Raw genomic sequence first — 288358 nt, 5'->3', positions numbered from 1 at the left:
TCTCAGTGAGACCCTTTTGGAGGATGTCTGTGTCATCCAGAGAGTCAATTATAGCCCCTAGTTTGCAGTCGTCTGCAAACTTGGTCAGCCATAGTCCTCCTGTGCTTGCCTGTATCTCTGAGAAGTATATGCTGAACAGGAGGGGTCCTAGGACTGAGCCCTGGGGAACAGCACTTGTAATCAGTTTAGAGTCGGACGTAGCTCCCGCAACTCTCACCATGTGGGTTCTGTCCATGAGCGAGTTGGCAACCCATCTTGTGATGTAGGGGTTTAAGTTCAGGCTGGTGAGCTTGTCTATAATACCAGAATGGGGAATGGTGTCAAAAGCCTTTGCGAGGTCTAGGTAGGCTGTGTGTACCACCTTTCCCTCTTCTATAGCCTTGGTAGCTGTCTCGAAGAAGTCCACCAGGTTCAGGAGGCATGATCTGCCCTTAACAAAGCCAAATTGGGTAGGGTCAAGTGTTTGGAGGTTCCCAATGTCTCTGTTAATGAGTTCCATGATGATGCGCTCCATAGCCTTGCAGACCAAGCTAGTCAGGCTTATAGGGAGATAGTACCCGGGGTCTGTTGTGGCTCCACCTTTGTGGAGTGGAATAACTGTTGCTGTGTGCCACTCTATGGGTATGTAGCCTGTGGAGAGGCTGAGTTTGAACAGTGTGTTTAGGTGAGGGGTTAGTTCATTTTAAAGCTTGTGTAGGACGCAGCCTGGGATACCATCTGGTCCCATTGATGCTGTGTCTTTGGCTTTGGAGAGGGCTGTTTTAACCTGAGTGTCTGTGATTTCAGGGACTCTACATTCTTCTGGTATGGTTATGGGCCCTTTTGGGGGTGAGGGGGGGATGAAGTTTGCACTGAACCTGTCTGCCAGGGTGTTGGTGATATCAGTCGGTTGTATATTTTGTGCCATTCTGCACTAACTCTGAGCAGATCTGAGCATTGCCGCTTAGATTCTTGACATAGCTAAAGAATGCCGTGTGGTTATCTTTGGAGTCCTTGGCAATTTTTCTTTCGAAGCTCACCTTGGATGATTTTATGAGGGATCGGAGTTTATTGCTGATACTGATCAGGGATGTCTTCCCTTCTTGGGATTTTACTCTTTTTCTGTACTAGTTTCCTCTTTCTGTTGTATAGCTTGTTTATGGCAGGAGTCCACCAGACTGGTTTCCTTTTCTTGGAGGAGTGAGTCTTGGTTTTGCTTGGGATAGCACGATCCATGCATTCTTGTAGGTGCCCATAGAATTTATTAGTAAAGGATTTTGCAGCTTGGACAGCATTATCCTTTAGCATGAGGGCTTTGAAACTTTCCACCTTGGTCTTAAGTAACGTGAAGTTTGCTTTTGAAAAGTTTTTCATGGTGGTTTCCTTGTCTGGGGGTGGGGGGGGGATGTGGATTTCCAAAGTGATTTGTTTATGGCCAGATCTAACCAGCGAGTTGTTGATCTCTGGTGTGGAACACCGGTCGTCCATGTTGGTGATGACCAGGTCCAATATGTTGTCACATCTGGTGTGAGTGTTGACCAGTTGATCCAGGGCATTTGGGTTTATGAATTCTAGGAAATGTTGGGCAAGGGAGTTAGTACTTGAGTAGTTCTCCCAGTTAGTGCTTGGGAAATTGAAATCGCCCAATATTAGGGTGTTTGGTAGGACCTTTATGTTTCCCAGTGTTGCCAGAAATGCAGAATGGGGGTCCTGGGACATGGTGGGTGATCTGTAGCAAGCTACAATTTGAATTGCAGTTTTGACCATTGTTAGTTGCACATGGATGATCTCTGAAGCATCGTGCTGTGCCACTAACCTGGAGGTGTGGGTATCCTAATGAATATGGATACGTCCCCACCTTTTGTATTTCAGTCCAGGTTCTGTGGCCGAAATGTATGGTGTGAGTTGTAGCCTGGTAGTGCTGGTGTGCTCTCTGGAGCCTTAAACCAGGTTTCTGTTACTGCACATATATATTGATTTTCTTCATATTGAAGAGTGCCTTGAGTGCATGCATTTTGAGGTTTAGACTTCTGGCATTGAGAAGCATTACCCTCAGTTTTTTGTTACTTGTGCTATTTATGGCAGTGGGTTTGTCTTTTGAGTCTTGCTTAAAAAAGGCACTATGGGGGTGGCAAGAGCCTTGACCTGTATTCAAAAGCCTAAGGATGACAGGTGCAAGCCGTCTCTAGTGAAGCAGCATGGCTTGTCAAGCATGTCATCCCAGGTGGACAGACACTGGATCCCCTTTGAATGACACCAGAAACTTAGCCAATTGTTGAAATTGATAATTGTTTCTTTATACCATGGTATCATTCTTGGTGAGGGCAGGATGCTACTCAGGGTCAGGGTCATACCGGCCTGGGCTATGTGATCAGAGAGCTCTTCCATGTCTCTTTTCATGTAGTCCAGGGAGGTAATGCTCAGGTCATTCACACCAACATGGACAATGACAGAGTCGTATTTGTACTTGTTCTGGAGTGACCTGAGTGCTTGTGTTATGTGGCAGATCTGGCACCCGACAGGCAGCTAACAGTAACCTTCTCCTTATTCAGCCTATTGAGTGGGATGTCATTGTGCCTAACTATAGAGTCACCTATTACTAGTCTGTTGGGTGTGTTATCTTGCCTTAAGGGCTGTGATTGCACAGCACACTGGTTTTGTGAAGTATGTGTTTTATGATTTGTGTTGGGGGAGGTGGAGGTTGCTTGGATATCTTCTTTGTTGGTCTCTGTTGCTTTTGCAGATTTTTATTTAGAACCTCCGAGTATGTTTTCATGTATTTATGTGTGTTTTTTGCCGGTGCTGGTTTAATGGGTCTATGTGAGACTGGTGGTGTGATGCAAGTATTTCCCTTCTCCTCTTGACTGTCTGATCCAGTCTTGGGTTGAGAGAGCTTAGTCTCCAGTTTGGCTGTATAATTGCATCTCTCGCATGTATTAGTGTTTGGTGGTAGGAGGAGAGGGTTGTCTGTGTACATGAGGCAGTTGTAACATTGCCTAAAAATGCCCAGATTCACCAGTTGGACTGGAGAGTACATCTGAAACTGCCCTTTGAACATGCCTGGATAAGTACAGTGAACTGTTTTACTGAATGATTGGTGAGGTCGAATAGAGAGCCTTGTCCTTCTGTACAGTATAGGGGGGTCTAGTGCTAGGGTTTATAAGTGCTTGCTATGAGTTTTGAGCAAGTTCCAGGCTGAGAAATGAATGGCTTGAGTGCTTAAGTTGAAAGTTTGTCTAGTTCCAAGGGAAAAATTGAAGAGGAGACTTTGTGGAGCCGGGAATAGTTATACCCTAGCTAACAGGCGCTGCCCGGCATGTAAAACCTGGCAAATGCGGTTTTATAGCAGGGAAATGAAAAAGATAGAAATTAGCCCAAAATGGCCAATAAACTACTAATTTCTGGGCTGACACCACTCCTCCAGGGACAGATAGGCTGCGCAAAGCTCCCCTCTCTCACAAGTGAACAGAGAAACTTCCTTCTATCCAAGTAAAGTATGGGCAAACACAGAGATTTGTAACATAGCCCTGAATTCAGCACTAACCTGAAAACTGGACTATACTAGCTTAGAAAGGCGGGAAAGAAGTATATTTTTTTGTTTTTTTTTCAGAAAATAAAGCAGATACAATCAAAAAAACACTTTAAATGCACAGAAAAGGATACATATTGTTATATATCTCAGATCAGAGTTGTAGTCAATGCCCCTAGTAATAAAGTAGGAAGAAATACAAATACAGTAAAAGCAGATGAATAAAGTGAAATTTTATTTTTGTTGTTATATATGAAACAATAGAAAATGAACAAACTGATTTAAACAAGTTACCCAATTAACCATAAAAAAGCTCAAAACTGAGCCCTGTTCGAGCAGTCTTCAATCAGACAAGCTCTAATTGTACACTCTTGCCACTAGGGTGCAGTTGAACCTTCTCCAAAAAAAGATGGCCTGGATCAGTGCTCAAGTTATACAATCAAAGCTAGCTTCAGCAGGCCTGAATCTGGTCTATGCTACAGCAACAAGGCCTACCAATTTCAGAAAGAAACAGTTCAAATAAGCAGGCACAATAAGCCTGTGACCAGAAATTCCCAGCTCAGAAGGGCAGAATCCAGTCTCTCCTCCCACAAGAATGCAGACCACAAACTTTCTTAATGTAGAATAACTGCCCTGAAGCCCAAGTGCTTAAACCAGAACTAATACACTTTTAGAATAGCAGACACTGAGGCTTCAATCAGAAATTCCCAGCTTAGAAGGATGTAAGCTACCTGTCCTGCAAGACCAGTGCAGACCACAAACCTTCTTAATGTAAAACAACCGGTATGAAGCCCAAATGCTTAAACCAAAATACTTAGAATAACAGTTACAATTTAATTAGGCTACTACCAAGCAGTAATAAATGCAGCAGAATAAATAACAATGAGTACTTTTAAGAAGAGGCAAAAGCAAAATAAAGTAGGAGGAAACACAAATACAGTAAAAGCAGATGAATAATGTGCAATTTTTTTTTTTGTTAGTAAAGTGCAAGGAGAGAGGAAGAATGAACCTAGGTGGGTTGGCCTTCTCAAATCTTCTCTCTGTATTAAGTAGAGTGAACACTAGACTCAGAATATGATCTCACTGTACTCGGTTAAGTGAGCAAATGAGATGGACCCAGGAGGCGTGTTCAAATACAGACTTACAGGAGGGGCGGGAAATTCCAGAGCCACCAACACTAACACCAAGACAAGAACAGGGATGGTGGGTAGGGAACTAACTGCAGAGAGACACACAGAACACTATTCAATGAAACAATTAGGTAACAGGAAGATACATTTCTTGGGTGGCAAAAGCCAGGGTACCTTTGGCTAGGCTTATATAGGCCCTAGGGCCAATAGCCTAGTACCTACCTATGAACCTATGAACAGAAAAAAATGAAATACAGTACTTTTAAAACTGCAGGTTTGTACTTAACAGAAGACTAAAATACAATACTGCAACTTTGCACTTAACTTCAGCTTCTAATGCAGGTGATTGTAGCCAACCAAGTCTCTCAGAAATTGAGCACAAAATGAATTCTCAAACTTTGTGGCTAGCACTTAAATTACAGAGGAAGGCCTCTAGGCTAGCAGTTAAATATCAGATAACAAAGAAGTGAGAAGACCACCACCCCCTCTTATAGCAGAGAGACACACAGCACACTATTCAATGAAACAATTAGGTAACAGAAAAAATGAAATACAGTACTTTTAGTATTGCAAGTGTGTACTTAACAGAAGACTAAAATACAATACTGCGAGTTTGCACTTAACTTCAGCTTCTAATGCAGGTGATTGTAGCCAACCAAGTCTCTCAGAAATTGAGAATAAAATGAATTCTCAAACTTTGTGGCTAGCACTTAAAGTATAGAGGAAGCCCTATAGGGTAACAGTTAAATATCAGATAACAAAGAAGTGAGAAGACCACCACCCCGTCTTATAGCAGAGAGACACACAGCACACTATTCAATGAAAGAATTACATAACAGAAAAAAAAATGAAATACAGTACTTTTAAAACTTCAGTAAACTTTGTGCAGGACTAGCTTAGTCCTGCATGGAAGCGGCCATTTAGGAGCTGGACGACAGTGCGCCATGCATATTAATGAATGTGCACTGCCTGAGCTCCTAATCCTACATGGAGCATGTAAGAGTGCAGGAGGTGTGTCTGAGAGCAGAGCTATCAAAATATACACTCCCCTGCAATGAAGAACAGCAGACAAGTCAGAAAAGAATGAGCGAGACCGCACATAGGTGTACGCATACCGCAGTAACACCCCCCCCATGTGTACAAGAGCAATAGTTAAAACAACAAATATAAAGATTTTCTGTTTTATAAAACAGATTAAATTTAACCATAGGTGTGCAGGTTTGCCCATCGTTTAGCTATGGTTAATGCAGCTTAAATGGCACAAGAGGATAAAAAGCAAGATATATGCAAATAAAGCAGTATAGCAATAGTGCAGTGGGCAGAGCATTTCACTTACGAGCAGTCATTCCCAGTTCGAGTCCCACTGCAGTACATTCCATTTTCCATGTCAAATCACTGTATGACCAATATTTTTAATTGCATTACCTACTAAATAGCATATATTTGTGAACTGGAGGACTGCATTAAATGCAGATGTGAGGTGTCAGTGTCATAACGTTGCAAAGTCCACAGATAATACATGTGCCACATACAGTATATGTACACATAGAAGGTAAAATGTGTCATGAATGATAACTCCATACAGTTTCCAAATCCCCCTCCTTCCCAAGAACCATTAGACATTACTGTCTAAATTAGTGCAGTGGTAAGCGGGAGTAAGCACTAGTAAGCAAGTGTAAGCACTATTAAGCAGTAGTAAGTGGGAGTAAGCATATGTAAGCACCAGTAATTGGGTTTATGCCCGTTTGCACAGGGGTAAGCAATGTGCACACAGGTTAAGCAATATTAAAGCTAACTCTCTGTAAGCATATGTAAATGGAGGTTAGCATTGCTTACCTTTGTGCAAACCCACTTACAAGTGCTTAAAAGTGTCTTAATCACTCTGTATCCAACAGCTGCTGTTCTGCCCAGCAACAAAATAAACAGCCTTTGCAGGTCTTGAACCCAGGACTCTATACACTATAGTCACAGTAGTTAACCACCAAGCCATCACAGCAGTATGTAAGATTGAGGCATTACCAAACAAATCCTCACTATAGTAAAATCAACCTGAACATGTGAAAGGAATCAGTATACAGTCATATGTTTTATAACCTACTACATAACACAAATATGTGAACTGGAGTACTGAAGTAAGCCGAGATGTGAGGTGTAATTGTAATAGAGTGTTGAAGTGTCCTATTAAACACAAGGGCCCCATACAGTGTACGTACACATGAATCATGGATACCAGACATATATATAGCATGTAATGAATAATAAATCAATGCCAAAAAGCAAATATAATGCAAAGTAAATATTAAGCAATGCTAAGCATTGTACAGGTCAGCTTAGTAGGTGTAAGTAATGTGTAGGACAGCTAACTCAATTTGCCCAGTGGTATACCCCTTTAAAAGATGCCAACCTTAGGTAAGCAGGTTTGCCCATAGCTTAGCCTTTTCAAAAACATCCAATCACGGCAAAGTGCAGGAAATTGGCCCTACTTAAACCCAACAGGCGGGAATACATCTTATAACTGGTTGTAGCTTCCCCTTGCAGGCACCATGTCAGGAATGGGAGAGGGAGTGCACTTTTGGGCGCAGCGCTGGGGCATCCAGGAGTCCAGAGTCATGGCAGGGCTCCTTGTCAAAGACCATGAGCAGTCACTGCTGCAGTGCCAGTACCAGGGTTCCCAGTATAAAACAGAAGCCTGGTACTGTCTCATCCATGACCTCACTAGTGCCACTGGCATACCCCAAACTGGTGAGCAGGTCATGCATCACTATGCTGACCTGAAGCGGCAAAAGAGGGAATCTCTTGGATCAGTGGATCCAAGAAGCTGGGAGGACAGGTGAGGTCCCAGCTGTGTGTAAGTATCAATCCACTACCTGTTTAATAATTGCCAGCTCATGTATATTATGGATAGGTATGGTTAAATATTCCTCTTATGTCCTTCACAGTGGCAAGTGAGTGGGCTGTGAAAAAGGATGCCCATAGCTGTCGCTTGGAGAGGTTGCAATGCGAGGCAGGTTAGTAATACTCTTGCATGTACTATCATAGAAAATAAATCTAACTGTATTAGTAAGTCAGTTGCCTGTAGAAAACCTGTATTGTTTAAGGCAAGTACTGCATACATCAGAGAATATGGCAGGAAGAGTCTCATATAGGTTGTATGTAAGTAAAAGCATAATAGCCTGACGATGAAGGTCTAACTGCTGTACTGCATGTATTTACTCCAGTATCATATGGTAATGTAGAACTGCAATCACTTAATAGTACTGTTGTATTAAGCACTGTAACCCACACTGTGCAACATAAATAAAAAAAATTGTAGGAATGTCTGTATATGACTGGTGTAATTCCCAGAGGTCAGCTAGTACAACTGGGCGTGACATAGACAGAAAACAGTGAAAAGACAGACAACAAAATCCAAATAGCACACACAACTGACACATGTACTGTTGAATTTTTAGCACACCCAGCCATGGTTTAAATCCTGGGAGTGGTAGTAGTCTGCATACAGAATTATACCTCACAACTGTACATATATGTACAGAATGTCCAGTAAATTGGCCCATATCTGCTGCCTGTCACTGTGTCACCCTGGGAAATCAGTGGGATGATCCCAGATGTATAAGCTGCAAACAAGGAATACAACTGATTGCCACACATCTATAAGAACAAACCTGTCACTCTAGCAACTCCCCAAACTGTTATGAGAGTAATAAGCCAAGTATGTCCCATCTACACCCCCATGTTGCCAAGCTGTGACCAGAGTGTGTACAGTAACAGAGTGAGATGTAAGTGCATAATACTAATGTAAAACTGGTACTTTGTGTGGCAACAGTCAGGTAGTGCTAACAAACATTGCTCCCACAGGTCCATCAGATACGAACACTGTGCCCAGAAATAAAAGAGTGATACCTTGTACTGGTACTGTTTACTTTGGCATTGTATGGCATTGTTAGTGTTGCAGTTGCTCTGAATAATAAGGGATTACTCATCACTGTCACCCGCACTCTGCTACATAATATAACTGTCTAGGAAATCCTGTATAAGAGTGATGTAATACAAGGTCAGAGTGTAACACCACAGGAGAATTATACGCAGAAATCAGATAAGAGATATATAGCAATATCCATATAGCACACACAACTGTGATGGACAGTGTTTTAGTGTTGGCAGACATAGCCATGGTCTGAATCCTGGGAGTGGAAGTAGGCTGCATACAGAATCATTCCTCACAACTGTAAAGATATGTCCAGAATGTCCAGTATATTGGCCCATATCTGCTGCCTGTCACCCTGTTCCCCTGGAAAATCAGTGGGGTGATCCCAGATGTTTAGGCAGCAGACAGGAAATACAACTGATTGTCACACACCTATAAAAACAAACCTGTCACACTAGCAACTCCCCAAAATGTTATGAGAGTATTAGGCCAAGTATGTCCCATCTACACCCCCATGTTGTCAAGCTGTGACCAATTAGGCCAAGTATGCCCCATTTACACCCCCATGTTGTCAAGCTGTGACCAGAGTGTGTACAGTAACAGAGTGAGATGTAAGTGCATAATACTAATGTGAAATCTAGTACTTTGTGTGGCAACAGTCAGGTAGTGCTAACAAACATTGCTCCCACAGGTATGTCAGATACGAACACTGTGCTTGGAAATAAAAGCTTGATACCCTGTACTGGTAGTTTTTACTCTGGTATTGTATAACATTGTGAGTTTTGCAGTTGCTCTGAATAATACAGTATCACTGATCACTGTCACCCACACTGCTACATAATATAACTATCTAGGAAATCCTGTATAAAAGTGTTGTAAGTCACTAAAGGTTGAATAGGGCAATAGTTTACATATGTCCCAGTTCAGCTACATGTGGTCAAGACATGGCCAGAGTCTGTGCAAAAAGAGATGGACAGGTATGTGCATAACATCAACCTGGAATCTGTGAGTATATGCAGAAACAGTAAGTTAGTGTTAACAAACAATTCTTCCACAGGAATACCAGGTAAGAGGTGTATACTGCAGGTAAAACCAGTCCATGTATATAGTTGTCAACAGCCATATCACTGTCCAAACTAAGGCAATAGGGTAGTGTAGTAATACTTGTAAGGTACAGATCACAGCACTGACTAGAAAAGTAATGTGAACTACAGGAATATACTAGTTGTTAATTGACATCTTTCTCCCCCCCCCCACCATATCTCCAACAATACACCAAATACCCACCACAGCTGGTACGTGATGACTCCATCGTAATGTTGGGACATATGTCCTATTGTTTGATAATTATTTAAATATGTTTCTATGCATGTGCTATGTTGAAATACTCCAACATTGGTGGCATTGTGCCATCAATGCACCTGCATGCTGTTGTTATTACCACTGTGGTCCCATATATGCATGTGCTCTGTTTGCTATGCAATAATTCCATATCTGGTGTCTGGGTTAATGGGAATATCTATGCATGCTGTTATACCTAATCCTGGAATGTGTTGAATATTACTAACCCACATATGTTGATAAAACATAAACACCATAGCACATATGGGAATGCGGGTCCCAGCTGACGCACCTGTCCCACCTCAGCTGGTTGTGGCACAGGGTACCAGCACGTCTGGGGCCCAACCAGAACTTCCTCGTCCATTGTTCCTGTACCACCTTTGGGTGGAACTGCCTCAGGGGATGGGGCTTACCCCCCCAGGAGCAGGCATAGACAGGAACCTGTCACCCATCGCCAGGTCTGGGTCATTGTGCATAGCGAGCTCCACTGGGAGGTCAGAGATCTGCTACACTAGCTTGAGGGCCATGAGTCATGACTAGAAGGTTGGTCTGGCTCTCCGACTCAACTCCCAGCACAGCCACCTTCGGGGCTGTGAAGATGCAGTGGTGACTGCCCATGGGTGGGGACCTCAGTCCCACTGTTTCTACTAGGACGCTCGTGGGCTTCTGATTTCACAACACCCCTCCCCATCAAGGTGTTTACCCCCCGCATGTGTCATATACCACCCCTGTATGTGTCTTGTTTGTCTTGTCTGTTAACCTACCCAACCTACCTCCCCAAATATACTTACTATCCCTCCCCAACATCCCACTCTCACCTGAAAAATAAAGGGCAATCTGTTCCCAAAAAAATATATTGTCTCATACATAGCTGTCCATTTCTCAGGAGTCCACTGGACACATATAATCTGGTCTAATTGGCATCACAACATATTATTTTTGTCCTCACCCCTCTCTCAGGGGTTTGATTGTCCAAATCTACTTCCAAATTCAGTGTATATACACAGCTGTTGCTGTAGAAAAAATGGGCAGCTATGGACCCTCCCTACACCCTCCTGCACAACCCTAGCTATTTTCCCTACTGTCTTTCCCTCTTTGTGCCCCTTTTTCACCACTTTCCTATCAACCCTTTTTGCTTTTCTTTTAAAGAAATTAGTGCAGGGGTAAGTGGGAGTAAACACTTTTAAGCAGCAGTAAGCGGGTTTAAGCCTGTTTGCACAGGGTTAAGCAATGCCCAGACAGGATAAGCAATTTAGAGGCTAAATGAGTATAAGAAACTGCAACCGGAAGTTAGCAGTGCTTACCTCCGCACAAACCTGCGTAAACCCACTTACAACTGCTTAAAAGTGTCTTAATCACTCTATATCCAATGGCACTTGTTTTGCCCAGCAACAAAATAAACAGCCTTTGCAAGGCTCAAAACCAAAACTTTGCACACCATAGCCAAAGTGAGTTACCACTAAGCCATGTTAGATACATATAACCCTGATGTTTTCACAAACATATCATCCAGCCCAGTCATTCAAAAGTACAGGAAATGTATTTAAACATGTAGATATATGTGTGTGTATACATTATATCTAAATGGATGTAACATCTGTAGATATATATATATATATATATATATATATAGATAGATATATATAGATATATATAGATATATATATATAGATATATATATATATATATATATATATACATACATATGCATACATCTATAGATATATATGTTACATCTATATCTATATCTATATATATATATATATATATATATATATATATATATATACAGCAATATATATATATATATATATATATATAAACATATATATTTATATAGGTATATACAGACATATATCTATAGATATAAAAGAGAACATAATAAAAACATATATGTCCTCATGTACCATTAATAGGGGTGAGAGGGGCCAAACAACATACGTCTTGTACGTATAGATATTCTCCCCATAGCCAAACACATCTGCCCTGCAGTACAATACCAACTGTTACAAATCCCATAACCAGGACCTGACACAACATGGGAACAGGATGTTAACAGTACTCTATCCCACCTGTATAATGTCAGGCTGGCAACAGTAACATATCGTGCAGTACAGTCTGGCTACCACAGGGAATGTACAATGTGGAAGCAATCAACATTCATAAGATACATATACACAGAAACATATATGCTGATACATATATCTATATATATACATATATATATATATATATATATATATATATATATATATATATATAAATATATATATATATATATATATTTATATATAAATATATATATATATATATATATGTAACTACACATACAAACACAGATATATGTATAGGAAGATACATATGTAGAAGGTGCACACAATACGGAACAGCCACTATGCCTACAGTTGCCACCTTACCAACTGTATGAGCCACCCATACAAATGAAAATTGTTGCCTGCAACATATACCCGCAGAGAGGTCAAAGGATATAATACCACACACAGGTTTGCATACATGGGAAAGCTTTATTTGTGTACTGTTACAGTTATATATGCCATGACATACAGCTGTTTGGACTCTGACATACATATAAACAGAGTAATGCATCTGTGAAACAGTTATATTAATACAGTAGTCTGGAAAGGTTTACATATGTTGCTGTCCAGGCCGAGGCCTTCAAGTAGTACAATAGTAAAGACAGACTGGGCCACATGATAACATTCAGTCAACAGTGTTGTCGGGCTTCATAACCTAAAGCTCATTGGAATGTATATATAACATAATGGCCTCCCCTTCAAAGGTGGGGGTACTGTAGTTATGAAACAACTGACGTACAGTATAAAAAAGATGCTTCAGGGAGAAGCATATGAAGTGAGTAGTAGATCTGAATTAAATAGAGCATATATGAATATAACTAACCAGAGTCATGATATGTTCATAGATCAAAGGATAACTATGGAAGAATTCAAATTGTTGACTGTTATTTCAGTCAGAATCCCTACAATGTTTGGAGTGCCCAAGATCCATAAGTCCATTTACGTTCCACCTATGAGACCCATAGTGGATGGAAGGGGCTCCATTACGGTTCCATGCGCACAATATATAGACACCAAATGTAACCATTTTTTAACACAGGAACCGTATCTATGTAGAGATTCTTGGGATTTTGTTGTCTAAAATGAATAATGTCACATTTAATGAAACAGATATTATGACCACTATTGATGTGCGGGACCTATATATAGTCATCCCACATCAAATAGCATTGGAATGGACAAGGAAATATCTGGAAAATAGAAATATGGATCAAATAGTGATCAATAATGTGACTGAATTATTAAAAATAGTTCTTACTAAGAATTTCATTTACTTTGATGATAGCATTTATAAACAAAAGCAAGGTGTCGCTGTGTGTTGCCTGGTAGGCTCATTCTTGGCTAATGTAGTCATGTTAGAGTGGGAACGAAAATTAATTCATAATAGTCCTTATGTCCATAGTATAAAATTCTGTTTGCGATATTTGGATGACATCTTCCTTATTTGGGGAGAAGATGAGGTCACCCTTAAAGAATTTATAGACTACATTAATAGAAGTACTGAATTTTTGAGATTTGCATTTCAATATGATGTACATGAGATGCCATACTTAGATGTTCTGATTAGGAAATACTATGAAGAGAATGCATATGTAGCAAGTGTTTATAGAAAGTCTACCTACTCTATTATGCTATTGCATTATTCTAACTGTCACCCTTACAAGCAAAAAAGAGCAATGGTTAAAGGCCATTTGGAAAGGGCAGCTAGAATGAATACTTTGAATGGCGATTATTATAGGGAGGTAGAGACTTTAACATGTATGTTTATAAGTAGAGGATATCCATCTGGAATTATATACGAGTTAATAACCGAGGTTACACAAAAAAGAGAAAATGGCTTCTACCTTCCTATTTTGAAAAAGGACATGGGTCATAGTGATATAATAGGAGTTGAAAGGAATATAGGTAAAAAATATAATAAAGCATTTATCACTACTTTCAATGAAGCGAGTGTAGATATTAGATGGCTTATGAATAAGAATTGGAAAGTTTTTATGAAAAATACAAGTATTATTAATGACCTTGGTAATGCACCTATTATTATATATATAGGAAAGGGTGCAATATTAAGAATATGGTAGAAGCAAAGAAGAAAGGTCCATGCTCCTTGAATGCTAAGATGTCTAAATGCGGTAGATGTAATTACTTCAAGCATATATTTGAAGGGACCTTCATTAATATAAGGGATAGGAATCTTTATATAAAAAGAAAGTATAATTGTGAAACAACGGGGATAATTTATGTAGTGAAAAGTCAAGTATGCGAAGGATTTTATATCAGAAAAACGGAGCAAAAGCTTCGTAATCGAATATATGAACATCTATATGATGTAAAAAAAAGGAAAACTACAAATGCTCTTTTTAGGCATTTGAGTGAACAACCGGAACATACTTTCAAGTTTAGTATTTTAGAAAAGGTAGAAAAGGACATAAGGGGTGGTCCTTGGACAGCAATATTAGAACAGCAGGAACTGAAATGGTAGCTGCAGTTGGAAGCATACAGATATCCGGGGCTAAATGATTATGTTAGTATTGCCCCAATTTTAAAATTAAAATCATGGGAAAGGTAGTTCTATTTACAATAAGGATCCAGTTGCTCATTTCATGTAATAATGTTTTAATCTTGTATACAATAACATATATATTAACTACTGTTTATTATTTGTGCATATAGAGGGACCTGTTTATATAATGATTATACCACTTTAAATTAAGAGTCCAGGAATGTCACATGACTAGCTGAGTTTATTTAAATGACTGGGAACTTGAAATACAATGCAACAATGTATCTGATGATGTTTTAAAAGTTTTTAAGAAGAAAGCGCTAATACCTTGTGGATTAAATCTTTATACCTTGTGGATTAAATCCTTATTTTTACATGGAGTGATGCACGGACTGTTTCATTCCAGTAATTTGTGTTTTTGTAGAGTTTGCTACAGTTTTATTTTTGGCATAGTATGTGTCTTTACGATTTGTGGTTGCATGCTGAAGACACACAACCTTTGAAAAGTTAGCCACATTACGCCAAGTTACATTAGTGTCACTAAGATTTTTTTTTACTTCACCTGTGATGCAGGGATTGGAATTATGGGAATTTTTGCCTTAGAATGATGAGGTATATATGAACACACCCAACAGTTTGTCACATTTAAATTCACAGAAAACTACATATATATATATATATATATATATATATATATATATATATATATTTAAATAGATATATATATATATATTTTGACCAATTTATAAAAGGAAACAGCAACAAAAACAAAGCAGAAGTACCTACTGTCACTGGATTTATCGTGGACTGCTGTCTAGGTTTATTTTTTTTTTAATTTTTATCGGAGCAGATGATTCATCCTTTGCACTTTCATTTTTTTTTGCTGGCATAGATGATTTACATGGAGCTTTCACGCAATAAGTCATTTTTGGACTCAAACAGTTCTTTTTTGGAAAGTTTTAACATAAACCCAATAACTGGGCTGCAGTTGGTGACAGGGCTGGTCAGGATGATGAGGAAGAGGCTTTCATGTAGTCATGTAGTTTTGTGATACTGCTGCAAGAAATGATTTTTTTTTTTTTAGTAAGACATTATAACATTATTAATTAGAGTTTTTTTTTATTTGACACAGGGGGAGTAGCTGGAAGGGCCATGGGTTTCCCCATTAATAATTCATAGGCATTCAATTTTTTGTAGTATTTAATGTATGTTTTATACTCATTATGCTAAGGGAAGTGCCTCTGGCCATTTAAGATTTGTTTTAGCACAGAATTTAGAAATTTTATCTTTAAGGGTCCTATTAACCCTTTTTACTAATTCAGATGACTATGGATGGTTGGGACAGTAAAGACTCAACTTAGTATTAATTTTGCATAGTTTTTTAATTAGGGAGATATTTAAGTGGGTTTTTGCCCACTACCACATTTAGGTATGCAATCAAATAGCAATTTTTAACAACTGTTACAGAATCTTCTTTGAGATATAGGTAAGTTTTTACCCATGCAAAAACATACAACTACCAGTACATTTTGTAAATTACAAACTTTTGGCATCTGGACAAAGTTTAGCTGTACATTAACAAAAGGTCCTCAAGGTGATGGTAATCAGGCAGCCCTAATGTTTGCATTTTTGCTGACATTATGCTTTAAGCATATTGCACAGTTATTTACATACTGAAGTATTAAAGAGGAGAAATGAGGGGCATACCAACTTCAGGTAATTTGATTAAATAAAGCTGTCTTACCTGCATGGGTTGGTAAATGATATGCCCTTACCTGGCAAGGTGGCAAGGAGGAAGCTGGCACCAGTCAGCCATCTGGATGCCGCCATAACCCATCAGAAGATTTACTGCATACATCTTTAAGACAACTCTGAACTTCTCCTTGTGATGGTTTAGCTTGGAAAGCTGATAATCTCTTAAAAATCAAACACATCATCACTGTTTCAGTCTTTCAATAACAGCACATGAAAATTTGCTCAAAGTCCATTTACAACTTGTTTAGCAGTTTAATCTACCAAATTATTTTCCTTTGAAACTGTATTTATACCCTTTTGATGGGTATTACATTTAACTACTACTAAATACTTTTTTTAGGTAACAAAAGACACTTTAATCTTTGTTGAAGCAAAACTGGTGTAGACAGATATTTTTGTGACCACTTTTCCAATTTGATTTTTTTTTTTACAGGAACCACTTATAAATAGGTTTAGTTCAGTATTGGGAATACAGGTGTTCTTTAAGTAATTTTTAGGAGAATAGATAATTAGTCTCACACACACACACACACACACACACACACACACACACACACACACACACACACACACACACACACACACACACACACAAACACACACATGTGCACACACTCATGCACACACACACACACACACACACACACACACACACACACACACACACACACACACATACACAATTCATACACATTTATGCTTTTTACCATTTTTAGCAGTAGGTAATAAAGATGCAGGATTCAAAACAGGACAGCATGTGAGAGAAACAGATGGAATAGAAAGAAGTGTATATTTATACTTAGTTAGAAGTGCAATCAAGAGAGGTTGAATGTCTCTTTAAATTAAGAGAGATGATAGAGAATGATGGGCAGCTACTTTAAGATTATGCCCAAAGACCAGCAATTGCACAAGATTGTCTAGAATGGCAGCAGCAGCCACCATCATTACACATGATGGAAATCCCTTTGCAACAGAATTAAGTGTTGTACTATAATAAGCTAACGGATGACAGTTGTCCCCATGTTTTTGTGCAAGCACTCCCTGAGAAAATTTATTTTTTATGACAAAATAAAATAAACGTCTTTTTATCATTTCTAACCCTAAATCCAGGGCAGTAGGTAAAGCTTAGTTTAAATTTTCAAATGCTCTTCTCTTTACTATTTCAAGGGAGGGGCTTTGGTGTATTTTGTTTTCAAAGATTTGTCAAAAGTTGAGGAATTTTTGCATAGTTAGAAATACACTGTCTGCAATATTTTGTCATACCTAAGAAAGATTTAAGCTGATGGTGAGTAGTTGGACGTGGGGCTTTAGCTATTGCTTTAATATGAGATGGTAACATCTGATTGCTACCCTGAGATATCAAATGACTAAGATAGCATACCTGAGGTGACCATAGCTGTAATTGTTTTCATGACACCTTGTATCCTTCTTTTGCAATAATAGTTAAAAGATGTAAGGTATTTTGCTGACACTGCTGAAAAGAATCAGATGCTATTAGTAAATCATCTACATATTGCACTAACACAGACCAACCTGGGCATGTCACATCTTTTAAATCGTTTTCAGAAATTGAAAAAATAATGAAGGATTTAGTGTATCCTTTTGGCAACTGTGTTTATGTATACTGCTGCCCCTTATAAGTAAAAGCAAATAGAAACTGACTTTCAGGATGGAATGGATTTAGAAAAGAATGCTGAATTCAGATTTATTCTAGAAAATATTTTGCTGTAGATGGATGGTATGCAACTCAGTACTGTTGCTGGATTTGGAACCACAGGAAAAATTGGTAATGCTGCATTGCTTACAGCTCTCAAATTTTGCACAAACCTATAAATATGTTTTTTTTGGCTTTTTTACGGGAAGAATAGAAGCATTACAAGGGCTTTTATCTTGCACTATTATTTCTTGTTGTATTAAGGACTGAATTACAGGTTTTATTCCCTGCTCTGCTTTTGGTTTTAGAGGATACTGCAGAACTCTAGGGAGAGGTTTTGATGGATTAAATTTTATTTTTACTGATTCTGCAGATTTTAATATATCTACTTTATTAGTGTGTTTAGGCCATAATTTAGCAGTTACCCAGTGCAACAGTTGTTTTCAATTGTCTGTATGCCTTTAAAAGGCTGTTTTTTAGCTTTTTCTAACATTGCCAATAATTCCCCTTCTGATTTTGTTGGAACAGTTAAATGCACCCCTTTTTGTGTATAGTATATGGTACGACCCGGTTTGCATAATCAGTATCTCCTAGCAAATTTACCAGTGCAGTAATCTCAAAAGAAAAGAATGTCTTTTTTAATAGGTCCTAAAGAAAGGGTTATACATTTTGAAACAAGGTACGTAACAGTAGCATTTGTTACTCCAACTACCCTTTACTTTGTTTTGATACTGGTATCTAACTATTTGAGATAACATTTTATAGAGACCTAATGGCTGCAGTGTCCACCAGGAAAGGAGTTTTCTTTGAATTTATTTTTAACTCAACATAGGGTCCCTTTTGATTTATTGGCAGCAAAGGATCAAGATTTATTTTTGTTTTAGAATTTTGACATAGTCAGTTCAGTGATTTTCTATACTTAGTAAAGACTCTAAGTCCCTGTTTTGCATACTTGCTTTATTTGAATTTATACAGCAGCTTGTAGACCCTGCACAAAAGCAACTGCATAGCTGGCTTAGCTTGTTTTATTTTTTTATTTATTTATTTTTTTTTAATTTTTTTTTTTGGATTTGGTATTTTTGAATGTCTAGCAAATACTGCTTTAAAATGACTCATATAATTTGCAGGGGCCATTCCTTTATTTTGCTTACATGCCTGCATCTTAGACCAATCTGTCCTAACTTGACATACTTCTGTAATTTTATTTAACAATACTGTCCTGTTGTCTATTAGTGCATTCCTTGTGAGAGTAAAATCTGTTATTTTAGCCTTCTCAAGTAACTGTTTTTTTTTTATTTTATTTGAAGTAGCTGTTTTAAAGTTTTAAATGCCTGGATTGAAAACTATAAGCCAGATATGGTAGCAGCAACTGAGACTTGGCTAAAACATTATATTAGAAACTCTGAATTCCTCCCATCAGGCTTCCCTTGCCCGAGAACAGATAGGCCCAGAAGAAAGGTGAGGGCATTGCTCCACTATAATGTAATACATTGAATATAGTCAAATATAATAAACCCACTCCCACATTTTCTATAGCTGAAATACTAATATCTTACTTGAAAATGAATAGCAGTAAAAGCATCTGCATTATAGTCACATATATCCTCTCAGATAACAATATCCCAGTACTTGAAGAAATACTAGCCCGGTCATCCAAAAATGTAGAGAATGAAACAATCATACTTGGTGATGTGAATATTAACTGGTTAAACATCATACATCATCACCCAGCAAACAGTATCAAGCTATTTAAGTACACCCAACACATTACCACCATAACCAGACCCAACAAAAACAACAGCTCAGTATTAGACTGGGGACTTGTCTTTGACCCTAGTAAAATTTCTTCCACTGGCAATCTATCTAACAGCATTAGTGATCACCTACCAGCATACATAATTTGCAAACCAACTCCATTGCTTAATATATATCATGATAAGCATAGCAGAGATCTTTCCCACTTCTGCCCAACTACCTTTAATGATATCCTATGAAATATCAACTGGCATTCACTTAAAGTCCTACCACTGAAAGATGTTGAATTCATTAACTCATTCCTCCAGATACTAGACAATCTCGCTCATCTCCAACATAGGACAGTGAAAGCCATCCAGGACAGTTGGCTTACCAAATCCACCAAACAACTTAAGGAAGTTAGGGATAAGGCCTGGAAATTATGGCATACAATTAAAAATCCTGCTGACTTTGCTCAATACAAGCAACTGCATAACCAAGTAAAGCAACTTGTCATCAAAAACAAACAAGACTACTACATTACTCTGCAAAATAACCATATGCAAAACCATGAAAAGTTCTGGAGGTGCATAAACTCTCGATTATACCCAGGCAAAAGTGATAATCTCTCTCCTGATCCAGACCTGACCCCAGCTAAAACTGCCTCACTTTTTAACTCATTCTTTAAAAACAGTGTAGTCAATCTCACTGCCAACTTCCCACTAATCAACCCCCTGCCCCAGACCCATCTGCTACAACAAGACCAAACTTCTCTCTCATACCCATACCTACCTCCACTATAAAAAAAAAAAAAAACTCCTGCTTAAATTTAAACCTGGATCAAATGCTCCAGATAACTTACCACCAAAATTCCTCCAAAAATCAGCAGACACTATAGCCTGCCCCATTAGTATATTACTAAACAGATCCATTCAAGAGTCCTTCATTCCCACCATCTGGAAAAAGGCATTTATCCTCCCTCTCCACAAAGGTGGAAACAATAATGATATATCTAACCTTTTTTCAATTGCCATCCTCTCTCCCATCTCCAAAATTCTGGAAAAATGTATCTATAGCCAATTACTTAACTACCTGCTACACCACAACCTCCTCTCCCCAACCCAACATGGGTTTAGACCTAGTTATAGCACCATCACTGCTCTTGTATCTTTCTTGGACACAGTTAACTATGCTCAAGACCCAGGATACCTTGTCTCCTCACCATTTCTAGACCTTTCCAAAGCATTCAATACTGTCTCCTACCTACTTCTTCTGACCGAACTCTCCAATTTAGGCATACTTCCCTTCCCTAGGCTGGTTTTCCAACTACCTTACAGATAGACAACAAGCAACCAGAGGGCACCAATCCCTCTCTCCTTTCCTTAACATCAATACTGGAGTCCCACAAGGGTCCATACTAGATAAACTGCTCTTCAGCATTTTCATTAATGATTTTCATACCAACATACACCATGCTAATGCCATCCAATATGCAGATGACTCCACCATCACCTGCATGGCCAGGGCTACTTCAGAACTACTTACACTGATGGAAAATGCCTTCACCTCCACTGAAACCTGGATGTATAATAACCATTTAGCCCTAAATGTTAATAAAACCAAACTCATGTTATTCACCCCTCCAAAGAACAACACCCCTAACCAAAAATGAATTTGCCATCAACTCACTCAACAACACTTGCCTCGGAGTAGTCCCATATAACAAAGTTCTAGGGGTTGTCAAAGACAAACACCTAACTTTTGACCAGCATATTAACACAATCATAAAAATTAAAAAAAAAAATCAGAAACTAGGCATCCTGTACAGGCACAAACACTTCTTCACCTCTACAGCAAAACTATCCCTTACTTCTTCTTTTCTACCTCCATTCTTGCTCTACGGTGCACCTCTGCTTACTAATATACAATCCTCTCTTAAATCCAAACTGGACTCATGCTACAATAAAATCACAACATTTGTAACCAGTGCCAAGCACTCCCCCCACCACTGCTTATCACTCCAATGTCTAAACTGGCTAGAACTTTCCCGACATCCAACATGCGTGCAATTAGCCACAGCTCATAAGCTAATCTATAAGCCTTCTAGTTGTCCTGCCCTCTCCTTTCTGTCTACAATGTATCACCCAAATAGAACTCTGAGATCAGTCAATCAGATGCTTCTTAATGTAGCAAAACCTAACCTTTCTCCCAGTCAGATGCATTACCCATATGCTATAGCAAAACTATGGAATGCTCTCCCTTCTACAATTAGGTGTACTAGCAACCCTGAATGCTTTAAGACTTCACTGAAACAACACTTGTTCTCCCATTGGCTATGTCCATGTACCAGCACTGAATATAAAAAATGCAATATTCCTAGCCTACCTACTTTTCCTCCCCATCTCACGTATGGTTCAGGCACCTCATGTATACATTCAGTGCTTCCAACTTACTAAGTCCAACATGTGCCACCCAGCCACACATAATCTGCTCTATCAGTTACCTACCATATCTTTATTCATTCTTGATCCCTATATAGCAATAGTTCTAAGGCTATACGTTACTTTAAGTATCATTAATCTGCTGCTCTTCATCTTTCCCTCTTTACTGCAATACTGTATTGTTTACACATTTGCTATTATCCCATGTTATCAGTTGTATTCTTGTTTGGCTTGCACACTTAAAATCTAACATCTGTATAACTAGTTTTATCTATTTTATTGTATCACCTATTCTGTACTGTAGTGTTCTGTAGCATCGCCACTTGATTTCTGAATTTTGATTCTGTAGCTTTATCATGTTGTTTGTTTTTTGAAACTTTGCTCCTCGGGCCTGTACTGAAAATGGGCTCACCCTGGCCCAGTGGACCTCCCAGTAAACAAATGCAAATAAATAAATTAAATAAATAATAAATAAATACATCTGTCAAAGTAGGGTTATAACATTTTATTATAGTTTTTAAATTTTTTTTAAACCTTAGTGGATCTTTTCTAATATTTGGAAAAGTTTTAGACATAGTATGCAGATCAGCAGGGGTCTGAGAGGGATGAACAAGCTCTTTATTATTAGCCCCCAAAAATTTTTTAAGAGGTACAAAAAGATCCTCTCCAGAGGAATAGCCTCTTGTTCTATCCTATTATGTGAGTGAGTATGATGAGCTACAGGAGTGTTAAATACTAGTGTTCCTGTTTGAGAGGTAGAAGTTTGTTGAAAATTATAGAAAGAAGAAGGACCCCCTCAGCTGCAGATGCCTGTTTTGAAGATGAGGGTTGAACAGGGGAACTAGGTTGAGATGTAACAGTACCACACTGACCTGGGTGTCCAATGTACAATTGTCCAAAATCCAGAGGTCTGAGACGCAGCAGAATATTGTACAGCAGCCACCTGTACTGGTACATATGGAGGTGAGGGTGCAGTGGTAGAAGATTATACTTTTTTGGAAGTGTCTGCTTTTTGGCCATTTCCAGTTTTTTCCAAACCTGTCAAGACAGGATAAAGGGATTTTTTTTGTTTTTTTACTAGTCTGCAATGCCTTTTTAATCTATTTTACCTGTTGTAACAACTTTTTATTAGCATTCTGTAATTTCCCTAATGCTGATTTCTTTTTTAAGAGCTTTAGTAAGCCAAAAATAAAATACTGCCCATTGTTTTTCACTTACCTTGTGTTCCCCCAAAAATACCCTTTAATTTTTTTAATTAATTTTTATCATACGTTTTATTTAATGGAAATACTTCACTGGAGCAATTTTTAGTAAACTGGAACCACTGAAACCACTCATTCAAACACTTACAACTTTTTTATAATTATGATACATAAAAGATGCAGTTGTTCCCTTTACAGGGCTTTGATTCTGCTTGTGCAACTTTGTTTTCATTTTTTTATTAAGATTTACCTTGTAGATTCTGGTAATTCAGAAAAGAAAGAAAAAATGGCTACATCAATACACACACAATTCAGGGAGGAAGGGTAAGGATTCTATCATTATGTAATGACAGAGGAAATGTATTAATCAGCCTTTTCCCATAGCACCCCCTTACGTTTGTCCCATCACAGGCTCAAAATTTACAGCTACAGTATTGTGATCAGGATAATGGGGCAGAGAGGTATTGTGTCCAGAACTGACTTTTTTGGACCTTCTGCAGGAACTTTTACAGTCACACCTACATATCAATGTGCTATGGGCTCATGAACTTGATTTACCAGCACACATACACCTATGTCCCAACATACTATAGGCTCATAAACTTCATTTATTAACAAGCACACATCTATGTCTCAATGTGCTATAGGCTCATGAACTTGATTTAACAATACACACACACACCAATATCCCAGAATGCTATAGGATCTATATCAATTCATCAAACAGTCTATTTATTGAATATCTATTAATCAAACTCACTTTAGCAGAAGCTCACTTTAGCAAATGATCATTTCAGCAAATTTTCTCACAGGGAAAGAAACTAGTGGGCCAGCTAACAACTGTACCAAACACTACACAATTTAAAAGTTAGCAATTTGCCCCCCCCCCCCAAACCTCCCAACTAAATATACCAACATCAAAATCACACTACAGTTGGGAAAAGGGCAAATTCCAAATGATGACCCACTGGTTTCTTTCCTTGTGAGAAAATTCACTGAAATTACCATTCCCTAAAGTGAGTTTTCACTAAAGTGAGTTTGAATGATAGAGATTTCATAAATAGACTGTTCAATGAAGTGATATAGATCCCATTCTATAGTCTCATGAATTTGATTGAACTTTAAGTTTTTTCTGTCTCTCTTCTCACTCATACATTAAACAACACAAAACATCTTTCATGCCTCTTACCTTTAATTTTTTCTTTTTGTTGTATGCGCATCCATATTAAAAAACTTTTTTTTATTTTCTGTGGGATCCTCCCACTATTTACATGTACCTAACAAGCACATTTTTGTGGGGGTCCTTCCACTATTACTTTACATATACATAATAAGCAAACAAAGTCATTAAACAAAACAGTTATACACTCATTCCACTTTTTTTAGCTATAATTTTCTAAAGAGAGGGAAAAAAACATTTTTCACAGATCCATTTTTCCCATTTTTAGTCTAGTATGTTTGCATACCCTGAATAGTTAAATATCCAAATCTGTGGAATTCAGAGAAGAACTTTCTGTGTTGGGTCCTTGTAATTTATTTCACAATGCCATGCAGTAATACCAAAGTTCAGAATCCAAGTCATGACACCAAGTATTAAAGTGCACAAATAAATAACAAAGAGTTTTACCTTTTTAGTCTTTTGTCAAGAATAACACTTTAGGATATGCAAGCTACTGGTTTATTTTATAAACAGTGCTGGGAGACTGGCTTTAAAAAATTGGATTAGTCTCCAAGAATAAAGAACATTTTTATATGTTATGCCTTTTTTATTAATTTCATACATGCAGAATTTTGATGTTACCTATCTTTTAACAAATTAATGTATTTTAAAATAGTATATGCTCTCATAATTCTCACTCAAGGCTTTATGTGAACACTGACAATATACCTTTTTAAAATATAGACCATCTGGTCTAAGAATTTTATCCTTTGACCGTGCAACATTTACTAGCAGTATGTACTATTTTTACAGACAAATTCATCCCCCAGCCTGAGAAGGCCAGAGCTTACAAAAGATTTCTGGCATATTTTTTTTCTACATTAACATTTTAAACCACATTCTTTAAACATAGTAACATCCCTTAATCACATCCCTGCATCACACATTCATCATAACTTAGACTTAAATACTCTAAAAGACTATAAATCTAGGCAATGGGGTAATCACTGGAGCAGGTATATTTCCTGCATATGGAGCTGTTAAAGCTATTTGGGAATTAAATAAATTAGCCAGGTTGCTGGAGGTATTAGCTAATAGTATCTATGACCACAAAGTACATCACCATATATCAGGACACAGCTGCAGAGTACGAGTGATGTGACATAAAGCTCATATATTCAAACCAGATTACAGTAGTTAGTAATACAGATATGAGATAACTACAAACAGAGGTCCCTGTAAACTTTCATCAGGGACCTCAGAGGGAGCTGTTAGAATAGGCTGGAAACTATAGTCAGATTTGTGTTTTCATTTATGCATGCAGTTTCATGGAAAGACATTTCAGTAGAAGGCAAAAGATAATCTTGCTGGCTAAGCATGAGATGTACAGAAATAATAGTTCTCAAGGGAAAGCTAGAGAATGTTCCTTTCTCAAGGAAAAGAGATGTGCACTTACAATGGAAAATGGAATGGTAGATAAATAACAGACAGTTAGGTACTGTGAGGCACATGCAAAAGAAGGCTTGAAAACCAAGGATAAAGAGGCATGTAAAACATTACAGGGCTTTGGTATTATTAGGATATACTTCAGACATGGTCAGTTGAGTCCGTTAAGTTAGCTTTTTGGACTGATATGTAAAAGGTCTTTGAAGTACAGGCACTCGAGCCTCAGTACAGAAGTCAGGTCAAATATTCATACTGTTCAGGAGAAAAAGACTGTTTTGGTTGATATTATTCAGGAAAATCAGAATTTATGTGCAGAAACATTGGCTATATTTATCAGCACTGTTACTGTTATCCAGCATACCAGAATTTGTACAGACTATTATTGTTTATCAGCACTGCTATTGGAGACATTATTTGGTTATTATTAACATCTAATAAAGCATTCTTAACCCAACTACACAGTGTACAGAATTCATTCTAAAAAGTACAAAATGACTTGGCCCATAAAGGAAAGACTGGCTCTGCTAAAGCACAAATTTGGGTAATTAACAGATAAAGACATTCACTCCAGTCTCATTTCAGTTGTTTCTAGTTAATTCCATTATACTACAGTCTTATCAATTATTTCAATGTAGATAAAGTAAGGGTTTGATTTGTTGTTTGGCAACCCTTAATAAAGTCTGATTGGTACTGAGATAGGATAACTGGTAGAATTTGTTTGAGTCTATTAGCATAGATAGTTGCAAAACATTTTATATATATTTATGAGGGTTGTGAGTCTGTAGTTGATAATTAGAGCCTGCTCTTTATTATGTTTGGGAATTAAGATAATTTTTAGACTGATTCAGATAAGGATAAGTAATACTATTTGTAGAAAATTGAAGTAAATGAACTAAAGTATTTAAAATTCAGAAGTGTATCCATCTGGACCCCAGGAGGTTTTCCTTTCTTTAGAAGTGTAATAGACTGCTGGATATTTTGGATTTTTATTGTTTGGCTAAAATATCTTGTTACTCTTTAGTAATATGGGGAAAATTAAATTAGTTTAAATAATGTTCTAATTCATCTTGATTGTGTTTTACTAGAGGGTGGTTACATGTATGGTAAAACATTTCATAGTATTTAAAATTTCTTGGTCTGTGGCAAACATCTTGTTATTTCCTTAATTTCCACAATATTTTTGAAGGATATAAATTTTTAATATTCTGGCTAAACATCTGGAAAGGAATTTTGCACATTCTGCATACGTGACTAATATTTTGTTCTCATACCATGCTAGTTGTTGCATGTAAAATAAATATAATTCTTGTTGTGTAAATTTAATCTGTTCTTCCAGATCAGGGTGGTCTGAGTGAATACATTGATTATGTAAAGCCTTAAGCTTATTTTTTCAGATTACGTTCTCTTTGTTTATTTTTCTTTTTAATGTACACAGCTTTATTAATTAAGAGACTTCTAATCTGCATTTTGATGGCTGCTTACTTAACATCGAATTTGATGTCATCTAGGTTAATATGGGCATATTAATTGTTCAAAAGCTCTGAAATTTCAGATTTAGCATCTTCAGTTTCTAAAATTTTTGCATTAATACTCCAGTTGTGCTATTTAGGATTACAGTGAGTAATGTTTGGTGTGATATGTATTTTCGAGTGATCTGAAATTGAACACGATTCAATTATCAAGTCAGCCACTCACCCTAATAATGAATTAGAAATTAGAAAAAGTCAAGCCTGGAAAATAACTTGTACCATGGTGAATAATATGTGAACTGAGAGGTTTGTGAGTTTGCAAATCTAAATGGATCAGAGAGGTAAAATTTATTTTTAAGACCTGGTATTGCGGTGGTGGTGCTGCGGTAGCATTGTTGCCTCACAGTAAGACGATGTCCAGTTTGATTCTCAGCTAGAGCGTCTTCTGCTTGGAGACATGCGTGAATGGGCGTACTTTCGTTGAAGGTTGTGCGTCAGGCCTGGCAAGCCGGTATGTAAAAATCAACTGCCAATCATTAGCGGACCGGAGTTCCGCTGTGGCGACCCCTAACCGGGAAAAGCCGAATGACACAAACAAACAAAGTATTGCTAAGGCTGTGATAATTGGATTGCAGGTAAGAGGATGTGTTCCATCAATTTGGGCATCTATAACTGAGTTCCAATCTCCTCCTAATATATAATAATAGTTTTTAAAACTAGATAGTAAATTAAAGAAATTAATAATAAAACTGTTTTGATCATAACAGGAAGCATAAGGATTAAAACAAAATAACTGGTTTATTCAAGTATTTAAAATCAGCAGTAAAATAAGACCATCAACCTTTGTCATCTAAAACTGAGTCTATAATATTTCCTGCACATATATTCTTCACAGAGATTAGTACCTCCCCCTTTTGCTAGTAGCTTACTATATAATAATATATTTAATCCATTTCTTGTTGCTGGAGTTGTCCAGTTGAGACTTTAATGTGTGTGGCTTCAGATTTATGAAAAAAGTGGAGCATTAACTTGCAGTTTCTTAAGTGCTGCCACCCTCTTATATTCCATGAATTGATATTACACAGCATGAAAATTTCTTACAAAAAGTAAAAAAAATGAAGTTGTATAGTAAAGTAGTACAGTATATGGTAGATCGTGCACATTTTCAAAATGTAATATGGTGTTAGAAAAAAGAAAGTAGGCTGTAGTCTGCATATTATATTATATAAAATAGTTAGTAGGTAGTAGTCTGCATATTATATTATATACAGAGCTCAGTGTTTTTTATTTGGTAAATTGTAAGGAGAAGTCTTTAAGAAAAAAATGTGAATAGTACCTCTTCTTACTAAACCTGTTGGCTTAATCCCATTTCCCATGCCCCAAGAACAATAAGTTGTTGTTGTTGTGTCTTTCGGCTTTTCCCGGTTAGGGGTCGCCACAGCAGAACTCCGGTCCGCTAATGATTGCCAGTAGATTTTTACATGCCGAGTTGCCAGCTCTGATGCACAACCTTCAACGAAGGTACGCCCATTCACGCATGTCTCCACACAGAAGACGCTCTAGCTGAGAATCGAACAGGACAACTTCTTACTATGAGGTGACAACGCTACTGCAGCACCACCGCCGCTGTACAAATAAGATAATAATTTAGAGAAAAACAAGCCAAGTTATTTTAATGGTTTACTATTATTATTTCGAATGACACTTGGTCGACCGCATTATATTCAACAACAGAAAGTCAAACACAGCAATGTTGAATTTTAAAAGCAAGCCTAGGAATGGGTTTTAACATGGGTCGAGATAGGGGTTCACTGCTATTGCCGAACTATAAACCTCACCTGTAGACTATTCAGTAAGCATATTTACAGAAACCATCAGAACTGATCATTCTGTGTAAGTATAACACAGAAAGTACAGGTTAATCACAATGAAGTGCAGGTTTCTTTTCATTCCTGCTACATCTAAAGTACATGCATTAGTATGCAACAGATAGTATTGTAAACTATAAACATACAACTTACAGAAACTCACAGAACTTGTTTTTCACCTTAAGCAAACCAGACATAGTTAAGGCAAACCAGAATTTACTACTGATAGAATTTTATGCTGTTTTTATCCACTTTTCACATGATTTGTTTGCTTTTAGCTCTATACTCATCTGCATGCATATAGTAAAATCCTTCAATTATCCATTATGTCACAGTCGTTTTGTATTGTAGACATGTTTGACCACAAAAGGCCTGTCAACATGTATACTCTAAAGTATAAACATTAATTCTAGCATAGATATGTAATGACAAAAGTGTATTCTTCCCAAAACAATGTTATCAGGTAACAGCTTACTATTGATGCTAGCTGTAATTTAGCTATACCTTACAGTGAGTGAACCTATGTGCACTTTTAAATACCATTTGGGCCATACGTAATTAATGAGCTTCATTACATTCAATGTTTTGAAATCCAATTTGCGCACATTTGCATAACTTCTAGAAAGTTGGCGCATTAACCAATAGCTCAGCATTATGGTTAGGTACTCTCTCCAGCCAGATACCCTCCAATAGTCTGATACCACCTTATATGCACCAAATTTTAAAATGTGATTTAAATGTATTTACTGGTCATACCATTGCTACCTGTGAACTGAGTGGGGCCTCAGCTTTCATCAGAAGGCGTTTTTGGAAGACTCTTACATTCAACAGTGAAGATGTCACCTGAGCAGACGCTTCAACATGTCTGGTCACTGTAATGGACTGAGGAGGATACCAACCAGATGTTCACTGTCTATGACATGTGCAGAGGATGCTAGCATGTCCAAGGAGCTTTGCTATGATAAAGATTTGGAGCCAGATTGTAAGGCAGCACTGCAGATGGAATGGGATTTTTTGGATTGGTGTGCAAGTCCATCACCAGTACAATGATTTGCATTGGAGGGATACTGAGAATCTACACCAGAGGGTTACAAATGTCTGACCCCAGCCTATGAATGGGTACATAAGTTTCATAATCCACACCTTAACACCTACATCATAACAAATGTATGTTATAGCTGTATGTGTTTAAGGGACTGTTTAAATTTAATTTTACTGATAACAGTAATACTAATGTACTTAACATTATACACATACATCTTTGAATGCTATTCAACAAACACCACCAATGCAGACAGACATCACCAAGTCAACAAAACTTTTATTTCACTGAGTACTTTCATTCTAAAACACAGAGCTTCATCAGAGTCTTAATCAACATGCAACGTGCTTCTTAAAAAAAGCATTAAACTAATCAAGTATAAAATGCATGCACAATTAATTAATTAATTAATAATTTATGTCCACATAGACTCTCTACCATTAAAACACCCAACCCTTTGTGAATAGAAGTAAACACAATGGGCCCTAAATAAAACAGCATAAATGTGAATTTAAAAACATGTTTTAAAGGTTCTGTTTAAAAACCTGAAAAAATAACTTCTTCATGAACTCATAAGTTCAAGGCTCTCCTTAACAGAATACTAATTCAGATGACATTGTTCAGATGTGAATAAACACTCAAATTAAGTCTGAGCTGCCAATTTTTCTCATAAAACTCCAGTGAGCTGTTAACATTATCGTACCCTTCAATTGAAATGTATGGTCCCACAGGCTGTTTTCATTAGAGAGAAAAATCTCAAAGATTTATTTGAATGTGACTTGACCACCTTGAAAGGTAAACATAATTATGTGACAAAGTGTGGTCAATGTAAGCAATGTCATTTTATTCATAAAGGACCATACATTTCAATTGAGGGCTCTGACAGAACTTTTCCCTGTCCTTGTAGAGGTAATTGTGATTCCAGTATGGTGGTATACGTAGCACTCTGCATTTCCTCTGCAGCCTATTATATTGGGAAAGCAATTTATAAAACTAAAGGATAGAATTTAGGAACATTACTATGACATTAAAAAGAAAAGAACTGTTAATGCTTTGTTTCAGCACACTTTGAGTTACATTAATTTTAAGAAGCTGGTGTTTTTTTAGTGGACTAGGTGCAATAGAGTCAGAGAGGTAGTGATGTTAACACTTCGCTGAAGTTTTTTTAGAAGACCTGGCAGTTCAGACTTAATTTGAGTGTTTTTCCAGGTTTGAACAACATCGTCTCAATTAGTAGTGTGTTAAAAATGACAGCCTTGAACTTGTGAATTAATGAATCAAGCTATTTATTCAGGTTTTTAAACAGAACCTTTAAAACGTTTTTAAATTCACATGTATATAATTTTATTTAGGGTCAAGTGTGTTTACTTTTATTCATGAATAGTTGGATGTTTTTAATGGTAGAGAGTCTAAGTGAACATTAATTAATTATACATGTATTTTACACTTAATTATTTAATGTTTTTTAAGAAGGAGGCATGTTGATTAAGACATTCACTCTGATGAAGTCCTGTATTTTAGAATTAAAGCGCTCTGTGAAGTAAAAGTTTTGTTGACTTGGTGACTTCTGTTTGCATTGGTGGTATTTGCTGAACTTTGTATTGTATGCTGGATTTGTTGGTTCCTGGTATTGTTGAATGATATGCCATAAATATTGCCATTACAAGCAGAAATGAGCAGTTATGTCAATTAGCTCAACTGGTTAAGCAATGAGTCACAGTGAGTGATTATCTCCTATGTCTGGGTTCAAAGTACATTGCAGCCTATTTTGTAAATATTTTTGTTTTTGAAGTTATTACTGAAGATTATCAATTTAAGCCCTCTCTTTTTGGCAACTTTACTGTACAACATTTTTAAATATGTAGAACAATAGTGATTCACTGTCTGATAACTATAGTGCTTAGGCCTTGGATGACTACTCATTTCTACATTATCCTTAATGGTTTGACAAGCATCGCACATTATACTTCTGTATGTGTAAATGCTGAGTAAAACAGGCATACATTATTAGTCTTTATGTATGCCGCGGTGGTGCAGCAGTAGTGTTGTTGCCTCACAGCAAGAGGTTCTCCCATTCGATTCTTGGCTGGAGTGCGGGGAGTGCCTTCTGTGTGGGGTCTGCATGTCTTCCCCGCGGTTGGGTGGCATTGGAAAGACATGCGTAAATTGGCATGCCTTCATTGAAGGTTGGACGTCGAGCTGGCATCTCGGCGTTTATGAAAATCTACTGCCAATCATTAGTGGACCAGAGTAACGCTGTGGCGACCCCTAAATGGGAAAAGCCGGAAGACAAACAGCAACAACAACATGTTATAAAACAGCTTAACACTGAGACATAGTAATGCTCTGTGATGTAATCCATTGTTACGCCATACAAATAATGCTGTATGCTGGAAGGCATTGGGTAGTCTATAAGCTCAACCCGATAAGTTGTAGGCCAATGTGAATGTCTCATATGTACTTCTAGATCTGAATCCTGGTATGGAGTATTTGGCTTTCATTTTGATAATTACATATTTGAACAGATATGTGAGGTAATTGCTTGTTCAGTTATGCAGAATAGCTTTTCACACATCTAGCAATGAGGCCTTGCATGACTACATATTTCTAAATTATCCACTAGATTCTAGAAATATTCCTTAGTAATTCTCTATGATGGAGAAATTTTTCTGTCTACTAACTTATCTTATTAAGTAATAATCCAATATATATGTCTCAGGAGTAAAGATGGGTTTCAATCATTAATATTGTTAAGAACAATTATAGCAGATACTGCTTGTTGAGTAATGCAGTATAGCTTTCTTAAACATCATGTATGAAGGAGGTACATTAACGCCTAAAGTGCTTACTTCTTGGATGTCTGTGAATATCTCCATTATTTGCAAAGATTCTGGAAATATCTTAATTCTGTCACTATGGCAGTATGTCTATCTTATTGCCAATACATTTATATTTTAGATATATATCTCTAATGTCACAATATAATCCATTGTATTAACATTGATTGCTCCCTAACTAAATGAAATGGTGATATATGTTCCAACAGTGATGAACATATGTTTCTGTCTGTATATGTCTGTCAAGTGCATATACAGGTTCTATTGTTAGAGCTGTGACCACTGTGCTGATATGCAGTCAGGACTGCATGGTGCTGTATTTCAAATGAACAACACATGTTTAAAGTCGCCCTCTAATTTTATCACTTCTGTTATATATGATCAAAATTCCATGTTTGTGAATCTTCTCTACATAGTCATTCTGTTCAGCTATTTAACCTACATAAATCCATGCAGTTGCAGCCAAGATGGATTAGCTAGGCAGGTAGGTATGAGAGTGACACAGCAATAACTAAATGTGCCAACTGTAAATTTGTATGTCATGTCAAGGCAATAGAGCATATAATGCTCAGTATTCTTCAATGTTAAATTTAACATAGCAAATATAAAACCTTCAAATTGTACATAGCAAATATATTATCAACTGACAGAATCCTTCTGTGCCAGTAATACTAATTTTTTCCTGTTTGCGGGTGACGAGGACAGAGCCAGGAACTGCATCCTGTGCATCAAGCGGGTGAACAGGCTGGAGGAGCAGCGGAGGGAGAGAGTTCTGTAAACTGTAAACATTAATTTCCACAGAAGCAATCATAACATTGTTAAAAGGCTGCTTTTGACACAGAATCAGGCAGACTAATATTATTGCAAGATTATCCATAATGCATCTGCAAGGTAACTGCAATAACCATTGATTTCATGTGAATAACATTATAGATTTACTGTAAAATTTCACATTTAAGTTACACACAGGATAAGTTTGTGAAAATAATTATTTTATATTCTAATCACATCCTAAATAACTGACATACCTGTGTAACTAGTGCTTTTACCTGGACTGCTTTGTATCATAAATTGTTGCATTATTTTGTTTTGAAAAGCAAGTGATGGCAAACTTGTATGGCCAATAGTGCTCACTGCTATGTTGCCTTTTCTATTCTATTCCTGAATGGGTGTCTGTTGTTTCAATGTTGGTAATGTGGAGAGCAGATGATTTCTGGTATGTACTTTGGTACAGCATGTCATGCACATCTGTAGTAAACAACTGTTTTGGATTGTTTAACACAAAATTGCCATAATTTTTCTGCAATTGTGCACAAACCCAGCCTATTATTTTCTATATGCAAACAAGAACTTAAACAGTATCTTCTTAACACCTGGTTCTGCCGTTGCCAAGCCTCTACCTGACTGATTTTCTCCTTTATTCTACTTCCAATCACTTCAATACCTCTCTCTATTTTTCTACCTGTTTCTTCTCTTTTTGCTCCTGTAACACTCCATTTCAAAATATTGACATTCTGCTCTTGTCAATATTCCTACTTGGGACCTATATCTGCTGCTATTTCATTAAAAAAAATTGAAACTTGTACATTAATTTTTGTTCCTTTTACTTTGTTAATCTCATGTAATGTCTCTTGTCGATTATACTATTGTAATTTTTAATCTATGTATTAGTTACTGCTTTTTCTTATTGGATTGTCTTGTATATGTATTTGGAGCTTTTCTCCTCGGGTCTCCACTGAAAATGGGCCTTTGGCTCAGTTAGACAAACCCGGTTAACAAATGACAATAAATAAATAAAATAAATTGTTAAATATTGATTAGCATTAGCACTTGAATTGATTAGATAGATAAGAATAATTATAAATGCAGGTAGTGGCAGTTATACAGTTCATGATAACTGGACACTGTGTGATATAAACTAAACTGGTAGATATCACATGCTGTCACTGTGTTTATGATTTGGTATATTTCACATCACCGTGTTTATGATTGTTTAGCTTTTCTGAGGTGTTGCACTCCACTCCACTTCTCTGATGTTTTGATGTCAGCCATTACCCATGTTGCTTTGCTCATCTGATTGCATATAGCTATTGAGTTTTCTTCTACTTGTTCTTCTTACTATATATTATGTTTTCCACTGTTTGTTCTTCTTGCTATATACTGTTAAGAAACATCTGTTATTCGTGGGATGTCCAAATCACACCTTAGCTGCACATAAACCTCAGTTACACTTGAGCTTGAGTCAGATATTGACACATCAATTTAATTGTGTTGAGCACCCATGCCAATAATGGACCATGGGAAGTATATTTTTGTGTCAGACTGTTTGCATGATTATACTATAAGGCATATGTCAAGGGTTTTATATCACAGGCCCCATTCAAAATTTTATGTTGTCAGTGTCACTGTCAGTTTACAGTGTAGCAATTGTTTTTGAATGTAGTCACATGTCATTGTTATATGCCACACTGTATTCTGCTTTTGTGAATGTTTGCTTTTCAGGTATACTGATGGCTATTTCATATTTGAGCAAGTAATAGCTGCATTTTTTTCAGGCAAACTGTGTATTGCATGACATGTAATGCACTGGAGTAAAACAATAACATCCTGTGATAGACACAATGGCACACTCACGACCTTATATTAATATCATCCATATACATTGATAATAGGACATTGAAAATGTTGCATGATCCTGACTGTACATCTGCTCCCTCGGCTATTTGGGTCTATGTCAGAAGTTTGAGTTTTCAGAAACTCGAAATTCATATTGTCAAGATGATATGATCAAGTTTCTGAAAACTTGAACGTTGGAAAACAACAAAAATATACCATTTTTCTATGTTTTTGCAGGGGTGCAAGCACCCCTACATCCCCATCCCCCCACAACCCCTACATACTATATATTATCAATTCTAAGATTGCATAGTAGTGGGGGGAAAGGGTAAATTCTTTGAGCCTGACTCTACTGCAATCTCCATTCAAAAGCTTCAAGCTTTCAGAAAATCGATCATAAAATTCAGAAAATCTTTAGTTATGGTAGGAACCTGGGTGCGAATTCCCAGATATGCTCAGAATTAGTCCAAAATTACAAAAAAATACACCGAACCCACAGACATTGCCAACATCCTAGCTGACAGGTTCAGTGCAAACTTCTTCCCCCCTCCCCACCAAAAGGGCAAATATCTATCCCAGCAGAGTGCTGCCCACCTGACATCTCATATGCTCAGGTAAGAGCCGCCTTCTCCAAAGCAAAAAACACAGCATCAATGGGACCAGATGGTGTCCTGGGCTGCATTCTACATGAACTCCAAGAAGAGCTAAACCCAAACATAAAACTACTGTTCAATCTCAGCCTTACTACAGGATATGTACCCAAAGAGTGGCGTACAGCAACAGTGGTCCCTCTCCACAAAGGTGGTGCCTCAACGGATCCTGGAAACTATCGCCCCATAAGCCTGACTAGCTTGGTCTGCAAAGCTATGGAAAGGATCATCATGGAACACATAAATAAAGATATTGGGGACCTACAGACACTGGATCCTGCCCAGTTTGGCTTTGTTAAGGGCAGATCCTGTCTCTTAAACCTGGTTGATTTCTTTGAAACAGTCACCAAGGCCATTGACGAGGGGAAGGTGGTCCACACAGCCTACCTGGACCTCGCAAAAGCCTTCGATACAATACCCCACTCGGGCATTATAGATAAGCTCACCAGCTTAAATATAAACCCCTATGTCACTAGATGGGTTGCAAACTGGCTCAAGGACAGAACCCACATGGTTAGAATTGCTGGAGCCATGTCAGACTCCAAACCAGTTACAAGTGGCGTCCCACAAGGCTCAGTCCTGGGACCTCTCTTGTTCGGTATATATTTCTGGGAGGTACAGGCCAACATGGAAGGACTGTGGCTGACCAAGTTCGCAGATGACTGCAAACTGGGCGCCATAATCGACTCTCCAGCTGACACAAGCATCCTCCAAAAGGGCCTCATAGAAACAGACAACTGGTGCCAGAGCCATGGCCTCAAGCTAAACGCCAAAAAGTGTATAGTCATCCCCTTTGGCAAAAACAAAGTGCCCACAAATTACCACATAGGTGGTAATCCATTAAGTACAGAAGAAGTGATTAGGGACCTGGGGACCCAGGTTGATAGCAATCTCTCATTTGACAACCATGTGGCCAAAGTGGTTAGAAGAACATTTTATATAGCCCACCTAATCATGAAGGGATTCACATCTAGATCAGGGGAGGTCATCGTGCCTCTTTACTCATCCCTCATCAGGCCCATAATTGAGTACAATGCCCCTTTTGGGATGTACCTCACCAGACACTTGCAGCAACTGGAAAGACCTCAAAAGTACCTCACCAAGAGAATCAAAGGGCTCAAACAGATGCCATATGCTGCCCGGTTAAAGAAACTCCAGCTCTACTCAGTGGCATACTGCCTGCTCAGAGGCAATCTGTGCCTGACATATAAAGCCATGTCCAACCCGGAATTCATGGACATGCTGCACCTCAGAAAATCCAAATCCCATCGAGCTACACGCTCGAGAGACTTGAACCTCAGCACTGAAATAAATAGGACATGCTGGAGGGACAGATTCATAACCCAGAGGCTCCCTTCACTCTGGAATAAAATCCCAGTCCAGGTTAGGCAGAGTCCCTCATTGACTCTCTTCAAGAGGAATCTTGATGAGTGGATGGGACTGGGAGATCGTAGGTTTACCCCGGGTATCACTTCTGTGTCACTGTTAGACAGAGGCACAGTATACTAACCTCGAAAAAGGGCATAGCAAAATTTATTTAAAATGGGTGGCGAAAGCCAAACACACTCTGGCTAGGCTTATAAATGCCCTAGGGCAGATAGCCTAGTATGAACCTATGAACCTATGAACCTATGATCTCGATCATATCAATTTCAAGTTTCTGAAAACTCAAGCTTCTGATAGCAACCGAGTTATTTATATTACACAAAGTCTAAAGACATCTTATGACCCATATCATCTGATAAATATTTTTAAATGACACCTGTGTTGTATTGTGATATGCCTTCAGCAAATGTCACTGTGACGCTGTCATGTTTAAATTTTATTTATTTATTTATTTTATTTTACATTTGTTAACCAAGAAAGTCCGACTGGATAAAGGTCCATTTTCAGCAGAGGCCCAGGGAGAAAAGCTCCAAGTGTACATTACTGCATTACTAATTACTAGTGTAATTACAGTAAAAATTATTACAATGAATTATTACAAAAATTGAAACTTTTAACAATATATATAGACAGGTACAATTTCAGGTCACATACACACAGGACAGGTTGCTAGTTAGTATCTAAGAAACAAAAATAGTGATTTTTTTTTTTTTTTTTTTTTTTTTTTTTAGGAAGGAAAATGTAACAAAAGGTGATAACATACATGGTATCATCTTTCTGTAGGAGAGAGATTTACAAAATTGTAAGCAGTTAGTGGATCACAGATATAATCTTGCAATAAGGTTCACATTTACAGATTCTGTTTGTGTGGGGTTTAGTCAGAGTTTGTACAGGGACAAAGCCAATGCATTTTCAGGTATTTCTTAAGAGATTTTTTTGAATTGGGGTAAGGAGGGGTCATTGATAACTTCCGCAGGAAGAAGGTTCCATTTTTTCCGACAGAGTTAGAGAATAGTGATGTACCTGCTGAATTGTTGGTTTTAACAGTCTGCACAAGCACTTTGTTGAAAGAGCGAAGAGTCTTTATGTTACTGTAGGGGGTGATAATGTTTTTCAGTACAGGTGTGCTGTCTGGGTGGTAGAGAATTTTATGAACAACTACTAGTTGTTTATATATTGCAGTTGGTTGGGTAATTCTAGCCAGTCTAATGATTGAAGGTTAACACAGTGATGGGTTCTGAAAGGTGACCCTGTCACAAATCTGGCAATATTATTGTAGCAGCTATTTAATTTATTGAGGTTTGATTTGGATAGGTTAGCAAAGATGGTTGAGGCATAAAGAAGAGTTGATAGCAGATGTGTACGGGCAATAACAGTTCTAGTAGATGGGGTTAGGAATTGCTTAATCCTGTATAAAGAGCCTAGTTTTTTGTTGCCTGTTTTAATAGTTTTGTCTATGTGGTCATCGAACTTAAGGTTATTGTCAATGATTACTCCCAGTATAGTAGTTTAGTACTAGGTTCTGGGGAAATTATGGTACCATTGTTGGATGTTATTGTGAGAGGTGGTGAGGAGATCTTGTGAGTGGGGGAAAAGAGCAATAGTTTGGTTTTGTTTGGGTTTATTAGTAGTCTGCAACCTGTGAGCCAGTCCTCTATTTGGTTGAAAGTGATTTGTGATAAAACTTGTAGATCTGAGGGGGAAGTGGCAGAGCTGATTAAGGTGGCATCATCTGCGTACTGGATACAAGTTGCACTTGAGATGACTTTATGTAGGTCATTAATGAATAAGGAGAATAAGAGGGGACCCAGGACAGATCCTTGAAGGACTCCGAGAGTAACTGTAAAAGGGATGATAGATTCTCTTTCCATAGTACAGCTTGTTGTCTGTCACTTAGGTAAGAGTGAAACCAGTTTATTGCTAGGTTATCTATGGGGAGTGATTTTAGTGTGTCTAAGAGTAGCTGGTGGTTTACCATATCGAATGCCTTGGATAGGTGTAAGAAGAGGCCAGAGGAGAGCTTGTTATTATTACGGTTTTGATTTATTGTATGAGAGAAGGAGAGAAGGGCTGATGTTGTACTATGGCAGGGTCTAAATCCATGCTGGGAGGGGGCTGGGAGAGAGTTTTGATTCAGATAGGCAAGAAGTTGCTTATGAATACATTTTTCCATTATTTTAGCCAAGGGAAACAGAATGGCTATAGGCCTGTAATTTGAAAGTTCAGTGGAATTTCCCCCTTCGTGTAGAGGAATAATTGAGATTTTCCAAATGGAGGGGATATAGGCTTCGACAATTGTTCTCTTGATTAAAATTGAAATCGGATATGCTATTTCCTTAGTAGCTTTTTGAAAATATTCAGCAGGCAGTAGGTCTGCTGAGAGGGTGGTGGGTTTCAGTTTTTTTTTAAGTAAGGACTTAATAAAAGATGTTGGTACTGGATCAAGCTTGAAGAGGATTTTATTATCAGGTGCGGGATTGGTGGTAGTTAGGGTATTTTGAGATAGTTTGTTGGCTAGGGATTGTACTGTTTCAGTAAAGAAAGTATTAAAGGTATTGGCAACAATTTTAGGAGGTTGTTGGAGTGTAGTTAGGGGGGTAGGGATAGTTGACTGACATGGGTGGAGAAGTTTACTAATGCCTGACCAGAATTCTTGTGGCTAGTTTTGGTACTTTTGTTGTAGTTTGCAGTAGTATTTCTTTTTATCTAATGTAATAGCTTTCTTGATATCATTCCTCAACTGTTTATATAAGAGGTGGTCTTTTGGGGATTTAGTGGTTCTCCAGGTAGTCCACACTTTGTTTCTGCTAATAATCTTTTGTCTTGTATCATTAGACAGTCATGGTGCAACTTTATTATTGGTTCTAATAGTACGTTTGGGAGCATGGTTGCCAAGGATAGCAAGAAATGTAGAGTTAAAGTATGAGACTGCTTCATCTAGAGGAAGTAGTGTTAGGTTGGACCAGTTACATGAGTTAATTTCATTCTGGAAATTAGTCTGAATAAAGTTCTTAGCATTTCTAATGGTTTTGAAGGTAGATTGATGAGGGGTATCATTTATTTTTGTGATTATATAGGTGAGGGAGTGATCACTAATATCTGCAGGTAGGGTGCTTGCTTGGTATAGCTGGGGTGGATTGTTTATTAATATTCATTCAAAGATACTTTCCTTATTGATGGGCTTATTATTTTGGTAGGTGAGGAGATTAACTGAGAGAAGCCATGCAAATTTATATAGGTTGAGGGGAAGTCTGAAGAGCAAGTATACCAGTCGATATTAATGTCTCCGAGAATAATAATTTCCTGGGGGCAGTTAGTAGACAGCCATTGGAGGATAATCTCCAAGGTATTTGTGTTGTCACCTGGGGGAATATAGATACAATGTTTATTGATTTGTGTTTGTTGATTTGGACCTTTGTGATGAGTATTTCTGCATTGTTAGTGACCTGGGTATTTGAATTACTAGTTTTGGATACTTCAAGAGTAGATTTATACAGGATGGCTACCCCACCTCCTTTTTTAGAGATGCAATAAAGCTGTACCATATTGTAACCTGGGGGTATAAGTTCATTATCAGTGGTAGTAGGTTTGAGCCAGGTTTCAGAAAGGCATAAAACATCAGGGGAGTGGACATCCAGGAAGGCATGTAAATAGGGAATTTTCTTGTTTATACTTCTAATGTTTAGATGACACTCGGGAATTTTCTTGTTTATACTTCTAATGTTTAGATGACACTCTAAGAATGAGTTGGTGGCATTATTTAAGTTCCGTAGGCTAATAAGGTTGTAATTTGTGGGGTTTATAGTAACAAGTGGGGTTAGGCCTGGGTTAGGGTGGATGTCACCATCCACTATGAGGTTAGGTAGTAGTCTAATAACAAGTTTCTGGAGTTTTAACAGGAGTTTGTAATAGTTTTTAGTCCTGGGGTTAATATAAGAAGCGTGAATAGGATGTTGAGGTTTTGAATTAGAGGTATTAGATGAGAGGTGGGGTACTAATAGGTTAAAACTATGTGCTGGATTAGTAGTAATGGTAGCATATCTAGGGAAGTGTATGGCAGGGAGGTGTTGGTATTCATAGGCTGTGAGAAGGTAGAGAATAATAAGTGGTGGAATGAGGCAGTGAATAGGATTTGATTTTGGAGGTGTGTTACAAGTATGTGGAGGCATTATAGGGTGATTGAGTATTGTTTGTTCAGAATAGAATGAGTGGCTTAATAAATAAGTTGTAGTGAAGGTCTGGAGATAAGATGTAGTGAAGGACTGCTGAGAGTTAAAGTGTTAGGGTGGCTCCTGTAAAGGAGAGATTAAAGAAGAGTGACTGTGATGAGTGGGAGTGGTTACAGATTAGTGGGAGTGATTAGAGGGGTATAAGTGTAGGAGGACTGGGGCGTGTGGGAAATGGGGGCAGGGTAGGGGAGCAGAGTGAGCCCGCAGGGCGAATGGAATGGGAAGAGCCAAAGGAAGGTAGAAGGCAGGTCTGCCTGGAAACATTCGGAAGAGTAGAGGGCAGGTTTGAAAGTAAGTATATAGGTTTGCTGAGATAATAGTTAGCATACAAATAAGAGCAAAGGTGTTTTATCATTTTAATGGCATACCATATGCTTTCACATTATTCAGGTGGCTGGCCTTTAGTGTATTATGACAAAGATATATTCCACATGACTATATGTATTAAAATGCCTTTCATCACATAAGCTCTTATAATTGCATATGGTCATACATTACTGTAATATAACATAATGAACCATTTTCACCCAGAGATCATGTCAGTTTGATTATGCTATGTAGTCATAAATCTATCTGAACACAGATTCTGTATTTTTTTTTTTTTTTTGGAGTTTACCCTTGACAGGGAGTGGGATCCCTGGTGGCTCTCCTATTGGATGACAGAGAAAATGACATGCCAAACTCCTGCTAGTTTAATCGGACTCAGAGGATGAGGAGGATGGCATGATTAGTGATGACAGTGATGACAGATCAGGACCTGCACGCACCATCACTCCTGCTGCTTCCTGTAGAAGATGTCAACTACTATGAAAGGGAGCCAATTTATGGGAGCAAATCCAGGAGATGATGATGGATGTCTTCCAGACAAAAATGAGGGACCTGATGGGGAATTTTTTTCAGTACATGGTGTGGTCCATGGGTGACTCCTTCCAGGAGATTGCACGTGAGATCATTCATGATGTTTGTCCCCATCAAGGTGGGCCCTCAGGACTGCAAGCATTGTCTGTGTGATCCTATTATGTAATGATGTCACCATGGTGTTTGCATTTTTACAAAATCTAATGTATAGGGACAATTATGTGGACATAGCATATTGTTGTCATGCATAGCTGATGTACATCCAACTGCAGATATCATGTGATTGGTGGCATTAGGTTGCACCTAAAGTATGACACACATTAGCACAGTACACATGCATTAAACAATTACATTTACATGATGTGCTGTACTTAATACATGTATGGCTCCATAAGGGCAGGGGTGCTACTCCTTATTTGTGTGTGTATGTGTGTACTCCTATGCATGCAGTGGAGCATAATATTATGTCCAATACATTGTGGCCTTGTATGTGACGGTTTTGACTGTTGCAGTTAACACGATGCAAGTGAGACATAACTGTTCTGCTTGTATTGTTGCACTGAATACATGGGTGGGATCCTAGGCACAAAAGGGATATCAACAAAAAAGATTCCTATCAGAAAACTCTACACCCATCCTTGCCCAGGCTTTCCTGTTCCTGCTCTTTTCTATGCTGCCCCTATCCTCACCAACCTTCAGTCCAACCTTATAACCAAACTGGAACTCACATACAACAAAATTGCTAGATCTGCTGCTAATATGCCCTATTGATCTCACCACTGCCTATCTGTAAAAATCCTTCAATGGCTAGAGTTCCACCATCAACACTTTCGACCCCAGCTGTACCTGCCTCATTCCATTCTTAACTATCCCTCTTCTTGTCCAGCTCTCTCCTCTCTAATATCTTACTATACTCCAAATTGAATTTGAACTTTGAAGCTCACAACAGAACTTTCTCAAGGTGTACATGCAAAAGAAGAACACTGGCAAACTCCTACATAGCCACAGCACACCTTTGGAACAAATCACCCCTTCATGTACGTTCCATGACCTACACTGATTAATTTAAAAAAGAGCTAAAATCCCACCTGCTAAACTTATGGTCTTTCCCATGTAACGACCCCACTTAAACTCTCTTCTAATCTATCTTCCAACTCCCCCCATCTGCTTTATACACTAAACCAGTACTGCACTCTCACTTTCTGGGAGTCTTTCCTCTCACTGTTGATTATTGTTTGAGTACTTATTTGTATATATTGTTGTTTTTATACTGAAAAACATCCTCGCTATTTTTGCATATAGTTGTTTTTATACTGAAAAACATCATTGCTGACTATTACTGTATATACTGTTTTGATGTATTCACCCATACTATAAGTACTAACTCACTGTTGAACATTGTACCCGATGTCTGTGTATATAGATTTTTTTTATAGGTTCATTGGTTGGTACTAGGCTATTGGCCCTAGGGCCTATACAAGCCTAGCCATAACAATTCCCTGGCTATTTCTTCCCACACTATTTATTTCCCTGGACCCCATTTTCCACTGATTTTTGATGTACTTCCACCTACACTATATGTAATAATATAATAATATTTAAATAGTCTCAGTCTGAATGTATATCTGCTCATGCTTCAGTCCATCTATCTTTACTGTATTATACCTTTTATACTAAATTGTGTACTGTAATATTTGACTAACTCAGGAGCTTTTCTCCTCAGGCCTTCACTGAAAGAGGAATTTCAGCCCAGTCGAACTAACCCCAGTCAACAAATGTGTTAATAAATAAATGATGCTCATCCGATGCAGGTCACACATATCCACAACACATCTGTGTTATCTCTGATATGGCATATGTCTTTCATATCTGCAGCTCATTTCACATATATTTAGTTTGTGTACAGGTATTTGTGTATTACATGGTCACATATTTGGTTTACTTCAATGCTGCTGTTTGGCAATGTGCTTGTTTGTTTTCCTTTCACGTGCAGGGTTGGGGTTTCTAGTGTATTCTCTGCCTGTCTTCTGCATTTCCCTGGTTGGATTTGCTCATCCATGCTGTAGCTTGGCTTACACCTGCACTGCTGACAGACTTGATTTGATTTAATATCCACCATGTACTACAATCAACATTTATTTGACTACAACTCCCAAGTAGCAGCAGTCATATAGCTTCAGTGATGACTGTCACATAGCTTACAACATCTCAGCACTACATAATGCATAGGTACATCTGTATTTCTGCATTGCACTATAACTGGTATGCATCCCTGCCTTGTTTGTCCATTTTTCTTCACTCATGTTTTACAGTGAGCTGTCTGTGTAATTTACCTCTCCTTAATATTTTCCAGTCTTTGTCTGCCATGTCTTGTCATATTTTTAATATGTTATCCCTGCTGTTTTCTCTCCTTCTCCTCCTCTTTACCTGTCTTTTCCATTCCTTCTATTCTCCAAAAAAAAAAAATGGGACCTATTCCCAGCACAAACAAACAAAAAAAAACTACCCATGCCTCTCTGACTGTCCCTTAGTCAGACCTCACATCTGCTTTTCTCTCTATCTCCCTCGGTGTGTGCATTACTTGTGCTCCCCACTTGGGTCCCACACTCATTGTTGGCTTCTGTTAACCATGATAAAGTGGCCATGATTGCCTTTTACTTTAATTAATTTTCTATGTGGAATTTTGTGGATTCCATCACATTTCACACATTATAATGAATACATTTACATGCATCCGTACAAGCACTGCAATGAAATCCATAATTGTTTGCAAATATTTTTCACTTAATGTGAATGTTATTTCATGAACTCTGTAATTGTTGGAAATATTTTTCACTTAATGGACAGATTGTTGCAGATTAATCTTACTTTATTGATTTGTTATTTGCATTCATCTTGTATAATTTCCATTGATGGACATTGATTATGCACGTCATGGTTTATGAAACACATGTCCGGACATATATAGATTAGACATGACTGCTTGAGAGTGCCCACTGCAGTACAGACATTGATGTCCAATGGCCAAGTGTATGTCTAATGAGAGGGGGTCAACCTCTGTCCACTGGAGGTACTCTGCTTAGTACAGTTAAAGCACATAATACCTGGTTAGTACTATGGCACTGCACTACCACCACTGTAATATGAGTTTCAATGGAGCATGCAATGGACAACACATGCTGAGTGCCCACAAATATTCACAGTGATATCCACATTCTAAAGGAAAGAAAAAAATACTTGCAAGTAGAACCATTTTAATTATAAAATCTGCCAATCACTTCTTAAATAGAACTTGCAACATGAAACAGTGTATAGTAGATGCAAAGGACTCTGTCCTTAACCAACACCCCCCCCCCCCCAGAAAACTGAAAGGACCAACCCAAACAAACCTGTGTTAACATCAAGGTTGACTTGATCCTTAGGACTACCTGCACATGCAGAAATACATGCTTTAACTTAAGGCTGACAAATGAAGGGTGAACCCCATACAATCCCCCCAATAAAGAAAGAAAGAAAGAAAGAAAGAAAGAAGATGTAAGTCCAAGTGACCACAGACACCTCATAAGTATTTTGTAGTAAATTTTCCATAAAAAAAATAAAATAATACTTATTTAAGTCTTTATGTATCATGGTGGAATTGTGTAATTAAAAAGGCATTAAATATTTTTTTCTGCATTTTCAGAACTGTTAATTGCATATATTTTGGTATCATGCATAAAAACTAATCTAGCAGGGAAGTGCATTTGAAATTGAATATTACAGTGAACTCTCAGTTAACTTGCACTCATGAGGATTGGTAATTGCCAAATGACTGTAGTTTCTGGTTGCTTGAGAGTTACTATTAAACATAGGCCTGACTAATACTGTACCCTATACTGTTTGTTTGGTTTGACTTGTTCTCAGGTTGGGGAGAGAGGGCATTTATTCCTGTCTTCCTTTTTAAAACTCTAAAACTCTAAAAACGTAATGTATGTTTCTGCAGGGAAAAACAGAAAGTGCAACACATGAAAATTGTACTGTATTTCTTCGATATTTTTGCTGGTTGCTTGAGTTCTGGTTAACTGAGAGTTTACTGTATTGCTTATTAGCTAACTGAATAAAGGAGGTAACTTTTGATGTGGCAGTTTTTAAACTAGAGGTATGCCTTGAGAAATTATTATTTTGTGTCCGTTCCTGGTCAGATTTTTAAATAATTTGAAAGACTGAAGATCTGTTTGGATATTTTGAAAGCTGAGCAACTTGACATAGGTTATCATTGGGTTTGTCAAGATTTGAGATTTTCTCACTGTTCATGTGTGCTTTAAATGGCAATACTCTTGGCTCATTCCTTGTTTTTCTGCAAATGGCAATGATGCTTTGAACTGTTTTGATGACAACAGGGCTCAAAACAGATGCAGGAATGCCTTTAATTATGATATTGTTGCTTCTACTAAGGACCTCAAGATCTGTTAGTTTTTCCTGTAATGATATAACAGCTTTGTCATGTTATGTAACAAATTTCTCTGTTTAAGGATTTTATCTTCACGGTAAGAAATCCAGTTTTCAGAGTTGTCTAACCTGTCAGAAATGCTATTTAGGAAACCATTCAGGGTAGTTAATTGCATCACTATTTTATCAATAGCATTCTGCAATGGCTGCAATACTATTTTTAAGTCCTCCATTCTAAAGCATTGCTTACATTTCATGTTTGGTGTGGTGGTTTTCTATTCTGCTTTGGTTGACATTTTATACTTCTTGCTTGCCATCTATTTTTCCAGAGTATTAATTGCAGTGTGCTTGTTCTTGGCTGTTTGTGCGTTCATTGGACCAGATTCTTGGGACAGTATTTGTTTGTTAAAAAACTGACAATTTATGTATTTCAGCTATTAATGGCGTTGAGCGCTGTTGGAGCCTTATTTTGCATTTTATTTCAGTACCCTGTGATTGTTGAAGGGCTGTCCACCAGAAGTGAGTTTGAGGTGAAACAGGAGACTTACTATTAGGTAAGGTGCCTCTTTATATTAAAAACATAGTTATTCAAAGTTATTCAGGCAATCCAATGAATTAGATCAAAAGAGCTGTTAGATGTCACTGGAGTCAAAAAAGACTTGTTGAAGCGGAAGGACATACTGCTCACTGACTGACAGCCATATTGCTCCCCCTGCCCCCAATTTCAACAGATAATAGTCAATAAAAGATGAATACTCAGGGTTATTTGTTTATTTATTTATTTATTTATTAATTTATGAGGTAGAGCACTGAGCTTCATGGATCTTTTTCAGACTCAACCTGGGAGTGGTGTCTGGTTAAATGACTTGCTGAGAGTTCCACAGTTAGACAATGGAGGATTAAAGGCATTTTAGCCATCTTTAATCCTATATAATCTGCATGCATTATTCTGTACAGCAATAGTCTTCATTTTCCACTTTTACTCTCAATTCAGTGTATTTTCTTTTTATTGATCACTTATATGCAACGTGTCTACACTCCATTATTCCTCACTACAGTCTAGTCTACTGATTGTCAATTGCCTTGCAGCTAAACATTATCAGGTCAAAGAAAATCCAATAAATAAATAACCTTGTTACAAGCAGTGTAGAACAATCCAATAAATATCACTCCCCAAAAGGTAAACGCTCCCTGTACCAAACACAATCCAAGTGTAATATACAACATAAATGGTACTGTAGCGATGCAGGGCAGGAAGATGTAAACCAAAAGACAATCCAATGAAACAAGCATCCACAAGGCAGATAATAAAAAATGCTGGTTTATTGCAACAAAGAGAACGTGGTAAGTGCTTTCACCTGAATAGGCTTCTTCAGACTATATAATTACATCATAGATCCTCTTGATAAAGAGAAAAAGGCGCCAAAAACATTACAAAATTTTTAAAGGTACATGACATAAAACCTAATGCTTCAATAACAAAATATCAAAACATGACAAGTGGAATAAAAATCTAAAAATGTGTTATATACACAATAAATAAGCACATCATCAAACGGTTAAAATACAATCGAGCAGAACCAAGTGTGCTCACTTCAATCTCCTGGACTTCAAGAAGGGTCTCAAAGGCACCTTCTCATTCAGCCCAGGAGATACATCTTCTCTAAGCCTGACAATCCACCTAGACTCAGCACTTTCCATTTTACCCCTCACAACATCCCCTCTGAAACCAATGGATATAACATCTAACACTTTAAAGTGAAACGTATGCATGTGATCAGTGGACAAAACATGTTTGGAGAGGGCATTCACAGTGGAACATATCCTAATCTGATAGAGATGTTCCCTTATCCTATCTTTCAGCCTCCTGTCCATGTTATCCACATAAAACGCACTGGAGGCCAAACAGGATAGTCCAGTTTTCAGGTTATTGCTGAATTCAGGGCTGTGTTACAAGTTTCTGTGTTGCTCATACCTTACTTGGATAGAAGGAAGTTTCTCTGTTCACCTGTGAGAGAGGGGAGCTTTGAGCAGCCTATCTGTCCCTGGATGAGTGGTTTCAGCCCAGAAGTTAGTAGTTTATTGGCCATGTTGTGCTAATTTCTATATCTTTCATTTCCCTGCTATAAAAACCACATTTGCGCAGTTTTGCACGCTGGGCAGCTCTGGTTAGCTAGGGTTAAACTATTCCCGGCTCCACGAAGTCTACTCTTCAATTTTTCTTTTGGAACTAGACAAACTTTCAACCTAAGCACTCAAACCATTCATTTCACAGCCCAGCACTTGCTCAAAACTCATAGCAAGCACTAATTAACCCTAGCACTAGACCCCCCTATACTGTCCAAAAGGACAAGGCTCTGTATTCATCCCTACCAGCCAATCAGTAAAACAGCTCACTTTACCTATTCAGGCATGTCCAAAGGGCAGTTTCAGGTGTACTCTCCAGTCCAACTGGTGAATCTGGGCATTTAGAGGCAATGTTACAACTGCCTCATGTACACAGACAACCCTCTCCTCCTACCACCAAACACTAATATATGTGAGAGATGCAATTATACAGCCAAACTGGAGGCAAAGCTCTCTCAACCCAAGACTGGAACTGACAGTCAAGAGGAGAAGGAAAATACTTGCAACACACCACCAGTCTTGCATAGAACTACTAAACCAACACTGGCAAATAACCCATAAATACACAAAAACATACTCGGAGTCTCTAAATAAAAATCTGCAAAAGCAACAGAGACCTCCAAAGCAGACACCCAAGCAACCTCCACAACCCATCACAAACCATGAAACACATACTTCACATAATCAGAGTGCCATGCAATCACAGCCCTTAAGGCAAAATAACATACCCAACACACTAGTAATAGGCGACTCTATAGTCAGGCACACTGATGTCCCACTAACTAGGCTGGACAAGGAGTAGGTTAAAGTTAGCTGCCTGTTGGGCGTCATGATCTGCCACATAACACAAGCACTCAGGTCACTCCAGAACAAGTACAAATATGACTCTGTCATTGTCCATGTTGGTGTGAATGACCTGAGAAGTACCTCCCTGGACTACATGAAAAGAGACATGGAAGAGCTCTCTGATCACGTAGCCCAAGCCAGTATGATCCTGACCCTGAGTAGTATCCTGCCCTCACCAAGAATAATGCCACAGTATAAAGAAAAAAAATGATCACTTTCAACAACTGGCTAAGTTTCTGGTGTCATTCAATGGGGATCCAGTATCTGTCTACCTGGGATGACATGCTCGACAAGCCACGTTGCGTCACAAGAGATGGCTTGCACCTGTCACCCTTAGGCTTTTGAATACTGGCCAAGGCTTTTGCCACCCCCATAGTGCCTTTTTTAGGCAAGGCTCAAAAGGCAAACCCACCATCATAAATAGCACAAGTAACCAAAAACTAAGGGTAATGCTACTCAACGCCAGAAGTCTAAACCTCATAATGCATGTACTCGAGGCACTCCTCAGTATGGAGAACATCGATATCTGTGCAGTAACAGAAACTGGTTTGAGGTTCCAGAGAGCACCCCAGCACTACCGGGCTATAACACATACCATACTTTTCGTCCACAGAAACCAGACAGAAACACAAAAGGCAGGGGTGTATCCATATTCATCAAGGATACCCAAACCTCCAGGTTAGTGGCACAGCACAATGCTTCAGAGATCATCCATGTGCAACTAACAACAGGCAAAACTGCAATTCAAATTGTAGCTTGCTACAGAACACCCACCATGACCCAGGATCCCCATTCCACGTTTCTGGAGACACTGGAAAATATGAAGGTTCTACAAAATGCCCTAATAGTGGGTGATTTCAATTACCGAAACATTAACTGGGAGAACTACTCAAGTACTAACTCCCTTGCCCAACGCTTCCTAGAATTTATAAACTTGAATGCCCTGGATCAACTGGCCAATACACCCACCAGAGGTGACATCATATTGGACCTGGTCATCACCAACATGGGTGACCGGTGTTCTACACAGAAGGTCAACCCCTCACTGGTTAGAGCAGACCATAGACTAATCACTCTGGATATCCACATTCCACCCCCATCCCCAATCAAGGAAACCACAGTGAAAAACCTTTCAAAAGCAAACTTCACATTACTTAAGACTGAGGTGGAAAGGTTCACAGCCCCCATGCTAAAGGACAATGCTGTCCAAGCTGCTGAATCCCTTACAAAGGCACTCTATGAGCACCTGCAAGAAAGCATGGATCATGCTATCCCAAGCAAAACCAAGACTCACTCCTCCAAGAAAAGGAAACCAGTCTGGTGGACCCCTGCCATAACCAAGCTTTACAACAGGAGGAGGAAACTAGTACAGAAAAGAGCAAAATCCAAGAAGGAAAGACATCCCTGATCAGTATCAGCAAGAAACTATGATCCCTCATGAAATCATCCAAGGCTAGCTTGGAAAGAAAAATTGCCAAGGACTCCAAAGATGACCACAAAGCGTTCTTTAGCTATGTCAAGAACATAAGTAGAAACTCTCAGATCTGCTCTGAGTTAGTACAGAATGGCACAAAAAACACTGAACTGACTGATATTGCCAACATTCTGGCAGACAGGTTTAGTACAAACTTCACCCCCTTCTCACCCCCTAAAGGCCCCATAACCATAACAGAAGAATGTAGAGCCCCGGCAATTACTGACACACAGGTTAAAACAGCCCTATCCAAAGCCAAAAACACAGCTTCAATGGGACCAGACGGTGTCCCAGGCTGTGTCTTACACAAACTCCAAAATGAACTAACCCCTCACCTAAACACACTGTTCAAACTCAGCCTCTCTACAGGTTACGTACACATAGAGTGGCACACAGCAACAGTTATCCCGCTCCACAAAGGTGGACCCATAAAGGACCCCAGGAAATATAGCCCTATAAGCCTAATTAGCATGGTCTGCAAGGCTATGGAGGCTATGCATCATCATGGAACTCATTAACAGAGATATTGGGAACCTCCAAACATTGGACCCTACCCAGTTTGGCTTTGTTAAGGGCAGATCATGCCTCCTAAACCTGATGGACTTCTTTGAGACAGTTACCAAGGCTTTAGATGAGGGAAAGGAGGTCCACACTGCCTACCTAGACCTTGCAAAGGCTTTCAACACCATTCCCCATTATGGTATTATAGACAAGCTTACCAGCTTGAACATAAACCCCTATGTCATGAAATGGGTTGCCAATTGGCTCACGGATAGAACCCACATGGTGAGAGTTGCAGGCTCTAGATCCAACTCTAAACCAGTTACAAGTGGCATCCCCCAGGGTTCAGTCCTGGGACCCCTCCTGTTCGGTATATACTTCTTAGAGATACAGGCAAGCACAGGAGGACTATGGCTGACCAACTTCACAGACGACTGCAAACTGGGGGCCATAATTGACTTGCCAGCTGATGCAGACATCCTCCAGAAGGGTCTCACTGAGACTGATACCTGGTGTCCAAATTATGGCCTCAAGCTAAATGCCAAAAAGTGCATAGTCATCCCCTTTGGAAAAAACAAAGTATCCGCAAACTACCACATACGTGGTAGTCCCCTAAATACAGAAAATGTAATAAGGGATCTGGGAACCCAAGTAGATAGTAATCTGTCCTTTGATAATCATATTGTCAAGGTGGATAGAAAATCCTTCTATGTGGCCCACTTAATCACAAAAGGGTTTGCATCTAGAATAAAAGAGGTTATTGTGCCCCTCTACTCATCACTCATCAGACCCATCATAGAGTACAATGCTCCATTTGGGATGTACCTTACAAGACACCTGCAACAGCTGGAAAGACCACAGAAGTACCTCACCAAGAGGATTACTGGCCTCAAACAGATTCCCTATGCAGCCTGACTGACGAAACTCCAGCTGTACTCAGTTGCATACCGCTTACTCAGAGGTGATCTCTGCCTGACATACAAGGCCATGTCCAACCCAAAATTGATGGACATGCTCCACCTAAAAAAAAAAACAAATCTCCGAGAGCCACATGCTCTAAGGATCTAAACCTCACCACATCGATAAATAGGATGTGCTGGAGGGATAGATTCCTGTCCCAGAGACTCCCCATGTTTTGGAACAGGATTCCAATCTATATTAGCCAGAGCCCCTCATTAACACTCTTCAAGTGAAACCTTGACGAGTTGATGGGAAACAGAAAATTTACCCCGGGGATCACTCCAGTGGCTCTGCTGGACAGAGGCACAGGGAACTAATGGCTCTGCTGGACAGATGCACAGGGAACTAATCTAAGGGAGCGGCAAAAGCCAACACATTCTGGCTAGGCTTACAGATGCCCTCTGGCAGATAGCCTAGTACTTACCTATGAACCTATGAACCTATATTTTCCCAGGTCACACAGTCAAGTCATCACTGGCCCTTACCATTTACTTTGTCATCAAAAATGAAAAAGCTGCCCAGTACAGTTTTCTTATTCTTAATTATTGGCCTGACATGATCAGACTGACTATCTTGAGTTTAATCTACTATCAAGCAGTGCAAGGGCAAGATGGAGGCCAAAAAGAAGAACAATTGAGCTACAGACATGGCAGTACCTATGGCACTCACTTATACCCAATCCTTTTAGGAATTTTACCAGTGAAAAGCATATTTGTGCAATTCTGTCAGAACCAAGAGTGATGGCACCTACTCCTTTCCTACATTTGAAACTCCCTTCCTACAAGCCTTACAAGAGAAGAGCAAAACGCAAAGGAAAACATCTTCCACAGAAGGTATGCAAATAAGGCTACAGGGACAATGAAAATCAATGCCTGGAGATGACCAGTTTGCCACCGTAGATCTTATTTTTAAATTCACAATTTAAAATACATACTTGGGGCCAAACACCATCTTGCACAGAGCTCCTCCATCTTCTCTCTCTCTCTCTCTCTTCCCTACAACTCAACTTTTTTTTTTACCCTCCCATGGAATAAACATAGTTGGACAATCCTGCCATTATCACCCCCTGACTTGGAACGCTTTCAAAAAGTACAACCATGTGGGGCACTCACCATTAAGAGAAGCAGACATCCCAATCTACTCCTCACTCACAGATGTAACATTTGGTCATAACTCTGGCAGATGGCTATGTCTTCCCTCCCCTTGCTAGGATCACACATCCCTTTTGATAACAATGGAGAAGGTCTAGCTCCACCCATGTAGAAAATGAAGGCCCCAGTAAGGACCATGCCCAACACAGATTACCTCAACTGTCCAAAGAAACAGACATCTCTAGTGGCTCCCTCTTCCTGAGGGACACAAGAGAAGTTGTTTCTTGACAGATGTTGCAAACAACCAAGCCCCCACAAATCAGGGCAACACTGAGTTCCAAATGCACAATAACATCTCAAATCTACTTTTCTTCTCTGTACTCCCCCTCCCAAACCAAAACATGATAAAACCTGAAAATATCAGATTAGGAAAGGCAGGAGGGTATCCTGAGAGGCAGTAGTGTACTCATGTCTACTTTTGTGGACACTTGCTTACTCAGCTTTATTATAACCTTTCACCCATGATGGTCTCTGCATCATATATGACCTGAGCTGATATTGTCTGGCACCCTTTAATGACTACCTCACCAAAGCCTCCAAGCTTTAGATCAGTGGCTGTCTATACAACATTTATTATGGGAAATGGATTAAGTACCCACTTTACAAAATGTCTGAAAGTTATGAAAGAAAAAATGGTGAAAAACACTGTCACAAGTGAATTGCAAAGCAGCAACTCCCAGTTACCCAGATATAGCATATGGGTAACTGGGAGTTACCTGGACATAATGTATGGAATTAGTTCATTTTTCCACAAAGTACTATCTTGTGACTCCATGAACATGTTTTCTGACTTAAACCAGCATAAATTTCTATCTGCCACCTAAACTCTACCCATTATGGGCAGTCATCACCTAAACTGAGAAAGATCATAAAAAGATTATCTTCTGTTTCAGTACTAACTTAAATGTAACCTCATGCAAAATAGGATGATAAGTCACAAGAATCACCATATCATTGCAAAAACACTGCCCAGGAATAGACTATGACATAATACAACTATAAACCAGTTTGCTTACTTGATTAAGAAATGAGAGATTGACAGATCAGTCACAGATGTGAGCCTACAACTGGGACAAATGTATTATATATAACAGCAGTAAAGAACTACTTTCTCTCTCTCATTAAGACCTTACAGTACTATGTCTTCTGCTATCTTAAATAATTACTTTTTCAAAGGAGAGGTTTGAGGAAAACAATTTCAGTAACTATAGTCAAATGCAAACTTACCAATGACAGACAGCAGGCATTTTCTTCCAGTGCTAAAGAACCTTCCAAACAACAAAGAAAGCTCTTTACTAACATGGCTGCTTAGGCCTCATTACAATTTTCCAATGAGTTTTTTTTTTTTTTTTCTGCTGCTTTTGCCAGGACCACTGTAAAAGCCAATAGAAGAATGATTGACAATTTGAGAAAAGGAAGGGAAAAATACAGCTAAGAAGGTAAGGAAAGAAGCTGAACAAAATGTTTCTACTTCCCACTCATATTTTGAATTACAAAATGATTTGCTGTACGGAGTAAGTAAAGACAGTGAGGACATAATACACTGACCGCTGGTGCCCAAACCTTACAAAACTATGGGGATGAAATTAGCACTTAGCCATGTAATTAGGGGTACCTAGGAATGAGCAGGACTAAAGTAAGGATACCAGCAACATTTTGCTTGTCAGGAATAATTAAAGAAAATCAGAATTTCTGTGCTGGATGCTTTGAATGCCAGAAGACAGCCCCTTACCCAGGCTTCAAAAAATCATATGAGTTTAATACTTGTTACAGAAGTACCATTTGAATGTATTGCTATGGACATTATTAGGCTATGTAAGCCTTGTGTTAGATGTATAGCTAGGGAATTAGTGCTGTTATTTTCCAGAGTAAGGAAAGTCAAGAAATACTTGCCTACCAGGAAAGTCCATTTATGCCAGGAATAATACAGCAACTGGGTCACTGCTTTATGGTCAAGCAATTAAACATCTGATTATATTATCCCCAAAGCAGATGAGCTAGTTCAACGTTTTGACTGAACATTAAAGTTCTTGCTAAGAAAGGTTACTGAGGAATAAGGGAAAACACAATTTCATAACTTACCTCCTGTATGCCATTACAGAGCTACCACAAACATAAACAGGGCTCAGTCACTTAGAGTTATTATGTCAGACAGCCTTATGGACTGTTATATATTGCCACAGAAACATGGTAATAAGAGATGATCCCATTTAAAAGTTTGAGGCTGAAAGTAGCGATGCCTATCATATGGGAATAAAGGAAAAGAGCCCAGACTTCACAACAAGGATGCATAAAAGAAATACAAGGATCATGTAATTCAAAGCTAGATGCAAAGTGTTCATTTTGGTATCCTTCTCAGAAAACAAATTCCTTGATAAATATCACAGCACACGTGAAAGAGTGGAAAAATTACACAATATAAACTATAGGCTTATACAAACTAGTAAGTGAAGACCAGAGCAAATGTACCATATTAACACCCTTGGAACTATGCAAAGAAGCTAAAACCTCTGTAGTTAGTTTAGCAGCAGAAGCTAATAGATCTGGGGAAGAAAAAAACAATCTACCTTTATGCCTGTAATCCTGGCAGCTGAAATGCTATCTAAGCCACAGAAACAATAGTTGTGGAAGTTTTTGTGATAAAACAAAGAAGTATTTTCAGAACTAACTGCCAGAACAGACCTGAATAAACACCATATGACACTATTCCAGGATTATCTTAAAAATGTAGATGATGCCAGAGTTATAGAGAAATATTTTGATAAGAGGAATTACAAAAATGCTGAAGAAGGAGATAGTACAGGAGTAGAAAAGTGAATGAAACATCCCTATAGTATTACTCCTACAATTCAATAGAATAATCACATTCTGTAATGATTTTAGCAAACTGCACGACACTTCAAACCTTGACAATCACCCAATACCTAGGGTTGTTGAACTAATAGAATGATTGGGGAAGGCAAGATTCTTGGTCACATTAGAGACTAACAAAAGGATATTGGATAATCCCTTCAACCTCTGAACCCACAGAAGACAAGTGTTTCAACACCAGGGTGGCTTATCCCAGTATACTACCCCTCCTTTTGGATTATGTGGTAGACTTATAGGTAGAGTCCTATAACCCCTATCAAATATGTTACCTAGATGATGTCTAACTAAGGTGCTGGCTGCACTAGATTCTCTAAGAAAAGCCAGGTTAACTGTAAATGCTTCAAAGAGCAAGTTAGAATGACAGAGGTAAAATATTTAGGTTATGCAATGGTAGGGAGATAGTTAGGCCCCAGAAGGAAGAACTTGAAACTGTAAGAAACTGATCTATCCCTGGCAAGAAGCAAATAAGGAGATTCTTGGGAAGAACCCCATGCTACCTAAAATTAGTACCTCATTTTGCATCAACAGCTTGCCTTCTTACAGATCTGACCCAAGGAAAAATGCCTCTTTAGATGAAATGGACACTGAAGGCAACCACCTTTAATCATATCAATATTATATTGAGTCTATATTTGGCTCTCCTGATTTCAACAGGCCTTTTATAGTATATATTGATACATCAGAGATAGGCCTAGGTGCAGTGTTATCACAGACACTCAATAGTTGTTGGGAAGAACATTCCATAGTTTTCGAGATGTAAATTGAGTAGAGAAGAAACTAGCTATTCCATTATTGAAAGGGAATGTCTGGCAATCAGGTTGTAATTATTTTCACAACAGTTGCTACATTCTGAGCTGAACCACTGTTGTGGATGAATATATAGCAGGATGGGAACACAGAATATGTACGTGTGCACTTTGCTTGCATCTGTCAGACATATAACAGCTTTGACACACCATACTGCGGATGGCCTGTCTAGTGCACATGGCTCACCTACTGGGCTGAAACTGAGGGTTTCAGGGTGGGAGGGTCATTGTAACATAGTGTTGTGGTTCTCATCAAAATAGTCTGTCAACATTATACAAATTGATGTACATAGTACAGATAGAACTGTTGCTTTAAAAAGTATGCAAATAATGTGTATAAAGAATGTAAATAGAACTACTGCTTAATCTAGTTTCTTGATCTTATTATTACTAACTTGACCCATTGTTATTTGGGTGAACAATTCTGCCAAAATTCCTAAGATACCATTGTGCAATGTACTTCAATTGGTTATTCAAATCAATAAAGTCTACTCCCCCGGATAATATCAGCAATAGCATATCTAGGATGTGGTGAAAGGGGCAACTGCCCTGGGCATGAGCATGTTGGATGGAGCAATTGGATGACCTGATCACTCTTTAATGCATACTGGCTTTTGAAGCCTGAGTGCTGTAGTACACCGTGTGTGGTCTAAACTGTTTTTTAGCTGAAACTGAGCAATGCAGTGCTCTATGTAGGGTATAACCTATAACAACTGCTTGCAACATTTGTAGCAAGCAGTTTGCTACAGTTTGCTACAGTTTAAAAGGAAAAAGTTTTTTTTTTGTTTTAAACTGAAACCTGAGAGAGATGTTAAGCTATATGTAGGATATAAAATGTAGCAACTGCTGGCTATATTTGTAGAAAGCAGTTTGCTGTAGTTTAAAAGAAAAACAGACTTGTTTTTTTTTTTTTTATTTTTTTAGTACAATGAGAGGAAGGAGGGTTGAAGCAGGGTGCAGAAATGGGACCTGATTACCTGGGGCAGGAGGGAGGAGGGATGTACTGTATAGCTGGCTACCTGGCTGGTGTGCCAGCAGAAGAAAAAGACAGGGTACTGTCTGCAGGAAGCCAGCTGTTATGGCGTTCAACAATTTTGCATAAGTACTATTTTTTGCTCTTCACTTGAAAATCTGAGGGGGTGTTGCTAGTCCAAGGTACTTGCGTAGGACAATGTTGAGCCAGCTACACTTATGAGTATCAGGCAGGCCATTCCCTCAACATAAAATTGCAACACTTGACTTTTGCCTGAATGCTATCAAATGATCTCCCTTGTACCATCTTAATGACCTCTAGCTGCATTGTCTTTTTTCTCTGGTACTCTATCATCAGTCTAAGACTCTATCTTCCTATGTGTACACAGAAGAATAAGGGGCCAATATTGTTCATGGCTTTACAATGAAATCAAGACTTTCATGAAACAGTGATACAAAGCTTGGTTACATTGACAAGAAAAACACACTAATGAACTCCTGCATGAAAATGAGCTGTCATTAAGAAAGCAAACCTAAATAGCTGCTAACTATGCCAAATCCCTCTATATCAGAAAAAGGCAAACATCAGCTACCAATTATCCAAAGAATTTCCGGAAAAAAAAAATAAAACATCTAGCCAGATAATCTTCCAGACTCACCCCTTAATACCAATAATATCCCTAACAAATCAAAGAATAATCCAGCAGAGGATTACAGAAATGTTATTATTTCCTGCATAGAATCATCACTTAGTCATTCACTGCACAGTCATTCATTGCACAGATTAAAACAACACAGTCCATGGCCAAGAATACAGCTTCTATGGGACCTGACAATATGCCTGGCTGTGTTCTACATGAGCTACAGAGTGAACTGGCACCTCACCTGTGTGTCCTGTTCAATCACAGCCTCATCTCAGGCTTTGTCCCTATCGAATGGTGCACTGCTACAATCATCCCACTCCACAAAGGAGGAGTGACTACAGACCCTGGGAACTATTGCCCCATTATAGGTTCATAGGTTCATAGGTAAGTACTAAGCTATCTGCCCAAGGGCATCTATAAACCTAGCCAGAATGTGTTGGCTTTTGCCACCCCCTTAGATTAGTTCCCTGTGCCTCTGGCCAGCAGAGCCATTAGTTCCCTGCTTCACTGTCCAGCAAAGACACTGTAGTGATCCCTGAGGTAAATTTTCTGTTTCTCGTCCACCCATCAAGGTTTCTTTTGAAGAGTGTTAGTGAGGGGCTCTGCCTGATGTATATTGGAATCCTGTTCCAAAGCATTGGGAGTCTCTGCGATAAGAATCTATCCCTCCAGCATGTCCTATTTATCATTGTGGTGAGGTTTATAACTCTAGAGCATGTGGCTCTCCGGGATTTGTTTTTTTTTAGGTGGAGCATGTCCATCAATTCTGGCTTGGACATGGCCTTGTATGTCAGGCAGAGATCACCTCTGAGTAGACGGTATGCAACCGAGTACAGCTGGAGTTTCTTGAGTCTGGCTGCATAGGGCATCTGTTTGAGGCCAGTAATCCTCATGGTGAGGTACCTTTGTGGTCTTTCCAGCTGTTGCAGGTGTCTTGTAGGGTACATCCCAAATGGGGCATTGTATTCTATGATGGGTCTAATGAGTGATGAGTTGAGAGGCACAATAACCTCTTTTGTTCTAGATGCGAACCCTTTTGTGATTAGGTGGGCCACATAGAAGAATTTTCTAACCACCTTGGCAATATGATTATCAAAGGAGCGATTACTATCTACTTGGGTCTCCAGATCCCTTATTACATTTTCTGTATTTAGGGGACTACCACCTATGTGGTAGTTCATGGGTACTTTGTTTTTTCCAAAGGGGATGACTATGCACTTTTTGGCATTTAGCTTGAGGCCATGATTTTGACACCAGGTATCTGTCTCAGTGAGATCCATCTGGAGGGTGTCTGTATCAGCCGGAGAATCAATTATGGCCCCTAGTTTGCATTCATCTGCGAACTTGGTCAGCCATAGCCTTCCTATGCTTGCCTGTACCTCTTAGAAGTATATACCAAACAGGAGGGGGTCCTAGGACTGAGCCCTGGGGGACGCCACTTGTAACTGGTTTAGAGTCGGACATAGAGCCTGCAACTCTCACCATGTGGGTTCTATCCATGAGCCAGTTGGCAACACATCTCATGATGTAGGGGTTTATGTTCAAGCTGGTGAGCTTGTTTATAATACTAGAATGGGGAATGGTGTCAAAAGCCTTTGTGAGGTCTAGGTGGGCTGTGTGGACGTCCTTTCCCTCATCTAATGCCTTGGTAACCATCTCAAAAAAGTCCATCAGGTTTAGGAGGCATGATCTGCCCTTAACAAAGCCAAACTGGGTAGTGTCCAAGGTTTGGAGGTTCCCAATGTCTCTGTTAATGAGTTCTATGATGATGCGTTCCATAGCCTTGCAGACCAGGCTAGTCAGACTTATAGGGCGATAGTTCTTGGGGTCTGTTGTGGCTCCACCTTTGTGGAGTGGGATAACTGTTGCTGTGCGCCACTCTGTGGGTACATAGCCTGTAGAGAGGCTGAGTTTGAACAGTGTGTTTAGGTGAGGGGTTAGTTCATTTTGGAGCCGTTGTAAGACACAGCCTGGGACACCGTCCAGTCCCATTGAAGCTGTGTTTTTGGCTTTGGATAGGGCTGTTTTAAACTGTGTGTCGGTGACTGATGGAGCCCTACATTCTTCTGGTATGTTTATGGGCCCTTTAGGGGGTGGGGGTGGGGTGAAGTTTGCGCTAAACCTGTCTGCCAGTATGTTGGCAATATCAGTGGGTTCAGTGTATTTTGTGCCATTCTGCACTAACACAGAGCAGATCTGAGAGTTTCCACTTAGGTTCTTGATATAGGTAAAGAATGCTTTGCGGTTATCTTTGGAGTCATTGGCAATTTTTCTTTTAAAACTAGCCTTGGATGATTTAATGAGGGATTGTAGTTTCTTGCTGTACTGATCAGGGATGTCTTTCCTTCTTGGGATTTTACTCTTTTCTGTACTAGTTTCCTTCTTCTGTTATATATCTTGTTTATGGCAGGGGTCCACCAGACTGGTTTCCTTTTCTTGGAGGAGTGAGTCTTGGTTTTACTTGGGATAGCACAATCATAGGTTCATAGGTTCATAGGTTCATACTAGGCTATCTGCCCTAGGGCATTTATAAGCCTAGCCAGAGTGTGTGTGGCTTTCACCACCCCTTAGGATGAGAATACTATACCCATTAATTTGCTGTGCCTCTGTCCAGCAGTGATACAGAGATGATTCCCGGGGTAAACCTACGATCTCCCATCCACTCGTTAAGATTTCTCTTGAACAGAGTCAGTGAGGGGCTCTGCCTCACATGGACTGGGATTCTGTTCCATAGTGTAGGGAGTCTCTGGGTGATGAATCTGTCCCTCCAGCACGTCCTATTTATATCCGTGTTGAGGTTTAAGTCTCTTGCTCTCGTGGCTCTGGTGGATTTGGATTTTTTGAGGTGGAGCATGTCCATTAATTCCGGGTTGGACATGGCCTTGTATGTCAGGCACAGATCACCTCTGAGCAGACGGTATGCGACTGAATAGAGCTGGAGTTTCTTCAGTCGGGCATCGTATGACATATGTTTGAGCCCCTTTATCCTTTTGGTGAGGAACTTTTGGGGTCTTTCCAACTGCTGCAGGTGTCGGGTAAGGTACATTCCGAATGGGGCGTTGTACTCAATCATTGGTCTGATAAGTGAAGAGTACAGGGTACAATGACCTCTCCTGATCTGGATGTGAATCCCTTCATGATCAGGTGGGCAATGTAGAAGGTCTTCCTAACCACTTTGGCAATGTGAGTGTCAAAAGAGAGGTTACTGTCAACTTGGGTCCCCAGGTCCCTGATAACTTCTTCTGTGTTTAATGGATTACCACTTATGTGGTAATTAGGGGTTACCTTGTTTTTCCCAAAGGGTATGACTATACATTTTTTGGCATTTAGCTTAAGGCCATGGCTCTGGCACCAGTAATCCATTTCTATGAGACCTTTCTGGAGGATGTCTGTGTCTGATGGAGTGTCAATTATGGTGCCCAGTTTGCAGTCATCTGCAAATTTTGTCAGCCACAATCCCCCTACGTTTGCCTGCACTTCAGAAAAATAAATGCCGAACAAGAGGGGGCCCAGGACTGAGCCCTGTGGGACACCGCTCGTGACCGGCTTAGAGTCTGACATGGCACCAGCAACTCTAACCCTGTGTGTTCTGTCCTTGAGCCAGTTTGCAACCCATCTTGTGACATATGGGTTTACATCTAAGCTGGTGAGCTTTTCTATGATGCCCGAGTGGGGTATTGTGTCGAACGCTTTTGCTAGGTCAAGGTAGGCTGTGTGAACTGCCTTACCCTCATCAATGGCCTTAGTGACTGTTTCGAAAAAGTCGACCAAGTTCAAGAGGCAGGATCTGCCCTTGACAAAGCCAAATTGGGTAGGATCCAGTGTCTGTAGGTCCCCAATGTCTTCATTTATGAGTTCCATTATGATCATCTCCATAGCTTTGCAGACAAGGCTCATCAAGCTTATGGGGCGGTAATTTCCAGGGTCCGTAGAAGCACCGCCTTTGTGGAGTGGGACCACAGTTGCCGTACGCCATTCTTTGGGTACGTATCCTGTAGTAAGGCTAAGATTAAACAGCAGCCTTATGTGTGGGTTTAGTTCCTCATTGAGTTTGTGCAGCACACAGCCGGGGACACTGTCCGGTCCCATTGATGCTGTGTTTTTTGCTTTAGAGAGAGCAGCTCTCACCTGGGCATCTGAGATGTTTGGGAGGCTAGACTCTGGTGGGATAGATATTTCTCCTTTTGGGGAGGAGGGAGGGGAGAAATTTGCACTGAACCTGTCTGCCAGTATGTTGGCAATGTCTGTGGGTTCAGTGATTTTTTTATCATTTTGGACTAATTCTGAGCATATCTGGGAGTTTCCACCCAGGTTTCTAACATAGCTAAAGAAGGCTTTATGATTGTCTTTTGTGTCATTAGCGATTTTTCTCTCAAAGTTGGCCTTGGATGATTTTATGAGTGATCGTAGTTTTTGCTAGTATTGATCAGAGATGCCTTCCCATTTAGGGATTTTGCTCTGTCATGTAGTAGCTTTCTCCTCTTGTTGTAGAGTTTGTTTATGGCTGGAGTCCACCAGACCGGCGCCTGCCTTTGGTGGAAAGGGTCTTGATTTTATTAGGGATTGCTTGATCCATACATTCCTGGAGGTGCTCATAGAAGGCATTTGTAAGGGTTTCAGCAGCGTGGGTTGTGGTTTCCACTGGCTCAGGGGCCTTGAAGGATACCACTCCAGTCTTAAGAAGTGTGAAGTTTGCTTTTGAGAAGTTCTTCACTGTGGTCTTTTTGCTGGGGTGGGGCGGGATGTGGATCTCCAGTGAGATTAATTTATGGTCTGATCTCACCATGAGGGATATACTTCTGGTGTGGAGCATTTTGTCCCCATGTTTGTGATGATCAGGTCTAGTATATTTTCTCCTCTTGTGGGAATGGTGACTGGTTGTTCCATAGCATTTGAGTTTATGAACTCAAGGAACCTTTGGGCTAGGGTGTTGGGGCTTGAGTAATGTTCCCAGTCTATGTTTGGGTAGTTGAAATCACCAAATATGATGGTGTTTCGAGAGACATTCATACTCTCCAGTGTCTTCAGGAAGGCTGTGTGGGTTTCCTGAGTTTGAGAAGGTGGTCTGTAGCATGTTACAAACTGTAGGGCAGTTTTACCTATGGTTAATTACACCTGGATGGTCTCCGATGCTTCGTGCGTTGCCACTAACCTGGAGGTGTGGGTATCCTTTATGAATATGGATACTCCCCCTCCTTTTGTGGTTCGGTCCGGATTTTGGGGCCGGAACGTGATATGAGGTATAACCTGATAGTGCTGGGGTGCTCTCAGGAGCCTTGAACCAGGTTTCAGTCACAGTACAGACATCGATGTTCTCCATACTGAGGAGGGCTTCAAGGGCGTGCATCTTGAGGTTTAGACTTCTGGCATTGAGCAGTATTACCCTTAGTTTTTCTCCATTTTTGTTTTCTAGGGCAGTAGGTTTATTATTTGAGCCTTGCCTAAAAAAGGCACTATGGGGGTGGCAAGAGCCTTTGCCAATATCCGGAAGCCCAGGGGTGACAGGTGCAAGCTGTCCCTTGCAAAGCAGCGTGGCTTGTCAAGCATGTCATCCCAGGCAGATAGACATTGGATCCCCTTAGAATGACACCAGTAATTAAGCCAATTATTAAAGCTGATCATTTTGTCTCTGTATTGTGACATCATTATTGGTGAGGGTAGGATACTGCTCAGGGTCAGGGTCATGCATTCCTGCAGATGCTCATAGAGTGCATTCCTGCAGATGCTCATAGAGTGCCTTTGTAAAGGTTTCAGCAGCTTGGACAGCATTGTCCTTTAGCATGGGGACTGTGAACCTTTCCACCTCGGTCTTAAGTAATGTGAAGATTGCTTTTGAAAATTTTTCATGGTGGTTTCCTTGACTGGGGGTGGGGGTGGAATGTGGATATCCAGACTGATTAGTCTATGGTCTGATCTAACCAGCAAGGGTTTGACCAATGGTGTGGAACACTGGACGCCCATGTTGGTGATGACCAGGTCCAGTATGTTGCTCCCTCTGGTGGGGGTGTTGACCACTTGATCCAGGGCGTTCATGTTTATAAATTCTAGCCTGACAAGTCTGATATGCAAAGCTATGGAATGCATCATCATGGACATAATAAACAAGGATATAGGGAATCTGCAAACTCTAGATCCCACACAGTTTAGTTTTGTGAAGGGTAGATCATGCCTGCTCAACTTGGTCGACTTCTTTGAGTCAGTCACCAGAGCTATGGATGAAGGCAAGCTGGTTCATACAGCCTACCTTGATCTGGCCCAGTCTTTGATACCATTCCCCACTCAAGAATCATAGGAAACCTCACTAAGCTAGGCATCAACCCCTATATCACTAGGTGGGTCACAAACAGGCTCACAGATAGAACCAACAGTGTAAAAGTAGCTGACTCCAAGTCAGACTGCTGACCAGTCACGAGTGGAGTCCCACAGGGATCGGTCCCAGGTCTTCTCCTGTTTGGTATCTACTTTTCAGAAGTCCAGGCCAACACAAAGGGACTCTGGCTGACAAAGTTTGCAGACAATTGCAAGCTGGGAGCTAACTCCCCAAGTGATGTTGACATCCTACAGAAAGGACTCACTGAGACCAACGACTGGTGTCAGAACCATGGCCTTAAGCTCAGTGCCAAAAAAATGTGTTGACATCCCCTTTGGGAAAAACCCAGTTTCCATGAATTACTACATTGATGGCAGTCTACTGAACATAGAAGGCATTATAAGAGATCTGGGAACACAGGTTGACAGCAACCTCTCTTTTGACCACCACATTGCCACTGTGATCAGAAAGTCCTTCTATGTGGCACATCTCATTACTAAGGGTTTTGCATCCAGGAAGAATGAGGTCATTGTCTCCCTCTACTCCTCCCTCATTAGGCCAGTCTTCGAGTACAATACCTCATTTGGCATGTACCTGACTAGACACCTGCAACAACTGGAGAGGTCGCAAAAGTACCTCACAAAGAGGATCCAAGGTTTAAATACTTGTCATATATGGACAGACTCAAAAAACTCCAACTATTCTCTGTCTCATATCAACTACTTAGGGGCAATCTCTGCTTGAGTTACAAAGCCATCTCTGACCCAGCTCTGTTAGAAATGCTACATCTAAAGAAATCCCAATCCCTCCGCACCACATGCTCCAGAGACCTCAACCTCATTACCACAATCAACAAAACGTGCTGGAGGGACAGGTTCATAACCCAGAGGCTGCCCATGCTAAGGAATAGACTTCCCATACATGTCAAACAGAGCACCTCACTGACCCTCTTCAAGAAAAATCTTGATGAGTGGATGGGAAACAGAAAATTCACCCAGGGGATCACTCCAGTGGCTCTACTTGACAGAAGCACTGGGAACTAAGGTCGGGTGGCACAATGCCAGGGTAATCCTATGTGCTAGGCTTGTAAAGGCTCCAGCTCCATTAGCATAGTACACACCTATGAACCTATGAACCTATTACTCCTAACTCTAATCCCCAGGTTGCACAAAGTAACAACCAGACTCAACAGTACCCACTGTCTGAATATGCATCCACTTTTGACTTCTCTGAAATTGCTGAAAATCAAATTAACATATTGAAAAGGAACTTGAAGCCTACCTCCTCTATAGACATTCTCTCCAACATACCTACCTTAGGAAATCAGCAGAGAAAATAGCACAGTTTATATCTTGTATTTATAACCTGTTTCTTCCTATAGGGTGCATTGCACCAGCTTTGAATCATGCCATCATTATCCCTTACTAAAAACATATGAGGACTTTCTACCTATTTCTACTCACTTGCCATAATTTTTCAAAATGTTCGTTATAAACAGCTGCTTAAAAACTTTAATAGATATGTACTTTTATGTGACATGCAGTATGGTTTCAGATACAGTTTTAGCACTTCTTTAGCTGTCTTTTCTGATACTGACACTATCTGTAGTAATGTAAATAATGGTTGCCTTGCTGCTGGTATATTTGTAAACATTACTCATGTCTTTGTAACTGTTAATCACCAACATTTCTTTTCACTAATCTGCAGAAATTAATTTTTGATGATAATGCCATTAACTGTTTTCATAGTTACCTGGACTACAAGGTATTTGAAGTATTTTCCAATAACCAGATATCCACATCTGAAATCCTTAATAATGGTGTCCCCCAAAGACTGGTTTTAGGCCCATTACCATTCTCTTTGTTTATTAATTACCTTACCAATGGCTCACCTAAACTTGACCTCAATCTCTATTCTTATGATATACTATCACTCTATGTAAACACATCACAGCCATCACAGGAGTCATAGGAAATACCATAGACTGAGTATTTCTAACCATTTGCACCCTGCCAGAACCCACCCTTAGAGTGTACCTCTTTATTTAAAAAGGGATAGGCCTGTCTAGCCAGGAGATTATTTGTGAATACCCACCTAATCATCCAGTTCCCATCTGAAGAAAATGTATCACACTGCTTGATTTGCATTAGGAGTCTATTCCAGAGGTGGGGAATGTACTGTGTAATGAACCTGTCTCTCTACCATGTTTTATTTAGTCACTGATTTAAATCCCTGATTCTGGTATTTATGGGACTATTTGATTTGTGGAGATGAAAGGGATCCAAGACCATTGGATCCCTAATGGCATGGAAGGCAAGCTGTAGATCTCCACTCAGAAATCTATCAGATGCTGAATAAAAGGGCAGTTCTTTCAGTCTTTTCTGGTTCATAGGTTCATAGGAGGTTACTAGGCTATTGACTCTAGGGCCTTCATAAGCCTAGCCATGTTATATCCCTGTTCCCTTATTTACCAAGTTGTATTGTCTATATTTGTAGTGCAAGTCTATGATCAGCACTGACTGCCCTTATCCAAGAGGGACATAGGTGACACCCCTGGGGTAAATTTACGGTCTCCCATCCAGTTGTCTAAGTTACACTTAAACAGAGTCATTTAGGAGCTCTGTTTTATGAGAATTGGGAGTTGTTCCAGAGGAATTTCAATCTCAGGAAGATATAGCTATGTCTCCAGCATGTCCTGTTAATGCCGCAAACTAAGTTAAGATCCCTAGAGTGAGTGAATCTTGCCCTATTTGACTTGCGGATGTGCAGCTTTTCCATTAGGGCAGGGTCTGAGACTGCTCTGTAGGCTAGGCATAAGTCACCTATCAGCAGCCTATAAGATGCAGAGTATAGTGACAGGGTCTTCAGTCTGTCCATGTAGGTCATGTGTTGAAGGCCCTGAATTTTCTTGGTGAGAGACCTCTGAGGTTTCTCCAGCTGCTGCAGGTTTCTGGTGAGGTACATACAAAAGGGAACATTGTACTCTATTAGTGGCATGATAAAAGATTTATTTATTTTACATTTGTTGACCAGGATAGTCCATCTGGGTGTGAGCCCATTTTCAAAGGAGGCGTATAGGGGAGTTATAACATCCTCAGCTCTAGATGTGATGCCCTTACTTTTGGTGACTGAAGTTAGGGTTGCTATCAACCTGCATTCCCAAATCTCTCACCACTGTTAATATTTTAATATGCAGGGACTTCCCATTTGTTTGAAAGGAATGATAAAGCATGCTTTTTGCATTTAGTTTAAGTTCTTGACTTTTGCACCAGTCATTTGCCTGTGTAAGCCCTTATTGTAGCATTTCGACATTGTAGGGAGACTCAATTATTACACCCAGTTTGCAGTCATCAGATCATCTATTTTGCATGGACTTCTGAGAAATAGATTCCAAACACTAGGGGTCCCAGTACAGAACCTTGTGGTACACCACTGGTAACTGGTTTGCTGATAGAGGTTGAATCCCCAAACTTTGACTGTATGTGTTCTGTCGGTGAGCCAGTTGGCTACCCATCTAGTGACATATGGGTTAATTCCCAGCTGAGTGAGTTTCTCAATGATGCCTGAGTGGGGAATTGTGTCAAAGCCTTGGCTAAGTCAAGATAGGCTGCATGTACTGTTTTGCCATCATCCAGGGCTGTGCTGACACTCTTGAAGAAGTCCACCAGTTTTAATAAGCACAATCTACCCCTAATGAAGCCAACTTTGGATTGGGTCAAGAGTTTGAAGGTTACCTGTGTTTTTGTGATAATTTCCATGATGATTCTCTCCATGGCCTTGCAGATAAGGCTGGTTAGGCTTATGGGTCTATAGTTCTCTGGGTCGGTTGATGGACCCCCCCCCCTTTGTGCAAGAGAATTACTGTTGCTGTTTTCCACTCTGTTGGGACAAAGAAAGTACTTAAGATTGTGGCTGAAGAGAGTGCCAACTGGTTCCACCAGGTCCTGTTTTAGACCATTTAGTAGGCAGCCTGGGATGTTATCTGGTCCCATAGAGGCTGTGTTTTTGGCCATGGAGAGTGTAGTTATGACTCGCTCTTTGGAGATACTAGGTAGAGGACTAGTGACAGGTATGCTTTGGGGTATGTCTTTTGGAAACAGGGGGTGAAGTTTGTGCTAAATCTGTCTGCCAGTAGGTTGACAATGTCCTTAGGGTCATTATGAGTTGTATCATTCACTATTATTGCGGCACAAGGCTGGGCCATCCCTTTTAGATTTCTGATGTAGCTAAAGAATGCCTTGTGATTATCCTTAGCTCTGGATGCTAATTTAGATTCATAATTGGCTTTAGAGGACTTTACAAGATATCTAATTTGCTTGATCAAGCTGTGGAGGGTGTCCTTCCTCTGCTGAGTCAGTTTCCTCTTGTTCTTAGACATTAGTTTCTTCCTCTTGTTGTATAACTTCTTTAAGCTTGATGTCCACCAGGGTGGCTTGTTTTTTTGTGAGAACCGTGTTTTGATCTGTTCAGGTGCAGCTGAGTCTATATGTTTGTATAGGTGTTTATAGAGGGAATTTGTGTATATCTCTGTATAGAAGTCATTGTTGACTGAGGTAGCAGGGATCTTGAAACTAGTTATGCCATCATTTAAAAGGCTATAGTTTGCTTTGGAGAAATTTTTCATCCTTTTTACTCTTGTGGATTCATGTATGATTGTTACTTCAAACAAGACAGATTTATGATCAGACCTTGCCAGGAAGGGCAAAACACAGAGGGTACTGCAGAGACCCCCTATGATGGTGAATACTAAGTATAGGACATTCAAGCCCTTTGTGGAGGTGCAGAATATCTTTTCTAGAGCATTTCTATTAACAATGTCCAGGAACCTTAGAGCGAGCATGTTTGTGCTCATATATGACTCCCATTTGATGTAAGGATAGTTGAAATCAACCATGACCAAGATGTTTGGCTGTATAGTGAGTGACTCAAGTAGATCCAGGTAGTTAGAGTGGTTCTTGTGGCTCATGGTGTGGGACCTAAAGCTAACAATGACATGGAAAGGGGTTTTACCTACAGTTAGTTGGACTTGGAGTAGCTCTAGGGAGTTGTACTGTTTGACCAGTATTGGGGTGTATTTTTCTTTAATGAAGATGTATACACCTCTGTCTTTGATTTCTTCATGATCATTTTAAGTTCTGAATGTGTGGAAGGAATTATAGCCTTGCATGGCCCAAGTGCTCTCTACAGCATTGAACCATGTCTCTGTGATTGCACAGTCATTGGAGTCTTCCAAGGTAAGGAGTGCTTCCAGTGAGTGCAGTTTCCAATTTAGACTCCTGCATTAAGCAGCATAACCTTGAATTTGTCTGTAGTGGACTTCTTTACACTAGGAATTTTGTTGTTATGACATAACCTAAAAAAGCCACTATGGGGAAGGCAAGAACCTTTGCCAGTAGCCAAAAGCCAAGAGGAGATAGGTGTAGACCATCTCTGGCAAAGCAGCTTGGTCTGCCAACCATATCTTCCCAGGCTGACAGATAATGGATCTCACTGGACTGACACCAGAAGCTAAGCCAATTGTTGAAGTCAATCATTTTCTGTCTATATTGAGGCATCATCCTGGGGGAAGGTAGAATGCTGCTTAGGTATAGGGACATACCTCCCTGAGACACATAATCTGAGAGCTCAGTCATGTCTCTCCATATAGTCCAGTGAGGTACATCTCAAGTCATTCACTTCAACATGCACTACGACAGCATCATAATGGTACTTGTTGTTGAGAGACTTGAGTGTGTGCATGATCTGGTGGATCCTGGCACCTGACAGGCAGCTGACCATGACCTTCACCTTGTAAAGCCTGGTGAGGGGGGCATCTGTGTGCCTCACTGTGGAGTCACCAGAAATTTGTGTATCTCAGTATGGAATTGCCAGATGCCTTCTTAGTTAGGAATTGTATTCAATAACAGGTCTAATCAATGCTGACTGTAAGGAGATTATGGTCAGATTGATATTCCTTTGGCAATTAGCTATTCTAAGCAAAAGGATTTTCTGACTACTTTTGTAACATGATGATCAAAGATGAGATGATTATTAACCCAAATTCCAAGGTCTTTAGCAACATTCTCATTTTGGAGTGGGATGTTGTCTATGTTGTTCATTGGGGAAGGGATTGTTTACCTAATGTGACAATACTGTACTGTATAGCATTTAATTTGAGCTCATTTTAGTACTCTATAGACATTTACAAGCTTTGGCAGCAGAGGGAGACTTTACAATGACTCCCTGTTTACAGTTGTCTGTAAGCTTATTTAACCAGATGTCTTGGTTAATGGTCTGGAGATCAGAAAAGTAAATGCTGAATAAAGAAGGTCCCAAAACTAAGCACTGTGGGACACCAGTGATCATCCTCATACTCTCTGATGAAGCACCTGCTATAAACACCATGTGTGACTGTTTATCCTGTTTGTTATCCATCTTTTTGCATATGGATCTATTTATAATGTGTTAAGTTTACTAACTATGCTAGCATGAGTGATGGCGTCAAATATCTTGGCAAGGTCAAGGTATGCTATATGGACAGCATGACTGCTGTCAACAGCCTGTGTTACCCATCTGTACAAGTTTACCCGATTAATTAGACTGGCTCTACTCTTGACAAAACCAAACTGCTGTGGATCCTTCCATCCTTCATTCTCAGCTCCAGTAATCATTCTCTGATTTCTGTCAATGGTTTGAACAGAATAAATTCCTGAATAACCACAAAAAATAAATAAAAAAAACAAAAAAAAACAAACAAAAAATGTTGCACTTTTCATATTACCGCATAAAGCTCCCAATTATAGTCTCAGTTCTATCACTGACAATCATAAAAACATCATTCCATATGTAACTGAATACAAATATACAAGGTGGCAGAGTTGTTAATGTAGTTGCCTAACAGCAAGAGGTTCTCCAGTTTGATTCTTGGCTGGGGTGCCTTCTGTACAGAGTCTGAATGTCCTCCCTGTATTTGCATGGGTTTCTTCCAGGTGTTCTGTTTTCCTCCCACATTCCAAAGACATGCATCTGGAGCATTTCTCTCTGTGCATTAGTTGAAAATAGACTCTGTCTTAGTTGGACTTTCCAGGTCAACAAATATTAAATAAATACCCTTATCTCTTCTTCACTACCTATACTGGCAATATCATTAATAAATTCTTTTATCAACTTAATCTCTGCTATAGAATCTCACATCTTCATATTCGTATAGCATATAAAGCTTTGGCAAAGAACGCCGTTCTAGTAAAACAAGACTATGTACTTACTTTACTTTCATTGCACTCTGCATACAACTCTCAAAGATTGCAAGTGACAGAGAATAATATTTCTAGATTTACACAACTGTCTGACTCTAGAGCACATCACTGCAATCTTCAAAAAGAACAGCATTGGCTCCCTATAAGAAAGAGAGCAGCATTATACTTAGCACCTTGTTGTATAAAATTCTTAAAGGACACTAGTGTCTTCCCTCTTAAAAGAAAACTACCAAACAGGGAGCAGTCATACTCCTTAAAGAATACACAGGAAAATTTAATTTCACTTAACTGATCCCCATCTAAAACAATCATTGGTAAAAGAGACTTCTCCAGATCAGGCCCAGCTCTCTGGAATAAAACTCCTTGCAGAAATAGGACTGCAGGAAATTCTGTCAGGGGTCAAAATGCCTCTTTCTGAACTTCTCTCTAAGGAAGCATCCTGCAATACTTTTTGGATAATGGATACACAAAAAAAAACTCCTATCTCAAACTCTGTCTATCAGTAACACTGTATCTCATACTTAATAACTGCTATTAACTATTGTAGTTACATTTTACCACTCAGCTCCTCTTTATAGTCACCTCTGCTGGATGTATTCTTTTGCACTGTTCAGTAACTTCATTATAAATAGTTTCACGACCCAATGTTTATGTTCTTCCCAAGTTCTTCAGCTCAGTTGGTAAGCTTGTACTGTTTGGGTATCACTTATTATTTAAACTCTTGCCTCAAAGCTGTCTGCTGCATCTACAATCCATAACTTCAGAAGCCGAGACAGAGGTGCCCCATTAGAGAGGTGCCCCATCTCTGGAAGCACCTTGTTTCAGGATACATTCTACTAGTCATAACTTCTCACTCCTTGCCATAAAAACTATGGCAGTCACTTGCTCATTGCCTGGTTGAACTCACTGACTGCTCAGTTTTCAGACTTTAGTTCAACCACTTTAAAAAACTCAATATGAATGCAACTGTCTGAATACAGGGCGTGTCGTATACCTCTGTACCTCATGTAGAGTAAGGCCCTAACAAAAGACTCACTCTTGCCCTTTTTCTAGTTACATACCTGTTCTCAATTGTCTGCTGACCTACTTGGTTGATAATACCTAACAATTCTAACACAGCTCCACAGAATTCAATCACTCACATACTCAGATGGGGCTTCCCAACGTGCAGATAATATCTAATCTCTGTATAGATGCATAATCTACACTTAGGGTTACTATTCAACTCTCTCTCTGGATTTTTCTTTTCCCCCCAATATTCCCCATCCTTTTTTGTTGGTTTTGTTGTTTTTTTTTCTCTTCTTTTCCTTCTTTTTTTTTTTTGTTTGCTTTGTTTTTCTTGTTTCTTCTTAAGTAAAAGTTGGGAATATTACTTACAGGCATAAGACAATAACACGGAAGTAACTTTTTCTGGCTTTATGCTCAGATAGCTTCAAGAAACTATTAAATCAGCTTCCCCTTGTAAGACCCACAGTTGGTAGACTGCACATTATGTGCCTTCTCAGCATAACAAGTGGTCTAACCAGCATGGATTTTTATCACTTTGACCCTTTTTTTATAACAGTCATTATTTCAGTTTGCATCACTTCCTGATTGCCCCTGTGTGCGCATGTTTGATGCAGATATACACAATAACTAAATACTCCAAGGTTAAGAAGCTCTGCTAAATACTACCATTTTGCTGCTATTAAACCTGGCAAGGGTCTTTCCATTCCATATGATTATCAGGCTAGTGCCTGCCACCAGTGAGGACTGAAAGGACACACATGAAAAACAGCTAAACAGCTAGGAGGCAGATAGCAGTTCATTTCTCATACTAACCTTTCTTTTCCAGATTGTTTGTACACCTAGACAGATACATTTGTTTATTTTTTTTTACCAAAGTAACTTACATCTTTTCAAAGAAAAAGTATACTAGTGTTTTTTTGTTAGGTATGACAACATGTTCATATATATGTTGTTGACACCTCATAGTAGTCAGGTAATGGTCTACTGATCATCAGAAAACCCACACACAGTAAGAAACCTGAGTGTAATAATCATTCTAACTACAACATATCTGAGGATTTGTCTTTGCTTATTTTGACAGAAAGTTGTCAAATTCTGGAGCTGAAGTGAATCAAAGTAGGAGAGGGAGAGAGAGAGATAGAGCAATGAACCAATGAAATACAAAACGTTATATGATTAACCAAAGATGGCCAGCTAAATGTTCATTCAGTAAAACCATGTTACTTAGAGCCTCTGCTGTCCCCAGAGACAAACAACCAAAATCTGCACTACATACACCTGTCTCATGCAGTCTGTCTATACCCTAAAGAGGAGAGTTTTTTTACATTCCTAAAACTTTTTTTGTTTACAAAAATAGGTCAGATTGCAACTGAGACTTGATCATAAATCACCAAGATGAACTGACAGAATGGATTGGGAGTACGGTGGAAGACAGCTACCCAGCTACCCCATAACTTAGCCACAGTTGTAAATGTTTCATAGAAATTATGGAAATAATCAATCATTGCACTTTGATGTTGCTTTCTAATATATCTAGAATTAATTAACTTTATCTACCTTGTCTACTGTCTGTCAGTGGCTATGCACTGTTTTCAAAAAGTTTACTTAGGATGTTCTATGTCTAATTTTGTGCTTTTTAATTAAATTGTATGCCATATCAACTTATTAACTTCTCATGAATGGCTCATGTAGTTCAAAAGTGCAACCTTTATTATTGTTTGTAGCCTTTTTATTTCTTTGTTAATCATAAAAGACCCACTGAATGCCTCTTTTACAAGGGTGATCAAAGCCCTACCCTGGTTAAGGAACTTCAATGGTTTGCTCAATGTCACACAGTGAGCAAGTAAGCATTGAAGGAATCTAATCCAGGACTAAGGGATAATAATTTTAGTAGCTCACAGGGTTAAATCTGAATGAAATGCTGCTAGCATACCCTGCTCCTTTAAAAGTATTGCAGTGGTTGTTATTTTTCCTGGTTCATGTGCCTGTTAAACTGAAACAACATTACATTTTTTTCTGTTAACAAGCCAGACTCCTTTTGCATTAGTACATAAATAACAGACAGTCTATGAGCCTGCAAGCACACATTGTTTATCATTAGTGTCAAGCCCTTGTTGACATCTCCCATTAAAACAGAGTGATGATCGGCTCTCAGGATAATGTTCCCACTTTCATACATAGAACAGACTTATGGTTTATAAAAACAGTTCTAAACAGCAGCATGCAAGCTAGAGTGGCTGTTAGAGAAGCCTTGTGGTGAGCTGAACAAGTCAGCTAATTAGAAACAAATGCAATGGTGCTCTTAATTATTTGCAAAAAACACTTTTCATTTTCTGTCTTTATAACACACCAGGCAACTTGAATTCATTCTTTGAAGCAAAAAGTTTAACAAGTCATGGCAATGATTAACTCCCCAGCATGATGCCACTAGCCCTAAATAATGAGGGATTTACATTTGGAGCAGATGCTCTTAAGTGTAAGCATCATTTATACAGCAACACAATAGAGACGCAAACCAAATTAGCCTGCGAAAATATAAGGTGTCTCATTTATACAAAGATCCAAACAAGCAAATTGCATTCAAGTTCGGATTTCATCATTAATTAATAGCCATTTCAAGGAAAGTGGTGATATTTTTATAATGTACAATTGAATGCTATCTATAAAAATTAGTCATCAGAATTATCTACTGCATTGTGATATGGATCGTTAATACTGGCTTGCATATATAAGCAGGACAGTACAATTGAACAGATTCCATAAGCCTAGTGTGCCCAGTGTAATCCTGAAAAAAAATAAAAAATAAAAACAAGAAAGCGTATTCACTTTCAGTGTTATGACATTGTTTTCTTATGGTGTATATTAATGTCATATAACAAAAATAATTGGCAACAGTGGTGCAGCAGATAGTGCTGCCACCTCACAGCAAGAGGTTTCCGGGTGCCTTCTGTGTAGAATCTGCAAGTTCTCCCTGTGTTCATGTGGGTTTCCTTTGGGATGCTTCCATTTTCTCCCACATTCCAAAGACATGCAGTAGGTGGACTAGACACTCTAAATTGGCCATAGGTGTGACTGTGAGTGCATGGCGTGGAAGAACTACCATGGCAGGGCCAACCACCCAGTGGTGTAAACCTTGGATCTAGATGGCTGTCACTGTTAATGTGACACCCTGACCTGATGTGCAAAAATGGGAAAAAGAGGTTGTGGATAGATGGAATAAAGAGTTATCAGAATTAACCTTAGTATTACTTTATAACCAAGGAGACTGTTTGATCTTCACAACATGGGGTAATAGTATGTTCATTTATAGATCAATTGTTCTAATTATGCTTTTGATCAAATTCTTGAAGTGAACAGAATTTTACTGCAAGAAGAAATTTCAACTTATGTAGGAGGTGTTGCAACCCTTGAGCTGGTTATTTTTACAGCTATAGTGTAAGTTTTTATGTGATAAAATATTTGCTAGAAAAAATTGTACTTTCTTAGGATGGTCCACCAAAAGAATCAGCAGACTCGCAGTTTCTGGTACATCATTATAGATACAGGCAGCAGTTATCTCTTCAATGAATGTATACATTGTTTCTTCAGTTTCATCCCAGCCCTGACTCTAGAGAGTTCTTTAGCTCAGTCTTTTTTTAGTTTTTAATTTGATTTTTTTTTTGTTAACTGGGGAAGTGAACAGGTTATCCTCAGTCTCATTTCAGCTATGGCCTGGGCCACAATGGTAAGTGTAAATATATAACATATGTTGGCAACTAAGTGCAACCAGTTAAGTAAAATGTTTTGCAGTGATGAGTGGAAACTAGAGCATCTGGAGAAAACCTGTCTAGACCCAGGTGCATGCAAAGTTCCACATACAGTAACTAGATTTTAGGGAGGAAACATGGGCTCCAAATTTGTGAGGGAAGACCTTTCTAGTAAGGCCAATGTGCTGCCTACTATGCATATTAGCAAGCAGATAAAACAGTCCATACAAAATACTGTCTCTGTATTATTAATCTAGTTTGCAAATGCTGTTTATTCTATACAGACAATAAACATCCATACAAATGATATATAAAAATGTTTCTGCATGAACTCCTCCACTGCTATCAGTCTCCATTCAAAGGAAAAATTTCCAACAAAAAATGGCTTAATGTGAAGAAAAACAACTGCTACTACTGGCAACTATAGGAAACATTGCTTAAAAGAGATACATGGAAATTAAATGACAAATAACTGTTGAATCTGTACATCTTTAACCGTGCTAAGACAGTTATTATTACTATTATTATTATTATTATTATTATTATAGCTGATAACTACATTTTACTCACATTCAGGGATTCAAACAGACTTAGCAAAAAGGACAGATTTAGCCTACATTCAAGTTGATTAGTACAGTCAGCCTAGAACTGACACATTCTCATTTGCCTGAATACAGCCTTGTAGACAGTTGAATTATATTCTTCAAATGAGTCCAGAATCTACTTTGCCTAAACAAAGTATATTTTACAGTAAGAAATGCACAATGATTACCCACAAATATAAGAACAATCTTCGGAATTCTTAAATCATCCGGCTGCATCTTTAACTTTGAAACTAGTATACTTGAAATTCTTCTGGTACAAGCACCTACATAGTAATACAATATATTTTCTAAAATAAAGCCTCTCCTGGACATTTCTGTACTGGACTAAAAAGCATATATTTTTCCAGGTATACCCATCAGTTTGATGTCAATCTGTTGTTGAAAGGGTTAAAGTGGAAAGTGTTTTCACAGACAAATCCAACCTCTGATATAAATTTATTGCTACGGAGAAATTCTAGTATGCTTTTAGGCCCTCCTGTCCTTGAGAGATATAAAGTCAATGTGCAGTAAATTACCTTTTTTTTGCAGTTATTTATCACAATGTTGATCTAAAAATGTTGTTAGCCAGAGAATTTTTATGTGTGAATCCCAAATATTACTTTGGAATCGATCATTATTTCAAGTTCTGCAAGCATTTGCATGCTAAACAGCTTACTGTATGATTTAGGGCAGAATCTGAAAAAAAAAAGTCTATACTGGCTATTAAATAGAAAACAACACCCTTGTCTCTTCTTACCACAGCAAGAGCTCTGCCAATCATCCACGTTTGTTTTCTTGATAAACAAAGTAATAGCATTGTGGTCATGAATTCAGAATAACTTTTCTTAACTTGTATGCTTTCAATTGGAAGAAACACTGACGTTTCCTTGTGAACATTTCATTTTAAACAAGGATAATCGGTTAGCACGCACTAGAAATCAGAAATCAAGGATGGTTTGGCACTCTTTTGTGCTTTCCATATTTCTCAGAGCAGTAGATTCTGGCAAAGGAACTTTCTTTAAAGGTTCAGAAATCATCTCTTTTTTTCTTTGACAAATATGTCCCTTATCATTTTAAATGACAACTATTCTAAAGTAATCCTGAAGCTGAATTTAGGGAAAGCAATACAAGGTTAGTGTTTCAATGCCTCATAGCCATAGATTCCAAAAAGAGTTACAATGTTAAAAAATATGTGAACTGGCAAAGTGGTATTCAGAGTCCATGTCCAAAATTAATACAAAAACAAAGCTAAGATTTTGTCCATAGCTATCCAATGCCATCATTTTTGAATGTGCAGAAGGATGACATATGATAGTACTGTTAAAAACTAGTACTATTCTAGCGTACGCCACCCACTGTACAACTCCTGAAAATAAATCAAGTAAAATATAAAAATGCAAAGTAGTTTTCGCTTTACAGTCTTATCTTTACAGAGGTGGATGGCAGAAGTCCTATATCAACATATAGCAGCAGAGAGTCATAATTGGTTCATTTAGCATCCTGTGCTACTTCCTTATCTGGTGCACCTCAATGTTCGGTTAAAAGCAAAAAAAAAAAAAGGCCGTCTGGTATTTCTCTCTTAATCCCTTGGTCCCATGGGGAGGGTCAGGTTCTAATATCCCGAAAAAACAGGTCTTTCTCAGAGCTGACACCTTTTTCCCTCATGAGGAAGAGTTCTAGGTCATAACACTCACACTCTATACTGCCCATCCTCACCTTGCTCCTTTGCCCATCTTAGCTACACTTCTGTAGCAGTACATTTATCGCAACTGAGCAATCTGTAACCATCCCCAATCTTCTAAAATTGAATAAATAAATTTCTTTAGCAAAAAATGTATAATACATCTCTATAAAGGAAGAACCAACAATTGCCCTAGTAATTTTAGCCCTATTGCAATTCTATTCCCCATTGCTGAAAGTTGTATACAAAAGCAGCTGTCACATCACCTTATGGACTATAATTTGTTATCACCTACACAACCTGATTTTCCACTTGCATTCAGCACCAAGTGTGTTTTTTTACACTTCTTATATTTATTACTCAGAGTAAAATCAGGAGTCTTTACTGCTGCTATTCTCTTAGGCCTATTTAAGGCCTTTGATACTATCGTTCATACTCTCCTTTTATCAAGGCTAACATGGAAATGGCACACAACACATTACAATGGTTCAGAAGTTATCTGTCTAATCAACAACAATCAGTGAAATGGCCCATAGGTTCAATACTTGAACCAATTCTGTTCAGTATCTTTGTAAATAACATGTATGTTGAGATTTCTGATGCCACATCGGTACAGTATGCTAATGACTTTACTGTTATCTGTGCCACTAATTCCCTCAGTCAGTTGTAGCATTTCCAACAACTTATCCTTCAAAACCTAGAACATTAGCTTAAAGACTTAAAAACTAAACTACTTGTATTTGGCTTTTATGAAATAAATACTTCACAAAATAATATATCCATTCAGCAAGTCTCCCATGCGAAACATTTAGGTACATTCATATGTGATAACTTATCCATAGGTAGATGACTAATACCCAGGTTTATATATATACGTATATACCAAGGCTTATCCTGGAAGTGGTCAGTTTTGATCAGTGCTCTGCCCTGGTAAACACTGGTTATCTAACTTCAAAAACTGACTAAAAGATGTCTATGTTAAACAGATCAAAATCCTAAATAACAGAAAAAAACACAACTAAATATATCTCAAACTCTGTTACTATCTACTTTACTTTATGCAATCCCTACTAATATTCTAAAACCTCATCTACATAAGCAAGAAGAAAAATGCATTACAACTGTAAAATATGCATCATTGTACTTTATAACATTAATTGACTGGAGATGAAACACCTTTTAGAACTTAACCAATTAAAAACCACATATAAAATTCTAGATGACCTAGCACATGCCAATTCACAAAGAAACAATGATATATGTATGGCTCCTGAATATACAACAAAGTCTGTTAGATTTAGAGATCTTTGCCTGGAAGTTTTTCCATAGGTATTTTTATACCCCAAGCAGACGGCAAAGAATTTTTCCTCAGGTAGATTGCAAATGTTGGATGTGTGATGGGGACGAAAGAGGTAAATGGGAACATTTTTAGGACTGTAATGAGTTGGCAAACTTTAAAAATTCCCTGCAGACTACTCTGTCAGAAATACTAGTCATACCTCTCAACCTGGACACTTCAAAATCTGGACAAAGGCCCATGAAAAGTAAGTACAAATGGCCAAAAATCTGGATGCTGATTAACATAAAAGTTGCATATATAATTATGTAACTCTACCCAGTAGAATGGAATTATGGGCTACCAACATTCAAATGCAAATTGAAGAGAAGACAAAGTATTAAACATAAAATATAACCGGTACAATTTAGAATGTTTGCCAACTCCCAATAACAAGCTCATATGGTGAGCTCTGCATTTTGCTTTATGTATTTTATAATGAGGAGAAGGAGGTCAAGAGTAATTAGGTGACTCACTTTAAATTATTAACCAGCCCATTAAGCACTTATGGCCAAGTATGGATGCATGAAGGAGCAGTGATCCAAGGGATAGGACTGTTAGCTATGTAAATCGACATTTACCACTTCTGAAAGCAGCACAATTACCACTCTACCATTAAAATGATGAAAAAAAAATGGGATAGGAATTAACTTTTTAAGATATAATCTATTTTTTATGACCAGCTTATATTGTTTGACCGTTTCATAAATCTTACTTAGTTATGCATACATCAAGAATTGTTGTAGACATTTATACAGAGTATGTTACTTTTATGTTAATGTATCTGTTCCTATATATAAAAAGCCATTCAACTCATTCAGTTCTTGGCCTAATCAAGCCATGATTTCTTAGTTTCAGCACCTTCATGTTACAACATTGCTCTATAATTAACATACCGACATTAACTATCAATACATTTTCTTTATGATTGCCCATTGGTACAAAAGTTGTTCCCTCCCCAGAGGCACATTTGTGCAGAAGAACCCCCAATTCCCTCCCTCACAGTCATCCATAACCAAAAAAATAAATTAGAATAAGCCTACTTTTCCGTCAATGCATTTATATTTACAACCCCTTGAAACATTGTGTGAAATATTTTGTTCAAACCCAAACACCAAAATGCATGGCATTCATTCCCATAAAGAATGTGCCTACTACCTCTACCAAAGACTGTTATAACCAACTTAAAAATACAGTGTAAAGCTGAAGAAGGTTAGTAAGAATCATACCTCTCAACCTCTATAATGTGGACAAAAACACAAATATTGGAGAATGGAGAGACAAAGGTTCAAAAACAGGGGCACATTTTAAATATTGTTCTTACAAACTTAGAAAGTTGATAGAATAACAGGATTTTCTTTCTTTCTTTATTTATTTGTTTACTTGGATAGTCCATCTGGCTGGAAGCCCATTTTCAGCAGAGGCCTGGTGGGGAGAAAAGCTCTGAAGTAAAAAAAAAATACAAAGACATTAACATCACAAGCACTATTTACAATGTTTACAAAAGCAGGTTTTCAAAGTTACACAACACGTGAGAAGAATCAGCGATGTAGACAGCTAACAAAGTATAATATATACAAAGCCATTTTGCAAAAAAGTTTTAATAATTTTACTAATTTTCAAAACGACACAGTCAGAAACTCAAATATGTGCCATTATTTTCAGACTTCAGTCCTGAATGATTTGCCAGAAAACACAACTTTATGAGAACCAGACCAAAAATATGAGGCATAAATCTAGACAGTTGAGAGGTATGAGTATTACTAATATCTTAAAAGTGCCCCTGATTATTTCTGCATTAGAGCCAGATTTGTTGAAAGCTATGGCCCAAGCAATAGTTACGACTCATGACTATTTTTTTTTAATTAAAGAAACAGGTTAGCATAATATTCTGATTTCTTCCACATCAAAGTAATGAAGAGGTCTACCTGTTTAGCATGCAATAATAAGCAGAGTCTACTCTACACTCCCATTATGAACCATCACCAACACCGTTATAACAAACTTCAATTGGTTAGCCATTTTGTGGTTTTGCTATGAGAAGTGACTTCAGCAGTTATGCCATTAAGAGAGGCTAAGACTTCCACGAGGAAAGTATAGAACTCCACAGTGTAGTTCCGGGACGAAAACAATCCCCATGTAAGAACTATTGAGCAGAGCACTTGTGGGTTACAGAGTACAGAATCACAGGCAATTTGTGGTGGTTGACTTTTACAACTATACTATTTTAATGTATCTGTGATAATATTTAATCTAAAGTACCAAAAAAGTATCACAAAGCAGTGAAAACTGATCTCATATGTTTGGTAGCGAAGCACCATTCTTCATTAAAAGGGAAGAAGAAGATGAAGTTCTACCCCCACTGAAAACAGCTACTGATTCTTAAAAAATACACTAGATATATTGTTGGCCATATGCTGACCTTCTCCGTATTACTAATACACAAGAACCTCTGTAAGTGCTTTGTGTTTTCTTTCATTTGCTCTCCACCAAACTGGCTCAGACTATGGTGGTGTTGCTCTACAGAGAATTGTTTTAAAAGAAAGACAAGCAAAAGCTTCCTCACTGTCCGTGATCATATATCTGGTGGGGAGATGGATCCAAACCTAGCAGTATTATTACAAGAAGGACCCCAAGGTGGGTGCTTGTGCAATGTCACCCAAATGCTTAAGGGAGGTGTTGAGAGCAGTTATTTGATTTGGTAATTGCATACTGGATTTGGGGAAACTGTGCTGATATGGGCATGTTAAGATGCAGAAAATGAAAGTAGTATAGGCAGCCCAGTTACAAAAATATTTACAGGGATGTTTTAGTTTCAGAGAGAGAACCATGCCACAGTTTGCAAGCTTAAGGGATGTATACAGTATTTCAGGAGCTATCTGCAGTGTTTGTTTCTTCAGTATTTACCCCAAGTCACAATGATTCAAACGTACTGCATTCTGTTTACTGTTGTATGCAAACTCTTTTTTACAAATAGGTAATGAGATACTGCAAAGCTTTCCGGCGTGTATGTGCACCACTAGGGGTGGGGGTGTTGCTTTAATTGTTAATAAAATAAAAGAAGAAATCATAAACTGAAGGTGCCACTCAGGAATTCATGGCATCCCATTATTTTGCCTTCAAAACAGGTAAATTCCAAGGAATTCAGTATGGTTGAGAGGTATGACACTAGTTGATCAAATTGGTGTAACTGAGGAGATGATTTTTTTTTGAGTTGGGATATAGAATCGGAATTGCCTAGACACAGTAAGACCTTGCTGAGTTTAATTCTGGTGGCTGCCAAAAAAGCAATTACTAAAAAATGGAAATCAAAATCTAAACCAACCATACTAAAAGTAGTGAATATAGTAGTAAAAATAAAAAAAAATCTGGATGTGGGATCTTTAGAAATGAATAAGAGCAAATTGCACAGAAAAAAATGTGATTTGTGGAAACAATATCTGCAGAATAATATTTTGGAGCATTAATGAGGTTTAAGGAAAGGCAGGAACTGAATGATATATATATATATATAATCAGTAAAGATCAAACTTTAGTGATCAAAGTCTTACAACTTCGAATTGTTATAAAATTATTTAAAAAAAACAAACAAACAAAATGGTGTAAGCAGGGGGGGCAAGCCACCTTGCACCCCCCACACCCCCCGCTCTTTAAATATACCAACTCTGAGATCGCGCTACAGTGTAGGAAATGGAAACAATTTATGACAGTTTGCCTGTCTCAGTTTTTTTTTTTTTTTTTTTATTCAAAAACTTCAAACTTCGACCATATGGTGTCGACCATATGGTATTCGGAGTTTAAAGTTTTCGTTCTGATAATATAGATCCCTGTACAGAAGATTACATATGATGCATAATGCTTGCAAGTGAAAATATGTCAATATGCTTTGTTTTCATTTATATAAATGTATGATTGTCTATGTCATAAGTGATAAGTCAATAAAGATGTCTGCTGTTGAAAAAAAAACTAGCATATGCCCACCCATGTACATCATACGTCCAATATATATGCTTCACAGAGAACTAAGATTTCACACTCAAAACCCCCAACTTTGGTGACTCTTTATACTCTGTATTTTGCACAGTCTAAGAACCTAACTTCAATTTGGACCTGTCTTTGTATCGGAATTTCATCCCCAGCCATCCTTTTCCCAATCCATATCCATCCTTTCTCCCCCTCTTCCTCTACTTCCTTTAAGAACCGTACTATCTTCATACTTCACCTTATGCTTAACTGTTGCCATAGGCTGTCCATATTTTATTCATAATTTTTATTACTGATGTCTTCTATTTATGCACATATGTATTTTTGGAATTGTTTTTGTATATGTTCAAGAATGTTCATGTATTGTTGATTTTTTGTTACCCGCATAGTTGTACAGGTTTTCTCCCTAGGACACAGCTAAAATAGACTTAAATAAATAAGTAAAACTGCATAATGTAGATTGAGAAGATAATTACATAAACAATGTACAGGCATGCCCAAAGGAAATACAAAACATATTCAAGCATTTAATATATGAATAAATAGAATTATTTAGTAAAAACTTGAATAATAATAGTTCAAACAAATATACAAGCAATGTAATAGCACATTTGTTGACCATGTACATACTTACCCTGGTCCAAGGACTCCATTCAGTTAAGACATGGACCAAGAAGGCACACTTAAATTAACAATATTCTAGCTTGAAATGCAGAACATTTGAAATCACCATTATTGTAACAGTGTTGCATAAAAACAAATAAAAGTTAAGGCTGATTTGTACAATATACTGTATATACAGTAGTATATGTACGAAAGACTGATAATACACACATGCACACACACACACACACACACACACACACACACACACACACACACACACACACACACACACACACACACACACACACACACACACACACACACACACACACACACACACACTTTTGTAAGGAATACTATGCAAATGAAGAGGCGCAAGCATAGAATGGACAGTACCAATATAATATGAGTATCCGCATAAAGAGTAGCAGAGTAAAGCAATACTGAGAGACGCTTTTGAGGACAATTGATGCTGTAGTGAAAGTAAGTGAATGGAGGGAAGATAACAGTTGTAAAAGTACACATGTGCAACCAAAAAATGAAGTGCTAAGTAGAGATGGGCATTGTTAAGTTATTTAGAGAAAATACATTGTAGTTACTATGAACACAGAGGAGAGTATGCAATCAGCTGGGGTGTTTATCATAGGATCATAGGATCATAGGAGCTTACTAGGCTAATGGTCTTAGGGCCCTTACAAACTTAGCCAAGTTCAACCCTTGTTTCCATGATTTTCCATTTAAAGCAGTCACTAAAATCAACACCTATTGCCCTTGTCCAAGAGGAATACATGTGGAACCTCTAAGGCGAATTTCTGATTGCCCATCCAATCATCCAAAGTGTGCTTAAATAGGGTTAACAAGGGGCTCTGTTTAACATGAATTGCAAGCCTGTTCCAAAGGTGAAGCAACCTCTGAGAGACAACTCTGTCCCTCCAGCAGGTTCTGTTGATGTCACATACCAGGTTAAGGTCATTAGAGCGAGTGATCCGTGTGCCATTTGACTTGCAAATGTGCAGCATTCCTATTAAAGCAGGGTCAAAGATCACCTTATCTACAAGGCACAGGTCACCTCAGAGTAGCCTGTATGACACAGAGTAAATAGACAGTGATTTCAGTCTGTCAACATATGACAGATGCTGGAGACCCTGAATTTACTTTGTAAGGAATCTTTGTGGTCTCTCCAATTGCTGCAGGTGCAAAGTACATTCCAAAGGGAGCATTATACCCTATTATTGGCCTGATGAGGGAAGAGTAAGGGAGGGTTGTACCCTTTTTTTCTGGAGGCAATGTCCTTACTTATGAGACAACTCCGAGCAATATTAAATGCCCTTCTTACCACTGTGAAGACATTGTGATCAAAGATAACGTTGCTGTCAACCTGTGTGCCCAGGTCTCTCACCACTGAATGGGTGCTTAGGGTATTGCTAGTGATATGGTAGTTTGCAGGAATATTGCTCTTTCTGAAAGGGATGATAACACATTTTTTGTAATGAGTTTAACGCCATGATTATGGCACCATTCATTTGTTTGTGTAAGACCCTCTTGTCGGGTGTTGACATCATTTGGAGATTCTATGATCACTCCCAGTTTGCAGTCATCAGCAGACTTTGTCAGCCACAGACCTTTAGATTTTACCTGGATGTCAGAGAAGTAGATTACAAACAGTAGGGGTCCCAGAACCGATCCCTGTGGAACACCAATGGTTACGGGTCTGTTGGAGGAGGTGGAGTCCTCTATTTTGACTATATGAGTTCAATCAGTGAGCCAGTTTGCACCTCATCTGACAATATGGGTTCATACCAAACTGGGTGAGTTTATCAATGATACCTGAGTGGGTAATTGTGTCAAAGGCCTTGGCTAAGTCAAGGTAGGCTGTATGCACAGATTTACCCTTCTCTAGGGCTTTGGTGACTGCCTTGAGGAAGTCTACCAGGTTTATCAGGCATGATCTCCCTTTGACAAAGCCAGACTGGGTGGAATCAAGCATTTGGAGATTTCTTATATCTTTGTTGATAAGGTCCATCGTGATTCACTCGATGGCCTTACAGATAAGGCTGGTCAAGCTAATGGCTCTATAGTTCCCTGTGTCCATGGATGCACCCCCTTTGGGCAAAGTGATGATGGTAGTTGTTTTCCATTTCTCTGGGATAAACCCAGTGCTTAGGCTGTGATTGAAAAGAGTATCCAGTGGTGTTCCTAATTCCTGTTTTAATCCATGTAGAACACAGCCTGGGATGTTATCTGGTCCCACAGAGGCTGTGTTTTTGGCCTTGGAGAGGGCATTTAAGACCTGCTCCTTAGATATACTAGGTGGTAAACATGTGTTGGGAATGCTTTGGGATATGTGTGGCAGGGACAGTGAGTGAAGTTTTCACTGAACCTGTCATCCAGCAGGTTTGCTATATCCACAGCTTCTGTATATGTAGCAGCATTAACTACAAGTTCAGTGCAAATCTGGGACTTAGCCATGATTCTCATAATAATGGCACTGACAGTCTTCCTTAGTCTGTTTTTTTAGTGACTTGCTAAAAGTTTTGAGTGCAGTGTCTCTCCTGATGTTTTTTGGCATTTTGTTCCGCCGGTATTCTGTAGCTACCTTTTTGCAAATGCTCTTTTAGATGTAGTTAATGTGTAAGGTCTTCTTACCAATAGGTAATCATTTTCATTCTACATACTTAACCTTAAATTTTATAGTGTAGGAATTGTCTAAGTGGTGGACAAGAGCTCTCACTGAATAATTTGTAGGTGAAGAAATTTAGTAGGAATAATGCTCTTCCTTCCACTAGTAGCCAGTTGCATTTGGCTATGTTAAGGCGGTGGTGCTTGGGTGAATGGCTAACAGCATATGGACTGAACAAAATTACAGACTAACCGGATATTTCCAGACTAGTTTTTGGCTAAAAGAATTAAAAGGCTCTATCTTATACTATCTATGAATTGAAAATATATAACAGGTTTAGCAAAACAGAAGAAGATCACTCCTGCAGGAAGGCATGCAATTCATAAAGTAAGCAAATCCAAAATTGCAGTGATGAGCTGGTTTCACAACAGAGGGTCACATCATTTGACCTGTGGAGGTCATAACCAAGCAGAATACATCCAACCATCCATAACCCCTTTTTCCCATTTTTGCACATGGGGTTGGGGTGTCACATTGACAATGACAATCATCTAGAGCCAGTCTTCACACTGTTGGGTATTTACCCCTGCTGCAGTTGTTCTTCTATACCATACACGCATACACACCCATAAATATCCACAAATGCACACATCCTATTTAGTGTGTCCAATCCATCTACTACATGTCTTTGGAATGTTGGTGGATACTGCAGCACATGGAAAAAAACCCACATGAACACATGGAGGGCATGCAGACTCCACTCAGAAGGCACCCCAGCTGAGAATCTAACCAGAGAAACTCTTACTGTGGGGTAACAATGCTACCTTCTGTTCCACTGTGTACCCCTTTAAAATATCTGTGACACTCTCCATTCCTTGTCACTTAAAATTCAAACTTCAGAGAATAAACAGCTGTGGGTTGTAATGCCTATAGCAAATGAAAAGGATTATTTTATCTATGTGACATAATGTACATTAAGGAACAGGCAGCAACAAATGTATCCTTGGAAATTTGAGACTCTGCTAGCATGTGTAATCACAATCCAACCTCAGAGAAAAAAGTCATTGTTTTGTCTTTTACATTTGGTTGCAAACTTACAGCAAAACAATTACATTTTATACAGCTTTGTTTTTCATTGAAAACAATCACTTCAGGTTTAATTACTTGCTTTTTACATTATAGCTTCATAGACTAGCCTGACTGCATATGGGAGGAATGGCCAATTAAAATGCAGACTTCTGTGTTAAGGAAAAAAATGACTATCTCATCCAGATATAGAGTTTTTAAACCTACTCATAGATTCACCTATTAGGTATGTTAAGGTAACTTGTTCCACAAGCAGAACATGGAATGAAAAAAAAATACCTCAGTCTAATGCAGTCCTGCATTTATTGATTATGTAAGTACACCCAGTTCCCCATGTGGCCAGTTTGGACTGTAATCTATGTTTGGCAGTAGACAAAATTCCTCATCATGAAGTGCCCTAAATGGAAGGCATAATTTGTCTTGTAAATGTCTGCAATTGATAGAATAATGGCTGATATGTTCTAATCTGACATTATATGAAAATGTATAATAGCAGAAATCTTTTGCATAATTTCTCTGTAAGCCCTTGAAAATGAGCATATACCTTCTACTGTAAACACAAACTAGTGAACTGTACTCAATAACAGGCTACACGTACACAACACAGAATTTAGCAATAAAAGCCACATCTCTTGAAAAGAAATTAATTTATGTTTCTTCTTATTATAATTGCTAGATCTTTATAATCTTCCACTACATTAAGATCTACCTTTTCCATACTAATGCTGAATCTTAGTGATGGTTTACTGAAGTACAAAACTCCACATTTGTCTTTGTTAATATGCAAGCCCTGGTCTCTCAGTCAAACATGTACATTCTCCAACTAATCATTAAACCTACATACATGACCCAGCTAGTTATTAAGGCCCCTGTTTTGATGACACCACAACATTTGGCCAACCAGTAAGAATCAGAAACTGGGATGAGAGAGAAAACAAAGTAAAACAGACCCAGGTCCAGAATGGATCCTTGGGGAACCCCAGCCTTTACTGGCATCCAGTCAGAACAAAATATATATTGATCTTAACCTGCTGATGTCTATTGCATAGCCAGCTTGGAGCACTCTTAATAATGTATGAATTATTTGAAAGTTCAAGCACGGAGTTAATAATGACAGTATGCGGAATACTATCAAATGTCTTTGATAAATCCAATTATACAATAAAGGGAAATTAATATTCCAAAACAGGGATGCTGATTGGACAATGCAATCAGCGCGCCTCTTGTAAATTGAGCAGAACCCGACAGAGAAAAATCCAGCCATTGATGTCTTCTTGAGTGGCTGTACTTTGTATTAACAAATGTAGCAATCATTCTACCATAGTTTTAGGAGGGGACAGGGCAAAATATGAGGAAAATCCCTGCTTCAGCATTAAGGTGCAGTACTGTGCAAGTATGATGATATAGGTGCTATCCTCATGTGCAGTATATCAGTTTTGACTATAAAAATGGAAGAACACTATAGTCCTGTTAAAAAAATCACATTAATAAAGGTAAGCAATTTCTTTCATAAGTAATACAATTGTATAATGCTAATAATTCACTCCTGTTCCTGTCTATATCAGGATTTTCCCACAATTGGCTTTGTTTAAACACTCAGGTTTTGTCCTTGTGATCGAACCACACCAACTGTGGGTAAATCCTGATTTAACCATGCACAGTCATAGATTATTGCTAAAACTGACCACAGGAAATCTAATACCAAGATCCATTGATTTTCTAGTTGGGTCATAAAAGTCAACTAGTTTTGTAAAAGTAGACCTGTTCTTGATAAATCCATGTTGAAAAATGTCAAGCATTGAGCCACCTTGACTGTTGTCTTTGACAATGTCTGAGAATTATCTTTCATAACACTTCCCAATTAATTATGTTAATGCAATAGGCCCATAGTTATTAATGTTATCAAAGGCACCCATTTAATGTAGGCAAAACACATTGGCTAGTTTCCATTTCATAGGAACAAAACCTGAAGATAATAACCAGTTGAACAAGATGGTAAGATAAGAGACTAAAGTTTTGATAATTAGGTCCAAAAACAACCTGAAATATCTTGACCAGGATTTCTGTCATCTATTATCCTAGACAAGAACATCTTTATTAGTTCTGCTGTGAATTATGGACTTGTAACATTGTCAGGTATTACAGCCATCAATTGCCAGTTGCAATATTCAACTTGTTTGCTGATACTAGAAAAATGTATATTAAAATCATTGGCTAAATTAGTTCTGAGATGAGCAGTTTTCCTTTTCAGAGTGATTGAACTAATATTGTTGACATATCCTTTGTTCCTGTTAATGTTTTTTTTAATTGCTTAAAGGAACATCACAAAATACAGACTGTATATAACATTAAACAACAGGGCAAACAATATATGCATTGATTGGCTGATATGGATGCACGGCTAGGCTTAAAAGGGATCCAGAGGTCTTTAGCTCAGTGCACACCTAGGAACCTATAATATGTTTCATTTTACTTTAAAATCTATAAGTCTAAATAATACTGAGACGTGGTTTACAGGACTAGCGAGGACAACATGCCTAGCCTATGTAATCTGAGTTATTAAGTAAAAAGACTAAAAGACAGCAAAACTAGTGGCTATGAACAATTTACTAGTTATCTAAAGTCTAGTTAATTAGTAAAACATCAATAGCTCAAATAGAAAAAGGTAACTAATAAACTGACCAATGGTCTAATTAAAATTATATTCTTATGTAACTAATACACAACTATTCTATAACTCTTGCCAACACTAATAACTCTATATCACACAGTCAACAGCAAGTAAATAACTGGGGAGGGTAAAAGTATTGCTTACTACAGAAAAATGTCCTGATGGGAAGTGGGAGTGAAGGAGTGATGAGGTGCAGGTCTCAGAGGTATCCAGTTCTAAGGTGTGTCTGTTGCAATCAAAGTGCTTCCAAACCATTCCATATAGGAACGATGTAATTCAAGGAGAAGGAGGGCATTCCATGTGCTTGTGATATGTGTTTTCTCCAAAAATGTCTTTGTTCAGAAGGATTGAGTGTTCTTCCCATTAATGTATGGGTAAACTATTTGCCTATCCCTGGACTCCAGTAGTTTACTTTCTTAACTATTTTTCACCAACATCAATGATTTTCTAAACATTTTACTGGCTCTATTATATGGTTTCTAGTGGATGCAGTATTTTTTCAAGACCTCATAGTTCCTTATTTTCCTATTTAATAATGTATTGTATTCCTCACACCATGAAGGAATTGATCAGTTCCTGAAATTAACTTTCTACAACTGATAAAATGCACTAGACAGGTGCTCTTAAAATATCTCACAGCAAAGCTACATCAAACTGTTTACAGTTTACAACTCCACTATATCATGAGTGAAAAAAATATGTTTTATACAGCTAAAGTATTTATCTGGAAATTTTCACACTTGGCTAATTTCATTTCATCTTCCTTATAGGGGTATGCTCCCTTGGAAAACATACAAAACGTATTTAAAAAAAATAATTTCCTTTATTGATTTCTGGTATACTAATGGATGTCTTTGAAATGCTTGGAAAAATATAATTCATGATGTACTGATCTGGCAATTTTGGTTCTTCTGAGTTCATGGAAGCAAATATTTAGATTATAAGGAAGGCCACTAGAAAATCAAACAAAGTTTTATTAAAAATTATGTAAATAGTTTGCAAAGATTGCAGGAAATGTGTGGTCTTCTATACATAACATCACTATCCACTAGTAGTTTGTTATATTATATGCTGAAGCTTGTATTAATAACATATGTTATGAGACAGATGTGTCGCCATATGTTTTTTATTCAGTCTGTTTTCCTTAACTGAGTGCAGAAGTACATTTTCAAGTCCTCAAAATACCACAAGCATTGCAACACTTAAGTATTTAGTATTCATATGGGTGCTCTGTCTTGAAAAAGTGTAATGGAAACTTAACTACCTCTGCTTGTTTTGCTGAAAATAATAAATCTGTAAGATTATGGCCACGGTGGTGCAGCAGTTAGCATTGTCACCTCACAGCAAGAGGTTTTCCTGTTCGATTCTCGGCTGAAGCGCCTTCTTTGTGGAGTCTGCATTTCCTCCATGTGGTCGAGTGACGCATAAAGACATGCAGGTAGGTGCGTGCGTGAATGGGTGTGCCTTCTTTGAAGGTTGAGCATCGGGCTGGCAACTCAGCACCATAAAAATCCAGTGCTGATCATTAACGGACCGGAGTTCCACTGTGGCGACCCCTAACCAGTAAAAGCCGAAAGACATTACTAGTGAACTGCCATCTCCTCCCACACAATACATTTTCAGTAAAATATAATTCTGAAATTCCTTTAAATGCAAAGAAAATTAAATGCCAAAAAAGTGTGATAAGAGCACAACCTTCATGTCAATGTATGGGTGGGAGGATGGAGTAATGGATAAGGTGTTTACCTTAGAGATACAAGCCGCAGGGTTTAATTTTTATATGGGGCCTAATTGGCTAGGCTTAAAATGGGCCACAAGAACAGTAAGCCCAGTATTAATCTATTTACATTTGATACCAATGCATTTAACTAATCTAGACTTGCATGGAATCATTGACTTCTACTCCCTGCAACATACTGAGCATTTTAAGCAGCATATAATTTAAAATAACATTTAGGATGAACCATTAATAACATTGAAACTCAACCATGCAAAACAAAACTTTGTAGTCACTCTCTCACCAATGTAAATATGAATATTTCCACCTCTTCTACCATCCTGATCTAGATCATAGTCAAATAGGATCATAAGATCATGGAAAATTACTAGGCTAATAGCTCTGGGGCTCTTGCAAGCCTAGCCAAGAGTTTATTCCCAAAAAAGAAGCCTCAATCAGCAGCTGATTCCCCTGTCAGTGAGGGACACAGGTGGAACCCCTGTGACAAATTTGTGGTTACCCATCCACTCATTAAGGTTGCGCTTGAAGAGGGTCAGCAACGTACTTTGTTTGACATGTATGGGGAGTCTATTCCAGAAATGGGGCAGCCTCTTGGAGACAAACCTGTCTCGCCAGCAGGTTTTGTTAATGTCACATATTAGATTTAAGCCTTTTGATCAGGTACTATGCGAGGAGTTAGACTTATGGATATGGAGCATCTCTAGTAGTGTAGTGTCTGAGATTGCCTTGTAGGTGAGACACAGATCACCTCTGACCAATCTGTACAATACAGAGTAGAGTGATAATGACTTGAGCCTGTCCACATAGGACAGATGTTGGAGGCCATGGATTCTGTTTGTGAGTTATTTCTGTGGCCTTTCCAGTTGGTGCAGGTGTTTGGAGAGGTACACACCAAATGGGGCATTGTACTCAATTATTGGTCTAAAGAGGGAGGAGTACAGAGGGTAATAGCCTCCTTTTTTTCTGGATGCAATCCCTTTACTTATGAGATGAATCAAGTAAAAGACTTTTCTGACCACTGCCGCTACATGATGGTCAAATGTGAGATTGTTGTCAACTTGTGTATCCAGATCTCTCACTACAGGTTGTGTGCGTAGCGGGTTGCTGTTAATGTGGTAATCAGTACTAGGCAGGGTAATGGACTAAGCCCCTTCCCCTACAATCATACTAACACACATTTCTTGCCTGTCTCTCTCTCCATTTACCATAAAACATTGTTCATGCCAGTCAGTCAGCAGACTATTTTCTTTTTTACTTTTACGATGATCACAGAGATATGAATTTAATTTAAAAATTAAAATTTTACAGCATAAAATAATGACAAGCAACTGTTAAATAAAACCAAACACTCTCATATTAAAAAAACATCCTTCGGATAAGAAACATTAAACTTCTTGTCCCTTGAATTTCACATTCATTGAATATTCATATGGCAACTCATTAAACGGCAAGAGATTTGCTGACATTCATAGTTACACCTACATGAGCGGTACAAGAATTCAAAAGACAAATGTGTAAATGCATTTGCTAACAGCCTGGGTTAACCTTCTGGAAACAAATGTTTCTTTTCAGGGGCAGCTCGGGAGAACTGTATAGTGAAGTGACTTAGATTCACATGGTAGACAAACTAAGGCTGAAAGACTCAAACTCTGCACTTTATGAAGACTGATTAATAGCCTTAATCATCTGCACTAAATACCAGACAAGCTGTTATAGCCCAACACAGCACATTTCCCACCCATGTTCCTAGTAAAAAAAGCTAAATTAGAAATGCATTCATTGTTAAAATATTAACATTAAACTCCTAGATATCATGCTGTCCAGTTTATTCACATCCAGATCATAAACACACTCTCGACAGTTAACAATACAAGGAAACCAAAGATTGTACCCAAAGAACATGTCCCATATGATGATGCTCATATTTTCTGCAACTGATTTCTTCCTTTAGGAACCAAATATTTACACAAAATGATGTGTGTGTGTGCACACAAACAGACACACACAGACACACACGCACATACAGCACACACACACACACACACACACACACACACACACACACATGTGCACACACACACACACACACACACACACACACACACACACACACACACACACACACACACACACACACACACACACACAAACAAACATACACACATGCATCTCCATCCCAGAAAGAGAAAGTGACTTTTCCTAAATGATCATGTAATGTTTTTTTTTTTTTCTATGTCAGGCTCAAGGAAATTGCTTTCTTTGACTCAGATGCTTTACAGTTGAGTCAGTGAAAGTGAACAGAGCTGATTGTGGTCAAAATACAGCAGCCAGTAGACCCAGGTTATTGGGTTTGGGGATGTGAGCGAGTATTTTTTTTATTTTTTATTTTTTTATAGGGCCTCCAGCCAGCACCAGGCCATAGGTAGCCACCTTAAGTCACCTTGAACTAGAACTGGCCCCGCTCCTTCCTATTGTTTCATTTTCTTTTGACAATAAAAAGTTCTTTGACTGCATGTTTTAACCCAAGATTCATGTGCTCAAGATGTGGCATGATCTGATGACCAGGCGCAGGAAACGTAACTTGCAAGATGTTAAAGTGATGCTATTTTCGTTAGATGTATGTGAATACATAAATACTTCCTGAAGTTTTTTACTGTCACAAATTGTTAAGAAATTGCAAATTTTGTGTGGACAGCAAGAAGAAAAATGTGTAGGTGCAATTTTTAGTGGCCCCGATTAAAATTTCACAGGAGAAGTACACCTTAATATGAATCTAATCAGGGAATGCCAGATAATTAGATAACTCTAATTGACAAGACAATTTTGCCAAACATTGCTAGGAATCACAACTCCCATTCAGTAAGTGGTATCACTAAATATTATAGTTGTTAAAGTAAAGCATCCTGCAATAATGTCATCACTGGTATCATCATCCGTACACTTTATGTTATTCCATATATTATCTTCGGAATAACACATTATTATGCCAAAAGTAAATTCAATGTGAGATAAAATCACTGGATTTTGAATGATATATGATGAAATTATCAAGTTCAGGCAGCCTGAAGTTGATAACAAAGCATGAAATGGACAAAAAAGGAACCCCACAGAGAAGGAAGACATTTTAGATCAGTAATGTGAGGCTGTTACCCTTAATAGGTTAAATCATGAAAACAACTGATGCAAAATAAATATAGTGAAAGCATAAATAAAGCATACTTCTCAAAAATTGTAACTTTGATTTATATTCTAATACATATATCTATAATCTTAGCTGAATGCATTCAAACTGTAGGCCATCATCTAAATCAGAAGTTACTGAGTTGATCACAAGATTAGTCAGATAATTTTTGTGGCAGCTTGACATGGACTTGCCATCTTATAAAGTGCTATATGTAGTAAATATAAGAAAAGTGCAGCATATACCAGTAACCAGTGGTAATATACTTTGTTCCTTGTACATCAAACAATATGCAAATAAATCTATAAGTGGGACTAATGTGAAAGTGAAGCATTTCAAATTCACTTAATTTATCTTCCCCATTCTGCTATGGTTGTCACATTGTTCATAGGGTCATAAGTTCATAGGTAACTACTAGGCTAGCTGACCTTGCACTCTATTTTAGGCCTAGACAATTTCCCTTTTTGTGCTCAAATTGACGTATTCCATTTGGTTTTGGATTGGCCTTACCCATCCGATGGTCAATAATTATATATTACCCCTAATGAGAATAAGTGGGATCATACCATAGATAATTTGAGGGGACCCACACATGGGATAATACATTTAGGAGCTGGTTCATCCATAAGTAGTGCACGGGGAAATTCTAGGGTAAATGTTCTGTTTCCATTCCTTATACAGTGGGTACGCACAGTACTGAGTTTAAGGTGATGCAACTAAGTTCTTCATTATTGATGTGCCTGAGGTCAGGAATGACCATAACCACTGTTGGTGACATGGATAATGCATAATAATGCAACTTACACAATTTGCAATTTATTTATATATCAAAGCCATAGTATGATAGATAAATTTCCAGTTATGTGGTATAGCATTGGGTATCCCAGAGTGCAGGGCTCATACAGTACCCAAGGCTATTTATAGCTGTTAGGCAGTGCAGAGATAAACTGGGTCTCACAGGCTCTTTGAAAAATAGAGCAAGGAGAAAGAACAAAGCAGGCTATTTATTGTATGCTTACTGGCAGGATACAGGACACATGAGTAAACTCTTTAAGTGCTGCTGTTGTGATTGCATGGGCTAAAGGACTAAGGGGTGGTATACTAATTATTAAAGGAAGAAGGGAAAAAGCCAGAAAATGTGAGTCATATAAAGCACAAAGCAAGTTTATCATTCAAAAAAAGCAACTGCATTGCATGAGTTTCCCGTAGCACATATACATTTTCAGCACCTGTGTGTTATTTTCTTTGGCACTCATGTACATTAATTAAAACTGCCATTCCAGTAAGCTGCATGTCAGACAGGCAGAGTATTAGTCATTTTTGTAAACATTTTCATTAAATTTAATTTTATAAGTACAGTTACTTACTTTTTCATTCTGTTTTAAATCATGAGCCCGCTGGAAAGGCATGTTGGTTGTTGAGTACTGCATTAAGTCTTGCATAAATATGCAGGGATAAGAACAGCAAATTAGATGTTATGTCACCAACAAAGCTACAGTTGCTTTTATATTTGCCTTCTTGTTTTTACTTTTGCAAATGTCCTTAGAAACTTTTTATTTTGTGTGAATGAAGTATACAAATATGTACTGCTGGGTGATGCAGAATATTGATTTATTTACCTTGATTGCCAATTTCTTATCAAAATGTACTTCATTAGTTTATTACTCTGCAGTGGAATAAATAAAAATAGCAGATTTTGAATTATTACAGCAATCTGTTAGATCTGATGCATATGTTTTTCTTGCTTTTCCAAGGCTTTCTGATTTGATTATAACATTATAGAAGTAGCCTGCAAATAGATTCTGTGTAGTACATAACTTTGTCCATTTTCATTCATCATTTGTGACTGCTAGCTACATTGATGATTCCAACAGTGACTTTAATACCATATTACTGTCCATGTGTACAAGATAGATTTGCTTTAGTTTTTATACTGCGTCATCCTCGGTTATGTTGCTGTTTTATGACAGTAGTATTTCACAGAATGAGATTTAGTCTATGTGGCATTTTCCTGCTTTTTTTTTTCATTTTATTCTAATTACATTACATCATCATCCAAGCAAATTAGTCTAGCGCATTTAGTTTGGTGTAAGTACTAAAAAATCTACTGAGGGCTTAATAATATGTGATCAGAAATGACTGCAGGGAAGCAGCATTCTACATTTTAATAATAAGGAAATGTGCATAGCCCTAACGATCTCTATTATTCATGGAAAAAAAGATACAGCATTGTGCTATTTATTAAAATTCTGAATGCTTTCACAAATACTGTTGACTGGAAAGCAACATATAAAACACCTTGTTGTTGATTTAAAAAAATGGATTGTTGTTTGTGGAGAAACAACATACAGTAGTATATACTGTTCATTAAAATGGCAATTCTTTCATAAGCATTGTTGGTAACATGGAAACAACATGGAAAATTTACTTCTGGTAAAAAAATACACTGACTTACAAATAATGTTGATCATTGGGAAGCAACATACAGAGATCACACATCTGAAGGGGCAAATACAGAAATGATAAATCCTCTGTTGAAGATGAAGAAGCAAAATATTGTATCTGAAAACAGACTTGTATGAATCAGAACATTCTTGTATAATAATAATAAGTTCTACTGTTAACACAAGAGATGTAAAGAATGCAAATGGAAATGATCAGTTTCGGAATCCTTGAAATAAAGCAACACCAAACAGAATGACAAACTTGTTACAACATTTTAAGCATGAATATTAGTGGTTAAGGACATATGGTAAAATGGGCTCCAGTAAAACAGCATATCGTACTTTATTTTTTATAAAAAAATTATATTGTTTAATAAGTAGTGCTGATTTTAGGATAGCAACCCCCTTGTTTTGCTGATGACTAAAAAAAATCACGTCTTTCACGTGTTTCTCATTGGGAAGCAACATGCCACATTGCACTGTTGATTAAAAAAAATATATTACTTTCACAAGCACTACTGTTTGATGGGCGCACACATACAATATTTTGTTAAATTACAGAAAAAACATGCAGCATTTTAATCATGATTTACAAAATTAAATTAGTTTAATGGGTACTGTTCACAAGGGAAAGCAGCAGTCAGCTTTTTGCTGTTGATTAAAATAACTACATTTTTTTTCTAAAAACTTTTTTTATTTTTCAAATACATTTTAATGAATTCCATAGAATTTATACATAACATCTTAAATAACTATGCACAGTATTTACATCAGCCTGACACTATAACAGATCTTAATGTATACAGTTACTTTATAAGTATGTCCAATCCGTTATCAGAGTGCCTGATCAATTATTGTATAGTGTCAATCAACGATAACACTTTTCCCCAAGGGTTGTTGATAAATGGCTTTGGATAAATTCTTAGCTCTTTAATTTTAATTTCCTATAATGCTGTGGTCTTCAGTAGGCTGTAGAAGTCTTCCAAAGTTGGTATTGTGTTTGTATTCCATCTTCTTGTTATACACTTCCTTGAAATTGCAAGTATAGTCCATACTAGATACATGTTTGACCTATTCAAATGATAACCTTTGTTCACATTTAATAATACAAGAGCTTTAGTTAAATAAAATGATTCATTAGATAAAGCTTGTAGAAAGTTATTAATACCATTCCAAAATGTCTTAATTTTAACACAATCAAAGAAAATGTGGCTCCAGTCTGCATTGTGTACTTGCTCACATCTCCAACATATTCCTTTTATGGAAGAACTAATTTTACTGATTCTGTCTGGGGTTAAGAATGCTCTGTGCAAGCATTTCCAATTAAAAACTTTCCAGTATTGTGTACAGGATGTATATTTTATCCATAATAAGATATCTGTTTTAATATCTTCAGTTAACTGTATTGAGTGTCCTTTTGTTATATATTTCCAATATGAAATTTTGGGTGTTGTTTTATAGTTTATCAATATTTTGTAAAATTTTGAAATACTGTTTCTGATGTCAAAGTCATTATATATGATTTCATATATGTATTTCATAAATTTAGGTATTTCTTTAAATGAAGAATTGTTAATTATTCTACTTAAATGTTGCAAATATGACAAAATAAAGTTAGCCAGTCCTGTTGTAGAATTTTGTATGCTTTTTTTATTACTTGCATATTTAAAACTTTTAGTTCTTTGATACATTGGAGCCAACAAACAAATCCTTTCTGTTCCCAGGAATTAATAAATTCTCTATATATTTGATGTGGAAAGTCCTTTATGACTATAAATGGTGTTAAATGATCAAACCAGATTTTTAAATCTATATTTGCATTAATAATTTTCCTAAATGAGTCAATGTAATAATTAATAATATGAGTTTTAGTGGGTTTAGTTATGTTATATTGCATACTAATACATAATATGTGCCATGGCAAATTGTTTTAATCTATTTGAATTTTTTTTTTTTTTTTGCAAATCAAATGCATTTATTGATATTACAGCAAGTAATTCTGTCCAATTTGCAGAGTAATTTGGACTTATTCACTCTGAGATTGTTTTAGAGATTGATGCTTTCATATATGCTTCTATATCAAAAAAATGTAATCGTCCCTGTCTCCATGGTCTGATATGATATATTAAAGCTATTCTGTTTCTTTTGGGAAACCATCAAAATTTTATTAGGCTTGAATTTATTTCTTTAAGTATATTACTTTTTGGTAACAGCTGTATTGCCAAGGCTATATATAGGATCTTGAACAGTAACACCATTTTTATTAACTGTAGTTTATCTTCAAATGTTAATATTATTTTGTTCCATTTTTCCTCAGAGGTTTTAATTGTGTTGATGATATTATTGTAGATTTTTGAGACTAATTCATTATTATCCTTGCATAACTCAATTCCTAGATATTTTAAGGTAGATTCTTGTTTCCCTATTATGTGATCCCCCTTAGTCTGCAGTTCTTTTTTTATTTAAAAATAAAAAAAATGATTTTGATTTGTTGAAATCAAATCCTGAATCATGTGAAATTTGTCAATTAATATAACAACAAAAAATATATCTAATTCTTATAATGTCTCTTTTGTATTAGATAATGTTAATAATATGTAATCAGCAAATAGCATTGGTTTAGAATTGTATTGTTCATAAACATCTATTCTTTTGATTTTTATATTGTTATAAATTGAATCTGCCTTTATTTCAATAGCCAGAGCAAATAGAATTGGTGACATGGGACATCCTTGTTTAGTGCCTTTTGTTATATGTATAGATTCAGAGGTAAAAGGGCCTAACTTGACATATGCTAAACTATTTGTATATATATATATATATATATATATATATATATATATATATATATATATATTCTTTAGGAGATGAACAAAGGATGCAAGAAATTCAAATAGCATTAGGATTTTGAATAACTAGTCCCAATTTAGGGAATCAAAGGCTTTCTCTCTATATCTAAGCCAATTACGAGTGTTTCTTTATTTTCTTTATTAATATAATCTATAAGAGAAAGTATCCTTTTAATATTGTCATGTGTGTGTCTATGATATATAAATCCATTTGATCATTATTTATTGTTTTGGATAGTGGCATTTTAGTTAATATTGTCATAAATATCTTATAGTCATTATTTAATAATGATATAGATCTATATGGGGTACATAGGTTTGGGGATGTGTTTTCCTTTAGAATTGTTGTGATTAAGGAATATCTCCAAGAGGGTGGTATTAAAGCTTGTGACTGAATTTCTAATAGAGTTTTATGGAAGAAGGATAGTATCTTTGAAGGAAAACGTTTATATATTTCCATAATTATGCCATCTATACCTGAAGCTTTATTATTTTTTACCCTCTTTTATTGTATCTGTAATTTCTTGGTAGGATATTGGTGCTTGCAGATCTAGTTTTAAATTTTCTGGTATTTTTTTATATTAGAACATTTTTCATCTAGATTTAGTTGATTGATATGTATATTTTATTTTTGGAAATGTTCCATATAGGCATCAAGAATGTAACTGTATCTGAGACATTTTTCCCTTTCTTTTCATGGAAGATACTTTTAATGTTACTAGCTTTTGACTGTATTTTGTTTCTTGTGGATAAATTATGTAGCGATTTGGGAGAAGTGGCTAAGGTATTAATTTTTAGTTTTTTTTAAAGCTAAACTAGTTTTATGTGTTAGGATTTTGTTGTATTTATTGTTTAACACTTCTACTTTCTTTTTCATTGCCAAATGATTTTTTTCAGCTTTTACTGACAAAAGTTTGGATTGTAAATCTAATAATTCAGAATCCCATTCTCTGATTTTTTATACCAAGTTAGGGTTTTACCATATATGTAAGCTTTTAATGAGTCCCATATCATTATTTTATTTATCTCTGTTGTGTAATTAATATCTAAGAAGGACTGTAATTCAGATAATAACAAGGGCTTCAACTCTTTAATTTTAGTTATATATGCTGGAATTCTAAAGATTGGTGGTTTGTACCCATTTTGAAGTTTTAGTATCAATGAATTGTGGTCTGAAAAGGGGCAGGGATTGACTGAGAAATTAATGATTTTAGAGTGTAAGTCATGGACAGCAAATATTTTATTTATTCTAGTTTGGGTACCAAATCTGTGATCTTGATGGGAAAACAACAAATATTTATCTTCTTTAAATTTGAAAGTATCTACAAGATGAAATGATTCTACTCACTTGTTTAAAGCTTTTGATACAGCAGATGTATGCAGCGGTCTTTTATTTGTAGTTTAGGAAATATTAAATATACAGTTAAAATCTCCTCCTAATATTAAGTTGCCTTTATAATTATTGGAAATGAAATCCAAGTCTTTTTAACAGTTCCTGTTCCAATGCCTGGTAACCAGTATAGATTGGCTAGAGTCCATATTCTGTTACTATATTTAACTATTACTAATGCCATAAGACCTTCTTTATCTTCATTTTTATAAATGATTTCAGGGTTAATCACATTTGTTTTCCATAAAATCGTTACCCCCCTTTGTCTTTGTCTTATAAGTGGATTGCACCAATATCATCTATTCCTTAGGATTCCATTTGTAATTGTCATTTGTTTTGAAATGAGTTTCTTGAAGGAAGACAATTTGTGCTTTTTTTCAGTTTTAAATATTTCAGTAGATTTGATCTCTTGCTAGGATTTTTAAGCCATTGGCATTTAAAGATAATAAACTTAAATCCATCTTAAGTTATTTAGATTATGTATTTTTTGTTTTATTGTGACTATTAAACAGTTTCCTCTGATAACTATAAAGTACATGTTTGAGCTTTAAAAGGAAATTATCAGTTTTATACTTTGAGTGTTTACCAGTAAAGTAATGTTTTGGTCAGGCATACTAAAAATGTTTTTGTGAAATAACAAATTTAAATTATAATTAATAAATGTTAACAAAACTAAGATCTGCACTAGCCATGGAATAAAAATCTTTCCTAATCTGATGGATAAACCTACATCCATCAGATTATCACTCATAACTTGATAATCCAGAACATCTGAGCTCCATAAATTTAATTATTATATGGAGAATATTTGTAATAGGAATAAGCAATATTTATATTATTTTGAACAGATATAGTACTATTGTAGATAAGACAAAATTATAATGCAATATAAATGTCTACGTATTGTATAAGCAATTAATATTTGCATGAAAGATAGATGACAAGCAATTCAGTCCTAGTAAAGTAGGATGTATCATATATAAAACCTCAGTAAAAGATTATAGCACACAGTTATTTAACATATTCACCCTTATTGAAGTATTTCAAAATGTCTTACTTAATATAAATAGATGGTAATAATATTTATACTTAATGTTTATAACACAAAGTATTTTACTGGATATATCAGAAGTTATATTTCATTGATTGCCAACATTTAAGTAATCACTTTGTTTGCAGCTAACTTACTTAAAGCATCAAGTTTGTTTTATGCAAACATTGATGAAAGTTAGTACATTTTAATTATCAGTGCACCTCTCTTCCCCCCATTTCCTACACATGAGGATTTTCATATCTGTCATTTCTTATTATACAATGAGTGAAATTATAGGTTAAAAACAAAAAAATCACTTATTGTGATTAATGATTACAAATTCCCTTTCCATATTTATAAATTGCCATTTTATGGCATATACTAAAAGTTTTTAGATTTGAATGGCAACATTCTATTTTGTATAATCAGCAAAGGTTAAACTGAGAGATTATTGTCAATTTAATACTATTTGTTAAGAATGTGATTGTTACATTCTGTGACATTCCTAGTTCAGGATTCTATTGTTTCCCTTGAACAACTTTGTCAGTTTGATGTCATGTATAAAACATTAGTTACCTTGGTAACAGCTCAAGTATTATGTATGGTCAAGATGGGTTACAAAATCACAATTCAAGTTAAAGCAATTATATGACTTGTTATGCACATTTGCTTATATGAGAAAATCAACATGCTTCCTCTTGATGTTCAATATAGTGTATATCATTTATGGTGAGTTAAAACAGTAGTGTTATTATACACAAGCCCATGTTATTAAACTGAGTGTCTATTGTCAATTTAATACTATTTCTTCAGAATATGATTATTACATTTTGTGGCATTTTAAGTTCAGGCTTCGATTGTTTCTCTTGAACAACTTTGTCAGTTTGATGTCATGTATAAAGCATTAGTTACCTTGGTAACCACTTAAGTATTATATATTTTCAAGATGGATTACAAAAACTACAATTCAAGTTAAAGCAATTACATGACTTGTTATGCATATTTACTTATATATAAGTAAATCATCATGCTTCTCCTTTATGTTCAATGTAGTGTATGTCATTTATGACAAGTTAAGACAGTAGTCTTATTATACACAAGCCCATGTTATTAAAACCGGTCTTTAATATCTAAATTCAGCAGACTGCTTCATCTTATATGATGATTATATAGTTTTTGTCTAGATTTTACTAAAATCATACATTACATAACTATTGTGTTTTTTTTTTTTTGGCTGTTGCTTAGTGATTTGAGAGACCACAAGCTGTAATGCTTATTCTTCTTATTAGCTCCTTACAAGCATATTTACAGTCCACAGACTTTAAATTATGAGACCCTTCTAGTTTCTTATTTGTTATATATTTCCATCCTTGCATACACATATATCAGTACTTCAAGCATGAGCAACACTGCCCATCCAGTTTTGCCAGAATACCATTCACTAGTTCATGTGGTGTGTTTCCAGGCTGTTCTTAAAATATCCAAACTAATATTTGTCCTGTTCCATTTTACCAGCCTGTTCCATGCAGTGGCCACTCTGCCAGTGAGCCACTCAACACACCTTCTATTCCCACAGATATTTCCACAAAGGAAATCTGATGACTCTCTAGCACTTCCCAGCAACCCCAAACACCCCTAGAATCAACTATCCCCATATGCCCAACACATCCGAGCAATCTCACCTCCCAGACCACTGAAAGGATACTGCACAAGACCAAGTGCTCTTAGTCTTTCACAATAACTCAGACGTCCACTCTTATGTAAGTCCTTAATGTGTTTGGACCAAAATGCATTTTAAGTATAAAATTGTGCTTATTATTTATTTATTTATTTATTTTTTATCAAGAATCAACTTAATGAGCTAAATGAAGTGTTGGAAGACCATCAATATGAGTACATGTGGTTTAAAACAGCCCTTTTATTTTATATATATATCTATATATATATATATATATATATATATATATATATATATTTTTTTTTTAAACCAATAATGTCATTGCAGAGAATCATCTCAGAGGCTCCTCAGAGCTTTTAAGCATTATCATCACTCTGAATCCATTACCATAGCAACCTGGGAGTGTCTGTTTCTGTTAGTGTGTCTGTGTACTGCATAGCAGAGGCTTGTATGCATCTGAAGCAAAGTTTCACTTCACTGTACCTTCAAGCCTAAATTCCCTCCCTTTCAGCGAGGCAGCAGACAGGAAAAGGACGGAGAGCAAACAGATCAAAAAAAAAAAAAAACTCCCAACAAGCCATCACAACAAGAGATAACACATTCTTTCAGCCTTCCCACCTCTCACTCAGCAGATGTATAAACAAACTATTCTCTTCCAAAATATCCAAAATCACAATTTTATCCACCCCCTTCCCCTGGATCCAAGCTAAAACACCAAATGTCTCTTCCTAATACACACGCATTAGTAAACTTTGATCAGAAGCCACAACCCACAGCTTCCCGGAGACAAAAATAGCAACATACAACAGCTTCCAGACACAGCTGCATCCATACACACCATGTTTGGCTTAATCAAACAGCACTAAAAGCTATGATACCTGTCATATTTGATATTAACTATGTTTAGACAGAATAATAAAGACATTTGTACTAGCTGCCAGACATGGCTGCATCCAAGCACACCATATCAGGATTGATCAAACAGCACTCAAGGCTATGATACCTGCCATAATTGACATTAACTATGTTTAGATAGAATAATAATGACATTTGTACTAACTGCCAGACACAGCTGCATCCACGCACACCATATCAGGATTGATCAAACAGCGCTCATAGCTGTGATACCTGCCGTAATTGATATTAACTATATTTAGATAGAATAATGATGACATTTGTACTAAGAGCTTGCTACTATTATTTAACCAGGATATACATGACATTTCTAAATCATACTTTAACTGAAGAAGGCATTAGTCTCCATGGCAGGATTTTTTTTTTTAAAACACTCTACTGTTACTGCTATTATATATGATGTTAATTTGTTACATTTGAGTCTGAACTCTGATGAATGGTACCTTGTTGAATTAGTTAATTAATTACTTCAATTATTATAAGTAAAATCAATGAAAAATGTACAAGATAAGTATTCATTGAGTTCAAGTAGGGGAATAGAAACTTCTATGTTTGTATTATATCTTGCTTTGTTTGTCTTATATATAATGTAAATAGGTACCCATCTTGTCCTATCTTTGTGAATAATTATTGGACTCTTTGAACATTCTGAATAAATCATTACTGTTTCTCAGTTGTTTAAGAAACCCTTCTTTTTTTAATAAAAACAGATGACAAGTCATGAGCCATATCAGTTGATACTTTGAGAGATGTAGCTGTAAGAGTTATTTTTTTGGGACAGCTATCTTGGAATCAGTTTTTTGTTTCTTCTTTCTAGCATCAGTCCAAGGATTTGTTTCTTTTATTCTTTTAAGAGTAGGGGCCATACATTCAATTTCTTCTGGGATAGACACTATGTTGTTGTTTTTGATGGATATAGTAGCTTCTTCTAAGTCATTAAAGGTGATCATCTCATTGGCAAAATGTATTTTTTATCTTGGCTGGAAAGGCCAGCTATGATTTAATATTGTTTTGTTTCAACAGTTTTATTACTGGCCCAAATGTTTCCTTTGTTCTAGTATTCTGGAAGAATAATCATTGTCAAACCTTATCAGGCTTTGATTGTATTTTAAGGGTGATTTTCTCCAAGCAGATTTTAATATTAGTTCGTTGTCCAGAAATGAGAGACATTTTGTAACTATGGATCTAGGTGGAGTATTTGTTGAGTTAGAATCAGGTTTCCTCAGTGCTCTATGTGCTCTTTCGATTTTAATTGAAAGTCCCTCTTTCAAGTCTAAAAATTCAGGATTCCAGGTTGTTAAGAATGAAATGTCTTCACCTTCAGTGTTTTCAGGCAGACCAAATATCTTTATGTAGTTTCTCCTTTCCCTGTTTTCTAAGTCATCTATTTTGTTAAGCAGCAATGTATTCTGTTTAAGCAGTAATTCTTTTTGGAATTCTTCCTCTTTGAATCTCCCTTCAATGTCTTTTAGAGAAGTCTCTATATTTGTTATTTTTGTATGCTGTTGCTGTAATAGTTCCTCAAGAGTATCAGTCAATTTTTGAGAATTTAATTTGAGGTTTTCTAAGTCATTTTTTAAAGCCATCCATCTTCAAAGATAGTTCCTGTAAGGTAGGTGTCATCAATTGCAGTCCTTTTTTCAAAGCAGCATCTGGATGAGAATTCCTTGAGTTGTTCATATTCAATGACTCAATATATCTCCAAGTTACCTGACAGGAAAATTTTTGTATATCTCCACCAAAATTGATATTTATGTAGTTTAGTAGTTTATCTATAGATTTCTGATGTTTTAACTTGAAAATAATAAAATTCTCCTATATTATTATACTAGTTTGTGGAGCTCTCAAAATTCACTGCTCTCAGTTGACCATCTAGGCTCCACCCCCTCCCCATAACCACATTGTTTTCATATCCACTGTTGAACATGAAGTTACATACAGGGTGTTGCTGTTACGAAATAATTGCATTGCTTCCTTCAGTTCTATTTGTCCTTGAATAATTACTACACAATATTTTTCTGTTGATTAAAAATAGTTATATTGCTTTTGTGAGTGCTTCAGATTATGAAGATCCATCACACTGCAAGCTCACTGCTGTACAGATCAATAAACAAGTAAATAATCTTACACAAATGTTCAAGCAGTCAAAACTTTTACCTGATAGAGCCCTAGCTATCATCATATTTAATAATGAAGTTGTACTGTACTGTTTGTCTTTTCCAGATTAGGGGTCGCCACAGTGGAACTCCAGTCCACTAATGACTGGCAGTCAATTTTTATGGTGCTGAGTTTCCAGCCCGATGCCCAGCCTTCAGCGAAGGCACGCCCATTCACACATGTCTTTCGGAGGCCACTCAACTGCTGAGAGGACATGCAGACTCCACACAGAAGGCACTCCAGCTGAGAATCAAACAGGAGAACCTCTTGCTGTGAGGCAACAATGCTACCGCTGTACCACCACAACTGTCAGAAAGATAATACATTACAGCTGGTAAAAAAAATGGCAGATAATTACTACAGTTTAATAGAAAGCAAACTTACTATTGCCTGCAACTTATTTACTTCTGCAACCTTATGAAATATAAAATGAACATACTCGTACAATTGTTTTGTGACTGTAGTGTTGTTTTATTTTCTTTTTTTTTGCAATGCTTACCATCAGAGGCACATATTTTTTTTTAAATGCTATATTTGCATGTCAGCTGCTCTAGTGAGCCAGTGTGTTGAAATTGTTCATGTACAAACCAGCACAAAATTGAAATTGAAAATTTTTACATGATACATACACTATCAATGTTACACCTGCTGGAAATTAACACAAATCATTTACGCATAACCTGATAAGAGATCACTTTTTATACTCTGTATTACATGAAAGGGGATCAGTTATGTCCAAGTGCCATTCTTAACAGAAGGAGAAGTTTGTTAGCTAGCACAAAGTGGGCAAAGCAAGAATGTAAGTGACAACAAAATTATTTTCTGATCATAACTGTACATGCATTCATCTTATAAACCATTACATATTTCATGCATAAACACCTACAGATGAATATAAAACTAAATTGGATAGTATTTATATTGGTTATTATTTTTTTTCTTTTCAGATTTACTCAGAAAATGGGCTTTAGCTCAGCAGGGATAACGTGACCAACAAAATGTAAATAATAAACTAAAACCTGGTCAACAAAATGTAAATAAATTAAAATAAAGCAATTATGACATTTTGATTTTAGAAATTCAATCAGTCTATTAAACATTGAGGCATTATAGAAATGTTACAACCTTCTAAAACCTCTAAAGAACTACATCTTCAGCTGTGAACAATTACAAATGCACCCTCTGAAAGCATGTCAAATTTAAAACCAACAAACCAAAAGAATGCTGATGACTCAGTTGTTGTGAAACCATACTTTAATATAATAGATTTAGCCCTTTCATCCTCATGGAAAACAGGACTTCATTAGAACAAATTAACTAAACTACTGTGCTTTATATAAAAGGAAACACTATTTGTGTGACCCCATTGAAAATAATCTGATGCTTTTGAAAATCATGCAACATTTTTTAAGGAACTAATTATTCGCAAATAAGTGTGTATGTATGCATGCACACACACACACACACACACACACACACACACACACATACACACACACACACACACACACACAATAAGAAATGTACAGAAAAACAAAAATAAAAGTAAAACAAGAAAGTCTAGAGGCTTTTCATTTCAATATGCTGCTAGTACTGATACTGCCGATAGGTACTGTGGGGTGGGGGTTAATTGCAACATTCAGATGAAGTTGGCATTGTGTTTTTCATTGTTCCAGATGTACATCTGGATGAGTGTTCTGGTGAGTTCATGACAACCACTTCCCCCCCTCCCTTGTCAGATTTCATGATAAGAATAGCTTTTTGAGCAGACAGACATCTAAGCAAGCTCCTTTCTTCCTGACAACAAGAATGTAATATTTTGACAGTTTTTTTTTTCCCTAAAGCACTTAGGCAAAGTTAACACTGTATCCAATGGTATATCTGGCCATTTGTTTAGCATGTGAAGCCTTCTACATAAGAAAGATGGAATGCACTTTAAAAGAAAGAATTTATGAACACACTTATCCTATTAAGAAGGCCAGCATTTAGAATGCACACTGTAGACAAGCTGAAGTTTGCCCTGATATCAAAACATTTTTATTCTCTGTTATTGACAGGATTAATGTTGCTACAGGAAGTATTGTGAGGGGGTCACATTTGCAATAAAGGGAATTACAGTGGCAACTTCATATCAATGAAAGATTGGCAATGCGTATCATGATAAAGAACATCCTTATGGACAAGCTCAAAAGCAAGAATAGCTGAAAGGATACAATGTAAAAAAAAAGATCATATATGAACATCATCACTATTATGCAGGTATAACAGAAACTAGGTAGGTAGGTAGGCAGGCTTTTTAGAATATGCCATAGCTGAGGACAGAGGCAGCCTACATAAATCCAACTATCTTGGTTTTCTATATTGTTTGTACCAGAAGGCAGCTCATGGGACCAGCTGCTGGGCTGCAACTTCCTTCATTAAAAATAAAAAAAAACATAAAAATTAGATTGTTGACTCAACTTACAGTTTTTCTTCCTGGTTCATTCTCAGAACTCTGCGTATGCATGAAGTTCCAAGAAAACCCAAGACTGAATAAAATCAGCTTAGACTGCAAACTTACTTCACCAGTCCATGCAGCTCTTTCATATAATTGTTGAGTTGCTGGAAACATCCTTAACAGAGGTCTCACTGGGCTGCTGCATAAAGTAATGAAGATGCTTTCATTTTGTCTCAGGTTGTATCAAGTGACTGAAATAGCAAAGTAAAATGACATCACTTTGCTTAGCCATGGCTATGGGAGTACACAGAAATAAAATTTATTTTTTTAAGTATGGTATTTTGTTTTAGATAGGCAATATACCTGCTACTACCAGCAAGAAATGTAAAAAGTACTTTAAATGTGTGTGTGTGTGTGTGTGTGTGTGTGTGTGTGTGTGTGTGTGTGTGTGTGTGTGTGTGTGTGTGTGTAATTTGAGTGCTATGTATACATGGACAAACTACTGAAAGGATTGCTGGTGGAAATAATTAATTTTGATCAGATATAATTTGAGTAATTTTGAATACATGGAAAAACTACCAGAGGGATTATTGGGGGAAATGATTCATTTTTGGGTCAATGAAGTCCTTGTGGATACATGGACAAACTATTGAATGGATCATTGGGGAAGTAATTCATTTTGGCATCATTTAAATGCTTGTGCATAAACGGACAAACTACTGAAGGGATCACTGGGGGGTAATAATTAATTTTGGTGTCACTGAAGTGCTTGTGCATACATGGACAAACTACCGAGGGAAATTATTGGAGGCAATAATTCATTTTAGTGTCATTGATGTGCTTGTGCATGTGTGGATAAACTGCTGAAGGGACTGTTAGGAGAAATCTTTCATTTTGGTGTCATTTGAGTGCATATACAGACATGAACAAAGTACAGAAGGAATAGCTGGGGACAATAATTCATGCTTGTGACATTGACCTGCTTGTGCATACATGGACAAACTATTAAAGGTATCACCGGGGATAATAATTAATTTCGCTGTCACTGAAATGCTTGTGCCTTCCTGGAAAAACTACTGAAAGGATTGTTAGGGGAAATAATTCATTTGGGAATAATTAAGTTCTTGTGCATACATGGATAAAAGACTGAAGGGATTGTTGGGGAAATAATTTATTTTGGCATCATGTGAGTGGTTGTGCATACATGAACAAACTACTGAAGGGAAATCACTGGGGGTAATAATTCATTTTAGTGTCATTGAAATGTCTGTGCATGTGCGGATAAACTATTGAAGGGATTGTTGGGGGGGATCATTAATTTTGGTGTCATTTCAGTGCTTGTACAGATAGGAACAAACTACTGAAATGATTGCTGGGGTAATTCATTTTTTGTCACTGAAGTGCTTGTGCATATGTGAACAAACTACTAAAGGGGTTGCTGGAGGAAATAATACATTTTGGTGACACTGAAGTGCTTGTGCATACATAGTCAAACTGATGAAAAGATTGTTGGGTAGAACAACTCATGTTGGTGTCATTTGAGTGCTTATGCATATGTGGACAAACTGTTGGAGAAATCTTTAGGATTAATAATTCATTTTGATGTCACTGAAGTACTTCCATATACATAAACAAACTACTGCAGAAATTGCCTGGGTAATAATTAATTGTGGTGTCATCTGAGTACTTTTACAGACAGGAACAAACTTCTATGTGAAGTCCTTTTCTCTTTCTGGGTTTTATCCAAGTAACTTGCTGTCTTCTCCCTGACCCTCAGCAGTATATTATATGCCTCTGTCCATTTGTTCTTTTATTTTTCATCCCAATCTAAATCAGAGTGATACACAGAAGATAACTGTGGGACAGATTCACTAAAAGCTACACTAAGTGCTGTTATTGTTTAGATGGCATAGCATGCTATGCATATGATAGCATGCTATTTGATATTCATTAAATGGCTCTACATGCAGAGTCTTAAACATAGCAAAATGGCAGAATATGCTGATGAAAGTATGAAAAGGTGAATTACATGCTAATTACCCAATCCGACGTGGTGGAGCTATTCAGAAAGATATAAAGAAATCACATGCATTCAATGTTCACTATTGTCCTGTACTACAAAACGCTTTAGAATACAGGCATGATTACACTTAAAAAAACAAGAAATGTTAAGGGTTGCTCCTGTTATCATTATCTTAAATGTGCAACAGCATTTAAATCAAGGTATTGCTGCTGCTGCCAGACCTCTGGCAAGAAGAAACAGGGTGTTTAGATAAATAAAAAAAAGTATAGTCTGACTTACCAATTCATACCTCTCAACTGTCCAGATTTTTGTAGAATGCCCAGATTTTTGCATCATATTTTTGGTTTATTCCTCATAAAATTTGTGGTTTGCTGAATTTTTGTGGCAAATAAGTGGGGATTGAATTCACTAAACAATGACAGGCATTTGAGTTTCAGACTTTGCATCCTTCAGAAAATGCATGGTAACAAACAATATGTTATTCTAACAACTTTATAAGAGCAATATTTAAAAACTGTCTCTATTTTTGGGGCATTGTCTCCCCGTTATTTTTGACTTTGTCCAGATTTTTTGTGTTAAGAGGCTGAGAGCTCTGCTTATCATTGTCTGTATGACACAAAAAACTGTTCAACCAAACCAGGTAGACATGGAAACACTTTAGTAAATACGCAATCTATTCCACCCTCCCCTGAGGCCCAAGTTAAGAGTGGAACCTGTTTGCGAAAAAAAAAAAAAACTTACTGCTTAGTTCCATATGCAAGTAATTATATGTCCCTAAGATGACATATCTGTCCTGTGTACAGTAATAATGTATGACTGTGATGCCTGCAATATCCACCTATGGACTTTGCACAATAATGTGCATTGAGTATTTTACTATACCACACATACATGGAGCCTTAACAACATTACAAATGTGCAAAGGCCAGTGCATGATCATTCATCATTGACACAGGTTGGTAGTGGGTGCAAATTATTTAATTTTATTTCATTTTAATGACTATTTGAAAGCTTACAAAATAAGTAAAAGAATAAAGGCTATATATTAGTACACACAAGTCAATATAGCCACCCCCCAAAAAAAAAATACAGTAAAGGAAATGAAAAGAAAGTGTACAGGGATTTAAGGAAGACAACAGCTGTGTAACTGAATAGTGTTTACACCATTAACCATAGCAATGTAAACTTTTCAAGTACAAATAGGTAAAGGTGTTCTTGGATGTCTACTTGTGTAGATCGTAGTCAGTTATATATCATACGTTTAACAAATTTGTGGGCTACAAGCATCAAACCTCTGACCTTGCCAGAAACTGATATACATGTCAGTGCCAACAGCAAGTGACAGACAATGCTGATGACAGACAATGTATACACTAAGCTATGGATGTGTTGTGAAATGCAATCTACCACTAAGTGTGAAATACCGCATTTTGTAAAAAAACAGGAACTTGCCTTTGCATCAGGTTAATTGCGACACTAGAAACAATTTTTGCAAGCAATTATCAGTATACAACTCTGTGGATAAACAATCTTCCCTACTATGATACACATTTCCTTGCCTATGCAATTACCTTGATGTAGTACAGATTCAGCTCTGTCAGCACTGTGAATATGTAAATGAAGCATGGCCTCATTAGCATTCATGAATTCCAAAATCTGCACTAAGTGCAAGTGATGTAAACATGGTGTAAAGACCTATGCTATTGCATATACTTGATCTGCCTCTGCAAGGATGAACACTGAGGAGTGTTAAGTATTTGCAAGTGCGAAAGATTACTCTAACTGCAGTATCAATCATAGTCTGTCAAGGAGAAGGTACTGAGAAGAAGGTTTGTGACAGCCATTGATTGATTCAGGAGAGGAGCGTTTCTAATATTAATATGAATTGTTTATGATAACAGTTTCTCCCTCTGAATACAATTGTGTCTGCAAGTCCAAGGGAATAGATTACTCATTGAAACATATATCAATCACAAGGCAAAGCATATAGCAATCTTGTTAGAAAAGCATAGATCTGGGAATGATGTTCACAAAATAAAGAGAAGCAAAGAGGTGCAGTATTCATGTTTTATTTTATATTGTGTGAGGAAAGATTATCTACCCTTTTGCCAATATCACAGCCATCAACACATTTAACTGCAAATTACACAGGACAAAGGTCAGGATTTTTTCTGTTGCTCCTGTAATGTCAGATGATACTATGTCACATACTGAGTACAGGTAACCTCTTTTTTATCTTCACAGTATGGTGTGTGTGGCACATATCGATAAGAATTTGAACTGTGTCTTATGAATGCCCTGGTGTCCTGGGTTTTTTATCCAGACATGGCTGTGTTTGTCTGAACATAATGATGTTAAATGGGCATATGTGCATGTGGGAACATAACCAAGTTGAGGAAGTATCAAAAGTATGCATTTTAATTACTTTTGTCATAATGTTTCCTCTATTTCAGTACTTTCTTTTTTTCTGTCTCTCTCTACCTTATTTAAATGTATTTTAAATGTATACCTGTTTGGCATAGCTCACTCTAGACAGGCAGTAGTCCCCTGCAGTGAAGTACCTAAGGGAAAAAGTGAACAATATAATTTAAAATAGATGATGCCACATCAGTTTATCCTTAATCCCAACAAGTCTATTGTTAGCGCTTTCGTTCACAATATTAAAATGAACTTCTTCAGTCAAAACCCCTTCCAAACAATCATTCTTAAATAAAGCATCCAATTATCATTACATCCATCCCATATTTAAAGTAACACTCCATAATTTTACTATAAACAGCTAATAATTTTAAATATAAAATGTATATATATATATATATATATATATATATATATATATATATATATATATCTAAAACAGATAACATTAGCCAGCCACTAAACATGTAAAGTACACCCAAATGTTTAAATTTTTACTATAAAAGCATATAGGTATATAAAATCTAATAACTGCATAATTTTATTCTTTGAAAGGGGTTTTGTCTGAAGAAGTTCATTTAATATTGTGAATGAAATTGTTAACAATAAACCCATTGGGATTAAAGATAAACTGGTGTGGCATCTTCTATTTTGTTTTGGAAGTCTTCTAGTTTATTTCCTTGTGGTTCATGGTTTTGTCTGAAGATGGCCAGTGGGAGTGTCCTTAATTCATAATCTCTCTTTACTCAAGAAGGAATACAGCTGGAGCAGGTGGAACAGCTGCTGAGGTGAATACCATTGGAAAACTTACTGCTTTTATTCAGCAGTTAACTGAATGTGTGGATGTTCTATCAAAGAGAATTTCCAGACTTGACAATATTAACAACATTCCTGTGAGGCCAGCCACTACTAGCACTTTAGGTATGTCAAACCATAATACTACCTACGCTTCTGTCTCTACAGCACCATTAATTGGGTATTTAAATGAAGAACCTGACTTGAGTCAAAGAATGAATGGGACTGTAAGAAATGCTGCAGGTGTATGGGCTGTAATGAATCAATGTGCTTCCAACAGCACCGATATTCCACTTCTAAAAGACTATCTAAAATAATGTTTGTGTGGGTCTGACCTAGCTAATACTTCTCATGATAATATAAATGATATCAACAATGGTCAAAGAACACTAGTTTCTAACCTTAAAATTTTTGATCATAATGTGCTTAAATTTAAAAAGCTACACTTGGAAGTAATTTACTTCTGTGAATGCATTCAGAGAAAACATGTCCCTAAAGGCTTATGCCAGTGGTGGTACCCTACAGAGTTAATTAGAAATTCACCATTTCATCATGAACTACTACAACTATTTCACAAGCAGGGACTTGATTTTCTCGAATTATTGATCAAACATTATTGTCTGCAGATGGAAGACCTTAAAATCGACTTAGAAGTACTTGAAAGGGATGTAAAGGCAGATAATGACTTTATGTGATATAGATACGATTATGGTTGCATTTTTTCTAGTATTGAAAACATCATTATTGAAAACATCATTACTAAGTCTATGGAAGTAAAAAAGATAAAATTGGGCCAGGATAAGCATGATTATGGTAGTGGGCTGGCTTATTCCGAACCTCCCGAATCCCAACTTAGGTAGAATACCAGCATGGGCATTGCTATGATTCTCAGTGATGTAGACTCCAGCCAATTTGATGACATCACTGAGGATTCCCATTCGGGTGGAGACAAAATTGAAGGCAACTCTCCTGTTAGAGTGAACGCATTAAGGATAATCAACAGAATAATACTGTGTACAGTACGCAAGGGCCTTCTAATCAATATAATCAACAAAATTATTATGGGGACCATGCAAAGAAACAATCTCAACCACAGCATGGAGGGTATGGGAACCAGCAGCAGAAGAGGCAGAATCAATGGAAGAGATAGCCCTAGCTTCAGAGGAGATAGCATTTGTTGGTGAACCAGTTATTTTAACCAACCAAAAAGGTGACTTTAAGATTTACAATTTCTCTTTCTTTGACCTTCCTCAAGAGATTGTTAAGATTTTGGCTAGAGGACTTACTTTTGTTCCTTCTGCTAGGGCAGATTTATCTAGAACTTTGTGGAATTTAAAACTATTCCTTCATACATTTAACTTAACCATTTTACTAGGTAACAATAGAGAAGTGATAAATGACATTAGAGTATCTAGTGTATTTAATCCACCCATGCATATTACTTTAAACATTTTTGGAAAGTTTTGTGAAATGGACATTAGGTCCTTGTTAGATAAGCCAATTAGGAGAAACTGTAATGTTAATATGACCAAGAAAGAAAGGGATTTTTTGAATATGATGAAAGTACAAAATATCCGAGTAATGAAACCAGATGGGGGAGGGACTTGTATTTATGAATGAATCAGAGGACATAAATAGAATGTATCTCATTCTGGATGGTGAAAGTTATGAAAAAGTTTCCCTTAATGAATTACAGGGGGCATACCAATGTGTTAGATCAGCCATAAATGATTTGTTTATTGAAGCTAGCATATGTATAGTTACATATCATTATTTAAATATGGCAGCACAGATGACACCGGTTATTTTTGGTACGTCGAAAATTCATAAGGATTTTTAAAAAAAAACTTTCGCCCTATAGTGGATGAAAGAAAATCTATAACTTACGCATGCCCGAAAACAGTGAACAACAGAATAAAAAAAAACCTTGGGAACTGAACCCCAGAATGCTGGGACTGCTAGAGTTTTTTGGAGGGAGTTAATAATTTGCAATTTGATGCAGATTATAACTTCCTCACAATTGATGTTAAGAACCTATACACCATTATACCCCAGACATTAGAGATAGAATGGGTCTGTGACTTTCTACTATCTAAAGTGGTAGAGGACCAAGAAGCGAATCTAATTGAGACGCTCTTGGATATTGTTCTGTCTAATAATTTCATCTTATTTAATAACAAGTTTTTTTCTCCAAAAGAATGGGGTGACAATGGGTTTACCTTGTGGTGGCAGTTTTGACAATTGTATGATGTCATACTGGGAAAGGGACTACCTATTTTAAACTATAGATTTTTTTTTAATAACGCCTTTTGGTATACAGATTACCTTGATGATATGTTTTTCATATGGAAAGGCAACTTTAATTCAGCCAAAGACTTTATTAATAATATAACAAGGTAACCACCTTTTTACAATTTACATTTCAGTTTGAAACTGATAGTACTACCTTCCTGGATGTTCAGTTAACTAAGGACAAAATTAATAATAGGTATCTAGGCAAAATCTTTAGAGAATCTACTTATTCAAACACATTCCTGCATTTTGAGAGCAGCCATCTGTTTAATCAGAAGAGGGCTGTTATAAAAGGGCAATTAGTAAGAGCTGCTAAAAATAATATCTTTAGACACTGATTTTTAGTTGGAATGTGAGGGATTGAAAAACATGTTCCTTAGGAGGGGGTATCCAGATGACCTAATAGACCAACTGATTACTGAAGTTAGCAGAAAAAGGGAATCAGGTCATTTTAAACCAATTTTATGGAAAGGAGGGAAGATTAATAAACTTATTGAAGTAAGTAACCACGACTCCCAGGATAATCATGTTAGCTGTTCTAATAACAATAGCAGTTATAACATCAGCTTCCCGGCCTCCTTCTCTAGTGATGCTTTCAATTTGTGGGACATTATTATAAAGAACTGGGCATTGATTAATGAAGATAATACTATGAGGAACATTTTAGGAAATAGACCTAGAGTTATTTTCAAAAAAGGTTGTAACCTCAAAGGGTTGCTTCAGAAGCATATAACACCAAACCCATTTATTGCAAGGATAGTCAAGTGTGGACACTGTCAGTACTGTAAATATATTGATTTTAAGAGGGAATTTCAAATATATAATAAGAACTACAAAATTAAGGGAAGATTTAATTGTGAGACCTCAGGTGTGATTTAGCTTGCCAAATGCCAACAGTGTGGTGGTTTCTATATTGGTAAGACTGAACACCCATTTAAACAATGTATATATGAACATCAGTACCATATAGGCAAGCATAATACCACTAATGCTTTGGTGAAACATATTACTGAAAATTCAACACATTATTTATTAATTATGGAGCAAGTTAGCAAAAATATAAGGGGTGGGCCATGTGAATTAAAATTAGAAGAAAAAGAGCATTTATGGCAATTGAAAACAAATGCACATGTTTATCCAGGGTTGAACAAACATTGCTTAATTAAATGTATATTGAAATTAAAATCTTTAGAAAGTAGGAATGTGTGGTTGTATACATATTGGTATACAACTATATGTTATGGAAAATGTATATATATAAGATTATGCTGTCATTAGGTAGTTAATTTTATATACCTATGTGTTTTTATAGTAATAATTTAAACATATGGGTGTACTTTACATGTTTAGTGGCTGGCTAATGTTATTTATCTGTTTTATATATATATATATATATATATATATATATATATATATATATGTATTATATTTTAAATTATTAGTTGTTTATAGTAAAATTATGGAGTGTTACTTTAAATATGGGATGGATGTAATGATAATTGGATGCTTTATTTAAGAATGATTGTTTGAAAGGGGTTTTGACTGAAGATGCTCATTTTAATATTGTGAACGAAAGTGCTAACAGTAAATCCATTGGGATTAAAGATAAACTGGTGTGGCATCTTCTATTTTTCTTTGGAAGTCTTCTAGTTTATTCCCTTGTGCTAATTTAATTTAGGTTGCTTTCCGTCATGCAAACAAGCCTGGAGAGGGTGTGCAAATATCAACACTCTGGATAGTACTCAGTAAAGAAAATGCACCTGTCAGTTAACTGTTTCCTGTGGCACAGGGTGTAAGTGCAGTGATCTCACAGAAAGAAAATTGTTGATTCAGAGTTTAAATCCATCAAAGTGATACATTTGAAAAGGGGGTTCTGAATACATATTTATACACATTTTGTGATACCATTGTGTTGCTGTTTGAAATTTAACTATTCCCAATATTGCTAACATATGTCCTGTTGCCTGTCCCTTTAACTATTATTTGGCAGTATCTACAGTCCTGATAATGTGTGCCAGAAATTAAAGTTCTTATGTGTCAAGAAGATTTGAAATGGATGAATGTGTCACTATAATGTACTTCTTGCTCTGGTCATTACTAGGTATACCCTATGTTTGAATTAAGATTTCCTTTCATCTTTTTTGTCTATACATTTCTTTCTAATGCTTTTTGCATTTGCTGTCTGCCAAGCAGCATACAGACATATTTCACTTCCTACAGAAATAAGTAAAACATTTAATGTGAGCTGCCTTTTGTAGTGCAAACAAACCTGACACCAGTGCGCCACTGGCAGCACTTGGGATCGCACTTAGGTAACTATCCTTGTGGCCCAAGGCATAATTGAAGGGACTTCAGAGAAATAAGAGAGGTGATATAGGTTTCAAATCCAGTTAATTGATGAAGGGGTCTCAAAGCATTTTGACACACATTTTGTTAGATCTCTGTGTTGTGTGAAACTCAATTCTTGTCAGTATTGCTATCAGATTGTAAGCTGTTGTCTATCCACTTTCCCATTATTGGTCATTAACTAGGTCTGATAATGTGTGCCAGAAATTACAATTCAGATGTTGCAATGATAAGTGTGTCTCTCTACTGCACTTCTTTCTCTGGTCATTGCTAGGTTTACCCTATGCTTGAATTAAGTTTTAATTTCAGCTTTTTTCTATGCTATTTTTATTTTTTTTTTTAATACATTTTGCATTTACTCTCACCTTGGCAGCACACAAACACAGTTCATTTCCAAAAGAAAAAAGAGAAAAAAATAATCTAGGCTGCCTTCTGTAGTGCAATCAAGCTCAATGATGGTGGTACATGGCCATCAGCACTCTGGAGAGCAAACAGAAAATAAATTCAAGCTGGTCAGTAACTTTGCTTATGGCACAAGGTGTCAGTTATTTGATTATAAAGACTGAAGAGAGCTGCTGCTGGGTTTGAATTCAGTTGATAGATACTTTTACAATGGGGGTCAAAATGCCATTAGTTTCCACATTTTGCTTAGGAATGTGACAGTTAAAACACCCCATTAACATAACTTGGTTTATCACAAGAAATATGTCATTACTGCTTGCTATAGAAGACCAATATAATGTATGTAAATTATGTAAAACATGACACTGATGATATTTAATGTGGAATGCACAAACATAGGTATGATGGGCACAATATGTTTGTCGTAGTTATTGATTTCTCACATATAAATATGTTTGTTTATGACAGTATGAGTTATGAAGTATGTATGTAACCTAACCCACCATGTCTTACTGAGGTCATTCAACTGCATCATCTGACATGTGTTTACAAAGATAAACAATACCTTTCACATAGAAATGCAGTCCATGACTAAGTAAAGTCACAGACTTACATTACTATGCTTCAAAACACCATCTTAACAAGTATGTTCTGCTGTGGCAATGGCAGTTAATAAGGAAATTTTAACAGGTTATCCTTTTTTCTCTTGTGTTTGATTCCCAGATGGAATGGCTTAGAATAGCTTGGCCATGGCTGTCTCCAGTGAAACTGGCATCCACATATTGGAAAGCAATGTCACCACCACTACAGTGACTTGAAGAGGTTGAAGAAGGATACTCTTAGCCGATGGGAGGTTGAATTTAAGACTGCAAACACCTCTCAGTTGTGTAGGTATACTGACCCATAACTTCTCCATTATATGGCATTAATTAGATGGCCAACACAGTTATTCATTATACATTTATATATTTATTTCTTTTTCTACTGTACAGATGCAGCAAAGATTGCAGAAAACCATGACATGCATGAGGAGAGACTAACTCGCCTCAGAGAAGCTAGGGATAAGTATGCATCTGTTCTGACTGTAAGACACAGATGTATTCTCTGTTTATCACTGTCTATCATCTTGAGCAGACATACATGCCTGCTCCAATAGCTCTTGGTTATTGCAATAGGCAATGAGTACATCAGATTAAGTGTGTGTGTGTGTGTGTGTGTGTGTGTGTGTGTGTGTGTGTGTGTGTGTGTGTGTGTGTGTGTGAGAATCATTAATTTTATGACACATTCATGTCTTCCCATCATATCTGGATGTGGCTAAGGTGTACTTATGTGTTTGTCAAGTTGTTTTATATTTTGAAATAAGTAATGTGACATTCCATTCATTTAATTCTCTCTTTTTCACCTTCCCCACCCATTATCTCTCCTTTTTTTGTGTTTTGACTAGCAGCTCAGGAAGGTAGACCAACCTATGGTGATTTGCCTGCCATACTTCCACAGGCATGCAGCACTACTACAGGTAGTACAAACACCCAGCTCATCTAGGTCTTAACCTGTCACCATTGCCTCCACAACTCCTGCCCTACCTGCTCCACCTAAGTCAGATAGCTTTGCCTTAGCAGCTGGTACAGTGGTACCTTCCAGGAGCAGAAGTAGTGAAGGTGGCAATTTTATCACCCAATAGGAGCTGACAGGGCTGGTGGAGGACATCATGAAGAGGAGCCTCAGTGCCCAAACCGGCTTGGTTGAAAAGGTTCTGCATCAGACTGCAAAAATGATGCAACATCCAGAACTGACACAGGCAGCTGACACGGGACACAGTGATGACAAATCAGAGGTTGAGGACTAGGTTTTCACTCTTCTCAAGCTAGACAGTGTTGTGCCTCTGAGCTCCCATACCTATCCCCAATCATGGTGTCCCCCAACCTTTTGTGTCACTCACCATCCATGTGTAGTGTATGTCCTGTTTGTCTGCACCCTTACCTAACCTACTCTATCTGACCTGCTTATTCCTAAGCATCTTCCATAACATTCCTCTCTCTGCCAAAAAGGGCCCCTGTCCCCTCCAAAAAATTACACCCCATACATAGCTCTCCACTTTGCCCATGTGTCATCTTGACACACTTCATTTGGTCAAATCAGCTATACAATATTATTCTGTTGTTGTCACCCATCCTTGGTGTGGATGCTGTCCAAAGTAATGAAATTGTATGAACAATTATTAATTTATGTTGTGAAGAAGTGAATAGTTATGTTTCTCTCCCACCACCCTCCTGAAAATTCCTGCATTTTCCCCTGTGTCCTACCCTCTGCTTGCCACTGCATTTTCACCACTGTCTTATCAACCCTTTTTTTACATGTTTAATATGGTCAAAAAACAGAATCACACACAACACACATAATCATAAATTCCCCGTGGAAAAGCCTTCACTTTTTGTCTTCCATATTTGCATGAAGTTGGTATTACACACCAAAGCTGAGTGATGGTAAATGCCATTCAATTTTCTATGTCAAAAGCTGATGATTTTAATTTTAGACACAGTATTCTGATTACTTCCATGCAAATAGGCTTAAATACGCTGCACTATAGGAATACAGAGTAAAGGCAAAAATATCAGAGTAGTGTGAAACAGTTGTTCTAAGATTTATTAGGCTGCTGGATGCAATGAAATAGAAGTTCCTATGCGCTGTGTTGAAATAATTCCTGTCTGTAGGCTGATGTTTTTTCATAGTGTCATGGGTTCCATTACATCTGTAGGTCAAATCATTTCATGACTTTTCATATTTCTATCATATTGTTAACTGAAAATGTCTGTATTTCTCTCCATTTACAACATTTCATTAACATACCATTGGAATAATGCAGCAAGACATCATTTGCAAGGGTCTATGACATTTTGTTGAATAGCTATTCAGTGAATAGCTATTCGTCGAATACCTATTTATCAAAGCTGCTCTTCAGCAAACAGCGAATTTTAACTTGGGTACACAAGAGGTTGGCCAACTAAGAGAGCAGAAAAAAAAAACTAAAATTTAAAACCTGCCATTCGACTATATGTCATATACCCCATTTGCAAAGCTAGTGCAGCCCCAACAGGCAAACTTAGTAAGCCACCCTTATCCCGCTTGTGTCTTAATGTCAGTTGCAGTGGCATACTCCTTCTTGCTCCCTGTAGCAAGCATGTTATTGAACAGAGCATGAGAGCTTAATAATGAGGAAATAAATCAGAGAAGCACACCATGCAGATGGGACTACATGTCCCAAAATATACTGTTACCTCTCTCTCCATCTATCTCTAACTCATTCCATTTACCCCTTCAGCGTCTGTAGGTTTTCACTGTCCTTCATTCAATTGTGTTATTTAAAGGGTGTGAACTAGGTGTTCCATTGTGGTGTGAGTTGGTAATTCTCAGATATATACACAGATTTTTTTGTATACTTTCAAGGGTTCTGATCTGACCATTAGCTAAGTGTGTGTTATTGACTGTTTTAGTGCACTATTTTGTGTCTCTGTTGCCTACATATTGTTTTGAGACAACATTATCCTGTTTCTGTCATAAGCTACTTGATCCTTGCTTCCCTCTCACCCTGTGTATCTTCTCCCTTTTGTGTCATTAGTCTTTCTCCTCCACATTTGTGCAATGTCTGGTGGTGAGCACTAACATCAACTGAGGCAAAATGGAAGTGCACAGCTTATGGCAAAATCTTGTGAGTTTTGCCCTTGGGCTACATTACTCTGGTGCCTTCAAGCTGCTTTGCTTAGCTATATTTAGTTAAGTTAATTTACTTTTGAACAAGCTGCTGAGTTGGATGTACAGATTGCAGTTGTCATAAGGGTAACGAAGAATACTACATTCATTCTCCTTTTCTGAATTTGTTGTCACTTGGGAAATTTGTGAAGTAGATATTTTTATATGATGTGTTTAGATAATACTCAGATTTGTAGATTTGCCTTGCAATTCTCTTCCAAGGTTTGAATCCAGGCATATGCCAAACTGTTTCTGAATGTTTTGTATGACTACTGTGGGTGTAAATGTTGGCTACACCTTTTCTTAACTTACTATTATCTTGTTGCTATACTAATGTGATTGCTCCCTCTTGTGAAACTTCTCTTGTCCAGATTTTGCATGAATAATTATGCTGATAAAGCAAACTGTAACACAAAACAAATATGTGCAGAAAAGAAACATGAACTAATGTGTTAGTATGTCTGTATTGTGTATTCCTGTCATCAACTGTCCACCTATTCCACCACTTCTGTGTCATCCAGTAAACCTCTTTGATTCACAACTGATTCCATAAGCCACATTTCCACTAGCAGTACCAGTGCTACCATTTTGGGGGACCCCAGCAAGTTTCAAGTTGGGGGGGCTACTCAGGAGAACATAAAGTGTGACCACATTGCCCATCATGCCCCCTTCCCTGTTAAGTTCATCCACCACCATTTAATGATCACTGTATACAGTTACTACTTTCAGACCATTAAAAAGACTTGGAAGTGCCAAGGTACACACACTGACTGGCATTTAGTACCAATGTTACATTATGACAAGCCCCTGTACCACAGCAAGATAGCCACTCACAGAGGTACATGCATACACTGACTGGCATTTAGTAGCAATGTTGTTACATTACAATGAGCCTCTGTACTGCATCAAGGTAGCCAGTCTCACAGAGGTGCACAAAGACACCCACACTGACTCCCACACACAGGACATAGACACACAAGACAAAGACAGTACTACAGCAAGACAGAATGAACAGAGACACCCACACAGACTCTCTAACACAGCACAGAGACACACAAGACAGACAGTTACACAGACTCTTGCACACAGGACATAGACACCCACATATGAAGACAGCACTACAGCCAGACTGAAAATTAACACCCACACCGACTCACACATACAGGAGAGGCACTAATACAAGATAAATACAGCAGTATAGCAAGACTGAACAGACACACAGACTCCTTCACACAGGGCAGAGACACATAATGAATCCTGTGCATTTGTTGTCTGGCTAGTTCTGTGGATTCCATCTTGTTATACTGCTTTATCATTCATTTCCAGCCTTAACCATTTCATGTATACTTCAAACAAGTGAGTCAGCTTTACCATCTTAGTTTTTACAGCCTACAAACTATTTGCTACTTGAACATTCTGTTGCAGAACTTTCCTTGTTTCAGTACTAGCAGAATGTAACACACCCTAACTGCTCCATTCTGTCTGTTGACAAGCTTCACCTTCACAGTGTTCTATTTCCAACACAAAATCCATGCCCTGTTCCATTCCAAAACGATGACAACCTTAAGTATTGTTGTACTTCAAATTAGTTCAAACAAATTAGGTTTATTTAAATATGTATCGGCTTTACCTGCTCTATAAAACAAATTAATCCAAAGCAGTGACTTCAACAAGCACCTCTCATGCTATCCACTGTTGGTCTACAAACCTGAGAGTGTGTCCAGCTGTCCATTGAGATTTTGTTTTATTTGCAATAACACACAATATCAAAGCAGATGTATATGTTTTACTGTGACTTGCTCCTTTATACCCCTGTACCTAGTGTGTAATGTAATTGCATACAGCTCACATATATTTTCACATATGTGGCATGTGACGTAAGTGCAGACAGCACAAGCATGTTTTTACATGCGTCACTTATAGTGATTTAAGGCAGACTGCACATGTATGTTTTCACATTAATGCAACGTAATTATACTAATGTGAATAGCACATATGTGTCCTAACATGGGTGGCCCACTATGTATATGCCTGCCTAAAACCTTCTCAGAGCCTGATGAATTCTGGCTGCAAGTCCAGTGGTATCAGTTGGGGTGTGTCATACAGATTAGTAACAGTATTCAAAGCACCAGAAGAGGAGGTCTGAACAGCAACTGCTCTAATCCTCTCATTTATATAGCTACACTTAAAGAAACATGTAACAAATCAAACATTTCATCACTGCTACTTCAGAAGACAGGTCACTATTTGCACCATGGGGTTGCTTCTTCCTCCTCAAACAAAAATAATGTTATGTGCTCTACTACAAAATATCCCAGCTCATTTTTAAGTAATTTGTTTTGCATTTATTTCAATTTGCTTTATTTTCTTTATTTTAACATTTCATATGCAGTAAGGAAACACAAAAAAGTTGCAGAATTTCTAAGTGCAACAATGAAAAATAAAGCAGCATAATTGTCAGAAAAAGAATTGTGAGGTTAACTGGCTTAATCAATAGTGATATTGAGAAGACACAATATTAATTTATTTGCAATTATGTCATATATGGCATATACTGCACCCAAGCAATTCCAGATAGTGTTAATAAACATTTTATTTTACCTCCCCTTATTTTGCTCATCTCATCTTCTTGCTCTTCTTTGCCCAACAATTTTTATCTCCTAGTAAATAATGCTGTAGCCTATGATCTCGTGATGTCACTGCCACTGGCTGCTTTTACCCTCATCAGGTCACAATAAACATCATGACACAGAAGGCCAGGATGCATAGATACGTGTTAGGTCTATCTCTGTAACTGTGTGCACCCCTCCAGGAATCATACCTCTCAGCCCATTAGTGCAAGAAATCTGGACAAAGCTTGACAAAATGGGGGGAAATTGGCCCAAAAATAGGGACATATTTTAAATATTGCTCCTATAAACTTAGAAAGTTGCTAGAATGTTAGGATTTTTTAATAATTTCTGGAGGATATGAAGTCTGAAGCTCAAATGTATGTCATTATTTGCTAACGTAAATCCTCAGATTATCCCAGTGATTTGCCAAAAAACTACAAATTTTATGAGGAACAGACCAAAATATGAACCAAAAATCTGGACATTCTGCAAAATTTGGACATTTGAGAGGTATACCAGAAATCTATATAGACATCCGTGTTAAAGAAAAAAAATAGCTTATTCCCTGGCTGGCTGCTGCAGCCAATCAGGAAACTAAAACGGACTTCCCTGGTTGCTACAGCCAATCAGGTCACTTACTTCACTGAAGCGGACCTGAGTGAGTGCAGGTTACAGCTGGCAAGTTAAAAAAAAAAATGGAATCATGCGGTGATGTTACACAGCCGTACGAACATCAAGGAGGCACTGAACAAGGAGCAGATGACACTGAGAAACATGTGGCTGCTTCAAGGGGGTCCTCGTAAGCAGGGAGATAATCAGGGGCTCCCCACAGCCGTGAGTTCAGTTGGTGCCTAATGCCAGCATTAATATGCTTGGCCCCTCATGTGTTTCATAATACACCTCTAGTATACATGTAAGGATTGACTAACTGTAACTGTCATGAGAAATGTGCAAATCATCACACCTGAAACATGGTCCTAAAACATAGCTGTCTTGTATTCAATCAGAAAAGATTCTTTGTGCAATAGTTGGCACATATTATAGAAGACTACTAATACCCATTCTAAGTTCAACACTTCAACATAAGATTACACATGCACCAGTTTTTTGCCATCATCAGTGATAAAATTGCTGCAAATACCCATTTCAGAACCCACCACTGTATAGCACTGAAAAGCTTAAACTGGTTATAAGTACCTCATCAACTAATATATACACAGCTTTGTGCCACCTATAAAATTATCCAGCGGCCATCTGCCTGTCCAGCACTAATAAACATTCTACACAACTATGTTCCCAGTTGGTCATTGTGATCCAGTGACCAAAAACTCCTGTCTGTCTACAAATCATTGAAAATCTGTTGGGCATTGTCTGTACTCATATAAGGCTGCTAAGGTCTGGAACTCCTTACCTGTCTCCATCAGGTCAGTACCCTCCCTCGCATCTTTCAAAACCACTCTGAAAGACTTCCTAGCTAAAATATGGCTCTGCTCTTGCTCAAAGCCAGGATACACTATATCCCTAAATGTGACCAAGTACATTTTTATTCCTTATACCCCTTACTCTCCCTTTTTCACTTACTTCCTTACTTTTATGAAATTGTCTTCCCTGACTTTGTATCTAAATATACCATAAACCTGTTTTTCTCTCACTTCATATTTCCATTCCTGTTTGTACTAGACTTCTTCTTCTTTCGGCTTTTTCCCAGTTAAGGGTCGCCACAGTGGATCACCTGTCTGCTCATGATTGCCAAGGTGCCACCCTGGCACCCAACCTTCCACAGAAGGCACATGCATGCACACACTCACACCTAGGGCCAATTTAGAGTGTCCAATCCACCTACAGCATGTCTTTGGGATGTGGGAGGAAGCTGGAGCACCCAGAGGAAACCCACGTCACCACAGGGTGGACATGAAGACTCCACACAGAAGACACCCCAGCTGAGAATCGAACCAGAGAACCTCTTGCTGTGAGGTGGCAATGCTAACCCCTGCACCACTGTGGTGCACCACTGTGGCCACCCCTGTTTGTATTAGACTAACTTACCTTTAATTTCTCTACAAACTGTCTAACATGTCTCTAAATATTAAATGATTGTCGTATAACCTGTATCGATTCTTAACCAATGTTTTTATATTATATCTAATTTGTAATAATGATTTAAACTGCAGATGTTTTTCTTTCATTTCTGAAGACTGTAAAATTATTGTTCTTAAAATGTTTTATAATAATTTGGAGCTTTTCTTCCCAGACCTCCATTGAAAATGGGCTTCTGCCCATTCAGAGTTTTCTGGTAATCAAATGTCAATAAATAAATGAAATAAATAAATAAAGCTTGCCAGTTCTGCATTTCAGGCAGAAAGTAAAAAAAATATATATTACAACAAATAATTCTTTGTTTAAGTTGCACAATGTCTGTATTGAATTTTGACAAGTTACATGGATCTCAGAATGATGTGACTTAATGTATTCAGTCTGTTTAATGTATGTCTGCACTGTATGGTGACACAACTGTGTTGTAATGTTGGATATCCTATTCCTACTTAATCTATCACTGCTATTCTGCAGTGCACTGTCTTATTTAGGAAGGGTCTGCTTGTAGTGTCAGTGCACGTTGTGCAAGCATGAGACAAGACAAGTGTGCAATCATGCTGGAAAGTAGTGGCAGGTATGCGTGGCTGATAATCCAGTGGTTTACAGCTGTGATTGTCATTGGCATCCGATATTGTGAAACAAGTACATGTCCTTCACAGTAACACAATGTACATGAAGAACAGTATATAAATCTTAGCAGAGAAGTATCAAATTATATGAGGCAAGCACATTGCTGTTACATTAGCCTGCCCACATACATGCATTTGTCCCAAAACCTGTATTGCACAATACAATACCAGCTGTTACAAATATGCTTTTTCGTGTCAATGAATTGAGACTTTTCATGTGGTGCTTGCAACTAATACTGTACTCTCTCAGTTATGTAAGTAGATAGGTAGGAGGTTCATTTCTCACTGTGGGAAATTTTTGTGTATGTTTGCTGGAGGGGTAATGAGAAATAAGTAATGCTTCAATATGAAATGTGCTTTGTCCACTTCTACTGACAATACTATGTTTAACTTTGTACACAGATCCCTTGGCACTTTATCCCACTTTTAACACAGTATCTCCAACATACTGATGAGGTCATCCTGTCAGACATTGACTCTATCCCTTTAAGAGTAAGTCTTCCCATGTGATGCTTGTGGCTAATACGATGCTCTCTACATAATGTAACGTAGATTGGTAAGAGGTTTAGTCCCTCCATGTGAGAAATGTTTGTGTGTGTGTGTGTGTGTGTGTGTGTGTGTGTGTGTGTGTGTGTGTGTGTGTGTGTGTGTGTGTGTGTGTGTGACTATGGGGGGGTGAAGTAACAGGTAAGCAACACTTCAATGCCAAATTTTTTGTACTCACTTCCACTAAGGAGAATACATTTAACTTTGCACACAGCACTCTCTGCAATTTATCTTACTTGTAACACAAACATTCTGTCTACAACAGGAAGGGTTCTGAGGAAGTTCTGTTAATATGATTAAAGGATGAAAGCGCTAAACTTTACATTGTGCAGTGTTTTTTTTATATATTAGTGCAGTCTAACAGTTCAATAGTTTTGCCAACTTCCTTTACAAGTGTTTTCATTCTAGATTCTGTCTACAACACACTGATGAGATCATCCTGTCAGAAGTGCACTGTGTCCCTTTAAGAGTGAGTCTTTATGTGGAACTTGCAACTAATACAGTGCTCTCTAGAGTGTATAAGTAGATAGGTCAGTGGATCAATTCTATCAAGGGAGATGTGTGTGTGTGTTGATGTGGGGTGTAGTGACAGGCAAGGAACTCTTCAGTGTCAAATTTGCTATGTCCACTGTGGCATTTGAGGCTAATGCTGTGTTTTCTAGATAGTTTAATCGCTTTCCAGATAGTGGGAGGTTTAATACTTACTAGAGGAAATGTGTGTGTGTGTGTGTGTGTGTGTGTGTGTGTGTGTGTGTGTGTGTGTGTGTGTGTGTGTGTGTGTGTGTGTGTGTGGGTAGTGACAAGTATGCAACACTTTAATGTCAAATGTGCCATGTACACTTCCACTGAGGAAAATGTATTTAACAACACAGCTCCAAAACTGTAAAAGAACATTTTGTTAGGCACATGTGATTCAGGCAGTTTTCTGAAGCTTGTGACCTTAGGTAGTCTGTTCAAATTCAGCCATTACTCTTTAGACTCACCTGTGTTAGTATGTCTGTGAATGTGCAGGTAGATAACAATGTTGTCAGCCAACTATCTGCTGTGAACATGTATAACTGGGGATACCTATTACAAACACTTCTGCTTCTTTTTCACACAGAAATGGTAATGATGATGTCATGGGATGACATGTATCCTTCCCATGAGAACTATTAAGGCTTTTCCTGTGGATTCAGGACATGAGACTATGTTCTTATGCTTGTGTCTTAGTAAGGCAAATGTTGGAATCTGTAATCATATGCACATTGTGCCTGATTGCCATTCTCCCAACACAGTGACGACTATGTTATGCATCTCATGTGTCTGGGTACACCTAGCAGCAGGCAATGTTGTGTGAGAAACATACATATGGCAACACTATTTTAAAGAAATGACAGGCCCACATCCCACTTGCAGCAAGAAAATGATGCCACAGCTTCAAAGACCAAAATATGTCATACTTAGACGACCCGTGGCACTGTGGTACATTCATTCTTTCCAATATCATGTATTTTCTGTTTTCACATTGTCAGTTATGCATGAATGGCATCCACAAGTGTTATGATGTGCACAATTACAGTGGAAGAAACATCCCCCAGCCCTTTAATCTCATACAAATTGCAACACAATCATATGATGTCATCACTTCACATAGGTGGAGTCTCATAACTTTGTTAAGACTTTCACTGTGGGACCTGTGATTCATACATATGTTTGTAGTTGGTTGGATTACCTTCCTTGCTGCTCAATTCCAACTAAAGGTCATTGCGTCTTTTGGCTTTTTCCCGGTTAGGGGTCGCCACAGCGGAACTCCGGTCCGCTAATGATTGGCAGTAGATTTTTACATGCTGTCTTGCCGGGCCTAACGCACAACCTTCAACAAAGGAATGCCCATTCATGCATGTTGCCACACAGAAGACGCTCTGAGAATAGAACGGGCAATGTCTAACTGTGAGGTGACAAATTCCAACTAAGGGTAACATTCTATAAATGCATTAACATTACACAAACACTGCAGCATGAAATTATTATTTTCTATTTATGTATTTATTATTTAAATAAATAATATATGTGCTGTGTTATTTCCATGCTGTTATCGCAGACTTCTCTGCAATGTCTTATAAGCATGCCCAATATAATAATGTATTACATGTGGTCCTTTTACAGAGATCTCATCAGATCTGTATTGTCATTTTCACTTGTGTATTTTGATTCATATCATATTACTGTTTATGATATACATGCATATGAAACACAATCTTGTCTTAGACATGTGGCAGTGTAATATAGCCCCCTATCTATGGTTGTCCAATGGCAAAAGTTAAAACATATCCCTTTTGGCTGTGCATGACACAGCTGCTGTATGTTTCATGCCTTGCTTATATAGGATGAAATGGAGGATACAGCAGTACAGTCAGATATCACACATACATTCCCTGTATATATACATACTGTGTGTGTGTATATATATATATATATATATATATATATATATATATATATATATTTATGTATATATATATATATATATATATATATATGGGTCTAACTCAGTAGACCGAAATATGACTTACCCGAAATTCAGATAACCAAGACAAAAAGGTCAACAGCACAAGAACTCAGTTGTCCCCCTCCAGGTAAGTAAACACTTGGCCATCCTGTCGAACTTTGACCCTTACCCTGTGGTAGTGTGATCTCGGAGTTGGCATATTTAGTTATGGGGGTGTGGGGGGCTCAGCCCCCCCAAATAGGGGAGATGGGTTTGCTTCTGTTCAGCTTCATTTGTTTTTAAGGATGGCCAAGCATTTACTTACCTGGACTGGTAAGTCGGTGTTCTGGCACATCGGATTTCTCATGCTGTTGGCCTTTTCATCTCAGATATATGGGTTTCAGGTAAGTAGTATTTCAGTCTACTGAAGTAGACTATATATATATATATATATATATATATATATATATATATATATATATATGTGTGTGTCATATTCAATAACTGTACTGTATGCAAAAGGCTCATAATGTATTCACTGTCCTTGCTAATTATTATCTCAACTTGGCATGCTATCAACATTAATATAACATTTAATCCACGTTTTATTGTGTCCCTGTCACATCTATTGTTAGCATGTCTGTTTTTAAGTTATGTATAAATGTAAACAGTTTGCAAATAGAAATATTTAATAGTACCATCAATATGCATGTCTTTTTATGAAAAATCTTTCTTTCGGGCATCATCACATTTGAATGCATTAACTGATTACATTTTGTTTCCGTTTATCCTCCCGTCTTAATTATTCCTGCATTGTTCACATTGTATTCTGTGTAAATTATCCCATTTGCATTTCCACTGTATCAACATACTTTAAGGTCATTTGCCTTTACTTCACATAAGTTGTCTGCTTGTATTTGCATACTGTGTTCACCTACAGGAAATTACTTTTCTTTACATTGCATGCTCATGCTACCAGCATCATTTCATGATCACCAATGCTGTTGCTGTTCATGAAGCAGTGCTTGGAATCATGTAAAGGTAATAAGCAGCATGCATATTCAATGAACACAGCTGCTCATTGGGCTAACATGCTGAAATTGTGTAGGCTTAGCACGAAGCCTATATGACTGTTAGTAAATCCCAGACTATGTATTTTTGGAGGGGTTGGAAGGCAGGCACAATTCCTAGAAAGACATACTATATTACTCATGTTTTTTTTCTTTTACAGGCCATCATCATTAAGTCAAAAGTTAGTAAAAAAAAAAACTTAAGATGCAACTCAGAACATCTACAATTACATGACTGTTGGGCTCCTAACAGACCCCTGTCTTTATTTAGTTACTTTCTCCAGAATTAAATTACAGTAGAGTCTTAGCCAGTTACAAAGTGCTAAAAGCATGCCAGGTGCAGTTAAAAAGTAAAACACTATGAAAAAGCAAGAAAGAAGTAATCTGTATGGTGTGGGGTCAGGGTGGGGGTGACAGAGGGGGGCACTGGAGTATGCAGGGGAGATTACTGGGCAACAGGAGGACCCATGGGGTGTTGACTGTGGCTAGATATCTAAGGTGTATATAGTCAGCAAAGTGGCTATAATGAGTGGATTTATACCGAAGCAGTTTGTGGATGAAAATAAACGACAGCATTTGTTTGATCATAGCTAACTGTTACTGACCTGCTGTAATACAGCCCAGCCCCACTGTATTTTGCTCTCTGTGTTGAAGTTGCTTCCTGCAGCCCCCTCCCCCTTGCCATTTTAATCTGAAACTGGATTATATGAAACAGTTGACTTTTTACTGTTTTCCTGTTTTTTTTTTCCTTTTCATAAGACCTTTTTTGAATTGGTTTTACTATTTATAGAGCAAATGAATGACAATATTTATTACCAATAACCCCAGGCTTTAGCTCTGAACATTTAAAATTCATGTAATTTAATTTGCAGCATAATGGTATTATTCAGAGTCCTTTTGAATGTATCGTAATAGTACTGAACTCAAGAACCTTCTCCTATCACTGGCCATTTAAATGACTTTATAAAAGAAAAAAGGGATTTTTTATCCCTACTGGCTATTTTTTATTGGTCTGCATCTCTTTCCTGCTTTATATTAAATCAAGACCATACCTATAAACAATTTCAAGCAAAGTAAAATATATCCAGATTTGCTTGTCTACTTAAGATCTGAATTATTTAATAGCACAATGTATTTTATTACACAGAATGTCTGTAGTGTACATATGTATCACTTATTATACTCATAATTTTGTTACTGATACAACCTCTGTCCTAGGACAGTTATTATTTATTTTTCTTTCTTTAGAATGCTAATAGAATATGGAACAGAACACTTTTAAACTAGTTAGAAAGGGAATTTTAATTACAAAATAGTCTGTATGATTTTGTCTGTCCTGTAACATCTGTAGATGGGCACATCCTTGCTTTCATCCATGTCTTTTACAAAGGCATTTTACTATATGTTTGGTTTTGGGGAAATGGGTAAAATAGTTTTAAATGACCAATAAAAGATGCTTAGTAGGAGGAAATTATACATTTCCTTCATTTGTATCCATATGTTATTGTTTTGTGACTGTTTTATTGTGTATCACTAATAGCATTATGTTAAGCTTTGGAAGTTATTGTAACTTATCTTAGGTTTATACCCAACATGCAGTGCTGGGAGTAGCAGTATGGCTGCAGTAAAGTATGCAATGGCAGTGTGCAATACTCAAAGAAGTGTTTGACCTTGAGATCATGCCTTATGACTGCCTCTTAAGAGTCAGAAGAAATCACATTGCTTTAGACATTGTTTGATTTACCACATTCAAACACACAAACACACAAAACTACACACATGCAGAGAGAGACACACACACATACACACACACACACACACACACACACACACACACACACACACACACACACACACACACACAAATTATGTATTCCATCACTCTCCTAAATACAGATAAGGTCCTGTTAGTGATTGCAGTCTACAGCAGGCACTATTTTTGCTAAGACTTCTTTGTCAAAGCAGATTTGGTGAATTAGACATTTACAAGCTGACTGACTACTATTTCATTAGAAGAACACTGCCATAATGTAAATTTCTTTTCCTGTATATTCACCCTTTCCATTTGCAACATCATGCACTTGACAGTAGTCACTTTTTGTAAGGAGGTGAAAATGCTAAAGCTCCTCGTGAATGATAAATTTCTTTACTAACTACTTACCTGGCAGTTGAGCTCAGAGGGATAAGGCTATGGCCTTTATTCTCTAGTCCTTAGTTTGATTCTTTTAGTTTCTACTTGCAAACTGTGTTACCATTGAAATGGGGTCTACTTCAGAAGACTGACAAACCAAAAGACCGAATCCCAAAAGACTGAAAATTCAAAATACTGAACACATTTTTAAAGCAGGGGCATTCCTCCCTGCAACCCCCCACACCCCCTGCTAACTATATATACCAACTCCAAGAATGCACAACAGTGGACAGTGGACAAGGGGCAAATTCCATCATTCAGTATTTTAATATTCAGTCTTTTGGTTTGTTAGTCTTCAGAAGCAGACCTTTGAAATGGTAGTCAGCTTACGTAGTTAGTAAATAAAAAGAGGTCTTGCTATTTACGTATTTCTGGACCAGAAATCCTGCTTTCTGACTCTTTTCTTGGTTATGGTTATTTCTGAATTGCTATATTTTTGCATTACTTATATTCTGTACTGCCTGACATGTTTGTAAGCTATGGCCTCATTGGTGATAGTTTCTTTATAACTCCAGAATATATTTAACATTACAAAATATTTGCAGAACAAACCATAGATAGATTCTATTCTGACCTACTAGCCAAGTGGCTCCCATATTTGTTTTTAGGTATTTCCATTACTGGCTTCTAACCTACTAGCCAAGTGGCTCCCATATTTGTTTTTAGGTATTTCCATTACTGGCTATACAGTATCGAGTGCTAAACCAAAAATGTCATGCCTACTATGGTCTTGGTCACCAAACCATTAGATAGAAAACTTGCAAGGATAAATTTACCACACTTCCATAATGATGAAAACATTATGTTTCAAGTATGAATATTAATAATTACGTCCCTTTTTGTTGTGTTTCTTTATGTTACATCATGTGTTTTTATAAAATTAAATATGGAGTTTAGTGTAAGAAAGACATTCCATAGTGTGTTAAGTATTTCTAATTCTGTGAGAAAGCATAACACGTTGTGAAATAGAAGTTTGAAAATTTAAAAAGCCAATATTTTCTGTATATAGTCTGAGACATTTTAGTGGTGAAGTTGATAATAGTTTATTTACTGAATTGGGATGTTTGCCAGGAGTTTGTTGTATTGATACAGATCCTACAGTGAAATGTTTATTGCAAATTCCAAGGAAACTTCCAGCAGCTTTATGAGGTAGAAATGAGAGAAAATGGAGAAAAGTAGTGTGATTTAGAAATGAAACTTACTGTACGGGTTAAGAGCACAGACATGTTGAGAAACACTGATTTTACTTTGAAGGTGAAGGGGAAATACTTAAAAAGGTATAATAAGCTTCTGGATTTATTTTTTATTATTGTTTTATTTATTTATTTATTTATTTTGAAATGCCAGTACTCACAGTACTATCCCCATAAATCTGTTAAGAAACGGTGTGTCTTTCATATCTAGACTACAGCCTTCTTCTGAACTTAATGTTACCACCTGTCCCACTTTGTGAGGGACAGTCCCTCTTTGGGCAGTTGTGTCCTGACAAAAAATTGTAAAAATGGCAAATCTCCTGAGATTTTGGGACAAAATTATTTCCTTTATTTTATGTAATAGTTGTATAAAACAGTTATTCTGTATCTAAAATACCTAAATGTTATAAGAAACAGAATAAGTAACTAAAATGCTAAAAGAATAAGCTTTTATTTAGGCAAAAATGTTAAGTTCTAACCTTTGTACTGACCATGGGTATGTGTCGGCCTGTAAAATCTGATGTTTGTACCAAAAATGTCCCACTTTGGCCATTTGAAAAGGTGGCGCCCCTAACTGAACTTGATGTTAATTAGGGATTTTGGCAGATAAGGCTTGATGAAGAAAGTTCAAAGGTATGCACTTTATATTCACCCATGGAAAAGTCTAATATCTAAAACTTCTATATGGTACTTAATACGCAACTGAAATGTTTCAGAAAGCTTCAGCACATAAAATGCATCCAAAAAAACTTTACATGACACCAGAAAAGATATGCTTAGACAGAGAATAAGTTCCTTGTCACAGTGTATGAATTTTAACATTTTCATGAATCTGTTTTTATAAAATTTGTGTTAGTGGAAACACTCTACAAACTACTGTTGTGCATATTAAAAAGTCTCAGTACTAGATGCTGACAAAACTGCAAAGAATGTAGCTGAATAATGGATGTGTTGAATCATTTGGGTACCGGAATGATAAAAGGATTTACTTAAGGAAGAACTTGAAGTAAATTGGATGACTCATTTCTCCTGTGACCAAATTCTTTTAAAGTGTATTTAGATCAATCCAAATATTACAATGATTTGAGATATAGCAGGCTGAAAAGAGCAAAAAATCTGATGTAAATTAAGAATGACAACTCTTCTTTTTGTTTAATGAAGAAATAGGCCACTTGTGAGAGCAATATTCAAATGAGTTAAAGTAATATTGCCTATACAGCCAATGAAAGAAAACTAATTTTCTGAATAAAACTTTTAAGACTGAGTACTGGCATCTTATTTCTCTCGTAAGACATCCTGTAGATAATTGTCAGAAGCACCATAGGTCCTGAGGGTGTAAAATTATCCTGTTCATCTTGAATTTCGTTAGTCCTCATGCAGTGGGAGGTTCAGGTTGGATAATTGTGACCTCTTCACTCACAGTTTAATACTATTGGCTTTTTAAGTATTCAGAACATGGAAGATTTTGAGAAAAATACGATATCCATTTGAAAGAACTTCAAGTATTAAAATACTTTTTAATATGCTAAATATTGTTCTAATAAAATGTTCCATCTTTGTTCATGAAACACTGAAGGAAAGTACAGGACAGGAAAAGAAATAGACATTTGCATTCTGAATAACTGAAATGTCAGAATACATAGTGTTCATGTAATAATGCAATGCCGTGATCTGTAGAAAATACATTGTGTATATAAAATGAAGTACATGACATATATGCATCTATTTAAATTAGACTACCTCAATGATTAAAGAGAGAATCTATGTCTTAAAAGAAGGAGATATGATATACAGATTTATAACTTAAAAAAAAAAAAAAATATATATATATATATATATATATATATATATATATCAGTTAAAATAATATGATATGGTCTGACATCCTATGCAGTGGTATAGTATGAAATACATGCTGATGAAGCTCATAGCATATAAATGGTGAAGTTTTATCTATTCCACTGTGCCCACCAGGTGAGGTGGTTTAAGCATAAAGATTGTACTTTGATTTCAGTTTTAAAGTTTTTGTTATATATGTTTATGGTTTGTTGGTAGATGTTATGTGAACTAACTGTTATGTATAGCATGGAGCAACATGGTTATGCTCCAACAGCAGTTAAATAACATCTTGGTTCAGTGCTCATGTGCCAACTTTAGCAGTGCTTAGAAGGTTGATTAAGAATTGTGAAGCACTGTTAAGATCATGTCTGGCACTAAAACATGACATCTCCAGCCAGTAAAAAGTGCAGAACATTGTCTGCTACATTACAGCTACTATTCAGAAACAAACTGCTTTCCTTAAACATGAAATATGTAAAGATGTCAACCCACTTCCCCACTGCTTTACCATCTCAAGCCAGCACAACATATTGCATTGTTTTTTTATTTTACATTTCTCATTGTTTTTTTATTTTACATTTCTGTAAGTAATAGCACATGCAGCAGATAAATCTCCATATACTACAAGGAATTATTATAAGCTCTCCAATCATTATATATTATTATGTATTCTTGATATGAATGCCAAGATTCACCTCTCAGTCTGGGCATCCATGTCTTGCGCATGTAATAAACACATTACAGAGACCCAATCATAATATTCTGTATTGGGTGATATTTTATGGTTTAAACATATTGATATTTGCTTGGTGCTTGCTGGTAGTGTTCTTGTGTGAAGCAACTCCAAGTTTGTGTTTTTTTAGTTAAGTTTATGAGTGGATTAAGTGTAGAAATGTCAATTTATGCTAAATATCTGTATTTGTGTTATTGCTCTGCATATTTTGAGAAGTTTGTGCAACTGTACTGTGAACTGAAACAATTTATTTTTCTAGGACGAATATATGAATTGACTGTTTTAATTACGATTAACATTCTGATATTACACAGACATATGCTGTTAAATGTCAATTAGGAGTACACTCTTAGCTAGAGAAATGTTCCTCTAAGAGGGAAGTACTGTTGGGGCATGTATGGGTGAGGTTGCTATGCAATAAGCACATTGAGGAACAGGGAGGCTGAAGAATCAGGATTGTAGAAGTGAAGTAGGCCATAACTCATGGGTCAGTAGGAGTTAATCAGTCTGCAAATGTTCAGTACTATGAACATCAGAAGAGCATAGTGACAAATGATGTAAGAGTAAATATGTTTCCCACAGATTTTCTATAAGTTTAAATGACGTCTTATGACAATAATTCAAACAGCTTGTGCATCTAAAATAAGTGTGACAACATACAAAAATATTGTCTAAGGATGAAATCTGCAAGTATCTGATTCAGATAGCATTGAATATTATTCACTTACTGTCACTTCAGAAAGATAATCCTTGAGGAAACAGGGTAATGTCCCTATATAAGCAAGCAATGTGTAGGCTGCATAAAGAAGGACCTGGCAACCATATATCAGCTGCTAAGGTTGTGAGTGGAAAGCAATGAAACTAATGGAAAAAATTGGTGTAGGGATATTTGCAGTACGAAAACATAGGCAGGAACAATAAAAGCTACAAGTAAGTATAGATCAAAGAGAAATAATCTACACTGCACCAATTACTTGAATAATGATCCTTGCAGGAATAGAGTTCAGAAGCTTACTGTGGATCAGCTGCAAAGCTCATCTGTGAAGCAGTTGTGACTACCAAAACAAACCAAGTAAATATAGTGATTCAGGTGCAAAAAGCACAAGTAATGGGAAAGCCACATCTGAACAGCATAGTTAAAATGTTAGGAAACAGTGAAACATTACTTTCTGTAACCACCCAGAAAAGATTGTGTACAGGCACAGAGTAAGGCATGAAGAAACACAAACTGCAGCCAAACAAATGAACTACACTGTCTACCACATGATAAAATACATACCCCAAAAGCAGCAACAATTAATTCACTAGGGGCACAAAAAAGCTAAATATACACAGAAATGAAAGGGAAGGGAGGCAGCATAAATATAACACCTAGGAAAAATGAGCTGACTGGGGGCATTGCACATCCCCTACAAAAGAAATTGCTAAATGCAAAGATCATAGATATCATACCCATTCTTTGCAACTTAAAAAATGCTTTCCTTCATATTCTCCCAGAGGTACATCCAAAATCCTATCTCATTCAAATTGTTATCACACTAGTTTGGGGTAAGCAAGTTCTGGATCTCAAGTCATTTCTATAAATAACAATTTCCTTTTTGATTAAGTCTCACCCAAGGTTTGCTTCCTTACAGCTTAATTTTCTGTTTGATCCTTTTTTGCTTTTTGCTACCAGACTCTTCTCCATCCCAAAAGTATTCTACCACATTTCTATCCTTTTGTACCCCTAATTGGTTTTCTCACCCACCTACAATTTTTTTTTGTCCACGTGCAAGACTCCAGCCAGTTTCTAATGCTGAGTAATGCTCTTTTTAACTAAACTCACAGACAGTTGCCTTTCAACCCTTGTATTCTTACCCAGTCTGTCATAATCTGACTCAAATCTAAAACTGCAAAATAGTAGATAATTATTTATCTTTCCCCCATACACCTGAGGAAAATATGTTGCAAACAACCTTCAGAGATTAACCACACATTTACATTCCCTCTAATATAATTAAAATCAGCTTTTATCCTCTGTCTTCCTGAATCCTCATCCCTTCCACACCATTCTACGAATTATAAGTCACCAATGAAATCACCTGTTCTGCAGGCAAAATATTGGACCTACTACTATAAACTAACCCACTATTTGCTATCCCTCCACCCAGAGTACATCTTGCCACCATCTTATGTCTTGCTCAATCCATTTGATCAGCAACCTTGCAAAACTCTCTTGAGCTTCCCCTGTATTTATCTCTTTGCAAACATTCTCAGTCCAATTGAATTACATATTTATTTCATACTTATCGTTTTTTTATGCCTTAGCTGCTCTTTACACTTTCTCTTACATCCTGCATTTACTGTGCTGTAAATTAACAAATCCCTTCCCTTCAAATTGAACTTCTGACTTGCCTCATAATACCTAATTAACCTTTTTCTGCTTACATGGTCACCAAGTTCTCTACATCCAAAACTCTTGTTCTTTTGTTCTTCCACTTTTCTAATGTTCCTCTAAATATGCAGTGATCATGGCCTCTCATCTGCTTCTCATTCTACAATGCCCCACAAACAACTCTGGATCTTCTTTCCAAACCTGTTGTGAATTTCCTTATCTGTGGCTAAAGCCACATTCCCAAATAACTGTCCATTATCTCCCTAGCTCTTTCCTCCCACTGTGTCCTTCTCAACTTCCAAATGCATGCTCCTAAGCCTTTAGACAGCAGCCTCCCCATGATTTTGCACCAAAGTATCTTTCCTTTCTTGCTGAAGTCAGCACTTCCTTCCTCCCCATACAAAGAGCTCACAGAACCTCTTCTAGACACTTATCATGAGTGCACTCCTATATGTCACAAAAGGTAAAAGCACCATCATAATAATACCCTAATATCTGTCACTCTTAGCCCTGTGGATTTTATCATCTGTGACTACTTGTCCAACCATTTTCCACAGTCGCTCTCAGCTCTGTCCACTTCTCCTTTTTAACCACCTCAAATGTTCAATAAACTCTCATTCCTAAATATTTATCTTCGCTTTAGATACTGGCAGCCCAACATCTCTCTGTACCACCACTACTTTCCCTAATATAATTTGCACATTTTTTCAGTGTTGCCATATCCCATTTTCTTCCCAAACTGCTGTAATGACTTTAAAATTCCTGACAATAATAATTCAGCATCTTCCACTAATAACATATATAATCATGTGCAAACAGGTTTATGTTGTAGCCAGCTCCACTGACATGCAGAGATAAAGTCCTGACTATAGCCCAATCAATCCAAGTTCAGTAAGCATCTCATGGGTCTGATAGAGCTGGCAGGGAGAAAGAGGAATGATGAGGCATTCTCTGTTCACCTCTACCAAATGTCACGAGTAGGGATGTGATGGGGGTGCAGCTGTTTCACCAACCCCCAGTGTTAATACCAGGGCTATGATAAGAATACTGGTGATGCAGTAGGTGGTTAGGCAAAAGACAGCTGTGTCAGCTCATCATTGCACTGCTACCCCTGTGACATCACTCATCAAATCAGGGGGAGGCAGGGCTTAATCGGAGCAAAAGCATGCAAGTAGCAGTATGACAGACAATCATCCACTCACTAGGTATGACATGATCACACCAATTACCTACACATTGGGACTGGGACCTCTGTGTGTAGATCTGTCCTGGAAGGAACACCATCCTGCCATGGGTGATACTGAAGGGCTGCTATGTGTCTTGACGCATGAGGATGGGACATATGAGGGAGATGGCAATAGAGGCACTTGAGGTCAGTTGGCAGCAGTGAAAAAAATAAAGGGACTTATGCTGCTATTTCCAGCTGTTATATTTCAACCACCAAATATTTAAATATCACCTGTGTCTACAAATAATGAGCAGAAGGTAGATGATAGCAGATTGCCATTTCATGTTCCACACTAAAGGGTAACCTTATCAGAAGTTCCCCCATTCACTGCTGACCAGTGGTAGGCTTATTCCACAGGGCTGCCACTTGCCTTCAAAAAGTTGCCTCTCCCCTCTGTCTGCTCCACTGCAGTTTACAAGAACTCTCAACTGACAATTTTGAAGGCGTTTTGAATACCATCAGTTCCATATTTGCACTTTCCCTGCCTCTGCCCATGCCATAAAATTTAGTAGAATGTGCTGCTTATGAGTATGTGTCCTACTTTGAGCAAAATCTGACTGATCAATGCCTACTAACTCGGGCAGCTTTTTCCCCATTCTTGGTGTAATGTATCTCTAGCAGATAATGTCACATCCACATTATAAAGTGGAATTGTGTGAAAACCAGATGGATTCTCCAGATATCATTTCCATTTCAGGACAGAATACTGTAATGGCTTTGTTCATGCTTTCAGCCAAGTAGCCTCCCTATATTAAACTCATTGAGTAACACTGATATCACTTTGCCTACTTCCAGCCCTACTAGACTGTAGAAATCATTAGGGGAGCCATCTGGTCCTATGGCATTTCTTTGTTCATATCTTTAATTGCTGATGAAAGACCCTTCTCATCTTCCGCCAGCCTATTCAGTCTTTTTATATACATATAACTACAATGGACACTAGCAGGTTACAAAAGGATCACCCTAGACAACCTACCTCCTATACAGCTAAGCAAAGTAATTATAAAATACCTGCCTTATCCCATTGTTTGCAAATGTGTTCAATTGTCTACCCTTTTCATCAGTAGCAAACCATTCCTATGCTGATCTTTTAATTGCAGGCTAACAACTTTCTGTCCATTTCTCATCATCACCGACTCAGTCTGCATTTCTTCTAATCTTTTAATATATTTCTTCTCATCTGCTCATTCTGAGTTGCCACTCTCTTATCCATATTGTCTCTTTACTTTTCTGATATAACCCCTCTGCTGAAGCTTATCCTCCCTTACTCTATTCCTGTATCCGAAGTCCCCCATTATACTCCCTCTCGATGCCACCTTTAGATCCCTCGACTCCAATCTTCCTCAGTTTCTTCCCTAGATAGAACTTTCCTTAATCACATGAGATAGCATGTCCTTTAACCGCCTTATCTAACAACCCTTTTCAATTTACTCATATTCCAGCTCTGTCGCTTCTCTTCTTGAACACCCCAGTTCCATACTAAGAGTTACAATGGCATAGTTGGAGAGGTTTAATGCTAAAATGTTGACTTCTTAAGCCCTCAACCATTTCAATTTTCACCAAAAACGTATCCAGCCTACTAGTTTGCTTCTTCTCATCTCTTGAAAATACGTATTGTTTTCATTCCCCCCTTACCTTCCAAATAGCATTACTTCTTCTTCCATCCTTTGTTGGAGAACTTTTTGGCAACATCGATGAAGCTTCACTTTACACAGTGCAGTCTATTTAAGTCCAGATCCATGACAAACTTAAAATGTCCTCCTGTTTTTACCTATGAAACTTTAATCGCTATGTGTACATTCTTTTTCATCTGCTATACAACATTCAACAATATTACTACCCTCTGTCCTATCAGAGTCTGGGCCATAACAAGCTCCTAATACCACTACTGTTCTGCCAAACTCATGTCTCACAGATATCCATCTACTCTCTTCACATTTCCTGTCAACGTCAAGCCTAAACCTAATTAAGATGTCTACCCCCCCCCCCTTTTGCCACTGCCCTTTTGCACAGTATTGTTTTGGAGATCTATGTACCTTCTTTTTAAGCTTTCCCATCTCTTTTTACTTAATTTTACATTCTATACAGTAAACTTTAAGCTTTGTCTCCCTCCCCTTCCCTCACTGCCCGTCACACACTAACACCTCCCCTACTTCCCTGGAGTTAGACTAGTAAAGTTTTTTTGTATTGTAATCACAGAAATATCAGATACACTAACATTTCTCATCTGGAATAATCTTCCCTAACAATTCACAAGACAGCATCATGTTCTACCTATAACAGCAGCTTCTCTCAACCCCTTTAACTCAAGCTACACACCTTTTCAAAAAGCATGATTCCCACTTTTGCACCATTTTATTTTACCTCCCAACTAACCTCTCATTGCTTTATTAGCTGTTCTCTTTCTCTCCTTCACTTGCCACAATTAGTCACAAACAGCATATGCAGCCCTGGACCCCACCCTGTCTTTACATGGTCCACTGGACTAGATCTAGAAGAGCAGCGTCTGTTATTGTGGTCACTATAATCCCTGTCATTATGTCTTGTTACCATGTCTGTTAGCACACAGAATCAGTACAAAGAACCAGCAACATAACGGAGCAGAATCTAGGCCCCTTATCTATCAAGTACAACTCCTTTAATTCTTCATATTCATTCATATAATATCCCCAACTGCCTCTAACTACTACTTACCCTTTATGCAGTCATGTCTTCCATCAGCTACAAAATCCCACTACTTATCTGAGCCACAACACTAAGCTAACACTCCCACAATCCTCCTCTTGTATTTTGTTCATTCTCATCTTTTATTTCCCATTTCAGTTTAAACTACCTTTGCTATTTTAAATGGCTTGTTTGGAATGGGAACATACCTCTCAATTCCACTTCTTAACCCAAAGATTGCAATCATGCTGGTTATCTAGATATGTACTTTCTATGGAGTAACACAATCCTTACCGTTGTCCCATCACCCCAGTCTCTGTCAAGTTTCATTACTGAAATGAATGAAAAGGGATTCTGTTTACTCTTTCTTATGCCTATTTTACCTCTGTGAAGTATCAGCTCTAATAAACTATCTCATCTTTGAAGCATAGGTCCCTTTTCATGCATTTTCTGCTTCAGTTTCAGTCTTTCCAAATTGAGCCCTGTTGCATTTAATCTATCCACATCCACTTCCAATTCTACCCAGGACTCCTCCAGGCAGGTGGTAGTCTCATGAAATATAAATGACAGAAAAAAAATAAAACAGCAAGAACTAGAAGTTAGAGGGTTTCAAGTCAAAGCAGAATGAAGTCTCATACATTTTTTATTTCAGATACCTGAATGGCGCATCCGATGCTCTGTTTCTGTATATGGGTCTGGCCTTTTTACTAATCATATGTCACATTCCTGCTGCTACACATGCAATGTTACCTTTTTGATCCTTTAACATCTTGTTGCTCTGTGGAATAAAGTAATATTTGTCAGTATTTTCCCACACCTTTTTTTCCTCAGAAAACGTGCCTTTGGGAAGGGATCTCTTACAATATTCCTTACCACCATCCTCTTCTAAGTCAGTGGTACATCACTGTCTAGTCTGACCTCACCCCCCCTACCCCCAGAGCAGGCTGTAGTTTCAGAAAACCATCTCATTTTTGGAAATCAGCACTGCACTTTCTTGTCCTCTTTTTAATTCCAGACTGCTAACACTACTCTAACATTTTCAAAACTCTATACTTGCTTTCTTTTCTGAGCCACTAGGTTTCCACCAAGGAATACCTGCTTGGATAATCTTATTGTTAACAGTCCACTCCACAGACTCCTCTAATTATCTGCATCAATATATCATGCCTTGCTATGACACACTTAGCTGACACAGGAATCTGCATTACATCACTGCTCTTTACCTTTTTATATTTCTCACAAAAAGAAACATTGGTATTGCCTGTTGATGTATTGCTACAGATAGATCCACTCCATGACCAACCATCATAAGCTCCTGTTGCAAAGCTACCTGTTCAACTAGCCACTCTTTAGTCATGTGACAGTGACATTTTTTTCTATGAGGTGTCTTGTTTTTCTGCTGAATTATCCATTCTACCAATTCTGGGTGCCCAATACATTTGAGGGTTTATATCAGAAAAAATTCTTTACCTGTAAAGCAGTATAATTTTCAACAAAAGTTATGCTGTTGCCCCTCCCTTCCCCTTACCCCCACTTCATTAAGTGTAGCTTTGTGTACATATACTATTACAAGACACTGAGTACTTTGCAGCACATCATCAGGCCATCTAAATTAGATACCAGTCTGTTTACACTGCTTAAATTATTGTGTTACTGTACTATTAACTAAAAGCATTTGATCTCCTGAACCTCATATTTATCAGATGCTTTTAGAGGCAGCAGATAATTTCCCTTATAATAGTTTCTCTTGTTAGAATCTTGTTATAGAACCTTATATTCCATTATAAGTTAAAAAGCAAATATTAAACAGAAAAAAATAGTATGTGCCCTAACACCTCAGACAAAACCCACTGAATCTTAATGTTATGTCTGTTGGCCACCTAAATGATGGTTTAATTTCTGCAGCTCTGAAATGGAGGAGGACGTAAGGAGAAGAAAACATCCCCTTTTCATTCTTTTTTTTTACATGGGCGTGTAACAGGATTGTGTTTTCCTTCTGCTATATGTATGTATGTGTTATTTCCTACCCCCTGTAATCACCATTCCCGTTCCGCAGGTAACACACTCGTTCTGTATATTCACCATACCAACCCGTACAGTTATTTATCACAGACAAATAATCAGTAACTAGACGCATACTTCTTAAACTATATCACAGAATAAGTGTAGAGTTATTCTTCCTGTTTCAAATGAGAACTATCAAAGCTAGGAATCAAACCTGCAGAAGTGTGTGGGTGTTAGAAAGGGCAGTTTTTTTCTTTCTTCCTTGTTAGATGAGAATGGTCACAGATCAGAGCACAACACTAGTAAACTTGTATTGACAGATTTCTTTTTGTAGAGTCAACATGAAGGTTCTATTTAGACGAAATTGATTTAATGCGCAGGGCCCACAGTCAGGAGTTATAGCTGTGGCTTGAAGTCTAGGTTAGGCTTATACCATAAATGTAGTGATGTGAGTAATTTAAGGAGGTACAGCAATATTTTAGTAGGACATTAGCATCTCTGCCATTTTAATTACAATCAGAAGATCTCATGGCATCTTAGGAAATGTTGGGAAGCCTCTATAGTGACCTGAATTAATTTTTAAACATTTAAATCTAGCTTAATCAGTTAATAAACAACATTGTCCTTACCTGCCAGATATAGTGAAATAATTAATCTTAAGGATGTTTCCATTCTGTCAGTAGTCATTGTCATATAATGTGTCATCACTTTTAAAATCTGTCTCTCCTGGTATAAGTAGTCAGTGACACGTTGTGTAGCAAGGGGTATTACTAGCTGTCTTATTTTTTGTTATATGTAATCATCTCCATTGCCATTTGTGATATGTCCTTCTCATTACATTGTTACAATTTCGTTACTACCAACTTTGCAATAACTTCCTCCCTAACTTTACCAGTGTCTGTTTGTATTATTTGCAGTCCTGCTATTTTGTTACTACCCTCTTATGACCATGATTGTAGCTGCACCTACAGTGATAAAGGTGGTATATTCCTGTGGTGGCTAGACCTGTTATTGAACCTGTACCTCCCACCTCATCATAATTGCTGAGCATCAGCTGTCGCTTCATGCTTGTTGTATCACTATCACACACACACACACACACACACACACACACACACACATATATATTATATATATATATATATATACACACACACACACACATATATATATATATATATATATATATATATATATAAAATATATATATATATATATATATATATATATATATATATATATATATATATATATATATATATATATATATATATATATATATATATAAAATATAAATAAATGTATCAGTCTTCACATCTACTTTTTAGATTCATAGATTTCCATAACTATTCTAAGATCATTCAATCTTATGACATTTAACTATTTAACTCCTTGGCAGTACCCTCTCTCAAACAACACCTCTTTTCTCCAGGAAGACACTGCCATCAATCCCAGAGTAAATTTGTGAATATAGTGAGTGGCACTGTTTAACATGCAAGGAGAGTTTATCCCACTGTCTCATCACCATATTTTTTATCTCTTAGTGAAGATTTAGGACCTTGATACAAGTACTGGTTGGGCATTTGGACTACTGGACATTAGGAGATACAGGAGGTCCAAGACAATCAAGTCTCTAATGGTGCTAGAAGCAAGACAGAGGTCTCCCCTCAAAAGCCTATAAGACACTGAATAAAAACATACAGTTTCCACCTTCTCTTGATAGCTCAGGGACTTTGGGTCTGAGATCTTTCTGGTTCGAAACCTTTGGAGCCTTTCTAATCTCTTCATATTTATGATGAGTTATATCCCATATGGGGTGTCATACTCAATAACAATTCTGATCAATGGAGTATATAAGGGAGTGCTAAATAAAATGATTGTCTGACAACCATTGTGACATGGTAGTCAAAAGAGAAGGAATTATCAACCCAGATTCCTGTGTCTCTGACTAAAGTTTTTAATCAAGTGGTGTTGGAACATATACTCTAGTGAAGCAAGGAAAATCTAAATGGAATAATATCAACTTATTAGTTTCATAGTTTGTTACATAACCTAAGTGGCAGCAGACAATATGTATAAGCAAAGGAAAGAAACAACAAGATTTTTTTCTTTTGATCTTTAGAAAATTATTCATCAACCTCTACCCCCCTCCACCCTTTTTCACATTTTCTACATGGGCTTGGGGTGTTGCATCAACTTTTGCATTTTTTCTCAATCCATTGCCACTCTCCTACCTTCTTCAATGGTTGTGCCTGATCATCACAGTTTTTTTCTCACATTTTCCATCCATTTCTTTGCTGAATATCCTCATTTATTCGTGCCTTCTTCCTGTCTCTAGATGGTTATTTATATGTGGGTGTGTTTTTGTATAACCAAATATTATGTGCTTCTATTTCTTGTTATAAATTGTCTGCAGTATGGTATATCAAACTTTCTGATGAAGTTCTTTGTTTTTTTTTTTTATTTGAACAAAAGCTCTCAATTATTATTAAATTTATCTTTTTAACTTTCCAGCATTTTGTGTGGCTTGATGTTTGCCTTTGGTTGTTGTAGCTGCACTCAGCTCCTAGCACCATTTTTTTTTGTGTTTTTTTGGATTATTCTGGTATAGCAGGTGATGTCTTTGATGGATTTGTTCGAAATATCTAATCCTAATACTGCAGTACCTGATAAAGGTGATAATACTGCTGATACTCTATAAAACAGTCAGTATGACTATTTTAGCACAATAATTAACGCAACACATTAATAATGCCAGTGTTATATCACCAAGTGGGGTGCCTGCTGCAGTTGCTGTTATAAATATGAATGAGGAAGTTGCTGGGGCAGCGAGTCTATGTATGGCTTCCAAACATTTTCATAATGTGGTTATTATTGTCAGTATTTCTCCCAAAGGCCCATTTGACTTAGATCATTGGTGGATAAATCTTTTGCCCTGCAAACACACCTAGGACTAGTGAGTAAATCTATTAATGTACTGCATGCTGATTTTTGATAAGAAATTAGGAAAATATGAAAAGCTATAGCTTGGCAATACATTTTTGTGGGATTTTATTAAAAACAAATAGGTTCTGAAAAGCCTACAGGTCTTAAGTACCCTAATGGTTTAGAAGATTTTTAAGCACTTGCAGAACAATCTGTTTCAATTATTTGACAGGACTAGAGAAGCAATTATACATTTACTGGTCAAAGCTAATATCCAGAAGATGGATAGGCTGATGTTGATCTAAATATTTTAAATGATTGTATTTACTCTGATTTACTTTTTGAATCAATAAAATCACAGTATGTAGCAGTATTCAGTAAAGTACACAAAAAATTGGTGCTGTTTTAGTAAGTAAAAAAAGGATAATGGCACAAGATAAATGTGATTATCAGATGGGGAAAGTCTGTGAAGAAGCATTAGGACGATCCTGTGGTTGCTAATATTGACAAGGTCATTTCTACTACAGAACAGGTCAGTGTGCCTTCATTTCCTTTAGATCAGTATGTCCTATGTAGATCTAAGTGGTGGGTATAGGAACAATGGGTTTCCTTTCAACAGGGACATTACAAGAACGATCAGCAGTCACGTTATTACCAAACGAAGGGGAGGAACAATGACCATGTGAGGAATTGAGAGACATATTTTTTCAAGTACATGTCAATCAACAACTAACTGCTGTAACAATTTGAATATTATTGAGCTGGATGATGGTTCTTTCAGAATCACTGAGACCAGTGACTGGTGTTGAAACCATGGCCTTAAGCTTAATGGCAAAAAATGTGTCATCATCCCCTTTAGTAAAAACTCAGTTCCCACTAATTACCACATCGATGGGAGCCCACTGAACATTGAAGGCGTTATAAGAGATCTGGGAATGCAGGTTGACAGCAACCTCTCCTTCAACCACCACATTGCCACTGTGGTCAGAAAGCCTTCTATGTGGCACATCTCATTACAAAGGGTTTTGCATACAGGAAGAAATAAGTCATCATCTCTCTCTCTCTCTAATCTTCCCTCATTAGACCAATCATTGAGTATAATGCCCCAGTTGGCACGTACCTCACTAGACACCTGTAACAGCTGGAGAGGCCACAGAAGTACCTCAGGAAGAGGATCCTAGGCATTAAACACATGTCCAGCACAGACAGACTCAAAAGACTCCAGCAATTCTCTGTCTCATATCGCCTACTTAGAGGCGATCTCTGCTTGACTTATAAAGCCATGTCTGACCCAGCTCTGTTAGAAATGCTACATCTAAAGAAATCCAAATTCCTCCACACCACATGCTCTAGAGACCTCAACCTCACTACCACAATCAACAGAACATGCTGGAGGGACAGGTTCATAACCCAGAGACTGCCCATGCTCTGGAATAGACTTCCCATACATGTCAAACAGAGCACCTCACTGTCCCTCTTCAAGAGAAATCTTGATGAGTGGATGGGTAATAGAAAGTTCACCTCAGGGATCACTCCAGTGGCTCTAGTTGATAGAAGCACTGGGAACTAACTTCGGACAGCACGATGCTAGGGCACTTCTATGGGCTAGGCTTATAAAGGCTTCAGGGCCATTAGCCTAGTACACACCTATGAACCTATGAAAATACCCTACTACCTCTCATGACATTAAGTTACCAATTCTCCTAATTTGTTAAGACCCAGGGGACATCCATCATAGGAGGAACTAAGCTCCTAATCCAGGGTGAGACCCTCAAGGCTCAGTTCCATAACAGCCAACACTCTCAATCTCATTGGAAAACTAGGGACTATGATCTAACACACAAATAAGCTCCAAATAAGGGTACCATTTTGAAAACCACAACACCTCCTTACCCTTCCTTGGAGTGACCAACTCTTCTATCCTGCAAATCTCTTTTAAAATTTGTTAGGACTCCTGAACTCTAGGTGCCTGCTTGGATCTCCCGTGGTGGGTAATCGATTTATTTGCAGCTAGGGTCATTAAATACAGAAGTGAGTTAGGTACCCACATACCCTTTAAAATACAGAATATTTCCATCCACTTTCTCTCTTCAGTTGTAGTCTGGAATCTGCTTCCCATTGTACCTCAAAACTGCACCCAAAAGAGCTGAATTAATGGACAGTCCCAAACTATATGCTCCCACACTGGATTAAATCTGAACAATTGGCAATGTCAGCATATTGGATGGTGCTCTGAATCTGCATTAAATGTTCTTTCTGGTATTAAAAACATCTGGTTCTTGTACTTCCATGCAAAATTTCTCCATCTGGGAGATGATGTGGTGGTGCCCAGAGCATGCAAGGTCCTTGCATCTATCTCTTCCCTCATGCATAGAACAGGCACATTAGGAATGCCTGAAGGAATTCAGAGCCCATGGAAAAAAAACCTTTGTGGGAAGCCAATTATTTGTTGAATTCTGAATTCAGTAAGTTATTCCAGTCATAATTTAGATATTTGGATGACATTTGGATGAGTAATGAGACAGAATATTTGGAATCCTACTATTACTTAGGTATACCCACTCCTTTTTTGAAGTTTACAGACACTTTAGTATATGACTCTACTGACATTTCATACAAAGGCAGAGGGAAAACAGATTTTAGTCCAAGGGCTTTAGAAAATTGAGTTTGTCTAATAACTGCTTACATTTTAAAATAGCCATCCTCCTTTATATCAAACAAAAGGGACCATCAAATCACAATTTATTAGGGCATCTAGACTTACTACTAAGGATTTACTTTTTGTTTGTGTGAATTAGAATTCATAAAAAGCTTGCCTGTTGAAAGGGTTTACCCCTTGAATATTTTAGTATTAAAGAAACAGGTATTATCGTTTTAGCGGACGCTAATGGCAGTCTATAGAATTCATTTTAACACTGATGATAACAAAGTTACATTTTCAAATTCTATGGTGGTTACTTATTTTCATTTTCCTGCAGCCCAGAAAGTTAAAGAAATTGTTAAGAATTACTGAGTTATTTCTGAGAATGATTCAACCTTGACTTCCATGCTGGGTCAAGCACCATCTTTATTTTTCATATTGGACTGTAATAATATTGGAAGCAGGGGCCGCCTTAATTTCCAGCACCGTACTGAAAAAAATATTCTAGTGTGGGTAATATACACTCCATGCCTATCAACCAGAATTCAATCAGCAGTCCTTTGCTACCTGGAGTCTTTCTTCTCACTTGCATCTTTATAACCTCTGTTAATTCCTCTTGAGTAATAGAATTCATCATTGCCTCTACATCACACACTGCTAGTTTGGGTAATTTCAGCCTTTTCGAGTAAGCTTTTATCTCACTTTTCTATCACCCTACTGTGTTTAGGCTATAGGTAACCCTGTATAAAATTTTCAGAAATACTATTTTATCATCCCTCAATCCCTTGTTTAACATATTCTGTCTTCTTTTTGCAGATCTACTATATTTATTTTGCACTTTTTTCTACTTCTGTCTCACAGATCTAATCTTATTTATTCTCCAGAAAAATGGTCAGCAGTAAAAGATACACTACATCCCTAATCTCTGAACAGGGTCCTACATTCAAGTGAAAAAAAAATCTTTATTTTCATAAATAAGCCAAGCAATGCAGCAGGGAACTCAGAGTTTTTTTACTAAATGTTTAAATTCTGGAATACCATCCCAACAGAACTAAAAAGGACAATAAAACTCCCCAGCTTTAAGCCTTTACTTAACATCTCACCCAGTCCTGTTTATTGTCGTGGTTCTCACCTGAGGGAGATGTCCCTCATTATCAGCTCTTACTGCTCACCCCATATATCCTTCATGTTCTTTTTCTTAGATGAAATGCCCTCTACCATTTCTACACATTAACTCTTCAATCTAGCTATACATCAGTCCGCCATATCTAATTATTCTCTCATATTCCACATTCTTCACCATCGCTAACTATCCCTTATCTACACTATATCGTAAAGTCATCCTCTGCAGCTGTAACTCCTACGCTAAATCTTATTTTTCTCTCCACACTTACCCCTTTCATATTTTGCTTACATTAAACCCCACGTTTCATTTTAACTTGTATGCTGTATGTCATATGCTTCTCCCATCACTAACCATTTTTTCCTAGCTAGCTTACATCAAACCCCATAGTTTACTTCTTAGATATTTGTCAGGTTTCTCTAACTCCTGCCCTGTTATGATGGATAGCTCATCTGTGATTCTCTTACATGGACTTGTCTCAAATGCAGTACACTTTGTACACCATAAACTAAGATGTGAAATCTGCTGTACTAAGTACCTCTAACATTGTTACTACTGATAATATACTTCTGTATACTATAAGTGTTAATGTTTGTAAATGTATTTCTTGTTTATTATGTAGTGAAATTGTAAACACAAATGTCATTTACTAGAATATTTCTCCTCAGGCCTCTGCTAAAAATTAACCTTACCCAGTCTGACTTTCCTGGTAAAAAAGACAGACAACTAAATATATAAATAAATATATATGAATTTCGATTATAAAGATGTCTATCTTTCAGTCACTGACATAAAAATTTATATCTCTTGTCCAATAATTCCGTTACTTCTTTACTGATCTGCCCCATTTCTTCTTCTTTGTTTCATCTACTTCATAAAACTTGCACTGCATATCTAATTATTCATGTATATCATAAATTCATACTGCATATCTAATTATTTCAATATTTATCTAAAAATCCATTCTTACTCCTGACATATGTCTCTTTTTTGATCAGAACTTTAAAATGACCCCATTCCTTAGCCATATTCTTATTATTGTGTTCTATAGTATTGAAACTAATGTGAACACTTTCTACCAAGTTACTAAACAGGTTCTCTTCAGTAAACACACAAGGAATCCTCAATGTCTTTCCAAAGAAGAGGAACTCAGTACTCTCATACTATACTCAAAAGAGGTATGCAGTGATAACATTTTGGATGCTGTCTTACTTCCTTACATTGAGTTACTTAGTGGTAAGATATATTTAATCTTGCAATGATCTTGAGTTAAATCTAAAATCTTTTATCACTGGGCTGTCACTGTGCATTAATTCTAACTTTATTATATGAGACAGTGGTGAGACCTATTAATATTATACATGCTCTCACATTATCTTCCCATCCATGGCACATGGTGGACCCTAAGCCTTTCTTTATCTTCTAGCACATTTGCTATGACATTCAATACTCGAATATATGCAGCAATATGAATTGCTGTGGAAAAGTCGGAAATATGTGATTCTTTTCCATGGCGATTCAGCATGATTGAAAAGCGGGATTTTTAAAGTCTCACTGCTTTACAGAGAGGGCAACGGGATGAGGTAACTCAACCCATGAGTGTCCTGCTGACAACAGGACAGATGGCAACGTTAGGTCAGTTTTGATCAAGGTACTACCCAGGTAAAAAAATGCAAGATAAGGTCCAAGAAAGTCATCATTCCATTGTATTCGGCCCTCTACAGACCCATCATTGAGTACAATGAACCCTTTAGTATGCAGCTGACCAACCATATGCAACAGCTGGAATGTCCACAGAGGTTCCTCATAAAAAGAATACAGGGCATAAACAACATATCCTATGAGGATCACTTAAAAATCCTATCCCTTTACTCTGTTGCCTACAAATTGTTGTAGGGTGATCTATACCTACCATACAAGGTATCATTTTATCCCACTCTGATGGACCATTTGATTATGTGCAAAACAAATAGCATCAGAACTACCCAATTCTGAGACTTAAACCTTGCCTGCAACATAAATTGAACTTGTTGAAAGGACAGGTATGTGCCTCAGAGAATACCCCTTCTGAGGAATAGGGTTCCCATCCAGGTGAAGCAGAGCGCTTCCCTACCTGTGATCAGGAATAAACTGGACCAGTGGATGGGGTATTGGAAAATCACCCCCTTGTCTAGTACCTATGTCTCTAATGGACAGATGCAGTCTGTCAATGCATGACCAGGCATACTGTAGTTCACATACAGCCATTAAATATATCCCTTAAATTATCTCTAAGGCACCAAAAACTTGATGGATACATTTAGGAAGCTTGGTTAGCCTTATAAGGGCCCTTGTGGTCATTAGCCTAGTAAATACCTATGAAGCTATAAAACAATTTTCTAGTCATTGATTATCAGTACTTGACAAATGCTTACGTGTGCTGTGATTTGTCTGTTAACATCTCATGATACATATTCAAACAATAGTCATTCCTTGTCCAAGATTTTAGCATTTTATGAAACGATTGATGTAAACATGAAAGCATATGCATTTTACTTGTTGTTTTAAGTGAACAAGTTTGTTTTTGTAGATTGGAGTCTAGTGTATCCACTTTCAATTTTCTTACTTGTCCATTTGATTCCTGGGTGAAACTCATTGTGTCTTCTCTTGTACGTTTACCACTGGGCACATACCTGTTTTTTACTCTTTGAACAGTTGTGATTACATCATCCTAGCCTTGCTACTTAATCCTGTCTTTCGTAGCTTTTGTCCCTTTTTAGCTTCTGCCATTGTGCATATACTTCTGTTTGTATAAATACAACTGCTCATAAGGAGGACAATCCATCAATTCTCATTTCATTTTATTTGCATTTTCCCACTGGACACCATTCCAGTATTGACAGAGGTCTTATCCTTTCTGATTTAAGGATGGTAATATATGCACTCGGTACATTATGGCATTTATAAAGTCATAGGATCATAGGAATTATAAAACACATAATCCTAGAGAAAATAAAGCTGTGCATGCAGCCACCCTTATGAAGATCAGGAATGAATTTGTGGTTGTTCATCCAATTGACATGGTTTCTTTTAAAGGATGCAATGGTACCTCTATGTTTTATGTGCAAAAGTAATTTGTTCCTCAGATGGCATAAATGCTGAGTAAAATACTTTTCTTCCAGAGTGTTTTAGTTATGTCTTGCTAGAGATTTCAATCCTTAGTTTGAGTGATGGAGCTGTTTGTCTTGCAGAAGTGCAAGAGACCAAGTAGGGTTATGTTCTTAATGACAAAGAATGCGAGGCATAGATCTTCACATTAGGAGAAAGAGCATAGGGACAGAGATTCAAGTCTGTCCTAACAGCTAAGTATATTAAAACCAATGATATTTTTATTAAGGAATCGAGGGCCTTTCAAGCTCTGTGATATGTCTGGATAGATACATACTATAGGGCATTATACTCTGTAATCAGTTTGGTCAGAGATAAGTACAGATGGATGATGTTTTTGGCCTGGGTGAGATACCTTTAAATACCACATGAGCCTGACAGAAGGATTTCCTGGCTTGTAATGCTATATGGTGGTCACATGAGAAGGAGCTATTAATGAAGTTACTGATGTCCCTGACTGTGTGTCAGTTTGGAGTGGAATACTGGCTATACTATAAGTTGCAGGCAAGCATTTTTTTAACAAATGTGACAATACTGCTCTTTTTAAATTTACATTAGCTCTTTTTCTATACACTGTGGGTTTGTAAGGTTTAGTTCCTGCTACAGTGCTTCTCTTTAAAGAGGTACTAGAACAATTACACCTAGATTACAGTTGTTGACATATGTATTTCGTCAATGTTCTGGGTTTCTAGATTGAAGGTTGTAGAAGTAAATGCCAAAGAGAAGGAGTCCCAGCACCAAAGCCAAAGGTCTGAGTTTGTGGTTTGGAGATTGGAGAAGGAAACTCCAAAAAGAAGAGTCCCCAGCACCAAACTTTGAAGTACACGCCTTGTTATCTGCCTGCATTATGAGGTGTCTCCTGTCGATTTAACAATATGGTTGTGTGCTTCAGCCATTTTGCTATCCACCTTACCACATACTGATCTACATTCAGGTTTTGCAGGCTATTAACAATACCAGCATGGGGGATGGTATCAAATGCTTTTACCAATTCCAGATGTACTATATGGACGGTTTGGCCATTATCCAGTGCCTCTGTGACTTTTTCAAAGATGTTTACTAGACTGAATAGACATAACCTAATCTTAACAAAACCAAACTGCTGAGGGTCTAGCATTGTGAGTTTTTTGATATCATAGTTTAAGAAGTCAGAAGTGTTGTGCTCCACAGCTTTGCTGACTACGCTAATACAGATAATGTGTATATAGTTTTTGGTGTCTGTGGTAGGACCTGCTTGTAGAAGAGCATTACAACTTTCCTCTATGTGGCTAAGCATAAACAAGTTCAGGAAGGGGTCTGTGAAGGCATGTTTTGTGCTGCATATTAGGCATCTGGGTATATTGTTTGGGCCCATGGATGTAGTATTTTTAGTTTTTTGAGAATACACTCAGAATATGTGCCATGTTGACCTTAGGGGGTAAAAGGGACTCCAGAATTTTTGGAAATTTGTCTATCTGGGATGAAATTTACTGTAAATGTATCTGTTAGAATATTAAGTACAATGCTCAGAGAGGGTGATACCATTTCTGGATTACATCAGAGGATTGTTTAGTGCTATTTCTTAATTCCCTAATGTATCTGAATAAGAATTTATAGTTGCTCTTTACAGATATTTTATTAAGAGCTGTTAATGTGGGTAGATTTTGATATTTTGCAGGAACTGAGTGTTTATTTTTCATCTATTACTGAATGCATTTCTACTGATGGACCAACAAGGTGGTTTATTTTCAAATTTCGTATTGTATGGTATGGACTGTTACATCTGAACACTTTTTTTATCTCATCACAAACTTTACATATGTCAGTTTGTTCAAGCCCTTAAATTCAGAAGTGTTCACTATGAGAGTGTTAGAGTCTTTGAAGGAGAAAATCACTCACCTGTGGTGAGACATAACCGGAGATGGGAATATTATATGAATTGTATGCATGGAGGCTAAAAGGACAAGGCCAGGAATATTCTGACCATTGGTAGACTGGTTTACTGTTTTTTTCCAAGGAATTACAATTTGTTAATTCAATGAATCATTGGATGTTTCAACATATGAGGTATAGGTACACCGCACCTGCTTATTGATGACTAATTGAAATCACCCATCATAAAAAAACACATTACATGGGTAATGTGTTTTTTTGGTTTCATACAGCTCACTATTGGCTGTTACCAGCCTCAATACAGTGTCTACTGTGCTTGCCTTAGCATCCACTGGGCACTATCTGACCTACTTCCAAGGTCAGTGAGGAGATCAAGGAGTCTGGTACAGCATCTGTGTGCTGCTGGGGAGGTTTTTGTTATGCTCTAACATTTTACCATCCCACTACATGCACTCTGTGAATGTCCAGGGGCAGACATGGGGGCATGCTAGCATATCATTCTATCTCCACTGTGACACAGCCAGTGTCCACCACCTATCCCCATTAAGGACAATACCCTCTTATATGTCCCCAGCCTCCATCAGGAATCAATCCCAGGGTATACTGAAGTGCATAACCTCCAAAAAAGGATTGGAAAACACATACTTCTTTACCAGTACACCAGATGATTGAGTTGCTAATTGAATTCTAGTCACTTGGGACATTGTTGGAACTTTATCCATCTGTGACACAATGCTATCATGATACCATGCTATAAATTAATAATTTGTTTGGGGGGAGTTGGATTTCAATAAGTTTGGTTACTGGGTCATGGGAAATTAGTCTAGAAAAAGTATGGCTTCTGACAAATATGGAAATTCCACCGAAGATTCCCTCAGGTCTCAGTTCACAGTATGCCCTAAACTCATGTAAGAAAGTATCTGTTACGACTCAGATATGTATGTATTCAAGTTGCAGGAAAGCCTTGTGATCAGGCAGGGTATTATTTAGGCTTCCAGCATTGGGAAAAGCAACATTTTATAGCATGAAGTAGAGGTTTTATAATTTTATCTGCTATGCTGGGATGCACAATTATTGGACTTTGCCATAAAAAGGCACTATGGGACATCAAAGGCCTTGGCCAGTACTCAAAAGCCATGTAATCAGGGGTATAGGCCATCCCCTCATAAAGCAAGCCTGACAGTCTATCAGTCATGCCAAGCAGAGACTTACTGGACCACCCAAAAATGAGATCATTTTCCTTACTGATCTTTACAAGGGGCAAGGCCTCCCCTTTATTGTTGTCCATTATTCCCAGTAAATTAGCTTTCATTCCTCCCAACAATTCATTCACCAGCATGATTTTATAAGACACTAACCTGCTCCTCAGACACCTTCTGTCTTATAGTCACACAGACGCAGATGGATGTTATCTTGAGTCCTTTAGTGTTTGCTGTATAGTCAATGGGATCTAGGACTTTTGAACGAAAGTTCAAAAGCCCAAATCCATTACCACCGAACACACTTTAACGAAAGTGCTTTTATCGAAAAAGTGCTTTTGTTAAAGTATGTTAAAAACAATAAACACAAAATCTACTTGAATGCAGGGGGCAAGTCCCCCTGCACACCCCCCCTACTTTAATATTCTCACTCTGAGGTCACACTACAGTGGGGAAAAGGGAATTTTTCCTTACTGGAGCAACAAGCATCCTTACGCGAAAGTGCTGCTTCAGTGAACAGCACTTTCACACAAGTATGCTCACCAAATTGGGATTTGGTGAAAGATGCAGTTGAGCATCTGTATGACTCCCATTCATTGTCACTCCTCTGTTATATTATAAACATGGATGGCCTTACTCAAAAGTGAACTGGACTGCTGCTAAGGCTGCTGATCTCACTGCTCTGATAGTGATGGCTTTCTGGCATCTATTTATTTATTTTCTTAAAGTAAGGGATCACAGTGATTCTTTATCTTAAGAAAATAAATAAATATACCATGTGCCTTACCCTTATTCAAAGATACAGCAGCTGGAGTGACATAGGGACGAAAAGTGAATTGGCCACTCAGTTTGTTGGACTTGCTCAGACAATGAATAGGAAGATAGTGAGCAGGGCAGAGCAAGGAGTCAACAAATATGAAAGTGGCTTTTGCATGAAGAGAGTGCTGAGATAGCAACAAGCTTCTTTTTTTTTAAAATATGGTTACTGGCAGGCAGCCAGATATTTTGGATCAACTGTCGTACTTTTGCAGGAACTTCCCTGATTTTATCTTGTTTGCCTTGTTGTTGATTTTGGTAAACCACTGAGGACTGCAGTCAGTCAAAAATGACATACATTGGAGATCAATGACTTTTATTCCTCAGAATAGGCTTGCTGATGGAATTAGAGTAGTAGCAGAAAATGCTGGCTTGTCTTTGGAGGAATATGACTAATGGCTGCTCTTTAATTCTTAGTCAAACTTTGCAAGCTTAGCTTGATTTGTGTGACACAGCCATACTTCTTAACTACCCAGAGTTTCACAGACAGATTCGATTTATACATCATATTTTCGAACTGCTCCTCATAAAATTTGTGGTTTTCTGGTAAATTATTGAGGATTAAAGTCACTGAATGATGACACACATTTGAGTTTCAGACTTCCTATTCTTCATAAAATGTATAATAATGCAACTCCTTTCATTTTTGCAACTTCATAAGTTTATAAGAGTAATATTTTTAAGAATAAGGGTGATGTGCAGAGCTGTAGTAACTACAGAGGGATAAAATTGATCAGTCACAGCATGAAGTTATGGGAAAGAGTAGTGGAAGCAAGGTTAAGAAGGGACGTGATGATTAGTGATCAGCAGTATGGTTTCATGCCAGGAAAGAGCACTACAGATGCGATCTTTGCTCTGAGAGTGTTGATGGAGAAGTACAGAGAATGTCGGAAGGAGTTGCATTGTGTTTTTGTAGACTTAGAGAAAGCATATGACAGGGTGCCTAGAGAGGAGTTGTGGTATTGTATGAGGAAGTCAGGAGTGTCAGAAAAGTATGTAAGAGTGGTACAGGATATGTACGAGGGTAGTGTGACAGCGGTGAGGTCTGCAGTGGGAGTGACAGATGCGTTTAAGGTGGAGGTGGGGTTACATCAGCTCTGAGCCCTTTCTTATTTGCAATGGTGATGGACAGGTTGACAGACGAGATCAGACAGGAGTCCCCATGGACTATGGTGTTTGAAGATGACATTGTGATCTGTAGTGAGAGTAGGGAACAGGTGGAGGAGACCCTGGAGAGATGGAGATATGCTCTAGAGAGAAGAAGAATGAAGGTCAGCAGGACTAAGACAGAATATATGTGTGTGAATGAGAGGGAGGATAGAGGAATGGTGAGGATGCAGGGAGTAGAGGTGGCGAAGGTGGATGAGTTTAAATACTTGGGGTCAATAGTTCAGAGTAACGGTGAGTGTGGAAGAGAGATGAAGAAGAGAGTACAGTCAGGATGGAGTGGGTGGAGAAGAGTGTCAGGAGTGATTTGTGACAGACGAGTACCTGTAAGAGTGAAAGGGAAGGTCTACAAGAGGGTAGTGAGACCAGCTATGTTATATGGGTTGGAGACAGTGGCATTGACAAAAAGGCAGGAGTTTGAGCTGGATGTGGCAGAATTAAAGATGTTAAGATTTGCACTGGGTGTGACGAGGGTGGACAGGATTAGGAATAAGTATATTAGAGGGTCAGCCCAGGTTGGAAGGTTTGGAGACAAAGCCAGAGAGGCACAATTACATTGGTTTGGACATGTACTGAGGAGGGATGCTGAGTATATTGGGAAAAAGATGCTAAGGATGATGCTACCAGGTAACAAGAAAAGAGGAAGGCCTAAGATAAGGTTTATGGATGTGGTGAGAGAGGACATGCAGGTGGTTGGTGTGACAGAGCAAGATGCAGAGGACAAGAAGAAATGGAAACAGGTGATCTGCTGTGGCGACCCCTAACGGGAGCAACTGAAAGAAGATGATGATGATAAGAGTAATATTTGAAATCTCTGATTTTGGACGTTTGTCTTCCCATTGTTTTTGGCTTTGTCCAGAATTGTTGTGCTAAGAGTTTGACAGTTATGGAGGCAGCTTGGAATACTTTTGTGTGGGTACTTTTTCCATAGACCAAAGCTTAAATACATTACTGTCATTTTTATTTCAATCAGATACCTGAAGTACACACAGAAGTAGCTATATAAGCTGGATGGGCATCAGAGCTGTTTGGATAAAGCAACTGACATTTTGCTTTCTCAGTTTTAAAGAGTCACTATCTGGCTTTGCAGGACTAGGGTTCATTTGCTGGATTAATGTGATTTATGTATTCTTTGTTGATTAGTGTAGTAGTCTGGGGAGACTCAAGGTGGTATTTATCTTACCAGGGGAAATTTGGCCAGGGGATTAGGAAACTACCCCTACGCTTTTCGATAAGTGTTGTGGGATTTTTTACACGCACCTGACCTACCACCAACTCAAGTAGATGGGGCCTCAGTTTAATGTCCCAGCGTAACCTGATGAAGCGCACGATTAATGTGCGTGAAAGCACTTGTTCTTTTACTTAATTAAACGGAATTGTTTGATTTTATTATCATGGTGGTTCCAGTGATTTTTCAGCTCCTTTAATGTCCCAGCTGAAAGATGACACATTGAGGAATGCAGAAGGCCCTTATGCTGTATTACAATATGTCAGCAATCAGCCTACCTGGTGTGGGAATAGAACACACAGCCTTCTGCATCAAAGGCAAGTATGAAACCTCTTGCACCACTGACACAGATTTGTGTGAAGCAAGCTTAGAATACTTTAATGTGTGGCTACTGTTTGTGTGGCTGAATTGAAATACAAAATATGACCACCATTTTTATCAAAATCATTGGAAGTGCACACAGAAGTAGCTATAACTGCTGGGTGGAGGTGAGAGCTGTCTGTTGAAAGTAAATGATGTTCATTCAGTTTAAACAGCCACCATCTAGATTTGCAGGACTAGGGTGTATTTGCAGGATTAATTTGTGAAAAGTAACTTGGATCTCTTTAATTTGTAGCTACGATTTGTAAGCAGAGCTGAAATACAATACATAACTTCTAGGAATAACAATAGATAACAACCTTACCTATGAAACTCACATTAACACCACTAGTAAAACTGTTAATAGGAAACTGGGCTCCCTTTACAGGATTAAACCATTCCTTACTCCACAAGTCAGAACTTCTATTGCCTGCACCCATTTAATCTCTACACTTCTCTATGCTTCATCCACATACACAAATCTGACAAAAAGGAACCTTAACAAGCTGTCAAACACTTATAATAGCATTGCCAGATTTGCCACAGCCTCCTCTTTCAGGACCCACCACTGTCATAATCTGAAACAACTAGGCTGGCTAGAGCTACAAAATCCGCTCCATTATAACCAACTCTCCATTGCCCATAAAATCCTTTTCCAACCAAGTAAAACTCCAATACTTTCAAGCCTTTTTACCTCATATCAAAACCTTAAGACATTACGCTCATCTAATAAATTACTAGTATCCACAAGTGAAGCAAACAATACAGCTGGTATCTCTTAGTACTCTAATGCTGTTGGAAAAAACTGGAACCAACTTCCAAATGAACTGACATCACTGCCCTCATTACCACTATTCAAACAAATCTCTGATTTTGGACGTTTGTCTTCCCATTGTTTTTGGCTTTGTCCAGAATTGTTGTGCTAAGAGTTTGACAGTTATGGAGGCAGCTTGGAATACTTTTGTGTGGGTACTTTTTCCATAGACCAAAGCTTAAATACATTACTGTCATTTTTATTTCAATCAGATACCTGAAGTACACACAGAAGTAGCTATATAAGCTGGATGGGCATCAGAGCTGTTTGGATAAAGCAACTGACATTTTGCTTTCTCAGTTTTAAAGAGTCACTATCTGGCTTTGCAGGACTAGGGTTCATTTGCTGGATTAATGTGATTTATGTATTCTTTGTTGATTAGTCTAGTAGTCTGGGGAGACTCAAGGTGGTATTTTTCTTACCAGGGGAAATTTGGCCAGGGGATCAGGAAACTACCCCTACACTTTTCGATAAGTGTTGTGGGATTTTTTACACGCACCTGACCTACCACCAACTCAAGTAGATGGGGCCTCAGTTTAATGTCCCAGCTGAAAGATGACACATTGAGGAATGCAGAAGGCCCTTATGCTGTATTACAATATGTCAGCAATCAGCCTACCTGGTGTGGGAATAGAACACACAGCCTTCTGCATCAGAGGCAAGTATGAAACCTCTTGCACCACTGACACAGATTTGTGTGAAGCAAGCTTAGAATACTTTAATGTGTGGCTACTGTTTGTGTGGCTGAATTAAAATACAAAATATGACCACCATTTTTATCAAAATCATTGGAAGTGCACACAGAAGTAGCTATAACTGCTGGGTGGAGGTGAGAGCTGTCTGTTGAAAGTAAATGCTGTTCATTCAGTTTAAACAGCCACCATCTAGATTTGCAGGACTAGGGTGTATTTGCAGGATTAATTTGTGAAAAGTAACTTGGATCTCTTTAATTTGTGGCTACGATTTGTGCGGCAGAGCTGAAATACAATACATAACTTCTAGGAATAACAATAGATAACAACCTTACCTATGAAACTCACATTAACACCACTAGTAAAACTGTTAATAGGAAACTGGGCTCCCTTTACAGGATTAAACCATTCCTTACTCCACAAGTCAGAACTTCTATTGCCCACACCCATTTAATCTCTACACTTCTCTATGCTTCATCCACATACACAAATCTGACAAAAAGGAACCTTAACAAGCTGTCAAACACTTATAATAGCATTGCCAGATTTGCCACAGCCTCCTCTTTCAGGACCCACCACTGTCATAATCTGAAACAACTAGGCTGGCTAGAGCTACAAAATCCGCTCCATTATAACCAACTCTCCATTGCCCATAAAATCCTCTTCCAACCAAGTAAAACTCCAATACTTTCAAGCCTTTTTACCTCATATCAAAACCTTAAGACATTACGCTCATCTAATAAATTACTAGTATCCACAAGTGAAGCAAACAATACAGCTGGTATCTCTTAGTACTCTAATGCTGTTGGAAAAAACTGGAACCAACTTCCAAATGAACTGACATCACTGCCCTCATTACCACTATTCAAACAAAAATTGAAACTTTACCTTAATATACACTGGTTGTGCCCCTGTACAAACCCAGACTAATCCAAAATATCATTGTTATCATCCTCTGATGACCTACTACTTCTTATCTACTACTTGTACTATTAAGGACTTGTACATATCAGTTCCTATTCTATCCTAAATGAGCATAAAAAACAAATAATAATTATATTTCCTTGGGAATAGAGTTTCTAACAAACTTATCTAATGTTCTGTAATAATTTAGTGTATTAAACTGTTGAAATGTTATGTAATTATCTGTAAAACAACTTCTGTACATGTACTCTATATGTCATGTTAAACATTTAATATATTAATCATTGTTAGTTGGAGCTTATCTCCCCGGGCCTCTACTGAAAATGGGCATATATCCAGCTAGACTAGCCCGGTCAACAAATGTAAAATAAATGTAAAATAAAATAAATAAAATAAAATGTCCATCATTTTTTATCACAATATTTGTATGTACACATAAACGCATCTGTAGCTGCTGGGTGAGAGTAGCAGCTATCTGTTTAGGGTTTGGGAGGTTGGCCTAATGGTTAAGCTGTTTGCCTTACAAGCAAAAGGTGCAGGGTTTGAGTCTCACAAGAGATAATTGGCTAGGCTTAAAATGGCTTGCAAGGGCAGTTAGCTTACTACTAACCTATAAATTAACTAAGTATCTTGATGTCTGCTCAGCATAAACATTCATATGCTGTTTTTGCATGACAAGTGTGCATTTGCAGGATTAATGTGATTTGTGTGAAGTAACTTGTTTAATTTGCAGCTACCATTTGAATGGCAAAGCTGCAATGAAATACATGACCATTGCTTTTTATCACAATTGCCTGAAGTACACACAAAATAGCTATAACTGTTGGGTGGAGAATAGGAGGTATTTGTTGAAAGTAACTGATCCTCTTGTTGCTTGCTCAGCTTAAATAGTCTTTGGAAGACTAGTTTGCATTTCTATGAAGTAAGATGAACTACTTAACTGGACAGCTGAGGTATGCACAGACAAAGTAGCTGTAATTGCTGTGGTGCTTTTTACAGGAAAATGACTAGGACCTTGTGCTACTTGCTTATTAGTCTGGCTTTACAGAACTAATGCAATTTCTGCGAAACAGCTTGTGATACTTTAATGTGTAACAACTGTTTGCATTTGCAGGATTAATGTGATTTGTGTGAAGTAACTTGTTTAATTTGCAGCTACCATTTGAATGGCAAAGCTGCAATGAAATACATGACCATTGCTTTTTATCACAATTGCCTGAAGTACACACAAAATAGCTATAACTGTTGGGTGGAGAATAGGAGGTATTTGTTGAAAGTAACTGATCCTCTTGTTGCTTGCTCAGCTTAAATAGTCTTTGGAAGACTAGTTTGCATTTCTATGAAGTAAGATGAACTACTTAACTGGACAGCTGAGGTATGCACAGACAAAGTAGCTGTAATTACTCTGGTGCTTTTTACAGGAAAATGACTAGGACCTTGTGCTACTTACTTATTAGTCTGGCTTTACAGAACTAATGCAATTTCTGCAAAACAGCTTGTGATACTTTAATGTGTAACAACTGTTTGTATGGAGCAATGCTGAAATACATTACATGGCCATCATCATTTATCACAGTCAGATGTCTGTACACATCAGTGGCTATAATTGCTTGGTGTGGATGAGAGCTGGATTAAAATACCTGACCTTGTTGTCATTTTCTTAGTTTAACCAGTTATCTTTCCAAAAGACATAAAATGCATCACAGAACAGATGGACATTCAGTGCTTCTGGTACCATGGTGCCAACCACTTCCCGAGGCTGTATAAGTAGATTTTGACACTGGCTTAATAGTGGCATCTGCCTTGAAACCCACTTAGTCTAAAACCGGCCCTACTCAGCTTTTGCTGGTCTGGGGACAGTGTGGTAATTATTGTTTTAACCTTCCTCACAAACTTCACAGGTCTGCACAGGTGGTCATTATAGTCTGTATAGGAGCAATATACTGCATATGAGTAAGAATTTGAAACATTATTGGGATAATTTTTTTTTACTTTCCTCACAATCAAACATCTGATACATATAAAGGCAACAATATTTTTGGGATGTAAAGAGGCAGGCTTTTGTATGTATGTATGACAGTAGCAGGTTAAAATATTTTATGTTCTATTTGTTTTTTCAGTTTCATCCTAGTTTGACATCATAGAGGTACACCAATAGTGACACTGCTTTTGGTTATTAGGGGGCATTGATGAGGAGACATTCTTTATATATGTATGGCAGCAATAACTTGAAATATATGACTGTGGTCATTTGTGCCTTCAGTTTTCTCACACTCTTAATACCTGAGAGGTGGCTATCTTTTGAGGGAGAGTGTGGAAGTAGGTACTATTCTCAGATATGACTTATATATCACGACATGCATTTTGTCTTCTCAGCTTATTGTGAACTGCTGTTTTGTCAGCTTTGAGTATTAAATCTTGAATACATTTCTTCCTTGAAAAAAAATAATAAGGCTAGATTTCTTTCCTTACATTTTCTGGACAGCTCAAAAATGGATGAAAAGGTTGGAAGAAAGCTCTAAATTGCACTTTAGAGCCTCTAGAATCCAATGGCTTCTTGAACGGTGGGGTTACCATCCATAAGAGCCCAAGCTTAATTCAGTTATGTACTCCACAGTTATTAGACTATAGTCTTGGTCAGTTAGAGCGTATTGAATGGATAGGAAAAAAAAAAAGCAAAGTTGAAGGGTAACACTGAATTTCTTTCCTTAACCATGAATATTGCTCAGGACTTCAGTGGAAGAAAAATGTATTTTCAAAAGCTCAGAAATGCACATGGGGTCATCTAGAATCTCTGTGGCTTAGTGCAGTTTTTTTCCTCCACAGTTAATACAGTGTAGTCTTGGTCAGTCAGAGTGGGATGAAAGGATGCAGGAAAAATAAAGCAAAACAGTAACACTGAATTTCTTTCCTTAATCCTCATTTTTATTCGGGCCATCATTGGATGAAAATGTTATTAAGGAAAAATCTAAAATGCACATCAGACCATCTAGAACCTAAATGGCATTTGGGGGGTGGTCTAGTGGCCACCAGGCCATCAGCTTAATGCAGTTATTTTCTTCACAGTTATTAGAGTGCAGTGTTGCCTTGTTAGTATGCATTGAATGACTGAATGAATGAACTTTGAAAAAAATGAAAAAGTAAGACAAACTGTAAGAAAAGGAAGAAAAATATAATCTGGATGGTGGGGGCAGACTAGTATGGGGTGGGGTAGGGGGATACCAGGTGAACAACAGGGGGTAGTAAGTGGGGGTACAAGTAGCCCTTCATCTAGAGTGTCAGCTCACCTAAGGCCAGCCCTAATTATAAACCTGGCCATGATCCCTTGGTTATTAATAACCTCTAAAAATCTTTAGTCATAGTTCCTACTCCTTAATTTTTCATAGGTGGTAACCTGTCCAGCTTATGGCCAATTACCATACCTATTTCAATAGTTCACAGTCTGAGCATCACACAAATCACTGCACACCTAGGTATTGATAACTTCATTCATCATTGCCAGCATGGTTTCAGGCAGGATCATTGCACCTGCATGATTATATTATCTGTGATAAACACATCTTCTTCAGTGTAAGGGAAAATGAATTCATAATGGTGGTCCATCTGCACATTTTAAGGTATTCAACTTACAAATGAAGACCAGTCAAATGATTTGGTCCCTATTCCCTAATAATTTTTTTTCAGTTACTTAGACAATCCCTATTAGGCTTGTAAGTCATACACTTGACTACTGAATCTATTTGTATAGAAACTAATACATTAATAATGCAATCTTACAATGCTATACTAACAAAAAAAAATGTGTCACTTCTTGATACAAAACTCTCCCTGCCAGTTGCCTTCACGTTAACTCTATAAACTTGGCACACCTTACTGCACCAAGCTTCTCTATTAGTTCATGTCAGAAGGCATTTTCATTTTCTACCCCAACTACCTGGAATAATACCCTTGCTGCATTTGTTCTCTTCCTACTCCCACACCCTTTTGAAAGAGAGTTGAAAGGTTACCTAGCTCTGGTGCCCAAGCTCAGCCTAAACACCTGGCCAGAATGCTGTGGGTTCACTAAATCCCCTTTTCTGCTCCTATGTTTTACATTTGATCCATGTTGCTTCTTTTGTTGAATTTATTACTTCTTATTGATTAATTCTTACTGTCTAATTGTATTGGTACTCACTCCTGCTTTATTCTACACTCAGCAAAGCCAAATTATACCCTCTCCAGCCTTTTAACTCCATCATTTAGAAGCATTAGAATCCCTAGTCCTAGTCTTAAAAATAACTGTAGCACCTTTCTGATACATGAGCAGCTTCTGCTTTACTGGTACTGCGTTATTTGTACTTCCTCATGGTTCCCATGAATATCAAACTACCTTTTATTATTGTAACTAGGTTGTGTCTGAAAATAAGCTTGCACAGTCTCGTCTACTTATCTGGTCAAGACAAAATACACAAATAAAAATAAATAAATTAATTAATATGTTACTTCCATGGGGGGGGGGCTGGTTTCATTAATTCCTCTCTGGTCAGTGGGACTCATTTAATTCCACTTGGAGACAGTGGCTCTTTTTGTTTTATTTGGGCCCCCAAAACTGTAAAGATGACCTTACTACTCAGTCATGCATTTAGTCTGAGTACTTAAGAATAAGGGTGACTTCAGCAAAATGGATTGAGACACATAACTATATCAGACCTATCAGACCTTGGGACAGTGACTTTTGCCCTGGTGTTATCCTATGTCAGTTATTCCAATGCTTTCTACGCTGTGCTTTTGGATGCTAACCTGGCCTGTTTGTATCAGGTACAAAATTTAACAGCTAGCCTGCTGACTAGCATGCCAAAAATGTGTCGTATTATGCTTGTGCAACTGTCCGCCTGTTGCCCAGATGTATGTTTACAATTCTTACCTTCACAATCTGTGCCCTGCATGACATGGGTCTACTTATTCTGAAAGCTCCTGAGGCCTGATGTCCCTGCATAGCAGCCCAGATCATTATGTTTTTGGCTAGTCTGAGGCCAAGGCCTGAAAATTCTGTCAGGATTTGCTTTGCTTATTGTGCTCTGATCTAGTGGAATCTGCTACCTTTCCTGAGTCAGGATCATACGTGGCAGCCCTTCTTTAGGAAGTTGCTGTGATGCCATTTGCCTGACAGGGGTTTCCATTCCAGGTTTAGAGCCATAAACTTATAATGGGGGATTTTTATTTGTTTATTTTTTTAGTTGTTGCACCAATTTATTGATTTGAATTGATGGGTTTTAACATACCATGTTATTTATTGTTTTACATTTGAAATGCACTGGATTAAGCATTATGATATTTTTAAATAAATAGATTATATATTCAATGCCTTATTTTATCTGAAAAAAAAAATAAAAGCAACATTATGATTGTTGATATTCCACTACACTGCACTGGGGAGGGAATGGAATGGATTGTTGAGCATGCATGTATATGGGGAACATAATATCACATGCTACCTTGTTAAAAATTTACTTTTGTTCTACATGCATGACTACATGAATGTCTTTTGGCTGATCTGAACTGATAATTCAGAGCTGGATGAAGTATAGACAGGAAGAAATGCTCACATGGATCTTAATTATATGTGAATGATGGTGGTATGACTGGACCTCAGTAGGACTAGAAATCTTGATATTTTATAGTGGTTTATTACTACACTCAAACTAAAAGCTAGTCTGTGTGTATGTAATATGGCAGAAGTTTCATTGTGAGTACACCACAGATTTGTTCAGATTCCAAGAACAGATGACAAAGTTGGTAGTCTGTATGGACATCTATGAGAGTGGCTGACTTGCTGAGGTACAGAAGTTGATAGCAGCACTGAAACTGTTAAGTCACTCTCTGTGTCATATATTTGGATTGTTCAAGAACCATCTAAGGTGATGTAGAAAGTGGTCATTAAAGGTGGCGGATGAAGGAAAGGTGATGGTGGAATGTTGACGGACAGAGTGGGATATTAAATTAGGCAAAAAGGACCAGAAGCCAGTAATTAGAGAATTATTTAATTTTATTTAGAAAATTTGTTACTCGTGGTAGAGCACTGATCCCATAGACCAATTTCAGTCACAGCCCAGAATGTGAAAACTCATCAAATGGAAAAGTAAAAATAATTTATACAATAAAAGAACATACTAAAATAAAGGACTAGTTGATGTACAATTGAAAAAACTATTTAAGAAAGTAAGCAACAAAAACACTGTCTACAATATTTACACTGAGCAGAAACACATTAGGAGTTAGAGCATAGATGCTATAGTCATGTGTGCTGATAAAGGCGCTCGTGTTGTGGCAGCATATATCAAGCAAGGGTTCCTCCAGGCTGAAACCTGTTGAAACGTCCCAAAATGATAACACCAGAACTGACTCCAGCATTATAGTTACCTGTATGTATTGTAGGAGGTATAAAAGTTTGTCGTATAAGGTGAAACATCTATCTCTACAGCCACACCATTAAAAGGAAAGCATTTGATATTCGCTCACCACGTCCAAGAGTTTGGGACATAAAACAGTGAAATGTAGGCCTGTGGTTGGAGAGGTCCTATTTACATTATTCTGTTTCATACAACTTTATGATAAACAAAATGATTAAAATAGCTTACTTCTGCTATATCAGCAATGGTAAAAGATTAATATAAAAATCTTCCAGAATTTCTATACAAAAATATTTCAGTTAATACTTCTTGTCTTCCATGAAGCATAGCATTGCCATTGGATAATATTTTTTTTTCTGTTGTAAATAATCTTCTCTGTTGTGCCCGGAAAAGTAATTGCTACTCTTGGAATTTTAATGTTCCCATAAGGGAACAGTTTGTTGCAATAGAGACTAGAATAAGTGAATGGATTCCACTGAGAGCTGAATTCTGTTTCTTTCACTCTTTAGGCTTTTTTTTTCTTCTTCTTTTTGCTATGAAGATAGAGGGAATCTGTCTAATTAGTCTAGGGCTCTTGTCCTTTGAGCAGAAACTATCTGGAACATGTGTATATATATATATATATATATATATATATATATATATATATATATATATATATATATATATATATTTGCATCAAACTCCTCTCTTGATTTCTAAGATAAATATTGCTACAGAGTTCTGCATCCTTAAATTCACAGGTCTTCTTACAAGCTTAAGAGCTCTGCTTCCTAAACACTTCCTGTTTAATTTTTAACCATGCTCATTCAAGAATATGACTCATTTTAGACCCATTTGTTTATTTTATTTAGTTCATGAGTTAGCTGGGTGTAATGAGCCATAACTATGTTCCAGATAATATACTGAGAAAAGTACCATATATAGTGCATTGAATATGGAATTACATTCACAGGCAGTTTTGTGGAGTAGTGAAATACTTGTTAATGTCACTGAAATGTAAAAGTAAGATGTAATAATAAGTGGGTTTTTGAGTTTGTCATTTTCTGTTAACTAGTCACCTGGTTAACCAGGTAAGTGGGCTCCTCCAAGGACCCTTTTTAATTACAACCTGGGCCTCAAGAACAGGGGTAAATGGCATACCATCAATGAACCAGCATGTTTTTTTCTGAATAAACCAGAAATGTAAGAAGAAACTCATGAAGGTACAAGAAGACCGCACACATGCACACACAGTGATTTGAGGTCCAGACTGAACCTACAGCCTGAAGCAATAAGGCAGACGTGTTATTTCTGAGGCAACTTGGTGTCCAACAATAATTATGCACAAGTAAACAATTAAAAGAAAAGACAGAAAGGGGAGTATAATAGACATATTTAGGTAGCTGAAGGGATTGAATAGACTCAGGGTATTAAATTCAATAAGAGAAAAAAATTGCATTTAAACAAAGGGAAGGATTTGGGAATGGAGGTGTAATGTCTTTGGGGATGTGTGAAAGCACTTATTCACTGAAAAAGTTGTGGATTTATTGAGCAGCCTCTTATAAAAAGATGGTAATTTAGTAAATTATGTGCTTGTTTGTTTTTACAGAGGTAACATGGGCTGGTCTAAGGTATGCTTTTAACCATGACCTGCACCAGAGGCAAGACAATGGAGCAAACAAAAACAGTAATATGCAATGGTATCAGGTACATTTAGCAGTAGTAGTAGAAAATGCAATTACAATTAAAGCGTCAATGGAAGGAGAAAGTATATCCCAGAAAAGAAAAAAGTTGTTTTATTTGGGGGTGGGGCAATGATGCAGTCTTTGTAGACCCAAGTGGTGCTTATCTGTCATAGTTTTCCATAATTTTATACGAATCATACCATATTTTTACATTGAAAACTGAAATCCCAGTTTTCATGTAAACTTGCTTCACAGGTCTCCATTATATCACACTAAGGCTTAACATTTTGTTTTACATTTTGAACTTGTACCAGTAGTCTTGCATTACAAAACACAGACATAGCACAGAGGCACAGCAGTTAGTGCTACTGCCTCAACAGTCACAACTTCTCAAAAGCAAACTTCCCACTTCTCAAAAGCAAACTTCCCACTTCTCAAAACCGAGGTGGAATCCTTCAAAGCCCCAGGGCCAGTGGAAAATACAGCCCAAACCGCAGAATCCTTTACAAACGCATTATATGGATACCTACAGGAATGCATGGATCGTGCTATCCCAAATAAAACCAAGACACACTCCTCCAAATGCAGGAGACCTGTCTGGTGGACCCAGCCATAAATAAGCTGTACAACAGAAGGAGGAAGCTACTACATGATACAGCAAAATCCCTGAAAGGTAAGGCAACTCTGATCAGTACTAGCAAGAAACTACGATACCTCATAAAATCATCTAAGGCTAGCTTCAAAAGAAAAATTGCACAAGACGCTAAAGATAATTACAAGGCTTTCTTTAGTTATGTCAGAAACCTGGGTGGAAACTCCCAGATATGCTCTGAGTTAGTGCAAAATGACAAAAAATACACTGAACCCACAGACATTGCCAACATCCTGGCAGACAGGTTCGGTGCAAACTCCCCCCCCCCAAATGAGCAAATGACTATCCCAACAGAGTGTAGCCTCCCTGACATTACAGATGCACCTCTCCAAATCAAAAAACACAGCATCAATGGGACCGGACGGTGTCCCGGGCTGCATTTTACATGAGCTCCAAGAAGAACTGAACCCTCACTTAAAATCACTGTTCAGTCTCAACCTTACAACAGGATATGTACCCAAAGAATGGCATACAGCAACAGTGGTCCCACTCCATAAAGGTGGTGCCACAATGGACCCCGGAAACTATCGCCCTATAAGCCTAACTAGCCTGGTCTGCAAAGCTATGGAGCGTATCATCATGGAACTCATAAACAAAGACATTGGGAACCTCCAAACACTGGATCCTACCCAATTCGGCTTTGTTAAGGGCAGATCTTGCCTCTTGAATCTGGTCAATTTCTTTGAAACAGTCACCAAGGCCATAGACAAAGGGAAGGTAGTCCACACAGCCTACCTTGACCTTGCAAAAGCCTTCGACACAATACCCCACTCAGGCATCATAAATAAGCTCACCAGCTTAAATATCAACCCCTGTGTCACAAAATGTGTTGCAAACTGGCTTAGGGATAGAACCCACATGGTCAGAATTGCAGGTGCCATGTCAGACTCTAAACCAGTTACAAGTGGCGTCCCACAAGGCTCAGTCCTGGGACCTCTCTTGTTCAGTATATATTTCTCTGAGGTATAGGCTAACACAGGAGGACTATGGTTGACAAAGTTTGCAGATGACTGCAAATTGGGGGCCATAATCGACTCGCAGGCTGACACAAGCATCCTCCAAAAAGGTCTCACAGAGACCGATAACTGGTGCCAGAGCCATGGCCTAAAGCTAAATGCCAAAAAGTGCATAGTCATCCCCTTTGGGAAAAACAAAGTGCCCACAAATTACCACATAGGTGGTAATCCATTAAGTACGGAAGAAGTAATTAGGGATTTGGGGACCCAAGTAGATTGCAATCTCTCCTTTGACAATCACATTGCCAAAGTGGTTAGAAAGACATTCTATATAGCCCACCTTATCACGAAGGGGTTCACATCTAGATCAAGAGAGGTCATTGTGCCCCTCTACTCATCACTCATCAGGCCCATAAATGAATACAATGCCCCATTTGGGATGTACCTTACCCGACACCTGCTACAACTAGAAAGACCCCAAAAGTACCTCACCAAGAGGATCAAGGGACTCAAACAGATGCCCTACGCAGTTAGGCTAAAGAAACTCCAGCTCTACTCAGTTGCTTACTGCCTACTCAGAGGCGATCTGTGCCTGACGTATAAAGCCATGTCCAACCCAGAATTAATGGACATGCTCCACCTCAAGAAATCCAAATCCATCAGAACTACATGCTCCAGTGACATAAACCTCAGCACAGAAATAAATAGAACATGCTGGAGGGACAGATTCATAACCAGAGACTCCCCTCACTCTGGAACAAAATCCCAATCCATGTCAGACAGAGCCCCTCAATGACCCTCTTCAAGAAGAATCTTGACGTTTGGATGGGAGATCGTAAATTTACCCCTGGGATCTCTTCTGTGTCACTACTAGACAGAGGCACAGTAAACTAACCTTAAATGGACTATCTTCTTTGACCTACTATACAGAGGCACAGTCAACTAATCTAAGAAGGGTGGTGAAAGCCAAACACACTCTGGCTAGGCTTGTAAATGCCCTAGGGCAGATAGCCTAGTATCAACCTATGAACCTATGAACAAGCTTGGATCTTCAGTTTGGTTGTCAAGTGGGGTGCCTTTTGTGTGGGTCTGCATATCTTCCTTCTGCCTATATACGTTTTGCAGGGTATTCCAGATTCCTCTAAAATCCCAATGACAAGATGTAGGTAAATTGTTGGTCTTCCAAATCACCAGCAGCGTGAATGTGCATACCATGAAAGAGGAGGAATGTGTGTGTGTGTGTGTGTGTGTGTGTGTGTGTGTGTGTGCGTGTATGTCCCATGGAAGAAGAAGAATATGTGTGTGTGTGTGTGTGTGTGTGTGTGTGTGTGTGTGTGTGTGTGTGTGTGTGTGTGCGCGAGCGCATGTATGTCCCATGAAAGAAGAAGAGTGTGTGTGTGTGTGTGTGTGTGTGTGTGTGTGTGTGTGTGTGAGCGTGTATGTCCCATGGAAGAGGAAGAATATGTGTGTGTGTGTGTGTGTGTGTGTGTGTGTGTGTGTGTGTGTGTGTGTGTGTGTGTATATGTCCCATGGAAGAGGAAGAATATATATGTGTGTGTGTGTGTGTGTGTGTGTGTGTGTGTGTGTGTGTGTGTGTGTGTGTGTGTGTGAGTTTGTGTGTATGCGTACGTGTATGTCCCCTGAAAGAGGAAGAAAAAAATGTGTATGAGTGGGTATGTATGTATTGTGTTGTACGTGTGTGTGTGTGTGTGTGTGTGTGTGTGTGTGTGTGTGTGTGTGTGTGTGTGTGTATACCATGAAAGACAGCGTGTGTCTTTGTGTCTGTGTGTCACAGGCTATGAGTGTTAAAGTCAGGAGGGCACTGAAATGCAAGCAGTTCAAAATGTCATTCTTACAAATTGGGTGGACAGATGTGTTTAGTGTGTGGAAAAGTCTCCACAAACCTTTATGCACTGTGGAGTGTCTCTTCTCCCTGCACCTCTTAATGAAATCAGCTACAAGGTCATTGCATTTTGGTAAAAAGTAATATTTCTCATGCGTCACACCAACATTTAATACTTGTAATAGTGTGTTTTTGCATAGTTTTCCTTCAGACAGCTTTCCTCACACAACTGTTTGTCAGAATTGTGCCTTACTTCCTAATAAACTATATCACATCATTTCTACATGTAAGGATTTATTTGTTAGTAAATCAGCATAGCATTTCTTTACTTATTTTATGTAGTTCAGCATGAGTCAGTTTAATTTGTTTACATCACTACCTAGTATCTGCTCTCGTAAAACAGTACTTTTAGTTTTCACTCAGCCATATCTCTGCTGACAAAACTGCCCACATGATGAGCAGTGCCACACATTTCTTGCTTTAGATGCTACCTGCCTTACAGAGGTAGAGTTACAATATCGCACAATAAAAGAAGGAAAAAGGGAAAAAATCCCACAACTGTGGTACATTGCATTTGTCAAAAGCTGCAATAGGTGTGCATAAAATGGAAGTGTCACAATAGTTCTAAGGCTGTGCCATAAACATTTAAAAGCCATTTGCTGCAACATGCACACTCTGTTTTTATTTCCACACTATATGGGCAGTGTTTTAAACTAATGGCTACAATAAGAGCTTGTGAAGAAAGGCAATGCAGGGAGGGAGAGAGAGAGAGTGAGACTGACTTTGGGAGGAGGGAAATGTGATTGCTTCACTGATTATTAAACGAGGAAGAAACACAGTAGGGAGTTAGCTGAGATTCTAAGATAATGCCGCAGCCTGCGGTTATGCTGACACCTGCTGATAAATAAATTTTGCTCTGTGAGGACACAAGAGCCCCAGGTGGAGTAGAGAAAGTTTTGTCAGCATACTCCTCCCAGTCCCAACAGCAGGAGGTGGAGACAAATGAGGTATGCAGTGACCTCAGAGAAGGAGGCACATAAGGATAGAAGCAATAAAAGATGCAGGGAACAGAAATGAGAGGAGAGAGAGAGAGAGAGAGACAGTAAGAACTAACAGTGATTTCTCTTAGAGATTAACAAGAGAATTCAGAGGGAGAGATTGACACACACGCACACAAACACACACATATAAAGGAGTCATTAAAATACAGGGTGTAGGAGTTAGAGAAAAGAAGAAAATAGAGCAGGAAAGAAAAACAAAGACAGTGTATTTATTTATATTTTTAGGAAGTTATAAAACCAGAACACAAAATCTGTATCACATAAGAACAAACCATAAAGAACAAGACAGTTTAACCTAAAATTAAACTACCTGTCTGAAACAGTTCTAGTCAACTGTGGACTCACAAGGACCCCTGAGAAATTAAAAGTGGGAAGTGGTATTCTCTGACTATCTCTCTTGCTTAAGTTTTCTTGTCTAACTGCAGTTTTGGTCTGCCTTGCAAAATGCCCAACTTTGCTGGGAACTGGAAAATAAAGAGTTCTGAGTGTTTTGAAGAATTGTTGAAGGAATTGGGTGAGTAGTTTGTTATTGCAACTTTATTTTTCGAACTTGATTTTATTAGCATTTCAGATGTGATACGCTGCCTATTTTGCATTTGAACTGGGTTTTTGCATGGTTTCACAGCTCACAGTTTATCAGTATAAAGAAATTAAAATGGTTTGATCCAGTCTACTTCTGGTTATTGTATTTGAGAGCTCTGGTTGACTTACCTCTCCTGTTGCAGTGTGTTCATGGTGCTGTATCAGTGTTTGTTACTGTCTTACAAAATTTTTGCAGATGTTTTTGAGCTTTATAGCTAACTTACAGGGATATAGTGAGCTAGTTTAGGATTTGTGGCTGTCCCTGTTGGAATTATACAGAAATGGTAGCCCCTTCTCCAGCATACATTAATATTTATTTTAAATATTCTAAACCTAGTTTTATATTTAGTTAATTGTTTGTGTGCACTAGGAAACCAGTGCAAAAATGATCGTGCAGATCAGCTGTCCCACAGAATAGCGTTACATAATCGTTCCTGAGAGACGTGTATTGTTAAAAGCAGCAACATTTGCTTCTTGCAGATAAAAATGAATGAAAGGACAACGGAGTTGATTTGCCTACCGAAGGGTTCCAGTTAATTTATTTAAAAAGCAGGCAACTTCAGATCAGAGTTTAAAATGAGTAAGAAAATGCATGGCTGACCATGTGGATTTTGAAAACGCCTTTGGGTGGAGTGGGAGGCTTAAATGATGTTCGGAGATGTTAAAACTCAACATTGTCCATGCATTAATGCCATGATGCGCTGCAAGCAGATCCAGTTTTAATAGAAAGTCATGGCAGTATAGTTTTAGAAAATGTTACACTGCATATACAGATATTCATTCAGCTCCGCATCTGGTGCGATCACTGAAAATACTCTTACAGAACATTGTAATATTAATAATCTCTTATGACTATGTAATTTGATATATTAACTTTTGCTAAATGCAATCCGATGGGAAATAATGTCACCAACATAGTAAGCAGATAGTGGTTGGAGGGGGAGCTCTGTAAGCAGTGTCAGGAGATTTAGAGATGTACTACAAAGGACAAAAGGTTTAACTGAGGTACGATGATTTATTTAGATAAGTAAGTTTATATACTTCAAAGACTAGAGGTATAAATGGAGATATAACTAGAACAGCAATATCCGTAACTATCTAGTGACCTTAACATGATAATAATTGCACATTTTCATGCTATTTTTTGTTTCATTATGTAGCAGTGTTAGGGTGGGATTGCCATGGTAATTGTAATGCTGCTTCATGTTCTAACAAGGATTCTATTAAAAGATGTTTATTTTAAATAAAATTCTTGATGATAGTATTTCTGTGATGGGGTTAAGATGTCTTTTGCTGCTTGAGGACCCCTAAGCCTCATTAGAAAGGTAAAATGTTGGACTGAAATACAACGCTGTATAAAAACAATTATCCTTACTCTTATTCTAAAACATAACTCAAGTGCATAGATTAAGTATCGTTTAGCTTTGTCTCACTCTATATGTAAGAGATGTAAATAGATGCTGTACATCCTACAAAACAGGGTTTGATTCTCACAGCTTACAGTATACTGTTATTACCTGTATCAAATCACTAAGCTGCAGTACACATCCTGAACACACCTGGAAATCATTCTTTAGAAATGACTGCATGTGAGTCACAGGCATATCTTATTTCTTGAGAACAAAGCTAAATCCTTAACTCTGTATTGTAACCCTCCTTTTGTATACTATCCCATGACTAGAACACACTCTACATGAAGTGCATTTTTAAGATTCTTCAGAGGTTTTGCTTTTCTGATTTGTTTTCTATGACCCTATGTAACCTCTTGCCTACAAATTAAGAATTCTTCAGCATAAGTTCATAGGTAAGTGCTAGGCTAGCTGCCCTTGCAGGCCATTTTAAGTCTAGCTAATTTCCCTTCAAAGGTGAGAATCAAACCCTATACCATGTGATGCCAACCCTCTGCTAGCATCAAATAGACCGGTATCCTTTGTGTGTAAATGCTTGCTTCTGTGTATGTCCGAGCATGTCTATGCATGCTTTCTACTATGCACACACACACACACACACACACACACATCTGTTTTTAAGCATGCAAAATGCACTTCTTAAACCCAAACACAACAGCAGCAGTTTATTTTCTGCAGTATTATAAACAAGAGCATGCAGTACAGCTAGAATGTTCCATTTGGACATGTACAACAATAATTTGCACATATGGTGCTCTTTGTATTCACTCTGTATCGATAGAGAGCAGAAAAAAAGAGAGCTGGAATGAGGTTTCCCAGCAGTACTGAGTCTAATTTCTAAGGTGAGAGCCACACCCTAGAAATAATCCATTGTGGTTAATGCAGCTCTGAGATGGTGTATTTTATGAAACCCTAATAGCTGGTACAATTTGCAATGGAATCTCTCTTGATAAACCTTGCCTAAGCAGCCATGTGGGATAGTTTATATCTTGTAACATGTTTCCTATCTTCTTTTTTCCTTCAAGGCACAAGTTATACTACTAAGTATTTTTATTAGTACAGAAAATGTTAAAGCCATACCTCTGAACTGTCCAGATTTTTACAGACTGTCCAGATTTTTGTCTCGTATGTGTGGTCTGTTCCTCATAAAATTTGTGTTTTTTGGCAAATCCGTGAGGATTGAAGTCATTAAATAATGACAGTCATTTGAGTTTCAGACTTCATATCCTTCAAAAAAATGCATGCTAACACAGACCCTTTCATTCTAGCAACTTTCTAAGTTTATAAGAGCAATATTTAAAATTTGTTTCTATTTTAGGCCTTTTCTCCACATTGTTTTTTGAATTTCTTGTGCTAAGAAGTTGAGAGGTAGCATTAAAGCTACATTAACTCTGTTCATGATACATTTACTTAATTCTATATTTTCAGCGTATATATACATATATATGTGTTCTCTGTAACCAGTGGCACTATCCTGTAAAATACCACTCATAACTTGCACTATGTAAATCTTTTGATACAATACAATGTCAGTTTGCTAAGATGTGCTTTCTTTTGTAATGATCGACTACCCTTGGTTAACAAACAATAAGTAAGTAAATAGATGAAGGTAAGTTAATGGCAGGCTAGGGAATGGGTGAATGTGCTATTGTTAGGGGTGGAGATGCCTTTTTTTTCTCAAGTTCATTTCTCTCAAGGGGAAGAAATAACAATTACATTCATTGTTTAAAATGTTTGTGAAAGACTTCCTGAGCCATCTTATCCAGTCATTTTATTAAAATGCATCAATATAGTGACATTAAGCTTATCTCCAGCAAAATGTTAGCAGCCTATCTAAAGCTTAGCTAAATGATCTTCTATGATTTCATTCTGGTGTAGTCTTTCTGCAAATTCCTGCTGTCTACAGTAGGGTGAAAGTAGACCAACACAGCAAGAAACAAAGGCATAGTCAGGAATTCTGGAATTATATGCCAACAGTGCAGGGGTGTAGCCATTGAATTCCATTTTGTAGAAAGAAAACTCTTATTGCTGACCCCAAACCCACCTAGCATTTAAAACTTGGGGACAAATCTATAGCTGTTGCCCATCCCCCATCCCCCAACAGCACTTAAGAGTGTGTAGCACTTTCAGCTGCTCAGTAAAAAAACTATTACAATTGTTTAAATTTGCAGTCTGCTCTGTAAACAAGATATATGTTGCTAGAGGTATTAATTCAAATGGTTATAGATATAATCTGGCCTAATAAATCCACAGTGTTTCTGACAATCAGGAAAAAAATACTTTCTGTAGAGTACAAAGGAGTGTGGCTATCTACTCCCTGCAAAAGCTTTGCTTTTTTCTGTACTGCAATAAATAAAATCCCAAATGACAGGCTTCAAAAAATTCTAACAATATATATTTTTTAAAAAATACTGGTTAATAAAATATTATAGACAGTGATAAAAATATGCCATTAAAAATTAAATTCTAGCACATCTTATTGCATAAAAATAAGCATTTCCTAGATGTGTACAGCATGGTATGAATGATGTATGTCTAGGTACAACAATGACAATTAAGTATCGAATTATATTGTGCAACATCCTTATTTAGTCTGAGCTTTCAGATTGTATGTAAATTATTAGACAACTGTGAGTGTTTTAAAAACTTTAGCCTTCAGTGATTTTAGTGTGTCCCAACAGAAGTCATTATGTGTACCTTAACTATAAAAGCTACATTACCCGCTTATGCTTCTCCCTTTTCCAGACTTGTGTGCTGCTATATCCCCTAAAAATGTAGAAATACTTGAAAGGTATTGACATGCCTCTCAACTGTCCATATTTTTACAAATGTCCAGATTTTTTTTTTTACTCATATTTTTGATCTGCTTCTCATAAAACTTGTGCCTTTCTGGCAAATCATTGACGACTGAAGTCACTAAATAAGAACATGAAGTTGTGTCTCAGACTTGTATGCTAATGCATAACCTATTATAGCAACTTAAAGCTTGTCACCCCCCATTATTTTTTTTTTTTGAGTTGAGTTGTGGCATTAAGATAGTATGTAAAACATGTTTTTGATTTCTTCCTCCTGAATGTTACCCTGCAGAGTGGCAAACAAGAATGTGCCTATTAAGAATTCCTTTTTGAGTAAGGCGTCTACATCTCTTTGATCTACATATACAACATAATATCATTTTAGTGTTCTAGACATACACTGACCTCATTGCAACTGGATGCATTAGTCTTTATTTTTTTAGTAAAGGTGTATAGTTAGGAAAAATTTTTTTTTTTTTTTTTTTTTTATAGCTGCAACCATGTTGTATAACAGGAAAAAAAATGCTAATGCTTGGAAGAAGAATACATAGAGAAGACTATCAATATATACAAAGGTTATACATGGATCAGTGTTATAAACCACCTTAATAGAATCACAATATTCGTAGTGAGTGATTATATTTATCGTGATTTTCAATACAAAGTGTGTTTGTGTGTGTATGTATATAATCTCCACTGTACATCTTCACAATAGGGAATATTGATGAGTGAATTGGGGGAAAAAACTAATTCTGTATGGTTCGGGCAGAGTGCTCCCAAGCACAAGCATTCTGTTTGTTCACAGGTAGCAATGTAGAGAGGGCATCAGGAAGGGGAAGGAGAAGGCAGCAAAGGGCTGCATAGACCTAAGCTTAGATTGTGTTCCAGGAGTGAGTGCAGGTTCTAATCCCCTTCCTCAATATATGTAAATATAATTCTTCAGCATTGTGCACCTCAGTATATATCATCCCCACTAGCTGTAGGAAGCTGTTACAGGTTTGGGCACGTACTTTATGATGACATGTTTTTGTGAGGTGCTAAGAATGGGATTTCAAACAAGTATAACTAAAGCTTTGAATATTCAGTAAATAATTTTTACTTTGTTGAAGCCCTCTCACTTATAACTATATTCTGTCTAAAGTGCTCCTGTTTGACTGACCATGTAATTGGTGCAGAAGAACTCATACTCTCTCAGCTCTCCAATCTCTGGCATGTGTATATGTGTGCATGTGTAATATATACATGCTTCAAATGTTAGTATCCTGAAATTAGGAGCGGCAGGGTGGATATGAAAATATGCACACTTGTGCCTGTGTACATATTGTGTTTGTGTGTAATATATATTAAGTTTCAGAACTCTGAACTTCAAACAGCCAAGACCAGATGACTGAAACTTTGAAAATGAAATAAAAAAATAAAAACAAAAACATATTTCTTTTGCGTTTTTGCCCCCTGCACCTTCCACATCCCCTGCTAATTAACTATACCAACTCTGAGACTGCACTACAGTGAGGAAAATAGTAAATATCCCATTCCATACTGTACGGCAATCTCCATTCAAAACGTTTGAAGTTTCAAAACTTCGATCTTATGGTCTCTGCCGTTTTGAAACTTTCAGCTTCTGAAGGAGGGGTGGATATATATGGGGGTGTATATATGGTTGCTTCTTTGCCGCTTGCTCATCATCGTCCATTTGTTTGACTCCCTGCCAATCAAACAACAAACTCTCAAACACTACCACAAGATATGACAAAACTACTTGTATTGGTTAGTAGGTGCTAAGAGAAGTATAACTCTTGTGCATAGAATGTAAGTGCTTGCCCATGCTGTGCATTCAGTTTTTAGGGACGGACTGAAGAGGCTTTGACTACATTGGCTGGCAGCATGGTGTTAAATTAAACTGTAACACACACATGCATACGTGCACCCCCATGTAAATACAGGTTCTATATTATATATTCAAAGTTTCAAAACTTTGAACCTCATATGTTCGACAACATATGAGCGAAGTTTGAAACATTGAAAATATAATAAAAAAATTTACCTCCACACTGTGAGCAGGGGGGGCAAACCCCCCTGCACCCCCCACACCCTCCCTACTTAAATATACCGACTCCGAGATCGCACTTCAGTGCAGAAAAGGGACATGTTCCCATTCTGCACCATATGGAGCCATTGCTTTTCACCTTCTAACTTTCTAAAATTCGATCTTATGGTGTCGACCATATGACATTCGAACTTTAAAAAGTACGGATAATTAATATGGACCCGTAAATACATACACACACATGCATGTATATATTAAGTGTGTGCATTTCTTTATATATATATATATAATATATACACACACATACATTTTTTCCCCTGTTATATGTATGTATATATATATATCAGTGTGTGAGTCTACATTTTCATCGCCCTGAGCATGATCAGTGAAACACACATTCCCGACAGAAAATTGTCAAATCATGGAAAAATTGAAAATTGATCCACAGAGGATTGAAAAAAACAGAAAAACATTGTTTGCAGGGGGTCAAGCTTCCCATACCCTCTGCAATATTATTATGTGTGTGTATGTATGTATATGTGTGTGTGTGTGTGTGTATATATATATATATATATATATATATATATATATATATATATATATATATATATATATATATATACATACATACACACCAGCTTTGAGATTGCACTACAGTGCGGAAAGTGTATATTCCTCAGTCCCCTCTGTGCTGCAATCTCTTATCAAAAAGCAGGTACCTTTTGTTCAGCTGGACTGGCTTATCACCTTCTATGAAAACTCACACTAACTGTCTTTCAGCTTTTCCCAGTTAGGGGTCGCCACAGCAGAGCTCCAGTCCGCTAATGATTGGCAGTGAATTTTTATGATGCCGAGTTGCCATCCCGGCACCCAGCCTTCACAGAAGGCACACCCACACATGCTCGTACCTACCTGCATATCTTTAAATTCTCTAGACCACGGGGAGGACATGCAGACTCCACACAGAAGGTGCTCCAGCCAAGAATCGAACCAGAGAAATTTTTGATGTGAGGCAACAACGCTAACCTCTGCACCACTGCGGCCTCAAAACTCACACTAATATATAGATATAATTTATATCTATATGGTTGCACCTCATAGCCTTCAGGTTCACTCTTGACTTCTTTTTATTGTCAGTGTGTATATGGAATTGCATGCTCTTCCAAAGAGTTTTTCTCTCATACTCGGCATGCAAAGGTATACCTTTTATGGTCGGATACATGGCTGAAATTGGTCTCCAAGCATCCATTCTTTTTCCTGGTTAGTACTGATAGCTGATGTAAGCATACCTGCCTGCTCAACTTTTTTTTTCATTGTTTTAAACTGCCTTCCCTCAAGTACAGGTCTAGCAGAATTTCTAGTCTCTTTAAAAGTAAATAATTTTTGTATGTGGATATTTTTTGGTTAAGCATATGCTTTTTTTTTGCTTTTATCAATATCCTAGACCTGGTCATTACTAACAAGGGAAATCGATGCTCCACACCTATGGTCACCCCCTCATTAGTTAGGTCTGACCATAAGCGAATCACCCTTAACATCCACATCCCACACACCACCAGTAAGGAAACCTCCGTAAAAAACTTCTCCAAAGCCAACTTCATGCTAGTCAAGTCAGAAGTGGCAAACTTCATGACACCCATCCAGACAGGAACTGAAAGTTCAACTGCTGAATCCTACACTAAGGCAATGTACGAGCACCTCCACTCATGCATGAATCGTGCCATCCCAAATAGAACCAAGATGCAAAAAAGGAAGCCAATCTGGTGGTCCCCTGCCATAAACAAACTTTACAACAAAAGGAAGAAACTGTTGCAGAAAAGAGGAAACTTCCAGGATGCAAAAAACTCCCTTACCAGCCTCCGTAAGAAACTGAGATCCCTCATAAAGTCCTCCAAAACTAGTTACGAAAATAAAATTGCCAAAGATTCCAAAGACAACCACAAGGCATTCTATAATTATGTCAAGAATCTAAATGGCAATGCTCAGATCTGCTCTGAGCTAAAACAGAATGGCATTAAATATACTGATCCCAAGGATATTGCCAGTATCCTGGCAGATTGATTCAGTGCCAACTTCACCCCCTTCTCACCCCCTAAATGTCCCATCTCAATACCAGAAGATTGCCAAATTCCGGTAATAATGGCCACACAGGTAATAAATGCACTCTCCAAAGCTAAGAATACAGCATCCATGGGACCAGATGACATCCTGGGCTGTGTACTACATGAACTACAATATGAACTGGCACCTTACCTAAGTGTCATGTTTAATCATAGCCTCACCTCCGGTTTCGTGCCCACTGAGTGGTGCAGAGCTACAGTTATCCCACTCCACAAGGGGGGATCCACCTTGGATCTTGGAAACTACCGTTCCATCAGTCTGACGAGCCTTATCTGCAAGGCCATGGAATGTATTATCATGGAACTTATAAACAAAGATATTGGTAACCTTCAAACACTGGACCCCACCCAGTTTGAGTTCGTGAAGGGCCAATCTTGGTCTCTTGAACCTTCTTCAAATCAGTCTCCAGAGCCATAGACAAGGGTAAGGTAGTTCACACAGCCTATCTAGACCTTGCCAAGGCCTTTGATACCATCCCCCACTCTGGAATCATAGATAAACTTACTAAGCTGGGCATTAATCCCTACGTCACCCAATGGGTTGCTAACTGGCTTACTGATAGAACCCACACTGTAAAAGTATCTGACTCCAAATCTAGCTCCAGACAAGTGACAAGTGGAGTACCTCAGGGTTCAATCCTGGGACCGCTCTTGTTTGGCATCTACTTCTCTGAAGAACAGGCCAACACTAAGGGACTCTGGCTAACAAAGTTCGCGGATGATTGCAAACTGGGAGCCATTATTGAATCCACAAATTATGTGGATACTTTACAAAAGGGCCTTACAGAAACAGATGCTTTGTGCCAGAGCCATGGGCTCAAGCTCAATGCCAAGAAATGTATAGTTATCCCTTTTGGGAAAAAACATGTACCCATGAATTACCATATAGGTGGCAGTACACTTAACACCAAAAGTGTAATAAGAGACTTGGGGACACAGGTGGACAGTGGTCTCACCTTTGATAACCACATTGCCACAACAGACAGGAAATCCTTCTATGTGGCACACCTCACCACTAAGGGCTTTTCATCCAGAAAAAAGGAGGTCCTTGTCCCATTCTACTCATCTCTCATTAGACCCATTATAGAATACAATGCCCCATTTGGTATGTACCTCTCAAGACATCTGCAACAAATGGAAAGGCTGTAGAAATACCTCACTAAAAGAATCACAGGCCTAAAGCAGATGCCCTACGCTGACCACCTTAAAAACCTCCAGCTATACTCTTGTCACATATCTTCTACTCAGAGGCAATCTCTGCTTAACATACAAGGCCATGTCAAACCCAGAGCTGTTGGACATGCTGCACTTAAAGAAATCCCAATCCCTCAGAGCCCCACGCTCCAGGGATCTAAACCTTGTCATCACAATAAACAAAACATGCTGGAGGGATAGGTTCCTGACCCAGAGAGTCCCCAGACACTGGAATAGATTGCCCATACATGTCAAGCAGAGTGCCTCTTTGGCCCTCTTCAAAAGGAACCTTGATGACTGGATGGGAGAAAGGAAAGTCACCCCGGGGGTCACGTAAGTTGTCCTGCTAGACAGGGGTCCAGGGAAGTAAATAGTGTGGGAAGAAATAGCCAGTGAATTGTTAGAGCTAGGCTTCTATAGGCCCTAGGGCTGATAGCCTAGCACCAACCTATGAACCTATTGTGTGTGTGGATTATAAGGAGTTGTCTTTGTTGTGAACTGTTTTTCAGTAGCACGCTATGGCATTTCATGAAAGTCATAAAATTACCTTAACTAACATAATTACATTATAGTGATAAAAAGGTGATAAGACTAAACTAATCAAACTGTTGAACAAACAAACCTGAACAAAAAACATACCTGAAGGAGACTTGTGGATTGGTGCTGCAGAGTATTGTTAAACCAAAGACTTTTTCTCCTTTTCAGGAGCTTCACAGTTCACTATTTCTCAAAACAAAATATAATTATTATATAAGTGGAAAGTCTCAGAACACACATAAGCAGGACTTCACTTTGAATTCTTAACTTATTAGTTTGAAGGTTGTTTTCATAAGAAAATGAAAATGACCGCTATGTAAGTAATATACTGCAGTTGGCAAATTCTGTCCTTGTTCCTTTTCATCATCACTTTACATTACATTTCACTTCATAATATTTATAATAGTTTGTAACTCTAACAGGCTACACTAAAACGCAAATTAGCAATACAACAAAACAAAGCATATTACCCCATAGCTTTACTAGCAACACATTTTTTTTCTGCTATTGGTTCCATGGTAGGTGTTATGGGCCATAAAGTTCTTCGCTAACATGAATCTAGGAAAACTGTTTACAAATGTATTTTTGTGGACCACTCCAATAACAGAAAATTTTAGCTTACTGTCACCAATGGTGTCCCCGGCTGTGTGCTCCACACTCAACGTCAAAGGCAGATCATGCCTTCTAAACTTGGTTGACTTTTTCAAACAGTCAAAGCCATCAAACATCTGTCCTATGCTGCCCGACTGAAAGAACTCCAGCTCTATTCAGTCCACCGCTTCTCTCAGAGGTGACCTTTGCTCTTATACAACCCATGTCAAACCCAGATTTGATATATATGACCTCAAAAAAAAAAAAAAATCTAGATCCACCCACAAGGGCAAGGAGACGAAACCATTACCATGACTACAGCGGACGTGACGGAGGATAGGATCAAGGGATAGATTCAAAGACCAAAGACTCTAAAATAATATGTGAGGCAGAGCACAGAGGCAGACGCTGGCCTTGTTCAAGAAATCTTGAGAAATGGATGGGAGAATCGCAGATATACCCAGATATACCCCAGGGATTACCAACAGATTCCCCACTAAAGGGGTGGCGTAAGCCACAAAACTATGGGCTAGGCTTGTAAATGCCCTCGGGCAGATAGTCTAGTATGAACCTATGAACCTATGAACCATTATATTACTACATGTTCCTCTAATAGTTCAAGCAGGTATGGCTTGTATACTACAGCAACCCCCCTCCCCCCAAAAAAAAAAAAAATAATATGGGAGGTAACTAGCAGCTTTTCTTAAATTATAGCAGAGTCGTGTACCTAAAAAGATAGGTCTGAGTTTGACTGTTGTCTTTTACTGAGCTTTTGCTCTCTTAACTTACATGCTGCATGACTAAAAAAAATAGTTATTCAGCTACATTACTCCTCTTATATCTGTCTAAAAAGACCTATATATTAAGAAAATATTACTTCAGAGGGACTGCATGTATGACAGAGAGAGAGTATATAGCTTTGAAAGACTTTAGACTTTGAGCTAGGGAAGTGTGCAGGTGCAACAGGTCTGTCAATGAAGTGTACATCACAGTAGCCATTAGGTGGTAATTGGCACATTCTAATATAAATAGAGTTGTGCTTCATCTCTGACTGCAGTGGTCACAGAGCTAGAAATAATTGTATATAGACTATGGGACAGTCTGCACTACATTTGCATCCATGGAATACAATAATTAACTCACAGTATATAAATTAAAAATGTGGCTGACTATCAAAATATGGGATGGCATGTAGGTGAATACAGGTCAGTCAAATGCTTGTTTTCAAAAGGTCGCAATGTTGAACCGGAAGTGCTTGAAGTTATATTAGCGAATGTCAGAATACATTTACTAATATGAAGTCGACTTTCTGAATTGAGATCTCTGTATAGTGCGGATTTTCTTCACTGTAGTGTGATCTTGGAGTTGGTATATATAATATGCAGGGGATGTGTGGGGTGCAGGGGGAGCTTGCCTCCCTGCAAAAAGTAAACCGAAACATGGACTTTTGAATCCAGAAGTTTGGGAGTTCAAATGTCAATCACTGTGTTTATCACATTCGACATTTGTTTTAAATGAACTTCCAAAAATGTATATTATTACTCTTATTTTTTTTAAAACAAAAAACATTGTGACATTCCGTATTTTGATTTTGATAGGCTATAGTTTGCAGTTCTAAGTTACTTGTGAAGCAGACAAACTCAGATGAATTTTAACCATAGCTCGGTGCTAACTCACATTTCTACTCCTACTGAGCTGATTGCTGTCATGTTTGAATAGGTCTTACACTGACTTCCAGTGTTAACACACATTCTGCACAATCTGTGCTGTGCCGGAGTTCTCTGGAGATGTGTAATATGGCCCAGAAGGAAAGGCAATAGGTTCAGCTTGCTGCTGTATGAGACGGTCTTAGCCTTCACTGGCCATGCCTTTCAGCCATCTTTGTTAATTGGGAGAATGGATAAAGGGACTATACAGATAAAGGGACTATACATATACAACAAATACTGAGGAAGCCATCATCTAATAGCCGAAGGCATACAAAAGACAGGTTACTTGATGGTCCTCTCAGACTCCCCTTGTTTGCATGTACTAGTTGTAATGACTAATGCCAGGTTTTCAGCAGCACTATATCCACTGCTTTGTTCTTCGGCCTATGTGATGGACCACTAGAAAATTGAAAAAAATATTATAAAATTATTGAAATATTTAGCAAAAACTGGGGAGAAAACTGTGTGCTACAGTACCCATACCCTCCCCACTGTCTTAGTTATATGCTGCAGTTTGTATTAATCACATATGTTACTAAAGAGACGTGCTACCATGTACAGATGTGCATACTTTCAATTTGAGATGTTCTGAAATGCAGAAGAGACTCTACACGGTTCATGTTCAAGGCTCCCAATTATCACAGGCAGTGTAGCATGTGCCAGCTGGGCATTAATTTAAATATTCCATTTTGAAAATGTTAGAGAAACCCTATCTACCCTATCTAGATGTTTAGTTTAGCAGAAAAACTCAACTATAAACCAGGTACTGAAACGTTGCTCCCTCCCTTCCTCTGGCAATATATGTACAGTAAAGCACTTTTCATCTACTCAGTATCAGACTTCATCAGACCTCCATTTAATAGTGCTTTTCATCTACTCAGTATCAGACTTCATCAGACCTCCATTTAATACAGAGAATCCTTTTAATACTAATGTACACCAACACTCATCGCCCCCAATCACAACTTGAAAAGGAAATGATGTAAGCATACTGTTGGTACAAAAAATTGTTAAACATACATTATGCTAAAATATGTAAATTTTGACATATACATATACAAATGAATGAATATAAAACCTATGCTTATTAAAAAGTGAAGTTAATTATTAATTATTAGTTCATCTACTCAAAGCTTTTAACCTTAAAAGACTGTTAATGGTACATTGTTCATTAAGACCTGGTTTATAATATGATTGTAATAATAATTGCCATCTTAGTTCAGCTTTTTCTAAAATTAAACTCCAGGGTCCACCCTTTGGTTGCTTATAAATATGCTGAATGGCACAAAGTTCGAAATTATGATCAACACATGCCTGTGTATGTTTCGCTAAAGCATTAGCTAAATTCTCCCTGCTTATGGCATACAAATGTTCATAAACCCTTTCTTTTAGCATTCTTGTTGTGGTTTTTCCTATATAATACACAGAACATTTTTTACAGTTAGCTATGTATACCACCCCTTTTGATTTGCAATTCAATTTCTGATGAATATAATACTAATAGCAGTATATTGTCTTATATTTGCGATATTTGGGTGATATTTTTATTTTATGGAGGGGTGAGCAGCAGCAGGTGGATGCTTTTATTGAATATATTAATAATACAACTCAATCTTTGAGGTTTACGTACAATGTTGATGGACAGGAGAGTAATTACTTGGATGTGAATCTGAGAAAGGACAAGGTCAACAAGAGGTTTGCAGCATAAATTCACAGAAAACCCACCTATTCAAATAACTTTTTTCATTACACAAGCTCCAGGCCAATTGGTGCATGCCACAAGGATGGTTAGTTTACATAATGAATTTCTTGATGAGTGTAAGAATCTTATAAACATGTTTTTGAGTAGGGGCTACCCAGAGGACTTGCTGAATGAATTGTTTCTCGAAGTAAAACAAAAAAGAGAAAATGGTTATTTTGTACCTATTCTCAATAGAGGTGGATTATTGGTGGAAATGCACAGGGCTAATCAAAACCCATTATTGATTATGTTAATGCCTTTATAACTACATTTAATGTGCATTTTTATGAAATTAAATCAATAATTTTTAAAAATTGGAGACTTGGATGAGGCATCGATTATTACAAATAAATTTCAGAATGGTATTAAAATGATTGCAAGGAAGGGTAGGAAAATCAAAAATCTCATTGAATGATGTTACAGGAAAGAAAAAGGTGGGGGTATGAAAAATGTGGCATGTGTACTTTTTGTGCCATTAACAGTCTTTTAAGGTTAAAAGCTTTGAGTAGATGAACTAATAATTAATAATTAACTTCCGTTTTAATAAGCGTAGGCTTTTATATTCATTCATTTTTATATGTATATGCCAAAAATTACACATTTTTAGCATAATGTATGTTTAACAATTTTTTGTACTAACAGTATGCTTACATCATTTCCTTTTGAAGTTGGATTGGGGACCATAACTGTTGGTGTACATTAGTATTTAAAGGATTCTCTGTATTAAATGGTGGTCTGATGAAGTCTGCTATTGAGTAGATGAAAAGCACTTTACCATTTTTAATGTTTAGTAAAATTTATTTTTAGGCAGTATCTGCTATCTTTTCACTTATTTGTTTTTTGAGAGTTTAATTTTTGCAAAGTTTCTAATATATGTAGCAGTAAAATTTTTATTCCAAAATCCTTTATGTACAAAACATAGTCGGTACTAATAACTCCAATTGCCCATACCAAACAACTTGGGGGTAGTAATTGACAACAATCTAAAATTTGACCTTCATATAGATCAAACCATCAAAAAAGTCCACAAGAAGCTCTGTCGCCTAGACAGAAATGCCCAGTTTCTAACAAGTGCTACAAGAATCACCATGGCCAGGACCAACCTGTTATCTACACTTCTATATGGATACCCTATCCTAATGCTCTGCTCCTGCATTCCCCCAGGATAGGCCACTCCCTAAATACTAACTCCCTTTCTAATCCCTCTGAATATGACCTTTCTCTAAACTAATATTAGCTAACTATACCTCCATGATAACAAATATTAACAAATTCATTGTATGTATTGCAAATGATAGATACTTGTGCAGCTTTTTTTTGTAATAGCACCAAAAGTTTTGTTGATATAATGCATATATAATACTTGTCTGATTTGTTTTTATGCTAATGTATTACTTGGAGCTTTTCTCCCCGGGCCCCCACAGAAAAGAAGCACATGTCCAGCTGGACTTTCTTGGTAAACAAATGTAAAAATAAAATAAAAAAATGTGATGAGGTCACAATTACCACAAAAAGGGCTCACTACTAAAGGTGTTAAAACTTGCAAGAAATCACTGTATTCAGCTGCATCAGTGTAAACAGCTAGATTAAATAACCATATCAACATACTTGTCATATGCTTTTATATATTTTTCTGCATGTGTTTGCTGGAGTATGGCTTGAGTGGTGGTGAATTAAAAACATATATATCTGCATAAGTAAATGGAATAATTGTTTCTTGTATCAAGATGGGCATTAAGCTATTTATTACCTTCCAGTATTCCTTTAAATCAACGAACAACCGAGTTATGAAACTTTGTGGCTTGGAAACTAACTCTTCTATTTGTCTGCTACAGTGTGGAGGGAGGGTTATGAGCCATGGTCTTTTCAAGACATGCTACAGCTGATTACATTGTCATAGCAAACTTTAATATTCTTCTCCCAGTCCAGTCTGTAACATATAGTTATGGACTAAGAGAAGGTATATGAAAAATGAACTTTAACATAATGACTATCAAGTTGTAGGGGGCCAGCCATGCACAAAGATCAAATATATTATAATTTTTTTGTCTGCTTCCACTTTTTGTTACCTCTACCATCACTCTGTAAATAAAAATTTCAACAGGGTAGGTACAGACAGCAGGACATGCAAAGTCATGAAAAAGAGCTGAAGAGCTATGGAGAGAATTGGGCATTAAATGTGGACATCTGCTATCCATATGCTGTTATGAATTTGCTCCCAGAAGTGTGTATCCCAGATAGATGAATTATCACCATAATACAAGCAAATTAAATACAGGGCATTTTAAAATGTCTAGTTGACAGGGGTTTAGGTAACTTTAAGTGGAAAGTACCTAGTTCCATAAGCATACAGCATAGCATCATTGGAGATTTGATTTTATTTACTGCTCCCTTTCATAGTTTTTTTTTTCGTTAAAAAAATGTGAATTACAGCAAATATGCTATTGCAAGGGACAAGCCAGAGGTTATCACTTTTTTACCCACCACTGCCACATGCAGAGATGTATAACCATGTTTATTTATATTTGTTTAAAGGGGTAGTGCACTGATCTCGGTGGACTATCTGCAGGCAGAGCCAGGATGAATAGGATCACATAAGAAATGAACAATACTTATTTATAGATACAAAGATATGCTAAAAAATGTATACAGATTTACAGATGCAAGAATGTGCTACAACATTTAGTTCAAGAAACAGTTTGCAAAGTCAAAACATGGAAAAATGGAATTATACCTAGCAAAACCTTTTAGACAAGATGCAACTATAATCCCTAAAATGGCATATCCTACAGGACTAGCAGCATATCATTATATAGAGAGGTATGAAGACATTAGAAGAGGCAAATGAGAATAACTGCAGGAAGGGATGCATTGGGGCGTAGACCGAAACGGAGAGAGAGAGGCATGCAGAAGAAAGAAGAGTAAAAAGAAGAGAACTGTGAGAGATGCAGGGAGGTAGGGTGAGTGACGGGCAGCAAGTGTGAGGATGACTAGATTTATTTATGTATTACAGTTTGACCGGGATAGTCTACTGGGCCTGGAAGTGGGGGCCCAGGAAGAAAAGCTCCATAGGATACAGACAATTTTACAATAGTTATAAAAAAGTAAATAAAGTAGTAGAACAATGAAAAATACAGAAATAATATACAATTTGTTAAAAAAAAGACATAACATTTCTAGTCCTAGCTAATATACAAAAGTGAGCTTCATGTAGTCTAAACATATTAAAAGTACAGGCATTTCAGATGAAAAAAACATGCAAGTAAAACGTTTATGTACAGGAAAAAAAAAAAAGAGCTTTTTTTTTTAAATGAGGAGAGGGCAGAGAGAAGAAGGCGAGGTGGGAGAGGTAAAAGGTATATAGTGGAGAAAGAGAATAAGCTCAAGGGAAGTTTAATGAGGTATAGGGTAGGAGAGGAAGTAGAGGCAAAGGGCAAGAGAGCACAGTGATAGAAGGTTGAGGTATGTAGTGCATGGGCAATGGTGTTAGAGTTTATGTGATGGGGCACAGTAACATTCACACTTTGAAAGGAGGTGAGATTGGAAAAGAGTTTTGAAGTTTGAGTGTCTCTGAGTATTTTAAAAGGTGGTAGGGAGAGAATTCCAGAGTTTAGCTAGGGAGCAGGATAATAGTAGGTAATCAGGGGGTCGACGAGGCTTATATATGTTTAGAAGATTGTGGTTTTCTGACCTTAGAGAGCAGATGGGAATGTAGGGGAGTAAAGAGGTGGACAGAGAAGGACAAGAAGGTCTGAGTATGAGCTAAAGACGATCAGATAAAGAAGGATGAAATGGGGATAAAGGGGTATGAAAGAGCTGCTAGGTTAATGTAAAGTGACCTGTCTGAATTCAGCTACACTTTGGGTGAAGAGAACTGCTGTCAAAAGTCGAAGTCCATTTGGATGTCTATAATTTGAGTGGAATGGAGTCCTAAGTACTAGGATGGAGAATGCATGGTCAGTGCAATGAAGTTTAGCTTTTGGAGTTAGTAGGGTGGGTTAAGATTGAAAGACACCTCTGAGAGATTATTTGTGTGCATTTAAATCTTGAAGAGAAACCTGTTCCAGTGCTAAAAGTCATAACAAGATTGTACAAACTGTTATCTGATAAAATATGAAAAATGTATAGTGAAAAAGGTTAAACTTGCAATCTGAAGAATTGCCAATTCAAGTCAAAACTGTTACTCCAAAATGCTATGTTTATTACGCAGTTGAATAAATCTAAGAAGATAACTTTGTGATAGAACTGGAAGTATCTAATTCAAGGTTTCAACTTTAGAAGCTTTTATTCACTTGTTGATGTAAAAAAAAATCATAATGAAATATGAACAGAAAGTTAAACAGGAACTCTCTTCTGTTTCAGAAGAAGTACAAGAGTGCCATTTGTGTTGCCAAAAAAGTGGCAAAACTTTATTCCAGGGCATTCTTGTTTATTTTGATGATTGATTGGTTTGTTTTGTTGCTTAGTTGTTAATGGAGTAACTGGGATGGTGCAGTGACATGCTAAAGATGCAACTTGGCCCAATGTCTGAAAGCAGACAGACTGTATATACATGGGTAGTACAGAAATAACTTTTTCTTCTTCTTCTTTTGGCTTTTCCCAGTTAGGGGTCGCCACAGCAGATCACCGTCTGCTCATGATTGGCAGTGGAGTTTTACAGTATCGAGTTGCCAGCCCAGCGCCCAACCTTCCACAGAAGGCACACACACACCTAGGGCCAATTTAGTTTGTCCAATCCATCTAAATTATGTCTTTGGAATGTGGGAGGAAACTGGAGCACCTGGAAGAAACCCACGTGACCACAGGGAGGACATGCAGACTCCGCACAGAAGGCACCCAGCTGAGGATCGAACCGGAGAACCTCTTGCTGTGAGGCGGCAATGCTAACCACTGCACCACCATGGCTGCCCGGTAGTACAGAAATTACAATCAACATATTTTAAAGAATACATTACTGAAATAGCAGCAAATTTAAGGAGGATGTCAGAAAGCTTAGTGGGCATAAAAGATTAAAAATGTCTGCAAGGCTTATACATAAAAATGGAATATAAATAAGGAAATTTGTATGCATGCTTATTCAGCTGTCCTCACTGAATGCACCCTCCCAAACAGCTGTAAATTTGTCACTGTAATTGGAAACTGATGGAAATCTGATATTTGTTGCTTCCTAGATCTTGCTTTGTTATATTTTCCATGCTTTGTCATATTATTCTTGGAATGCTTTGCAGCCCCTCTCCATACGATTATGGCTCTGTTAGGGTTAGACCATTAGCCTGATGATCTGCAACCCTCCCATCCCTAACTGTGAAATCAGTTTGACAGAACTGATCCATCCTCTAAAATGCATTGATAAATAATGATCCAAGTTTTCTAAGAAATAACTTCCTCCTGTGTATTCAGTCTCCCTTTCTAGGCACTCCACGTGGGAGCTCCTTAACAAAGCTTAGACTGGGATGAAAAATTTGTAGCTGCACTGTAGTTCAAATGAGATGAGCTACAAATAACGGAATCTGACACACAAGGTCCAGGGTATGTGTGCCTTACACAGCTGTTGTGTCTAGCAGTGTCACCTGAAGTTATAATGCATGTGTTACATCTGTTATGTCTAGCAGTGTCACCTGCAGTTGTAATGCATGTGTTACATCTGTTATGTTTAGCAGCATCAGTTATAGTGCATATGTTACATAGGACAATGAACTGAATGTTATTAGAATTTAGCCCTTCTAGGAATGGACACTATTAATGTTTAGGCATTCTTACTGCTGTAAAACACATGTAGAGTTCATGACAGGAGTGAATATTCAGCTAAATGAATCACACAGAACCTAAACTCGGATATTTAAGATTCTAGTTTAGAGGCAAGTCTGCTGTCTAAAATGCAGAACTGAAAGGATACAAGAAGCAGGCAAGCATGATAAAATTATTGCTAGAACTGCATATCATGACTCTGCAAACACACCTGGGATTTATTAAATATCAACTTAGTAAGTGTATCTTCAGGTTTGTTGCTCTTGTTTACTTTGTGACTGACGATGAAGCAGTCCACAGCTCATTTCAAAGGTTAAGTCGGAAATGGGTCTATGATGGTACTGTACATATATGCATCTGATCTTTTCCAGCTAATATATTTGTCATTCAAAGCCCCCTTCTTTCCTGGCCAGCTGGCAGAAATGTAATCAGAACTGGAGGGCATCCAGAGAAAATATATCTGCATAGCTACAGGGATTCGGGACTGAAAGTGAGACTCTTAACAGACTTTATGGGATAATTTCTCTGTGCACTGTGCTAGAGTCCTCCTAAAACTGCCTCAACTCCTTTTAAATCTAAGATCATCTGCCTTTAGGCGCAGCTTAGTAAAGCCTTAGAAGTGCAGTTTCCATTTATGCTTAGGAGCTGGATGTGCTTATACGTATGTTAATTAACTAATTTTCTTGTTATGAAAATATCTGTGCATGCTTGAAGTCCTTTGTAACCTGACCGTATAAGAACAGGTACTTAGCACTAAACACTTGGACATAACAGTCTGTTGCATGCAATTTTATTTTAGTCTATGATATCATTTAAAGTAACCATGCATTTTGAAAAAAAGTTTTTTTTTTTTTTAATTTTAGTGCTCTCCTCTTTACATTCTACTTTTGTATGCTATATTTCTTTATTTTTATTTTGTGTGTTCTCGGTGGCAGTGAAGGAGTTTACCTTCTCTTCACATCATGTCTGTCTTATTTGCTATCCGTGCCATACTTTGTCAGTAACATACCACTGATGCATGTAAAACATAAAAAATTAAAAAATGGCAGTCCAACAGCAGCCATAGTGAAGTGAAAATTTAATAAAACTGCAATAAAATACTTTGAAAAGTGCTTTTATCTCGTCAAAGAGATTTCATCAGATGAACTCTCTGAATATGGAAGGGACGCCTTGCAGGACAACTTTCCTTGTAAAATTGTTGAATATCTAATACAGTATGTTTAGATATTTAATTAGACCGGTAATAGGCCGGATTAACGAAGGCTTGCACGGAGTCTAAGACTAGAGTAAGACTCCATGCAGCCAACATGTCTGCCGAGCGATCCAGGAACAGCCGGCAGGGGTGTGCAAGAGAGCTCCTAAAATGACTCTTACACAGACAGGGTTAGGTTATGCAAATTACCTCATTTGCTGCCGAAAGCTATGCAAATGAGATAAATTTGTGATCCAGGGAACACTAACTTGTCCGAGTAAGAGTAGTGTTATTTGCAGAAATGTACTCAGTTGTCAACCGAGTACCATTCTGCAAATAGCAAAACGGAGCCGTGACAGCTCCAAATAAAGGATGCATTCAGTTGAGGAAGCATGCCAATGGCCAAATATACAGCCATTGGCATTTTTTCCCATTGCAAAATAAAAAAAAAATTTTTTTTTTAACCTCTCTCTCTGATGTTTAAGCACAGCGCCGCGCAAACCTGCTGCACACTAAAAACCAGAAAACAAAAAAATAAAAGCCACAAATAGGGATTTTATTCAAAATATTAATTTGCCATGCAAGAGAATGGCAGGCTGAAGACAACATGGCTACTGAGTAGAGGTTGCTAAGGGGGGAAGCTCAGTCTGAGACATGTAACATTAGTAGGCAATCCTATGCAAATGAGGAGAAGGATAGTGAATCCCAGTATTTCCTGCTATGTGAACCATGTCCCTAGAGTGTAACAGTAGGAAAAGGGGGGTAACAAGCATAGGAGATGAGTGACATCATGAGGGGGTACGTATGAAAAAGACTAAGCTTATTGGAGCAGAGTGGCATGTGGTTGCTGTGAGTTACTCAGGACTAAAAGAGGTGTGTCTACAGTTGTCTAGACTGAAATCAAGAAACTGAAGGTGTACAGCCTCCCGTGGCTATCACTAAAGTTTCTTGCAAATCTGCTTACACTATGTGCACGCGTAAACCCGTCTAAGCCTGTGTGCACGGGTGTGTACCCGTGTAAGCCTGTGCAAGGCCATCTAAGCTAGTATACACAAATGTGCACCCGCCTAAGCCCATGTAAGCCTGTGTAAGCACATGTGAGCGTGTTTGCGCAGTGCTGCCCCCTGTGGAAACAGAAATGGGAAAAGGAAGGAAAGGAAGTAGTAGGACATTAACCAAGGAGAACTAGCAGAGCTGCCGCCAGGTGAGATCAATCAGAATCAGCCAATTACACAGGCAGTACACTAGCCCAGCCCAGCCCAGCACCTAAAACTCTGCAAACAACATTCCCCCATGTTTTTCTCAGAAACACTGCAACACTGCAGTCAACAAAGAGAAGTGAAAACTTAAAAAGCTTAAACTGAGACATAAAAATGTTAGGGGCTATCATTGCAGTTATAAGGCAACATGCACAAGATGCTGAGGGCGGTGCCATTGAGAATGCTGCTGAGAAACCCACAGTGAGGAGATGGAGAAGAGTGTACAGACCTAGGGTAACCTACCAGGGGCTACATGAACTGGAGATAGTAGAGCACTATAGAGTGGACAGAGAGCTCCTGCAGAAAATTGTTGAGCTGTGCAGGCCACACCTCACACACAGAACCAACAGAGGGGAACCCATCCCAGTGGAAACCAAGGCATGTGTTGGCCTAAGAATACTAGCAACAAGTACCTTCCAGAGACCAACTGGTGATATGATGGGGATTTCACAGGCATCAGCATCAAGGGTACTGCACCAGTTCCTGAATGCAATGTCAGCACATGTCGGTGATCATGTATATTTCCCCAATTCCTGTGAGGCATTGGCCAGCAATATGCATCTCTTCCAGCAAATAGCGGAATACCCTGAGGTAGTGGGTGCAATTGACTGCACGCACATACACATCAAAGCACCAGCTGGTGAGCGGGGTAGGGCCTACATCAACCACAAGGGCTTCCACTCCATCAACTGCCAGGTTGTGTGCGATGCCCAGGGCATAATACTGAATGTGTGTGCTGGTTGCCCTGCAAGCTATCACGATTCCCATATCTGGCATCTGTCACAGCTGTACCAGACATTTGCAAATGGGGACATCCCTGACGGTCACCTAATGGGGGATGCTGGATATGCACTGGAGCTGTGGCTGATGATACCCATCAGAAATGCACACACACCTGAACAAGAACTCCATAATGAGGGCACACGCACAAACACGAAATGTAATCGAGCGTGTGTTTGGGATGCTCAAGTCACAGTTCCAGTGCCTGGACACATCTGGTGGAGCCTTGCAGTACTCACCAACTACATGTACCCAAATTGTTATGGTATGTGCCATGCTACACAATATGATCCTGCAAAAACAGCTGCAGCAGGAACAGTATGGGGTAGGGCCAAACAGCCCCCCACCATTGCCAAGACCTGTACAGGCACAGCGTGACTCGGAGGAGGAACAACCTGAGCCTGCCCCAGTAGGCAGAAGGAGGCGTGCCCGGTATGCCTTGTCTTTGCAAAGAGGCAATGCATAGCATATACACTGGCACAGTAGGAATCCTGAAAATGACACCTCTCACTGACTCGCACATAAAATAAAAGGGATGCCTAACTTGACACTACCTGTTTCCAAACAGGTATAGGGAGTGTAGTATGTGCATCCAACATAGGCAGCCCTGCAGCACCACCTGAGGCATGATTGCCATGTTTTAAGCCATATAAAGCAGTGCTAAGCAGCTTTTACCAATATCTAGTGTATGTAAACAAAATTGCTTGTGCAATGTTGGCCAAGGTTGGCCAAAGTTCAGCAAAGTCAGTTAAACATGCTCATATCTGCTTTACTGTACCTTAAGCAGTCTGGTCTGGCCGGCATGAAAATAAAAAGCAGTGACAGGGCTTGATCCCAGGATACTGTGCACTATAGTCACAGTACTGAACCACTAATCCATGATAGCATTACAGTGGTATAGACACAGCAGGACAATTGTACACTAATGCAAACACAAAGCAATGCTGTATCATGCCCTAATGAGGCAAATGGGTAACCTCACCCACATGCCTATGCAGACAGAGAACATCAGGCCAGGTGCTGTGATGTGGGTTGTGTAGGCTATGAAGTCGCAAGCTAATATATGTGGCAATGGATGCTAAGACATGTAGTACACTAGTATGCCTCAAGCCAGTATGATAGGCAACAGTACAGACTGTAATGGTGTCCTGTACATAGCAGTGCAGACACAGCAAATGTGTATAAGTGTCGGGTGAAACTCACATCCTATGTACACCCACAGTAACAATTCGGTGTACCCACAGTTAGAAATATACAAAGAATAGCTGTCCCCCCTGTATGTAGAAATATATAGGTCTATGCAAAGTGTCTCATGGAAGCCCTGCAGGCACAGCATAATCCCTGTTGATCTATGACACAAAGGTGAGCCCTGCTGTAAAAGTACACCATGATTTACCATACACATATGGTATAAATGTGTATACTGTGCGTGCTCTCACACTCCAACAAATGTAGTGGATTTCATTCTGCATCACACTGAAAGGTCATACTGGGCATGCTCACACACTTAGGCTAAATATGGATGTGATGATAAGGGATCTATGGACAAATGTATATAGTCATCTCTACTTCCAGAAACACATTCACAAAGTAGTCTGAAAGTCCTGCTATGTGTACACACACACTGCCAAAGTCTGTGCATGTAGGTCAAAGAAGTTTGCCACTACTCAGCAGTCATCAGACCTGTCAGAGACTAAAGCAACACACTTGTGAGGAATCTGACTAGGCACGTTCAGCAACTCGAAAGAACAATGAAGAACCTTAACAAGAGGATTACTGGCCACATATAGTTGCCCCATGCAAGAAGAATGAATGTAACCCAAGCTGTACTCAGTTGCATACCGTCTACGCAGGAGATCTCTGCCCAACAGACAGGTCCATGTCATGGTTACACTCAGATCTGTTCTGAGTTACAGCTCAATGGCACTAAATGTACAGAGCCAACTGATATTGGCAGCATCCTGGCAGATAGGATCAGTGTTAACTTTACCCCCCTCTCACCCATGAAAGAGCACGTCTATAATGGAAGACTGCAAAGTTGCCATCATCAAGGCTGCACAGGTAAACAATACACTCTCCGAAGCCAGTATCACAGCAGCCATGGGACTAGATAACTTCCCAGGCTGTGTAGTATCTACTTCCCTGAAGTAAACATTAACATGGAAGTTCTGTGGCTGCTGACGTTCCAGAGGACTGCAAACTAGGAGCCATCATTGTAAACACTAAAAATGTGGCCATCCTACAAAAGGGCCTCACTGAGACAGATGGCTATTGTCCAAGCCATGGGCTGTAGCTCAATGCCAAAAGGTGCATTATCATCACCTTTGTTAAAATCTCTGTAGCCAAGAACTACAACATAGGTGGTAGTATACCTCACACTTAAGTGTGACAAGAGACCCTGGGTCACAGGTAGACAGTGGATACAACTGTGATAAGCACATTCCCACAGTAGTCAGGAAACCCTCTTATGTGGCACACCTCATCACAAAATGTGTCTCATACAGAACAAAAGAGGTCATTGTTCCCCTCTACTCACTAGAACTATAAAAGAGTACAATGCCACTGTTGCTATGTACCTCACAAGACAACTACAACAACTGGAAAGCCAGCAGCAATACCTCACAAAGAGCATTAGTGGCCTGAAATACATGCCATACACAGACCATCGGAAAATGCTCCATCCGTACTCCCTTGCATATAGCCTACTCAGAGGTGTTCACTCTGTAACATCCAAAGCTATGTCAGACATGCAGCTGTTGGATATGATCCACGTAAAAACACTCACAATCACCCCGACCTTTGGACCCAAGACCATGAGTGAAATGCAAAAGGAAGTGGTGCAGCCGTTTACCTTATGGATATCCACACCTCCAGGTTACTGCCACAGCATGAGGCCTTGGAGACCATGCAAGTGCAACTAACATTGGGCAAAGCTGCCCATCAGATTGTAGCCTGCTACAGATCATGTACCTTGTCTCAGGAACCTCACTCAGTATTCTGGAGAACAATGGCAAATATAAAGGTCCTATCAAACACCATTATATGAGGAGATTACAACTACCCAAACAATTAGTGAGTGAATTACTCGTATACAATGTGCTTTGCCCAATGTGTCCTAGAGTTAAGAAACTCTAACACCTTGGAACAGCTGGTCAGCATGCCCACTAGAGGTGACAACATACTGGACATGATCATCACCAACATGGGGTACCAGTGTTCCACAACAGAGATAAACCCCTCGCTGGTAATATCAGATCATTAAGTAATTGCACTGGACATCCACATCCCACCCCCACACCCAGTCAATGAAACCACTGTGAAGACCTTTTCAAAAGCAAACTGCACACTTCCCAAGACCAAAGTGGAAAGTTCCAAAGCCCTCTTGCTATAGGATAATGGTATACAATCTGCCAAATCATTTACAAGTACATCCTATGAGCATCTACAGGGATGCATGGATCGAGCCATCACAAATAAAACCGAGGTGCACTCCTCTAAAAATATCTGGTGGTCATTGCCCATAAATAAGCTAGACAACAGAAGGAGGAAACTAACACCTGATGGAGCCAACTTCACTAAAGGAAAGGCATCACGGATCATTATTAGGATGAAACAATGATCACTCATAAAATAATCCAAGCACAGTTTCTAAAGACAAATTGCCAAGGAATGTAAGAATAACAACCACAAAGACTTCTGTAGCTATATCAGACATGTAGGTGTCAACTTCCAAATATGCTGTCAGCTACTGAAAAAAGTAATGACATACACCAAACCAACTTTCATTGCCCACATCCAGGCGGACAAGTGCAGTGTAACCCCCACCCCCATCACCCCCAAAAGGTCCTGTGTCTATCACAGAAGGACACAGCGACACAGACGTCACGGACATGCAGGTAAAGACAGCCCTCACCAAAGCTAAGAACATAGCATCAATGTGACTGTACGTTGTCCCAGGTGTCTTACACTAGGCCCACAAGGAACTACACCCTCACCTACATTCACTGACCAGACTCAAGCGTATCACAGGCTATGTACCCAAAGAATGGCATACACTAACAGTCATCAAGCTCCACAAAGCGTGTGCCAAAACAAAACCTGGAAACCATTGCCCAACATGTGTACTTAGCCTGGTCTACAGATCTATTGAGCAAATCATCATGGAACCCATACACAGAGACATTGTAGATCTCCAGACACTGTACTCTACACAACTTCACCTTGTTAAAGGCATAGCCTGGCTCCCAAACCTAGTTGACTTATTTAAAACAGTTACCATGAACATAGATGGAGGTGAAAGTAGTCCACACAGCCCACCTGGATCTCACTAAGGGCTTACCACACCATTCCCCACTCCGTCATCATGGACAAGTGTACCAGCTTGAAGATGAACAGCTATGTCACAGGATGGGTGGCCAAGTGGCTCACAGATCAAACATGCATGTTCATAGTTGTGGGTGCCATGTCCAACTCTAAGTCAGTCACAAATGGCATCACGCAGGTCTTGGTCCTGGGACCCCACCTGTTCAGTCGATACTGCTCAGAGGTACAGGCAAGCATGGCAGGTGTAAGGCTGAACAGATTTGCAGATGACTGGAAGCTGTGGTCCATAATTGACTGTACAGCTGACACAGACATCCTCCAGAAGTGTCTTACAGAGACAGATACCTGGTGTCAAAACAATGCCCTCAAGCTGAATGGCAAAGAATGCATAGTCATCCCCTTTGGGTAATACAAAGTGCACACAAATTACCACATAGGTGGTAATCCAGTATGTACGGAGAAAGTAATTATGGCCCTGGAGACACAGGTGGATAGTAAACTCACCTTTGATGATCACATGGCCAAAGTGTTTAGACATTCCTTCAATGTAGGCCATCTAATGTCACCTAATGTAACACACTTCGTATAGTCTGATGATGTCACCATCCTACAAATATACCTGTGGAAAAGAATACTCCCATCAATCCATATAGCGTGTTGTGTTAATGCGTACTCCTCTAGTGTCAGGAAGTAGTTGGGTAGGGAGTTGAATCCTGCACTGGGCAACTGTGTTTGTGTGTGTGTGTGTTTGTGTGTGTGTGTGTGTGTGTGTGTGTTTGTTTGTGTGTGTTCCCCTTGGGAAGGACCAACCTTTTAGGAGAGTAGTGAAACACCTCAAAAGTGGTAATGTAACCTTTGTCAAGTCTGATGATGTCACCATCCTACAAATATACCTGTGGAAAATAAAACTCCCAGTAATCTGTATAGCGCGTTGTGTTAATGTGTACTCCTCTAGTATCATGAAGTAGTTAGGTAGGGGTTTGAATCCTGCACCGGGCAACTGTGTGTGTGTGTGTGTGTGTGTGTGTGTGTGTGTGTGTGTGTGTGTGTGTGTGTGTGTGTGTGTGTGTTCCCCTTGGGAAGGAACAACCTGGGTGAGTGTGTGTGCTGTATATGTGTGACACTGTTGGTCAATGTGCTGTGGGTTTTGCTTTTACCACTGTATGACATATCAGTATGTATTGCACATGTGAGTTAGCTGTGTGGCAAATACATATACGTACATGTTACCTCAGTTATTGCATGTGTGGGAACCCTGCTTTATCCAAGAACACAGCTGTCATCCTTGCCAGACTGTGCTGCTGCTTCCCAGACCTTAGGTCACTTCTGTATGCGACAAGGCCAGTTACTGCAGTGATCCCTGGCCTAGGTCATCTATGTCACACAAAGTCATTATGATTCCTATTAGAATGTGTGAGTGAGGGTCTTTGGCCGAGGTATATGTCAGACCTGTTCAAATGCAGCAAAGTCTGTCCACGATGACTATTCATAGGTATAGAACAAACTGTGTATATGCATGCAGACCCCTTATTGCTTATGTGATCCACCAAGGGATTTCAAAATACCTTTGGAAATGTGATTAACAAAGGAGAGATGACATAACACTTGGTTGCATGTACACATCGGTACCTGTTCATCATGCTGGTGACTGCTACCTATGTGGTACTGTGGGGATAATATGTTCCTTAAAGGTGGATGACCATGCTTAGTTTGGCTTATAGCTTTACAGTATGGGTTTGACAACAGGCATCTGTCTGTATGATACTCTTGTGGAGTATGCATGTGTCATCTGGAGAATGGAAGCAAATGAAGAGCTAGCAAGTACGGAAGATGCACAGGCCAGAGAAACTGGTATGAAAACAAAACAGGCCAGCACCAGGAAAAATGAAGCAGTAGATGTTTATTATAACCAGACCAGTTTCGGCATATAGCTTTCCTCAGTGGTTAAACATCTACTGCTTCATTTTTCCTGGTGCTGGCCTGTTTTGTTTTCATCTGGAGAATGCATTATAGGCCACAGTATTCATTACCAGACATGGACGGACATATCCCTACTGTGATTGCTTGTACCTAAGAGAGCTATATGGCAAACAGGAGTGGTCTCAGTAATGGGTGCAGGTGAATACCAGTGGTTATTGGCATTGTATAGTACCTGAAGGATCCAAATGTTGCTGTGTGTCCTATATCTGTGTGTCTGTTAAGACATCATCTAACAATTGGTTATGGTCAGACTGTTGAAGTGATGTATACCACCAGAATGCAAAACAATTGACAGATAGTAACAGTATCACCCACAGCACAGTGTCAAACCATGTCATACACACATGTAGTCAGGTTCTGGAATGTGTGTAGTACAATACATACTGGCCACCAATAGAAACTATGGAGTGTTGCTGTGTAATACAGAGCACGTCACCCTGGCCATGTGTCCACTATGCACGTACATGCAGACAGTGCACCTACACCATGTTCACAACTGTACACCTGCAAATCTGTGCTGCACACATCCCACACATACTGTCCACTCTCTAACACATGCTGCCAATACTGCACCCATCAGCCAAGTGGCACGTGGCCGGACAATACACAATTGGAACCAACACTGGTGTAAAAACACTACAATGACAATCCTAGCTTTAATGCATCATGCCTGCTCAGCTACACCTTCAAGCATATCATTACACTCTACAGCTGACAACATGCTAACATTGCTATACTGCTATATAGACACCCTGTGCATTAGCACCATGGTAGCCTGTTCCTGCATCAATGTTACAGATGACAGGAGGTGGCACAGCTTTCATCATATGCACAGGGTGTGTTGTTGGTTCACCAGAGGCCTACAGTGAGCCATCCAATTGACGTGTGTGTGTGTGTGTGTGTGTGTGTGTGTGTGTGTGTGTGTGTGTGTGTGTGTGTGAGGGGCAAGAATACTGGAATGGGCCATTGTTGTTGTAATGTGTGTGGGTATGTGTTGGCTCTAGGTGTCTGGAGTATGTGTGTGTTTGCATGCACACATTTCCACCATGTAGCTGCCATATACAGGTATTTGTGGGACAGCCACAGACTGTACCTGCGAGGCTTTACAGATCACCAACTCTGGCCACAGATACGGTACCTGTGCCTGGCAGGGGTGCTACTGGCACTATTGGGCACTAAGCCAGACTGGGTACTATCCCCAGAGGTGGATGGATGTACACTGGACACGGGTCCCTGCTGGGACTGTCCAGAGCCACGTGCATGTGGTCTTCTAGGACATTCTATGGACAGCCCACCCCCAACATTGCTGGTACTGGCACTACGGGAGTGGCTGTGGCTTGAGGGTCATCCACGGTGACTGCCAGCTGCTGATGATGCTGGCATACGTCCATGTCAACGTCTCAACCGTCCTGCACTGTCCTGACACATGGACATGACATTGCAGAGGATATCTAATGTCTCTCCCCAACGTCTATCAGTGACCTCGGTGTAATGTCGGATAGCACCTGCTAGGTCACGGATACTGTCAATGACAGTGTTGTTATGGGCCCTCTGTGCCCTTAGTCCCTGTCTGGTGTACCGTTCCATACATGCCTGTGCCTCCATGACAGCCTGGAATATGCGTGACGTTGTCAGACCTATGGCACATCTGCCAGTGGCATGATGAGCAGCAGTGCTCTTATGAGAACCCCTGGACATCTGCCTATGTGGTACCCTTCCAGACATCTGGGTATGGCTGCTGTGTTGGGATGCATGTGCCATGGATACCACACTGTCCTGGCCGATGCCAACAGTACGCTGTCCCTCAGCTATGGGCATTGATGGATGTATTGGCAGTATGACTGTATGCATGGATGGGGTGGACAGCTGTCTACTGTCGATTGGTGGCCCAATGACAGACCCTGGCAAACACGTCTGTGCCTCAACTATGTGGCTGAGTGACTTCATTTTCCCTGCTGCAGTGAACCAGCCCTAACACAGCACCTGTGGGAGGGAGACAGGAAACACACTTTACGACCTGTACATGATGTTGGCACACATGCACACAAATACACTCCACTACAGCAGATACCCACACACACCACCAGCAATCCAAAACGTACTTAATGGTGGTTGAAGGTGGGTTACAGTATCACAAGGCAAACAGTCATATCACACATGTCGGCATGCAGAAAGTTTGTTGCTCAAGACCATGCAGTGCGAGTGTAGACAGCCCGTGTTAATAACAGTATACATGGCTTTGATGCATGTGTGTTGTTCAGTGATTGGCCTCACAGCCACTTGTTACATGGGTTTGTAAGGTGGCCAATAGGGAGCATTGACTAACATGAATGTGTTATGTGTTGAAGAGTGTCGCACAGCCCAATGATAGGCCTCTACCCCTCAGGTATATTATGTGTGTTGTATGGATGACATGTGGGATACTGAAGTGTGACCTTACAGCGGGTGCCTGGCTACGCTATGTGTAGCATGTTCAGGTGTACTGCGTATGACAAAGTTGTGTATGTTGTGTACATGTGTATCAACTATGCCTATCCAATGTCCAGTACAGTGTTGCCACAATTGTGTGTGATGCTCTGTGTATTGCATGTGATTGAGGCAGCTACTGTCATTACTGAGATGTGCATAGTCTCACAGCAAACATGCACAGCATGCATTATGCGTAGGTGTGTTACATGTACATGGCCTACACCTCACCTATGACATGCACATTTCATTAGCAATATTAAAATTATAACACTCACCAGCATAGACATGCTGCCTTGCTGTCACACCAGAGGGACCTACAAGAATATGAGACAGTTTGTCAGTGGCCACAACTGTGCCATTGCTACTGTGAGTTTGCTAAACTGCAGTAATACAACAGTCGACAGTCACAGGTATACAGATTATATTCAAAATATCAATATTGCACAACACTATGCAGCACAACCTCTAAACACACAGTACACATGTCACATATGTATAATCTACCAATACAGGTAACAGTAGTCTACAGATAGGTCATGTTACCTGCACGCTCCATGTCAACATGCTGGGTGGCTCCGGCCTCCATGATGACACATGTAAGTTGCTGTTCCTGTGGTTGGCCAGGAGCCACCATGCTTAGGAGCAGCTCCTCCACTCTGGTGAGGGGGGATGAATGGCAACCCCACCACCTGTAGCAAGCTGTTGACGGATATCAGATGCACACCGCCGGACATGTCTAATTAAATCACTGCAGTGATGGCGTACCTGCTCATATGTCTGGTTATGCATGCCTATACCATTTACCCGATGGACGAGATCTTGCCACAGTGCAGTCCGCTCATGCTGGTCCTGGCTGGTTCTAGAGAACAGCAGAGTGTAGTGCTGCACCAGGCTGTTGTGTATTTCGGCTTCCTCTGCAGCTGTATAACACGCGTTTCTTTGGTGGGACATGCCCCTGGAAGACCATTAAACAAGATGTGTGAGCAAGTCATGTGGCACCTTTAACATCCTAAAGTACAGATATCAATTACCTGCCATATTTCGCATCCAATTGGTTGTCAGGGGATACACATGTTCAGTACCACATATTAGTGCTCAGGCCACAACTGGCTGACAGTGCCTGCCACTCTCTATATATCAAACCATGTTCTGCACAGCAGCAAAGAGAAGTCAGTATGTAAGACTATACACCAGTACATGGCACAGTGTATGTGATACAATGCACCACCTAGCCACAGGAGGTATATATCAAGCTAATGCATAAAGAAAGATGTCATCCATTGCAATGAATGTAAAGTACAGTTACAGTTTTACCAGTATACCACAGTAGTCATTGATGCCAAACCCCTGCCTAACATATGTGCACAGTTGTTAATATAGGTGGCATACTGCTGTACTAGACTACACATGTTGCTAGATACACACATATACCCTGTAACACAGATATGATTGAGGGCATGGTACAGGCATAATTACACACACATCAGACATACATACAACACACATGTATGCCAACCCAGATGAGCGTTACCTGTGTACCATACAGTACTGTGTGTCACTACTTACAAAACCTTATGCCTGAGGTATGTAATCTGTGAGGACTACAGGGAAAACAAAACGGTGTTTTCAAGCAATGTGAACATACACCATACTGTACTGTTTAGGCCTACAGCTTCAGGTAGTACTACAGTTCATATGGGAGTTGGATTCACCAACAGTACCACTCACTATGCATACATGTATTGCTTTAGCCTACAATGGGGCACCACAGTTGACTACAAGGGACTACGTCACACCGTATGCCATACTACTTTTTCTGCCTAGCAATAGCATAGACATCTTTTGCTGGGATCACAGCTAGGACACAAACTACCATGACAGAAACAATTTCACACTAAGCTACTATCACACCTTTATAGACCTTGCACACATTCACCATCACAGTCAACCTCACATAGCAATTATTGCACTAAGTACATGTGTGTGCATCGTGTCATAGGTAGGTAATACGTGATTGGCCCTAGGGCCTACAGCAGCCAAGCCATACGCTACCATGGCCTTTGACACACATGTAATTTAATTTCACTTGCCCCTGTCAACCAGAGCCACAGAGGTGATTCCCAGGGTGTATTTCCTATCTCCCAAACAATCATCAGGAGTATTTATGACAACTGCTAATGAGGAGCTTTGTTTGCTATTGATAGGTGGTTTGTTCCAGAGTATGGCATGTCTCTGAGTTAGGACTCTATCCCTCCAGCATGTGCTGTTTAGTGAGCTGACAAGGTTTAGGGCCCTAGAGCATGTATCTGGGAGGGATTGTAATATGTTTACATGGAGGATGTCCAACAGCTATGGGTGTGACATAGCTCTGTATGTTACGCAGAGGTCACCTCTGGGTAGGCAGTATGCAACACAGTGTAGCTGTGGTTTTGTGAGTCGGTCTGCATAGGGCATCTGTTTGAGGCCGGTATTACTCTTTGTGAGGTATGTCTGTGGCCTTTCCAGTTGCTGTAGTTGTCATACCACATGGGGCATTGTACTCTCTAATGGGTTTTAAGTGTGATGAGTAGAGGGGAACACTGACCTATATTTCCCTAGATGATGCACCTTTTGTGATGACGTGTACCACGTAGACTGAGTACTTGACTAGTGTGGCACTGTGATTATCAAAGGGGAGGCTACTGTCCACCTGTGTCCCATGTTCCCTTATCACACCTTTGGTGTTAAGTAGACTACCACCTATGTGGTAGTTAATGGGTACAGTGTTCTGGCAAGAAGGGATGGCACTGCAGTGTCAACACTGAGCTTCAGTCCATACCTTGGTCGCCAGGCACCTGTTGCAGTAAGTATGCCCTGTGTGTGTGTGTGTGTGTGTGTGTGTGTGTGTGTGTGTGTGTGTGTGTGTGTGTGTGTATGTATGTATGTATGTATATGTATATATATATATATATATATATATATATATATATATATGTGTGTATATATATATATATATATTTATATATAGTGTGTGTGTGTGTGTGTGTGTGTATATATATATATATATATATATATATATATATATATGTGTGTGTATATATATATATATATATATATATATATATATATATACACACATACATACACACATACATATACATATAAACATCCATTGCTGTACATATAGATGTACATATAGGCACATATACAGTCCACTATTCATGGTGGGAATATCAGTTATGCGACAGTTGTGAGATATACAGTTATGTAATAATATTGCGCAGTGTTGTGCAGACTGCATTGAAGGTGTCCTCAGCCCATGTAGCTTTAGCAGGCCTCACTGGCTGCAACACTGCAAAACTGACAGAGCATACCCACAGCGTTTAACCACCACATGTCATATACCAGCACTGCATGCTGTTTTCTTTGCCACACACTACAACCTACATAGAAATATGCACATAACCTTTAACAACGTGTGTGTGTGTGTGTGTGTGTGTGTGTGTGTGTGTGTGTGTGTGTGTGTGTGTGTGTGTGTGTGTGTGTGTGTGTGTATGTATGTATATATATATATATATAGATATATATATATATATATATATATATATATATATATATATATATATATATATATACACCCTAGTCCTTGCCCTATGCACATGTACAGATACATATAGATACGTACTGCTGCCACATATGGATGACCCACAATATGTAGAGTACTCTTCAAAAAAATCTACTACATGCCAGCAAATACATATGTGTTACATACCTTTCCTTTGTATTTCTCTGTTCCGTCAGTTTTTAAAGGAAATATTTTTTTTTTCATTTGTGTTTTCTCTGTCTGTTGCTGTTGCTTTCTGTGTCTCTCTTTTTCTGTCTCTTTTTCTGTCTCTGTCTCTCTCTTGCTCTCTCTCTCTCTCTCTCTTGCTGCAATGAGATTATTACATGTGTAGACAGCAAGTACAGACTGCTTTTCTAGGTATCTGCACATGTGCATGTGATGGCCTCTGTACCAATTGGTGCCCACCATTTACTAATTACATGCAGCCTGCTGTGTGGTAATTGCAGTACTCACTGTCATAGCAGCCCATTGCTATAAAATGCTAAGTTAGGTAGGCGTAGCCCTTTCAGCTTTCCATGCTTGTTTGTTGTGGACACCGTTGTGTCAGTCAGAAGGTTGGTATACTTCTTATATCTGAAGCTAGGGTTGTAGCCAGTGATTTGCATGTTGTACTCAAACCTGAATGTTGCTGCTTCTAGTACACACTTGTCAGTGTAGAATTTTACTCCCCCCTCCAAATGCTTACACAAGATACATGGGAGTATGTACTTTCTTTTCTAATTAGACAATTAACTGTCATACAAAAGTAGTTATTGCAATGTATTCTTCTGGCACATGAACTGTTTGTGAACTACTATACTGTAAATATTAATTAACTCACTTCTGAACAGTTTGCTGTTTATTTGTGTTGACATTAGCACAGGCTGCTCAAGACAACTGGACAAATTTCAGTACTGAGTATGCCTACCTACATCCTTGGTAGAGCCTGAATGCACAGGTATATTGTTCTTTTGGGTAGGGGTGCAGAAGTACAGAGAGCATTATATATTATTGTGTGATGTTTATCTTGCTGAACATACAGGGTTGCTGTGTACCTGTTAGTCTATCAAGGCAAGTAGTCTGTCTGTGTAGCTCCCACCTGTGGACATATCCAGATGGTAGCCAGAGGTTAGCCTATTATTCTTTGTCTGTGCACCACACTGGTCTTTTCTGCACTGGAACAATGGCATTGTCACAGTTGGTTGCTACCAGTACATGGCTACATCCTCTGATATTTCTGTGTTGTACTCCTACATAAGGGTATGTTTGTGGGACACGTTCCAAAGCTATTTGCAGAGTGTGTAACAGCAGAAAAGATGAAATGCCTGTGCGTTTCTGCCTCTGCCAGGCCTCTGATACACTCTGGTATACATTTGAACAGCCTCAGGGAAAGGTACATATAAGTGAGGTGCACCTGTAATATATTACAGACATTAAGTTGAGACTGTGAGAGAATCAGAGCATATGTATTATTACACCTTTTCTGACGTGCAAGCAGTGTGTACTCTTACTTATTGACATTATTCATTAAGTGTAATTCCCCACTTTTCGGCCTAATGTCAGTACTTTTCAGAGGGATTCTGAGGGACACAGCTAATATTTGTTTATGAGTCAGGGACATCCCTGAAAAGCAGTCACAGTTGGGAAGTATGACCTCTGCCCTATTCAAATATGCCAGTGTTTATCTTACTCTGATACTGTGTGGGGTTTGTAAAGTGCTAATGTAACTTTATTTCCTGCTAGTTTGGCTGGTTCTCTTTTCACAGTCATGTCATGCAATTCCACAACAACTGCTGGTAAAGATCCACAGAACAAGATTTGTGTTATGCCATTCCTATTTTCCCTTTACATTTACTCATTGTAATGCATGATATAATTATTACAGCACCAAATTGTTGTATGTCTACTGTGGGTTAGTGGTATGTCCAAGGTCCGGGGTTCGAGACTGACAGAGGTGTTTTATTTTGCTGCTCAGCAGAACAAGGGCCCTGTCATGCAGAGTGTTTAAGGCACTTTTAAGCAGTTGTAAGCAGGTTTGTGCGGGTTTGCACGATGCTTAGCAATACTTAGCTAAGCGCAAACATGCGCACACTCACTCAAAATCGCTAACTACCGCTTAAAAGTGCTTACTCCCGCTAACCCCCGCGCTAATTTCTTTGAAAGAAAAGAAAATGGGGAGATAGGAAAGTGCTGAAAAAGGGGGTACAAAGAGGGAAAGACAGTAGGGAAACCAGCTCGGGATGTGCAGGATAGGTGTAGGGAAGGTCCATAGCTGCCCATTTCTTCACCAGCAACAGCTGTGCATATGTTAGAATTTTGGAGTAAGATTTGAAACGTACCACCCCTGAGAGAGGGGTGAGGGCAACCCAGTATGTTGTACCGCCAATTATAATTATCAGTTTACATGTCCAGCGGACATGTGTGCGAAATGGGCAGCTGTGTATGTGGTGTAATTTTTTTGTGGGAACAGATTGCCCTTTTTTTTTTTTTCAGGTGAGAGTGTAATGTGAGGTAGAGGAAGTAGGTATATTTGGGGAGGTAGGTTGGGGAGGTAAACAGATAAGACAAACAGACGCATACAGGGGCGGAATATGACACATGGGTGGGTGAACACAACTGACAGGGACAGTTGTTTGGAAATTGCAAGCCCATGAGCCCACAGATGGTAACAGTGGAACTGAGATCCCCACCCATGGGCAGTCACCACTGCACCTTCACAGCCCCGAGGGTGGCTGTGCTGCGGGCTGCATAGGAGGGGCAGGCTCACCCATGAGTCGCGCCACTCTTGCCTCGAGCTGGTGTTAGGGGATCAGTGACTGAATGCTGGATCTCCCTATGCACCACAGCCCGGACCCATCGGAGGTTGACAGGTGGCCCTTCTCCACCCACGTTTGCATGGGGGGTGGATGAGCCCCACCCCCTGCAGTGCTTACACCCGAAGGTGGCACAGCACCAATGGAGGAGGAGAGCCCGGGCTGGGCAGTGGACCAGCTGTTGACAGGTGCAGTCTCCAGCTGAGGAGGGACAGGTGGGTCCGCTGGGGCCGGCCTTCCCATACATTCTGTGTTTAGGTGTGTTTAATTACAACATAGACAACAGCATTCCAAATTAGTTGTAACAGCATGCAGTAATATTCCCATTAACCCAACACACCAGGGTTCCAACAGTTGAACAGCAAGCATAACACATGCATATATTGAACGACAGTGGACATTCCAACAGCATGCAGGGATGATTAGTGGCAACAGGACACCAAGGTTGTGGTGTCTGAACAGTGCACATGCATCAAAGTAAATGCATATATTTATAGAACAATAGGACACATGTCCCAACAAATGTTTTGAGATTACACATACCCATTGAGGTGTGGAATTGCATTGTTTATGCACATACAGTAGGGTGTAAAAAGATCCCTCCATTAACATCTTATAAGTACTTATAGTTTACACTACATTCCTATTGACTGCAGGTGTATATCCCCTACATGTATTATTACACTAGGCAACGTGCATTAGGTTGTGTGATGGGTTTGGCTAGTTCATTTTATACCTGACCTATATCTGACATACTAACTGTCCAAGATGCAGATGTTACTGCTACATAGTTACATATTTTATTTATATATCTACATATCTGGATGTGTTCACGTGACATTTTCTGTTATATTTCTACAGAACCCTACAGTTCAAGTAGCACACTCACTTTTCTGGGGAACACATTAACAAGCTAATCATGTGCCAGATTTACCTATGCATGTCAGCCATTAACCAACTGTTGAGGACTGTATATATGCTTCACAGCTACTGGCACTTCCTTCATCCACTTTATATGGCACTGCCCAACTGTGGGTTGACAGCACTTAATACAACAGTACTATTTATATAATGCAAGGGTACAACAACATTTCAAAGTAAGTGACACGGACACACTCCAAGTATTATACCTTTATTAATTACATTACTCACTTTTCTAGAGGCTCTCTCATTTATTTGATATTACAGTGCATGCAGAAGACTTATTCAAGACATATTATACCTTTATTAATAGGTTACAACACTCTTTTTCAGGCTCGCTCACTTATTTTATATAACAGTACATGCAGAGAAATTATTCAGGGCATTTTATAGCTTTATTATTGGGCTACAACACTTTTTTTCAGGCTCTCTCACCTATTTTATATAACAATACATGCAGAATAATTACTAACCTGCCTGGTGGCACAACCTTAGCAGTCTATCTGCATAGGCTTGCTGATTCGCAGCACGGACACCTGCAGCTGTGAAGTAAATGAAGGGATATTGAGACATACCTATCCATTATATAGACTAAATTAGCATGTCTTACATACTTCATTCCATGGCTACCTACTCAGTAGTGGGGCATCTTGCATGTCATGGGCCTCCTGTATCCATCGGTTCAGTAGGTCCTGCTTCTGTCTCTTCAGGTCTGCATGGTGGTGACGGACCTGCTCACGAGTCCGAGGGACACCTGTGGCACTGGTGAGATCATGAGCTAACCAGTTCCAAGCCTCTGTTTGTACTCCATCCCTTGGAACTGGCTCTGTGGGAGTCTTGACTCATGATGGTGGACAAGGAGCCAAACCATGTATTTTGACTCCTCGATGCCCCAGCGTTGCGCTCAAAAGCGAGTACCCTTTCCAGCACCAGCCATTCTGACTGCAGATGGGAGCTACAGTCAGTTATGGTGAGTATTCCCACCTATAGAGCTTAAATATGCTGCATTTCCCACAATTATTTGTGATTGGCCATTTTTGAAAATTCTCTGTTAATAGCAAACCTGCTTAGCAATGGTTAATCTTCCATTTATAAGTATATGTATGTTAACAGTGCATGTTTATGCTAAGCTGTCATGGCTTAGTGGTTCAGTACTTAGATTATGGTGCACAGTGTCCCGGGTTTGAACCTTGTCATTGCTTTTTATTTTACTACTGTCCAGACAGGCTAGGGGGTGTGGCTGTGTTTAGGCCTACATTGCACTACGTTGATCCATGGTGCACAGCTCCGCGCAAACCTATTGCGCTAGGTAAAGTGCTGCTTAGCTATGGGCAATTATTGCACTAGGTAAAACGCTGCTTAGCTATGTGCAATTATATGTCAATATCCTTAATGCTGCTCACCTTCTTTTCTTTGTAGTATACATTTTGTTCACTAATACATAGGCCATTTCAATGCTTTTTACTAAAATTTCATTCATATATGTCAGGAATTATTTTATATACTAATTTAAAACATAAAATAGACAGGGGAGTGGTGGGACTAAAACCGGGAATGCCTCCTCTTTGTGCGAATGCTCTACCACTACGCTATTGCTATTTGGCTTGATTTGCATAAACATTTCTTATTATGCTCTTCGATGTTGAAATTGCTAACTGCAGCTAAGCAATGAACACACCTGCGCAAACACGCGCAAATACAGGCAGCTATATCGGGAATTATAAAAAAAAAATTAGTTTACATTTACAAAGGAGTTTAGTATCTGAGGATGTGTACTGTTTGCTATGTGTACATTTCAGCGGACCCGCTAATTGCATTTATCATTTTCACTTTATATGGTTACAGGGGCATGGATATTTGGACTGCTCGGCAGTCCGACATGCCCCCTGCAGTCTTACACGCTCCCTGTAAGCCTTCCAGTTGAGTCAGCGCCCTCATGCATATGCATGACGCGCTGATGTCATAGTCTTAAATGGCAGTCTTTGAGTAAGACTTGGTTAGTCTTACTCGGAGGATTACAGAATCCCCCCCAATGATTGTATGTTTTGTGAGGGTTTTAAAATGCCCCCTTAATTAAATGATTTATTTAATTTATTTAATTTGTATACTCACTAACATTTTACTAACTAGGTAAGGGAACTAGTTGAAGATCCTTTGTCCCATTTTGTATTTTTTGTGTTCAGTAAAATCACTCACTGATTTGCTCTCCTGTTTAGATGTGCTGTTCATCCTGTGAGTGTATTGGTATGTCCTTCTATTTGTGTGTGTGTTTGCATGTGTGTGTTTGTTTGTGTGTGTGTGTGTGTTTGCGTGTGTGTGTGTGTGTGTGTGTGTGTGTGTGTGTGTTTGCATTCTGGGATAGTTATGATTTATGCCTCCTGTATATGTTTGTTTTTTTGTGAGGGTATTCATTTGCTCTTCTATATATAATGCAGTGTTCTGTCATTTGGAACCCACTTCACCAACATTATACAGTACTGATGGGCAACACCTAACTGCTTCTATCGCCAGTACATACTGGGCCTTCATGAGGTTGAGACATGTTTAAAGGGAGATAACTGTACCCCTGGATAAAATTCTTATCAGATGAATAATAGAATACTGTACCCTGTTCTGCGACCTACTCAAAACCATCTGGTGCTATTGGAAAAGATAAAGATTTTCACAAAAATAATCAAAGGACAAGGCTTGTCTTGCAGCAAAGACCTCAGAACCTTGCTCTCCTCATTATATATTTTCACCTAGAAGGAGACCTGTGCCTGACATAGAAATAATTTAAAGGACACCAAAACCTCTGATTTAGGATATATCCCTGATGACTTTATTTATTTGCATTTGTTTACCAGGGTAGTCCACTTGGCCATTATGAGCCCATTTCCAGTGTAGGCCTGGACAGAAGCTTCACAAATAATAAGAAACGTGTACAGGGAGAGAATGCATATAAAATGAGAACATTACAATAGTTTATGCAGTAAAGTTAACTTATGGAATGAGTACATTACAAGAGTGAGTATATCCAGAAAAGGTAACCTATATTTTAAACAATTGGTTGAGTTAATAAATACTACCAAATTGATTATCTCTTTACCTTTGGTGATCCTGATGTTTATCTTCACACACTGTACATATTTTTGACAGTAGAAGTAGAGAGACTGACACCTGGTGTTAATATATAGTACATTTTGAACATCAGTGTCAACATTAAGTAATGGAAACTATGTTTTGAGAGAAGGAGACAAGGTGCAGATGCAATTCCAGGTAGAAGATGAAGAGTTTCCTAAGGAGGTTTTGAAAGCATCAGGATTTTGAGAGGCTCAAACAGTTAATGGTAAGGCATCCCATGCTTTGGGTACCAAACAAGAATATACAAGTGTTCCAGCTGGCAAGTTTGTTTTTTGTACCAGTAAAAGGTGCCGATTCTCTTATCTGATAGGCCTTCTTGGATGGTAGAAAATGAATATCATACTAAGAGCAGGACAGTCTGATGGTTTAATGATGTGGGCCATCATTAGTTGTAGGTAGCTCAAGCCAGCTGAGGTAGCTCAAGCCAGCTGAGAGTGTGAAGAGGGATACAGTGATGGGTATAATGTTTGGCCTTGGTTGCGAATTTGATTATCTTTGTTATAACAAGTGTTGAGTTTAGCTTTTAGGGAGGATTGGAGATTAGTAGGTAGTGGTGCACCATATACAAATGATGGTAATAGGAAAGTGGAAGCTTGAACTTGTTTTGCGGAGGAGCTAAGAAGTGTTTATGCGTATAGAGTATACCTAGCTTTTGGTGAGTTTTGCTGATACTATGATGTATATGCAAGTCAAACTTCAGATATTCATCTATATAATTACTCCAAATAGTTTTGTGTGAGTAGCAACCTCGATTGCTGTTTTAAGAAAGTAGAGTGAATTGGGCTTTGTTTAAGGGGGTTGTCCTCTTTGGTGAGAAGAGCATGAGCTTGGTCTTGTTTGGGTTAAGGGAAAGTGATTATTCTACATCCAGGTCTCAGTAGAAGTAAAGGCCAGTTGAGTTATTTGTTGTAAGTCAGAAATGGAGTTAGTGGAACATATAATTGTCATCTGCTAGTCATCTGCATATTGAATAAGTGATCCTTGACCTAGCGAGGAATGAAAGCTATTAATGAAACTGCTGAATAGGAGTGGTCCTGATATGGAGCCTTGGGGAGCTCCAATAGATGTGTTAAGATATGGAGATAGGGAGTGTTTCCATTTAACAGCCCATTGTCTGTTTGCTAGGTAGCTTGAAGGAGGAGGGGGAAGGCTGGTTTTAGAGAGCTGGGTTAGAAGTAGAGGGTAAGAGATGGTGTCAAAAGCTTTTGACAGGGCTAGGAATAAGGAGGAGGCACTTTTACCAGAGTCTTGGGCTCTTTTGATAGTGTCGATAGTATTAGGGCGGTTGTGGTGCTATGACCTGGCCTAAATCCGTGCTGTGTGGGAAATAGGATTTGGTTGTAAAGTAGAAAGTTTAGAATTTGAATATGTATTTATTTTTCCAAGATGTTTGAGACAGGAGATAGAATGGCTATTGGTCTGAAATTTGAGATATCAGAATTATTGCCACCTTTATGAAGAGGAAGAATAAACGCTTTTTGCTGGATCTTGGGGACATAAGATTCGTGCATGGATGGATCTATTTAGAAGTATGGCAATAGGGTAGGCAATATCTTTGGCTGCTAGTTTTAGGAATTTGATAAGTAGATTGTCAGAAGTATTGGCGCAAGGTTTGAGCTTGAGCAGTAATCTTTTTATGGCGGTGGTAGGAATGGGTTTAAATGAGAACATAGGTGTAGAATGGGTAGAAGAGTTGTGAGAAGAAGAGGAGGATGGGGTGGAAGAGGAGCAAGAAGATAGTTTGAATGGAGTGGAAAAGTAGCAAGAGGATAGTTTAGATGGGGTAGCAGGGTTTGTGCTGCTGTGGGTTTCGTGAAAAAAGGCAGTGATGTGTGCTATAGCAGAGAATTAGAGTTGCTGTTTTTTGGGACACTTTGTCTGGATGTGGACTTTGATTACTCAAAGGCTTAAAAGACTTTAACTTAAGAAAGCATTTTGTCTAAGTATCACTGTCAACCATACTGTGGAATATGCCAACTTCATATCTCAGAATCCACCAACATAGACTTCCTTCCACAGTTAACTCTGATCATCAGTCCATACCTTTATGAAGGAACTAGTTGATTTACATGGACAGCCATAAGTTCCAGTGTGGGATCTGGTAAATCCGTTTCCTCTAACCAATAGACATTGAGCATATTCACCAAACCTAGGAACCTGTGGTGCAGTGAATCTATCCTGAATACCCTGATTTCCTTTCTGTCACTTTAATTATTTTTCATTTGTAATCCATGTTGGAGAATTCATTTTCATTATTTCCATATATATATATGTTTCACATGCAAATACATATTTCTGCCTACCATTTCCCTCTTACCATGTCTTATTTATTTTTTTGCCTGAGCACCATTTCGTCATTTCATATTCTTTTCAGTGCTGTTAGAGAACCAATTATACGTCGAGTGCGGTGTCATTTGTGCAAATCGCCATGTAATGAAAATGGGTAGCGATTAATACTTCTGTATCTTAAGTTTCTAACATACAATGAATACCAGACTGACCTGTTTTTGAATGATGCATGGTATGCACTGACATATAAACTTTCATTTAGGTACTACAGTATTAATGCTAAATTTTAACTTTTATTTTAGATAAGATTCTATGCTTTTGCAAGCCATATTTTATGAAAGAGTAACATGTTTCCAAGAGACTAGTAAAGAAACCATCAATGAAAGCTATGACTTGGGGCTAGGGAATATGCAAGCACTACTACACCTAGGAGAGTATGCTGCAGGTAGGTTTTATATACATGCATACATATACAAACTGAGAATGATAAATGAAGCCTGTTGTACTGCTATGCATACAGTCAACATTTTGAATGCTGCATGCCTGCTGGTGTAGTAGAACTCATTCCTGACTGCAATGCCAATGATTTAGGCATACTGAACAAACTATGTCACCAGAGGCATGTCCAGAAAAGGAATAACGAAGCATCTGAAGGACCACGTTTCTTTCATGGAGAGAGGAAATCTGGTGAAGGCTGTCCTCTCCTGGTAGATGCTGTAAGGGTCTGAACAACAGCATTTCTACTGTTGTGCATGTGTTAATGCATGGATGGCAAAATGAATGCCTAATCCATATGTGATGACAGCACTAATAGTTTTCCTGGCTCGCAAGTCAGTAATAAAAAAAATAAAAAAATCCTGTTTACCTCCTCCTCTATTTATATTTTTAAGAGGAGTCTACTTCACTTCGCACTTATGAAGAGGTAAAACATAACTGTTACATATACACTAAATATGAACAGCTTGACTTCTGCATCACCACCATAAATTCGTGATATCAGTACTGTGACTGTTGATTGTGAAGTCAGACCTTTTAAAATGGTCAGTGGCAAATTTTTACCATTCTCTGAAATATTTTGGTAGGAAGGATTCTTATAAATATTTGCTACTTCTCATCCTTTGTTAACTTTTGCAGTGATGGGAATGTAATTGCAAACTAATTTAATGCATCATATTAAGTGGTACTTTCTTGCGCTTAAATATTTTCCTCAGTGTTCAGTATCTAAATATTTTGCTGTACGTAATAATCCTTCTGACAGATTTTTAAGGCAAGGATGGTGCATGTCATTATCTAAAATAAAGTTACCTACCAATCATAACATATTTATCAGTATAGCTTGGAATAAGATGATGTCTTGCAGATTGTTACGAGAGAGAATAAAGGAATGCTAACATTTCTGTAGTTAAATGTTTTTCTGCAACAGAAACCCAACTTAGTATTATAGCCTTATAGACATTAATCTGCAGTTGAAGGTGATGATTGTCATTATACTTGGAAGCCACGGTGGTGCAGAGGTAGCATAGTTGCCTCACAGCAAGAGGTTCTCCCGTTCAATTCTCGGCTGGAGCGCCTTCTGTGTGGAGTCTACATGTCCTCTCCACGGTCGAGAGGCGTTCGAAAGACATGCGTAGAATGAGCATGCCTTCGCTGAAGGTTGGGCATTGAGCTCGCACTTTGGCACCTGTAAAAATCTACTGCCAATCATTAGCAGACCGGAGTTCCGCTGTGGCGACCCCTAACCAGGAAAAGTCAAAAGAAGAAGAAGAATTGTTATTATACTTATTGGTGTGATTCATCAGTCCGATTCATCAATTCTTCTTATCCATTTTTTGAACCATTTGCAATGGTGGGGATCATGGTGATAGCAAACTGAGCAGGATGGACCATGTCTGATGAGTTCTCTCTACAACCGACTGTGACTTATAAACAGTAGGCAAGACCTGATCTTTCCATTGTGTCCTGGTTCTGCCCATGGATGTCCTCCCACTGAGCTTTGGCTGGTATACTTCCTGTTGAAGGCATACTGACTAGAAACCCAGACCACTTTGACTGGTAAGATGCAATGGCTGTATTGCATTGCCAAACCCTTCACTCGATCGCAGGGAGTGAGCTGTGCAGCCCTGTGAAGAAACTCCATTTCATCCAATTGTCCTTTGTGTCACTACCCAAAGCTCACAACTAAGATGAAGATGGGCATGAGAATAGTTTACACTGCTTCAGCTCAAAAACTACTACTATTGCACCCATCTGCTGATCATTTTTCTGATCCCCCTGACTTCACTTATGAAGAAGTTCTCAAGGTGACTTCTCTATTTGAGGTGGCAATTTTCTATTCAACTCCAGAGACCAAAATATACTTCTGGAAAGTAACCATGACTTTTGATTAGAATTTTTATTCCAGTCACTTTAACCTCACCCATAAACGGGTCTAAATTATATCCTCGAACGCTTAAAAAAATCAAACGCTGATTGATCAAACTTATTTTCATGAAACTGCAAAACACTGAAGCAGCAGAAACTCAAATTTTTTCCTAGGGAAAGAATTTGGTTGTCTGTTTCTGTTGCTTTGGTATTTTCAGTGTTATGGTGGAAAGTTACCGGTCGGATTCAGGTAAGTGTGCGATTGTGTGGATGTGAGTGTTAAGGTGATTTAGGTGAGTTAGGGTTAGGGCTCAGGTTAGGTGTGTGTGCAATTGAGTGGGCATGAGGGTTAGGGCAGATTTAAGTGAGTTAGGGTTAGAGAGCGAGTGAGGTGAGTGTGCGATAGTAATGGACCTTAGGGTTAGGGTTTGGGTTAAGGTAAGTGGGTAGTTAGTGGTGTGTGCATAGTTTAGTGCAGGGTTAGGTATCAGATTTTAGGTGTATGTGTGTGGATTTCGGTTTGTTTGGTGTGCTTGTGTTGTGTGTATGTGTTTTGGATCAGCGATTTTTTTTTTTTTTTTTTTTTTTTTTTTTTTTTTCCCCCTGGGAAAAAAATCGCTGATCTAACAGTTCGTGATTGTAAGCTTTCGCTTAAATTCAGTCGATCAATCAGCGTTTGCTTTTTTAAGTGTTCGATGATGTAATATAGACCCCTATAAACCACCTCCATGTATACCACAGATCACAATTGGATGAGGCCAGGAAGGCCATATCACCTGCAAACAACAAGTGTTCATCCCTTTCATCCCTTGATGGAATGCTGTCCCAAGCACAGATGTTCCTTAATATCCTGTTACATTAAAGTTGCAACTAAGAAGGGAGGTATGACACACCCTTGTAAAAACCTTATTCCCACCTTTGTATTCTAGTTAACACTGAAAATGTGGACAGAACTTTCATTCTGCCAGTATCAGGACCCAGTGGCACACAGTGACTCTTAAGTCCGAGTACTTTTGTAGTACCCCCTGGAAGATATTTTGGAGGTCCATAAAGCACTCCTAGACCTTACTGACACCCTCCTATGAGCCATCTAGTGCCTATCCAAGGACTAAAACGAATCTGATCCATGACTAGTATAAACCTCACATTACTGTACCAGAATCACATGCTCCATTGTCAGGTGAATCATACTGTGCAATACCCTGATGTAGGCTATCTCATGGAAGCTATGATTCAGGCCTTCTCATAAAAGTTGAGAATGTGATCCTTTAATCATAGGAGCACCCAATCCTGTCTTCTTTTGTGAAAATGAGAAAAAGCACACTGGTTACCAGTCCAGTGGTACTATTTTTTTTTTAATTCAGTATGAATCATCAAAATAAACTGAGCAAAGTAGTATAAAAGACCTAACTAAAATATAACTGATGGAGTACCGCACTGAATGCAAACAAGATTCATTTTATAGTCCTGGGCTTGGTTTCCTCAAGCTATATTATATACCGTCTCATTACAAGCCAATTACCAAAACCATACTTCTAATCACTCCCTGAAAATGTACTTTTGTGTCATGGCTTACTGACTTTACATATTTGTAAAGTTAAATAAAAGTCAAAGGAGGTAAAATATTTCACTTTTTTATAAAAAAAAATAAGGCCTATACTACAGTATGGAGTCGAGTTCTGTAATTTAATCATTTTAAATAATGTAAGATGTGCACTGCAATTTAAACATTCAGTTTGGTACTGTGGTGGTAAGGTTTAACTTAATAATAAAGTATATTTTGTTAATGAATGTTAACTCTTCCCTTTAAAGTATGACATGTACAGACATGTTATCTTAGAAATGCTTTATGTCTCTAGTAAACCATTGGCAAAGAAAAACAAAAAAGGATGATTAATGGGTGTCTATGGTTAATATAACTGAATATGTACAATTTAGAAGAAAGGAAAAGGCGGGGTCATAGTATGATAATGGTGTTTCTGTTTCTGAACTAACATTTGAATAAATGGAATCTTGAGCAGCACTTAGCTGGTTCATTGTTATGGATTTCAGTCCCAAGTCTTTAGGATCCAAGGCTCGTTCATAGCAGTTGCTGTCTGTATGGAGTTTGAATGTTTTCTCTGTGACTGTGTTAAGTTCTTTTTTTTTCCAGTCACTTTAACTTTATTTCCTCCAAAATATGGTGATTGGTTTGTCTGCTCTAAACTGTCTGTATATATTGCCTTTACTCTTATCTTTGAACCTGGGTTCTGGCTGAAAAGGGTCCATGTAAGTTTAGTTTACCAGGCTGTTTGAAATGGGCTTGGCTTGAGATGAAATCTTGGAGCAGAATGGATCACATGGTATTTAGTATGACACCGACTGCTGTAAGAAGTCCTTACTTCACTGAAAGGGCATTTGGCTGGAAAGATCTATTAGGGTGGTAAAGTGTAAGATGATAAAAATGAGAAAAAAATGTGGGTTAGATAGGATAGAAAAGATCAGCAAGTCTGGCAGATGCAGCTGATTAAAAGGATACTTGTCTTTGAGCATTTTCACAATTCTTTTAAGTTGTGCGAATTTTATGCACTAGATGTTAATGTAAACATACAAAAGGACTAAGCAGATGTGTTATTTATTTTGTCATCCATGTAGTAGACATTAAAAAAGGGCCATTATCGAGCATTATGAAGACAATGTTAGAGACAAAACATAAACATACACTTGAAACAAGGACAATGATGACCTGTTTGTTATGCAAAATGAGACAATGATGAACTGACTGTTAATAATCAACAGCCTATAGTGATATAATCACAATGAAAAGAGGTAGTAATGAGGACATTGTTATGCTGACTAGGCAGTGTTGTATATTAACTGAGCCCTGTATGTGAAATCCTGAAGCTCTGCATTCACAGGCTTCATATCAATGAGCTTTTAATTAGTTAGAAGTGAGGAATGACATGGCGGAGAATGAAATAAGTTAGGAATGTCATTCCAGACTGAGGGGTGTCTAATGGGGAAATCCCTGCTTTAGCAGGATTGTGAGAGGTGGCAGATATTTAGAAGGAAGAAGTAGAGAAAGGAGCCTGGGAACTTGAGATGGAAAGCAGGTAAAGGTGGAAAGTTGTTAATGCAGTTCATATTATAAACAGATGTTGATGGGTTATACGACATTCATCTGAAAGCAGTCCTGCTAAATTATGAATCTGGCAAAATGGATGAAAATATAACTGGATAAGACAGAAGTGCTATGCTCTGGGAAGTTATTTAGACATGACCATTTCTGAACAGTGCTCTGCAGCATAAGGGGATTGTAATATAAAAGCTGCATGCTCTGCGACAAACATTTGAAGAATTTTTGGCAATTGTACTGAGATGCGAATGTGAGAATTTCTGAAAACACTGTCATCTTTACATGCTAATTCTTCATGCAGGGGGATGCCAGTCAGCCTTCAGACTTTTCTAGTCATGACACTAGGAATAATCTTCTACATGCTATTCCAAGCTAGTCTATCCATTTACTGCTCAAAGCCATTTGTTGTGAATTTCCACTACCCCCCCCCCGCCCCATACGCTGCTTTGCATTTTGCTTTTCAACAAATAGAACAAACCTGAAACCTCGTAGGACCACAGCAAAATATTGAAAGCCTAGTCCTGTGCTCTAAAGGGTTTCCCTTAGCACCTGTGGAGCTCATCGTTTTTCTTCATATGCTTCAATACAGTGACGGGAAGAAATCTTGGCTGTCGGCCTTTGTCCGTCATGTCTTGAAACATGAGGCACAGCTGCCTAAATTTATTCTAACTGTGACCCAGTAAGAAGGGGATCTCATGTTAAACTTTGTCACCCTGGCAGACTAGTAAAACAACAGCTGCCCTACTGGATCTGAGCCATACTGAAAGTAGTCTTGGGAACAACTTTAGGAATGCTTTGTCACAGAAATCAGATTTGTCTTTCTAAGTATAAAAAGTTTAAAGGAATATGCAAAAATATCTGCAGAGAAATGTTTTATCATGGTCTTTTCAAATGCGATCTTTCTGCAGTATTTAAAAAAAAAAACTGATGATTGACATGATGAATATAAAGTTTTTTTTTTTTCTGATCTTAAGGAGAGCTTTTTCTGGTTGCATGGCAAATGACACTAGGTCTTCTAAGTAACTGATATATCATTGTATAGGTAGTTAATGGGATTAAGTTCTCTGTATAACACAGTGAAAAGTCTTATTAGGATCAGATAAAAAATAAATACCCCCACTTTGCAGGTATATATCTTTAAAGGACTAGTAGTTACTGCGTATATAAATTTGCAAACATTTGTCTTTTTTGAGCGTATACTAGGGGATAATCATCAGTGACCTCTTCCTGATTACTTTCCTTCTGCTCTTTTTCGATGTGTGAATGCTTTTCTTATTGTTCGCATTAATTACTCAGTAAGGGGCAAATCGAGTACTGAGCTAATAAACTACATGTGTGTCTTGTTCACTGCGATGTCTGTGTACATATTGATGTCTGTATGCATGTAGGTTTCCTTTTCACCCTGGTCATGACTTGAAAACAGTCCAGTATTTAGGACCATTTCTTCTACCCTTTAACATAGGACAAATGTAAATAAAAATAGAATTAAGAAAAATAGTATAATGTACATATGCCAAAGGAAGATGAAAGGGTAGATTATTCTTCCATACCATTCCCACCCATGCATAATCCCACCTTGGGTAGATTGTGTGTCCAATCCATCCCTACTGCATGTCTTTGAAATGTGAGAGGAAACTGGAACACCCTGTGAAGACCCCCACAAACACAAGGTGGACATGCAGACTCCACAAATGCAGTGACACCACCATCTGCCATGCCACTATTTTCCGTGATATTACTCACAGCTTTGACAGGAGTTTGCATCATTCAGTTTGTTTTCAGGGTGTTATCTTTCAAGAAGTTAGTGGATCCTGGTGTCACAGTTCTTGATGGGACAGTTGCCAGGGCTTTAGGGATAACATATCCACTGTTACAGTACTAATGTGACTAGTGCCTGCCTGTGGTGGCGTTTTGTCCAGTGTTGCAGTCCTATTGCAGCAGTTGAACACAGAGTTAGTGTTTATAGTTCTACAGTGCTAGTGTGACTTATGACAGGACCACAATGTTAGTATGTCCTCTACTACAGTGCTCTACTGTAACTGTTTCCAGGTCTGCATTGTTAGTGCATACAGTGTCATCATAATTGGTAATCTGGGTGAAGAATTAGCATATGCAGTGTATACACCGCTTGTGTGACTGGTGGCCATAGCTACATGGCCATAGCTACAGTGGTAGTGTATCGAGTGTTACAGTGTGCATGGCCATTAACCAGGTGTGCATTGTTACAGTTGTAGGGTGCCTGGCATCCAGAGAAACTGACAAGGGCTACAGTACTGGTGTTATCCAGTGCTTGCATGAGCTACACTATGCAGTGTTATGGTGCTAGTATTAACTGGTGACCAGGCCTGTAGCATTACACTTATTTATCCACTGCTACAGTATTCATACATGTGGTCTTCTAGTAACTGAATGATGTCTAGGACTGCAGCGTTAATGTAAGTGTAAATGGTGACCAAGCATTAATGGTGAATATCCTTTGTAATGTTAAAATGACAAGTGACCAGGGCAGTGGTGACATTATTTTCAATGATACAGTGGCAATGTGATTGATGACTAGGACTGCAATGTTAGCGTATCCATGGTCATACTGACAGTGAGCAATGACCTGTGCTGCAGTGTTTGCCCCCCTGTATTATAATGCTAGTAATGTAGAAAGAAGTAGCCCCCAGTCACAGTAAAACTGTAGTGCAGTGTTGCTCTCCCAGGACTGGCCCACTGACACAGTGACAATAAGGCTAATGGCCCAGAGTTGTCATGGCTCTTTGGTGCTCTTTATCTTACTACACTTGCTTCTCTTCACCCATATGGTGTCAAATAGTAAAAATTGAGAAGCTGATCTTAATTTTAATGGTAGCTGTCAAATTAGCATTTGCATTTTATTAACTATTTACAAAATGATTTGTATTCTTTGATATTCCAGGACTACTATCTATACAGAGATGTCCATGATGTGTTCTTCATGTATGTTGTCCATGTAATTTTATTTTTATTATACTGAATAAAGCTTAAAACCCTTAAATTTTTATTAACAGGTCCCTCCTATGTGACACTGTCTAGGCACATGCAAGTGACCTTGCATAGGTTACTTGCCTTAACATTGGTTTTAAGACATTCTCTGCACAGTTCTCTTTTGCATGGATGAAATGTTGGTTTGCTGGCATGCAGTTCATTGATCAACAGTAAATTGACTTGTTTTGTGATATATATCTTTTTCTGTGCTTTATAACCTACATGCAGGAAACTTTGACCTGTATATAACCCTGGGCTTTACAAGTAACATGTCTTCTAAAACTGCTGCACCTTAAGACATAGACAAACCCTGATTGCAATGATCTCCTTCTACAAAGTTGCATTTTGGGTAAATGCTATTATTCAAGCAATTGGATATCACACAGCTTCCATCTGATGCCTCTCTTCCAGGTTTCAGTGACAACACTGGATCATTTTACTGGACAGGCTTTGGTCTTGTTTGGAGTATTTACTACCACTAGCTGACTTAGGTTGGAAATGCAGATGAGACATTAACACAAATTGTTTTGTTTAGTTTTCTGTCCTAACTTTTTTGTTTCTGGGAGTATGTTGGGATACACATATCTTGACATTTTTCTCACAATATCTCTTCACATACTTTCTGTCCATGAATCCCTCAAAAGTCCTGATGATGCTTGTGCCACTGGAGTATTTGAGGAAGACCTACTTTTTGGCTGTCACCAAGGCCTCTCTTCCCTTGTTTAAGGCATTTGTTGTCTCAGACATGTTCATATAAAACTGCACCTGTATGTGTTCAGCTTTAGAACCTTTTTCATAACTGCATAGTTTTTCTTTGTTTAACCAAGTTAGCTTATTGCATGTTGATAGGAGCTTCTGTGTGGGCTATTTATTCATTGTTTCTCCTTCCATAAACCTAAACTTTAACCCTAATAGAAAGTGACAGCACTCTGTAAATGTAAAATATTTATTCGGCAACTAGGTTTAATACCTTTGAACACGCATCATTTACAGACATTCTACATCAAAGAAACAGAAATAGAATGAATGGAGGGGAGAAACAATACACTAAGTAAATGCCTAAAGAACAAAGTAGTTTAAAATTGCATCAGTTATAACTCATTCCATTGCTCTTGTTCCAGTATAATTAATGCTAAAAAATAGAACTGGGCGCAATAAAGATCTATGCGCATCTCCATGTAAACAATTAACAGTGGTTGAGTGGAAGATGGGTGGAAAGAGAACAGAAAAAGGATTTAGCTAGCAAAGTCAGGAAATCTGAGATGCATAGTTTCCTCATGCAGGTGCTATTTGCAAATGTCAGTGCCAACTACCACAATGTGACACCATTCTACTAGGTAATGTTACACATGTCAACACAACTATGTTCTCAGTCGGTCATTATGATCCGATGGCCAAAAACTCTGTCTGTGCACAAACCTGTCATAGTTGCTGGGCATTATCTGTGCACATACCATGCTGCTAAGGAGCTCCTTACCTGTATCCATCAGGTCAGTACCCTTCCTCCCATCCTTTAAAACCACTCTGAAAGACTTCCTAGCCAAAAACTGGCACTGTTCTTGCTCAACACCAGGATGAATGATATCCCTAAATGTGAACAAATACCTGTTCATAACTTCCATCTCCTTACTCTCCCTTCTTCACTCACTCTTACTTCTATCAGTTTCTCTCCTCTGACTTTCTCACTAAATATACCATAAGCCTGCTTTTCTCTCACTTCATATTACAATTCCTATTTGCATTATACAATTCCTATTTGCATTATACTAACTAAATTTCTGTATAAACTGCCTAAAATTTATCTTAACTATTAAATGATTGTAATACAACATCTCTATTCTTAATGTTTTTATTTTATGTCTAAGTTGGTATAATTATTTAAACTGTAGTTATTTTTTGTATTATTCTTAAAGACTGTAAAAGTATTGTACTTAAAATGTTTTGTAGCACTTTGGAGCTTTTCTGTCTGTGCCTGTACTGAAAATGGGTTCCTACCCAGTTGGGCTTTCCTGGTAATCAAGTATCAGTCAATAAATAATAAATGTCTGTAAATAATCAATGCTACCTTAAAGACTAGTGTCACATTGTGGTAGTTTGTACTATTTTATTGTGTTTTTATTATTGCAAATCGTCTTGTTTTCAGTTAAAAGAAGAATAATTTCCTGTGCATCAATGTCTTGAATAGTCACTGCTGGTAAGAACTGCATAACTGATAAAGTTGTAGGAAACACTAAAATCCTCCTGTAGAAGTGTGTATAGTATCCCAGTAGGCATTTTTTCCTTACTGATTATTACAGTAAAGCAGATCATATCAGATGGCCATTAAGAGGACAAATTGGAAGCTGCTTTAACCAGATGTTCCAGAGTCCTCTTAACAAGTGACATAAAAGCAGGCCTGCAGCAGTGAGAAATTCCACAACTTGCTGTGTGTAAACATTTTGTATAATTGCTCTTTTTATATTCCTGCTGTTCTCTTTGTACTGTTCAAACTATATAATGAACTCATAAACTATTGTACACAGTGTTGTTGACAGATGTCTTGTTCTTAGAAAGTTGTTAGTTTTTTTACTTGTGGCACTTTTCAGCAGACTCAAAGTAATAATTTTGCCAAATTAAAATTAAAAGGTGAAATAAGTATTTTATCCGTTTATTTATTGTGTCTGTGTCTTCTTCTGACTTCGGTAATCCCTGCAGAATGAGTTGATGAATTTGTTCCTGTAGCTGGCTGCTTACCTATTTCAAAAATTAAAATTTGCAGATACAATCATTACAGTTGACTTGTTACAACAATGTACTGATGCTAATGCAACTGAAAGGAGGATTTGTGAAATGTTTTGGGAAGAGGGCCTGCAAACTGTAGGGTGATAAGCTACTATTATAACATAGAAAGCATGTTTGAGTCCTGAACTGCCCCTTGCCTGCTTGAAAACCTGCAGACACTGCTTTACCATGAATTTATTTACCTCTACCTTAGTATAATCATCTTGTTTTCTTTCTCTCGTATGATTTGCCTTATGTCTGTCATGATCATCCTTCAATGACTTAATTTCTGTTTATTTGTATTTAACTGGGAATGTCTAGCTGGGAAAGTCCATTTTCAGTGGTGGTTCAGCAAGATAACTCTATAAGATGCAGACATAATGTTAAAATGTAATGAACACTACGAGACATGAATTCACATCAGAAAAACTGTAGATTACCAGGAAAACAAGAATCACAATTTATTAACTCATTTTCACTCCACTGTTCTTTGAAGACTGTATGATGACAACCAGCTTCTCTGTAAAATATTTCTTTGTGTCTGCCCTGACCCATTCACAATGCAACTTCACATTGTGTTCTCTTGTTTTCATACCCTCATCTATTATAAAAAGTGTTCCCTTCTTGGATATTAAATTCTTCTAATTACTATTACATGGCTTCTGATATAGACCAAGTTTGACTTTTATAGCATGACTTTCATTCCTGATTGCCATCCCTAAGGTAAATGCATGCAGTATGCTAGCTGGTATTTTCACAGCTATCTTTACAATAGAATAAGTACCCGCTTCCAGTGGATAATAATTCTTCTGAGAATTCCAACAACCATCTATGCTAGTCTCGCGCATGGGTTGCTTACCTTTAGGTCGTCAGACTAACCTGGAAGTGTAGCAACATGAGGCAGCTGAAAATTAATAAATGAAATGGTGTATCTTGATCATTTTCAGAAGAACTATTTTAGAATAACACAAATGTAGTAGAATACATTCAACTTTCAAACATCCAGACTTGCATTCATTCATACATGCTAATTATGTACCCCTCCTTATGTGTCATGTAGTATAGTACATTACTGTACTATATGATGCAGCAAGGATTGTCAGACTTTTGTTGAACTCTACTTTCTATGAGATTATTAAAATGGAATGCAGTTGAAGAATATGATGTACTGCAAAAATTCAGAAGAAGCCAGAGTGATATCAAGAAGAAACAAATTGTACAATGTCTACAGATAAAAATGGCACATTCACAAGTTATTTTGTTTTAAGTAAGGGAAAACAGAGAATGTTTAAATGGTATGAGAGTTAGAAAAAAATTGGAACTCGTACGGAACATAAAGCGGAAAAAAAAAACTGGAACCCATAAGGAACATCAGGGGGGAATGACATAGGAGGGAGGAGAACCAGACACTGCTGGATCATTGATGAGGGTTATAAACAAGAAAGGATGCAGTGGATGTCTTGTACTGAAGATGGAACCAGGTGTTGTATATGACATGTCTGTGTAGGTGTTTCAGTGCCACATCATAATATCAGTGACAGTACTGCAACTAATATGATCTGTAGGCCCATAACTCTTAGCTATACAGATTTGTGCAGAATGTCCAGATTTTGGCCTCCTATTTTTGGTCCGTTTTTCATAAAATTGTGGGTTTCTGGCAAATTTGTGGTAAAGCATTAAATACTGAAGCTAGAAAATAATGACAGACATTTCAGTTAAAGGTTTTATATCCTTCAGAAAATTCATGTGAATGCAAAACCTGTTATTCTATCAATTTTGTAAGTTTGTAAGAATAATATTTAAAAATTGTCCCTATTTTGGGCCTTTGTCTCATCTTTATTTATGTCTTTGTTCAGGTTTTTGCTTTAAGAGGTTGAAATGTATGTCTGCAGGGGTCCCCTTCACATGGTCGACTTTTCATAAACTCGACTTTCATATGGCCAAGACCATATGATCAACTTTTGAAAAGCCGACCATGGGGAACAGCTATCTCTGCACAGTGTGGAATGGAAAAATTTCCCACTTCCACACTGTAGTGTGATCTCAGAGTTGGTATATTAAAGTTATGGGGGTGTGGGGGTTGCAGAGGTGCTTAGCCCCCCTGCTAACAGTTTAAGGTAAGTGTTTGTTATGTTTTTATGTTTATTTTACATGGTCAGCATTCTGAAAGTCGATCATATGGTCTTGGCCATATGAAAGTCAACTTTCTGAAATGTCGACCATGTAAAGGAGACCCGTCTGTAGCACCCTCATCTGTACTGTAACCCAAGATCCTTGCAGTTGCACCCTGCCTGTAGCCTGATTATATACTGTTTCCCATATCTTACAGAGCTGCACATAGCCAGCAGCTGAGAGTAGTTTCAATTTCTTAGCACTTTCATTTTTATGTCTTCTTAAGTCTTCAAGAATTGCAAATGAGCCCAGTCCTGTAAGTATAAAGTAGGTGGGCCATGTAGGTAACAGTAGTGTTTTACTTCACTGTCTTTTTTTAATTCAAACACTAGATTATCGAACCAGTATCTCCCAGGAGAGAGGAAACACTGTAATTACAAATGTAGGGTCAATACTTTGAGAGAGGAATCACTGCCATAAATGGCAGGGTCAAGATTTATGAATGAGTTGCCCCTTTTCCTTCCTCCTCAATGTATTGGCATGTACTGATGCCTGAGTATGTTATGCTTCTATAAGCACATTATGAATGTCATTGATATACAGCTCCTTTTCTCTGTGGGAGTGGTGACCAAAGCTCCCTGGCATTCTCCCCTTGATATGTTTGAAAAAGAAACCTGTTCATCACTCAGGAACCCAAAGGACACAAGCCTTGGTAGGTAAACCCAGGTGATCAGCATGACAGACAGAAATGCTGTCTTCCTACAAGTAGGCTAAGCTGTACTTGACCCCTCACATTCCCTCAGAGCAGATAAGCAGGTAAAATACCACTGCCATTTTGTTCCTTGCAGTTGGCTCATCATATGGGCTTTCTAGTCAAATCCAGGCCACCTATTTGGTACTGTGTGTGTCAGGTCTACTATCAGTATTGTTACCACTCTCTTGATAAAAGGTATATTTTGTTGACTGTATCATTGCTTTGTATGTCATTGATTGTATCATAATTTTCACAAACATTGTCTGCATTTTGGCCCAGGCTGTGACTGAAAAGGGTCCTTGGATGAATGTACTTACCTGGTAATCAACAAATACAGTTATATAAAAATAAATAAATGTATAGTTAGAGTGTATATAACTTAGAATATCAAACAGTTTATAGCTGGGAAATGGGCATATATTAAACAAAACTGTATATTTAGTCAGCAAAGGCACTATCTGCATACCTCTCAACTTCCACAAAGTACTACAAGAAGATCCCTAATTTTTACCTTATTTTCCTCTATTCCCTCATAATGTTTTGATTTTTCTGGTAAGTTACTGAAGGTTATTTCAAAATGTTCCAAAAATCCTTGTTGATACACGACCTGATCTAGAATTTTAAGTTCCTGATTTGGGACTTTTGTCCTTCCCACACATTTGGCTTTGTCCTGAAATCTTTAGCAAAAAAACAAAAAGTTGAGAAGTTTGCACAAATGTCTAATGATATGTATATTTATGTTACAGTCTGCTCAATTAAATATATCCAAAAAGGCTTCCAGTATTAATACTGAAGTATATGTGCTATGATGTCATTACTTGCTCAAGAGTTGCATGTTGTATACACACACACAGACTGTCAGCTTCTCATCAGGGAAGAAGTAGCATCCTTTTGCCATCATGTAATTTGGGAGGCCATGGAGAAGATCCATTTAAATTGGGTAAAGAATGTAAAGTTTCAGTGAGTCTTTCACCCACCACTTAGCCAGCCAGAGGAGTCTGCTTTGTTTTTCCATGTTCTGGGACAAGGCTGCACAAAAATGTCAGCATGGAATGTGTGTACAGACCTCTTTCAGGGGTGAAGATATTTACAATACTCCTCCTTCCAAAAGATTGGAGCCTGTATTTTTCATTTATTTTATTTATTAAACATTTGTTTACTGGGAAGGTCCGACTGGGACAGAGATCATTTTCAGTGGAGGCCCAGGGAGAAACACTCCAGACGCATGTCTTTGGAATGTGCAAGGAAACTGGAGCACCCAGAGGAAACCCACGTGAGCACAGGGAGGGCATGCAGACTTGGATTCAATTTTAATCTTAGCCAGAGGGCACACAGAGTGGAACTCCAGTGAATGCTAATGTGTTGGGCAAGACTGATAGGTTTGATTGAAATTAATTTTTTTTTTTTTTTACATTTGTTGACTGGGAATAATGTGACAGAGCTGAAAATCCAGTTTCAGTGGACGCCTAGTATAAAACCACCATAGTTGGTTATACAAGAGAGGTAATAAAAAAAACTGTACATGGACATTCTAAAATGCATATCTAAAACAATTATGAAATGTATATGTACATCAATGTGGTTGTGTTTGGCATAATAATTAAGGATGTTCTAGGTACAGGGTTAGTTTCTTACCCTGGTATTCACCTGTGCACCTATGAATTAACAGAAAAAAACACTAATGAAGGTTACAAATAAATGCGTTGACAATGTATGGAAATGGTTAATTATGTAAATACTATAGTAGTTTAACTAAAGGAAAAAAGGGAGAAACTTGAATGGATAAGGGATGGGGATATGATGGCTCTGTGATGTTTCTAGATTAAACTGAAGTACAAGGACAGGTCCAAGTCGGCGGTAGTAAATAGGTTTTATAGATTAAGAAATGTTTTATGTTTACTCTCGTGTATAAGGTCTAGGGGAATGGAATTCCACAGCATAGCTACATGAACAGAGTATAAGGAGTCACCAATGGGGCTGTTTGATTAGAAAACATCTAGGAAATTTTGAGTCTGAGATCTTGGTTCTTTGTGAGGCATATATTTTAGAAGTATTTAGAGATATTTGTGGGCATCTGTTAGGCTCGTATAGAATTTTATCGGTGTTTTTAACTGTCAAAAAGTTAAATGTTGTTTAAGCTGCAGCCAGTTAATCTTGTAAAGTGTTTTACAATAAGTAGGAGATATTAGCAGCATATTTTGCAATTTTATGCCACGTTATATAGGCATAATATTAGTAAGGATATAATATGTAAATAGCAATGCAAGTAATACCCTACCTTTTATGACAATTCTCCTATAAAAAGAAAAGGTTGAAGATAGACAACTTCTATGCTTACTTGTGGCTATCTAACATATGGTAACTGATGGTTAACAGCACTACCATAGTTTTGTGTAAAGAGAGATCTAAGATATGCTGCTGTGAAGAAAACCACAGTGAATGATAGCTTGCTAGCAGTTGTTGACTTTTGCATATTATTCACTGAAGAATGAGATCCTGTCGCAGAATATGTTTGGAGTTGCATTGGAACTGAAGTATATTATGGGTGGAATGAAGGTTAGTCAAGATGGAAGAAACCTATAATAGAAAAGGGAGCAGGCAATTTGAGTCGAAGGGCGTCTTGTATTGTTAATGGCGTTTTGGAGATTTGGGAGCCATTTATTCCTGTGTTGAAAACGAGCTGCAATTTTGTTTGGAATTCCATCTTGGTCTGTTGGTACATCAAAATACAGGCAGTCATTTTTTTTCATCAAGAATATATATATTGGTGTCTTGGGGCAATTCTGTTTAAGGTACTTTTTATGTACAGCCTATATGACTTGAAACAGTGTCCTATATATTGTGGTATGAAAATTACATGATTATTACCTTTTTTGGATCAAATAATCATTGTTTGAACAGTCAATTGCTGTACGTGGGCTTATTGAAGATCTAGGGACAGTATTTTTCCTGTTTCTTGAATGTTTCAACACATGGACAACCTGGACTATATCATTATTAATGACTTTTTTTTTTTTTTTTTTTTTTTTTTTTTTAAATGGGTAGCCATTTTGTTTTTTATATTTGATACGGGCTGTGTTGTTCCATCAACAATTCATTTTGATATTGGCCTGTTGGTACATTGAGATACGGGTATGTCATTTATTTTTTTCATTGAAAAAGTATACATTGGCCTTTTTGGTTTATTGGGGCTATCCTATCCAAGGTACTTTCTTTGTGCAGCCTTTATAATTTGAAACAGTGTATAACATACCGTGGTATAAGGATTATCTAATGATTACAGCTTTTTTGGATCTTATATTCATTATTTTTGGAATAGTGTGGGATGTATGTGGACATATTGAAGATTCACGAACAATATTTCTTCTGTTTCTTGTACATCTCATTATATGGACAACTTGGACTATAAGAACATTGTTACTGGCAAAGGCTTTTTTCCTATCGGGGAGCCTTTTTGTTTTTTGTATTCAGCTACTGGCTGTATTGCTCCATTAATAATATATTCCAGTTATGCACACACTGTGAACGTATTTGGTTACATTCATGTACAACTTATGTGTTCTGCATTATTGAAAGTTTCTATTTTGTAAATGCATTTATTAATGTTTTTCATTATTGGGCAGCCCATGTGGTTGTTATTGAAATATAATTTCATTTTTGAATCCTATAAAGGGTCTTAGCTTTTTATTGGCTTTGTTCTTGTGCAAATTGTTATTCTACATGTCACAACAAGATTTATTAAGCTCTTGATGTTCTTTGTTTTTACAAAAGAATTGTCATTACTAAACTTTGGAAACATGAAACAGTTTTTTCTCTAAAAATACTGTTTGGATCATGAATATATATATATATATATATATATATATATATATATATATATATATATATATGTGTGTGTGTGTGTGTGTGTGTGTGTGTTCTTTTGATTAGATAATTTCATGCTTTCTTGCTATTTGGTCTTGTGTACAACTTCTTCTCAAGGTGGGTTTGAAAACAACTACCACATTTAAAAGACTGTGAACGAGAACTTAATTTGCCTGAAACTGCATGCTACCTCTCTCCTTCTACACCCATCCACAGTCTTCCAACATAGATAACTCAATCACCATGTCACCAACACCACACTCCCACAACCATATCATCCCATTACTCTTGCCTTCCTTATCCATCTGTCTTTACTTTTTCTCCTTCATTACTACTTATCACCATCCACTTAACACTATGCACTGTATCAAATCCCCCACCCTACCATACACCACAAACCATCCCTTCATACCTGCAAACGCACAACCAATTATCCTTTGCCCTTTAATGTTTTAACTCATCTCTCCTATCCATTACACCTCACAATCCAAAAAATACCCCAGCCTCAAACACCACTTCCTAACTGTATTCTACCTTAAAACCATTACCAGCATTGCAGCCCAACTACTACTAGGAGGTGATATCCACCCCAACCCTGGCCCGACAAACAACACCCATACCACACCCAACCCCAACCTCCCATTTAAGCATAAACCCACTGATTTACTCATTCTAAACCTAAACATTCACAGTATCATAAATAAAATAGGACAGTTACATGGAATTATCTCTCTATACAACCCAGACAGTATAGTGATTACAGAAACATGGCTTAAACCCGATAACTCTATAACTCCACCTGGCTTCATCATATTAAGAGTTGATAGAACTCACAGAAAAGGTGGTGGCATTGCCCTTCTTTACAAATCCAATTTAAAAGTCCAGCTCCTTCAAAAAGAAACCCCAGATTTCAGCACTGCAGAGACCCTATTCACCAAAATCCTACTAAACCAACACAAACAACTAAACCTACTCAGCATTTATATACCAACAGGAGACAACCTTAAGACACTAGAATCTATACTCCACTGGGCTTCCCACTCCCTGTCCCAAGAAACTTTACTCCTAGTTGATATCAACATAGACTGGAACACTATACATTCACCCATAGCCACCAACCACATAAACCTATATAATTTCATACAACTCATACACTCACCCACAAGAATTGACAAAACCACTAAACGAGAATCCACCTTAGACTGGATCCTGACTAACCAGCCCAATACTGCCCACCTATCTGGAATACTACCTGACTCCCTCAGTGACCTTAACCCAAACTTTCTCCTTTGGCACAAAATACAATACACCCCCACTCTCTTACAAATCCGTTCCCAAAAAAACTTCTCCCCAGAACAATTCTCAGAAGCCCTAAAATCCTGTGACTGGGCTCCCATAAAAACCCTTCCCCTGGATAATGCAGTAGAATACTTTAATGCCAAATTCTTAGAGATTTTAAACCAACTAGTCCCACTAAAAACTATAAGATTGCGAAGTAACCCTGCCCCCTGTTTAAACAAAGCCACAAAAATCACTCAAGATTAGAGACAAAGCTTGGTAATGTGGCAAAAATACAAAACTCCCGTCACAAGGTAAAGCTTTGCTAAGCTCAGACATAAAGCAAAAAAGCAGGTTAGGTTGGACAAGAAACACTACTATATTTCCCTACAAAGTAAACATAACAACCCACAGAAATTCTGGGCTGCAGTGAACTACAAAGTAAACATAACAACAACCCACAGAAATTCTGGGCTGCAGTGAACATCCTCCAGCCTGGTAAAGCCACCACACCACTCCCAGATATCACAGATACTGATCCACACATAGCCTCTAGTTTTAATAACTACTTTACCTCTTCAATACTGAACCTAGTAAGTGCTATATCACCCATGACCCAACATCAACCCTTAAACTACCAGACTAACTCCACCCCTTCACTTTTAACGAAGTTCCAACTACAACCATTCAAAATCTCTTAGCTAAACTCAAACCTACCACCCTAGCTGCTGACAGTCTCCCAGCTCTATATCTCCAAATTGCATCCAAGGCCATCGCCTACCCCGTCTCCCTACTCATTAACAGATCTATCTCCTTGCATTCCATTCCTTCATTATGGAAAACCTCATATATCATCCCTCTCCACAAGGGAGGTCCATCTACTGACCTCTCCAACTACCGTCCCATTGCTATCCTATCACCCCTCTCACAAATTCTAGAAAAATGTATCCACCACCAAATCCTTACCCATCTGTTAATTAACAATCTTCTGTCTAAAACCCAACATGGATTCAGACCTTCCCATAGCACCAACACTGCTCTAATTAACTTCTCCAATACCATAAACTCTCATAGGAACCAAGGGAAGCTGGTCTCTGCCACCTTCTTAGACCTATCCAAGGCATTTGATAAAGTTTCCCATAGCAAACTCCTCGCCTGCCTAGCAGAACTCAACCTCGATGACTCCACCCTAAAATGGTTTAACAGTTACCTAAACAACCGGTCACAATCTGTCAAATGGGGCAACTCCCTATCCCCCCCACTCTGTCACATGCGGTGTCCCACACTGTTCAATTCTTGGTCCCCTTCTCTTCAACATATTTACAAATAATATCCACCTAGCTACAACTAAAGCCAACATCGTCCAGTATGTGGATGACACTACTCTAATCTGCACCAAACATCTAATTACTACAAAGTAAAGCCCAGGAATTCTTCACTGAGGTAGAAAACTGGCTAAACAAATACCAACTAATACTAAACCCCAAAAAAACACAGCTAATACTATTCCACCCAATCAATCACTCCTCCGCCACCTTTACCATCATGTCAGCCAATGACACCCTCATCACCCCAGTAACTGAGGCCAAACTCTTAGGCATCACTATTGATCAACAACTTAAATTTAACAAGCACGTATCCCAAACTATCTCTAAAGTCCATAAAAAACTTGGTTGCCCATATCGTTGCATACTATTCCTAACCCCCGAAACTAGAACAATAGCCAGAACTCATCTCTTATCAACACTACTATACACCACTCCAGTCCTCACCAACATTAACAAAACTAACCTGAACAAACTCTCCACATGCTACAATAAAATAGCTAGGTTCGCTGCCAATAATAGATCACATTCCCACCACTGCCAATCCCTAATTAAACTGCACTGGTTAGAATTTCCAAACCTCCTATGTTACCACCAACTGATCATAGCCCTTCGAATTATTTTTCATCCAGGGAAGAGCCCAGCCCTAGCTGACATACTAAACTTTCACAACCCCAAAAGGGAACTAAATTCATGTAACAAAAACCTGATTGAAATCAACCCATGCAATAACAGCGCTGGGGAGGCCCTATTCTCTTATGATGTTGCTAAAGTATGGAACACCCTCCCACCTGAACTCAGGCTACAAAGCCACACAAGCACCTTCAAAGACCTTCTTAATTCACACCTCTGTGCTAACCCTCTTTGTAACTGCAAAGACCCCCCCCCCTTGAAGACCCACTACTCCATATAAGTGACCCACTGTATGCCTCCATTGCATACACTATATTCTCACCTGATATACTCACCTAATATGTATTTTTTGTTGTAAATATTGCAAATAGGAGTTCTACTCCTGAGTATCTTACTGTTTTACAAAATTGTTCTTGTACTACTTTGTTTCTCTTAACCATAAAAAACTGGTATACAAGCTATCTAAACCATGTATGTACTCTGTTAACTTCCTTGGAGATTTTCTCCCCAGGACGCCACTGAAAACAGGCACTTTGTGTCCAGTTGGATTTATCCTGGTAAAATAGTTAAAATAAATAAATAAATAATAACAGGGTTTGGGCTGTATTTACTTGTGCTGTCAGGTAGACTGTTGTATACAATTTTTGTGAGAATTTTTTAGGTTACGAAGTCAATATCTTTCTTCTAGAATAATTTATTGTCTATGCATATATCTAAATGTTTGCAATGGGTTGCAATGGGAAACTTGTTAATTTAGTGTGGTACTTGTGATGTACATGAGATTTCAGAAGAGCCTTACATGAGTAGTATAGTTTTATTGGCATTTAATGAGATCAAAGTCTTTAAGCCAAGGCTCTAGTCTTTAAAGGTTAAAATCTTTAGAATGTTGCAACTGCTTGAGGGGGAGGCACTACAGACATCAGTGGAGTCATTAGTGTACTGTACTAAAATGGCATTAGGAGTTCTGGTGTATGTCATTTACAACAATTAATATACAGAGAAGGTCCAAGTATTGGACCCTGTGGACCACCTACTGTATTGGATAGAAAAGCAGAAACTACTACAGACTATTTTACTGCTTGTTGTCCGTGAGAATCATTCTAACATGTTGCATGCCACATCCATATTAGCCAACTCCACATCCATATTAGCCAACTCCACATCCATATTAGCCAACTCCACATCCATATTAGCCAACTTTTGTGAAAGAAGAGTGTGAGAGATGGCATCAAAGGCCTTGGATAGGTCTAAATGAATAGCAGTGATAGAATAACACATGCTTTGATATGATTAATAGGATGAAGGAATAGTTTCAGTGCTGAATCCAGGTCAAAAACCATACTGTATGGGTGATTATAAATTAACGCCAAAAGTAAAAGCAGGAGCAGGAAACCAGTCAGAAATGATCCACAAGAAATAGCGTAATGAAACCTTTAATATCCGTTTCATTACGCTATTTCTTGTGGATCATTTCTGACTGGTTTCCTGCTCCTGCTTTTACTTTTGGCGTTGGTTTTTTAGTGGTATTTTGACTGTGATTATAAATTATTTATAATGTGATGTAACAGCAGCTTTTTTTTAATACATTTTCAAGTTTTACAGAGCTGGAGGATAGTACGGCAACATGTATAAATTTATTAAAGGATTTTCTTTGTTTTTCCTTTTAAAGAAGTATTGTCTAACATTGCTTCCATAGCACTAGATCATAAGATTCACTTATGAATCTATAAGTATTGCAATAATGTAGGCTATTGTATCAGCTACACCTTGGACATATTCAGATGGAAGAAGGTCAGAAGATAGAGAAGTAGGCTTTAACTTTTGTAGTAACCTTTTTATGTGAGTGGCACTTGCTGAAATTGATTAAACAAGTCACAGTATTTTTATTAAAAAGGATCATTTGATCAAGCCACTGAAATAATTTTACTCTTATGAAGTGATCTAGATTGATGCTAATAGTAGTGTGAGTGATTGTCAGATTATGTAGATAGATTATAATTTAGAGTCTGGTCTGAAAGATGTCGTCATCTCAAAAATGCGCATGTCTTAGAACTCTGACTTAAGGACTCTGATGCAAACAACTCCAATGCAGTTGTTGAAGCCTTTATTGCCTTAGGTTTTCAAGGTCAGAGTTGATTGCTTATTTTGTTGAGCCATTTTGTAGTCTCTTGATGGTTTGATGTCTTAGAATTTCAGTAAGAATGAAAGTTATTTAGCTTGATCTATACTAAAATTAATGTCTGTGTGAGTCATTGTAAGCATTTTTTAATAAATTAATCCATCACTAGTCATTGAAGAATGTGAGTCTGGCGAAAGATTTACAATTTATTTCTCTGAAAAACAGATCACAAAACAGAATTAAGTAACTTTCAAAGTCTCAAAGAAAAGATGCACTTGCGCAAATTTATCAAAATTGAAATTATGAGGCAGCAATTTTCAGTAAAAATCCATATAGACTCCTTTTTATAATTATCTTAATGTATAAATGTTCTCCAGAGTCTGTTTAAAATAAAGACTGGAATATGCACATCAATTAGAAAAATTTAAGCCATCTTACTGAATACATAAATAATTCTGTTAAGTAGTGATGTAGCTCCTAGTGTGTTGCATTTGGAGAATTTTATTTTATTTCAGTTTTGTTTTGCATTCTTACTCAAGCATTGATATTTCTTGGAGTTAATGGATGCATTCTCCTTTTCATTGTGATAGGAGTTGGTATAATGTTTAGGAAAATTGCAGTGGCAGCCGCATCCAAACCAGCTGTTGAAATCAAACAGGATGGTGAGTCTTTCTATATCAAAACGTCCACAACGGTCCGCACTACAGAAATTAACTTCAAGATTGGAGAGGAGTTTGAAGAGCAGACGGTGGATGGCAGGCCCTGTAAGGTAGGGGAGTCCTGTTTATATCAACATACAAACATATTTAATGTCTACATTCTGATACATCCAAATCTGGGAAAATGAACACCAGACATTTTCTTCTTTGCCAGTACAGGATCAACAGTGCAAATTTACCAAAAACAGTTTTGACAATGATGGTTCTGTGTGGAGGTTCCCTCTCTAAACTATTTTTGATAAACTTGTAAGATTGATTGTACTGTATGACTTCCTAATCAGTGTATTCATGCATTCTTTTAAAAATGTTGCTCATAACTTTATCACTTAGCTAAAAAAAATCCAAGTATGAGTAAAGCAATATAAAAGTATTGGTGGTTTATTGATCCAAGTATCTGTTATGTTGACAGTACTGATGTGGTGGTGCTGCGGTAGCGTTGTTCCCTCACAGTAAGACGTTGTCCTGTTCCATTCTCAGCTAAAGTGTCTTCTGTGTGGAGACATGCATGAATGGGCATACCTTCGTTGAAGGTTGTGCGTCAGGGCTGGCAACATGGCACGTAAAAATCTACTGCCAATCATTAGCGGACCGGAGTTCGGCTGTGGCGACCCCTAACCAGGAAAAGCCGAAAGACGCAACAACATCTGTTATGTTGACAGTGGATTCTTACTACACCTGTCATTAAAGAACAATGCTAGTACGGCATTGGTTCAGCTGTGTCTCCTTTTGTTCTTGCTTACTATAACCATATCACACTGTGAAATGCATGAAGCATTGTGATCATTGCAAGAATTATATAAATAAATACAGATACTACAACGTGAATAAAATGGTTATCTTAAGGAATAGTGTGCTGCGATGCACCTGTTTCTTTGACTAACTCAAGTATTTGCTGGCATGTAAGATACCTTCTTTGTTTTCCTGTGTAATAAACAGTTTAGCACGGTCAATTAACTACTAGGAAATTGTTACCATCTAGAATTGTTACGCTGTTGTATATAACAATTATATATAAAAAAACTACAGAGTTTCTAACACAGTAGGAAATCTGTATTTTTCATACAACTGTCCTTTTATTATAATAGTATATACATTTTTCTGGCTTGATTTTAGAGATTGTTTCCTTAGGCCCCAGCAAAAAGGTCTTGCCAGTAGTGTAACGTAACATGAAAATACACATAACCTGCATTTTATATTGGGAGTTCCGTTCTTAATGATAAATGTTTAGAAGCTATTATTGAATGATTTATTTAAGAATCTAGGTTCTAGTTACATAAAGGAATACAGTAGCCTTATTTCTTTGAAAAGTAAAGGGACCCAATTCTTCTGTAAACCTGCCCATTTTTCAGTAATGAAAACAGATGTCAGGAATCTAGGGTATGAAGAACAAAGTGTAAATATCATATTGCAGAAGTTTTTCTTCAGGCTTCATTTGGCAAGTTCAGTGACATCTAAAAGGCATTCGCTACTGAATATAGAAGCATATGTTATACAGAGGCTAGGAATCCCAATGCTTGATAAATAACAATTGCCTGAACACATACCATTTCAGGATATCCTCAAAGTGGATCACAAAAATTTGTCATCTGAAATTTTTGTAGGGGGGGAATCTCTGTACATTCCACTAAAATTTGGTTTTGCAGAAAAAAACTAGGCATTTATTTTATCCTGTGGTTGTGTGATTTGGAGTAGAATATCTAAGTAGAGGGCATAGCCCTCTCACAGCTGTGTGAGATATGCCCACTTCAAAAATTCATCTCTCATGACTTTGGTATGTTTATGCAACTATGACTTAAGATTTAAACACCCCCCCCAAGTGATGAACTATTTATTTATATATTTATTTTTATTTTATTTTACATTTGTTGACCGGGCTAGTCTAACAGGATATATGTCCATTTTCAGTAGAGGCCCGGGGAGAAAAGCTCCAAGCATGAACAGTGACAAAGTTAACAATATATAACAAAGACATGTGTAATAACAGTACAGAGGTAGCATTGGTTAAAAGAAAATTATAGTATTATAATTATAAACTATAGACATTATGTTAAAAGTTAAACTAAATAAAACAAACAATTATACTAAACACAAAAGTGGGTATGAGCAAGACGGAGTAAAGCCCTTATATTATATCCTCTTACTATGAAAAAAAAGGAGAAGTAATTAGATTTGGAGGCCTAGGTTAGGGGAGGTTAGGGGAGTGGGGAAAGGGGTATGAGCAGGAGGGGAAAAATATTTCAGTCTGGGTTAGCACAAGGACAAAACCACCGAGTGTTAAGATGTTGTTTAATATGTTTTTTGAATAGAGAAGTAGAAGCTAGGGTGGATAGTTCAGGAGGAAGCTGATTCCAGTTTTTACCTGTAGTGTTTGAGAAAAGTGAGTCACCAGCTTTGTTGTTAGACTTAATCGAGGAAACCAGGAGTTTATTAGCAGAACGTAGTGTAGATAGATTTTTATATGGTGAAATCAGATTAGTGAAGATAAGGGTATTATTGGGGTGGTATAGGATCTTTTGAGTGATAAGAAACTGTTGACAGAGTATATGGTTGTGCAGTTCTAGCCATCCTAGTTGTTTGAGGTTAAGGCAGTGGTGAGTTTTAAAGGGAGAGCATGTGATGAATTTAGCTATGCTATTATAACAGGTAGAAAGTTTGGAGAGGTTGTTTTTAGATAGGTTAGTATATATAGCAGAGGCATAGAAGAGGGTAGAAATGAGGTGGGTTTGGGCAGTAGCTTTCCTGGCTGACTGGGTAAGGAAGAGTTTAATTCTATAGAGAGTACCAAGTTTTTTGTTAACAGACTTTATGGTGGAGTTAATATGGTCCTCATAGTTAAGACGATTATCAATTGTTACATCTAGTAGGCGGGTTGTAGTATCTGAGGTTATGCTGGTAGCATTGTTAGAGGTTATAGAGAAGAATGGATTGGGTGAGTTATGAGTTGGAGTAAAAAACAGTAGTTTTGTTTTTTTGGGATTTAGGAGGAGGCGGTGTTGCATAAAACAATTTTCAACATTATGGAAAACAGTTTGGGTGAGGGACTGGAGGGAGGCTATAGTCTTAGCAGTGCAGATTAAGGTTGAGTTATCTGCATACTGAATGCAGATGGCTTGAGGTATGTTCATGTGTAGGTCATTAATAAATGAGGAAAAAAGAAGGGGACTTAAGATAGAGCCTTGTGGGACTCCAATATTTACTGGAAGTAATGAAGACAAGATTGTTATCCCAAAGTACTGCTTGCTGTCTGTTTTTAAGATAAGACCTAAACCATTGTAATGCTTGTGGATCAAGAGAATGGAATTTTAGTTTGTCTAGAAGTAAGTTATGGTTAACCATATCAAAGGCTTTTGACAGGTCAATAAATAGTGCAGAGGAAAATGAGTTATTGTTACGATTTTTATTTATAGTCAGTGAAGGATAAAAGGGCAGTCGTCGTGCTGTGGAATGGTCTGAAGCCATGTTGGCAGTTTGCTAGTAGGTTATTTTGTAACAGGTGGTTAAGTAGTTTGTGAATACATTTTTCCATTATCTTAGCTAATGGGGAGAGTAAGGCAATAGGGCGAAAGTTAGAAAGCTCAATAGAAGATCCACCTTTATGTAGAGGGATGATGTGGGATACTTTCCATATGGTAGGGATTTTGCCTTCAGAGATGGTTCTGTTAATAAGGATAGAGATGGGGTAGTCTATAGCTTTTGCAGCAATTTGTAGGTATTCAGATGGGAGACGGTCAGCAGTACCAGTAAGGTTTCAGTTTTTTAAGTAGCTTATAGCTGAGAGATGTAGGTACTGGTTGTATATGAAAGGTAGGAGATGAAGTCTTGGAGGTAATTGGTGGGGAAGCAGTAGGAGGAGGTAAAGAATTGGCTAGGGTTTGAATGGCTTCTGTAAAGTAGTTATTAAAGGCATCAGGGATCTGGTTGGAATTATTATGGCTGAAACCTGCTGGGAGAGTGTCCTCGCTGAAGAAGTTTGTTTATCCCTGACCAAAATTTTTGTGGAGTTTGTTGACTGGTTTGTTGGAGGTGAAGGTAGAAGTCTTTTTTGTCTCTAAGAATATCATTCTTGGTGGCATTTCTTAACTGTTTAAAGAGGAGGTGATCAGATGGACATTTGGTAGCTCTTCATTTAGCCCAGGTTTTGTTTCTGAGGAGCATCTTTTGCTTAGTTTGTTTTGTTAGCCATGGGGCAGATTTGGTTCTAATTCTAGTAGAGTGGTAAGATGCGTGGTAGTCTAGGATTTGAAGAAACTTAGTGTTGAAGTAGATCACAGCCTCATCAAGTTCAAGATGGGTCAGTGGTGACCAGTCACATGCTTACAATTCGTTCAGGAAGCTATCTGGATTAAAGAATTTTTTTGAGCGGGAAGTTTTGAGATTATGCGTAGTTGAGATATGGAGTTATTGTCTAATAATGTAAGTAAGCATATGGTCGCTGATATTGTCAGGAAGGGTTCCTGGAGTATAATTGCCAGGGTGGTTATTAATAAGGATCCAGTCAAGAGTAGATTCTTTCCTGCTAGGTTTGTGGATTCTAGTAGGGGTGGTTATTAATTGAGAGAATCCAAAGAGATTTATGTGGTTAGTAGGGTTTTGGGAACTGCAGGTGAACCAGTCTATGTTGAAGTCACCCAGTACAATGGTCTCCTGGGGTAGTTGGGTGGAGAGGTAACTAAGTAAGTTTTCAAGAGTATTAGTATTGTTACCAGGGGGAAGATTCATACAAATTAGGTAGATAGATTTGGAGTTGTTGATTTCGAGTTTGGTAGACAGAATTTCAGATTTTGGTGTCTAATGATGGAAGCACATTAAAGGGGGAAGCTTGGAGAATAAATTTATAGAGAATGGCTGTACCTCCACCTTTTTTGGTTTTGCGGTCACATCTAAGGATATTATAGCCTGGAGGGGTAATTTCCTGGTCTAGAGTAGATGGTTTTAGCCAAGTTTCTGTAAGACATAGAATATCAAATGAGTGCAAATCAAGGAGTGCATGCAGGTGGGAAATTTTATTGTTAATACTTCTAATGTTAAGGTGAGCTATCAGGAGAGAGTTAGGTGCTTTAGCTAATGTAGAAATCTTAGGTAAAGTTACATTGTCAATGTTATTGCTATTATCATTATTGGGGCCAGGGTTTGGATGAATATCACTGTCTAGGAAGAGGTGACATTGGGGATAGTGTAGAAATTTAAAGATTTTGTAGGAATTATTAAAATTCTTTTTGATAGTGAAGTAAGTCACATGGGTTGCTCTGTGGTATTTTGGTAGTATATAGTTAGAGGTACAGGTTATGTTACTGTGGTTAAGGGTGTAAATGAAAGAAGATGGTAAAGTTTGTTGGAAATTATATTTGTTCAAGTAGAGTAAGATTTTCAAAGAAGGTGAGTGAATAAGGTATGGTAAGAGAGGCTATTGCGGTAGTAAAGAGTAGTGTGTATGTGAAGATCGTTTTGTGTGTTGGGGCCATAGTAGTGAGTAGATATGAGATGAGAGTAGCTTGTGTGAGTAGGTGAAGTAGAAAAGTAGGAGAGAATGTTTCAAGAGATTGAGCATTGTATAGAATATACAAAAAAGAAATTAGAGGATGTGGTATAGGAGGTAGATAAGGGAAGTAGTTAGTGCAGAAGATGGTTAGGATAGGTAAGAGAGTAGTTCAAGTGAGAGGTAATTAGAGCTAATTAGGAAAGAAAGAGATAGGGGTGTGGCATAGTGATGAGGTTTGTGATAGGTTGAGAAAAATAGGGGGAGTGTTTAGTGAAGTATAAGTCTAGGACCAGTGGGTGTGGGTGGGAATTGGGGGTAGGGTAGGGGAGCGGTGTGAGCCTGCAGGGCGAATGGAGCAGGGCAGACCCAAGTAAGGTAAAAGCAGTGAGAAAAAACAATCAGTAAGGTAGAAGGTAAGAAAAGGAGACAGTAAGTAAAAAGGCAGAGGTTGTGAGTGTGAGGGAAAGGAAAGAGAGGGGAAACCTGGGTGAGTAAGGGTTAATGTAGGAGTAGTGGAGTTGGAGAGGAGGGCTAGGTAAAGGGTTTATAAGGACTATGGAAGGAGATGGGTGCAAGGTTTAAATGGACTATGGGAGAAGATAGTAAAGGAGAGAAGTGCAACAAGCGTGAAAAGTTTAAAGTAAGAGGTAGGAAGAGAACTAAAGTGAAATTAGAGGTGGGTAAAGACTGCCATCTAGTGGCCAAAGTCTGTAAGTACCCTATAAAGTGATTGCAGCAGTTGGATTTAAATAAAAAATAAAAGTAATGGAAAAGGGAGAGGTTAGAGGGGTGTTAGAATGAAGGTTGGGGGCTGCAGTATCTTGGAGACAGACAGTGGAGTACAACATAGTAGATGGGGGGGTATGGCTGCTGGCAGATATGGCAGTTTAACTAGTACACCTAGGAGGTGTAGTGGACTAGTATATACATATAGTAGATGAAGAAAAAAAACTACTTTGTGACATACAATCTTAGTTAATGTGGCTTTTAGTCCAAGGGTGTTTAGATTACCCAGGTGAGGAAGTACACAGGCAGGTTTAGGTAGGTGGATATAGCTGGTCTTTGGAGTCCAATAGGGCACAGCTGGGAGTGGAAAAAGTAAGTATAATAGGTTTGCACAGCTGGAGAGAAATAAAAATACAGTGAGAAGAAGGTTAAAATTAACACTGGGTAAAGCAAGAGAGACGTTTCTTTAACGGTACAGATTTAACAGAACTAAAAAACTATCATTGTGCTTTCATATACTGATGTCAAACTTTTATGTACAATGATTTATCCACATCCAGAAAACAGAGACTGACGTACACGTGTAAATCTGTAAAGTGATGTTGTGCTCGTATTATGATGATTCCCATATAGTATAGCCTGACCTGTGCATGCACATGTGATGAAAAACATCATTGTGCTATTGTATGTTAATTTCACCCTTTTATGTATAATCCATTTTCATCATCCAAAAAATTAGACTGATATGCATGCACAGAAGTGCTTAAAAACATGTGAAGCCATACCATTGTAATGTCATATGTTAAGTCGCTTAATATTCCCAGTCAGGCTTTGGGCCAGATTCAAAAAGGGTTGCTATTACTTAAGTCTACCCTGATTCTGAAAGACTTGGTCTTAGGGTAAGTGACTTACTTTGGGGACCAGATTCCAAAAGACCTGTTCTCAGTGTATGTGGTCACTTATACAGCATTTAAGTTTATGATCCATAAAATAAAGACTGATTTATGCATATGTGTAAAGTCATAATGAACAGTGGAAAATGCAATAAACTAGAACTGGGCACCTATAATTCATCACAACTATTGGAACAAGATTTCTCTGATAACAGGAAACTTGAAATTAAACTAGTATGGATATAGTTTTAATTTCCAGGTAAATTTCGTAACTGCAGCAAAGCAGAATATGCCGAACTTAAGATAATCATCAACCTCCTTGCGCAATGATTTGTAATACGCCGAACTTAAGATAATCATCAACCTCCTTGCCCAATGATTTGTAAATTCTGATTAAAGTGCTTGCAAAATAAAAACTATAAATATAACCTACAATGTAGGTGGCATATAAATAAGGCCTGTATGAGTTTTGAAAATGTAAGATTAGCTAATCGCTATTAGAATATTCAAAATTTACCCATTTCTTGGGTAAATAAATGAAATCACAAGTAAGACTTCCATTGGAAGTACTTGCAATGAACACAGACAGTTTGTTTTTAAACTTTAACTTGAGATCAGTTGATAACTAAACTACACTGAAAGTAGAATAAATTTAGGTTTATATGGATGTAAGTTGAACGTTGGTGCTCATCTTGAGCTAATATTGGCCTTCCGTGTTCAATCTGTGCTGATTGCTGACCTTCATTGCAGAGTACGTGTTCAATCTGTGCTGATTGCTGACCTTCAGCGCAGAGTACATGTGTTCAATCTGTGCTGATGCTGACCTTCGGTGCAGAGTACAGACACTGACTTTCATTGCTCACTGTATGTCGAAAAATGGCTCTAGTACAACTTCTGAAAAGAGAACTCCTCACTAACAAAGTAAATCAAACTTGTGCAAAAATGCACCTGCCAACATTGCAGATAAAATCCCAAAAAACTTTTGGTATAGACAACAGTCCACCTTGCACTTCATGTGCTGGGGATTTTACCCTTTCCAAATGCTGCTACATCAGCTCAATGGTTGGATGATATTGGGAGTAAGGAAAAAATCAATTGTTTAATGTGAAAAGTTGCTCACACAACAGCAGTTTTGCAACAGAGCTGCTAAATATGAAAAACACATTTCAGGAGCTGCATTTTTGGAAATGTTGCTGTCTTTATTATATCAGCCAGTTGGATTTTGCTGACTTGTATGCATTTCACTGAAAATTGACCATCATTGCTCATTATTTGCAAAAATCTAACCATAACTTCTCACCATATACTGAAATTTATCAGCATTGAGAAAATATTTTGCAAAAATTAAAGCCTGCTTAAGCTCATTGCATGACAGCGGTTGTGTTAGTTACTTGTGGCTAAAAATGGCAGGATGGTTTACCTGAGGGTTACATATTGAAGCCCTCCTAATGTGGAGAAAAAAGCAACTGATCAATACTTTATCTTAATGGCAAAAAATGTGCTGAAGCTATCAGCAGTCCCTCACCATGTATAATGATACTGAGGTTAAATTAATTCTCTACCTCATAACTCAAACATTTTTTTCATTGTATCTTCATTTGCTGAGTTGTTTTAATGCATCAAAATCACTCTTGGTGCATCTTGTATAACTGGAGTATCTTTTCTTAAAATGGCAGACATGATGCCTGCCGTATTACCTTGATCCTGTTTTAGTGCTTCCAATTCCTTTTCCCAGAACCTTTTTAAAGTCTCCATATATCAGTAATGATAAGATATTGCTTATGTTTATCAAATTAAGATGCAATGGCAGTAGAGTGATTCACAGACATCTTACACACCTTCTGCAATTGGATTTTTTCCATAAATAACCATTATATACATACATTTTAGAGCTTGTTTTAAGCTGTTTAAACAGCTTCAGACAAAGTCAGTAGCTATACTGCAGCCTTTTGTAAGGATTGTCATTTTGCAGTTCTCTGAGCACTGACAAACCCTCTCCACATTCTTCATGAGCTGTTATAGCTGACCATGCAATTCAAGAATTGTTAATCAACACTGCAAAAAATTGGTTCTGTTACTTAGCAGTAAAAGGAAGATGATTGTTTTTTGTTATTCTGAATATTGGAGAAATGTGCCAATATGCATGATATTTTTGTTCCAAAGTATTCTACATTCATGGTACAAAAAAGTACATCTATCTGTTAAATAGAACAATCTGTTCTTGAATTTGTGTTATGAGTTTATATATACATGGACAAATACTTTCATACATTGCATTCTCCCACTTCTGTTTCATTGTTATGTTCTGAATTGTTATACTGTAAGACTAACAGTTTCGCTAAAACTCCTGAATTTACAGAAAATGTCTTAGAAGTGGATCACTATACAAAATTACGGCTATAGATTTGGATTGCTACCTTTTAAGATGCCCAAAAAGAGAGGTTCAGTGAGACTGTGCAGGATAAACCACGGGGGTACCATAAGGCTCCATACTTGGGCCCCTCCTATTCACAATATTTACCAACAACCTATATACTGCCACCCAACTTGCCACTGTCATCCAATATGCAGATGACTCCTCCCTTATCTGTTCAGCCCACTCGCCACAAGAATTCCAACACAAAAGTCAAGTATCATTCCAAGACCTTGAAAAGTACCTCACCAGCCGCCAACTCATCCTAAATCCAAATAACACCAAGCTCATAATTTTCTCTAATAAATCTTCCAAACCTAGTACCCAATCCCTCTCCAACAGTACAAAAATTGAACCCACCAATCAGATCAAGCTGCTAGGGGTAACTATAGATGACTCACTAAAATTTGATAAACACATCTATCTGACCATCAAAAAAAATCCACTCTAAACTAGATGCTCTATACATGGTTAAACCTTACCTTATACAACAAGCTAGACTGGTCACTGCAAGATCCCACTTGCTATCCACCCTCCTATACTGCTCCGAGACCTATCAAAAACTGACTTAAATAAACTAGACTCCTGCTGTAACAGAATAGCTAAGTTTGTCACCACCCCCCCACAGAAAAAAAAAACTGCACTGCTCTCCGACAGCTCAGCTGGCTAGAACTTCCCAACCTATTATTACTAAAACAACTTTGACTTGCCCATAAAATCATATTCAACCCTACTGACTGCCCAGTTCTATCAAATCTAGTCCAGCCAAACACAAACTGTAGACTCCTCAGGTCATCCAACAAACTAATGCTAAAAGTAACCCAGTGTCACAACTATCACGGAGACTCCCTCTACTCCCATAAAATCGTCATAGATTGGAACACCCTTCCTCAACAGACAACTAAAAACCCCAACCTGTCCACATTTAAAACTACCCTGAAAGACTATTTAAATAATAATTGGCTATGCCCCTGTATTGCTCCCAACTAATATTCTTAGATTCATAGTTTTCATAGTTTAGTACTAAGCTAACTGCCCTTCCGAGCCATTTTAAGCTTAGCCAATTATCCCTTGAGAGACTCAAACCCTGCACCTTGCGTTTATTAGGCAAATACCTTAGCCATTAAGCCACCCTCCCAACCCTCACTAAGCCACCCTCCCAACCATCTCACACATGGGGGGAAATAGGGCTATCCCACTATCTGTCTTCTCTTTATTAATCTTTGTTCCTTCAGATGACCTAACTTGTAAAACTACATGACCAGTTTTGGTCTTTCAGAAGTGACTCACCTTGTAAAGCTACATGACTTATGTAAAAAAAAAATATGTATATATTTCTGCATGCCTGAAACATGCGTGTTTATATTGTATTTCTGTTATATGTTGGTATAATATTTTTGTCAAGCTCATTTACATATTGTTTGCAATGTACTACTAAAACTAAGTTTACTGCTTGTACCTTAATAATGTTCTTTTTGTTGTGGAGCTTTTCTCCCCGGGTCTCCGCTGAAAATGTTTTTTTTCAACCCAGTTGGACACTACCCGGCTAACAAATGTAAATAAATAGAATGATTTTATTTATTTATTTATTTATCATCCAATGAAAAATAATTATTTTTGTCTTATTATCAAAATAATGACTACTTGATGTGCAATATTGGCTGATAATGCTACTTTATGATGTTACAGTATCTTAATGTCTTATATACTTTTCTACAGCATTTAGAGACAGGGGTGGCAACCCTACCAGTCAGGTACACCATTGCCATTTCTGTTCCTCTCAACAATTAAAGGCAGTGAAAACAGTTTACAGCCTTATTAATATTTTGTGTAGTAGCTGCTGGCATCTTCCCTTTGCCTGCATAAGACTATGGGTGCTGTCTGGTAGGAAAAAATGCAGATTTCCCAGTGTCTGTGATATTTCATGCAGGCAGATACAAATTCCTCTGCCAACTGGTACCTAAACAATATTGGAACCATGCTGTAGGTGAAAAACTAAACCTAAGGGTTGAGTTAAACTGTAGTGGAGGGTGGAGGTTTCCTATAAATGCTTACCATATGTTGAAACAAACCCTCAAGGTCACTCATATTCAGAAACTGAACACAAACTAATGAATGCTGCACATGGTTTTTAAACTCTGTAAAAATTGAGAAGTCTGTTTGTCATACACCTTTATAATTTCTCTTTATGCACCATAATTGCACATTGTGTTATGTCGCCTTCTGGCACATTTCATGGGGGTCTATATTACAACAGCAAACAATGAAAAGATTGAACACTGTTATATCGACCACAAAACAAACGAAAACTAGAAAGAGTGAACAGCCAGAACAGCAACCCCCCCCCAGGGAAAAAAAAAATCAGTGCCCCCCCAAAAAAAACATCCACTATTTTAAGTGGGGGGCTTCGCCCCCACACAACCCCTACTTAAATATACCAACTCTGAGATTGCACTGCAGTGCTAAAAACGGTAAAGTGACGGAAGCGGCCAAGCGACTTCTTTCCAAGGGAAAGAATTTGCTTAAAAGCTGCTTCATCATTTTGCGTTTTGGACATTTGAAGTTCAACCAAGATGCATTCGACAGAATGGGTCCTCTGTCTTCTGATAGGAACCCTTTCATGGCTGAAAAGAGTCTTCAGACCAGTCCATTCAACAAATAGATAAACCAAGACAAAATAATTACACAAGTAATATGCAGAAAATTAGAAGCGACTTGGACTTGTTATATGCTAAGCTATAAGCAATCATTCACAGTGTGCATAAGCTGACCATTGCATCTCATCTTTGGCTGAAACTGGCCATCAGGTGTCCACCTTGTGCTGAAAATCAGTACTGTGTCATCTGTGCATGTAGACAGAGGAAAACAGTAAGCCAAGACAGATCTGAACGTTGCCAGCCCACAACTGAAAGTATATGCAAGCCTTGTTTAAAATGAGTTCCCTTATATTAGTAAATCACAGATGCACAAGTCAAAAGTCTGCACTTACAACCCACTAAGAAGCAGTTCTGCAAATTCATATATGTAAAGCAATTGCATGTGCAATATCTAAATAAATCAGACATTCATACTAAAACCATAAACGTTTCATTTTTTCCCAGTGGGCAAGACCTCTGCACCCCTTACGCCCTTCCCTTTTCTTTTTTTAATCTTTACTTACTCCAAGGTCAGACAAGAGAAGTATTCCGTGCTGATGCTTCCAACCATTTAATCATAAGAATTAAGGTAGTTCACTAAGTGAAAAGTCCTGTGCTACAAAAGAAAACTATACTACTATTGCATATATATATATATATTTGTGCAAGTGTGAATCATAACATTCTGTATCAAGCACTTGTAAGAACATTTAAAATGAGTTGTGTAGTTTCATAGCCTTTCTAGCAAGAAGCTTCTGATGTACACATTGATGTTCCATAGTTTCCACAAGCATGCAATATTTTTTTATTTATATCCTTTGTTGACCAGGTTAATCCCAGTAGACAAGTGGCCTCTTTTCGTAGGAGGAGTATGTTCATATTTATACTACTAGTGGGAAACTTGGTCAAGGTACGGGGGAAATTCCTCTACTCTTTTTTTGATGGGTGCTGTGAGATCCAAGTCATCACCAAGCAGATGGGACCTCTGTTTAATGTCTCATCTGAAGGGTAGCACATCCCTCTTGTGCTGTACTGCAGTGCCAGCAATCCAAGTAACTGGTGTGGGAATAGAACCCACAACCTTCTACAACAAAGGCAAGTGTGCTGTCCTTTACATCACTGACATTAACACCAATGTTTCATTTTTGTCTCTCCCTAAATAAATATATAATAAACAAAACATTTAAAACATGGGATTGTGATTTATATTTAAAGTTTGTTTGGTGCTCAGATTTTATATTCAAGATTGTCTGACAAGCTTTTTGAAAATGTGTCGTGCAAAACCCAAATGAGATTCTCAGGAACATCAGTTGCATTCAGAACCCTCTGAGAAACTATAATCTTTATAATGTACAATTGCTTTCAGTCTCTGATTATCCAGTCATTATCTTAATATTTGCATGTTTTGTTTAACACACTAGTTGTCTTTATTTCATAAATGCATTGACATTTGGTTTATTTAGCATATACTTAAGCTGTCTCCCTCCTTTTCTGTAGCATTTTCTTGTTTGAATTTCATTTCTATTTTAAAGTGCTTTCTAATAAAACACTATAAAAAAAGCTGAGTTGAGCTGGTCCAACTTATTTCAAAGCTATTTTCAAGCAGAAAAATGTGCCAAGTAGAAACTTGCTTACAGCTCGGAGGGAATGGTGACAACAAATTTAAAAGTGTAAATGTACAACAAAACATAAAATGACTATTAATTATGGCAGAGTAATTACAAGCCAGAGGGCACTTGTACGTAGGTGATACCTGTGCTGAATTCCTTTCAACAGGGAAGTGAGGTACAGTTGAAAATCAGTTATACAACCCGTATTGTCACACTGCAGTTAGATCAGACCTTTTTTTTTTTTTTTTTTTTTTTTTGGTGGGAATATCTCAAAGAAAAAAAAATTGGCAAGTACTGCTCTTACTTTAAAATTGTTTAGTACCACAAATATTCAGAAACTGTGTGTGCACAATGAACCTGTGACTGCTTTCATGTGAAGATGTTTGCTGATTCCAGTAATGCTAGTTAAAACAAGTTTTGAGCCAAAATAATTTTTTTTAATAACTTTTACAGGGTTGGAAAAACTGGCCATTCTAACTCAGTCACATTATTTAAGTTTATGTAAACAGAGAACTGTTTAATATTCCATTAATTTACAGTTAAACACCTAGACAGGATTCCAGACCTACTTTGATTATTTTCTGAAATTTATAAGGCTGACAAGTACGGAACATGTTTGTGACTGGATAATTGTATTCCTGTTTCTCCATATCTAAGCTGTTTGCTAAATGCTTATTGCTCATGCTGTAAACTACGGCAAGTGTACTATATTAAAATAAATATTGCAAAGGTATGATGTTTGTGCTGCATATCCAGCACAGTGAACTGTAAGAAGAATAGCAAAATGTGAATATCAAAAACATTCCAGTCGTAGAACTCCCAACATACTAGTGATTCTGTTGGAGGGGGTTGGAAATGAGCCATGCACTTGTTTGTGTGCCTGTGTGTGCATGTGTGTGTGTGCCTGTGTGTGTGCGTATGTGTAGTACATTAACAGTGAAGACTATTGGAGTGGAGGACCAGCATCACATTCCCTTCCCCCAGGTACCATTTCTCATAAGTAGATATGCCAGAGTATCCCTTCCCCCAGGTACCACTTCTCATAAGTAGATATGCCAGAGTATCCCTTCCCCCAGGTACCACTTCTCATAAGTAGATATGCCAGAGTATCCCTTCCCCCCAGGTACCACTTCTCATAAATGGATATGTCAGAGTATATTTCCATCACTATAGCTGGGACATGACCAAGTATTTCTAGCCATAAACAGCTTTGAGTGCAGTAATGACCTTCAAGCAACACACATTTCATGTTGCTGTGCCTCTTCTACAGATGGATTTAAAGTAGCTCCACAGAGCATTCTGTAAGCTATACGCCTCAAGCTGAGATAGTGCATGGTTTGCATCTTTGGTGATGGAAATGAATTCAGTAAGAACAGATGCATATTAACTTTTGACAAATGACACAGATTCTGGCCTACCTAATCAGTGAAAAAGCTGCAGATTATATGTATGTAACAGTTTTCCCCAGCCTTATGCACTTCCCATACATTCTTAATTCAATTATTGCTTTTGACCCTTTTACTACTGTAGGATGTCTACTGTAACCATCCATGTACCCATCCTTTTTGTTAAATAACTCCCCGGTATCCTCAGAGAACATCCACACATTCTGTTGCATCACTGTTTTTGGTATACAGCAGTCCCATGCATTTTATGGATTGATTCTTATAAGTTTCTATCATGCCACACCTTTGCTTTTTTCCCCCTGCAGTACCATGTATGTTGATCTGTTTTCTTCTCTTTTTTATGCTTGTGTATGCAATGTACACTTATTACTAAATGCTGAACATTGAAGTCTATCCCATTTTGCTTATTCAAAGAACAGTGATTTTTAGCTCACCTTGACATTATGGAACATAAGGGTAGGTTATATTAAAGATGGATCAGGGAGAGGAGGTCCCTGCACATGAACATGGGGTGCTCCCCCACTTCACTTTTAGTTTTAAACAAATGCAGTAGAATCACCTCATGGGTCAACATTCACTACAAAGGGAATCTCTAACAATGACTTTTTTGTTTGTTTTGTATGGCTTTTGACACATACCATACTCTAGTTTTATTGCCCACCTCTAATCTTCCTATACAGTATGCTGATGATTTCTCTCAAATTTCTCACACTATTCTATTCTACATTTACAGATTTTTGTAAAGAGGGATGCATGTTTTTAAGTTCCTACTGGGGATGCTTTTCCCTACATTTTGCATTACTAGCAAGCCTTCTTTGCTGTTTATGCACACTGCTTCTTTACCTTTTAAAGGAAGTTCAGCTACTTGTTCACTGCTCTAGCTAAGCAATTCCCTGAAAAAAAATTGTATTCTGTTCCTGAGTTTCTGCTTCCAATATGCTTCATTGTATTATATTATGTTACATTGTATTGTATTGTATTGTATTATTTATATCATGTTGATTTTGTTGTCAATTTAAACTGCAGTGTTTTACACAGTTCTGGTGCTTTCATGTCTGCTGTCATCTTTGCTGCACTATCCCCTTTTTATTACTATGTATCATTTATTAGGAGGGCAGTCCCTTCCTTCCATTCCTTCTGCAAGTCCTAGTACTGATACCTGTGGCATCAGACTAACATGAACACCATTTATATCCATATCCTATTATCTAGCCAGTGGTTTGATTGTTGGATCTCACTTCTAGCTTGTACAACTGGTTCACAAAAATGTTCTGTTGTAAAATGTCAAATGGTTTGCTAATGTCTAAGCAAGCTATATCTGCAGCCATGGTCTAATCTCGTGTCCTGGCTAGTAACCATTTGAAATGCCAAGACTTGCTAGAGCAAGTCCTGAAATATGAAAACTGAATGGCTGACAGAATGGACTTTTACATGTACTAAATCTGACATGCCACATTTCTCTGTGGTATAGTAATCTTAGTTGGTATATATAAGTTTGAGAGGGTGCCGGGGTGAATTGCCCTTCTGTAAAAAGAAGTTTAAAGGGCAATTTTCAAAATTCTCTCCTCCTGTGTTTTCTGTCTTTTTTTTGGCTTGTTGTCATTTCATTAGGGAGCTGTTCCGGGTATCTAGTCAAAGAATGGATGTTTCAGTCACCTGATTTTCTAAAATTCGCTCTTTCAACAGTGATTATAAGATTTTCCATATGAGTGAATAAAACCAAGCTGGATAGTTTTAAGCTGTTCTCCTACTCTTACTCACACAAAGAGGACTCACACCAGTTAATTAATTCATGACAATACCAGTTCTTTCAGCATTTACCAAAGAATGTGAGAGTAAATCTGAACTGCTTTGTGCATCACTGCCCACCCCCAGTATGTTGAGCAGTATTCTTGGCTGTTTCTGCTAGGTACCCTTTCTTGCTCTGTGAACATGAAGCAGGTACTCTTTCTTGCTCTGTGAACATGAATCAGGTTAATGAGTCTATTAGTCAGTAGTCATGTGTATTCTTTTGATCATGCATGCTTCTTATTGGATAGGTAAACAAACAAAAAAAAACTTGCATTTGAAAATATAAGAATCATAACTGAAGTATTGCTGCATTCCTGCTGTTCTTCCCCACTGCCTTTTTGCTTGTTACAGCCTTTATTAGGCACTGACTCAGGTTAGCAGGATAGTTTAGTGCTTTAGTTGCATGTGTCACATCTCCAGAGTTCAGGGTTCAGTCTTTACCTCTGATCAGTGTTAATGTGGAGTTTGCATAGTTCCTTCCCACCATGTCTTCAGGGGTTTTCCTCCGGATAGTCTGCTTTCCTCCCAGACAACATTCTGATAAACTGTCTACTCTGCAGTCATTACTGTATTTGCTTTGTCCTGTATTGTGACTGAAAAAGGTCCATGATGACCAGTTCATTTACTGGTTTAACAAGTGAACAAATTTAAAATTGTCAGCATCTGTTCTCCTGAAGTACAGAAGCCTCAGATGGAGTGACACACATCTGTATTTAACTTTATGATACTTATAATCACTGTTAAATGGCTGATCCAATCTAGGTTTGTCATGGCCTCTTTTTCGTCTTCTAATTTCATGTCAGACTTTCTGTTTTGACCTGCTCAGCCTTAGTGGTCAAGCCAAAGAACTTTCTAATGACTTGAAGAAAAGTGCACAAAAATGTAAATTCATATGACTGAGCAATATTTTTAACAGTTAGTGCAGTAATAAGTAGTACTGCATGCATTTCATGAAAACATTCCAAAAGATGTCTCCAGTTGCAGCTGTCAAGGCAGACTTTTGTAGAAAATCAAATGTGATCTTGCTCTTGCGTATAACTGCAACTGTAGTAAATGTATTTCTTTTTAAATTTGTAAAATGCCCATCAACAATACCACAGTTTTTTTTTCTGTCATTTATTTTCAGATATATCATTTTGGTGTATTTCTTTTCTGTGACGTATTTATGTATGTATGTATGTATGTATGTATGTATGTATTTAACATTTGTTTACTGGGGAAGTCCAACTTAGGAAAAATTGTCCATTTTCCTCAGAGGCCCAGGGAGAATAGCTCCACATAATAACAACATAACAGTCAGTATTTTAAACAATAGTAAAAACAATCTGAGAAATGATAGCAGCAATAAATCACATAATAACATATTACAGTTCAAGTTGGTAATAAGGCTAACAGGATCACTTGGTAACATATTTTGACAGTTACACTTAGTATCAAGAAATCATTCAGTGGAGTAGTGTCTCAGAGATACAGCAGCTTAATATACAGTGGAGTAGTGTCTCAGATATACCTGCTTGGTACTGTAAATTGTTACGCTTGATGTTGATATACTTACAATCACATGGGATCAGTAAGCAATTAGAGATGTACTGATAGTGGAAAGTAGGGAGAGAGAAGGTGAGGTTGGCAGTAAGTAAGGTATTCAGTAAGCATAGCGATATAGTGAAAGTGGAGAATAGGAAGAGAGAGGGTGAGGAGGGGAGTAAGTAAGGTATTCAGTAAGCACAGAGATATAGTGAAAGTGGAGAATAGGAAGAGAGAGGGTGAGGAGGGGAGTAAGTAAGGTATTCAGTAAGTATAGCGATATAGTGAAAGTGGAGAATAGGAAGAGAGAGGGTGAAGAGGGGAGTAAGTAAGGTATTCAGTAAGCATAGCGATATAGTGAAAGTGGAGAATAGGAAGAGAGGGTGAGGGTGGAAGTAAGTAAGGTATTCAGTAAGCATAGCGATATAGTGAAAGTGGAGAATAGGAAGAGAGAGGGTGAGGGTGGGAGTAAGTAAGGTATTCAGTAAGCATAGCGATATAGTGAAAGTGGAGAATAGGAAGAGAGAGGGTGAGGAGGGGCATAAGTAAGGTATTCAGTAAGAATAGAGATATAGTGAAAGTGGAGAGTAGGAAGAGAGAGGGTGAGGAGGGGAGTAAGTAAGGTATTCAGTAAGCATAGCGATATAGTGAAAGTGGAGAATAGGAAGAGAGAGGGTGAGGGTGGAAGTAAGTAAGGTATTCAGTAAGCATAGAGATATAGTGAAAGTGGAGAATAGGAAGAGAGAGGGTGAGGAGGGGAGTAAGTAAGGTATTCAGTAAGCATAGCGATATAGTGAAAGTGGAGAATAGGAAGAGAGAGGGTGAGGAGGGGAGTAAGTAAGGTATTCAGTAACCATAAGCGATATAGTGAAAGTGGACAATAGGAAGAGAGAGGGTGAGGAGGGGAGTAAGTAAGGTATTCAGTAAGCATAGCGATATAGTGAAAGTGGAGAATAGGTAGAGAGAGGGTGAGGAGAGGAGTAAGTAAGGTATTCAGTAACTATAGCGATATAGTGAAAGTGGAGAATAGGAAGAGAGAGGGTGAGGAGAGGAGTAAGTAAGGTATTCAGTAACCATAAGCGATATAGTGAAAGTGGACAATAGGAAGAGAGAGGGTGAGGAGGGGAGTAAGTAAGGTATTCAGTAACCATAGCGATATAGTGAAAGTGGAGAATAGGAAGAGAGAGGGTGAGGAGGGGAGTAAGTAAGGTATTCAGTAAGCATAGAGATATAGTGAAAGTGGAGAATAGGAAGAGAGAGGGTGAGGAGGGTAGAAATGGGTTCAGCCTGGTGAGGAGCAAGAGCATAACCAGTTGTCATTTAGGTGTTTTATTGGTTTATGTGGTTATTTGTGTGGCCGCGGTGGTGCAGCAGTTAGCATTGCCACCTCACAGCAAGAGGCTCTTTGGTTCAATCCTCGGCTGGGGTGCCTTCTGTGCGGAGTCTGCATGTCCTCCCTGTGGTCGTGTAGGTTTCCTCCGGGTGCTGTGGTTTCCTCCCACATCCCAAAGACATGCTGTAGGTGGATTAGACACTCTAAATTGTCCCTAGTTGTGAGTGCATGCATGTCTGTGCCTTCTGTGGAAGGTTGGGCACTGGGCTGGCAACTTGACACTGTAAAACTCCACTGCCGATCATGAGCATACAGGTAATCTGCTGTGTTGACCCCTAACCAGGAAAAGCTGAAAGAAGAAGAAGAATTGGTTTATGTGGTTATTCAGCACACAACACCTGAGCAGACTGTCATTTTTAAGTATGTATGTAGTGTGACTCGCTACCCTTAGGCATAGTATCACAAAGTTATTCTCTCACTTTTTCTTATAGGGCATGATGTAGAAACACCTCATATTTTTTTTTCTTAAGACAGTAAATTAAAAAACTTTTTTTTTAAATATTTATTATTTCTTTATTGACCTTTGTTGTCCGGGAAAATCCACTGGGTCGGAAACCCATTTTCAGTGGCAGCCCGGGGAGAAAAGCTCCACAAAGTAATACAAAAGTATACACATTTAACATAATAATCATCAAAGTTGAGCCATTTAGTAGTTTGGATTCACATATATAGGAAAACTTAATGCCAATTTTAAGGGTGCATTTGTTAAATCTCCACTCCCTAAGAGCAGTCCTTACCTTAGAAAGCATTGATATACGTATCATCAGAGATGTCTGATTCAAGACTATTAAAAGCACTCCCATTGGTCAATGGTTTCAGTCCTTGTCACACATTCAGGTCCTCCACATTAGACGGACACTAAAGAAGTGGCGTGTCCATATTTAAAGAAACAACACCTCATCTCCAGTCTAGTTAGACTAGATAATGACCAGGAACTCCTCCACATCCAACTTACTACCAAGCCTTTATCACATTATAGCTAACTATTGGATCCCTCTGTTTTCTTACATTCATTCCTTCTGCCCAGCTACTATGGGGTTCCTATGTATTAAGCCAAATGCCATTCTTCTAGGGAACATCAACAACCCCTCCATAAAGCTGTGAGACTTCTACATCCTCAAACATACATGCCAGAGATTTCTAGATTTCAGACTCCATAGATCAGTTAGTTCATACATGAACTAGGGGCAATAAATTCCTGGATTTGTTCCGTACCAGTATAGGGCATATTTTCCTCCCACCAACTATAATGTCCTCCCTGATCAAATCAGACCACAAGTAGTCACATTCACCATAAGACTAAAGCCTGGAGCAACTTCCAATATCTTGAGGTTAAAATTGAGTGATGACTTGGATAAATTCAAAAGCCACTTGCATCTTGACAAACCCCACTGTGTATGCGCCATTCTTCACTGCAAAGTTTATGCACATGTAAATGTCTGCATAGATGCATCTGCCCTGCTCAGAAATCAACTGAATGTCAGATATGAAAATAAATCCATATGATGGAACTCTATTATAAATGGGTTCTATAATAAAGGGGAAAAAACATGTATCACACACACAAATAAATCTAACTCTGTAAATACCAAAACATGTTCCTGCTAAACTAAACAAGGAACACTGGATCTTAATCAAATCAACCAAAGCCAGATTTGTAGTAAAACTAGTCACCCATATGAAGAACAATCACAAAGCCTTCTTTAATTTTGTTAAAAATACTAGAAATAATGCCCAGCACTGTGCAGATCTCATGATATGATGTGCAGACTGTCCCTCATAAATAGAGCAAAATGTGAGTGTCTTAGTTCTACCCACCTGTGGGGTATTTCTATGTAAAATGCAAAGGCTAAAACCCTACCATGGGAATATAAAGACAGACTTCTTACAATCCTCACAGATCGATAGCCTAGTAAGTACCTATGGTTTGCTTGGGGGGGGGGGGCTGACTATGCTATGTGGATCGTATACTAAACCATTTTACTAGCAAATACTTCAAAGGAAGTCTATTTTTATGCATGTTTTACCAGCTTATTCTGTAAACATGTTTGCTATTGAAACAGATTCCTACAGATACTTTACTATGCTGAAATCAAAGGGAATGTATATAGAGGGGCTTCAGATACTGTCTTGTGAGATTTCCTCTCCTAGCAATACCCTTCTTCCTGTATCATGATTACTACGTGTTTAAACCTGCCCAGTGCAAAAATAAAAATCTGTGGTATCTCTCTATGTCATAAAACCCAGTATGCAACCTATATTGAGTCAAAAACAAACCAAGCAGAAACTTTGCAGTGTGGAGGGTGTGAAGTTCACTCCTTGAAATATGTTATGCACCTAGTTCACTAATATAATTCAAACTTTAAAATATATACTACAAAATAATAAAACAGTAGGTAGTCCACAGCTGAGTTAAAATGGAATATCCTTTATTGAAACAACAAACAAGCATTGTGGCTTTGCTTTTAGTAAAAATACCTGTCGACAATCTTAATGTTTCACCTACTTCTAAGCAATCAGTGCTGTTGTATTTACACCATTTTGTATTTTCCAAGATCATGTTAGTAAATGAGCTGTGAAAGTCTAGTACACTGCTGGTTAAACCCCTAAACTGAATAGTAGCGCAGAAACAAACCCCTCACATAAACCATCTAGATTTTAAGAATTAGCAGATGTATCGAGGCAATTACACTATTTCAGAGTGACAGCAGAAAACACTCGGTTCAAATGACTTGCAGAGCTTAACATATATAGGGAGGAAACGGTGACCTAAAGGAATTTCATTAGCTGTATATTTAGGAAAGAGAACCAAGGAAGCTGTTTGTAAAGCATAATGCATTTTCTTTTGATTTGTGTCAGACATTTAAAAGTGTAGCCACAAGTTCCATTTGAGATACTTAAAATTGTTCAACTGCGCGGCAATTCACCTTGACATTTTTAATAAAATTCAACCAATTTACTTTGGTATCCTAAATTCTTACATTCTGCTTGAAGGTTAATGAATGGTCTGTATTTTTTTTTCATATTTGATGTGCTGTGTCTTGTATCCTTGTTTTGCTGTTTAATACTAATATGCCTGCAATGATAGTGAAAAAGTTCCTCTGAACCATCCTGTGTGTCCAATGGAACAAAATCAGTGAATGAATAAATTCCTCTAAACCATCCTGTGTGTCCAATGGAACAAAATCGGTGAATGAATAAATGAATGAATGAACAATCAAACACCTCTCTAATGTCATGTGGCTGAACTATGAAGCTCATCATGATTATGTTGAAATGAGCACCGGCTACTCTATCATTCTACTAAAATGAAATTCGGTGTTACCTTAACATGGTAAAGAACGTGTACAATTCATCCCCTTTGTTGCATTTGTATGCTATTCCGCCTCTTCATTGGAATGTATGTTGTGCTTACATGAAATTTTGCAATGCATTCCATAAGTATTTATCCTAGTAGATCATGTGTCATCCCACCCATAGCATTTTAAGGGGTTTGGCCCATAGCATTTTAAGGTGGTTTGGCTTAGGAAAAAGTCAACCTAGAAAAGCAATTGTGGATTCTGGATCCTTGCTCTTCCCTATCAGCGGGGTCATATAATTTACAGTTTGTTCCTTTAGTGGTGTAAAACTCATTATTACAATATATTTAGAAAAAATGTCAACACAAACCAGAGAATGTTCCTTGAAAGTTTCATATGCTCTGAGATTCTCAAAATAAGCAATATTTTTTTTTCAAAAACTTTATTTTGTTTTCATTATAAACATACACAAATGTACATATAACAAATACAATAAAAATAAGCAATCCTATTTGAATACTGTCATTCTAGGTAAATGAAAAGTTCTTGCATAAGAGGGCAGGGCACAATAATCTCATTTTTGATTGCAAGAAATATTTTGTGAGAGAAAGAACTCGGGTAGAAAAGAAAATCCTGTCATAGTGTTTGACCCCATCAGGGCATTTTTTAAGAGAAGGCAAAAGTTAGTAGTAGCTACTTTTTCGTTTTCTTTTATTTATAACACACACAAATCAAGAAAATAAATATCAATGTCCCAGTAGCACTATATATATTTTTCATAGTAATCTCTTTGAACTAGTTGATCAGTAAATCTTTTGCATTATGATAAAAATCATGATCTATAATTCTGAGTTATTGGTTGGAAAAAAACTACTAATTGCCACTGTTAACACATACATTTTGTGTTTTGCTGTGTTTCCTTTAGAGTTTGGTAAAGTGGGAAACAGAGAACAAGATGGTGTGTGAACAGAGATTACTGAAGGGAGATGGGCCTAAAACTTCCTGGACAAGAGAGCTGACAAATGATGGTGAAATTATCCTGGTATGTATGCTCCTTATAAACTATTCCTTAAGTTTCATGGTTGATAAAAATTTAAAGTGGCAAATACTTTACAGTCCACAACAGAAAACTGTTTTTTTTTTGTTGGTATTGAATAGAAATGTATCTGTCTGGCAAAGCAGGTGTAAATCCAACCATAAAAGAGCAGTAAAGTTTATAAACCTTGAATAGCTGCAACCCCTGTCCGGTAAAAAGTATGGGCAAATATTGCAAATGATCTGACATCACAGCATGATGCTTCTACATATTTGTTGGTCATTAACTGTATTGTACTGTACTGGGAAAGGTCCATTATACAGAGGGGCCCTGGGGCAAAAAGTTCAAAACAGTTGCTAGTGAAACCACAGATATGAGGAAAAAAGTCAGGAATAGTTGAGGATTACACCATCACACATATATACACATACACATACGCCCAGACGTACACACATCTGGCAATTACAGCTGCTTGTATGGCTGTACACCTCATATTGCTCGAAGTCAAGTAAATGAATTTAATCAATTATGGTCCAGAAATGTATTTTAGCTTGCTGTTGTCAGAGCCATACAGTGCAGTTTCCCACTGTCCTCTCAACTTCTTAGCTTAATAATCAGAAACAAAGTTACAAATTCAGGAAAAGAAATTACATATTTATCTTATAGACTTATAAGGTTTCTAAACTAACAAGCTTTGTATTGGCAAGCATTTTTTGAAGGATACAAAATCTGAAACGCGCATGGATGCCATAATCTAATGATTGAAATCTGCAAAAAATTGACAGTTTACAGGGAACAGACCAAAATACCAAGGAGGTCACAATAAAAGTCAAACAGGTTGAATATTCATTTGAGCTTCAGTTTCTGAATATTTGAATGTGGATGCAGTCAGATTCTACATTTTATGCAAGGTGTAAGAGGATTGATCCTTGAGGACTGTTCTTTCTCTGTTAAGAAGACTCAAAAAAAACTTTAGGTTGATGAAGCATTCCTTATCTTCACTTTAGTGGACATACAAATAATGTCATTTCCTTTGCTTGGGATCACTTAACACTTGTGTCACACCCAGAAGTCCATCTTTACCCAATGCCAAATGTAACCATCTCACCAGTGGCACTTAGTAGGAAACCCTCTCTTCATTCCCCAGCTGCCTATCCCTCAAATAAAGACTTTGAGGTTGTGGACTCCAGAGCTGTAGACAGTTTCTGAATTTTATTACCTTATTTATGTATTTCTGAGTTGTTGAACTGTCTAACACACTTGTTTTTTTTTTTTCCCAGGTGGACCTTTTTAGATAAAGTATAGCATGTTGTAGGACTGACAAGGCCTTTTCTTATTAATTTGTTGTCCAACTAAGCCTGTTTGACACAAATGTCCCTTTACAGGGCAACCCAATAGCTCTGTCAGGTAAAGTGACAAGAGTCACTCAGTAGGCAGACGCAGGTGGAAGAAATCAGTCTCTATACCATTAAGTACAGGAGTCAACTCAACAGCAAGGATAATCATTTTTGATAGCCACTGAAAGGTACTCTCAAGGATTAGATTTCAGTCGTTACAGTTGACAATCTGGTAGCCAGGATTGCATGCCATACTACAGATGCTTCTTCTGAAGCAACCATTCATGTAATTGCCATTTACCAATTTTTAAGGATTCATTTGGCCCTTTTTGTCAAAAAAAAAAAAAAAAAATCAAAGCTTCCTTTATAGATACTCTCTTCAGTGGTCTTTTGTTGTTTGGCCTAGAAACTGACAAAAATAAAGTAAATAAAAGAAAGCTGTGAATTGGATGGACTGGTCTTCCATGGCTTTGAGTGTGAAATGTCATTTGCATAGCATACCTTCAATGTCTGGCAGTTAGTGCAGAGGACTAAAGCTCTGACTTATTAATAAGCTGCAACCTGTGCCAAAGGTACAGTGTTTGAGTCCTTCTACCTTTATTTGCCTACTATGTGACCTTAATCAAGTCACTTGACCAAACAGTGCTTTGGGGCAAGTGGGAATTTGGGTTAAGCTCATCGATGATCTCATGGACTGCATGCATAGTAACTAACTGTAAACATACAAGGATGCAGAGACATCACTGGCAGATATGGTTCTACCCAAACCCATACTTCAAACAACAGACCTTTCCTAGATCCTGGGAACAGTTCAGTTCTTGGATGCAGTAAAGATGCTGGGTCAGAAGCAAGGTCCTCAGTGATGTCAAGAATGTCTTTTATCCTCATGGAAACTAATTCTGACTGCTCAGCCAACCATTTCCAGAAGGAAATGTGTGGAATGAGATAATCCCTTTTATGCCTCCTAGTGGTTTACCATTACAAAATTGTAATGGGCAAAAAGCCCAATATACCAAGAATATGATTTGGCCTTCTCTTTTCATTTAACTATACCATAATATTTATTGCTGGATGCACCCCATCCCTAGAAAAAATGGAAAGAAGTGCTGAACTTAATGGAAAATATCCACCCAAATGGTGCCACAGTATTCATAAAAATTCAGATGGTCCACAACACCAACAAGGACTTTGTTATTGCTTTACCTTTGTTAGATAAAAAAAAAAATTGTGGACCTGGAAATGTAAATGGTTTTAACATTTTCATTTCTAAAGACCGTTTCCACACAGTCATGTCTGTCCTGTTGGTCTTCAGGATGTGTATCCCACATTAAAATAATAAAAAAGCCCAGAAGTTGCCTATAGTTTTCAGTAAAGGTTAGTCATTGCTAATTTAAAACAATACTCCTAGAGTATTGAACATACTCAGAGCTCTGGGAGGGTGAGGTCAGGAGCACTTCCCTATGTGGATAATTGGCTCCTAGGGGCTTACTCGGGATTTTCCCATTATCCTACCTGCCCTTTGTACTCTTTGGGGATTGTTGTAATCTTTGCAAAGTGAATCTGGTTCAAAAGTTAGCCTTTAGAGTCTGTTTCTTTGATACCAGGAATTTCTGGTCCTTGACAAACTTAGAAAAAAATACTGTCTGCAACTCACTGTATTCTCCCATTCCCCTAGCAAGTAATGACAGACAATATTCCCTAGGCTCCTACACTAGGTAGTAGCTTCAGTTCAGGCAGACTGCGATGCCAGGTGCCATATGAGAGTTCATCCCTGGACCCAGAGAGTACAGTGGCTGTAAAGAAGGACTCTTTAAATGACCCAGTAATGATGGTTCAGTCATACAGAAGTGATGTGATGAGCCTTGATTTCTAATCTCTCATTAAGCAGACTTTAAATCCTCCACTGGCAGCACCTATAAGAACAGATGCATCACATGGAGTGGTGATGGGGATATCTCCAAAACAATGGAAGGGAGGGCATATATCAGTGTGCTTGAAATGAAGGTTGTAGATTGCTATGTCAAAAAGCAGGGATGAAATAATTCACATCCCATTCACATGGAAACAAAAAGCACCTGATAGGTCCTTTGAGAATAATTGATTTCTTTTAGTGGTCCACACTCCAAGGGAGATAGCTCCACAGCCATAAGGCTGAGCAAATACATTTTGGTGCTTAATAAATGATCACAGCCCAGAAAATCTTTCAGAAATTAGAACGCTCATTGTACAGCATATTTTTGTTTCTCTCCAGTGCCACACACACACTTTTTTTTCCCTTGCTTCTCCTCCGAGCAGCCCCATAGTTCACAGTGTTCAGTTTGGGGGTCAGACAGCCAATCCCTATGTGTTTCTTTGTTGTAAATTTCTTAGCAATACCAAATGTTAATAGCATTGCAATACTTTACTGGATGAGACAGAAGGGTCTCCTGCTACTACACCAGTCTCAAGTACTTACTAGGTCTATGGGTAGAGATTTGGCTGCAGAAAGCAGCCCACATTTTATACTTCTTTCCTTGTATTGCTCTTATCTTTACTGCCTTGCAGTATTCACAATTGGAGAGACATGAAGAAGCCAGGCATTGTGGGAAAGGGGATGGAGGGGTGGATGAGCAGCTTGGGAAATTCTGATTTTCAAGTGATCCTAATGTCTGTTAGTCAAGCCATACATGTCATATAGCTGATGCTATCATGCTCGCGTACCATAATGGCAGATCTAGGATAACATTTTTGGGGATTATTTTTGGCAATTAAATGGTTGTCTTATAAGAATAGGATTCATGTCAAAGTCACTGAAGGCACGTTGGGTAAATGAAAAAGTTTACAAAACATGTTCATTAAAACTGTCTTCAGGGAATATTCTGAAGATTTTTTTTTTTCCAATGTGGAGGGATATCTTCACCCCTGAACTTATATGTACCAACTCTGGGGTCACATGACAGTGGAGAAAGACAGTGTCCTCTGTTGATGAATGTAGTTTGTGAACTTACTTTGACCATTTTGCTTCACCAAAGCTACCTTGGTGACCTGACAGGAGCCAACACTAATCAACCTGTACTGAAAACGAAGATCTGTGTGAGATAATCATGCATGTGTGCTTTTGTCTGTCTGTGTCTGAATAAAACAAGTCTTTTCATTGCATTGACCATAGAATTGCTGATGTTTTGAGCAGGCTTTTGATAAGATATTTACTAAAAAAGCACCAATCCACACAGCAGGGTCTTTGAGTAACCAGACTATGCCTTTACTGAAATAATTTAGATTTGTCATAGCTGATTTCTGTCTTTTAGTGAAATAAGTCATTCTCTCACTTATAAAACCAGAGCACCTCTGAGCATTCTGTAATGCCTGAGATCACTGAAGGATCCAGGAAATTTAAGGCAAGTCCAGACTTTGTCTGCCTCTACAGTCTTAATGTTTGATAACAGAGGCAACCTCATTCATGGTTTATGCACCACGACAGCTGAAAATAGAATGTTTAGGGGAAAATGTCTTAAGGAACTATTTGCTGTGTTTGCCTATTAAGTTGCAAATTTACATATAGTTATGACGACATGAAAATTAACTATCTAGATTTGGAAATTTGGCTAACAGAAAGTATACAAGCAACGTTTACAGAAAGCCCACATATTATAACAATCCTTTGCACTACAATAGTTCTCATCCAGAGCATCAGAAAGTTGGGATAGTTAAAGGGCAATTCATTAGAATAGCCAGAATGGATTCGGAAGAGCTAGATTTTAACATGCAATGTGATGTTTTGCCGGACGTGTTCAATTCAAGAGGGTACCCCACTCACCTCCTTATGAGAATAAAGGATGAGGTTAAGCAGAAAAGACAGAGATTTTTCCCCCACTATTGAGGTTGGATAGGGTCTAACAAAAAGCAATTTGATAGAGTGACTTTTCTAGCAAAAACTACGTTCATTCCTTTGTCACTTGATGTAGTGTCTATCACTATTTCATATCGAACATTTTTATAAAACTCTAGAATTTTTACCTGTTTTGAGGGTGTTGGTGAAAAATCCCAAATTTACAGGCTGGGGAAAACTTAAAAAATTATTTGAAGGGGTGACCTGTTTGAATGAGGGGAGTAAGTACATGAACCAAATACGCACTTACAAATGTGGCTTTTGTAAACAATGCAAATTCATTAGTAACTTGAAGTGTCAGAATCAACAAAAAGGTTATTAGATTGAATGGTTACTACATCTGTAATTCTATGGGGGTGGTTTACAAAGCAGTGTGTGATCACTGCACAAGTATTTACATTGGTAAAATGCAAAGAAAACTGAAAAATGAAATATATGAACACGTGATTGACATTAAGAATGAAAAAATTCCTTTATCCAAGCATACAGAAAAGTTTCCAACACACAGTTTTCATTTTATTGTTTTGGATGGGGTTTCTAGGGACCCAAAGGGTGAACCATGGGTTGATTTAATGGAGTTTAAAGAACTTAATTTGCAAATTAAGCTCAATTCACAAATGACCCCAGGTCGCAGTGACAACATTTCCATTGCTAGTGTATTACGATTAAGTTGATATGTTTAAAATTTTCCATAATACATGAAATTTATAAGGCTGATATTGTAATATACTGTGACCAGTGTTTGTTTTTTCCTCTCAGGTGTATTTGAAAAACATTTTAGAGATGTATTTTTTTAATACTGCTTTATTAAGGGCTGCCTTTTTGGGGAAGGGGTGTGGAGGCATCTCAGACATGAAAGAACAAGGTCATCATATAATCACCTCAGGCAAATAAAAGTGTTATGATTGTTGGGGGCATTTACCAGTCATACATTGAAACAGCAACATATTAGTGTAGTTCTTACATTTTTTCATTATTTTCTTGGTGAGAAATTACTGTACAGAAAGGGGTTATAATTTTGGGGGGCATAGAATGCATGATAGCAAAGATCAGTTATAGCTATCAAAGAGAAAAAAATACCATTATTATGTTTTGTGGCAATGTCACATTCAGAGGGGGTGTACCTTTTCCAAAAGGGCACAGTCCACTGGGACAGTGTGTGTATTTTTACCCAAATAGGTTATTGAGAATGCTTTTTTTTTTTTTTTTACTATGAGTTGCCTTAAGATATTTGAAATATGATTAATTATATAAATCTCTCTTTCTGTGTGTGTGTGTGTGTGTGTGTGTATATATATATATATATATATATAGTCTATATTATATTCTCGAATGTCGGCCGTGCTAAATCTGACTGTCCACAAGAGAATAGCGAATGCTGAGATTCTCGAATGTGTAAACGGAAATCTTCGTAAGGGGAGATTTCTGTTTACTGCAATGTAGTGTGGTCTTGGAGTTGGTATTTTTAAGTAGTTGGGGGTGCAGGGGTGCTTGCCCCCTGCTTAAACCCGTTAGGGTACTTTTTTCTTTTTTTGGGGGGTCTTTTTGTAAGATAGACGTTTGAAGACATCGACCATATGGTGTTCAATGTTTTCAACCATCGATCTTATAATATAGACTACATATATATCTAGTTTTTCCCTTGGGACTGTTACGATTTCTTGAAAGTGTGGTGAAACTATTGTGCACTAAATCATCATTATACCAGAAGAAGAAAAAAATGATTTTTCACTAGCCAGGCCAATACTCTGTTCCTGCATATCAAGTGGTGCACTTGTATGCTGTGCTTACTGTAATGTTTTCCCCATTTCTTATTATAAGACCTGTAGCTTGGGCACTGCAAAGAGTGGCTGGGTGCAAGGTGTTGGGAAGGATAATTGGTATAGTGAGAGCATTTATACATTATATTAAATGCTGTTAATGTAAATGTCGTGTTTGCTTTTTAACTTCTATTTTTAACAGAGCTACTGTAATGATTGTCTGCTCTGGCTCAGGTCTTAGTGGACTCTAAGATCCAAGCCAGACACTGTGCTCTGCTCTGGCTCAGCTCTTCTTCAAAACTCTGTTTTCCCATCTTTATTCCATATGTGATAACAGGTTAAAGGTCACGGTATCCTACTGCTGTTGCAAATATGGTGGATAGCAGCATTTAGGAAAGTTGTAAATCTGATCAAGAACTTTTAGCAAGACTGGGTGCATTTGCAAGGATAGCCCACATATGCTTGTGCATTTCAAAATGGCTTATGTGGATGAGATGTGCTGCATAAAAAATAATGCATACAGGAAAAGAAACTATATTCAGTATCACTATAAGCTGCTGCAGTGTTTAGCAACATGTGCTAATACATGCAACAGTGGGAGCCTGTATGTCTTGCTGGATTACAAAGAAAATGTCAAATGCAAACAGTACAGTGTATTTATCTCAGTTGCCAGAACTATTTACAGTGTGCGTTTTAGCATCTCTGCAATCGTTTTCTGATTTGTTTGACTATGAGTACTTCAAGACCTTGACACTGTTAAGTTGTGGTTTTTACTTAGATTAATTATGCTTATCTTTTTCAGACTATGGCAGCCAATGATGTGGTTTGCACACGGGTTTACATCCGAGAATGAGTTTCCAGTGATGGAAGAATGACTCCACCAGCAACATTTTTTCAAGCCTTCTTTCTATTTTTACCTTTAAAAGAAAATGGACCTATCTTTCCTATAGCTGTTGAGTAAAATGAGATATTGTTGATTTAATGTTTAAAGATAATGTTGCTTCCTTCTCAAGTTCTGTGCATTTGGGGGGGTATCTCCCATAAGTTTGACCACTGTAGTATCTACTTCCCTTCACCCTGCACAGCTGTAGTTAAATAGGGTGAACACCAACGTAATCTTTTACAGTGACCATTAAACAGCAAGTTATTTGGGATTAAATCTCAGTGCTGATGGTGCCCGACTGTGCTTACAACACTCACTGGATCAGACTTACTACTGTTACTACAGAACAGTGGGGACTAAACAAGTAAAGAACGAGGTACTTTATCCAGGAAGCTGGTAACAAAACTTTCTATCAATTACAACAGAAATGGAAACCTTACAGTCTGGCACCAGGCTCTGATACTTACTAGAAATCCACATGAGGCTAAAAAAAGTCTTACTGTGCACTTATGTAAACTGAAAAAACTTGTCTTTAACTAGTATTTATAATGGAATGTCAGTAGATTAACTGGCTTTCTTTGATTTTTATTGTGCTCAGAACGGCACATGAATGCCAGATTCTGCTTCATCTGATCTGTGTAGGATTTCATTCTCTTCATTTTATACGTGTATATTATGAAAAGCTGTTTAATTGCAGTCATGTATTTTGATAAATATATCAGTTACATTTAACTAGCTGTGTTGCAATAGATCTGCCCCCATTTTCTGGGCATGTAGTTCAAAAGACATTTTAGCAAACAGATGATGTAGACAAACTATGCTGCCAAGTGTTTTGGACTTTTTTGTCCTTCTTATGTTACTGAATGCATTTTACTATTTTTTAATTCAAGACTGGAAATGGACGGCACTTTTTGAATGCTAGATGTATCCGTGATGAATTTATTCACACAGAAGCCCTGCACTTTCAAAACAGGAATAAGTGTTATGATTGGAGTGAAATTATGCCTTCCTCCATAGTATAAAAGTAGTTAAATGTCTTGGGTGAATCAATCTGCTGCTATCTGCAGTCAGATTTAGTGCCAAATCTGGATTTCTCCATGTGATTTCTTATGAAGACCAAATGGTCCATAGAACTAGGCTATGGAAGTCAGTAGATGGTCTTTGATACTTTTACAATTTGTGTCAAAAAATACAATTTGTGTTTTGCGTCAGACAAATATAGTTCTGTTTAGTAACGCACATAACTTATGTCATTCCCTTGATGTGTACAAACATCTTTTTCCTGAAGAGTGATGTATAACAGCATTCCCTGGTAGCCTGCCAGTGCTCTGACCATGTGGTTTAATGTGATTTAATATCTCATGGCTGCATAACAGGTTGAGGGAATCATCTCTTGGCTGTTTGTTAGCACACAGTAATTTCCCATACTGCTTTGACAGAATGTATGCAAATGTCTCCAAACAGATAAGGGGTATGCAAACATATCAGAATTGTCTGGAAGAATGTGAAGAAATGTCTTCTAATTGTTTACAGGATTGTGTGTGAATGAATTAGCAAGATGTGGAATGTGTCAAACTTTGTCAGCAGAGTAAACAGTGAATTGTGCTATTCCTGAGAGCAAAGTAAGTCCGATTTAAAATGTGCACACCCAACTGAGTGCATGTAGGACTCTACATACATACATACATACATACATACATACATACATACAAATGTTTCAAGCACGGGCATTAATGCCCTTCTAGCGTGCCAATAGTGCTTATAACGCAAATCCCGCAACTATAGAGAGAGTTAAATGATTTTTTTTTTCTGTATCTACAGACTTCTCTTCAATCTCACATTGCTTGGACAACGTTCTGGAAATGAACAGTATTTTTTTTCTTTTCATTGCTTTGAATGTGTATACAGCTCTAGACAAAGTTGTCCTTCGTTTGTAACATCTCTCTATTTTTTTTTTTAAGTTTTGTGAGCTATTTATTTGTAGTTTTTTTTTTATATACAGGAGGTCTTTTCCTTCTTGCCAGCAGCAAATACATTGTTGTCACCATTAATACTTAAATAAATGTTTTTGTTGATATTTTTTGGTCTGTCATTTAAAACTATTTTTCAGTTAGAGACGCTTTCTTTTTAAATGTAGTTGATTTTATTAAGACAGAGTACTGTAGCTCCAGTGCACCCTTTCAGTTGAGGTGTTAAGTTTGTTTTTTTAGATCTGATAAGACATACTCCAACAATTAACTTTGCAATCAGTACTTAATCTTAGGACTTTTAAACTGAACCTGTTGCCATAATCAATGAGTAACCTGTTTGCTACTATTTCTCAAAGTAGTTAATGTGCGAGTTGAATTGACTCCTCTTTATTAGATTGTTTATATGATAATACCAGAAGGCAATAATACAAGATTTCACCAAGGCCAACATGTTTTGTAGAGAAATTGTTGAAGATTGTTCAAGCAGATTAACAGAAGTAGTAATATTTTGTAATAGTAATGTTTTCTTTGCATCTGTCTTGGGGTTGGATTAAAGTGAAGGAAAGGCATGTTGTAAATATATAGAAAAACAATTTGAGTGGCAGTGTCTTTTACTTCTGAAAAAAGACCTTGAGTTAATTGTTCTATCTGATGAAATGCCCTGAGAGGGGCTATTGAATGGATGTGTAGCACCTGCAAATGGGAGAAGTAGTGTGTTCACAGCATAATGACTCAGTGTTCTGTAAAGTTAACCAGAAAAAAGTTGTTTGCAAAAGAGCTCAAGTGTTGTAGCTGAAGGACTGATGTTTGGGAAACTCCTAGAGTTAAGATACTTTGACATAAACACCCTTGCAGCTTCCCTTCTGAACCCATTCATTTTACCTCTTGACACCATACACTGAAAAGTGACCTGAGATTTTCATTACTTTTTGGATCTAGTGATCAGAAATTCAGAATTAAGGAAATGTCTTAAACAGATGAAAAAAGTTCTTAGTGTAGGTTTAATCTTATGTAGAATGTGATCAGTTGATTTAACTAAAGCAGTACTGCCATCCACCTACCTTGAATCCTTGACAAGACATCGATTACAAAATACAAGATGCCGAGGTCCTGAGCCAGATGGGAAAGTACTAACCTTTTGTGGAACTTGGCTAAAGGTGAATCTGTGATATGAGCAGAAATTGCTGAGATTGTTTGTGATAACACATTGATAGAGTGATATGATGGCACATTTTCACAGTAGGAATAATTTTTCATATTTGACTTTAGTTTGTAGGACTAACTGACAGGCAACACTGGCATCCGCCATTGGTAAAAGTTTTGGGGCTTTGACATTCTTAAAATGGTGGTCTGCTGGCATTTCTGTTCCTCTAATCATTGTTTTGGCTTTTTTTTTTTTTTTTTTTTTTTTACTGCCATGCTTAGTGTTTTATAGGTTCAAAGGTTCATTGGTGAATACTAGGCTAACTGCTAAAGGCCCAGATGTTCTTCGTGTTTTACTATTGCAGTCATTGCATTTGGGTAATCTGCTGGCTGGTTGCCCTCAGTCTGCCTGATTAACAAAGTCTTGGGTCCTGTGTCGTCTTGGGTCCTGTGTCGGTTGCTGTCCCTTCTTCCATGACGTCAGGTCGTCAGGGGTATAAAACATGCAGCTGATGTCATTACATCAGTCTTTCTTGCCGCATGATGCCCAAAACAGAAGCAGTTCATAAGTGCCAGTCGGCCGACTCCTGAAATTTTCATTTTCGAGTTTCAGAACCGAAGTCTTCAACTAAAAGCTAAGTACCCCATTGGGGAAACTTTTTCTTGCTCATTACCGATGTCAATAAAAGTTAATAATTGCATTACTTGTGGGAAGCAAATACCTTATTAGGATTTTCATTTGTACTGTATTCCTTGCCTAGGCCCTGACCACAATGTTACCTTGCTGTCGGTTTTGTGCTAAATTTAATCAGCGCACTATTAAACGTCTGTATATTTTTGCTTCTAAATATTTTGGCTCATGATTTAATTATCCAGAAATGTCGTCGGTTAGCAATCCGACTACCGGAATACCTAAAAAATGCAAAGAAAAAGACAGAGACAGGCTGTCGAGGTCCAAAACTGATGACACTTCTCCTAAGCCAGACGCCAGTACTCAGTGAAGTGCTTTTGCAGCCCCTGATACCCGCTACTTCTGATTCGCAGGCCTCTACTGAGACCCATTTGGAGTCCAGTATGCTACGAGATGCTTCAATTATGGAACCCGCAGATGTCTCTACCTTAGATGGGTCCGGAGCCTTCTGAGGGTGTTTTCAGGCCTACAGATTTGTACATTAGACCGCCATCTTCAAAACTAAGGCCAAACTCTAAATCTACGTCTAAAAAACTGATGCCTGGGCCACATGTACAGGCCCCTATGCCTAAAAAACAAATCAAAATGGCTGAAGATTTAATTACTCTGATCAGGGGTAGCCAACCCCCTCCTTCTAAGAGGCTTAGGCAAGACATTGATTATGAATCTTCTGAACAGGATTCTATTTCTTCTGACTTCTAATGAACAGGATTTGTCTATACCTACTTATGAGGACTCTGACGCAGAAGATTCCATTCCTTCTGCTTCTCCCCCTGAGTATTTTTCTTTTGGGGAAACTTTACATACTTTAAGGGAACATTTCCACTGGGAAAGTCAGGATTTCTCTGAATCTTAAAAGAGACTTAGGGATTTTCTTCTTCTTCCTCAGCATAGGCCTTTGGCTATACCTCCTGTTCTAGACATTGTTGATGATGTTTTTTCAGAATCTAGTATGGCTCCTGACTCTCTGCCTCCAGCTCCTTGTAAGCCAGACAGATACTACAGGGTTCCTGACTCCCACAAATTCCTTTTCAAAAATCCTATTGCTGATCCTGAACCCATTTCTCAGGTTCCCAAGGGCATTAAGGCCTCTACTGCTAAAAATCCTACCCCTTCTGATAGAGATTCCAGGGCGCTGGATAGATGGGGTAAGAAGGTTTACACTTCTGCAACCTTGGCAATCAGGTCTTTAAACTGTCAATTTCATATGCTTAAATATCAACAGCATATCATGGGAATGCTTAAACAGAAAATTATGTTAATTTCTGACTGTGTGGAAAATAAAGATTTACAGGATTTATTGCATTCAGCTGAACAAGTTGGAAAACATGCTTTGCAATGTGGTTTTGATTCTTTGGAGGCCTCTTGCAGATCTGCTGTAACTGGCTCTGTCCTAAGAAGGCATGCTTGGCTCAAAGAGCAAACTCTGCCTGATCATGTCAAAGCAAAATTCTTGGATGCTCCTTTACAACAGGACCGTCTCTTTGGTAAGGCTGAAGAAGTTAAAAAACATGGAAGATAAAGCTAAATCTATGCAAACTGTGAAAGATTTCTTACAAGTGCAACCTTCAAAATTTAGTAGGCATTGGCCTACTAAGAACTGGTCCTTTCCAGTTCCTTTGAGAGCCACTCAAGTCAAACCCAGACATTCCAAAGGCTCCAGGTTTCAGTCACAAGGGACTTTTAGAACAAAACAATGGGGTGCCTCCACCTCCAAATCTGGAAACAACAAGGCACCTCCCTATGATAAAACAGTCTCAATGACTTCCCTCTACACAT

At 38.1% G+C, this 288358-nt stretch overlaps 1 protein-coding gene across 1 annotated transcript; it reads left to right on the top strand.

Annotated features, from left to right (window-relative positions):
* Positions 1 to 181473: 181473 nt before the first annotated feature.
* On the top strand, positions 181474 to 284852 carry CRABP2 (cellular retinoic acid binding protein 2). The gene is made up of 4 exons (XM_044079797.1): positions 181474 to 181981; positions 250593 to 250771; positions 274817 to 274933; positions 282695 to 284852. Exons 1-4 carry the CDS (start codon positions 181912 to 181914, stop codon positions 282743 to 282745), a joined length of 417 nt encoding a protein of 138 aa, XP_043935732.1. The 5' UTR covers positions 181474 to 181911; the 3' UTR covers positions 282746 to 284852.
* The last annotated feature ends 3506 nt before the right edge of the window (positions 284853 to 288358 follow it).

This window comes from Protopterus annectens, chromosome 8.part0, assembly GCF_019279795.1.
Source record: "Protopterus annectens isolate FY-2018-M chromosome 8.part0, PAN1.0, whole genome shotgun sequence".
Taxonomy (NCBI): Eukaryota; Metazoa; Chordata; order Ceratodontiformes; family Protopteridae; genus Protopterus; species Protopterus annectens.
This window is presented reverse-complemented; position numbering and strand designations above follow the sequence as displayed.

What these genes read in the sequence shown, in the direction of transcription:
- CRABP2 (XM_044079797.1), top strand. Translation starts at nt 181,912, where the DNA reads ATGCCCAACTTTGCTGGGAACTGGAAAATAAAGAGTTCTGAGTGTTTT. An exon ending in AGAATTGTTGAAGGAATTGG is followed by an intron (nt 181,982 to 250,592) that starts GTGAGTAGTTTG and finishes TCATTGTGATAG; the next exon opens with GAGTTGGTATAATGTTTAGG. An exon ending in TGGATGGCAGGCCCTGTAAG is followed by an intron (nt 250,772 to 274,816) that starts GTAGGGGAGTCC and finishes TGTTTCCTTTAG; the next exon opens with AGTTTGGTAAAGTGGGAAAC.